This window comes from Pinus tabuliformis, chromosome X (genome assembly GCF_031772625.1).
Source record: "Pinus tabuliformis cultivar Carrire ecotype Pingquan chromosome X, CPIR1, whole genome shotgun sequence".
Taxonomy (NCBI): Eukaryota; Viridiplantae; Streptophyta; class Pinopsida; order Pinales; family Pinaceae; genus Pinus; species Pinus tabuliformis.
The window spans coordinates 1,141,266,575-1,141,548,133 of record NC_142308.1 but is presented as its reverse complement, the minus strand read 5'-3'; the positions used below and the strand labels follow the sequence as shown (position 1 = coordinate 1,141,548,133).

General features: G+C 38.3%; 2 protein-coding genes, 1 long non-coding RNA gene and 4 pseudogenes across 9 annotated transcripts; 3 read left to right on the top strand and 4 right to left on the bottom strand.

The window, feature by feature from the left end:
- The first annotated feature begins 17,825 nt into the window (after positions 1-17,825).
- LOC149143888 (protein PSK SIMULATOR 1-like) lies at positions 17,826-18,568 on the top strand (annotated as a pseudogene).
- Positions 18,569-39,802: 21,234 nt separating this feature from the next.
- On the bottom strand, positions 39,803-89,088 carry LOC149143887 (protein TOPLESS-RELATED PROTEIN 2-like; annotated as a pseudogene). Its single transcript, XR_016263992.1, has 22 exons — positions 88,453-89,088; positions 88,207-88,362; positions 79,398-80,120; positions 79,093-79,243; positions 78,879-78,969; positions 78,344-78,718; positions 45,408-45,546; positions 45,164-45,273; positions 44,811-44,880; positions 44,554-44,627; positions 44,232-44,450; positions 43,903-44,038; positions 43,541-43,768; positions 43,066-43,403; positions 42,646-42,783; positions 42,295-42,405; positions 41,964-42,143; positions 41,511-41,642; positions 41,329-41,425; positions 41,050-41,207; positions 40,755-40,948; positions 39,803-40,649 (listed from the first exon to the last, which is right to left on the bottom strand). The product of XR_016263992.1 is annotated as a protein TOPLESS-RELATED PROTEIN 2-like (transcript).
- A 286-nt stretch (positions 89,089-89,374) lies between these two features.
- Positions 89,375-169,430, bottom strand: LOC149143885 (uncharacterized). 5 transcript variants are annotated; one of them, XR_016264261.1, is made up of 10 exons: positions 169,282-169,430; positions 107,894-107,965; positions 107,709-107,814; positions 107,441-107,565; positions 106,189-106,276; positions 105,253-105,893; positions 104,956-105,085; positions 90,232-90,313; positions 89,993-90,074; positions 89,375-89,724 (listed from the first exon to the last, which is right to left on the bottom strand). It is a non-coding gene; the product is annotated as an uncharacterized LOC149143885 (long non-coding RNA). The 5 variants fall into 5 exon arrangements; XR_016264260.1 differs by having other exon boundaries at positions 89,375-90,313; positions 105,253-105,324; positions 105,550-105,893; XR_016264263.1 differs by having other exon boundaries at positions 89,375-90,313; positions 105,288-105,324; positions 105,550-105,893.
- On the top strand, positions 147,751-157,412 carry LOC149143886 (uncharacterized). 2 transcript variants are annotated; one of them, XM_089448021.1, is made up of 4 exons: positions 147,751-148,045; positions 156,707-156,793; positions 156,887-156,979; positions 157,152-157,412. In XM_089448021.1, the coding sequence occupies exons 1-4, from the start codon at positions 147,917-147,919 to the stop codon at positions 157,347-157,349; spliced, it is 507 nt and encodes a 168-aa protein (XP_089304147.1). In that variant the 5' UTR covers positions 147,751-147,916; the 3' UTR covers positions 157,350-157,412. The 2 variants fall into 2 exon arrangements, with proteins under 2 accessions (XP_089304147.1, XP_089304149.1); XM_089448023.1 differs by lacking the exon at positions 147,751-148,045 and adding an exon at positions 156,003-156,604.
- Positions 169,431-169,543: 113 nt separating the features above from the next.
- LOC149143884 (uncharacterized) lies at positions 169,544-171,579 on the bottom strand. Its single transcript, XM_089449619.1, has 6 exons — positions 170,965-171,579; positions 170,737-170,872; positions 170,521-170,621; positions 170,211-170,434; positions 169,842-169,897; positions 169,544-169,735 (listed from the first exon to the last, which is right to left on the bottom strand). Exons 4-6 carry the CDS (start codon positions 170,386-170,388, stop codon positions 169,610-169,612), a joined length of 360 nt encoding a protein of 119 aa, XP_089305745.1. The 5' UTR covers positions 170,389-170,434; positions 170,521-170,621; positions 170,737-170,872; positions 170,965-171,579; the 3' UTR covers positions 169,544-169,609.
- A 5,474-nt stretch (positions 171,580-177,053) lies between these two features.
- On the bottom strand, positions 177,054-177,856 carry LOC149143883 (UNC93-like protein 3 pseudogene; annotated as a pseudogene).
- A 91,888-nt stretch (positions 177,857-269,744) lies between these two features.
- On the top strand, positions 269,745-272,444 carry LOC149143882 (pectate lyase 1 pseudogene; annotated as a pseudogene).
- The last annotated feature ends 9,115 nt before the right edge of the window (positions 272,445-281,559 follow it).

Genomic DNA, 281,559 nt, shown 5'->3' with positions numbered 1-281,559 from the left:
CCACTTGTCGCAGATCGGACGGCCAGATAGCGCTGAGAGGTCGGCGCTTGTCACAGATCGGACGGCCAGATAGCGCTGAGAGGTCGGCGCTTGTCACAGATCGGACGGCCAGATCTGATTGCTGAGAGGCCGCCACTTGTCACAGATCGGACAGCCAGATCTGAGCGTTGAGAGGCCACCACTTTCACATATCCGTTGGTTGGATCTGGCGGCTGGGAGGCTGCCACTTTTCACAGATCGGACGGCCAAATCTGAGTGTTGAGAGGCTGCCACTTGTCGCCTATTCGTTCGTTATATCTGGCCGCTGAGATGCTGCCACTTGTCACACATCGGACGGCCAGATCTGGCGGTTGAGAGGTTGCCACTTATCACATATCCGTTGGTCAGATGTGGTGGCTGAGAGGATGCCACTTGTCGCACATCGAACGGTCAGATCGGACGGTTGAAAAACCACCTGAAGGCTGCCACTTGTCATAGATCGGATGACCAGATCGGGTGGTTGAGAGAGCACCACTTGTTACCTATTCGTTGGTTATATCTGGCGGTTAAGAGGCTGCCACTTGTCACAGATCAGACGGCCAGATCTAAGCATTGAGATGCCGCCACTTGTCATCTATTCATTGGTTAGATCCACTGTGAGAGGCTGCCACTTTTCACACATCGAACGGCCAGATTGAGCGGCTGAGAAACCGCCACTTTTCACCTATCAGTTGGTCAGATTTTGCGGCTGTGACTCTGCCACTTGTCACACATCGTGGACCCTCAGATCTGGGTACTGGTAACCGCCACATGGCATCACTTGGAGCGTCAGATTTGGGCTGCAGATGGGCACCACATGGCATCAAGTGGACCGTCGGATCTGGGCTGCAGATGGGCGCCACATGGCAGCACGTTGAGCCTCGGATCTGGCCTGCGGATGGACGCCACATGGCCTGTGGACCCTCAGATCTGTCCTGCGGATGGGCGCCACATGGTAGAATGTGGACCCTCGGATCTGAGCCGCTGATGGCGCCACATGGCAGCACGTGGACCCTCAGATCTGGCCTGTCGATGCGCACCACATGGCAGCACGTGGACTGTTGGATTGGGCCTGCGGATGGGCGCCACATGGCATTACATGGACTGTCGGATCTGGGCTGTGGATGGGCGCCACATGGCATCACGTGGACAGTCGGATCTGGGCTGCGGATGGGCGCCACATGGCATTACTTGGACCGTCGGATCTGGCCTGCGGATGGGCATTACGTGGACCGTCGGATCTGGCCTGCAGATGGGCGCCACATGGCATTACATGGAACCTCGGATCTGGCCTGCGGATGGGCGCCACATGGCAGCACGTGGACCGTGGGATCTGGCCTGCGGACGTGGGCCACTTGGTAGTACCGGACCCTTGGATCTGGCCTGTAGATGCGCGCCACTTGGCAGCACAGGCTGTCAAGTCAAGCCTGGATGCGCGCCACTTGGCATCACGTGGACCGTCGGATCTGGCCGGTGGATGCGCGCCACTTGGCATCACGTGGACCCTTGGATCTGGCCTGTGTGGGGCGCCACTTGGCATCATATGGACCCTCAGATCTGGCCTGTGGATGGGCGCCACATGGCAGCAGGGGGACAGTCAGATCTGGCCTGTCGATGGGCGCCATATGGCAACACGTGGACCGTGTGATCAACCCTGTGTATGTGCTTGCCGAAATAAGAGTAAGGCAGAGGAGGAATCAATCTGGATCGACAGTTCACTCCGATCTTTAAGCTCATCGGCTCGTGGCAACGCAGGCCACGAGCCTTCTTGAATCCCGACATCTGGTGCGGATGCTTCGATCAAATCCGTGCCGGCATCGTTACAGTCAATGTACAGAAAGCCATCTGAGGAAGTAATGAGCCTTCCTGCCAAGGGGTAGAAATGGACGAGGACTGCCACCGCCGAAATAAAATGGTGATCATCGGCGAAGGGCGTTTGGTAGATGAGACTCTTCTGAATGTAATCGATGTAGAGCATCCATAAATCGGAAGGGCAGAGCTCGCAATGTTGGCGCTGCGATAGGCGAGATGGGATTACTGTTGATTTTTTGTCCAAGCGGACCACTTTGCTGCTAGAAGGGATTCAGATTCGAGAGACATGGCGAAAAGCTTGTATTCATGAGTAGAGTTTTATAAGGCGATGTTCAGCACAGTAATAACGTACACCTAAACTTTGGATCAGTGTAGCGGCAGTGCTGTGCGATTCAGATTCGAGAGACATGGCGAAAAGCTTGTATTCATGAGTGGAGTTTTATAAGGCGATGTTCAGCACAGTAATAACGTACACCTAAAACTTTGGATCAGTATAGCGGCAGTGCTGTGGATAAGTGAAGACTTCAGACAGCGATGGTTATGCCCACTCAGCCAGAGATTTCGATCAATGCTCAGGCGTATCTGCCTGCACTTTTTTATATGGTTAACGCTTCACAGAAAGAAATATATATTCTTTGTCAGCTTGAATTGAAACAGTTACAGTTCTATATTCTTTGCAGCTTGAATTGAAACAGTTCTATAGTCTTTCAGTGTTAGAATTCTCCGTATCACATTGGTTGCATGGTTCAATTGTGTGAACTTTCTCTATTCTCAATAATGTGGAATGCAAAAAAATATATTTATTACCAAAAGAATCCAGAAGGGTATTCTAATAAAGTGCGTTATATTTGGTGTTGATAGGATTTCTTTTAATGAAAAAGTTATAAACGCAATGATCTTTCACTTATTTACCTTTAATAATAATCTTTAAAAATTGTAGTATAAATATTTTAAAAGGATATATTTTCACTTCATTTTCATAGGAGTTTTTATTATCTAATTTCCCTGTGCATCACATGGGCACATAATAATTGAAAAATCTTCGGAATCAAAGAGAAGAATAGAATAACACATTCATGAAACTACATGCATTGAGACATCGTTTGATAACATCATGATAATATAATGAGCTTCGGCTTCATTATATTAGTTTAGTTTTCCAACCACCTTCGCCATTAGCCGCCTTCCTCCCAAGTATGGGTTTGCTAGTGCGGAGATTGGTTTTGACATTTACTTTTCTATGGTCGAGGAAACACCATGGTCCTTGCAATGGATATGACCAAGTGGTTTGACACTAACCAATAAGTATGATCTTGATGAACTCGATCTTGGTCCTTGTGAACATGGGTTTGTACAAATTTACTAATATTTTGTTGAGAGTTGTAAGAGCGAGCTTATCATATTTTCTCTATGAAGTTTTTTAAGTTTTTTCGAATGCAAATTTCCACAGTTGTAATTCATAATGAGAGAAAACTTTTATGGAGAAACTATGCTAACCAATTGCTTAAAAGTCCTAGCAATCAACACAATGGAGTGCAAAACTAGTATTTGAAAGAATTTATTAAGATTGGATGTTTCAACAATTGTTAACACAGTTTCTCTAGAAAAATTATCTTAGTTTTTAAGTTATCGTTATATTTTTGTATATTAGAGGGATGAATTTCATATTTTCTATACATCTGATGTTGTGAAACTTTGCTTTTCTTAGGACCATTATGGGCTTGAAGGGTATCTCCGCTGTTGGGTACAAGCAATAATAAAAAACAATAGTTCTAGTTGTTGTGTGGATGGTTATTTTTGGTATATTAATTTTTCTTTTAATTTAAATTTTTATCTTATGGTTATAAATGAAAGATGATGCCATATTTTAGTTGTTTCATTTGCATCAACAATAGATGGAATTTCAAATATTAACTATCTTACATCTCTAAATCTATGTTTATTTTTACATTTACTTAAAATAATTATGAGATTACCACAAATGGCATCATGGTAAAACAACAATTGATAAATGACATCACATTGCAAATTGAAAATGACACTTGAGAAGGGGTAAAATGACCACGATCAACATATTTACTAATGTGGTCATGCTAATTTGTAAAGATATTGCATTATTTGGTAATGATTCTATATTAGTTATTGCAATTTTTTATTATTTTGAATCTAATTGCAAAAGTTTTGAAAGTTAGTTCTTAGAACTAATTCTATATGAAATATTGTTGTTATTGTGAATAGTGAGGTAGAATTGTCATAATGGGTTTTTGATAATTAAATGATAAGACGGATGGTTTAGTTTTCATGCCCATTGATACAAAGAGATGATTTAGTATTCATGGGTAGTAGTGATGGAGATATAATTTAGTATTCATGGCGAGTCATAATGCTTGTATTGGGCTTGACTTTCCTCTTTCCATGAGGAAATTGTAGCGTATGAAATTTTTGTCTCTTCTTTGCAAAGCATTAAGGTGAGGTCATAATTGTTGAAGTCTCTTTTGTGTTTTCCTTATTGTCCATAAGTGGATGGCCTTTTGTCTCTTCTATTGATCTCACCTCTTTGATTTTATAATTGATGTTTTTTCATCAATTATGCGCTCATTTGGGCTATTATCTAACTAACTTAATCACTTGCATCATTTTGGCTCCAATTAGTGCTATCGATGGTTAGAGATTTTTTATGGGGGCAATGAACACCTATATCACCTCCACCTTTGGTTTCAATCATTATTTGACTTGTCAAAATGATCACGTTGCCCCCTATTTATTTCTCTTTTAGTGCCCTACATTTTTCTATTGGGACCAACCACCTAATTGGCATAATTTTGTTGCCAATTCATATAGCTATGAAACAATGGATCCACCTATCTTTAGTTACTTGTGAAACACTCCCCAATCCCCATGGATTGAGGGGGATACAATTATTATGAAACAATAACCAACTTCCCTTTGTGTGTTGACAAATTTACTAATATAATATAAATTGAGCAACTCTCCATACATTTTCGATGTATGTTCTCTTTCTAATCTAGATTTCATCTTAAATTCTCTTTAGTTCGTACGGTTTTGAAACACTTAGCACTTACTTGGGTTTTCCTTCTCCATAATTTCCCTCCTCTCTCAAAGAGGCACCATTATATGTCACACATATCTTTATTAATTGTGTTTATGGTTGCTCTATGCTTATTCTCTTGTCTTCCAAGCATCTTTGCAAGGGTAATACATAGACGAGGGTTTTACAACCCACTCAAGGAACTAAATGGTCACTCTTGCCCTTCTCTCTTCCTTAAACACATTAATAAATATGCTAACTAATCCTTCGTGTTCTTATTTTATATTTTAGAGAGGGAAATGATAAGCTCTATCTCTATTATTTACTATTGCTAGGGATGAAATAAGAAGAGCAATACATATTGAGCAACGAGTTAAAACGAAAAATAAGCATGAGCCAATAATTTTACCACCACACTCTAACAAGAAAGTTGTTGGCGAGGAATTCAGATGTGCTATTGTGTTGATGACATTGTTCATTATTCGTGAATTTAGAGGCGCTATTGTGTTGATGACATTGTTCATTATTCGTGAATTTAGAGGCGCTATTGTGTTGATGACAATGTTCATTATTTGTGTAGAAGAATGCAGAGGGCATTGTGTCAATGAAGGTGTTGAGTATGAGGAATTCCAACCACTCATCTCCAAGAAACCAAAGAAGAAGGATAATGGTGGCAACTTAGATGTGGTGGGTGTTGGATATGGCTATTGGATTTGTGTCAATGACGGTTTGATGGGCATTGGATTTGGCAATCGGATTTGTGCCAATTGATGAACTAGCGCGTGTTGGATTTGGCAATCAAATTTGTGCCAAGCTTACCATGCACTGGATGTGACCTCTAGATATGCACTAAGTGGTAGCTAGCAGGTGTTGGATGTGGCCTCTGTAATATGTGCGAGTGTTGGCCTAGCAAGTGTTTGATTTGGACACTAATTTGTGCCAAGTGTTAGCGTGACCAGGGCCAAATCTAATCATCGGATTAGCCCCAAGTGGCGGCTTGGAAGGCCTAAGATTTGGTCGTTAAATATCCATCAAATGGCTGCTTTGCAGGCTTTAGATTTGGCTCCTCGGTTCGTGCAAGTGGTGGTCTATTAGGCGTCAATATACCCAAGTGCCTCTTACAGATCCGCTAGATGATGGTCATGTGGCCATTACAGAGTCGACAGATCTCTAATTGAGCAACATGGTTGTTTCACTGTCGTCAAATATGACCATTAGATTCCCCACGTGGCAAATAGAGACATGCTAGATCTAAGCATTCAATTGGAACCACGTGGTTGTTGCAAAACCATCAAATTTGGGCCTCGATTCATGCCACTTAGAGCACTTAAAGTGTTAGATCTAAGCATTGGATTCATGCCACATGGTGAGATTAGAACAACAAATAATGGCCATCGGATTCATGCCACTTTGCGTGCTCACAAACGCTTGATCTTGTTATTGATTCACACCACTTGGCATGCTCACAAAACAAATAATGTGCCTCTGATGCACACCACTTTGCAATATTTCAATCGCCACATGGCACACTCTAGCCATCAATTGGAGACCATGCATTGATTTGAAGCCACCAAATTTAATCCACACTCTGATTTGATAGCTACTAGATCTATTTATTGAATTTCTACCCAACCTTGCCATTCAATTTATCCCACGTGGTGAGTGAAGAGACCCAATTTGACCAATGAATTTAACATGTCAAAAGTTGCACCTGCCATATTTGGTCATGGGCTTTCGTGCACATGACACGTGGGTTAACTGATATGGTCGTTCAACTTCGCCCACCAAATTTCATCCACCATTTGTGATAGATATGGTTATTCACTCACAGGCTGTGTACTTTCATGCAATAACTAGCTAAGGATAACTTTTGATGAGCATTGTTCACATGATGTAGATGCCTTCGCCTAATGACCAGCAAAGGAGAACCAAACCAAATTTGTTTTGGGTGCTCTAGTTGTTCATAAATGAGTGTTTTAATTAACAAATAAAACCTTTACTATTGAATCCCCAAAAAAAAAAGATTCCCTTGAAGTTTGAGTGAGGGGTCTCTTTACTAAAGTTTATCATACCTAGATATGCACAAACACCATTGCAACAAGTGAGATGACTAATCAGGTCATTTGATTTAGCCTGCCATATTTCATCCACCATTCGTGAAGAAATGGCTATGCACTCACAAACTGTGTACTTTCATGCAATAACTAGCTAAGGAGAACTTTGGATGAGCATTGTTCATGTGTTGTAGATGCCTTCGCCTAATGACTAGCTAAGGAGAATCGACCCAAATTTGTTTTGGGTGCTCTAATTTTTATGCATGAGTGTTTCAATTAACAAATAAAACCCTTACTATTGAACCCCCAAAAACTTGTACTTGGAGTTTGAATGAGGGATCTCTTTACTAAAGTTTATCATACCTAGATATGCATGAACATCATTTCCTAGATATGCACAATAATACCTAGGTGGATCTTATTGGAGAATGCACTAGGGCAACTATTAATTCAATTTCTCCTTATCTTAATAATTGCTTGTGAATTTTATTTATCTTCTTATGTTTCTTTATTAAGATCCTTTCATCAAACAATTATCAAGTGCATAAATAGTGAAGATAATGTACATAGAAATTAGGCTCCAAGCCAGGGCAAAACCCCTCCAAGGGGAAACACATAAAAATATCCTCTTATAAAATCTGCTTCGAATGAGAAAAGCAAAACCCAAGCCTCAAGACCAAAGCCTCCTCCTACATCAAGTCAACCCTCCAATAAGCCCTTGCAATTAGGTCAAAGTCCATCCAAGTCAACAAGAGTCAAACCCTTCCAGGACTGCACCAAACTCAATTTCGACCCCCAACTTCAATATTTCATACATGTAGTAAGTTTACAACTTCAATCCCTACAACATCTCAACATCTTCACACATGTAAGAAAGATTAGGGAAAAACCTTGATCAACTTCTTTTCTCCTTTCCTTTCTAGACTTTCTCCTTGAACTTCGCAGCTCGAATCAAACTTCTTGATTGCAAATGGAATTGGTTGCCAAATGAGGTCCAACAACTTCTATTTATACTTATCTGTGGAGATCAAATAACACTCTTTGGGCCGACTTGTGCTAGGAGGCTTATTTTGATTGTCTTGACTCAATAAATTCTTTTACATCGTACATCTTGCACAAATGGGTCTTACATACATGACATTGACTCTCTTAACTCGTGACAATAAATCTTATGACATGACAAACCCTAGAAGCATGAAAGATATGTTTTACCTAGAACATAAATAAAAAAAAGCATGAAACCCATGCTTTAAAATAATAATTTTGCTTTCTTCTTTTGCTTATTACATAAGATATACATATTGACATGTATACAATGACAATTATGGAGATCAATACTAGTTATATTTTCCAACATATCTCATTAATATTTAAACTATTATTGATTTGGAAAAAGATAAAGAAAAATTTGTTTTGTTTCATGAAGTTACATTTCACAAGACCTTTGTCAATTGCAACATTGGCAAGTGTCACTTTATTATTGCAAAGCTTTAAAATGAATTTTACAAAATGAAACATATCACAAGTATTGACACAAAGCACGATGTAATATGCATTAGGATGCCTCACAACCCCATCATCCATTTAACTTCAGAAGCTCATAATGGGCTTCCTTTTAGGCCTTACTCTATTTATTTTTACCATAATGCACCTTGCCACAAATTCTCACAATTCTCAACTAACTAGGAACACAATTTAACTAACAAGCCCAAACATTAATAAATTGTTTCATAAACTCCCTCTCCATGGCCAAGTTTATCAATCTAGAACAAATTGCATGAAAAGAGCATGCCCCCTACACACTAATAAATTGTTTCATATATTGTATATCCATGTGCCCCTACACACTAATAAGTTGTTTCATATGCTATATATCCATGTGCCAAGCGTACAAGACTAGAAAAGTATGTCCCCAATGCATTTCGAGCTAAATTGACATCATTTCTTTGAATTTTGTATTTGTTAGTGCAAAATACAATAAGACCACCCCTTATTTGAATTTTGTATTTGTTAATGTTACATTATCAATCATGTATATATTGTCTATCAATAATTTAACAATATAATTTTTTGGCATTGATATGGTTAGTGTAAATTACATTGTTATACAATAAAGTTGTTTTTCTTTGAATTTTGTATTTGTTATGTAAATTATATTGTCATTATGGCCACCTTTTCTTTGAATTTATTTGTTTAATTTACCTTGTCAATCAATATTTTTAGTGATACATTATCCATCACAACATATATATAATATCAATTAACAATTTATTAATATGATATTTTGACATTTTTCATTGGCCATATAACCTTGATTAAATATTGCAAAACCAAAAATATAAATAAAATGACTTGTAAATCTTAATATAGATTCTGATACAACTCAAACTTTATTTTAAGTTATCATCATTAAAATATTTTAAATTTTTATTATTATTATTATTTATTAAAAAAAATTAAATTATTATTATTTATTAAAAAAATAATGTATATACAAATTTTGTATATTTTTTTGGTACAACTAATACTAGTGATACATTGTCCATAAGAGTATATATATTATATATTAATACTTAATAAGAGTATATATATATTATATATTAATACTTCATAAGAGTATATATATTAATACTTAATAAAAGAAGAAGTGATGGAGTTGCGACTAAACGCTGTTGTTTCTGAGTGTTGAACTGTGCGGCCGTACCCAGAAGATAACAACATGCAGCTACTCCTCAGTGGCCTCCTGCTGCTGAGGCCTTGGTCCGATGGATCCTCCAAAGGACGAAGATCGCCTCCCAGATCGCCAACAGGGAACTGAAGAAACAGCAAAAGCATTCACCTCTCTCATATCTGTAATGGGTCCGGCCAAAAATCCACTATCAAAAACTAAGTTTGTTAAAAGATTAGAAGACATCCCTGAAATCTCCCCTCCCCCTGCTCTCCCTCGTAGAGCAGCTTTATCCCTGGCTAAGCGCAGATTAATTGGGCAGTTAACTGGGGTATGGCCCTCACCCAAGATGGTCCAGAAATGGGTTGAAAGGAACTGAACTGCGTCAATAAATGGGAAAATATCAATCAGATTTTGTGGAAGAGGCTACTACACCTTCCACTTCGAAACCAAGGAGGATCGTGATCTAATATTTAGGAATGGCCCATACTTCATGGATACAAGAAGATTGTATCTGAACAGATGGACACCAGATTTTGATCCAGAAATGGATGTGCCAACGCTGTCCCAGTCTGGGTCAGGCTGTCGCACCTTCCCCTTCACTGTTGGGGAGATGATTCAGTTAAAGCTATAGAAAATGTAGTAGGGAAATACATAGATAGGTGCGAACCAAAGAAAAATATGCATGCACGTGTCAGAATCTACGTAGAAGTGGATCTAGGGAAAACGCTTCCGGAGGCGATCAAAATCAAAGTGGATCAATGGATGCACATTCAACAGCTAGATTATGAGAAAATTTCTTTTAAATGCAAGGTATGTCACGAATACGGTCATTTTGCTAATAGATGTACACAAAAAAAATGAAAATGAAAATGCAGAAGGCTAAAAAAAAAAAGGGAGTGGGCTAAAAGGAAGAAGATTCCCAATAAACGACCCCCTCACTCTTCATCGCAACCCCTCACCTCCTCTGACCTCCTCCCTCCATCTCCAACAGCAGACAACACCTCTTCTCTCATTAGCCTAAATCCTTTTGGGCCATTAAACCCCACAGCCCCCTCATCCCCTAGATCCCCTCCCCATACCCTCAACTCCCCAGCATCCCCTCCGATCTCAAACATCCAATCTCCCCCCCCTCCTTCAGTTGACAGAATTCTAACAAGAAATCAGTCAAAGGAAACTCTTCAAACTACGGAACATCAAAAAAAGGTAGGAAGAAAGTCAAACAAAGAGCTGAGAGAAGAAGCTACGACAAAGGAAATGGCATTAGGTATGCAACAACCAATGGACTCCTTCCTGAGAAGAAGCACAAGCAACAATGATAAAAGTCAACAGAGAGGGAAAGGTCCCTTGCACCACCCAATGAATAAATAATGATAGTGGTCTCCTGGAATTGTCGAGGATTGGAATCATCCTTTAAAGAAAACACCACAAGAGACATTCTGGCAAAAGAAAATCCATACATTCTTATGATTTAGGAGACCAAAACAAATAGCCAAGAAACTGAACAAAAATAATAATAATAATAATAATAATAATAAATAAATAAATAAATAATAATAATAATAATAATAAAAATAAAAATAAAAATAAAATAAAATAAAAATAAAAATAAAAATTTATGAAAGGGAAGCAATACAGTCTATAGGAGCTTCAGGCGGAATCTGCACAACATGGAAAAAAGGACACTGGGAAATGATACAACAAAAGAAGGATCAGCACTGGATACAAACATATCTAAAGCAAACAAGCACAAAAGAGAAGTACAATTTCATAAATATATATGCTCCCAATCATTACAAGGAAAAATAGCAATGTTGGAACACCATAAAGAAAGCACTAAATGAAATACAAACTGGGCAAATAATCCTTGGAGTGGATTTAAATTTGGTAAGAAGTATAGAAGAGAAGTTCGGAGGGACATATCATGCAGACACATCCAAGGACACTTTGGAAACAATAATGGAGCAATACAATTTAATAAGCATCCCCAGAAATTCTCAAGAGATAACACTATCATTGGGCTCCCATGGTTTCCATTGAATTTTCAAGAGATAACAATGTCTTCGATGTCATTAACCACAATCAAGGTGTATGCCCTAATCAAAGTCTAAAAATAGACTATGTTGGTTTTCTTCAATTTCACAAACATAAAACTTTGGTTTGCAACCCTTCACATCGATAGTGTGAGAGAATTTGAATGATGTCAACATGTGTGTTTCTTCTTAGTATGGTTTTTCTTATTAACATCATGTTTGATTTATTTTCACACTTGAATCCAAGTTATTTCTTTTGAATATTTAAACTTTAAATTTTATAAACTCAAATTCTAAAGAAATTATTTTATTAATTTATTTTCACACTTTAATCCAAGTTATTTCTGTTGAATATTTAAACTTAAATTTTATGAACTCAAATTCTAAAGCAAATGTAACTATTTTATTAATACACGCCCTTGTTCACTATTGAATGGTTGTTGGTCATAGTTGTTTGTTGCTTGCATGTATGTTTGTTCTCCTTTCACAAGATATGCCAATCTGTTGGGCAACTCGAAAACAAAATCCTCTCATGACTTTTACAACTCACGATGTCATCAAAATATGTTTGTAAACTTACCAGTAGGGGTCATGCAATGTTTAATGTTTTTTCTTAACACCATTCATTATAAGATGGATTTGTACTTGTTCGTAACATCTCCATTTTCATGCTTGCATGTATGTTTGTTCTCCTTTCACAAGATATACCAATATGTCAGGCACCTCGAAAACAAAATCCTCTCACGACTTTTACAACTCATGATGTCATCACAATATGTTTGAAAACTTCACTGTAGGGGTCATGCAATGTTGAATGTTTTTTCTTAACACCATTTATTATAGGATGGATTTGTAATTGTTCGTAACATCTCCATTTTCATTCTATTTTGTAATTTAAGTAACAAGGGTCATTTTCATTCTTCTTTGCAATTTCAGTAACAAGGGTTTCTTGTTGGTTATTGTACACAAAAAATAAATGGGAGTGCCACCATGTTGTTTTCGCACACATGCATGGACAAGAATACACATTCTGATGAGAAATAGTGGCTTCGTTCATACATTAAATGATAAAATGTCCACACACATGCATGGACAAGAATACACATTTTTATGAGAAGTAGTGGCTTCATTCATACATTAGATGATGAAATGTCCCATTATTCACTTAGTAATGGGAAGACAAGTACATTATATAACTCCCAAATACCTAATTAATAATAACTATGTTAATTGCTATATTAAATAGCTATATTAATACATCACCTTTTAGTGAGAATATACCTATAGTCTAAAAACTAATATGTTCGAGTCTCATAATGGTCATTTTACGTGCTTTTTCAAAATTAAAAGAAAAAAAAAATCGACAAACAAGATGATTGCAATCCACATGATAAGATATACAAAATAGACAAGGTTGATGAAGTACAATTTATGTAATTATCCTTCATCTGCCATTGTCTCACCAATCAAATAAAAGGTATTGTTGGCTTAATAGACAATCTTTCCATAGTTGACATAGAGTTTCACTTATTCACTAAACTCACCTCCTCCACATATTGGCAGTCCATCATATCAAAATTAGGTTTGCTTCTATGAAGAAGCACCATCTCATGTTACTATTTCAATTCAACTCTGGCCTCCTTGAGGGTATTCTTCTTTACAACTTTATCTTTTCCTCCCCGTGGTATTCTTTACCACTTTATCTTCTCCTCCGTGGGTCTTCTTCTTATAAATTATAATAAATTACTTCTTATGAATTATAAAAAATAGTGCATAATGCCTCTTCTTTGCTAGTTTTGAGTTTTTATTTATGTTACTATTTCAATTCAACTCTGGCCTCCTTGAGGGTATTCTTCTTTACAACTTTATCTTTTCCTCCACATGGTATTATTTACCATTTTATCTTCTCCTCCGTGGGTCTTCTTCTTATAAATTATAATAAATTACTTCTTATGAATTATAAAAAATAGTGCATAATGCCACTACTTTGCTAGTTTTGAGTTTTGATTTATTTCAATGGAAATATAGATAACTTTATATCTCCATCTTATTCTAAATGGGTATCTCAAGGCATCCTACAACACATCCTTCCACTTACACATATTCATTTTTAATTTTAATTTTTAAATTTTTATAATAATATTAACATTTTAACCTTAAAAATTTTACATAATAGTAATTATTTATTAATCAAAATTCATTTTAATATTCAAAATTATTCTTAATATTCAAATTAAAAATGAAAAAAGCAACATATAATTTATATAATCATAAAGTTTGATAGGGGTTATATCCCTATTTGCTAGTAAAAATTTATGGCGACCAACCTTAAAGTGAAAGTTTGATAGTTTGATAGGAATTGTGGTTATAGCCATATTCCTTATATCCCTAACAACCTTAGATAAAATCATAAGATTTCTATCTCTTTTTTTCTATTTCCCTAACAACTTCAAAGTGCATTCAGAAAACATATAGTTCATAAAATATAATAAGATAATAAGAATTATGGTTATATACCTATTTCCATAGCAACCTTTCTCTCTAGTTTTTAGTGTTTGTTTGAATTGAATAACTGCATAAAAAGGAAAACATGAAAAATTATAATGGAGGAAAGAGTTGATCAAGAAAGAACAAGAGAACAACACTGGAGTGAAATTACCATATCATAATACGAATTGAGTGAAATTACCATATCATATGGCTACGCAGCGTAATGTAATTGTAATTTAATTACAGTATCATCATAATATCAATTGAGAGAAATTACCATATCATATGGTTGTGCAGTGTAATGTAATTGTAATTTAATTACAATATCAACATCAACATCGTAAAATGTAACTAGGTTTTCTCTTCATAAAATGTATTTGTCAAAAGAATTTGTAGTGTAATGTAAAGTCATATATATATATATATATATATATATATATATACTATTGTTGGGATCGTTCCTCTTGAAAAATATAACTAAGTTCACTCTTCATAAAATGTATTTGTCAAAAGAATTTGTATTATTGTTACAATGATTTATTAAAGCATGGGTTTCATCCCCAATGTGGACTTATAGGATTAGTAGAGTCATTAGAGTCATGGTTTACTTTATGAGACCCTTCTTGGGCTTTCAAACGATGTAAAAAGAATTATTTTTGAGTCAAAAATGAATTATGTAACCTCCACACCAAGTTGGCCTCAAGAAGATCAGGTCGACTTCAAGGAAGGCAATTTGACCTCATTGGAAGGCTATATATACAAGGTAGTTCGACTTCATTTGGAGCATCTCACTCTCACACACATAGTTTGATATTTGAAGTTGGAAGCTGGGAAAAGTGCAAAGGTGAAGGAGGATAAAAGGGGTGTGAGTTTGGTCAAGGAAGGGAAGTTCAAAATCAAAGTTTTCGTATCTCTCTCTCTCTCTCTCTCTCGTGTGAGCTAATTTAGGAGATCGAAGTCTCCTTGTCCTTGTCAAGATCGAAGTTGATGTTGATGCTAGAAGTTGCTAAGTCGAAGTTGCCAGGGTTGAAGTGTTGTTGCTATTGGGATGAAGGTTGGATTGAAGGAGTGGTTGGTTTGGTGCGGAGGAGGTTCACGTGTAGAAGAGTCTCAAGAATTATTGAAGGAAGAGAATTTTCGCTGGGTTTCCCCCTAGATAGGGGTTTTTCCCTAGCAGAGTGCCTACATCTTATGTCTTGTGTTTTTGTGATCTTCATGCATACATAATTTAGTAATTGCTTGATGAAAGATAATATAAAAAAATACGTAAAAGAAGCCAACATAATTCACAAGTGATTATCAAGAAAGAGAAATCTAACCCTAATCCCACTAGCACCGATTTCTCAACATAGTATCAGAGCTAAGGTCGAAGAAGAATGAAGAACATTTCGTCGGCTTGAAGCAAATGATTACTCCCTCTATGATAAGAATGGGATTCAATTCTACAGGAAGATGGATCAAGAATATTGTCTATTGCTTATTCAACAAGGTCAAAATTCAAGGGTTCTTCACTGCACTTACAAGATCACTTAATGAAGGTAATGTGTTAATTTTAGGCAACAATGGTATGTTCTATGCCTTGGAGCAATTTTACTTCAATTTCTTTATGAGCCCAGTATCAATTTCAGTTTAGCAATCACATAAACATGTAAGTAAAACGTTGATAGAACATAAACATAAACAGTAGACGACAAGCCAAGACAAGAGGACATAAGATGTGGCACCAGCGAGGGACAAACCCCCATGTGGGGAAACCCTTGATCAAATCTTCTTTTAGTCTTCAATAGTTCAGCAGAGAGAGATAGTACAATTTGCAAATTCTGATAATTTATAATAGCAACAAAAGAGACCTAACCAGAAAAGTCAACGCTGGTCAACAGGGTAGATTTGATCCTCAATTCAGCTAAGTCAAAAACCGAGTCAGCTTCGGCCTACAACAGCAAGTCTAATAACCCCAAAACATTCTGAAAATGTCCATTGAAAACTAGTCAACAAAAGTCAACCCTACAACTAGCCTTAGTACAATCAATGTTGGTCAAACAAGAGGTCAAATTTCCTCGATTCTTGTGCTCAGATATGTGCCTTGCTAGGTCAGAATTCCTCCACCAAAAAAGTCAACACAGTCAAAATAGCGTTTGAAATTTTCGGTTGAACCTAGTCAATGCTTAAACAGAAAAACTCTTCCTTCCCTTCACACATGTGGAGAGCAACGTCTAATTTTCACACCCAATCAAAGTAGGAGAGAGGAGATGAGTGAGTGTAGTGTCCAAATGAGGAGTAATCATGTATTTATAGGAAAACATTGAGGATGAATAGACATGAATGTTGGGCTTCTGAGCCTACATGAGTTTGTTGGCCGACCTTGACAATTTGACCATAATCAAAATAAATTCATAACTTCATTCATACATGTCAAAAACGGATGATCTTTAGATCAATCCTACACCTCTCCGAGAGAGGAATCAATCCTACACCTATCAGTTGTCATAAATAAGATGAACCATGTGGATTTTGGCCCTAGTTGCCAATTTTAACACTCCCTCTCAACTAGGTAGAACTCCACTTGCTAATCCATCTGTCAATATGAAGTCAATTCCCATTGATCCTAGATCAATATTGGACATTCTATCATAGGGAGTACAGTAGTACACGATACGTCCATCGGTAGTGCTATGGTCTATCCTCATTTCCCTACTCATTGGCCAGAGGAGAGGTACTTCCCATGAGTCTCAAATTGCATGGGTAGAATGTCTCAGCAGGAGAAGAATGAACCACTTGTCTTGCTCACATGTAACCAAGGGGTATGGGAAGGATGAACCACTCACCCTGTAAATAGAAAACCACTAGGGGAAGGATGAACCACTCACCCTGTAAACAACAAACCACCAGGGGAACACTGAACCACTGACCCTATGGCGACAGTGAAAAAACAAAACTAGGTGCAGGAGGAGAATAAGATTTTGATCAGAATGATGATAATGAAAATGAAGAAGTAATAGGTAATGATGAATATGAAAATGATATCAATCAAGATGATGAAGAAGATGAAGAAGTAGATGATCATAATGACAAAAATGAAGATCTACAAGATGCACAAGATCATAATGTTGTAGATGAAAATGCTTTTGATGAAGAAACTAATATGAATATGGAAAATTTTGAAGAGGAGGTTATTTCAAATACGGATTATAATAGTAAGGATGAATGTGTATCATGTATCGCTAGTATCTAAAACCAGTGTACCACCGAGGAAAGACGTGACACAAAACCCTCAGAAATGGAGAGAAAATGTGATCATTTCGCTGCTACTCAAAAGTGGAACCAAAGTCCATTATTTTGGATTCACAGCCTGTGAATGATGATTTTAATATGGATGAGTCTAGTGAACTGGTGTTTATGGGGAAGAAGAAATCCCTTTGGTCCAAATTTATGGAAGAGATTGTGGCGAAACTTGTAGATCTCGTATATTTCCTACATCAAGATCCAGGGAAACTTTAAGGGTTATGACTTGGAAAGTGAAAAGATTCTCAACAAAAAGAATGCACAGGGAAGTCCTCAGTGGCTAGGTCTTGTTGGTCTTGCATTACACTATGCAAATATTGTCAACCAAATTGATAGTCTTGTTTCTCATCCAAGTTCTATTCCTCCCAACAACAAAGATACACTGTATCGAGGTTTGCCTCTAAGTATAAAGTCAGCTTTATGGTCCAAGCTTCAATCATATCCTGTGGAAGAGGAGCTTACTGTCCCACAGATCAAAGCAGAGATGGAGAAAATTTTAACGTGGCTTGTTCCAGTTGCTACCAATACAACCAAAGCACATCATGGGTTTGGATGGGTTGGAGAGTGGGAAAACACAGGATCTGCCTTAGATCGAAGGTTACCTGGACACAATGAGTTGACACTCGTTCAAACATTTCACTATGCAGAGAAAGAGAGGATAGAATATTACATTTTTGAACTGATTATGTGGCTCATCATCTTGTTAGTTGAGCCAAAAACAACCTCAATGGCAACAAGTTTCCTATTAAATCACCTGTGTATTCTCCAATAAAAAATATTGAAAATCTCTCTGTGACAAGTCCAGAAAATCCGACCTCGTTAGGATAAACTTCTTCTTGAGCTTTCTCAGGCAGACAGAGATATGTTAAAAGCTGTAAATTTCAGAAAATTGACACCTGGGATAAGTAAAAGTCAAGAGTTTGATACAGCTAAGTTAAGATCCGTTGACGAGTCTACATGTAAGCTGATCAAAAGCAATAGTCACTCTCCCACTACCAACACGAAGAATGAAAATTTGCAAGAAGAAAAAGAACTGAAGCGGAAAGAGAAGGCAAAGACACATATTTATACAATTATAAAGTTTGTCAACAATCAAGATCTTTCTAATCATATTGGTAAGGACGTATATTTTGATCTTGTCAATCAAAAAAAAAACTTATAAAAAAATATTAAAAAAAGGGGGGGAATGATATTGATGAACTACATGACGAAACGATGCCCAAATTATGTACACCGAGACAACAGACACTAAGTGGAGAAAATTGACAACATTAAAACTTTGAGGACAAAGCTTCCGGAGGAAGGGGCTATGTTATGAATATAATTCATAACAAGCAAATAAATAAAATAAATGTAAATATTAAATATTCAAATATCGATTATGTTAAATAGTCATTATGTTAAGTGAAAAGGCATGTCTAAAAGATCCCTAGTCATGAAAGGACACCTGCTTAAATATATATATGCGGGTCCTCATTGTAACATTCATCACTGTACAATTTTATATATAATAAATTATTATTACAAAATACCTAGTGTATTTTTACATTTAAGTCAACAAGCTATCAGTTTTGATGCTTCAGTGTCCAAATGAGGAGGAGGCATCACGTATTTATAAGAAAACATTGAGAATAAATAGGCGTGACTATTGGGATTGAGCCTACATGAGTTTGCTGGCCGACCTTGACAATTTGACCATAATCAAAATAAAATCATAAATTCATTTGTACATGTCAAAATCAAATGATTTTCAGATCAATCCTACACCTCTCCGAGAGAGGAATCTAATAAAAATATCAGTTGTCATAAATAAGATGACCCATGTGGAGTTTGGCCCTAGTTTCCAATTTTAACATAATACATGGATCATTGACAGTGGAGCATCAAGGCATATGATATGGGAAAGTAAACAACTACAAACTTTATCAAATGAACCATTTTCCCATGCAGTGGAATTGGGAGACAACAAAAGCTATGTTGTTAGAGGCCTGGGATCAACATCTTTGAAGCTGGAGAATGGAGAAAAACTACATCTCAACAACATACTATATGTTCCAAGTTTGAAAAAGAATTTGCTTTCAGTTTCTTGCTTAGAAGATAAAGGATATGAGTTGTTTTTGTTGATGGAAAAGTCCTGGTTTGGGGAAAAGATTCAAGTATTGATAAAGCTAGGGTTATTGGTGTTCGTGAAGGAAGTTTGTATTGAGTATTTACACCAACTCCACAAGCCCTAGTTCATATGGAAATATCTCCTATTGAGCAACATAGAAGATATGGTCATCTTCACTAAAAGGTCATTCCCACTCTTAAACATCTAGTTCATGGCAACCCCGATATCAAAGGAGATCGTGAAGGAGTTTGCAAGGGGTGCTCTTTGGGAAAACATACAAGAGGGAGCTTATTGTTCCCTATTATCCCGAAAAAAATGGAGTGGCCGAAAGAACAGGAAAATTAAAGAAAGTATATGAATAGTGCTCTTTGATCAAGACTTACCAAAATTTCTGTGGGGAGAAGCAGCAATGACAATCGTATATAGTCGAAATAGAAGTCCTCATAGAATTCTTGATAATATGACATGTGAGGAAGCATTCACACAGAAGAAGCCAAGTGTGGACCATCTACGAATCTTTGGGAGTCCTGCCTATATACACGTTCCAAAGGATAAACGAAAGAAGCTAGATTCTAGCAGCATCAAAGGGATCTTCGTTGACTATAGTCTCTCCTCAAAGGCATATAGAATCTATATCAAGGAAGGAAGACACGTTGAAGTAAGCAGGGATGTTATATTTGATGAAAATCAAGCCTACAAAAGATTGAAGGATGTTCCTATTGATTCTGATGATGAAGATCTACCCATATTTGAAGAAGAAGAAGTACAATGCGATAACCCTTCTACAATGCAGGAAGAAGAAGAAGGATCAAGTGAGCCTATTCAACCTATGGTCATACCAAGCACAAGGAAGAGGCCAAATTGGTTAAAAGCTACTCTTGAAGACGCTGAAGGGCATGGAGTTGCGAAAGGAACCTTTAGGGAAAGCAAAAGGTCGAAAAGATATTCTCGATATGCTGCATATATGACAAGACTAATTGAAGCAGAAACATCTACATTTGAAGAAGATGCTCATCAAAAAGTATGGAAGAAAGCTATGTAGAAAAAATATCAATCCATTATGAAGAATGGGGTTTGGGAAATCGTTCCTTCATCTAGTGACAAATCAGTTGTCACCTCAAAATGGATCTACAAGATCAAACACGTTGTTTATGGAAACATAGGTAAATACAAGGCCAGATTTATTGCAAGGGGTTTCTCTCAAAAGGAAGGCTTATATTATGAAGAAACCTTTGCACCCATTGCAAGGTATACTACCATTAGATCTTTGGTTTCATTGGTTGCTACAATGGGATGGAATACCCATCAAATGGGCATGAAGATAGCATTTCTGAATGGGATCATCAATGAGGAAGTAAACATTGAGCAACCTGAAGGCTTTGAGGTAAATGGCAGGGATACTCATGTCTGTAGACTCAAAGAAGGCCATGTATGGCTTGAAGCAAGCTCCTAGGGCATGGTATGAAAGAATGGATGCATACCTTCTAAGAATTGGGTTCGTGAAGATTTTCATCGATCCAAATCTCTACATCAAAGTTGTGAATAATGAGTTGGACTATTGTATGTCGATGATCTATTCATTATAGGTGTAAAGAGAAGAATACAAAAATGCAAGATGTTGGCCATTGAATTTGAGATGAAGAATCTAGGATTGATGCATTCTTACCTAGGTCTAGAAATATGGCACAATACTGGGGAGATATATTTGGGGCAAGGAAAGTATATCATTAAGTTGTTGCAGAAAATTGGGATGATGGATTCCAAGCCGATGACTACTCCTATGATCACCATTCTCAAGAAGTTGAGGAGCTCCAACTCTAAGTCTTGTGGATCCTACCTTTATCGTCAGTTGGTAGGTTCTCTGATGTATCTGGTAAATATTAGGTGGGACATATGCTTTGCTAACATCTAGTCAGTTTTAGTTGGAGCCTCGTCATGATCACTAGATAGCTCCCAAGCATATATTGAGATATCTTCGTGGCACAATACATCACTGCCTAAAGTGAGACTGATGGAAGAAGCACTATCGGTGGATGCTTTAATTTGGGGTGGCAGTGATGTTGAACTGCTTTGTTGAAGCTTCTACGCAACCCTTGTGCAGCTTCTACGTGGATTAATTATGCCACTTATTGTTGCCTCTCTTGATCTGGAAAACTTCCTCTGGATCACTGTCCCTGCCCCTCTCTATCTCTGCTTCCCTTCTCTAGCTCGAACTCTTCTGGTAACTGTTGTTGCTCTCTGGAAAAATCGAACTACCCAAGGAAACTCGACCTCAAGTGTGTGGTCTCCATCCACCCATCAACTTCTTATAATCATTTGTTGGAACTCCAACGACCAAGATTAAAGTTAATCTAGGGCTTAAGATTATTTCCTATTCGATCTGTGTGGGTTTCTAGATGATTCACACCTTTCCTAATTAATATTGATTAATTAACATCTTTTCCTAAGTTTAGACTTAGGAAATATTTAAAAATAGGTTAATAATCTAATTGAGACACTTTTAGATGGAATTTCTAGAACCAATTTCTGGGTTATGGAGAACTCCTATGTTTTAGAATCTCCGCAAAGTTTTGAAAACACCTTTGATGCTACAAAAATTAACACTCTTGTCTCATTGATCTTAATAGTTTGGTAGTTGTTTGATGATAAGAACACTATTAATAATCAAGTGAAAGAAGAAGCTAATCAAGTCAAGTAAAAATACATCACAAGCAGTTATCAAAGTAAGAGAAATCACCTAATCTAGTTGCCCCTAGATTTCTCAATGCTTGGATCTAGACAAAAATGGATTGCCTAGGGTTGATGCTGCTACATCAGATTATATGTAATGGCTTCTCTATTTGGCTCCTATTCAATTTTAAGAAGGGATGTATCTCGTGAATTTCTTCTCTCCATAGCACCTTCTTTAGATTAAGAAAGGGTATTGAAAATAAACATTCGCAGAAATTTGAGGTCTAAAATAGGCCTCGTAATAAAAATAATAAAAAAAAGTGTTATGAATTATCAAAGGGAATGAAAAAAAACTACTTTTTGCAAGTTCCAAATGCAGGCACTCATTATATTTCGCATCTGAGTGCTTACACTTGAAATTTGAGTAAACCTATTAGGAGATAAATAAAAAATATGATTTAAAAAAATAGTTTTCTTCTTTTCCCTCCAAAAATATTACTCTTATGGTTAATATCATCAATTTGAATTGCAGTGGTTCTTTTAAAGTTGATTTTGATTGTACATTTTTGTTGACGTCCATTTTCTACCTCAAAATTACCTTAATGGTGTAACCTTCATTTTCAACTAAAACTGACCTATATTGAGCTAGATATCTATAAACCCTTTTCGTCTAATGCTCACCTTATATTGAACTAGGGATTCATAAACCCACTATCATTTATATTGCACTAAATATCCATAAACCCACTCTCACTTGTGTTGAGTTAGGCATCCATCAGCCTACTCTCATTTGTATATTGAGTTGTTTATCCATATGCCACTATCATTTGTATTTAAGCCATGACCAACACTATTTCAAATCAGGTATCCATAAATCCACTCTTTTTTGTATTTCAACCATGACCAATCCTATATCAAGTTGAGTATCTAGAAATCCACTTTCATTTTTATTCCATCATTGTCTCTACATGCCACTCTAAATTTGGTTAAGGCTTCTTGGGTAAAACACCATACTCTTGAATTGCGTCTATATAGACATAGCTCTCATTTGTGATTTCACAAATCTTGTGATCATTCTTTATAAAAGTGATTTGGCCTATGGGCACCATATCGTAATTGGGTTATCTCTTTCAAGCATGCTTCTCTTGGGTTATTTTTCTGTTTAGGGTTGCCTGGTGCTGGTTTTCTTTCTCTTTACTACTGATTTAGCATTTGCTGCTTGGTTCCATTCAATCCTTTCTCACTCCTATGAATTATCCGCTAGGACACTGCATAATCTTACTTTGAATTTAAAATAGATACAAATGGAACTTAACTAAATTTTACTTGCAATCTATTTCTTACTGCAGTAGTGTATGGTCAATATTTAGCAGAAATTAATTGTGATCAAGAGCAGGATGTATACAAGTAAATACACCCATATCATTTTCAGATTTCTTTGTAACAAGGTGTATATATCTATTCTCTTTATATATTTTGATATGCACACAGGCATACATATAGAAATATGTGCCTACACAAACATATAATACTCGGGAAAGGAAACCACCAAATTACCAAAAAAATTGAAACTGTTCTGCTTAGATTGCAGAACATTCTCAAATTCTATACTGCAATTTTAAATAGGAAGGGCTTGATTAAGTAGCCAATCTCTAGAGATTGAACAAGAGTTCTGCTTGGATGCATTGTTCCTGGGATTCTTTCTACTCATAGCTCTGATTTGCAATGAGGAAAGACTTATTCTCGTGCAGATCCCTAAACTTCTTTTCACCAGAATTTTTCAGGATAATTTTGATGTTCTAAGAGTTGTACCATAGGGATTGAATGGTTTGATGTTGCACAAGCCATATCACAACTTGCCAAAAAAGTTGGGTTATATATTTAGGAATCCACGCAAGTAAACCGTGTCAAAGTGCCTTTTAAGATCCCACTTATTCATCTAAACTAAGTTAATAACTTAACTAATATTATTATTATTATGAGCAAAATCTAGATAGTCAGAGCTTACAAGGCCTTGCTTCAATCAAGATCTGATATGAGCTGCACATGCTTTACGAAGAAATAACATTGCCCTCAGGTTGTCCATCTTCCAAAATCCAATTATTAGCTCACATAATTTTTATAAAACTGTTATCTAAATTCCTATGATCAAGAGTCAAATCATTTATATTCTCAAGAGGCAAATAGTTGAACTATGAATAATCCTGTTATGAACCTCCCTAAGGCATGTATATTGGATCTATTCACATTAAAGTTCTTATGCATTTTGTTATAACGTTCATGCAATATATTTTCAGGAGCTTAAAAAGTTAGTTATGTTCCACTCTTTTTCAGCAGGCACCTAACGATTTCGACAGAGATAGGAAGATTTGCAAGTTCGAGAAGAAAGGAAGGGAGTGCATGCACGTTCCTCACGAGAAACATTTAAAAATTTGAGGAAAAAGAGGCCAACCCTTGTCAACATGATCATTCCCACTAAGATAACAATGGTTGTCTTCTTCCTATATCATTACCTACTCCTTGTAATATATTTTCTAGGTAAATTTCCTAAGAATGCATTCTAGAGAGTTCAGACTTGAGCTACAAATCTTGTTAAGTCTGGAAAATAATTACCGTGGCATAAGATATTCGATTTATCAACCTGGACGTCAAAATAATGTGTTAGATTTTATATATGATTATATATATATATATATATATATATATATATATATGAGAGAGAGAAATTTAACTGTGGTCCATTATGATCTAGGGTTATATACAACTTTTAACAGCAATCAGTTTCAATCAAACATGATCAACTTTCAACTCTAGTTAATTTCAACATGGTCAATATATTTAACTGCAGCTCATCATGATCATTCTCTAACAAAGATTAAATGCAACTTTTAACAACAATCAGTTGCAATCAATCGTGACCAAATTTCAACTATAGTTAAATTCAACATGGTAAATATATAACCATAGTTGATTGACATAACAATCAACAGAGGTAGAAGTGCATGTGTATGGATGCCTTTTTCTTTATAGCATGGTGTATGTTCAACATATCTTTATATATTTATACAAAGATATCTACACGCATACATACGTAGAGAGATTATAACTATGCTATACATCTTTGTTTTGTTTGCTAATTTGTCTGTGACTTGCAGGACTAGCTCTTCACTGAGAAACTATGACCCAGGGGCATTTAAACCATTAAAGTCACCTGGCGATTGCACCCAGCCTGGGCCACACCAACCTTTTTTACATGGCTGGATTTTTTGTACCTGCGGGTTTTTGAACCAGTGACCTTAACACAAAGAGTGCCTTAACAAAACACTGTCACCAACTGTTCTACATCTCACGCATATAACCATGATGCACATCATGGGGGGGGGGGGACATCAAATTACAGAACATTTTGGAAGAAATTCTACTTAGATTGGATAGCATTACCATTGATCAAATGTTAGACTTCATTTTCAAAGGAGAACTGATAAAAACACTAAATCCTTAGAAAATGAACAAGAGTTCTGATTGGACAGGTTGCCATTCTTGCAATTTATACAAGTCACTTATAACTCTAAATTTGTAGGAGAAAGTGCTTGGGCACTTCCACAAACTTTTTCAGGAACTGCTTTATTGTTCTAATAGCTCACCATACCAAATAAATGAATTAATTTGCACAAGCCATGTTACAACTTAACATAGCAAGTTTAACAACATCTTTAAACGCAACCATAACAACCAGTTGTTTTATGTCATTAAATACCACACTTTTTCATTTAAACTCTAGAGTACAATTAGCTATTACTATTAACTTTCAGTTTTCCAATTCATAAATTTTAGAATGTTACAGCTCAATAGGCTTCACCTAAATCAAGATTTAATATGACCTTATCAAAGACCAAAACTCTTGGACAGGTTGTTGTTCTTGGGATTTATACAAGTCACTCATAGCTCTAAATTTAAAAGAGAGACTGCTTGTGAACTTCCACAAACTTTTTTTCACCTCAGTTCAATCTTTCAAAAACTGTTTAATTGTACTAAGAATTGATCACACCAAATAAATGACTTGCTCTCTAGGTGTGCACATCATTTTCACAGGAATCACAAGTCAAACTCACTGATTTGTGAGTTCAACCTGGATTGGGGCTAGAAAAGAGTTAGACTCACGAGTCAAACTATCCTCACCCATTTTTTCCCAAGTTTTTTCCAATTCAAGCTTTTGCGTTTGTGTATTTCTTTATAGTCGTGTATGTGTATTCTTTATTTTTTTTGTACTTGTTAAGTTTCTCCCAAGCTTTTGCTGAGTTTTTCCAAATCTGAGTTAAACTCTTGACTCTTTTGACACATCAATATTTTACACTTAGGAGTACTTACGTATTACATTGAGTTGCCCAGGCACATGGTGCATCAAAACACACACATGCACATCAAAGTTGCATGGAGTCTCTTGTATGGGGGCATTTATAGTACCCAAGTCCCAGAGTACAAGAAATGTCTACTAACCCAGGTTCATGGGTGCATCAGAACAAACACATGGACATCAAAGTTGCATGGAGTCTCTTGTATGGGAACATTTCTAGTACCCGGGGTACTAGAAATGTCTAGTACAAGGGTACTAGACATTTCTAGAGATGGGGTACCTGGTACTAACCTCCAAAGTAGGCTATGCCAGGTGCAGGTATGTACATCAATATTTTACACTTAGAGGTACTAATGTATTACACTGATTTGACCAAGCTCATGGGTGCATCAAAACACACCCACACAAACACATCGAACTGCAATGAATCTTAGTTATGGAGGTTTTCATTAGTAGAGGAACTACCGATTACAAACCTTGAAAAATAGAGCATGTGAAGTGCAAGTGTTTTGTGTGTGCGCACACGCACGCATGTTAGCTTGGTTGGTTTGACAACATTTGCGAAAGATGCCGTCTGATATGAGATAACAGGATCCATTCCCATCAAGGCCGGTTACCATCTGCTCATTCGAGCTGGTGGTTAATTCCAACCTCAATCTACGATTCTAGGGAAGTGGATGAAATTTTGCGAGGTTAATTCTTCAGTTAAAATATATATATATATATATATATATATATATATATATATATATATATATATATATATATATATATATATATATATAAAGCTTGAAATGAATGCTAACCGCAAGACAATGGTATTTGTTACATAAAATCATTGTCAGTTGCGAGAAGATGGTATCTACAACAGAAAAGTGCCCATAACTGAAAATTGAAGCCCATGGCAGCAACATGGTGCCCACAGCAAAATGCAGATACCCATTGCATAAAATCACAATCCAAAGCAAGAAGATGATGCCCACACAGCAAAAAAGGGATGAACACAGAAAAAAATGGTGTCCGTTGCATACTGTCCACAGAAAGAATAAGGAGCCAAAACAGAGAAACAACAAAATGAACAAAACAAATAGAACACCTAAAAAAAAAATTAGTTATTGCAACTGCAAATAAGCATCCAAAGCTCCAAATTGGTCGCCAAAAGTGGCTTTCACCACTCACCAAATGACAAACAATATTTGTTGCTGCATTTTTCATCTCCATAGTGGAAAAAATGATTGTTGAGCTCTATTTTCAAATTATACATGTTTCCCCCCGATCGGGGTGTGAGCCGAAGGGCAACCCCATCAAGTCGGAATTAATGCAAAATACGCCAAGGTACACACCCCCCACCCCCAACATGCTTGAGGCGATGGGTGAGGTGGCTCCCTGCATGCATAAGGTTAATGCCACAATGGAAGGTGGAAGAGGTAGTATGTTAAGGTTTGAGTTTGGTGGCAAGTGCTCTACGAAGTTTGTAGGTTGTTTCAGCGCACAAGAGATTGTAGTGTGGACGACGGACTCCGCGGACAGAGAAGCGCAACGTCTCTAGCAGTGGCGGTGGACTCTTCAGCTACAGGCGAGGGTAATCTGGTATGTAAATTGCTTCTTCTCCCCCTCCTCCATGCATCCGAGTGACTGGTTCTAAGATTGGGTTTTGCATGGGGATGAATTGTCTATGGGTGGGAGTAAATTGGGATGGTGGAAGCCTCTGAAATCGGTATCCTGGAAGAAGTATGTTATCTTAACAGGTATAGCCTCTGTTTTGATTTGCTATGAAATTCTCCTCTCCCAAATGGGGTTATTTGGGATAGGGTCGGTGGTGTTAGCCCTGGGGAATGTTGTTGTCTGGCCTAGTTCGAAGACCCTATGGTATGGGGTTGGGTCGCCATCAGCTATACAAATAGGGTTTGCTTTACTGTTTTTTATGGGGTTGAAAGGAAACTCACATCCCTGCATAACTGGTGGAACCGGCATGGTAACGACTTGGCTGGCTAGCTTGCTTGGCTTCGCAGCCATGGCCTGTGTAAAAGCTTTCGCAGGGTCACAAATGTGGTGATGCATCGTCATGGGTTTGGGAATTATCATAATGTGTTTGGATCTGGCTATGATGGGCTCTTAATTTATGTTTTTGGTTGTAATGCAAATGGGTTTGGAGTAAACAAATTGAATTTCTGGGTGCGTTGGAGGACCTCGATGGGAGGTAGGGAATGCGAGTGGCGGAGAGCTGAAGTTTAATATTAAGGCAATTACGATTTCTTTCTCCCATTGCAGGTGTGCGAGAGGAGGTAGGCTCACCTGGGAATGAAGGGCTTCTGGGCTTGAAGCCCCACCTGCACAGGGATATGGCAACACCCATTTCCTCACCAAGTACCGGGACCGAATTATGATGGCAAGGGCAGCGAAGGCAAGGGGCTGTGGTAGGAGGCCTCGGGCAGTAGAGAGGGAGGAACAACCCAGTTCCTCAGGCGGATGAAGAGGTTGTAAGTCGATCGCTAGCCTCATTAATGAAGCGGCCAATGCATATTGTGAAGGGACCAGTGAAGAAATTAAGAGATTGATCAAGGAACGGGAAGTTGACCTAAACCGCTAGGCGAGCGCGACAAATATAGAGATGGAGGATTGGCGAGCAATGGTGTCAGACCCTGGGCATACTCGCAGGTGAGTGACCTAGTTCAAATAGACCTTGTACCTATATTGATCATGAAAAGCCTCCTTGGCAAGGCCCTGGAGCAAATTTCAGTGAGCATGGCGACAACAGTGCAGGACTTCCCCAATTACAAGCAGGACTTCTAGAAACTGCAATTCCAAATGCAAAAACAAGATGGACGCCTTGACAACATCGAGAGTCACTTCCCATGTCTTCTCTCACAGACAATGTTGCTTGGTTCCAATGCTAAGGACCTAGCTTTGGTCGAATCTTCTGCTAAGCAAGATGAATAGGATGATAGTTGGTTTTTAATTTTTGACTAGTTCATATGCGGATAGCTTTTAATTTACAGTTTGAAGTTGTATATGTTTATAGGCAAATAAAATATGGACAAAGACATGATATACAAACTTATATAGCTTGGGTAGAAAGACTTGTCACTTTTTGTTACTGGATGGCGTATCATGCAGTTAGGTGGAAAACAGACTTGGTTTCCGGCTAGGCAAGTTGAGGCCACCTAACCAGTTTAATATGGTTGTAACTTGCATATATATATTAATGAAAATGGAAGGATCTACCAAGCTTACAAAAAAAAAGTATACATGTTCCAAATAAGTTTTAGAGTTGAGAAAACAAAGCATTGACCTTTTTTAACTTAGATTTGTTTACAGCCACCCAGGGGTAGCCCAAGTGTTTGGGATTCATGGTGATAATGTCGCCCGCCTCAGATTGAATGATGGAAAACCTTGCTCACTATGGTTAGTCGGCTACATAACAGGCCAGGAGGTTTTTCTTGGCAACAATGCTATGTGATTCCTGGTGGCAGCAATGATTGTATGTTCTAGGTACCAATTCCCCCCTTGATAAATAAAATAAAATATTAATTTAAAATACTTAGATATGTATACATTTGTTGATTTTTTATTGAGTGCTTACCCAATGAGAGCTTTATTTTCAAGTTGTGTATGCCCCAAAGAGTGTAAAGGTTTGAGCAAATAAATCATTGAATTTTTCTTACTTAGATTTTTTATGTTATTTTAATTCTGCAATTGAGGACACACTCATCGAGGGCTATAGTCCACAAGAAATTATTTTAACTGGAGATTAGAGAAAGATTTTAAATGGAGATTAGAGAAATAATGCAGTGCTTTCAAGTCCATCCAACAAAATATGGCAGGATGTTAGCAGTTGTGAAGACAAAAACATGTTTTCTTCCAAGGATGGGCACCGGGAATGTGGCAATCTACAGAGAAGTCAGAAAACCAATAATACCACAATTTTAAGGGAATTAATTAGCCTATAGAATAGGAACATCCTTTGATTTGGGTTGGGGTCATAGGATGCATCCCCAAAGAGCTTAATAGATTGTCTTTTGCCCGGGTGAAGGATGGGCATCTCCTGAGCCACACAAGGGCAAGGGGCACATCCCCTTTCCGAGTTCATGTAGCCTATTGCAAGGGATGTAAAGCCTGCCTATCGAGGTATCATTTACTCATTTCCTTCCTAATTAATAAGGAACTATCCCAAATCCTGTTAAAGATCAATAAATCTTTGTTCGAACATGAACCAGGAAATCCATTTAGCATGATATGGTACTGTCATTTTTTGACCATCCAAATAAATTGTTGTGCTTGCTTCATATGGTTCTAGTTCCTGTATCGAAAAACATATATTCTCAAACTGAACAATAGAACTCTAGAATGGTACCTTTGCCAATGAGACACATGCACCTCTTTGTCCATGTGTGATGTCTCATTAAGTTTGATAGTATTGATGTTAATATCATGAATACCAATGTGCGCTTCAAGATCAACACAAAAATCCTTGGGGCCTTGTTAACCCTCAAACTCGCTCTCATCAGCTTTCAAAGCTTGCTGCTTCCACACAAGTTAGAGTTGGTTTTCATAGATATCAGAGGAAGGATTTTTTAATGATTTCAGCCCATTTCATAGTCAAAACAATTTCACAACCACTTTCATCGGTTCTGGAGAACACTACTATTTTTAGCAGCTAGAGTTGAAAGGCTTTAATTTCAAAAGTGATTGTATATTTGAAATCCTTGAAAGCTCATGATTCTAATGAGTTATTTATGGGTGACATGTGAGACATTGTTATTTTTAGTAGTTAAGGTTATGAGGTTTGCATGGAGATTCTAAGCACACATCTGAATTCCTTGCAAAAAATTAAATTCAATGAGCATAACTTCATTGACATGCTAACACTTATCGATTTTTGGCAATGCCTATTTTTAGGCGTGCCAAATTTTGCAAGGATCCTCTAGCAGTTCCAAACATTTCTCATTTTTTCCTAATTTTTAGAACTGCTATTTTTGGCATGGCTATTTATAGCAAGTGGTCACCATGTAGGCTGACAAGTGGATGCATAGTGTTGTAGTGACACAACAGTGACATGGCACAGGTGCCATCTCATCTCAGGGCGTCGTGTTGGACTGGAGTTGACTCGACCTAACTCCAATTTAGTTCACTTCACTTCAACTCAATTCAATGCGCATGAGCTTGCATGAGGCTACCTTGTTGAGTTATCCTTAGTAAAGTGGAGAAAGTGCATGGCTCATGTCCACTCAAAGCACATGGGGAGTTGAACTAGAACGTATGGACCTCTCTCTCTCTCTCTTCACTCAACTTCATCAAAGAAAATGCATGAGGTCACCTCTCTTCACTCCACTTCACTCAAGGCACATGGGAGGGTTTGACCTAGACTTGTTTGAGTTCACTCCACTAATCATCACTTCTAACAAGGTGCACAGGTTAGGCACATAAGAACTTCTCCACTTCCACTCACTTCACCACGAGTTAACCAAGGCGTATTGAGTGAGAGAGACATCTCCTTTAGGAGAAGGTGAGTTTTATAAAGTGAGATCGAATGGCCATTGTTTAGAAGAGTTTTCTTGAGAGTAGTTAGTAGAGCTTTTTTTCCATCATTTCTTTCTTCCTTGCTCTCTATCAATATTTCATGTAGGGAATTTTTATCATGATCTATCTTGTACCTTATCTCAATCAATCTTTTTACGAATACAAAGACAAAGTTTGACCGTGCTTTTCTTTTTGGCTCATGGACACGATATTTCATGTTCTATACGGTGATATAGATAGTATTTGCCTCTACTTTTATTTTATCAATCATTTAGAGCACATTTTCTTCTTTCTTTCTTTCATATTTTGTTGATTACTAATTAAAATTGTCACATTTATTTCTAATTAACCAACCATTTTTATCCTTGGTTGTCTGATTGCATGACAAGGATCCATATTATGTGTTGATTTCTTCTGCTACTTTGCAGACTTTTAGATGATTTTCAATGCATGACAAGCAAGGGACACCCCCAAGATTGGCAAGAACCAATCCAAATGGAGAGGCAATCAACTAGTGACCTTTGGGATGATTTGCCTATTAGTTATCACTTCACTTTTGTGCTTCAAGTATTTGATTCAGCATTTTCTTGTGGTGCAAGTTTGTGTGCTAACAATTTGGCATTGTTGCAAGGAACCATCGTTAATCTTCAATTATTCTAATGACATCACTCAATTTTTTTAATTGCTATATCTTAATTTTACTCATCTAGTGACTCCATCTGATGTAGAATCGAATCATATTGGGCTCAATTTTTTTTAATTGCTATATCTTAATTTTACTCATCTAGTGACTCCATTCGATGTAGAATCGAATCATAATGGCTAACAAGAAGAAATTCTAATGAATGATCATACAAAAGGCATTGTTTTGGGCTTTAGTGAACTTGAAAACCTAATCCAAAACAAAAACATGGATCACCACCTAACAACATCTATTAGGAACTCCATGTTGAAATATGTAACTAGGTTCAGTCTTCATAATGACAAATGTAATCAGGATTTTATGTATTTGATGTAATAAGAAAAATAAATTTATTATTGTTATTCTTGAGGCATGGGTTTCATGCTCAAGGGAAATTTATTTTATAGGTCAAGCACCCATTGAGTGCTTCTAGGGCTTGTAATTTAGTTTACAAGTCAATTAAGTCATTTTCATGTATGGAAGACCATTTTGGGGATGTTACATATTGTAAAGAAAAATGTGTTTGAGTAAAAATAGAGTAAAGGGACCCTCCAATACCTTGTCATGATGCTACTACAATCAAGTCCATCTTCAAAAGGAGCAATCGACCTATCTAGAAGGAAAATCAGCCTATTTGATGTGATAAGAAGCCTATTTAGAGGACTCGACCTCATTTGCAAAGTGAATCGTCCAAGCAGCTCGTGGAAGCAAAAGAAGAGCGAAGATGCCTAGCAAAGAAGCAGAAAAATTCAAAGAAGAAAAAGTGGAGTTTTTGGGTCTGCTTTTGGGCTATATTCCTCCACACGTGCGAAGTTTAGGGCATCTCCTTGCTGCAGTAAAAACTGAGTTGCAAGCCAAATTGCTAAGGAAAAGAAGGCAAGTCAAGCGAAGAAGAAAACAGGAAAATTGATCGATATTCTAGCCACACGTGTGAACTAGGGTTTCTACAGAAGAGGTTGAAATTGTGATCCTACAACAGTGAGCCGAAATTCTGAAAAAGGGTCGAAATCTGAAGTTGTAGAGCAAGGTTGACCAGCGTTGACTTTGTGGAAGAAGAGTTGATCAAAGGAGTGATTCAGCTTGGTCATGGAGGGGTCTTGGTCAAGGGTCATAGGTTTTGGAATTAATCAATTGAAGTTCTATAAGAAGAGAAGAGTTCTTGTGGGTTTTCCTCTCAAAATAAGAGGTTTTGGCCCTGGTTGATCGCCTATATCTTGTGTCCTCTTGTCTTATTGTTCTTTATGGTTTGGTAGTTGTTTGATGAAAAGAACACTAAAAAATCAAGTGACAGAAGAAGCTAATTAAGTTCAGTAAAATACATCACAAACAGTTATCAAAGTAAGATAAATTACCTAACTTGTTGCCCCTAGATTTCTCAACATGGAATCAGAGCTAAGGTGACAAGACAAGGAAAGGAAACTTGAAGAAGGACCATCAAAAGGGATCAAAGAGGACATTGAACAACCAAGAAAGAATACTCGAGTCTGAGAAAAAGGAAATCATCAAAGGACTATCCCACTCACCATCTTGAAGGAAGGAATATCAATGGAGACCTCCAAACCCTAGCCCATTCTAAAGAAGGGTTCTTCATCTGAAGCATTCTTGGACATCATCATCACAAGGAAAAGAAGACCTAAAGGGACCCTACCTCCACTCAACAAAGGACTACACATTGAAGCATCTTGAAGTCTCTACATCCAAGGGAACCAGGAAGAAGCATTGCCATCATCATCAAGGAATCAAGGTGATCTCCCTCTCCTTGAGTTAAGGATCACTATCAAAGCATACTTGAGGGAAGACATTTTCATCAAGAAGGCATCTTATATTATCAAAATCATCAAGGAAGGCATCAATTTGAAGATATCACCATCAAAGGAGCATCTTCACTTGACAAGTAAGTATCTTTATATCCATGTCTGAATATATTAAAATGACTTCATTTTGCAAGGAGAGCAACAAATTGGTTGGGTCATCGAACTTCCTTGCATGGAAAAAGAGCACAGATTTGATCCTCACAGAGATATTGGTCATGTCAATGGTAAGGTTTCCAAGCCATCACAAGAAGAATCTCAAGCACTGTCAAAGTATATGAAAAGGGAAATAAGGGCTCAAAGTATCCTTATAGAATCCATCAAGGACCCCTTCATACTTTATGTAGAAAAGTTGGAGACATCAAAAGAAATTTATGAAAAGTTAGTAGAATTGTTCTCCATAAGCTGTAAGGACCGCTGGAAAAGTCATATCTTTAAGAACCAAGCTATATAAGATGAAAGTATTAAAGGAAGAAGGGATGGCCTCATATATTATGATGGTGTCTGAAATAAGAGACCAACTGCAAGAGTTGGAGGAAATAATACCCGATAAAGAAATGACCACCGTGGTACTCAATGCACAACTTGATGAAGGGGAAACTTCGTATCAAGCATCTATGGAAAGAAGGAAGCCACCCCATTCATTGAATTCTGGTCATTGTGTAAGATTGAAGAAACCAGGTTAAAAGAAAAAGTGTTTTGGGACCAAAAGTGTTCAAGGTTTTATTTGAATCTAATTTTAATTTTGATTCCGTTGTAATCCATAATTCAAAATAATATGTATTTTATTTTATTGTACAATTAATTGTAATCTGCAATCACTTTCCACTTCAAAAACAAACCATATTTATTCATAAGATTTAAATTATCATTTTCAAAAAAAATAAAATTCTAATAAGGGCAGAGTTATATGAAAAAAAAGGGGCTTGGAGCATGCTCTAAAAATGTTTCTACTTTGCTAAGAGCTCGTCTTCCTCGAACGTAAGGAAACAGGTTAACGGCCCAAGACCCAGAGGCATCTCGCAGGCGGCAAGAATGAAAGCCTACCCTGTTACGGACCACCAGCAAGTTATTCTAGGTGGTGTGGTTTTCCTTGAATAATGGCGATGAGTTAGCTTGCATTCGCAGAAAACAGGTTAAAGGCCCAAGACCCAGAGGCATCTCGCAAGCGGCAGGAGTGAAAGCCTACCCTGTTACAGACAACCAACAGGGTATTCCAGGTGGTGTGGTTTTCCTTGAATAATGGTGATGAGTTAGCCTGCATTCGCGAATAACAACCAGAGATGGTTGTCCTCACTGCTGGTTTGAATCACTGAGTTATGATAGATTTTCCCACCTTTCCAAAAAAAACATCATTTTAAAACACAGTTATCATGTAGCTTTTTCAATCCAAAGCAAAATCATTCATTCATGACATTGTAAATTTTGAAAAATGTCAGATTGTGAAACCAAAAGATAGCATTATGTATAAGTCAATGAAAGCAAAAGGCATTCATTTATAATACCCAAAATTTTGATCACAATTGTCAAAAAAATGTATGATTTTGAAACCAAAAGTTATTATTAGGTATAAGTAAATTTTACAACTCTAAATTAAACCTCGAAACACAAAGTTTATTCTGTAAAATTTGTGATATATTAAATATCTGAGCGCAGAGTACCACAATGCATTCATAATGTGCCCGAAATTTAGATCACAATTCTTGAAAAAAATTCATCGCTAGTTGATCTTGCAACAATTGGATTATGGCTTTCTATTACCTCTTCCATTGTAGACAATTGTTCCTTCATTGCCCCTATCCAATTCTCATGTAACATTGCCCTTTGTGCCACTAGTTATTCCTACATAAACTGGATTGTTTGTCACTACCTTTCTATCTCATGTTCCATTATAGACAATCACACGAGGAAATAGGTGTAAGAGTAATCTCCAAGTAGTGGACGAGGAAATAATTGATTCAAATAGTCCAAAAAAAGTAGGTGTAAGAGTAATCTCCAAGTAGTGGACAAGGAAATAACTAGTTCCAAGAATCCAAAGATAGACAAGTTACATCGATTAAGTAATTCAACAAGAGGAATACCTCAATAAATACAGTGATACTTCAACACCCACAAAAGAGCACAAATACCGAGATCAAGCAAAAGTCAATGCATGGAAACATTGTAGAGGACACATACATACGAAAGTGTAGGAAACACATCCACTATGAAACGACCATTTGTTGAAAAAGAAATAGTTCATCCCATAAACCAACAACCTCTATAAACCAATATTATACCATCTTTTTGAATAGCATGCATCCTAATAACAGTGAAGTATGCATTGTCTGAAAAGAGAGCATCTCAGGTCAATACAAAAAGAAAAGCCTTTCTATCAGTCATTAAAAGGCCACCAACATGTTCACCCACCTTCAATATTAGAGAGATGAATTCGACATGGACCACTTGAGCCATTTATTATAGACTGTGGATTTTGTAGTTATTCAAGTTGAGACACATTCATGAACAAAATTGGCTTACTTTGAATACAACATATGCTTCCATTGGCATATTACAAGTTCCAGACTTTGCAATTGCTATCATTTATACAAATGACCTTTGTGAAATTCAAGGGGCAGGTTTGAAATCACAAGAATGTATTCATCATTTTGGATTCATAGTCCAAGAACAATGGAATAAATCAATGAAAATCTATTTGTAGATACAAGCACACATATGATCCATGCAACACTTTGTTTGCATTGATAGAGTTAATGAACTTCTTGGGATCTTCTTACAACTGGTTATCTCACAAGACTACGAGTGCAATCAAAAAATTAAAGGGTTGTTGTTTACATTGTGATGCCAATTTGCCCTGGAGGTGTCCCTACCTATGTAGTTATGCATGAAATGCTTTTTTGTAAGCTACAAGGACTAGTCTAATCCTCACTTCCTATTTAGGCTTCCTACCAACCTAAACCTTCTACCTTTCTAATAAGGGTTCTACTCCTTTCTGAGTATTGAACCCACCTTTTCCATTTAAAAGCTATGAACATTAATAACACCAGAAAACACGCCTCTAAATAAATAGGATATCTTATATATCTTAGAATAGGCACAAAGTGGTCCCCTTCAGGGGTACTTGAGAAAATACTATTAGGAATAAAATACATTGAAGTTGTCTAAAACCCAGCCATGAAATGTATATAATTTTGTTATAATTGATTTTCAAGTGGAAAAACTCACAACTCTTTCAACTAAAACTTCAAATTCCATAAATTCTATACATAATTCTTAAAGAATTATCAATCACCTATACCTTTTGTGTTACATCGAAATGGAAAAGAGCTTAGCAAAAGGTTTAGAGTTTAAAATAATCAAACCCATTGTCAATAAAAGAGGACCATTTTAATAATCCTTTGTGTTCATAGCCAAAAGGCATTAATGTTTAAGAAATAATCTATTTCAGAAAGGCCTCACATTAATGATATGGCCTCGATCCAATAAGAGGAGCAATTCCTCTTGTTGTCTTTATAACAAATGTAACATAGTCATCATAATGTATTGTGTAGAGAGTGCTCTAGTAACGTGTGATGCTCTGGTAATCTCTCATATGCATATTAATAGAAATCATCTATGAGCCCCGCCATAGTTCTAAAACAAGAGTTGCCATTGCAAGTCATATATTGGACTATCAACTTCAAAAATCTTCCAATGTGAAATTCAAAAAGAACCTCTTAATTGCATATCAATACAAATCACCCATGAGCATTGTCCAGTGATTCTACTCATCATCCATGAGCACTGTCTAGTGATTCTACTCTAATTTGAAAGGACAGTAACGAAAGGCAATAAAGAGAAATAACCATAAATAGTGCATACTAAAGTAATCTATATGATACACATGCCAGAAACCCCTTGAACAAGCATTGACAAAAGGAATTGGGAAGCCAACAAACAAAACAAGCACAATCAGTTTACAATAACCATAAATAGTGCATATTAAAATAATATATATGATACACATGCCAAGAACCCCTCGAACAAGCATTGACAAAAAGAATTGGGACGTAGCCAACAAACAAACAAAAGCACAATCGGTTTTATACATGAGCCTGATTTTACAAACTGCTCGACAATATATATTACAACGAACTACATCACAGTTTTTTGGGGTTGACCACATATCATACTCTAACTACAAGGAATTGCAGGAACAACGCTTCAAATTAAAAACAAATCGTATGATTCATACTCTACAACCCTCTAAAACAATCATCAATAAAATGAACTCAACACAAAGAACTTGGACACAGTCCGCAGCCAAAATTCAAGTATAAGCTCCAACCAACTACATGATAGTTTTGTATTTTTGACATAATAAATGAGTTTGCATAACACCAAAGCAAACATTGATGGTTTCATCTTTTTGTTGCGTTGTTCTATCCATTGTGTGCACTCGCTCATTTGCAATCCCTTCCCTACATTAAAACAACTATCATTTGCAATCCCTTCCCTACATTAAAACAACTATCTTTTTCTAGTTCTCCAATTCCTATTAGCATCTACCTTATCTATCTTCACAAAAAAAAATCCTGACAAAAAATACTCGTAACAATAGCACAACTCAACTCTCAACATTCTAGGAACTTGCATGGATATTTTGTTTTCATGAAAAAATAAGAAGCCCCTTTGCCTTTCCATCCCTTAAGGTTATGAATAATATACCTATGAAATGGAAATAAATCTCAATTAAATATGAGTTGAAAGAATTGATTCATGATCATGCAAATTTAGTTTTTTCCTTCCATATATCCAAAAGAATTTCATGAGTAATAGAAAATATGTTAAACCCTATGAACATTTCATCAATTGAGATTTTTTGCCTAACCGTATAGAAGCATCTACTATAGGGTGACTGAGCACAAGAACATTATATCTACTTAGTGTGTGCCAAGAACATTATATCCATTTGATGTGAGCCACAAAAAAAAGGACAAGGGTGACTGCGCACAAGCACATTATATCCATTTGGTGTGTGCCATGAGACAAAGTTAGGTATGCTATAAAGCAGGGCATAACAAGTGGAGAAGAGAAAACAATGGATAATAAAACAAAATATCCCACAACAAACATGTAGATGGTATCAAAGCTTCCAAAGCTTCTAGTTGAACGCTTTTAAATTTCACTAGTTGAATGCTAAGCATATTCTAATAACAATGACCTTATCCGATTGCTTCCCAGCGAAACAACAACAAAAATCTGCCAGTTTACAATAAGATATCCACTCATGAATTTTCTCCATGTAATTAAAGCGGCTAGAATCCATATTATTAAAGCAGCTGGAATTCATGAATTCCCATGTACTTAGTTACAAACGCTATTAAGCTAAGCATAATTAATGTTTTCTCAATTGAATCACTTCTACCTGAGCTGCAATTAATGTCAACCCAAAAATGTTGATTCAGTTTATAAATATGATATTCCCCTGGGTCTGACAAAGGTTCCGCATAAACCAGGTTTGTCTGAATGCACATGAACACAAGAAAAACAATTCATGTGGTACATAGAAGGCTTTAAAAATACACTAAGAAACCCTCGGAAAGAACATTCATGAAATATGCTCCAATGATGGGCTTTCAAATTTTACACCACCTAGAAAAAAAATATAGTGACCAGGACTACACCTACATACTCATTTACGTATGATTTACAGTTGCTTAACCTCCATCTACAGTGCTGAACAATATTTGATGAAAATTACAATCTTGATAGAATGCCTCAAAAACTGGAACACAAGTGAGGCATTTCACTGCCAAGACGCGCTACCATTATTCATGGTATTCATGTAAATAAATAGTCGGTAGACACAAAGTAGTACAGTATACTTCAAATTGTTCTTATGTCCCCATTGAACTACCTTGAGGGTGGTTCCAAACCTTGGTTACTTAATGTTGGATTTGATCAGAAAGTTCCATTATCTGGGGGAGGTCCAACACCCCATTTCCCTTCTGACTCTTAAGGCTCAATAACATGAACTCCTCCATCTGTCATTCCAAGAGAAAATTGATTCGGTTCGGATGGATTGATGCAACGACTAGAGGATAGGCGTTACTGCTGCATAAATAACAAAACAACAAATTAAATCATAATATGCCTTTTCAAAAGCCAAATCTGAAAAATACAGGTGTCAACCTTGATAGAATGAAAAAGCCCATTTACCTGTTCATTATCGATGGTAAATATGCAGAAGGTGCAATGCGACAGTGAGGCCTCGAGCTTTCTGCATCAAACACTCCCACTGCACCATCACACACTTCCACAGCACCATCACAGAAGCTCGCATAAACTAGGACGCTGTCACATAAGTATATGGCATTTGAAATAGGAGCAGAGAGGGAATCATGAAGAGACCACTGCAATGCAACCATGTAACAAGGTTATCCAATCAGATACAGAAGGTAAGTAACATTATATGACTATATGTTTGAATTCAAGACTGCTTACAAGTACTTACATAGCGCAAGCGGTTCAACTTGGAAGCATCATATATAGCAAGCTGGCACTCAGCACAAGAAGTGAATTTGATCATTATGAAACTGATGATCTTCCTGGCTGTACTGGTACAACTTTTGACTTTTGCTTGTCCCACCCATCCATGCCCCAGAGTGATAACTGCCGAAAGACGTGGTTGTGAGTACAGGAACATTTCTACTCGGTAGATTTGTGTAAACTTTAAAGTGAACGTCACAGAGTCAAACTATATTTAATAATAAAAGACACCATATACCTATACCTGGGCATCCGCTCTAGAAGATACCAACACATTCAAAACAATTGAAAAAGCCAGGCCTATGATTTTCTTTTGGTAACCCCTTGAGCTTTGTTTTCACCTGTAAAAGGTCATTTTTGGTAAAAGGGCACAATGAAGAAAATGATAAGAACTTAAATTTCCGAGATACATTCACAGGCAACAACTCATCAACTTGAACATTCCATACATTGTATATTTGAATTGATGAATCCTCCATGCCAATTGCAAAGATGTTATTTGTTCTGAGGGTGGAAAGCCAGAAAATTGGCTGCAGGTGGCACGAAAGTTGTCATGACCTGCAATGAATTACTAATTAGCATGCCATGAAACCAATGATTCAGATAAATTGGGAGCCTCTGAATTCTTAGCATATAGTGGGTAACATTACACAAGAATCTTCTAGAGTGATCCTGAACTATAGCTTCCTCCTTGGAAAAGGAGGCATTGTAAAAGACAAACTCTAACACCACATAATTTGAAAGTTGAAAAGCACAACAGTTATATTCACAGATGAGATGTTAGAAAATAAACCCCTAAGCAGACAAGCAAAACTGAAATTATATATATCATCGGAAACATTAAAATGAGACTGGTCTTTAGGTAGAAGGTTCTCTTACCTTAAATGTCATCATATTGAATAAGGAGACCTTGCCACCGGAAGTAGACATCACATAGGAATCATTCTTAGACAAAGCTATACAAGCAGCGGCTTCTTCTGGATTTGTATAACCAATGTCATTATTCATAAAAACACCACTAGCTGGCTGCCACATCTGTGGTGGAATACTCGCTGCAGACTGTGGAATAAAATACTGACTCTTAGTTCATCGTCAATCATTACTACATAAAATAGAGCTGCAAATTATATACCCAAAAGTATAACAAACAAATAAATAAATAAAACAAGCTAAAATAAAAAGAAAGCAAACAACTACTAAAGAACCCCACCTTTCCAGATGGATTCCAGTCACTCCGCTGCCATTTCCATAGCTTATGGAGAGCATTGGATGCCAGTGCTAAAACAGCAAGTCCGGAATTGGTGTATATCAGTTTTACTACCTGCAAAATTTAGCACATTACTTGTTTGGATCAATATCGACAGAATTTGTAGCAGATAAAATTGTATTGTATGTCAACCTTTAGTGTTTTCTATATTAGAAGGATGATTGCATACCTTGTTTGCATGCATTGTGTTAGCACATTACTTGTTTGGATCAATATCGACAGAATTTGTAGCAGATAAAATTGTATTGTATGTCAACCTTTAGTGTTTTCTATATTAGAAGGATGATTGCATACCTTGTTTGCATGCATTGTGTCAGGCAACTTGAGAGACCTACACTGACCCAAATTAGTGATCTTCAACTTCCAGTTCTTCCTCTTGTCTGTAACCTCATCTAGAAGCCTTTGGTTTATCCTCTGGTGTCCAACTGCTGTCTATGCTACCTTGCACACATGTTGTCTTGAGTGTCGGATAATTGTAAGAATCCATTGATCATATCATGCTATTCCTATAAAAAATATGCCAAAATAATGGCTAATAGAGCATTTGAAAGGGAAAAACAAATTCCTATGCTATATGGAAACTTGAAAGCAAAAATATATGTAATCTGGAGTGAAAGTTTAGACACTGATAAGATATATGTGAAAAACCAAACTGAATATGGCTGGACAAATATTGTAGACTCTAAAGAAATAATTCTAGGAGAAAGTTCTTACAAAATTGGTCATTGACACTGCAGGTGGAAGTCACTCTGAATGTTCTATAGCACCGGGAAGGGAACCAGGAGCAGCGACTACAGGAGGCATGATGTTCGCAATTGAAGTCTGCATATTAAAAATTAATTATCAGTGCATGTACATAGTAAATGTTCATGGAAGCAATTTATATTTGCTGTCATTGTCTCTGGTGGCCACCCTCGTTCCCTCAAAGGATCTACTCTCCAGCATGTGAATTAAGGGAAGTCCCTCTGCATTGGCTAAGATCTTTTTGCTATGTCATTAGTTGTGACTGCCAACAGGGAACCATCTTTACTGGAACGAAGAGGAGAACTAGCCTGAAACTTTTTGGAAAATAACACAAGATTATAGTATTATACATTGAGATGTGATCAAGAAAAACATTTTTTCTCAAAATCATTATATCTCAAACTCTAAAACTAAGCCATCCTCGTCTTCAAAAATAACTTATTACCGAACTACCCTCAACATCAATTGTTGTCAGGATCTTGGTGTTATCCATGTCCTAGAACTTTATTTGAAATTCATCATCAGCTGCCAAGAATGTATTCATGGTTGTATCAAATTGCACAACACCTAAGGAACACTTCCTAAAACTAGAATATGCCCACTTGATAGTTCCCTTTCATTCCACTCAACCAGGTACGAATCACCATCTTTACTTGTTTTACAGGAGAACAGCCTAATAACAAATGCAAATAATTAAGAAAGGGCGTTGTCTTGACATAGTACATATAGAAAATTGAAGAAAGTAAAACTCAGATCCACATGAAGACGCTTTATAAACTAAACACCATTCCAAGTTTAACATTTTACCTTGTTCCATCAGCACTGCAAGCCATTGTAGTGCACCAGAGGCCAGGAGCATTATAGTCCACCCAAGATCCCACAAGATCATTCAACCAGGCTTTGATCTTTCCAACAATAGCCGTAGAAAAAATAAACTGCATACAAACAAAGAGTCATAATCCATCTATCTTTAGTGCAATTAAGTATTTCTCATATGGGAAAAAATTCACAGGAAACCAAGCATCAAACAAAAATAAAATATGCAATGTAAAACTTCAAAACAACTAGAATTTAATACTACTCAACTGCAATGCACATAAATTTTTCAGGCTTCGAGGAACAAAGTAGCTGAATATTTTCTTTCTGGTGAGGACAAACAGAATAGACAGGTGCTTCATGACCTTCACATGTGTACTGCTACTGCATCCCACACCTACAAGCACACAATTCTTTTTCATATACAGAGAAAGTAAACGAAAACTATTGAAATGAGTCTTGACATGTAATTATGCATAGCTGGGAAGTAGAGGGTGTGAAAAAGCAATATCATTTACACCACTAACATGTGTGTCAATCTGTATAAATTATATCAAAGCTAATAAATTATATTTTCATCACAAACTTAATTTTACAGACCTACAAGCGTGTATAGGTTGGTCTTTAAGCATGTAACCAAACCTCTAGATGTTGTCTCAAATCACCGGCCACGATATAAGAATATATGTGAATGATATGCTTGGAAAACGCAACTCCTATAACACAATGCAGGCACGTCAGTATCCGAATAGAGGGAATATCACACCATTGTATTGGTGCACAACCAACCAAAAGGAGACCAGAGACGTGTAGATGGCATTATTACAAATCACTCACCTTGTTGTATAGACGAGGAAATGATATCAAAACATCTTATTAAAAAAGACAGATTAATTTACCAAGGACTGCCCCATCTGGGCTCCAAATAAAACGATTCACTGACACAGCTGGATCTTTCACAAGACCAGCCTATTAAAACATAAAAAAACATGTATAAGAGTTTATCTAAGGCCTGTGCTAATGATCAAATCCAGTAAACTCTAAAATCTTTTCAAGATCAATTCATAGATGTACAATTTCCACAATTTAAATTACAGAACTAATTTAGGAAAAAAGCATCTACAAGCATTGGAATCAAACCAACCAAAATTTCCCAAACCTTAAAGGTCCTGTAAGCTTTTCAAGATCAATTCATAGATGTACAATTTCCACAATTTAAATTACTTAACTACTTCAGGAAAAAATCATCTACCAGCATTGGAATCGAATGGACCAAAATTTCCCAAATCTTAAAGGTCCTGTAAGCTAATATTTCTCGAGATGCCACTGCCCAAATTGCGAAGTCACCAACTTTTGTTCCAACTGATCGATAAAGCCAGCAAATTTGGATCACTAGCCTGTGTGAACATACTTATAAAGATAAAAGGTACAATTTCCAGATTGACTTTAGGAATTTATTTGAATGAAAAATTGTATTGAATGGAATTTGAAATCACCTAGCAGAATTGTTTGTTGCAAAGGATGGAAATCTATACTCGTAACATTTGAACCCTGATTGAGAATTCTTGCCACAGTCTTTGGCAGGTCATCTTGTGAGTACATATTAAGAGGATGAGTTGGGCCTGGGTAGGTCACCTACAATTAGAAAGTAAGCAATCATAGTTTGTAGAAAAGCAATGCCCCGTAGAAGAGCTAACAAATCCTACTCAAAACCGATCACATACAACAGTCAATGGACCTGGTAGAAAAGCCAAGAAACTTGAAAAAACAAAAAGTAAAAGAGTATTTAGCATTAAGTTGTGACTCAATTAAGAGAAATGAACACATGGACTGCAGACATAATTTCAATCCATCATATAATCAAATATCAATCTTAATTAATGCTCTGTATGTACCTCCTTGGACTGACCACCCTGGCTGTGCTTCATGAGGTGTTCAGAATCGGCAGATTGATAGTCTACAAGAGTAGCATTTGAGGGTGGAGTCCTAGGGCGTATTAGAAAAGCAGTTGATGCCATTCACAGAATAAGTAGTCAAAAAGGCTCTATTTGGAAAACTTGTGTTATAGAACAAAATATATATATATATATATTTCTGACAATATATGAACAGAGAGGGCCAACTAAATCATCCCACTTCAAAGGACACTGGTCCAGCAAAGTGTGGAGCACCAGGATTAGGATTTGTCACCCATCCCGAAAGACTGCCAGAAGAGGCACCAGTAGGCTGGAAAGGCTGAAATAGAAGACGCAATATGCAATATAATAGATAGAAGATGCCGAAAAAACATCCTAAACTGACTCAATAAAGTATTGCTAAGAATTGTCAACTTATCACCCTTCTAATCATCAAATGATAAAGGTCATATGTAGCCTCTCTCTACAAAGTCATGTAGCTGATCTTTCCGATTGTAAGTTGCAACAGAGTAGATCAAGTTGTGGCATTTTTCATGTTGGTATTTATACTATATTGTGCAATGTGAAGCCAAGTCTTTTTGTTAGGATGCAGCTCTTGTGAAGGTAATAATGTGCATGTCATCAATTTGGATAGGTTGTGAGGTAAACGATGTAGTCTAGGAATGAATAACATATATTGCAGGAGAAACAATTTCGTTGTTGCATTTACTGTTCATTAGTTAGCACTACAAATACTCAGTGACATTTCCATGAAAACTTCTCTGTACCTATCCCAGTATCTATTGGAGGCAACTAAGACTTTCATGGAAAAAAATCCTATGGCCAAAAAACTAAACAACAAACCAATGATGGTGAAAGCATGGAAGGACATCCCAAAATACATCTCATGGAAAATATGGTCGGGAATCATGCCCTCTTTCAAAATAAAGCACCCAAACCCAAGATAGTGGCGGACCAGGAAAGAGCTCTTCTAAATGAGAAAATACTATGGTACTTGCTTGTGGACAAAGTTACAAATAACAAAAAAATGTCGGGAATTTAGAAATCATAAAGTCACAAGTGAGAAGATAATTGATTGGTTTTGCAAAGTGTTTTGGAAATAAGCCTATAAGTGACAAGTGAGAAGATAAATGATAGGGTTTGCAAAGTGTTTTAAAAATAAGGCTATTTAGGAAACCGTATTTATCACATTTAAGTCTACAGCTACAAAGAAAAACAATTATTAGCAGAAAACTATGTTCAAAGAAGCAAATGCTTATGGATAATGTTATATGTTGCCAGTAATCTTTATTCTTTTCTGTAAACGCATTCTGATAAAGATCTAGCTCTATAAAGAATTTGTAAGACAACAATCAAAATCGCATCGTTGAAAGTAGTTAAAAAGGCAATGACAATAAAGTGGAAAACACAAACTATCGAAAATTTGATAACACCCTTGAAATGAGTTAAAAAGATGACAAATAATAAAATGAAAAACACAAAATGTTGGAAAATTTAGATGGAGTATTTAATAATTGTGAGTAGATGCAGTTTTTTTCAAAGGTAGATGGAAATGGAAATAGCTAAAAAAAAATGGTTACAAAACCAACTCAAGCAATGTTGGAGAGCAGGATTTCAATTCAGACCCATTAAAATATCCATAAAATCACTCAGTAGAATGCACATCAACCTCATAAAACCAGTGAAAAGTCAACCACATAAAACCAGTGAACAATCAAAAATAACTCTTGGAACTCAAAGGTGAGAGTTTGAGACCAACTAAAAGCCAGGCATCAGACTTGCTACTACCAAGTCCAAGTTGAACTTAGTGGCAACAAAAGTTTTCACTCAAAACTATGAGCACTAATTTTATGTGAGAAATTTAAACTTGAAGCAAAAACAGACAGCGTTTTTATACAGCTTTACAATCTTAGAAGCAATGGAACCATAATTAATTTTTAAACTCAGTAAAATGGAATCAATTAGCCCATTGATTCTAGTATTCTTGACAAGTGAATTGTTTCTAAAGGTATTATCAATCACCTATACCTTTTGTGTTACATAGAAATGGAAAAGAGCTTAGCAAAAGGTTTAGAGTTTAAAATAATGAAACCCATTGCCAGTAAAAGAGGACCATTTTAATAATCCTTTGTGTTCATAGCCAAAAGGCATTAATGTTTAAGAAATAATCTATTTCAGAACGAAGGCCTCACATTAATGATATGGCCCCAATCCAATAAGAGGAGCAATTCCTCTTGTTGTCTTTACAAATGTAACATAGTCATTATAATGTATGGTGTAGAGAGTGCTCTAGTAACGTGTGATGCTCTGGTAATCTCTCATATGCATATTAATAGAAATCATCTATGAGCCCCACCATAGTTCTAAAACAAGAGTTGCCATTGCAAGTCATATATTGGACTATCAACTTCAAAAATATTCCAATGTGAAATTCAAAAAGAACCTCTTAATTGCATATCAATACAAATCACCCATGAGCATTGTCCAGTGATTCTACTCATCATCCACGAGCATTGTCTAGTGATTCTACTCTAATTTGAAAGGACAGTAACCAAAGGCAATAAAGAGAAATAACCATAAATAGTGCATACTAAAGTAATCTATATGATACACATGCCAAAAACCCCTCGAACAAGCATTGACAAAAAGAATTTGGAAGCCAACAAACAAAACAAGCACAATCAATTTACAATAACCATAAATATTGCATATTAAAATAATATATATGATACACATGCCAAGAATCCCTCAAGCCAAGAACCCTTGAACAAGCATTCTGGATAGCTTGAGGTAGCCATGTGCTTAAAGGTTGATATTTTTACACCAAAAGGCCTAGTAGTTCTAAAATATTAGGTAAGATACCAGAGAGCGATGTTGTCTCATGGAATGCAATTATTGCAGGATGTGCACAAAATGAAGATGGCGAAAATGCCCTGAAACTCTTTTGCCAAATGCTACTAGCTAGCATGAAACCAAACGAATTCACTTTTCCCAGTGTTGTCAGTGGATGTGCCAGCTTAGGAGCCTTAAAAGAAAGCAAGGAGGTTCATGCCCATGTCATCAAAACAAGATTCTTCTTAGATATCTCTATATGGAATGCCTTTGTTACTTTGTATGCAAACTGTGGGATAATAACTAATGCTCTGCAACTATTTGACGTCATGCCTAAAAGGGATGAATCCTCATGGAATGCAATAATTGGGGGATGCTCCCATAATGGGCTTGCCGAAGAGACAATGAAGTTCTTTAGCCAAATGCTACGTGTTGGCTTCAAACCAAGTGAAAAAACCCTCACAATTGTCCTCTAAGCATGTGCCATGTATGCTACATGCAGCAGTAGAACAGGGGGAGAGGATACATGCCCACATCATTAAAACTGGATTTGAACTGCCTCTTTCAGTGGGGAGTTTGCTTATTACAAAAAAATTAAGTGAAAAACGCAGATTTTAATATCAAACAAGGGCTTTATGATGGTAGTAAGGAAACTCACGAAATAAGAACAAAATGTACAAAGCCTAGCAACCAAAATAAGAATCACAAATGCTTGCTACCACACAAAATTAAGACAAACGTGGGGCTTAGATTCCCCAATATAGTTATATTAGCGCCGAAATTAAAGAGATCATACATTTAACATGGTTAAATTGTCGAAGAATCTAGGGCAATTAGGTGTAAAGTGATTCTTCGTGACCAGATAACAATTTGTGAAGTCTTTTTACAATTTGTCTTTGTTAGCTTAATATTCTTCTTTGCTTATTAATGCATGTGTGTGTGCTTCATCAAACTACTATCAAAACATAAAACAGGAACACAAGATGTTGGCTCTCTGCCTGGGCCAAAACCTCTCTTCTCTTGAGAGGAAAACCCTTTAGTAAGTTGTCTCTTTAGGAGCTTCTTTCTTGATCAATGTCAAACCTTAGACCCTAAAAATATCCTCCAAGCACAAGCCAAGTCCTCCCTTCTTCCAGCACTTTGTTTTCCCGACACTTCGTCCTCCTACTTCCTTCGGCAACTAGTGATAGAACTTGCTTATGTGAGCTTCTAGATGAGGTGTTCCTTATTTAATTCTTGGTGATGTCCTTTGCTTATGGAGACACCCTTTTCTTGCTCCAACGAAATACTTCTTGAGATATATATGCAAACTGATATGACTGTACAGCAGCCCTAAATTCTCGCATGTGTGATAGGTTAGCTTGTAGTTTAGGCTCCTTTTATCTTCGCTTGAGAGAGAAGCCTTGTAGGCCTAAGATCTAGCCCAAACAAAGATGGCTACTTGACTGAAATGTTACTGCTCTTATACTTGCATATAGTCCTCCTTGTTCTTCGCGCGTGTGATTGTTTCTAGCCCTAGAAACAATCCATAACTTCACTCTTCTTTCCTTTCTTCGTTGTTGCACTTGGAGACCCTTAGACTATCCTTTTGTTACCCTTCTCTCATTCTCTATCTCACAGATTTCAAAGATGATTCACTTCTACATTGAGGAGGTCTACTGGCTCCTTATATAGGAGTCTGTCTCCTTCTTTTGAGCCGACTTGAGGCCGACTTGTTTATTTATTTACCATTTTGCTGCTTGAAGTCTTTCGTCGCAAGGAGATGACTTTGACTTTTCTTGGAGGTATTCCTTTTGACTCTAGTACAATTATATGCATAGTGTAACATGCCTTTAAGGTCTTCAACATTTTATTTTGACTATTTAACTTACCTATAGCACTTAATCATGTGCTTGACCTATTTCAATGAGCAAGAAACTCATTGACATATATTATAAAAAATAATATCTCTTATCTTGAATAAATACAAATATCAAAAGTACATTTATGAAGACCGAACCTAGTTACATTTCCTTCAACATCAATTAGCTTCTCAAGTTGTCCCTTAGTGCCACTTCAATGAATCCATATATACAAAGGCAAAATGAGTATGACCAATGGACGGGGCTAAAGATAGCAATGGTATATGGGAAGGGTGACCAATGATGGGGAAAGGTGAGGTAGGTAGTATCCATGTCTTTGATCTCTTGCTCAACATGCATGCAGTGGAACATTTACAGTCAAGGGAACAAGATACAAGGAACCAAGGTCCCAACCCTCCAAAGCAATTAAAGTTTGGATGAAGCATTGGTTGCTACAAGAACAAATCTTGGTCCTACACATGGCAAGATATAACAATAATTCATTCCTATTTTCAAAAATAATTGCAACAAATGAAAATATTCATTTATATTTTTATATCTTTACAAGAAGATAAAGCACATATAATGTTCCAAAAGCTTAACACTTGTGTTTTTTTGTTAGTTTTAGAGAAGCTTTAGTGCTTAGTCATATCATGTTTCTGTAAGCCCCAAAACCTTCCAAAGGCTAATGTGCGAGCCCTTATGGAAAAATATAGAACATAGTGAATAAAGTCTTTACAATTCCATAGTTTACCACTAGTGTGTTTTCTTTTCATCCTCAAGTTTCTCTTAACATGGTTTCTTCTCTTCTATGGCCAATGCTTTCCATTTAGTTCTCGAAATGGCTCCCTTATCCTTGAAAATGGTATTCGGATTCTCATATTTCACCTATTGGTGGTATAACATAGTGAATTGGAGCATATAATTAAAATGAACATTCTTAAAAAAAAACATGGGAAGCATTCATATAATAGAAATCAATGTCTTTCTTATAGAAGTAAATCAGAAGGGCATCAAATATTTTGTTCGGTTTACAATAGACTAAAGCATTATATGACATTGGGGATACGCATTTTTTCTATGTGCATGTGATGATAAGATGGAGCATTGAAGTTGTTAAGGAATCCAAATTCCTTTCGGGCCTAATATCGTAAGAAACACGATCAATCATAAGGGCACCACTCTCTAAAATTTTTTGAGTTGATTCCCTTTAGAAGAAAAACAATTAACATTTGGTTTCCTATCTTCTTTATAGGAGGGAGTCTATCAAGCATTTATCCTGATGGAAAGGTAATTGTTTCAAGAATTTTAAGCGTCATCAAAAGAAGGATTATTCTCCTCATCGCTTCATCTTAATCTTGCTGAAAACCAAGATATGAAAAGTAAGGAATGGCTACGTGCAAATGCTTCACTAACAAAATAGGGAATTAGAAGCAATGAGTGTGTTAGCCCTGAGGTGCAGCGCTGATGTTTTAAAGGTCAAATGAGGATTCGGGCTGCTTTGTTGTTCTTAAAAGGGTCCCACATGGGCCATTATTTCTCTTCTTCCCTTACCCCCGCTCACACTTTACCCTTTCTCTTTCCTACCTTAACCTTCACACCCCGACAAATTGCTCTTTGGCCTTAGCCCCAAGCGTAATAGCCAAAATCCTCATAAAACCTCACCCATATGCCTTACACACCTATAGCACATTTCCCGAAGACATCTCGTACCTTCACCGCATCTTCGTCGTTGATTTTTCCCCGCCAATCTAATGGTCCATGTCCCATCTGATACACCAACTCGTTCGACACTCCTCCGCTGTTAGATCACCCCCACCAGATCTAACGGTCAGCGCCTATATCGCGCGGACAACAAGCGCGAGAAGTACCTGCCCGATGTGGGCGGTTTTTCTTTTTCCCTGCTGCTACGTGTCATCCCGTGAATGGCATAGGGCGAGTTCTGACACTTACCGCTTATCGCCCGATGCCCGCGCGATAAAAACCATTACTACTCAAATAAAACCACCCCGCGCATTATCGCCTGCACATCTCTGTCACCTAATAACCATCTGATCTGCTCGCCTGAAGATCTAACGGCCCGGACATGTTCCGCTCCCACCATGACTGCTAGCCTCCAAAAAACGATCTCCGCCACACATCTCCCTTGATCCGACGACCATCATTCGCGATCATTCACGACCGTCCATCTGCCCATGCACTCCATACCCCACATCCTGTCTGTTACTCGAAGAGGAAGATGGCCGACTCTGTCAGTCTGGCGACAATCCGAACATGAAATTGAATTAAAAGAAGAGAATGGCCGGAGGAGAAAAGGACACAGCACGACTCAACAACTGAATTAAACAATCATGGAACTCCACTGCCATGATCAATCCGACTACCCGAAGGACAGCACGGTACCAGAACCGATCAGGATTTCGTAGTAGAGAAAGCAACTACGTTCAAAGATGCTATCAAACAGTTAATGGTAGTTGGTGGTCAATTAAGACACAACTCTTGGGGAAAACCAGTTCGAGAGCTCTTCTTTATTTCTGAAAATGCCTTTTTCACAGTGAGAAATATTCAGCAAAAAAATCAACAAGCAAATTTACAACTTATCTCTTTTCCCATGCCTCACAGCAAACTGGAAATTACAGCAAACAGGACAGCAATAAATGCTGTACGGCCTCCTCGATTTTCATGCCCACTTTCAGCATTAAATGTTGTTGTACGGCCAGCATTAAATGCATTGTACGACCCTCGTTTTGCTTGTAGAAAAATCAGCAAACTGCTCCTCGATTTTTGTGCAAACCACTCCTCGAAAATCATGCCAAAATATGCCTTTCACTGTGTTGAATCAGTTGTACAAATCTGCTCAACTACTGCCTTGGAATGTGTGCCAAGCTGCTGTCTCCTTCTCCTCCCTGCTCAGAAATCTCTCTTGCTCTCTTGCTCTCCTTCTCCCAATCTGCTCATGAAAGAATGAATGACCTTTTCCTCCTTTTCCTCCTTTAATCTAACCCCAAGTGACTTTTGGGTGATCCAAGTGACTTTTGGGTGATCCAATGGCTGAAATAGATTGAGATCTAAGGCTGAGATTAAATGCTCATTTAAATCTCACTTTTTATTTTTTAATTCACCCCACTTTAATAAAGACCCACTTAGTCATTTATTTCCAAAGTCACTTTTTCTTTCTAATTTTTCATTGACTTTATAAAAGTCACTTTAAAATTAGACTTAATAACTTTATCACTTAAAGTCACTTTTAAATTAGATTTAACTTTATAAAAATTATAAAGTTACTTTAGGAGAAAAATTAAATTCTTTTGGACACTTTTCCCTAGGCCAAAGATCAAAGCCTTAAGGAACCACCTGTCCTCCGGTACCAAATTTCAACACTCCCTCTTACCGAGGAAGGTGTTCCTCACCACACCCATCTTGTCTCTGAAGTAGACATGCTTGCCCCGTGGTAAGGCTTTGGTAAGAAGATCTGCAACCTGCTCATCAGTGGAAATATACTCAAGCTTCACAACTCCCTTCTGAACATAGTCTCTGATGAAATGATATCTGATCCCGATATGCTTTGACCTGTCATGAAAAATTGGATTCTCCGTGAGTTTAATGCAACTCTGATTATCATAGTAAATCACTGAAGGTCTCAACGGCTTACCAAATAAGCCAAACAACATCTTGCGAAGCCAGATAGCCTCACAACTAGCTAGACTGGCTGCCATATACTCTGCTTCCGCTGAACTCAGTGCTACTGACTGCTGCTTCCGGCTGAACCATGACACTACTGCTGAACCCAACCCAAAACAACACCCTGAAGTGCTCTTCTTATCAGAAGCACAACCTGCCCAATCAGAATCAGTGTATCCTGCCAATCTCACTCCATCTCCCTGCTTGTAGTCCAGACCATAATCCACTGTCCCCTGCAAGTACTACAAAATGTGTTTTGCAGCCACCCAGTGAACCTTCCTAGGCTCACACATAAACTGACTCATCGTGTTGACTGCAAAACAGATATCTGGTCTAGTGTTGACCAAATCCATCAAGGAACCAATCAACTACCTGTACAATGTGGGATCCACCAACTCGGAATCCGAAGCATGAAGCTTCTTCCAGTTGGTGATCATCGGTGTTGACATGGGTCTACAATCCTCCATGTGGAATCTGCTAAGGATGTCCACAATATACTTCCCCTGCCCCAGGAAGAAATGCCCCTCCTCTTGCCACACCTCCAAGCCCAAAAAGTAATGCATCAAGCCAATGTCCTTCATCTCAAACTTCGTCGCAAGATCTCTCTTGCAGTGCTCTATGAGTCTCTCTGCACCTGTAATGACCAAGTCATCCACATACAACACCAGAATGAGAGGCTCCTCACCAATCACAATAAAGTAAAGGTTCGAATCTGGCTCACTCTTTGTGAAACCCATCCCCTGCAAATATGTATCTATCCCGGAGTACCAAGCTCTGGGAGCTTGCTTCAGGCCATAAAGGGCCTTCTTCAGTCTGCACACATGGGACTCCTTCCCATGCACCTCAAAGCCCTGTGGCTGCTAAATGTACACCTCCTCCTGTATGAAGCCACTGAGAAATGTGGTCTTCACATCCATCTGGTGGATCTTCCAACCCATCTCTGCTGCTATCGATATAATGGAGCGGATCAAAGTATATCGAGCCACGGGAGTGAAGGTCTCCTCATAATCAACTCCCTCTACTTGGGAGAACCCTCTAGCCACAAACCTTGCTTTGAATTTCTCAATGCTGCCATCTACAGCATGCTTTACCTTGTAAAGCCATCTGGAAGTAACCACAGATTTTCCCTCAGGCATCGGCACCACCTCCCAAACATCATTCTTCGTGATAGAAGAATACTCCTCCTGCATGGCCTCTCTCCAGACCTGCTGGCTAGCTGCCTCCTCATAGCTAGAAGGCTCAAAGTCAAGGATTTTGGTAACCATCGCCATATAGCTACAAAACCTCTCAGGTGGTCTACTCTCTCTTACCGGCATCTTCGACTCAGCAACAGATGAGGCATCTCTCAAGGTGTCCTGAAGCCACTTGGGCTTCCTCTTCTCTGAGCGCACTTCTCCCACCGGAGAATGAAACTCCTCCTCCTCATCATCATCAGGAGCCTGAACTCCTGACTATCTGTCTGCTGTCCTCCTGCCTACACCTAAACCTGTAGAAGCTGAGGTACCGTGTGAACTGTCCATCAGTGGACTCCCTAGTGAACTGCTCTGCATGCTGCCCGGAGCACCACCCCTCTGACTCAGTGAGCCACTGCTCACTGACGGACCTGACATCCTCATAGATGTACCTCCTGATCCTCCTGATCCCTGCGACTGACTCAACTGCTACTGAGGGTCTGGCTGATCCAGATACTCAACTCCCGTGACCTCCTAAAGGCCATGTCCTCCTCGAACTTCACATCCCGTCTGACAACAACTCTCCTCTGTGCAGGAATGTAAATCCAAAAGGCCTTTGAGGTCTCACTGTAGCCCACAAAGATACCCTTCTCTGCGGTGGGCTCTAGTTTGGTCCTCTTCTCCTTGGGTATATAGGAGTATGTAATGCATCCAAAGATATGAAAATGACCAATATTAGGCTTCTTCCCAGAGAAAGCCTCCTCCGGAGTCATGTGCCCCAAGGCACGATGCGGACTCCTGTTTTGCAAGTAAACAGCTGCGTTGCAGGCCTCTGCCCACAAGAACAATGGCAACCCCTAATGGATCTGTTATTCCTCTCTGCAACCCCGTTCTTCTGGGGGTTGTAAGGAACAGTGAACTACCTCCTAATGCCTACCTCCGCACAATAGTCAACAAACTCTCCAAGGGTGTACTCTCCTCCATTGTCCGACCTCAGGGACTTGATCTTTCGACCTGTTTGTGTCTCCACAAGAGCTCTGAACTCCTGAAACCGCTTGAAGATCTCACTCTTGGTCTTCAAAAAATAAATCCAGGTCCTTCTGGAGTGATCATCAATGAATAAAACATAGTACTCATATCCACTCAAGGAAACATGAGACATCCAACCACTCAAATCAGAATGAATCAAATCAAGTATCCCAATCGCTCTGCTGTCACTGCTGGGAAAAGGGGATTTGGCAAACTTGCCCATCGCACAACCTCTGCAAGTATCAAAGGGATCAGTACTGAAATCTGGCACACCTGTAGTGATCTCCCGCAATGTCCTCAAGGCTCCATGATACATATGTCCCATCCTGCGGTTCCAAATCTCACACAACTCAGAACTGCTAGCTCTGCTGTCGGTACTACTGCTCAATGCCAAAAGGGGCTGGAATGCAAACTTGTACACCTTTGCATGGCGTACACCTATCACTCTAGCTGAATCAGCTAGAGTGCCCCTGGGATACATCAACACCTATCCTCCCCTGAATAGTACCTCATATCCTCTGTCCTCCAAAGCTGAGACGGATATGAGGTTCTTCCTCATCCATGGCACATAAAGAACATCTAACACTTTCAAGGGAGGTTTGGACTCCCTCTGAAATGTCAGTGTCCCCACCCCAACTGCTCTTAACAACTCTGTCATCACTGAGTACTACCTCTATATCAGTGCCACTCTCTGAAAGCTCTCAGAAGTACTCACGGACTCTTGTCATGAGACGTGAAGCCCCACTCTCCACATACCAATACTTGAAGATGCTCCGCTAATCGAGGGAAAAGCATGCTCCCTCTGAACCTGTGTGGCAAGTGATCCTGCACTAGAGGACTCACACATAGTGAATGCAAACTCCCGGTCAAAACAACCTGCAAAGTCCTCAATCTCTGCTGAAGCTGCCACGTCCTGGTTCTTCCCCTTCTTCTTCTTCTTCTCTGGACACACAACTGCATAGTGTCCCATCTTTTGACAATTCCAACACTTCACCTTGGAATAGTCCTTCTGTGTGTTCCCCTGTTTACCTTTACCTTTGCCTTTGCCCCCACCACTGCTTGTGGAAGCCTGCTTCTTCCCTTTGCCTTTCTTGCCTCCTCCCACCAGTGCTACATACTCATCCTGCTCAACTGGCTTGGCTACCCCAAGCTGACCTTTCCTGATCTCTGTCTGAATGCAATCATACCAAAACCTCTCCCATGTGGAAAGGGTCTCACGTGCACAAACCCCATCATCAAAGTTCAACCATGAACGGGGGAGGCCATTCACTGCAATCCGCACCAACTGAGTGGGTGGAATGGCCCCTCCAATCGCTGCCAACTCATCTCTCACATTAGTAATTTTTGTGAGATATCCAACTGCACTATCATTACCCATCTTAATGTTCTTCAGCTTCTCCTTTAGGACCATCTTTCGGTTCTCATTGGTACTCTGGTAGAGATTGGACAATGTTGTCCACATCTCATGGGCATTGCTCTTTCCTCTCACATGAGGAATGCAATGGTCTTTGATTCCGTCTAGAATCAGCCTCTTACCCTTGTTGTTCTTTTTATTATAAGTTATCAACTGAGTAGCATCAGTAAGCACAACAACAGGGTTCTGTGTAGTATGCACCATGATATCCCAGACTTCTGCCTCCTCAAAGATACTCTGCATTCTCTCCTTCCAAACGCTGTAATTTATACGCCCATCCAACCTATCCTCCACCCTTAATCACAATGACATCCTGCTGTCCTAAAACTGAAAAATAGCACTACTATAGTAAAGATAAAACTGTTGTTTATGAAAAAGTCAGCTTGCTGGAATTTTCTGAGTGAAAAATCAGCAACTGTAATTTTTCCTTTTGCTATCCCAAACTGCCCTTCAGCACTCAAGCTCTGATACCATGTAGAAATTTCTGTTTTCCCACCCCGGTTTTCAGTTTCTCCTTATTTCTCCCATATAGTTAAATGCCCTTTCCCATAACCATACATTTAACAAGCTGGAAAAAATAAATATTGCTGAAAACACAAATTCTGGAAATTTTACAGAATGCTGGAAATTGCAGAAATAAAAATCAACAGTAATAAACAGCCATTAAAACACATTTAAACACTGAGATTTTTGGTCAATGTGACCCTGGAAAAACCCCCTACAACTCTTGGGGAAAACCAGTTCGAGAGCTCTTCTTTATTTCTGAAAATGCCTTTTTCACAGTGAGAAATATTCAGCAAAAAAATCAGCAAGCAAATTTACAACTTATCTCTTTTCCCATGCCTCACAGCAAACTGGAAATTACAGCAAACAGGACAACAATAAATGCTGTACGGCCTCCTCGATTTTCGTGCCCACTTTCAGCATTAAATGCTACTGTACGACCAACATTAAATGCACTGTACAGCCCTCGTTTTGCGTGCAGAAAAATCAGCAAACTGCTCCTCGATTTCTGTGCAAACCACTCCTCAAAAATCGTGCCAAAATCTGCCTTTCACTGTGTGCTAAATCAACTGTACAAATCTACTCAACTGCTGCCTTGGAATGTGTGCCAAGTTGCTGTCTCCTTCTCCTCCCTGCTCCGAAATCTCTCTTGCTCTCTTGCTCTCCTTCTCCCAATCTGCTCATGAAAGAATGAATGACCTTTTCCTCCTTTTCCTCCTTTAATCTAACCCCAAGTGACTTTTGGATGATCCCTAAATCCAATCGCTGAAATAGATTGAGATCTAAGGCTGAGATTAAATGCTCATTTAAATCTCTCTTTTTATTTTTTAATTCACCCCACTTTAATAAAGACCCACTTAGTCATTTATGTCCAAAGTCAGTTTTCCTTTCTAATTTTTCATTGACTTTATAAAAGTCACTTTAAAATTAGACTTAATAACTTTATCACTTAAAGTCACTTTTAAATTAGATTTAACTTTATAAAAATTATAAAGTTACTTTAGGAGAAAAATTAAATTCTTTTGGACACTTTTCCCTAGGCCAAAGATCAAAGCCTTAAGGACAGGGAAAATTTTAAGAACCCCCCCTAAATTTATAAATATAATAAATGGGCGAATCTCCATGGTATATAGGAAAAATGGAAGGCGATTTTATCAATAATATAATATGTATATATAATTTTTTGGCGAATCTCTCACCAGGCATGGCGAATATTTTACTCAATTATAAAATCTTGTAATATCTTGGCGAGTCTTTCACTAAATAATAAAACTTTGTAAAGCCCTAGTGAATCTTAGCATAGGCTACATGCTGGTTTAATTCCCCCATTTAAATAGGCTACATTCCAGGTGAATACCATGGGTCAATACCATGTGCCATTTTGGTGAATACCATGGGTCAATACCATGTGCCATTTTTATTTTTATTAATTCTAATATTAGGGTTAATAATGGTTTTTTGCATGGTATTAATAACAATCTAGTCCATGGTATTTGTCCCATAGTATTTTGGCCATAGGTTTCACCTAAATATAACCCATTTTTTGAGTGTTCGTAAATATAAGGTGACTTATGGAGTAAATATAAAAAAATGTTTTATTTGTTTACCATACCTCTCGTTTATTTATATTTTTATTAATTTACCATACCTCTTTTACAAATATGGTATTTGGCCCATAGGATTCACTTAAATAAAACCTCTTTCTTGAGCCTTCATAGAACGAGGGTTATGGACTAAATATAAAAAGAGGTTTTGTTTATTTACGATACGTCTAGTTTATTTATATTTTTATTTATTTACCATACCTTTTGAGTAAGTATAAAAAGACGTTTTATTTATTTACCATACCTCAAATTTACTTATATTTTTATTTGTTTACACCCTTACATGTATATAAGGTGACTTATGGAGTAAATATAAAAAATCTTTTATTTATTTACCATACCTCTCATTTATTTATATTTTTATTAATTTACCATACCTCTTTTATAAATATGGTATTTGGCCCACAGGATTCACTTAAATAAAACCTATTCTTGAAAATGGGCGAATGGATTCACTTAAATAAAACCTATTCTTGAAAATGGGCGAATGGAAGGTTGTAAGTCCTAATTTCAAGGGCTAAATTTACCTTTTTTACCCTCTCCCTTAAAATAAGGTGGGCTATTTGAGGTGATTTGTAAAAATGTACTATGATACAAAATATTCGCCCACTAAAAATTTAAAACCTCTTAATTTCGCCAAAGGGCGAACATTCGCCCCTAAAATTATCCTTGCTTAAGGAACTACCTGTCCTCCGGTACCAAATTTCAACATACTACTCAAATCAAACCACCCCGCGCATTATCGCCCGCACATCTCTGTCGCCTAATAACCATCTGATCTGCTCGCCTGAAGATCTAACGACCAGGACATGTTCCGCTCCCACCACGACCGCTAGCCTCCAAAAAACGATCTCCACCACACATCTCCCTTGATCCGACGACCATCATTGTGATCATTCACGACCGTCCATCTGCCCATGCACTCCATACCCCACGTCTTGTCTGTTACTCGAAGAGGAAGATGCCCGACTCTGTCAGTCTGGCGACAATCCGAACATTAAATTGAATTAAAAGAAGAGAATGGCCGGAGGAGAAAAGGACACAGCATGACTCAACAACTGAATTAAACAATCATGGAACTCCACTTCCATGATCAATCCGACTACCCGAAGGACAACACGGTACCAGAACCGATCAGGATTTCGTAGTAGAGAAAGCAACTACGTTCAAAGATGCTATCAAACAGTTAAGGGTAGTTGGTGGTCAATTAATACCCCTCCATCCCTAAAAGGCTAAGAGCCATTGTAATGATAGATTATAAATAGCCAGAAGACATATGTAATCAAGGTTGGAAATTGTGTTTCGATTCAACTTCTGGAGACTGTAGATATTCTGTAACTTGCAGCGTCTCATCTTCATTTTCAGCAATGCAAGCTTCTTTTGTTGTTAATTGCTTAATGCCCATTTCTCCTCTATTCTAAGCTTGTGCCTGAAGTGTTGTATTCATGATTTCTTCTATGTCTAATGCAAGATAACTGTCATCTTATCTCTGGATTGGGCAATTGAATGTATCAGTGAGTAGGTCACTCAGGTTTCTTCTGTATCTAGTGCAAGATAACTGTCATCTTATCTCTGCATTGATAGATTAGATTTGCAAGTGTCTTTACTAGTTGCAGCCGACCATCATACATTCTGTATGCATCTGCTGGTGTGGTTAGTATTCTTTGTCTTTTCAACTAAATCCAAAATTGTTGAGCATTGGTGGTCTAAAGCCTTATAGTCTGAGGGTGTTCATGCATGTCTGGAGTGAAAACAGAGTAGAAGTGGTTATCTGGCTTGAACCAAACCATCACCCATCCCAATAAGTTTCTAGAACCATATTGAAAATTATATGTTACCACGCATCTCTGAGCTACAACCTAGGAGAGTTTCCTGGAGTCCTAATAGAGTGGACTCAAAATCATGTTTCATCAACAAAACAAGGGATCCAAGGGTAAATGAGTGGGCACGAGAGGTTTGGAAAAATAAAAATGGGCATCTAAGGAACGCTTTCAAGAAGTTAAAGAATCATCAATAACAAGATGATTCTCCTCATCGCTTCATCTTAATCTTGCTGAAGAAAAAACAAAAATAATAATAATAATAATAAATTATATATATATATATATATATATATATATATATATATCATGTTTCATGAACAAAAAAAGGAATCCAAGGGTAAATGAGCAGGCATGAGAGGTATTGAAAAATAAAAATGAGAACCTAAGGAACATTGATCCAACATTAAAACTTGATGTGTCCAACTTTCCATTGCATTAAATCTTGTACTGTATGCATCAATGGATACATATTTCCATGCATACAACCACAGAGAGTCGATAATGGATTATAAAGACATTTTCAAATGGTGAGTTGTTGATGGAAGGGATGGTGGAGTTGTTGGTGAAATGAGGGTGCTAGAATTTTTGATCAAGCGATAATCAAGAAAGGTGAAAATCATTGGCTGCCTACACAAGCTCCAACTAAATTACTTCAATCAATCTAACACAAGTTATATTTATCCATGATACCAAGGTTTTAGTTGGTTAAGCAGAAATTCTAATGCATAGCAGTAGTTGTGTAGCACCACCAACAATAGAATGCTTAACCATTGCATTTTTCTTTATTTTCTAGTTTCGCAATGTGTCGTGGAGTTTTGTGTCCATGGAAGTGCCAACTAGTTGGTCAAGATGGAAGAACTCTAAAGGAGAAAATTTTGGATCCCTACTGGCAACTGAGAAAACTATAACAACCCATCCCTTGTAGACGACATACTAGAAGCACCTTCATCAGAGAGAAATCTTGTAAGTGCGTTAATACTTCTACCTTAAATAGACTTAGTTCCTTAAATACACCTACCTCCTCTATTATTATTGTACTTGGAGTTGATATCTCTATGTATTTATCTTGGTATGCATCTCACCTCAGTATAATTTGGTTCTCCTGCGACTGCCTTAAGTGTTGGCAGTTCTACCACTAATGATGCGTATACATTGCTAGTGTTGTTTCTTATGGGTAGGTAACTGGAACTACTCCTAGGTATGCAACTACTCGTTATGGCATTGTTTATGCTATAAATATGTCTGCTTTCCCTACTAATGGATTATAAACCTGTTGATGCCCCGAAATTCGTTGCAACAACATCGGGGAAACCACCCGGTCCGGACCTTAGTGCAGCTCCTTTTCCGTTTGGGATAGTGGCTCCGACTGGGGATAATGGGACCAGTTTCCCAAGAATTATAAGTAAACGGGATGGATGAATGATTTACGATATAAGGTGATAATAAGTGAATAGCTAAACTATAAGAGAAATATAATAACTATAATCTAATCCCGGGACTTATCGATTCGTAGAATGCAGCGTTTGATAATCTGTGCTTAATGGCAGGCATATAGATGACTCTAACACTAAAGCATAGATGTTTAAATCATTTAAGATTGCTCTGCATAATTAGTTATGCAGAGCGATAATAGCGAATTACTGCACTTAGTCATTTATATTATTGCTACACGCATGAGTAAGAGAGATAACAAATCACAAAACATTCAATAGTGATATGAAATGAAGATTTGCTGTTATATTGCATACATGTATTTAACAATAGCAAAAATAATAACACAACAATTCATATAATAGAAAAGAGGACAGATACAGATAATAGTACCATGTAAGCTGTTTGATTAATCCAGTATATTAATCACTATGTCACGGTTCTTCCTTCAAACCAGAAAGCATTCCAAGCAAATGACAGTAGTGCACAATTTGCATAAAACAGCCTTCTAAGCAAAATTAAGAACCAGTGGTCGAGTTTCATAAAAGGATATAGACTGAAGCACAATAGTGCAAACTTTAGCCTTTAAGTCTTTTACAAAATTTTACGACCCTTTCCAAAACAATGAAAGGATCTATAAATACTATGCTAATCTAAATATCTAAATATCTAAAAACTGAAAAGCTACTAAATTGGCATTAAAAAATATCATCTTGTTTCCTGGTGATCTGGCAGTCGGCGGCGATGCTTCATTCAGAGGTCTCTTTGCCTTTACTCTTTCGCTGACATATCGCCAGCATTGGCTCTACTTCTGGTGGAGTATTGAGGCGTGAAGTTAGCTGGGCATCATATGTGGCATCCTGAATGTCGGAAATCAGATATCGGAGGGCATCCGTTAAACAGTTAAGAGCCGACCTTTGAGAATGTGGTTTAATTAGAAAGAGCCAGTAGGCGTCGGCGGTTAAGGTATTTACTCCGGCGATTAACCGCCCTTGTTTCTCCAGATCAGGGTAATTTCTGTGCTCCAGCATGTTTGCTGTTGTTATGTTTCCAGGTGTGCATTGGGAAATCATGTTTGCCAGATACAATGTATCGTTGACTAGATTGATCATGTTGCTGGCAATCATTTTACATCTTGAGGCTGCCCTTTCCGCTTTCATTACCTGCGTGTTCCATTCCATGAAGAGTATGTCCTTGCATGTTACATGGATTCTGGACAAATTTGCCGCTTTCCCTTCTGGAGTGTCTTGCCATTCAATATATTCTGATATATCATCTTCAGCCTGATCTAGCTTATTCCTGGCCTTCTCTATTTGCTCACACACTACTGTAGATGTTTCACAAAGTGATTCAGCGTCAACAAGTTGTCGGCACAAGAGCCTGATCTGAGATATTAATGCGCTGTTTATTCGAGTTGCCTCTGCTCTGAAATCATCAATACTCTGGGCGTCCTTGATACCTTCGAGCTGTGCTGATAGCTGAATTATTTGCTCGTCTTTAGATTTTATCATCAGCTCATTTGATGCTTTTAACTGGGATAATGCCTCTGATAATTCTTTTGCTTTCTGAATGTCACTTTGGTCTATCCTCTGTTTTTCGATTAGCAGTTGCTGGGTTAACAAATTATTTTCTTGTTGTTGAGCCAGCAATTGTTCCTCTACCTGTGCTGCCTTATTTCTCGCCTCAATTACTTCTGCCTGCAATGCATATATCTCATGATCTTTAGTCTTCAACAGAAGACTTACTTCTGATGCTTTGTCAATAGTTGCTGCCGAATAAGCTCCCGCAAATTGCGACAGCTTAGTCAGATCTTCAGAGGGATCTAATTCTCCCTTCCAGACCACATTGCCCGTGACTGTTTGCTCGGGTGAAATAGAAGGTTGATCAAGCCTTCGTCTTTTCCTAGAGCGCCTAACAACGGCTCTATGCTTTGGGCTGTAGAAAATGTCTAGGGGAGGAATTTCCTCCACCTGAAGATCAATTTGATCGGATGGGTCTTGAGTGATTACCTCAACATTCTGTACCATGGGTGGGCCGCTGGTTCCTTCTAGAACCTGAGAAGAAGTAGTATCGGGAGCATTACTTGTTTTAGAGGCGTCTGAGTCTTTGGAGGCTTCCTTACCACTGATAATGGAATCGAATTGGTTCCATTCCTTAATCAATTCAGGATCAGTAGAGATTTGCTCACTTTGTTATGTGTGGGATTTACTCTGTTCTTTCTCTTGTTCAATCCTCGGCTGTTCCTCGAACGCCTTCCACTGTTGCTCCTCTTGTGCTCTTTGCTGCTGTTCCTCCAATTCCTTTTTCTACCTATCTTCCAGTTCTTTCTTTGCTTTCTCTTCTTCTTCCCTCTTCCTCTGTTGTTCTAACTCTTTTTGTTTTCTTTGCTCTTGATCCTTTTGTGCCTTTTGATGCCTTTCTATCTGCTCCCTTTTATGCTTCTCTGCCTGCAGCTTGTTTTGCCTTTCCTCCTGTTGTTTATCATACTCTTTAATTGTAACAGGAGGTGAATTTATTTGCTGCTGACCAGGCTCGCTTGAGGAGGATGTTGGGGTTGTGGATAATAAATCTAGAGGCAAAGTTTGCAACCTTTGCTTTCTAAGTTTATTAAATTCAGTTAACTCCACATCTTCGTATCTCATTGCAGCAAGTTGTTTGATTTGGCTTATTGAATCGGCACTCACGAACAGGTCATCAAACTGATCTTCTTGATGGACAACCTTTGACAGTTTGACCTGTTCCAAGGCAATGAAAGCAGTCTTTTTTGGATCATAGAGTCTGTTTGGAATAGAAGCCAGGGATACCATTTGGAGTTTTGCTGCTTCCTTTTCTGCATGCTTGTAATTCTGCAGCGTATAAACTCCAATTCTTAAAGGAAAAGAGGGCCATCCTCTCTTTTTCTCCTCTTTGAGAGTTTGTGTGACACTCTCAGACATAATCTGGTAGGAGATTTCCCGGGCTAACAATTTATCTGGGATTTACAGGGGGAGAACATGTGGCCTAGCCTTGCTTCCAAAAACTCTAATATAGGTAAAATGCTCTTCCCCGAACCAATGGGCTACGACTGGTAGGTCAAAAGAAGCTTCATAGGAAATTCTTGGGATAGGTCTGTCGAAAATAGAATAGTGGACGGGCACCATGAAACCATTGCAAATTTGATTCAAATGGTCTTTGTAAGAGGGTTTCCATAATTTCCGATGGTACAAGTGAATGGGTGTCGGGTCATGGGTGGTCCATCTCCAACCAAGGACAGGAAACTCAGAATTAAAACACAGGGTATCCATAATATAAGCAGAGTAATAAAAGGGTGGGATTTTCCTCTCGGTGACTCTGGTTTTGGCCCTAAACTCACGAACAGCTATGACCAATTTATCAGACAGAATAGTGGCCCAATCCATGATTGTACTATTGACGGCCGCTTCCATTAAGGGAACCATATCAATATGGATATTAACGAAGTCATGTAATCCCCACAATCTACACATCATAATCCCAGCATAGCAATAGGGAGAAGCCAAAGAAGCATTGGAGTACTTACCCGAAATGTCATGCTTGTGTTTAGCTGGATTCTGCCTCCAATCTCGGAGAGGTTCGGATGGTGATTCATTCTCTTTCGCGAACTTCTCCACAAAGGCTCTGTTATAGACTAGCTCAGGTTCAGGTAAATGATACATCCGCCTCAGGTCATCAGGCTTGAAGCACCCGAAAATCCTTCCATCCTTTGTATGAAAGGTTCTATCAGTGAGGGTAATTTCCTCAATTGCCCAGCGTACCACATCAGTGTAAGGTAGGACTTGTTCTCTGGCTGCTATTCTGTGCAGAAAGGAGTCGGCCAAGTCTTTGAGAGTTGCCTCGGACTTCCTTAGTTCATCCACACTAGCCTCAGTTACTGTTTTTTCTGGTTGCTCAACCTCTAACAAATTATATGTACCTTGCCATGTAGTGCTAGGAAGACCAGTGCATGTAGTATCTGAGATTAAACCTTTCTTTGAAACTATAGCAGCTTGACCTGGGACAGGTGTTGCAGTAGAACCTGCCACCTTCTTGAATTTCTTTCCCATCATGTTCAGACTTCTCTCGACGGTTGAATTCTACACAAATGCAAGAGAAATCGTAACAAGGAAATAACAATGACAATCCATAACGGGATAGATATATTACTTGAAGCGTGGTGAGATTAATTCTAAAAGTGGCTGCGGATCTAATGATTTGAGAAGGCACCGCAGATGCAATGATGGTGATTTTATAGCCTGCAGCTCCATAAATGACCATTACTCAAGTTATTAAACCGAATGACCCCTTAAAGCGTGCAACAGATTTTTTCAAAGGTCTAATCGTAAATGTTCGTTAAATCGAAGGGGCAAAGCTTTAACTACGCATGCATTACCTTATCCCTTTATTTAACGGCATTTTGAAATCTGTGCTTTTGTCAAATCGGATTAAATATAACTTTGAAGCTTTGAAATAATCACCTTTTAGGAATTCTGGTCATCATTAAGCGTCATCGCATCGCATCGGGGGTGTGAGTGATATTATCGTTTGGGAGAGATCTTGGCGAATGCCGATTGCGACATTGCATCATATTAGCGCGCGAACATAATCCCTAGATGTATATCAAATGATTAACCGACTACCGATAGCGATATCACATCGCATCGGGAAAAGATCTGAACGTCTTATGAAAATGTATGGGATTCTGCCGACTACCGATAGCGATATCGCATCGGGTCGTGGCTTAAAACGCTTTTCATAAGAAGCAGCGCCGATAGTTGATCACCGATATCATGTCGCATCGGGAAAAGACATGTGCTTTTTCTGTGTGTGCATTGGCTATCGCCGATGGTCGATAGCGATATCGCATCGGAAAGGACCAAGGTAACAAGCGATCTTGCGATTGCTTTTTTCGGACTTTAACCAAAAATTGCTTGTTATTTGTTCAAAAAGGCTTTTATTCACAAATTCATTTGATTATCATACCTTTTTCGAACAAATTCATTAATGCCAATTAAAATTTTAAAAAGGGACCCATTTCATATGTTAATTGTTTGTGATAAAAATGTTATGAAATGGGGGGTTGTTGTAGGGCACAACAAAACCCTATGAAGGGAAGCTATAATAGAATTGACTACCTTCACCATCCTTACTAAAAGCATTGTTTTGCGCCTCCCTTTGCAACCTTTGGGTAAGTTGCTACTCGTTATGGCATTGTTTGTGCTATAACTACCTTTGCTTCCCCTATTGGTGGATTAGAAACCCTACGAAGGGAATTTGTAATAGAATTGACTGCCTTTACCATCCTCATTAAAAGAATTGTCTGGGACCTCACTTTGCAACCTCCAAAGCTCATATTGCATAGCTATTATGGCTCAGCCCTGAGAAAGTTGGAGTTGGTGCCCAATACCCAAAAAGGAAAGCATACCCGAAATGTAAATCATTATAGCATTACAATAAGGCAAGGGAAATGACTTTGTCATCCAGGTAAGGTGGGACTTCATTAAAGATGGAAAGAGGAAAGCACATGTGGTATGTAAATCATTACAACAATATAATAGGCCCGAGAAATGACTCAATTAGTGATGCAAGGCAACACTTCACTAAAAACAAGAAGTCTTGGCAAGGCCCCATGCCTTCCATACCCAACGATGCTCTAAATCGAACCAACCAACTAGGCAGACCTATTTGAAAAATCTCTCGATAAGGGGGTATTTGAACCACACTTATACTAATCTAGGGCTTAGCAAGGGTGTTCGTTATTAAAGGGGCCCTATTACCTAATCTTTTGCATGAGGGCACTCTCTTTTGGGCGACCTTTATCAAGGTTGATCATGCTCACTATGGAATATATGGCATCAAAATAATTGCGTCAAAAGAACCACACTATAGTGGTTCTTCAACAACTCACAACATGCATGCCAAAAAATATTCATTATTGAAATGAAAACTAAATATAAATAGACAAAATCCATGTAGAAATACCTCGAACCATGTGGAATTGAAGGAAGGGAAGCAGATCAAGCTGGGATGTTGACCTAGATTATGGCCCTTACTAAGGACTTTCAACCCCATCCACTCTTAAAGGATATGAAACCCCTAGTATGGATTTCAAAATCGAAGCTTTTATTTCTCTAAATGAAAACATGGTAAGTGCTCCCATTCTTGTATTTCTTCCCCTGTGGTTATGTTGTATTGGCTATAACCACCCTCCAAAATTTTGCCTTAGCTTCATGTTGGAGCCTCCCTACCGACCATCCTCAATAGCATGTCTTGTCAAGCACATCAACTTCAGCGATTTCATAGAGTCTTGTCAGCATGTGCATGCAAATTTGTTCCACCTTCACAGGTTGATTTCCGGACTTGGTATCAGTTGCTGGTTGAGCAGCTCACTCTAGGAATTGCACAATTCTAGAGGGGAACCAGCCTTCCCTCCAGAAATTGCGCAAACCCAGTTGGACACCCAGTTGGGCTCCAGAATTGCGCAATTCTTCCTAGCAGTCTTCCTCTCAAAAATTACGCAATTCATCCCATGACAGCTACCTAGCTCAGAAATTGCGCAATTCTAGGCAGCAGGGATGAGAAGTTGTGCAATTCTGGGCAGCAGTCACCTGCTGCTCCCAGAAATTGTGCAATCCCTCTGGGACAGCTAGCTCAGCAGCTAATAGAAAATGCGCAAATCCAACCAAGTAGCCTGCTAGGCTCAAAAATTGTGCAATACAATCAGACAGGCTTCCTTGAGAAAATTGTGAGATCTAACCCAGGACAGTTGCTCAGCCCATAAATTATGCAATCCTAGGAGACAGCCACCTGTTCCTCTCAGAAATTGTGCAATATCTCTGGGACAACCATCTCTGCTCAGCCCAAAAACTACGCAGATTTTCATCCCAGGGTCGCAGATCGATGCATGTGCCTTTAGGTTGACCAGTTCCCTCTGGGATTGAGCAAAACTGATTTGCATGCATGGACTGCTTCTCCCAAGCCAGCATGCAAATGGATCCCTTAATTCAGGGATCTATTTTTAGCAGCTGGAGGTTGCATGCGAGGATCATTTCATAAACCTCTCACCAAGTGTCGCTTTTCCTAGATTTGTGGCATGCACATCACAACCTCGATTTTATCAAAACTCATCAACCGAACATTGCAGAGCTCATTCCTCACATCAACCTTGCAGCTCTGACATCCCACATTGCATCTAGGAGTCATTGGCACATTTAGCTCAGTTGTTTCGGGGTAAGCCCACTTTTCATTTCTCGCACTGCGTTTTTGTTGCTTTGTGTTTCGCTTCGTGTGAGTGTTTTCTGCTTGATTTCAGTGAGCGCTTGCTGTCGTTTTGATGTATGTTATCTTGTAGAAGCACCATTTCAATTTTCATTCGCATCTCTCTGCTGTTTCATGCATGACACTATTTTTGCACGGATAGTCGCCATTGCGGCGACTCGCTTTCATGCATGCTTTCCCGTTTTTTGAATCCTGCACTTGATGTTTGCATGTATGATCATTCACTCTTGTTTGCACTCATCTCATCATGCATTCAAACTTCTCATGTTTTTAGTTGCCCATTTGTCAGTCTAGGCAACCTTAGCCTGAACCGTGCCTTTCTCGGCTAGCACTACGCATTTTTGGAGGCGAAGGCTCTACCTTCCCTCCAGAAATTGCGCAAGTCTGGCCCAACACTAACCTCCAGGCTTGCATTGCGCAATTCTTGGAGGCAGTGTCCTGCTGGCCCCAGAAACTGCGCAATGCAATTTGCTGGTTGCATGTCACTGCTGACTGAAATTGCACATTGCACAGTTTCAGTCCTCAGCAAGCCAAGGCTGTATTGTGCATTGCGAAGTTCCAACAATCAGTCAGCCTCCTGACAGCCCAGACTATGCCTTGAATAATTTTAGGAGTCAATCTCCTCACCTCCCGGCAGAAATTGCGCAACCTTCACGATCAATCACACAGGTATGTTGCAAGTTAGTCCTCAAGTTTGTTTTGGTTTTCGACTAACAGATTGCTTGCCATGAGTGTTGCTATGTCTCCAGGCATCACAAGTGTCCGTCTCTCTCTCAATAGCACAAGTACAATGGCCTTCAAGGGAACAGAGTCAAAGGACACCGCTGAAAGCACAACGGGGGTTGCAGTCAAGCAAGTGTTTATGAACTTGCCTACCTATGAAGACATCAAGTTGTTTGTAGACAAGGGCATCAAGGTAAGATGGCAGCAGCATCACAACGAACAACAGCATCAGCAACAGCAAAAGGCAGCACACTCGCATGCAGCGAGTGCAAGAGGAAGGATGTTGACAGCATAGAGGCGAAGCAAAGCTGGAAGTTCAAAGTAGATCCACTCATGACGAAAGAAGCTTTGGAGATTGAGGCTACGAGGTGACAATGCGACAAGACAAAGATCGCGTGATGGTAAAGAGAGAAACTGAGAAGGAGTTACATGTGTTGAAGCGACAACTCAAGGAAGAACAAGAGTTTCACAGACGAGATATGAGTTGCAGCAGGAACATGTAGAGAAGGGGGCGCAACATGCACAGACGAATGAAATTGCGCCCACACAAGTTATAGATCCATCCCATCAACTGGCACAGAGCAGACAAGCTAAGCAATGCTCTTGATCGTATGCAAGGGAATTCAACAACATGCATGTACTTGTGCGCATGCATGTGATCCCACCCATTTGGCACACTTGTCAAGGTGAAGACAAGAAGCAAGTCCAATTGGGGCTGAATGTGCAATTTGAGAGTTGATGCGCATGACCACCAGCACACACTTGAAGATCAACACTGACACTATGCATTAGTGTGTTGCCAATTCGGCTGCACCCAAAACGATCATGTATCATGGTAGACTAGCAAGTTTTTGGATTTGATGTCGTCTAGTCATGAGTGACTGCAGATACAGGTACACAAACAAACATGGCACGACGACAGATGGGATGAATGAGGGGAGCACATGCAAAAGGACAGGTTCACCAACAGATGAACAAACAATGCATGCAAAGAGATGTGCCTGCAAATGGATGATCATGTAAAGATCTGTTCGTGGACGCACGGACAAGCAAACATGCAAGATGTGTTCACAGACGCACGAACATGCACCTTTCAGGAACGAACGAACCTGTCAAGCTTACCAACATACAAGCAAGGAGCAATGTGTGAATGCAACATCAAGCAAACCAATGACCATCGAAGACTCCGCGCACTTTGCCATGTGGAGGTGAAGTTGTGACACACCATAAGGACATCCATCACCCAGCAGCACTGCAGCTCGACATGCACACCAACAACAGCACGAATGTACCAGCATTGTCATGTCGAGTCATGTCATGAGTCATGTCGTCCACATCTCTACTATGGGCCATACTGTCAATCAATGTAATGAAACGTGGAAGTCCAAGGGACCCACTTGTACGAAGAGTCATGTAAAGTCGAAAAGTCATGGAAGTCAAACAGTCATGAGGGTAGTCGAACAACCACAAGGGTTAGTTTCACCCTTGGCTATAAATACCCCCTCATTTGTACATGCAAGGGACTTTCACCTCAGCTCCTCTCACATAGCCTTGAGAGTTTGTAATCTTTTCTTAGAGGAGTAAGTAGTGGCTCCAACGTCCCGCACGCGAGGTTAGTGATGTATGGTGTAACGATGTGTCTTGGAACTTCTGATTAATTCAGAAGCCTGCTCATAAGCCAGCACGTTTTTACACATGTATTGCAATTATTGTAAGACTAATCTTTAACACTTGTAATGCATGTTGTTGTAACCTGTGTTTAACACTTGAACTAATTCACTTGTCGTAATACATATATGTTAATGAAAATGTGTTGTATATGTTGTTAACGTTGTCTCGCCCGTGTAGGCTACTCTCCCGGACATCAGACAAACCTTTCACATAAAACTTGCTATAACAATCATTGTACTCGCATGTGTTGTGACTATCGCATTCGTGTGGAATGCTCCGCCGAAAGCTGTGCACGTCTTGTGTTGTGTGTTCCTAGTAGAGTTGGGACTACTACCAACAACTTGGGACTCACTCCCACCCTCCCCCTCTACGATGAAAGAACCATTAACACAAGAGACACTTACAATCACCAGGCACGTGAACCTCACTTATCGAAAGACAAAGCAGACCACTCTCATGTGCTGACAAGCAAGAGTTGAGGCAAATCTTTAAGATAATGGAAACTGGGCCATCATACCAGATGGGACTCCCACACCAAATGGTGTGAGGTCTAGTTGGGACTTCATACTGGGGTGATCCCTTGAATGTTAGCAGGTCCGACACCGTCAACCAATGTTTTAAAAACCGGAACCGGTGACCGGACCGGTCCACCTAATGAACCGGTTCACTGACCGGAAACGGTCTAAGCGAGATTGATTTGGTCTAAACGAACCAGTTTTAGAAAAATACATTAAATAATTAATTTTTAATGAAAAAAACAATTTTTAAGATTTAAAACCATGATTCCAAGCCAATAGAGACAAAATATGCAAATATTGCTCATTTATATACCATGTAAAGGTGAATATATCAAAATGGCATCGAGTGCAACACATATCATCGACAAAATACATAAGAAATGAGGCTCTAAATAGCCTCTAGAGTGAAAAAACAAAGCCTACAAACTATGGGGCCAGTGGCCTACTACAAGACTCAATTCTACATATATGATAATAGTGATCAACATTATCACTTGAAACTTCTCATGAGTCATCATGATCAAACTCAGTTGGTTGAGTCTCGACTCCCAAAATTTGCAGTCACAAACTTCTCTATTGGTTCAGTGACTTGAGTCTCAAACTTCTGAAGGTATTCTGCCCTAATATGCCCTATTATTTCATTTGGTGCTCCACATGACTTTACATGGCCTCCTATCACAGCCAAGTGTTGCTTGAACCTGTTAATACCCCCTCCTTCAATGGATTTTTGGCATTATTTGCAGATCATTTTGCCATCAATCATATCACAATGAGCCCATGCAGTATCTCTGGCTTTTGGAGGCATGATGACTACTACTTAGCTTAAACTTTGTTGTTCCACTACTCCAGCAAAAACTCAACACTTTCCAAGCTCCCAAGCAAATTCACAAACACTCCAAATGAGATGTGTGAGACAAATGAGAGGGAGAAGGGCCTCTTAAAGGCTTTGAGAGGGTGTTTTTGGAGGGAAAGGACCCTTAATTTCCCTCCAAAACCCCAAAAAGACATTGAAAAAAGCGCTAATTGGGCTCACGGTGGGGTTAACCGGTAACTGGCTAGTTTAGGACGGAACCGACCGGTTTGATACAAACCAGCCAATTCCATCCTAAACCGACCGATTAGGACCAGTTAGGTCTCTTTTTTGGCCACAGAGGGTGTCTAACCCAGTTTTTTGACTGGTTCCAACCGGTGGGCCTGCTAATCAGCCGGTTAGACCGGTAACCGGTTCCAACCGGTGGGCCTGCTAACCGGCCAGTTAGATCGGTAACTGGTTAGCTAGGCCGGTTTTGAATACTATGTCGTCAACAGGTTAGCATACCTCTCCCTTTTCCTTGCTCCATCTTTGTCTCTACGTATGTCTTTGCTCCACCATTGCACCCCGTAAGGGTTCTCTCCTAAAGTGTCTCCCCTTTATAAATGCTTAACATTTTCAGTAAAATCCTCTCAATAGTGGAACCTCCCTCTGTTAAGCAGGGAAACCAATTATGATTTACTATCCATTGAGTTAGCTACCTTTCCACATGAATGAGATTTTTGATTTCCATCGAAGTAGCAAAGGTTGTACCTCTCTGTTTGTGATGCTTTGCCTATGTCTATGCCACTTGTTGAGCATATTCATCAGTAGCGGAGTTGTTTATCAAGATGACATGAGCTTATTGATTTTCAGAAGCATTTGATCCTTTCATTACACATCATTGTGCATAAATGTGATGTTGTGTGCATAAATTATGTATATTGGTTTAGTGGTGTATTTGATGCAAGAGTTCAATGTGGTTCCTCATTCCACGTCATTGCATGCAGGACTAGTTGTGGCAAGTAGTATCCATAGCCTCCCTATCCATTTAGTAGTAACTTCTAGTCTTCCCTTTGATTCCTCTTGTTCCAAAATCTCCTTCCTCTCGTCAAATCTTGCCCCTTCTCTTCTTTTTGTCTACCATTAACTTCTATTTGGGTCTACGATCTGTGAATCTCTATTGAGTAGTCTAACTCTTTTTCCTCTCTTTCAGGCAATGGCTCTAGTAAACATAATTGTAGTTGTGAAGAGAAAAACCTAGCTCGATTGTTTCAATCACCAAATTAAAAATTGCACTCATTTTTTTCAGTTGAATCTTCAATCATGCTTCTCGTAGCAACTAGAGGGTGTTCCCTTGCCCTAAGCATATGCACTCACCAAAGCTACTACTGTAGATGTGCTTGTCTCAATGGAAGGCAAGACATGCCTAGGTTGAACCAGATGTTGAGAAATTAGCACATTGTAATGGATGCTTCCACCAAGAAAGGTGGAACGGGGAGGAATGTTGACGTTGGTGCCTTTGCCTCCGCTAATGGCTTTGGATATGCCTTGGATGCTTGGGATGATGTTGGAACTTACCGGCAGCTCAGTTGAAGGTCTAGTTATGAGAACAAATTGTTAGAGAAACTACACGCCCACCCCATCCACCAAAATGATATGTAGAGCATCAATTGTAGCAAACTCTGCAATCTAAACAAGACTGCAATGTCTCACCTACAACATGGAATACATATAATTGCAAACCATTGATTGCAAGGAGCTTTGCAATCTCATAATTATTAATAAGCCTACATAGCGATCAATACAAAAATAATTTTTTTTAATTATTTAATGAGTCTACATAGCAATCAATACAAAAATCATTTTTTTAAATGATTGATTATTCCTGACAAGTAGAAATAAATCCCATACTCAGGGGATTTAAGTCAAAATCTTGTAAGAATGAACCCATGAAAAAAAGATTTTAAATTTCAAAAATATAAAAATAAATTCATTTTTTATAAATAAAATAAATAAATATTAAAATTTGATAAAACTTAGGATAAATATGACTGAACCAAGCAAACTAATATACATTCAAACAATTTTGACTGTTGTGTGAAAACTATAGTCCCCGACGATAGGGAGGGACTAAAGATCTCTCCATACAAATATGTTTGTACTTAAATGTCATAAACTGATATTTTCCAAATTTTACAAAGAGAACTTAATTGGATTTATTTAATATTAAATTTACCTATAACCAAGTTCATTATGAATAATTGATTTTTCTGCTTGAAATATATCACGAGTGCAAGATGACAAATAAATGTGGTCACTCTACGTTAAACCATCACAATCATGTAGGGGAAGGAACATGCACCCTCATATCATTTTAACTGCAAAGAGAAGGATCGAAAATAGGTTATTTGCCCCTCTACCAATATTAATGGCTAGAAATCACATTACTATGTGTAGTGGCAAAATAGAAGAATCATAGCAAGTACATGTGGATAAGGTCCTAAGAATGGAGATAAATCGATGGCTTCAATATTTTTATACATTTGTTGCTTTTGTTGCATACTTATTTCTCCCTATTGTCTAGTAAAAGACCATGTTCCATTTTAGTTGTTGTATTTCTAGGTTATTCTAAGGGTATTACTTAGATATACAATTTTAATGTTATTGCCTAGGGTAACAAAAACATTATAAAGTAGTAAAGCTTGGACAAGTGGCTACCGGAAGTAGTCACACCTATCATAAGTACAGGAGAGAAAAAATGTGTGGGGCCCCGCACCTCAAACCAGCGTGACATAGTAAGGTGAAGAACCATGCAGCTTCGTGATATGACAATCATGGATCTTAACCCCAAGAGATGGATTAAAAATTGTTTGACCCTCTGCAAGAATTAGCTAGAAGTCACATTATTTTGTGAAGTGGCAAGATGGAAGAATCATAGGAAGTGCCAAATAAATACATATGAGAATAAGAGAATGCCATGGTTTCAATCTTCTAGTGAGTTTGTTTCTTTTGAGGCTCGCTTTCATCTTCTATTTGTCTAGTTAGAGACCCTCTTTGGTTTTAGCTAGTCTATGTTCCTAGGTTATTGTGTGGTTCAGAACAGGTTATACTGCGTGGACCTAAGGCCCAACGAAAGTTGATTGAAAAATGGAAAAAATACATATGTAGGATGAGTATGACGCTTCATCTCAAGATAGGAGATAGGTTAGTGTGCAAATTATGGGCCAACTAAATTTGATTAAAGAAATGGCAGAAAATCAAACCCCCTCGATAGACCCTACACATACTAAAGTTGGTTGCACTCTTTCTTAGCTTTGTGCAAGGCCAAATTTTTTATGTTCATTATATTGCTCAGCTATGGTAAGCTCATGTCAAACATGCATTCCTCTATGATAGAAAGATGGAAGAAGTCCATGAGGATTGTGGCTCCTTGAAAAAAACATGAAGGAGCCATATGTATTATCAAGTTGTAAAGACAAATGTGTCATGTTTTACCAAAAATGTTGAGATTGAAATACACACATAAGAAACCCACACCCTCCAGTGGCACAAAGTGCTTAGTACCCCTCCCAATTATAGACGAAAACTAGTATGGTCATAATGCTTAGTACCCTTCCCAATTATAGATGAAAACTAATGGTTATAAATTCGATTGAAACTTTTGTTTTCTTTCATTCATATCTACAAACTCTACGTGTCATGTTTTACTAAAAATGTGAGATTGAAATAAACACATAAGAAACCCACACCCTCCAGTGGCACAAAGTGCTTAGTACCCCTCGCAATTATAGATGAAAACTAGTATGGGCATAACTTCGGTTGAAACTTTTGTTTTGTTTCATACATATCTGCAAATACACATAAGAAACCCACACCCTCTAGTGGCACAAAGTTCTTAGTACCCCTCCCAATTATAGACGAAAACTAGTATGGGCATAATGCTTAGTACCCCTCCCAATTATAGATGAAAACTAGTATGGTTACATCTTCGATTGAAATTTTTGTTTTGTTTCATCCATATCTACAAATTCTACTCAATTAGAAGCAAGTTTTGCTTCTGCTTGAAGATTTCAATTACATTCCTTTACACGTTTTCTATAATATATTTACATGAACACACATGATATAAGTAGTAAAAGAGTTCAATTAAAACAAAGTGGAAGCATTAAATTATTCAGCAACAAACTAGTGAATTCCTTCATGCATACCTTCGTTAACATTGCCCATTACATCTGTTAAATCTTCATCAGCCCTAAACTCACAGTATGTGTTATCAAGGCTTGCCTTAATTTCCACACTACTAGAACTCAAAACAAAAACCATGAACAAAGGTGGGGAAAAAACGAAACAAAACAAAGGAAAGCAAACATGAAAAACAAAATATCAAACTAAAATTTAGCATGGCCATGCTCAAAATGTAACAAAAATAACAGCCATAGCTGTAAAAGAACAAAGGAATAACAAGCAATAGCAAAATATACAAATAGCAATAACAGAAAACCAAAAAAAAAAAAAACAAACAAATAGTAGACATAGAGTCTTCTCGCAATCCCAAAAAGTGTCCATGGGCAATCAACGACGTCCTGCACATCAAAAAATAGAAGAGTATTAAATAGAGACCATAAAATATTCTTATAAATAATATTAAATACACACCAAATATCTTATGAGAAATATAAAACAAAGACCAATATGATGATTCCACAGCAAATAGCATGGACTTTGAACCAAAAGAGAACCCACCTCTACCACCACCTCTTCACTGCACTATAATATAGTGTTTCTCACATAGATATTTCAATAGTTTTATCCATTATCCTCCATGTTACTTTTCCTACATTGCATTGCACTTGATATTTAAATAAGTAAAAAACAAATTAAGATGCCTAATTTAAATGAACACAAATAACCCAAGAATTTGCATTGACAAAATGCTCTTGTATATCCCTCAACTTACCATTGATGGCAGTTGAATTCTTTATTGTTTCAGATGTGCTTTTTTTTATCAGTTTGTAACAGACTTTGGAATTGTTGAACCTTGATTTACATGCCCAAGCACAGTATCACTTGCAGCATTGTCATTACATGGATTTATATTTGTTGTTTACCTGCAATATCATCAAACTCAGGCTGCTGTGAAGAAAATAGTTCTAACAAATAAATGATGGATGTTTACTGCAATAATTCCTTTTGATCTGGTCTTTTCACTCAACTAAACGTATATAATATTGTTATATGAAAAATTTAACTTATTATCCATACCTTAAGGAGAGTTGATGCCATTTGAATTGGATGTTGACTTGGTTTGTTCATATAAATCCAACATTTGATTGCTAACCTCTACACAAAAATTAACAATTGAAGTGGGTAGATTCCTACATGTCCAAATTGACAAGTCACTTATTGTCAGTCCCCTAATTCCAAATATATCTCGCCTAACAACAATTGATGTGTATGAGCAATCAACAAACATTTAGATATGATGACATTATGCAAAGTTTGAGCATTATTATAAACTTGAACACTTTGCAAAAACACCATATTATATCAAAGCAGATAAGCTAACCCTCACGCTAGTGCGGAGTCGCATGAAAATCCTCCCACCAAGGCCTCTCTCCATCTAATGGCAGTTTAACCTTAAAAAACTTAGCAATAAAGATAGCTCCAACATCAATATGTTAAGGCATGCACTGGATGCAAAGAGTTGTAATCCCCATAAACATAAAGCCATTTTCTAATCTTGCTGAAAATCCAAAGACGAATGCAATCCAAAAGGCAAAAAATACTGAAGAATAAGGATAAGAGACTGGAACACTCACCCATTATTCACAAAATTCCATGCTAGTGCCAAAAAATTTTCTGCAACATCAAAAATCTTGATTTGCAGAAACAACGTATTTGTATGGATGTTGCACAATAAAAGCAAAGGCCAGTGTGGAAAGAAGAAACTGCTCTGACATGAGTACCGCCTATCCCTACATATCCCTGTTAGTCATAACACTCTTGAAAATCAAAGCAAGCTGCATAAATACAAACGAAGAATGCTACACAAACATCGAATCCATAAGATACATCCAAAATGTTAGCTCCTTAAAGTTCATTAGCTAAAAAGAACATAAAACATGTTGCAACATCAAGTTATGCACCATTCCAAACCATAACTTTTTTCCAATATGTTCAACAGCAGTAGGGTTCCTCTTTTGCAGAACATCCTAAGCCAACATTATAACATCTCGAGGAAGAACAAAAGTTTCTTCTACCTTACATGCAGTCGCAATAGTCTACACAAGGAAGTACATATAACTAATCATCAAAAGGTTGTATTTACAACATTTGCACTAATCACAATATGCATCCCCAAAAATATACTAAATTGAACAAAACAAAACAAAACATGATAGAAAAATGTGAGCCTACAAACCAAAAATAAATTATATAGATATTAGCTAATATCTTCTTGCATGTTTTCTAATATTTTATAAGTTCAATCTACTCAGATCTCCATCCGCTTCATCCCCTCCTAAAAATGTTGATATCAATGTGGTGAAAATAACTTGTGAATTGAAAATAAATAAGAGTTTAGAAACTTAAACTTGTGTCAATTTTTTACTATTTGCCTCAAATTGGGATGACAAACCTGACTATTTAAAAATAATTAAACCTTGAAAAGAAGTCTAACCTTCCAAAACGTGTCTTGCCTTAAGGTCAAAAAATTTGATAGCATGCCTAATATTAATGTATTCACAAGAAAGAAAATTGCTTTCCCATCAAAAATATAGTTTTGCCATGTCCCAATTAAAAAATGATGCAGCAAAACATAGTTTACAAGGTTGCAGAAAACCCAAAGAACAAGAAAAAAGAACTAAACAGTTGTCCTACTTGAAAATTTTGATAAGTGACAATATATTTTGGAAAAATTGATGTCTAGATGCATGCAATACAATAAATATTGCTAGGTAGAAAGGGATCTTGGTTGAAATCTTAAATCAGATATTTAGATATCCACAATATTGTTGAAACTTGAGACACTTATTTTATGCACTGAAATTCAGGGGTACATTGGATTCATGGGCATAACAATTGATGTTCTACAACGTTATCCAGCTCGTATAAAAAATGTTTCTTTGATTGCTATTGTAGATATATTTGTCCCTTGATGTTATCAGAACACTTATTTTAACCACCCACAGAATTCTTAGATTCAAAGGTAAATGTGTTATGGCAAATTTTAAACAGTTTGTCCTACTTGAAAAATTGGATAACTGAGAATATAATTTGGAAAAACTAACATCTAGATGTATGGAATACAAGAAATGTTTCTAGGTAGAAAAGGGTGTTCATATGTTTAAATTAGATATTTAGATGTCCACGATATTGTTCAAACTTGAGACACTTTTATATGCATTGAAATTCAGGGGTACATTGGATTCTTGCGCGTGAAGTCATCCATCAATTAGAAATAAGTAAGGCTCACCTACTACTAGAGACCAATTCTCCCTCAACCTAAAACACGCCCCACCATAATGAAAAGAGCATTCAACATATTGTTTACTTTGTTACAATCGTCAGTAACTATAATACTCATTGACTCAATCCTAAAACAATTGACTGATATTCTCTGATAAAAATAGTGGCATTTTCAAGGATGATGAATTGTTGAGATTGAAAGAACTTGAAAGTAGGAAAGGAAGGTTAAACTGTTAAGGCAAAAGGATATGGATTGAAGGATGAAGATAAAAGCCACCTAGCTTGATTTGGGGTAAAAGAACACCAAGTATTTCTATCACTTTGATAGAAAAAGAATCAATTCTATTTGGAGCATGAAAAATGCAAATGGCCTTGACATAAAGGGGTTCCATGACTTGGTTGAGCTAGTTAGAGACTTTGGAAAACAATATTCAAGAGCCAACTAGGGCTAATATAGCAAACATCATCCAAGTGGTGACACAATTTCCTAGATTAGTGTCAGCAGAGGACAATAAAGATATGTTTGAAGAAATTTCTAGCTTTGAACTTTATTTCGTTCTTTCTTCAATGAATAGGGAAAAAAGCCTAGGGCTTTATGGGTGGACGCTTGAGTTGTTTCTGAGTTTCTTTAACCTAATGGGAAATTATCTTCTTAGGGAGTTGGAGGTTAGGTTAATTAGAAAAGTACCTGTGGCCACCAATGCCACATTCATAGTATTAATTCCTAGAGTTGATAATCCAAATTTTCCTACCAGCCAATGGCATTGACAATTTCCTTTATCGATCCAACAACCTTGACCTTTCCCCACACCTTCTTGATAACTGCTACCATTCCCTCAATTCCACACTCAAAAAACGGCCAAACCAACAACCATGGAGGCCTCAACAATGTTGGCCAATTAAGCAAAAAACAAGCATTTTTTCCACCTCTTAGTAGCCTAGAAAACAACATCCTTTGAGGCAACCAAATTTGCCTACCTAGCCTACACCTAATCCCAACAGATAGCAAGCCCAACCAGTCTACAACAACATAACAATAGACCTTTCAACTTACTCTCTCACGACCTTAGATTGTGAGGGGCAATTTCAATCAAAAAAATGATAGAAAACCCAAATCCAGAAATCACCTTCAAACAAAAGAATGAAGAGCATCCAATACCTTCTCTTCTTACTCAGTTTGATCCAGGTTGAAATATTTCTCCACTTGAAGAACAATATGAAATCCCACATTTCCGGAAAGACTAGATTAGCCCAAACTTAAGCCTCAATCTGAGATTGATATCTTAGGGGAATGAAAAAAACATGTGTCAATATCTTTTTGTTGCAAGATATCAACAATGTGCCATGCCATAATTGACTTCCCAAGAGGAAAGAAGCAAGATACTAAAATCATCTCAACTAGTAGGCTAGCTTCCTGACCTTATGTTGGGAAATATTGGTACTTTGATCTAGGTAGACATGTTGTAGAGGTTTTCATAAGGAAGACACTCATCCCAAAGTACATTTATATTTATTTGGGAGGAGCCATCAATGTCTTAACTAAAGACATCATGGAGAAGTTAAACCTTCAAAGGATGTTAAGGCAAAATGCCATTGTTCTTCAAATGGTTGGCAGATCCGCTATTAAGTGAAAGGGATCCTAGAAGATGTAGTTATGCTTACTGGTTCTTGAGAATACCCAACATATTGGATAGTGACGTAGAAGATGTAGTTATGTCTATTGATTCTTGAGACGCAAATCCCCACTGTTCTTCAAATGGTAGGCAAATCCACTATTAAGTGGGAAGGGATTCTTGAGAATACCCAACATATTGAATCGTGATGTAGAAGCAATTCATGAGAATACCCTAACATGTTGGGCAGTGCTACATACTAAAAGTGGGCTTAGTGGTTAACCTATCATATTGGAAAGACCTTGGTTGGCTACTGGCTCATATTGGTTACAAATCATGAGAAATTACAATCTACCATGGCAACTTAGTTCAAAATATTACCATGTATCCCCTTGCCCATTGTTTCCTTTATTATGAGGAACCATTGTGAATTCACCAAGACAATATAGAGATTTTTCCCTAAGATTCTTTTCATCCAATTCTCACCATAGACAGGGCCTTAAATTTGAAGGAACCCACTAGAGACACAATGCTTACAAACTTAATGCAAAGTATGTATCCTTCTGATCTCCGAATCAGATAACATAGTGAACATATTAATGACAAAGCACTCAAGACAGAAGATCCAGCGATAACTATAGTACCTTATTCTGAGATAGTAAGCTCAATAACACTTCCATCTTCCTTAAGTACCTAGATGACTATTTTATTGCAAAGATCCTCAAACAATCTATTGTTGTTGTAGAAATCAACCCTAGTAGAACTCTTAACATAAATAAAAAACTACAACCCAGCCAAAAGCCAGAGCTAATTCATTTGTTGCGGACGCACAATTATGTTTTCACTTGGAATTATTAAGACATGCAAGGTGTTGACCCTACTATCTGTAAGCACCATATCTACATGCAAGAGAGTTATCTTCCTATCCACCAAACCCAAAGAAAAATGAACCCAACACTCAAGGACATAGTTAAAGAAGAGATTTAAAAATTGTTGAGTGTTGGCTATATTTACCTTATATCCAACAGTGAGTGGGTTTCTCCATTGGTTATCATACCAAAGAAGAGAGGAAAATGGAGAGTTTGTGTGAACTACCAAGACCTCAATAAATCCAGTCATAGGTAAATGGATCCAACACATATCAAAGATCAACTTTTTGTTGATTAAGGCCTTTTCTAGGCCGAGCTCTAAGGATTGTCAAGGTCGAGTTTGAAGTTTGTTATGAGTCGGATTGAAGTCTAATTTGTTGAGCTATTAAAGGGTCGAATTCTAAGTCAACTCAGGTCTATTAGGCCAAGTTTCAGTGTTGTCAAAAGGTTGAGATTTGTTCTAAGGGTTGAGGTCTAGAGTTGTTTCTAAGCTAAGTTTAGGGTTGTCCTGGTTAATATTCTAAGTTTAATCTAGGTATGATCCAAGGTACTCGTTTTCAAATATGTAGCAGCACGAGATATGTCCAAAATGTGATTTTTTTATCTCTAAAATTTGAAGGTACCTTGATCTACATCTAATCCAAGGTACTCATTTGCAAACATGTAGCAGCACAAGATATGTCCAAAATGTTGAATTTTTTCTCTTAAGTTTGAAGGTACCCTGCACATTATCATTGCATGAACCTGGGCTGAGGATACTCTGTATTTTCTTCTTATTGTACATTGGTTATGTGCTTGGTATTTTTCCTACACTATCTATGTGGTTGTCCTAAAGTAAAGGCATATTTATCTTTGACATTCACTGCACTACTCTTGTGTTTATCTTAGAGCAAAGAGATATATTGTTATTCACTAGGGCAGACTTGTATACTCATCATGGTATTGTCATTTTGTATTTGTTGTGTGATCATACATGCTTCATTGTGGTATATTCTAAGTGTCAATATATGGTACAGACCTATCCTTTGTTGTGACAGCACATACCTTATACTTAAGTTTTCACTACATAGACCTATCCTAATGTGACCTTGTGGGCCCTACAGACTCTGGCCAAGTAACTTTGTGGGGGTGACCTTATTTGTTGTGTTATACCTTGGCCTTCTCCCTATAGACCAAGACACCTGTGAAAAGATTGATGTGTATAAATCATGGCTTGTGCAATTGCTATCTTCACCTCTTGTAGGTTGAAACCCAGTGCAAGCTTAATCTAAGTGAGCAATGATATGATTCAGTGACAAGTTCAAGGGAAAGTAGTAGGTTCAAAATACTAACAGTTTGGACAGAGTTTACAACCTTCATGTACTGCAACAACATTGCATAAAATATGCCATCTGAGCAATGATATGAGGTTGATGATCTCATGTTTCCCAAGGCAGCAATGGAGATAGCTAAAGGCTTGGTACAGGAAAAATTTGTGGCTCATTGGATTGTGCATGTGAGAAAAAGCCAACAATGACATGATTTTGTAAAAAGGGGCAGCATTGAGGAGAGCTATTTCATTCGTGATAACATTGACAATAGTACTATGACAGTTGGACTCAAGTAGAGGCAGTGCAGTGTAGCAGTAGTATTGACAACAATAATACCAGTACTATTGATAACAGTGGTTGGACAACTATTAGAGTCGTGGTTGTATAGTGCAGTGGCTAAGCATCGTACTCTATCATATTCAGATATCTTATCTTCAGGGTGGTAAGGTGGTGCAAGGCAGAGATTTAAGTCTCCTTCTATTTGGTGCCTGCTTCAGAACACTTCAGGGTGGCAGGGTGGTGCTAGGGCAAGTTGTTGTTGGTGCAGCAAGTTGGTGCTTGCAGGATGTTGGTGCATCCTTTCAGTTGGAGTCGATGAAACTAGGGGGTTGGTGCCTCCTTCCACTTGATGTTGGGGAATCTTAGAAGTCGGTGCTTCCTATTGTTGTGATTTTATTTGTTGTGTTATACCTTGGCATTCTACCTATAGACCAAGTCACCTATGAAAATATTGATGTGTATAAATCACAGCTTGTCCAATTGCTATCTTCGCCTCTTGTAGGTTGAAACCCAGTGCAAGCCTAAGATAAGTGAGCAATGGTAAGATTCAGTGACAAGTTCAAGGGAACGTAGCAAGTTCAAAATAACAGTATAGACAGATTTTATAACCTTCATGTACTACAACATAGCATAAAATATGCCATTTGAGAAGTGATCTGAGGTTGATGATCTCGTGTTTCCTAAGGCAGCAATAGAGACAGCTTAAGGCTATGGACAGGACAGATATGTGGCACAATGGATTGTGCATGTGGAAAAAAGCTAACAGTGACGTGATTTAGTAAAAAGGGGCAATGTTGAGGAGAGCTATCTCATTGGTGATAGCATTGACAACAATATTATGACAATTAGAGATGGGTCACTTTTTGAGGGCTTGTGCCCCTTTGCTTTGTACATGTGGTATGAATCCCCCTCAAATTATATACTTTATATTAGTTAATTAAAGAAGATAGCATTTTGCCCCTCCATAGGCTAGAGTAGGGGATTTTAGCCTAGAAATTTAATATTTTAATGCAAGGGAAGTTGAGCACCTCCTCTATAAGAAATCCCTTAGCAAGTCTAAAATTTCTAAAATTCCTCTCGTTTCATAATTTTGGCTATGGATGGATGAGTTGAATGACTTCATGAGAAGTTTGCACTGATGTGGATAGTTCTCTCTTGATAGATATTGGTAGATCTTGATGAGGAAGGCCTTGTTGATGTGGATAAACTTTTTTCATGAATGGTTATTAGTGAATTTTGATAGATGCATAATAAGTCAAGTAGGATATTTTTCTTTATCTTGTTCAAGTTGATGGATAAGTGTTATTAAAAAATTCACCATAGTTTTGTCGGTATTTTTATCTCATTATCTTCCTTCAACAATATTTTCGTCTAATTCTTTTGAGGTGACCTATGTGAAACTCCCTCTCTTATTTATCCTTACAAATTGTGGGGTCCCTAGTCCCAGACCTCTAGCGTACACAAGTTAGTCTACTCTAGTCCTTGAAGGTAAATTTGCTCTAAGCATCTTTGGACCTCTCAACAAGCTCTTTTGAGATGACTTAAGCGGAGCTCTCTCTCCCTTATCCCATCTTTGAAGATTGAAGGACACTAGGTGAAAACTATAGGGCACAAAAGTTAGTTTGCTCTAGTATTTGAAGCTAAATCTACTATGTTTCTCCCCAATTGTGTTGCTCCTTGATCCCATATGCCCCCAAAATATATTGGCAAGTTAAGGCATTTGTCTTCTATCATCCATCACCCTTTGTCCTCATAAATCATTTAAACTATTTTGTTCTTTGAAGCTAAATCTACTTTATTTCTCATCAATTGTGTTGCCCAATATGCCCCCAAAATATATTGGTATGTTAAGGAACTAATCTTCTATCCTCCATCACCCTTTGTCCTCATAAATCATTTAAACTATTTTGTTGGGGTTTTACTCTGTGATTCCTTGCTTTGGTCTCCTTGGGGACCTTTTCCCTTGAACTCAAACCTAGAAATCACCCAAAATACCTCTAGCAAAACCTATCCACCTTAAAACCTAATGATTCAATCCTTTGATTGGTCATATTTGAAGTAGAAACCTTATGTAACTATTGACTTGGTTGGACCATGACATTAAATCCATGAGGTCTGCTAGGGAGAACCTCAGTTGAGAGTCGGCCAAAAGTGAGAAGAAGGTTGGTGAAGTGACAATTGGCTTCCTCTTGAGTACATGGGATCCCACACTTGAGCTTTTGGGCTTTATCTCGAGAAGTGAAATATTTTGTTGCAGTAGGACCTACCTTAACTTCCCTATTCACTAAACCCAAAACAAAAAACAAAAACAAAAAAATAATGACCAAAAAATCTTAAAATGGAAACAAAAAATTGCATTAGCAATATTAAACAAATATTGAATGTAGTGTGAGAAATCACAAATTTATCAGCAAGTTTATGTAAAAAATCATATTATGAAGACCAAAAATTGTATACCCTAAATAAGTAAAAAGGGAGTACTATCATATTTGAAACAAAAAGAAACTCATAACAAAACCAAAAGAGAACTTACCCTTTGTCTCATGCCTTTGCACTTTTCTAAATTGTCCCATATCTCTCCCACACAAAATATTTCAATAGGTTCGTCAATGTGTCTCCACACCCTTTATATCCATTGTAGCGCACTTAGTAAACAATAGCTTCATTAATGCTTCTACACGTCCCTTATCTGCAATGCAAATGCACTCAACAAATGAATAAATCACAAAAAATATAAGATGCATCTAATTTAAATAAGCACACATGGAATCATATATACCTCATAATTCTTAGCCTCCACTTTCAGCTAATTTAAATAAGCACACATGGAATCATATATACGTCATAATTCTTAGCCTCCACTTTCAGCGAATGCACCTATGGAATCTACATCAACACTAGGACCTGCTTTTATTTCACAAACTACCCAACCAAACCGAAAAATATTAAACATAAAAAACAAAATCTTAAGAGAAACAACAAATTTATTATGAAAAATATTAAATAGTATTATGAGAAATATTACCATAGAGGCGAACCAATGTTCTTAAAGAGTGGACTTGAAAGGAAAACAAATTAGCATGTGATGATCACAAATGCAACAAAATAAGAAATATTAATGGAAAACGAAACAAAGGAACTCACCCTTCATGTTAGAAGATAACTCACCCTCAAAACCATTGCCTCTACCTTTGCTATAGTGCCCCACATCTCTCTGACACAAAAATTCAATGATTTCATCAATGCTCCTCCACCTTCTTTAATCTGCATTTCATTTAAATTTAAACAAACACATATGATATGATTATGAATCAACAAATGAGTTAAATTAAAACAAGCATGGAACTATATAATTATTTAGCAACGAACAAGTAAATTATTCAATTACTCAATACATACCTCCATCGCTTTTGCCCACTACACTCAAAACCCACAAAATGGGTTGTAAGGACCTATTTAATTTCCTCACCCACCCAAAAAAAAAGAATGAAAGTAAGAAAAATAGATGAGGCACATAAGAAAGACAAAATATCAAACCACAAGTTAGCATGGCCATGCTCATAAATGCAAAAAAAAAAATTCCATAAAAGTGGCAAATTACACCAAAATTAACAAACAAACAAAAAAGTTGAGAGAAACAATAGATTAAGGCTCTAATCTGCAACCCCAAAATGTGTCAATGGCCAACCAAGGACACCCTGTACACCAAAAACATATGAGAAATATTAAATACGCATAACATGTGTGAAATATGAAACAAAGATCAAAAATATTTTATGAGAAATCTTAAATAGAGCCAACAATATTATGAGTAGTCTTATACACTACAAAGTACATCTTATGCAAACATTAAAAATCATCAACCGTGAATACGTAAGGAGGGAGGAGAACTGTTGTATTTCATAAAAGAATTTCATAGCAAATCATACACGAATTTTGCACCCAAAAAGAACTTTCATCTACCTTTACCTCTACCTCTGCACTTTACTACAATCTCTCTCTCATAAAGATATTTCAATGGTTTCATTGATGATCCTCCATATTCCACTATCTGCATTGTATTGCACTGAATTAAATAACATGCAAAAATATGAAATACACATAAAATGCTATAAGATATCTGAAATAAAAATTGAAAAAATTAAGAGTAATATCAAAGAATGATCAAAAATATTATGAGCAATCTTACGTACTAGAAAGTGCATCTTATGTAAACACTAAAAGTCATAAACCCTAAATAGGTAAGGAAGAAGGATCATATATAGGTAAATAAGTAATCATAGATAATGTATGGACATTTGCACCAAAAGAGAACTCACCTCTACCTTTGCATACTATTGAAATCTCTCCCTCACAAGAAAATTTTAGTAGTTTAGCTAGTAATATTTTGCATTGCATTGCCTGCATTACATTAAGAAGCCTAGAATTTTAGAAAACATATATGGAACTATACATAAACAAAAAATCATAAACCCTAAATAGGTAAGAGGAAGGATCATATATAGGTAAATAGGTAATAGCAGATCATATATGGACATTTGCACCAAAAGAAACTCACCTCTACCTTCACACACTATTGCAATCTCTCCCTCACAAGGACATTTTAGTAGTTTAGTTAGTAACCTTTTATGTTACATTACCTGCATTACATTATGTCAATAACAAGATAAATGACAAATAATGTAAGATGCCTAAATTTTATATAAACATAGATGGAACTATGCATAAACGAAAAATCATAATTCCTCAATAACAAAGGAGGGAGAATCATTGTATTGAAACAAGAAAATATCCATGTTGGAATTGTTGAGAAATCTAGGGCATTTAGATTTAGGAGATTTATCTTTGATGATAACTACTTGTGAATGCTTTTTACTTCATTAGATTAGGATCTTCGCTTTAGTTAGATTATTATAGTGTTCTTCTTCATCAAACAGCTACCAAATCATAAACAATAAAGAGACAAAAGACACAAAATGTAGGTGATCAGCCAAGGCCAAAACCTCTCCAACTTGAGAGGAAAACCCAAATGAATTCTTTGAATACCAAGGCCAAGACCTAGACCCTTGACCTCTTTGCCTCTCCAAGACCAAGTCACAAGATCCTTCCTTTTCTACCTTCTTCTTGACCGAGTCAACACTAGTCAAAACTTCTTCTTGCACTGCACTTCTTGCCCACCCTGAAATTTTTGGCCTCTTTTCCACGGATCTGCAGTTTGTACTTCTACAATCTCACATGTGGGAGGAGTAGGAACAAGTTTGGAGGTGTTTCCCTTCTTCGCTATATTTGGAGACTTTTCTAAGTGAACTTGGCTAGTAGTAGAGTTGATTTGGAGATCCTTTAATTACTCCTTGGACTGTTATGACACCACTACAGAAACCCTAGTTTTTTTTGCACGCGTGTGAAGATTAAGTCTACCTTCCTCTTCTTTTTTGCACTTCTCCTTATGATTAACTGAAATTGTGTGTGTCCAAATGAAGGTCGAGTTGCCTATTTATAGAAGTCAGTGCATCCAAAATAAGTCGACTTGAACAAGTGCGTAGGCTGACATGCCTTTCTAGAAACATCTTTGGGCCGACTTCAAGGTGACTTTGTGACAAGGTCTTGGAGGGTTTATGACACAAATAAATTTCCTTTTACAATGTGTAACATGCCCATATGGGTCTCCAAACTATGACATTGACTCAATAGACTTTATGACTTTATGACAAATCTTAAAAGTTCACAATGGAAGCCTTAACTAAAAATAAAATTCCTTGTTCATGAAACCCATGAGACAAACATTACAAAAATAATTTTATTTTTCTTCTTTTACATCAATTACATAAAATCATAATTACACATGTCATTATCAACACCAAACCTAGTTACACTTTTCAACATTCCCTCTTAACTGGGGAGGTATTCATAATGGTACTGGGTCATTCTCAATCTGAAGAATTCTCATAAGAAGATTCAAATTGGTAACCCATCTGTTTAGCATCATATCAACCAGCATTGTCACATAGCAAGGCCTTGACTAACAGCTCTATCTCTCCACAAGATCATAGCACAATGCTTGGCGAGACCAATGATGTTTAGACCAACTTTGCATGAAACGGGGACGTTTTTTGGAAGCAGGGGCACGGAAGCGTCATTTTCTATAAATCTAGGAAGCGAAGCGTCCACTATATATATATATATATATATATATATATATATATATATATATGTATATATGTATATGTATATATGTATATGTATATATATATGTATATATATATGCATTTATATTCAAAACAAACATCCCAAATACCAAATTAGTCGTAGAAGAAATGAAAACATGCATATTTTTACATAAATCAAAATAGATATGGCATCCATGATTCCATTGTACATCAATGATTAATTATTCGAGCATCAACCATCTATATTCTAGTAATTACAAACATACATCAAATTTTTAAGCATATTATTAAACATAAAACATTTGATTATATTATAAAACATAAAACATAAAGCATATCATCTAGCAAGTGAGCAACTGTCAACATTAGTCATGTCCAAAATTCAAATAATAATGTTTACAAAATAGGCCACTTGGCCACCACCAAGACAAAAAGGTTCAAATTCACAACAAGCCTACAAGTCTAGTGATTAATCTATGATAAAAGTAGTAAATTATGAATATATCTACTAATCTCTCCTCGTTCCACCATGAAGAGTATGTGGCGGTGATCCTCCACGTGGTGGCAATGAAGAAGATGGTGCCAGTGGAAGTTGTGGCATTGAAATTGATGTCGACGAAGCCCCTGTTGTTGGTGTTTGTTACCCACCACTTTGTGGGGGATATCCCCAGGAGAAATTTTTCTCCATGATGAGCCTCAACAAGCAACCAATAGCCCCTTGATGTCTCTTACTAGCTCGTTGTGCCATTTCTCTACCACCTGAGCTAGCCATGTGGTTCCTCACCCACCTGTATTGATCGTAAGTTTGAAGGTGGGCCTCCCGAATCTAAAGGTATGTCTTGTCATTTGATAATCGAGTATTCGATTTACTTAACATGGATACTTCTAGGTATGGATTGATGGGGTGATTTGGCAGAAAGAGTGGGCTTAGCTTGTACTCTTGTCTCCTTGATCTCTTTTGGTTGTTACCCTTGGATCTTAGTCCCGTCGGATCTCCTTTATTGACCATTTGGTTCTAGGGTGGTACTACTTGGGAAACCCCGACTTTGGCTGTGTGGTCCTGCTCCTTTACCCGTATATATATTACTCCCTTTCCACTCATTATACCCCCATTCATCATTTCTCCCACCTGGGTCCACATAGGGCTAGCCTCCCTATCCCCCTTGCCCCCACCTTGGATCAGGCCTAGAATGATGCCTCGGAGATTGAAGCAACTAAAAAAAAATAGAATAAAAAGCATAATTGGCCACATTTAACAGGAAATAGTACCACAAAATGCAAAAGATGTTCGGGACAAAAATAATTAGCACATGGGCAAAAGCCGACACATGAGCTTTACCCCATCCATGGCCATCACCCTGGTTCCATAAGCCCTAGATGAACCTCCTCTATCATTCAAGAACCCATGATTGTGCCAACCCTTGGAGGGAAATGAATCGCCCTACCTCAAAGGGGGTAATCACTGCTATATTATACACGTCATGCTCTTGCCCGTTGAGCCCCGGGCAGTTAATTAAAAAAGATCATAAAAGGCAAAAGGCATATAAAGAAGGGTGGAAAAATCAAGGTCGGAGCACCTCATGTACCACGACTTCTCCCTCCTATACATTATATACTCAGGTGTGTGGGCTTCCCCTTGTCTAGCTAGCCATTATGTGACCCAGGGTTGCCCCTCTCATTCCTTATTCCATCTCACCTATTTGTCACTTGCCACCCCCACTAGAAGGATGTACTTTGGACATATTATCCCCTCTACGGGCTGAAAACACTTAATAAGGTACTTGGCTAACCCCCTTTGGAGCTTGGAGACACTAGCACATGCCAAAGCCCACTACGAAAGGGCATGCCATTGTGAAGTACCCACTTTGCTATCCATGGTTTGTAAGCTCTTTTACCCAATTATTTTAATGACTAATTGTACTGGAAGCCTAGGGGACACATTGGATCTTATGTAGGATTGCAGGTGGTTTCCATTTGAGTTTGGCTTCCCTATATGGTATCCCGACCCCTAGAGGTCCACATTGGCACATGTAGGGTGTGCATAGAGAGCCATGGGCCTCCACAGCAACAGACAACACTCCACAAATCTTCATGGATGTTCAGAGACTACTAGCGATCCACTTTTGGGATGATGGTGATATGCTTGTCACACTATGTCCAGCAGGCCCCCACAGGAGCCCCACACTCTTGGCAGGTGTTCCAGCACTTGTACAATGTCATGGCGGCATTCATTCTACCACTTGGACAATTGTTGAGGATCTACAGGAATCTTTGATTCATATGGAGACCCATGGGGTCATTGATGTGCCCTCAGACCCACTGAGAGCACCACAGGTCTACTACTTGGAGAACAAGGGGCCACCCCCTTGTCCATCATATTCTAAGGGGCCCATAGGCTAATTCGAACTCCTTAGGAGGCTATATATTGATGTTAGATACATTCATTTGTATCATCACTTGACTTGGGATCTCTCTAATCATTGACAACTTCGCATTTTTTCCTTGGAGGATATTTTTTGGAGATGGATGAATTTTGACATATGGATTTGGGCTATTTATCTTGTCTTGGAGCTTTGTCTTGTGATCGAAATGTTAGTTGGATATACTCTATAACGTTGTAAGTAAATTTTTATCTTATTATTCTTGTTGTTGCATACTACTAAAATTAGGGCTAGTTGTTGCATAATCAAAATGTGGAATTGAGCGTGTTTTAGCTAATTTAATGTATGGGCCAATGTTATATGAATGAAGTGTCCTAGAGATTATTTCTCTCAATAAGCTTGCATCATTTGCTTTGAAGCATAAATGCTTAAAGGTCACTTTTCTTTTCTTTCTCTCAACATTGGATGAAGTTGATTTTTTGGGCTTCCTTGATCAAGAAACCAAGTTCTTACTCATCACCATCCTTGACTCCATATCCCCAAGTGAATTAGGCACTGGTCCCTTAAAGGGGTGATCATTTTAACCCTCTTTTTACCATTTTCCCCTTTTTCCCCAAGTCTAGCCCCATTAGGTCACCTAGGGCATCAATTTCCCAGGAATTGACCCAAGGAAAAACTTTGATCTCCTATAGGCTACTGCGCTGGTGGGTCCCCTCCCTCTCCTCCAAATTTGAGGCAATTCTAACAGTGGAATCTCTGAGAATCCCAAGCCCTAGCTCTAGGATTGAATTTTGCCTAGGCATCCCCAAGGCTAGACCTCAACAGGATCATTTCAACCTTTCAAAGTAAATATTCTTGTTTTGTCCTTTCCTTTCAACTTGTCCAAGATAGGAACATCATTGGTTGCTACATTCCATCCCCGAACCTCGGTTGGGTCCACTTGGCCCTGTGCGGTCCCACTTCTCAATAAAGATTATTTGTCAAGTACCATTTGGGAATCCAAGTTCCCCAAGGATTATAGGGATTGAAAACCTCATCTATAAGCCTATCCTTTCTCCCTCGACCCTCCAATCCTCACCCCTTACCCCTAGTGGACCAAGTCCCTTGCTTAAAGAGAGCAAGTTCCATTCTTCAATCCATCCTTGGGAAAGGGTTTTCAGGGTCACTTCTCACATATCCATTGACATATACTTTACAAGTGATCCCTACACTACTGGGACTCCTCCCATTAGTGAAAGTCTGTAAAGAGCATGGAGACTTAGTTGTGGTGACAGTGGGCTAAGCCTCCACCGTTGCCCTTAACCTAGCAGTTGCCCCATTTGGAACCCCTTTTAGGTCCCCTGCTAGTTTGGTGGTAACAATGTTGAACCATGGAACCTGGGAACCAAGGGACCAAATGGGGGTGTCATCTCAACTCGATCATCACATCCTGGAATCGCTCAAAAAATTCATACCAAAAAAAAACCACTAGTTAACAAAAAAATTAAAAACAAGAATAAGAGAAATGTTTTATAAGCAAAATTAACACATTTGAATTCAGTGGACATACCACTTATTGACTGAATTTTGAAATTCATACCACAATGGACATACGTGGATAAGAGCATCCTCTAATTTCTCTAATCGCAACACTCCATCCTCCAAATAGGCTCCTTTGGAATCCTGTCCCAAACCTTAAGGTCTTTATTAGTCTTTGCATCACCACATTAATGGGACAACAATCGCAAGTTGTAATGAACATAAACCAAGCTCTTTGCCCGGTCTAAACTCAACATGTTCCTTTTAACACTGTGGATGAAAGAATAAGAGCTCCAACACCTCTATGCAGAATAAGTGTTTACCACCTGTGATACTACCCACAATGCCAAAGTCTGTAGAAGTGGAGTAGCACCTCCATGCATGTTCCACCACTCAAGGGAAGAAAAACTCTCTTGATCTCTAATTGCATGCATGCTCCCAAATGGACCAGTGCTAAGCATATAGTTTCTCAACTATTTCCGTACCATGGCAGCCTCCTCCTCATCAGGGACTAATTTATCCAACGCAATCATATATTTTTCGAGAACCTCTGGATCTAGGTGTGGTTTTCTCCTGCTCCGCCCCCCTCCCAAATGCTGGTGTTGAAAGCCATGATGGATGATAGTATTTAGGTGTCAAAACATATGCAAATGCATGCAATGGAACATTTAGCATTTCCCATTGGTTTTCCACCTCTACACGAATATAATTGTACAAGGTGATATCTCTAGGCTCAACAATGTCTTTAATATGCTCCAACATGCTATCCATTTGCTCATACACCTTTATTGGCCGATCTGAATCTGCAAACTTGATCATGTAATAAATTGGTTTGGTGATTTGGTGATTTGCAAAACATATTTAACCTGTGACCAAAAGAACATGTCAAGAATAGTGTCCTTGGCTACATTAGCACCATCTTTATACGTGTTAATTTTCTCCCATGACTCAGAAGCCACCATATTAGTCAAATCTTGTCTCACCTTCACTAGCCGCCTAAAGGTGAGGTAATAACTTGCAAATCTTGTTTTTGCAAGTTTAAGCAATGGCAACTTGGAGTAAGTGCCATAGAAGTACTTTACCCTTGTATGCCATGTGATAAATTTAATGAGTTGCTTCCCTCTCTTGTAGAGCTCATTAATCCACCCACATTCTTTATGCTTCACAATATCAAGCATCAAAAGGTTCAATGTGTGCACCAAGCACCCAGACCAAAAGATGTGTGGATGAGTACGCTCAATAACTCTTCCTGCTGCCTTATGATTTGTTGCATTATCTGTGATCACTTGAACCACATTATTCAAAGTCCAGACCAACATCTCTGATTGATTGCAATAGGATATCTGCAATGTTTTTCGGAAGATGCACTAATGGAGGAGTCATGACATGTAATAAATACAACATCACTAGCAGAAACACCAAGAACATTTACCAAATGTTGGTTTCTAATATTTGTCCACCCATTTGATATAATGGATACCCCACAATCCACCCAATCATTTGTAAAACGTGTCAAAACTCTTTGAACCTTTGCTTTTACTCTTTCTAATAACACTATTCTAGCTTTCTCATAGTTGGGGGCCTTGTATCCTTTCGGGGCTTCATTGATGGCCTTTACCATTTCATGCTAATAGGGAGAGCGAAGCACATTGAATGGTACACCGTAAGCACAAAGAAATCAGACTATCTTTCCATCCACATCATCCCTCCCAACAACATTCAGGAAATCCTCTATTGTTCTTTTACGTCCAAAGCTTGCAGAAGTACCATGAGGAGATGAGCTACCAAATCTAGAGGTTGCACTTGATTTAGACTGAGTTTTTTGTTTCTTTCTTTTTTGTTGTGCAACCTCCTCTATTTGGATGTATTTTCTTCTCTGTTCAATTGAAATATTTAGGCAGATTTGTATCCCCACAGCACCCTTTTTATCATCACTGTCCATCACCCCACAAAGATGCCTCCTCGCACGGATATATGAACCACTAAATGGTTTTCGTCCATAACAACCATGAGGGCACAAAAATTTGTAGCTTCCACCACCCTTTCCCCCTTCAAGTTTGGTCACATAGTTCCACAAGGGTGTCAATGCAGCTTTCCCCTCTAGTGTTTCAGTGTTCCCTTCAAGTTCATCCCCTTCCTCTTCAAACCCTTCATCCTCATCATACATTCTGTCACTCATATGGGGACCACTATCCTCTTGTTCATCTTCCCTTTTATTCCTACTCCCCCTTGTCATCATGAAAACGAAAAGTGGAATAATATATAGAAGCCAAAAGAACACCATCTTGGAATATGAATATAGGTGGTGGACAACCTGCAGTTAAATGAGCAAGAAGAAAGAATGGGGAGGAGTAGGAGAGGGAGGAGAAAAATACAGAAAACAATGAAAAGAATGAGGGAGTTTGGGGTTTGCTCTTACCTCTTTAGCTCTTGTAGATGGAAGCCCTTCTTTGATTCTCCAAGCTCCTCCTCCTTCTCCTAGCTCCTCCTCCTTCACTCCTCCAAGCTCTCTTCAAGTCTCTCCTCTCTTTCTCCTCTCATTCTCCTCTCTTCTCCAACCTCTCTTCTCCTCTCTTCTCCAACCTCTCAAAAAATACAAGTGAGCAAATGAGAGGTGAAAGAGCCTTTTAATCCCCTCATTCCCTTCTCTAACCCAACTTGGACCCACCACCAACCACTATATTAAAAAAAAAAAAAATTGTGGGGTTTCACGGCGAAACTGGTCGGCTGCCCACAGAAGCGGTCACGATCCTTACGAATCCGACCTTGAAACGCTGCATTTCGGCCAGGTGATTTGCCACTCGATACACGTCCCAGACTTTCTCAAATGCGGATCGGACCAGATGGTTCCCATAGGGCAAGAAGTGTCTTTTCCGGTCCGATCTGTGTTTCAAAATTTTCGGGACGCGTTTTGGGTGGTGGATCACCCACAGATCCGTACAGGTCGTGTTTTAAGGTTTTGATCCGGGGGAGGGGGGGTCGTTTCGTGCAACATCGGTATAGATACCCTCCATCATTGTCTCTCTTGAAACATACCCTACCCGAGTTCTCAGAGTGTGTTCCACCAAGACTATTCTTATCTTGGATTCCCAGTCCTCAAAGAATATCGGTCCTTTACAACTAATCTTATCTTGCATGCCCTAACTCATCCTCAAAGAGTGTCGGATGCCAGATGTTTACCCAACCCTCCATTCTGTCTAAGTGAAGACAAGAATGATGTGTCTATCATTCCCTCAATATAGCGATGACATACCCATTCCACTGAAGGAATGTACCCAAGCTCCTTCTTGACCAGGAACTTGCTTCCAACAACTCTTCAGGTGGAGATCATGTGACAATCAACTGCTTGTAGAACTCCTTTCTTTGATGTCATGAAATTTTTCTGTCATGGAGTCTACATATTTTGGGACTTCTTCATAGGGCACATACCATCCATCACTTTCATCCATGAGTCAGTCATTTCATCATTCCTTTCATTGGAAAGTGATCCATCAGTCCATATTTGACCTTCCTTCATGTCGTGATGCCTTCTTCATGCCATGTTTCCTTGAGGATCTTTCATCCAACTACATGGTCACCAGTGGTGGAAGATGTCCATAGCTCTTCCCTAGGCAGCCCTGCATAAGCCCATCCAAATATTTGTTCACAAATGAGGAATGAACACTAAATCAAAATTACCTTTGTGATGGTATTTCATCATGACATCTTCTAGTTTGCAGCAGCATCCTGCATATGCATTGACACATCACCAAAAGATATATATTGTCAAAGGTCTCTTTCTTTTTCAGACTTCATCAGAGTCTTCATACCTTTCATGGAGATATCCTAGTCAAATCTTCTAATTCTAAGATGTCGATTGTCTTCTTCATGGTTGCATATTCCACGATCTCTTTCCTTCTTTCTTCACACATTTTCTTCCTAGGAACTTCTAATCAAAGTTCCTCCAATCCCTATCAACCACCTCATATTTCATATGAGTAGATATTATGTTGATTTCATCTAGTTAACGTGTGACCCATGATTTTTTGATTCCTTTACGAAGGAGATCCTTTCTTTTTTATTATGCTCTCAAGATAGAGCATTTATCCATGTTACTTGCAACCATATGACATGACTCTAAAATATCGAATACAAGCATACATACCTCATTATTCCTTTAGGTCATCTAGACTTCCTTCAACAACTTCCATGATTGAAAGAACTCCAATCCCTTGATTTGATTCACCTCTAGAGTCATCAAACCATCATCCCATGAATTCCACAAGATGGAATTCTTGATGAAACCCTTGCTTCCTTTTGATTGGAGAACCTTTCGATGAATATTCCAATAGAGGATCTTGAGTATCCTCATCCAGCAAATGTTTCCTTTTTCACTACGAGCCACGTTTCGATGTTTTGATCCGGGGGGCGTTTCGTGCAACATCGATATAGATACCCTCATTGTCTCTCTCAAAACATAACCTACCCGGGTTCTCAGAGTGTGTTCCACCAAGACTATTCTTATCTTGGATTCCCAATCCTCAAAGAATATCGGTCCTTTACGGCTAATCTTATCTTGGATGCCCTAACTCATCCTCAAAGAGTGTCAGATGCCAAATGTTTACCCAATCCTCCATTCTATCTAAGTGAAGAGAAGAATGATGTGTCTATCATTCCCTCAATATAGGGATGACATACCCATTCCACTGAAGGAATGTACCTATTCCTATAAAGGAATGTACCCAAGCTCCCTCTTAATTAGGGCCTTGACCAAGCTCCCTCTTGACCAGGGACTTGCTTCCAACAACTCTTCAGGTGGAGATCCTGTGACAATCAGCTGCTTGTAGAACTCCTTCCTTTGATGTCATGAAATTTTTCTTTGTCATGGAGTCTACATCTTTTGGGACTTCTTCATAGGGCACATACCATCCATCACTTTCATCCATGAGTCAATCATGTCATCATTCCTTTCATTGGAAAGTGATCCATCAGTCCATATTCGACCTTCCTTCATGTCATGATGCCTTCTTCATGCCACGTTTCCTTGAGGATCTTTCATCCAACTACGTGGTCACCAGTGATGGAAGATATCCATAGCTCTTCCCTTGGCAGCCTTGCATAAGCCTATCCAGATATTTGTTCACAAAAGAGGAATGAACACTAAATCAAAATTACCTTTGTGATGGTATTTCATCATGACATCTTCTAGTTTGCAGCAGCATCCTGCATACGCATCGACACATCTCCAAAAGATATATATTGTCAAGGGTATCATTCTTTTTCAGACTTCATCAGAGTCTTCATACCTTTCAAGGAGATATCCTAGTCAAATCTTCTAGTTCTAGGATGTCGATTGCCTTCTTCATGGTTGCATATTCCATGATCTCTTTCCTCCTTTCTTCACACATTTTCTTCCTAGGAACTTTTAATCAGAGTTCCTCCAATCCCTGTCAACCACCTCATATTTCATATGAGTAGATATTATGTTGATTTCATCTAGTTAATGTGTGACCCATGCTTTGTTGCATCCTTTACGAAGGAGATCCTTTCTTTTTGATCATGCTCTCGAGATAGAGCATTTATCCATGTTACCTGCAACCATATGACATGACTCTAAAATATCGAATACAAGCATACATACCTCATTTTTCCTTTAGGTCATATAGACTTCCTTCAACAACTTCCTTGATTGAAAGAACTCCAATCCCTTGATTTGCTTCACCTCTCGAGTCACCATACCATCATCGCATGAATTCCACAAGATGGAATTCTTGATTAAACCCTTGCTTCCTTTGGATTGGAGAACCTTTCGATGAAGATTCCAATAGAGGATCTTCAATATCCTCATCCAGTAAATGTTTCCTTTTTTACTAATGTATGATGAGCCTTGTGCTAGATGACTTTTTTTTCTTTTTCCCATAAGTACTACTTATGCTTCTAATGAGGTTACCAAGACCTATATCCTTCCATGGGTGACTGTCATAGACTTCTATTTCAGCTATTTTTCTATATCATCACGAGCTCTTGCTTTTAATGCTTCTATGATGCCATGATGCATCCCATCATTTTCCTTAGAGAATCATGATAGTCATATCTTACAATAGAAAAACTTGAAAACAGGGACTTTAAAAGAACTAGGTGAGGAAGACTATCTCAGTCATAGTAGAGATCTCTTACTTCCTCTTTCTTAGACTTCTTCTTTTTAGTTTCCTCCACTTCTTCGGTGATATGGACTTCTTCTCTACCTCTCTTGTTATTTTCCTTCTTGAGCTTAAGACAATCTCTTTTGTAATGCCCATATTATGCATCCATAGCATTGAACATTGGCCATGTTCTTCTTTTTCTAGGGACCAAACTTTCCAAATTTTCTCTTTCTTTTTGTCATTATGCCATATACTTGATTTTGTTCACTAGATCCCACATCAAACATTGCCTTCATCTAGGTTTCTTCAATCATAGAGACCATAGATCCTGGAATGGAGTGGCTTCTTTCTTCCCATAGATGCTTGAAGTAAAATTACCCCATTCCTCTAGTAGTGCATTTAGTACTACAGTGGTCATCTCCTTGTTAAACATTATTTCACCCAGATCTTGAAGTTGATCCCTTATTTCAGATATCCTCATAAAGTATGAGGCTATTCCTTCTTCTTTTGATATCCTAAACTTGTAGAGTTCTAGCCTTAGTGAGATAACTTCTCCTGTAGTGCTTACAGAAAACAACTCTACAATTTGTCATATATTTCTGTTGAAGTGTCAAGTTTAGGTACATATGGAATGAGGGGATCCTTCATGGATTCTATGAGAATCCTTTCAGCCCTCACTTCCCCTTTCATAAACCTCACAAGTGCTTGAGCATCTTCTTTTGGACGTTTTGTGATTGAGCCCTTAACATGTTCCATGACATCATTCTCAATAGGATTAAGATTTGTCCTTTTCTTCCATGCAAGAAAGTTTGAAGCCCCAACCAATTTGTTGCTTTTCTTGCAAAAAAGACATTTTGATAGATTCAGATGTAGTCATAAACATACTTGTGAAAATGCTTCTTTCTCCACTTGCTTCCTCCTTGAATTTGAGGATGACACAGATAATAAAACTCCTTCTTGATGAAGATAGTTCTCTTCAAGAGTGATCCTTAACCCCACAAAGAAAGAGATCACCTTATACCTTTGTTGATGATGACTTTTTGATGATGTTTTGATGCTTCTTGGATGATTTTCTTCAAGGATAAGGAGGTCCTTGCTTCAACGAGAGGGAGATTGCCTTAATACTTTTCAACTCGCTTCTCTTGGAGGAATAGACTTCAAGTGACCTTGATTTGTAGATCACTTCAACCTGATGAGGCTCTTTGTGATCTTTTGATGATGCTCAGAGGTTCCCAAGGCTTCCTTTTGATGTAGACTTTTTCTTTGATCTAGGGTTTTGGAACTTCTTTGTAGATCTTGACTTTGTTGATGATCTTCTAGATTTGCTTTGATGTCCTTCATGAATACTTGAGTGTCTCTTGATAAGATGCCCTTCCTTGAATTTGTCACCTTAGCTCTCATACCATGTTGAGAAATCTAGGGCATCTAGATTTAGGAGATTTCTCTTTGATGATAACTACTTGTGAATGCTTCATTAGATTGGGATGTTCTCTTTAGTTAGATTATTATAGTATTCTCCTTCATCAAACAGCGACCAAAACATAAACAATAAAGAGACAAGAGACATAAAATGTAGGCGATCAGCCAGGGAAAAACCTCTCCAACTTGAGAGGAAAACCCAAACGAATTCTTCTTCTTATAGAGACTTCAATTGTCGAATACCAAGACTAAGACTTAGACCCTTGACCTATTTGCCTCTCCAAGACCAAGTCACAAGTTCCTTCCTTTTCCACCTTCTTCTTGACCGAGTCAACACTAGTCAAAACTTCTTGTATTACACTTCTTGGCTGCCTTAAAATTTTCGGCCTCTTTTCCATAGATCTGCAGTTCATATTTCTGCAATCTCACACATGGGAGTAAGAACAAGTTTGGAGGTGTTTCCCTTATTCACTATATTCAGAGACTTTTCTAAGTGAACTCAGCTAGTAGTAGAGTTGATTTGGAGATCCTTTAATTGCTCCTTTGACTGTTATGACACCACTGCAAAAACCCTAGTTTTTCTGCCACACGTGTGAATATATTAGCTCACAAATAGTGCCAAATGCTTCGATCTGTTCCTCCTCCTTGTTGACTATAAGGCTATCTTCCTCTTCTTTTTCGCACTTCTCCTTGCTTGTGATTAATCGAAATTGTGTGGGTCCAAATGAAGGTCGAGCTACCTATTTATAGTAGTCTACATCCAAAATAAGCCAACTTGAATAGGTGCCAAGGACAACATGCCTTTCTGGAAACATCTTTGGCCCAACTTCAAGGTAACTTCGTGATAAGGTCTTGGAGGGTTTATGACATGAATAAATTTCCTTTTACAATGTGTAATATGCCCATATGGGTCTCCAAACTTTGACATTGACTCAATAAACTTTATGACTTGATGACAAATCCTCAAAGCTCACAATGGGGGCCTTAACTAAAAATAAAATTCCTTGCTCATGTAACCCATGAGACAAGCATTGCAAAAATAATTTTATTTTTCTTCTTTACAACATTTACATAAAATCATAATTACACATGTCCTTATGAAGAGCGAACCTGGTTACACTTTTCAACGGGAACTAAAAGAGAACTAACTTTGTACCTTTGCACTCTCCAACACTTCTCCAAGTCTCTCTCCCACAAAACTAATTTAGTAATTTCATCAGTGCTCCACCTTCCTTTACCTAGATTTCCATTGCACTCACTATATAAATAAATCTAAATGATACATAATGCATTTAATTTAAACAAACACACATGACACCATACCTACCTCCACTTGCTTGGTTTTCCCCTTCACCAAATGCACCAATGCAATCTTATACCATCCCTAGCACCTACCTCTATATCTCCACTTCCTAAACCCAACAAAAATCAAAACATTAAATATTAAATGAAGACCAAAAAAGTTAAGACAAACAACAAAAATCTTATAAGAAATATTAAAAAAACATTGAAAGATATTATGAGAAATCTTAATCATAATCCAAGACAACAAAAAAAATAAAAAATTACAAGTAATATTACGCAAAAGTACATTTTATTGAATGAACAAAAATCACAAACCCTAAATAAGGATGGAGGGAGGAGAACCATAGTATTGAAGGGAAGATATGCATACCCGAACCGAAAGAGAACTCGCACTCTACCTTTTTGAACTCTTCTAGATTACTACAAGTCTCTCTTACACAAAAATATTTCAAAAGTTTTAACATTGCTTCTCCACCTTTTGCTCATCCATATTCTTTAACCTACATTCGCACTACATTCAATAAATAAGAGAATCCCAAATAATATAAGATGCATCTAATTTAAATAGAAGTACATGTTATGCTACCAAAAATTATAAACCCCAAATTGGTAAGGAGGCTAGAGAACCATTCTATCTAAACTAAGACAATTTTATAGAAAAACATACATGAGCCTTGCACCAAACGACAACTTATCCTCTACCTTTGCTTCGACTTCTGCTATAGTGCTCCACATCTACCTGACAAAAAGGTATTCAATAGTTTCATCAGTGTTAATTCACCTTTCTAACTCTATATTGCATCTAAATTTCAAGAGACACATGATATAATGATGGAACAACAAATGAGTTAAATTAAAATGGGCATGAAACCATATAATTATGTAGTAACAAACAAGTAAATTCCCCTTACACATACCCTTTTTTGTCATTACCCATAAACAAGTAAATCCCCCAATTACATACCTCTTTCGCCTTTGCCCACTACACTATGGACTCCACATCATCCCTAAACCCACACTATGGATTGTTAAGGTTTTCCTTGATTTCTCCACCCATTGAACCAAAAAAAAAAAAAAAAAAAAACTCAAAAGGCACAAGAAAAACAAAATACTAAACCAAAAATTTGCATGGCCATGCTCATAAAGTCAAAGATAGAACTACAACAATTAAAAATAAAAATATTACAATAAACAAAAAACGACAATAGCAAAAAATAGGACCAACAATTAAAACGAAAATAACAAGAAAAGACAAACAAATGTATGCTTTACAACCCCAAAAAGTGTCCATCGCTAACCAAGGGAACCCTGCACATTGAAAAATAGAGTGTTATTAAATAGAGACTAGAAAATATTACAAAAATTATTAAATACACAGAATATTGTGAGAAATATGAAACAAAAATCAAAATATTTCATCAAAAATCTTAAGCAGAGACTAAATGTCTAATGAATAATCTTATGCACGAAAAGATGCATCTTATTCAAACACCAAAAATCATACACCCTAAATAGGTAAGGAGGGAAAAGAACTTGAGTGTTTGCAAGGAGAATATTCTATAGCATAGAATAGGTATGGATTTTGCACAAAAAGGAAACTCACCTCCACCTTTGCCCCTGCACTTCACTATAGTGTCTCTCTTATGAATATATTTCAGTAGTTTCATTTGTGATCCTCTACATTCCTTTACCTACATTGCATTGTATTTATAATTAAACAAACAAATCACCAATAGAATAAGATGCCTTTAATTTAAACAAAGGCATGTATGGGACCATATATACACAACAACATTTACCTTTACCTAGTACATCTATGGAATATTGGACCATTAAGACCTACATTTATTTTCCACCTACTAAACACCAAACAAAAATCAAACCATAAAATATTAAATCAAAATCAAAATATCTTATGAGAAATCTTAAAAGGACACCAAAAACCTCATGAAAGATCTTGGACCATTAGGACCTAACATTTATCTCCCACCCACTAAACCAAACAAAAATCAAACTCTAAAATATTAAATAAAGATCAAAATATCTTATGGGAAATTTTTAAAAGACACCAAAAATCTCATGAAAATATTAAATAGATAATAAAAAATATTACAAGAAATCTTAAACAAAGAACAAATATATTATGCAAAAATAAGTACATTTTATTCAAAGATCAAAATCACAAACCCTAAATAGCTAAGGGAGGAGAACTTTTTATTTGAAGTGAGAACAGTTTCATAGCATATCATACATGGGTTTTACACCAAATAGGAACTCACCATCTACCTCTGCCCCTATTGCACTGTCCCGTGTCTCTTTCACACAAATATTTCAAGAGTTACATCAAATAGTCCTCCATCTTCTTTTACATACACTACATCACATCTAAATTTAAACAAATTAGCCATGCTCACAAATGTTTAAAAAAAACAGCAACATCAATAACAAAATATACAAACAACAATAACAAAAAACAAGAGAAAAAACAAAAAGGAACAAATAGAGAGATATGGTAGAGACACTCTCCTTCACAACCCCAAAGAGCGTCCACATGAGGACATCCGACATAGCACAAATTAAAGCATTAAAAAGAGACCCAAAAATCTTATGAAAAAATATTAAATACACACAAAGTATCTTCAAAGAAATATGAAACAAAGGCCAGATTATCCTACAAGAAATTTTAAACATAGACCGAAAATGCTATAAGTAATCTTACGCAAAAGTAAATACATCTTATAGAAACATCAAAAATCATAAACCCTAACTACATAAGGGAGGACAGCCATTGTATTTGAAATAAGGAGGTTGTTCACAACTGATCATAACATGGTATTTGCACCAAAAGAACTCACCTCTTCCTCCGCCTTTGCACTTTACTATGATCTCTCCCGCACAAACATTTTAGTAGATTTATCATTGATCCTCCACATTCCCTTATGGGTGCTAGGACCTACCTTGATTCCTCCAACCATTGAATCTGACAAAAATAAATAAAAATTATGAGAAATCTTTAAAACATGCCAAAATTCTTATGAGAAATATTAAATAAACTATAATATACTATAAGAAAAATTTGATAGCATCCAAAAATCTTACACAAAAATAAGGAGAGAGTAGCACCATTGTATTTGAAATGGAGGATTACATAGGTTGTGCAACAAAAGAGAACTCGCATTTTTTCCTCTTACACAAAGATATTTAACAGTGCTCCTCCACCTTCCATTACCTACATTTATTCTAAAAATAAATAAAACGCACATTATATAATTACATACCATACAATGAGATAAATTAACCATACATACCTTATCTTTAGCCTTCACTTAAGAAATATGCATCGACGAAGTTGTTTGAGTCTGCACTAATTTCCTCACCCACTAAACAAAAACAAAACCAGCAAATCTTATGAGAAATCATTAAAAGGCACCAAAAATCCGACAAAAAATATTGACATAGACTGCACTATATTATCAAATAGGGGAGGACGCAATTGAGGAATAACTAGTGGACTATTTAGAGGAGGGGACATATGTCTTTCTCAAGTCCATCCTCAACACTTGGGAGGAACCTTCCTCAACACTAGGGACGAACCTTTAGAACATTAGAAAGGATATAAGACCATTAGCATGGAGGTAAGAGAATGTGAAGGAAAACCAAGCAAAACTAGGTTTTCTAAGGAGAAATCGTAAGAAGAAATGCATCAAATCTAAAAAGGAGAATGTGAGGCTAGTGTTTAGAGATAACATGTGAATGGAAAGAATCACTTCCTAAATGGAAAAATCCCTAATAGGGCAATTCAAGGGGAAAAAGTTTGAACATTGCATGCATGGATAAAAAGAGCTTGAAATGGAATATTATAGTATACTCTAATGTTGTATTTCCTCATTCAAGTTGGGCTTTCATTTGAGCTTCATTCTAGGGCATGTGTAAAAAAAACATATCAGAGAGAAGGCAGTGTTAGGTGTTGGAAAATGTAACTAGTTTCGGTCTTCATAATTGTCATTGTACTCATGTCAATATGTATATCTTATGTAACAAACAAAAGAAGAAAGAAAAAATATTATTTTATAGCATGGGTTTCACACTTCTTGTTGATGGTCTTCTAGGTAAAAGCATGTTTATCATGTTTCTAGGGTTTGTTAGGTCATAAGATTTATTGTCATTAGCCAAAAGAGTCAATGCCATGAATATAAGACCCATCTGGGCAAGATGTACCTTGTGAAAAAAATTATTGAGCCTAGAAAGTCCTGGAAAACCCCAAAGCACAAGTCGGCCCTAACAACTTCAAGTCAACCTAAAGGAAGGAACTTGAACCCCTCAGATGTGTATAAATACAGGCAACTTCAACCTCATTTGGCACTCGCTCACTCACAAGTTCGATATCTCAAGAAAAGTTTGATCTAAAGCTGAGAAGACGCTAGAACGAAGAGCAAGGAAGAAAAAGTCTTGGATATTTGTTTTTGGGCTCTATCTCTCTCACATATGAGCAAAATTAGGGTTTCTACAGCTTCAAGGAAGGCCGAAATTACAGGTCTGAATTGTAGAAGAACAAGTTGCAGGATCGAGTTGTTGGAAGATCAAATGTTCTGATTTGGCCCCATTGACTTCAGGAAACATTGTCTTGCTCAAATGAAGATCTCTTGAGGAATTGTCTTAGGCTTTATGCAACATCTACAAGGCTGAAATTGCAGGTCGAAGTTGCAAGGTCGAAGCTGAGGGTCGAACTGAAGCTAGAAGTTGGTTGAAACAAGATTGAGCCTTGTTGATCTGATCTACTTGGAAGGGCTTCTTGAAGCTGACTTGGTGCTTGGAGGGGGACTTGGTCTAGGGTTTGGTCTTGGTTGCCTCATTTGACGCAAATTATATAAGAAGAGGAGTATTTTTGGATTTTCCCCTTGGGGGGTTTTGTCCTAGCTTGGAGCCTAATTTTTGTGTCCATTGTCTTTACTGTTTTGCACTTGATAATTATTTGATGAAGATCTAATAAATAAACACAAGAAGATAAAGTACACAAGCAATTATTAAGATTACGGAAAAATTGAATTAATAGTTGCCCTACTGCATTTTCCAACATGGTATCAGAGTTAAAATGAACAAGAGAAGGCAGTTGGAAGGGCACAAAGAAGGGTTTGCTTGTCAAGATGAATCATTAAGGAAAGAAGAAGAAGACCTCGTAATCAAGGTCTCATCAAAGGAAGAAAGGACTAGTATTTGTTGAAAGATTATCTAGTACAACATTTTGAAGAAGAGGAAGCATCAAGGAATCTTAATATCACCATTCACACTTTGAAGTTGTTCAAAGACTTTGTTGCTGAAGGCATCTTCGAAGACATCTTTCTAGGGAATCATTAAAGTCTCCTTGAAGGTCTTGAAAACATCAAGATAGTTGGAGACATCATCAAGGAGGAGGATTCTTGGTTAACAAAGTAAGTAGTATATTGTCTTCTATGTCTCAATCTACAAATCATATGGCTACATTCTGCAAGGAAATCAACAAGCTTGTTGGGTAAGCAAAACTCCTAGCATGGAAGAAGATGATTGACTTGGCACTTACAGAGAATGAAGTCATGGAGTATGTCCTTGGAGTAGTAGTTGAACCAAGCAAAGAGAAGACTCAAGAATTAGCAAAATACAAGGGAGAAGTAAGGGCACAAAGGATTATTGTTGAATCCCTCAAAGATCATCTTGTTCCCTTTGTTGCAGATTTGAAGACATCAAAGGCTATGGTAAAGTTGTACTCTATAAGTACACAAGGTCAAAAGATTTCCTTTAGGAATCAATTATATAGGATAAGGAAATCAAAGGATGAAGACATGGACACCTATCTAATGAAGATCTCACAAATAAGAGATCAATTACAAGGGCTTGGAGTAACTGTTACAAATTCTGAGATGAGTATATGTGTGCTAAATGCTTTTCCTACTGATTGGAGTTTTTTTGCAACTAGCATCTACTCAAGAAAGATACTACACCATTTGATGAATTATGGGCTCAATGTATCTTGGGAGAATCTAGGATCAAGGCAAAGGATGATACAAAATCAAGTGAAAGGTCTCAAGCCTTCATTTGCAAGGACCAAGAAGTTGAGGAAATGGAAGTTTGGAAAGTCCAAGAAGGAGACAGACATGTCCAAGACCCAATGCTTTACATGCAATGAGTATGGACATTATAAAAGGGATTGTCCAAACATTAAAGTGAACAACAAAAGGAAGGAAAGGCGTGAAGCTCACATAGCTAAGGAAAGGGGAGAACCTGAAAAGAAGTCGAAAGGAGAAGATCCCAAGGAACTTTATTATTGAAGGAAGGCTCATCTATGTCAAGTTCTTTATGAATTTTTGTTTTTCCTTTATTAAGTAGAAAGTAGAGTAGCATGCATCATTGCTCTAGAAGAATCTTGTTTTTGTAAGAAGTGTGAAATCAGATAGAAGCACATGAAAGTAGAAAAAATAGAATCTACTTGTTTAATTTGCTTTGGAAGGATCATCTAGTTTAAAGAAAATGAGAAAAATTGGGACCATATTACATATTATTATTCATCCGAGAAATTTTCTAACATCATGTTAAAGGTAGTCATTTTGCAAAGAAGGATCATGAAGATCCTATAAGAATCATCATTATGGAAGATTCTTGGTAGTAAGCATTATGACTGGCATATAGTTTTGGAACAATACTCTTGAAGGATGAAGGATTGCAGATGGTCAAGGTTGCAGTCTGAAAGGCATAATGAAAGTCTTTGCCTTCTTGCAAAAGGAAACCTATCTTTGACAGGTATAAGAAGCAGGCTAGATCAAAGGATGGTTAGATGATTATATGAAAGCAAAGGTTTGCATATTCTTTCCTAGAGCATGATTCATATCTACAAGAATCATGAAGGAAGAGTTAGTCATGAATGTGTATTATAAGACTTCCATATGGCTGCATAATGCTCGAAATAAGAATTTTTTTCGAGTGAATGGAGATCAATACTCACAAAATTGAATGGCATATGACAATGTTGATCAACATCAAGTATAGCTTCTAGAAGAAAGATAGGGAGTTAACAATGACCACTCCAACGAAGGTAATGTAGCTTGGTAATCAAGCTTCGATCCATGGGCACTCTGACGAATATATGAAGAAAAATTCATATGGAGATGGATCATGCAAAAGGATGTTGATCTCAAAGGACTCGAGTAAGTTAACGCTTTGATAAGAAGGACCATCATGACAAGGTAACTCTAATATTTAACATTTTGATATTGGTTATCTGGTTAACATATTGTTTTGCTACCTGGAGAGGACACTGCATGAATGCATGATGACAGTTGAGACATGTTCAACTGTGGATGTTGAACTCAATTCAACAAACATATGAATTGAGTATATGATCTTGACAATATTTGGAAGGTTATGTAGTCAAGGTGTTCGCATTATCACCTTGTGATTAAAAGGTAGCAATGTAAGAAGATAACATGACCACATTCATGAAGGAGCTATGAGTAGCTTGAAGTTTGAAAAGGCTCAACATAATGCCTTCTTTAATGATGACTAGAGGAAAGTGATGTGCAAGGTTGATGGCTTGAACCATGTCACAGATTGAAGAAAGAGGATGGCTCCTTGATACCCTAGAAGGAGGAAAGCTCGATATAATGAGATGCAAAGGAAAGAGGGAGCCATGCAGCTATCTCCATGGAAAACTGAAATTTGATAAAGCTTGTGGTGTTGACTTCCCAAATTAAAAGGAGGTCAGGAATCTCCTCTATATTTGAGAGGGAGTAAAGGAGTTTCCTTAATAGGAGAAAGGATTTATTCTCTAATCAAGAGGGAATGGGGATCTACTCCCCGGTTGAGAGGGAGTGATGATAAACATCACATTTGTATTGTCACCTTCATGAGTCATGCACTTGACCAAGACTAACAACCATGAGTCTAAGTGAAGGCCATGGAGAGAGAATGGTGGATGGAAGATTAAATAAGCATATATGATTTCCTTGAGGATAGAAAAATCCAAGATAGGAAATGGACTGACACTCTTTGAGGATTGGAAAGGTACCCAAGTTAAGAGTGGTTGAAGAGGACTAACATTCCTTGAGGATTGGGAATCTAATATAAAATTAATCTTAGAAAGGACATACCTAGTGAAAATCTAGATGGGGTATGTGCCTTGTAGAGGTAGTGTGGTATCTCACGTAAAACTTCCCAGCATTATGATTTTGTATATGAAAGGCCTTACTATGTTGACAATGTTCATCGTGATGTTGATGCTTAAAGATCTTACCAATCCGACACTTCTTATGAGAACTCTTTAGTTTGAGAATAATTGTGTACCATGGTGTACAATTATGAATACCTCCCTAGTTAAGAGAGAATGTTGGAAAATGTAACTAGTTTCGGTCTTCATAATTGTCATTGTACTCATGTCAATATGTATATCTTTTGTAACAAGCAAAAGAAGAAGGAAAAAATATTATTTTAGAGCATGGGTTTCATGCTTCTTGTTGATGGTCTTCTAGGTAAAAGCATGTTCTTCATGCTTCCAGGGTTTGTTAGGTCATAAGATTTATTGTCATGAGTCAAAAGAGTCAATTTCATGAATATAAGACCCATCTGGGCAAGATGCACCTTGTAAAAGAATTTATTTTGAGTCTAGAAATTCCTAGAAACCCACAAAGCACAAGTTGGCCCTAACAACGTCAGGTCGGCCTAAAGGAAGGTACTTAAACCCCTCAAATGTGTATAAATACAAGCATCTTCGACCTCATTTGGCACTCACTCACTCACAAGTTCGATCTCTCAAGAAAAGTTTGATATGAAGCTAAGAAGACTAAGTAAGCTAGAGCGAAGATAAAGGAAGAAAAAGTCTTGGATATTTGTTTTTGGGCTTTATCTCTCTGACACGTGAAAAGAATTAGGTTTTTTGCAGCTTCAAGGAAGGTCGAAATTGTAGATCCGAATTGTAGAAGAATAAGTTGCAAGATCGAGTTGCTGGAAGATCAAACATTCTGATTTGACCCCATTGACTTTGGGAAACATTGTCTTGCTAAAAGGAAGATCTCTTGAGGAATATTCCTAGGCTTTCCTTAGCAGCTACAATGCCGAAATTTCTAAGTCGAAGTTGCAAGGTCGAAGTTGGGGGCGGAAGTTGAAGCTGGAAGCTGGTTGAAACAGGATCGAGCCCTGTTGATCTGATCTACTTGGAAGGGCTTCTTGGAGGGCTAAAATGGTGCTTGGAGAGGGACTTGGTCTAGGGTTTGGGTCTTGGTTGTCTCATTTGAAGCAGATTCTATAAGAAGAGAAGAGTTTTTTTGGGTTTTCCCCTTGGAGGGGTTTTGCCTTGGCTTGGAGCCTAATTTTTGTGCCTATTGTCTTTACTATCTTGCACTTGATATTTGTTTAATGAAGAAGATATAATAAAGAAACACAAAAAGATAAATAAAGTACACAAGCAATTATTAAGATTAAGGAAAAAATGAATTAATAGTTGTCGTACTGCATTTTCCAACATTAGGGACTATCCTTACTCTACTCTAGGAAGTGTCAAGGTTTGATCCTTGAAAGGAACCAATGTATTCACGACCCATATGGCTAAAAATGTCATCTTCACATGGAAGTTTCCTTGAAACCTTGATAACTGGAGCATTTCACTTAGGTGTGCTAATTGTCATGAGATAATGTTATATGGAGAGACTAGACTAGATAGAACACAACATGGAATTGGAAGAAATAAGAATGGTTGCTAGCAAATAAGGAAAAATAGGATAAAATCAATGTCTAACAAAGGACCATAAATAGGTATATCAATGGGACTATTAAGGACAATAATGTTCAAAAAAAGACATATAAGCGAAACCAGTTGATGCTACAAAATCCCTAAAGTCTGGAGACAATTTTAGTATAATGAAAGAAGTTGAAGGCATCTTTGAACCCTCAAAGGCATAAAATTTCGCTATAAAGTGGCTAAAGGTGGCACAAAAGCTACAAAAGAAACCAAAAAACAACAATAACAAGAACATGAAATTGGTCAATAAGGTTTAACTCAGGTGGTTGAGAGGAGTGTTATCCTCCCTACCCAAGTTTAATTCCGACATGTGACATACTAAGCCCTTAAGGAGTATATTGTTGTAACAAATTGAACCATTGTTGTGAACCTAGCTTTGTGCCCTAAAGAATCGAGGGTTTATCCTATGTACCATCCTCAAAATGAGAGGAAATGCCCAACCTTTCTTTGCATTCCTCAGATATTGAAGGTCATTGTAAAATAATAGTTTGTGGGTTGAGCATCCTTGAAAAGACACATCCTTTCGTCAATTTCCTTGGGCGGGAAATAAAAAGGAACAAGCTTATAAGAGTCCTAAATGTAAAGGAATGTGGATTAATCATGGCCTAAATGTGGACAACCCTACACAAAATTTTGGTGATACTGAGGATATTACTAATTTTGAGGTGTGTGAGGGTGATGTTGGTAATAGTTCTGTGGTTTGTATCATTGATGGTAGCACCACAAGTCTGAAACAACGCATATAACTTGATGTTGGATAGAACATGTGACAGCCCTAATAATCTAAAATGTAACCAACAACATAACTAGTATGACAAGACTCCTTAGCCAAGTTATGGTAGCCCAGATAATAATGACAAGGATAACCATCCTTTTCAAGTGATATCAAACATTTTGCAGATTGTTGATTTTGCACATTTTGCAGATTGTTGATTTTTGCATGCATTATTGCGAAATTGTGGAATTATTGTTTCTATATAGTATCTCTCAATGTATGGGAAATGAATGTTGAACGAAATTCTCCAAGGAATAATTCTATCATTAAATTCATCTTGACAAGCCATCTCTTTTTGCAAAACTAAGTATAAATATTTAAGGTCACTCGCCCTTGCCCTAAGACTAAGCGAAGTTGTCCTTGAAGCCTCCTTGACCTAGAAACGAAGTCCATTCTCACTATTCTTCTTGACTCCAATCTCCCTAAAGGATTAAGCACTAGTCTACCATAAGGTGGTCACCCTAAAAACCATTTTCCTTCACCTTCCCTTCTTCTCTCTAGGTCTAGCCCCATTAGATCACCTAGGGCATCATTTTCCTGACAAACTACCCAAGGAAAAACTTCGATCTCCTGACCTCTTCTACGTTGGTGTGTCTCCTAGGTCTCCTCCAAATTTGAGGAAATTCTGACGATGGGATTGTGAGATATCCCAAGCCCTAGCCTTGAGACTGATTTTCGCTCTAGGTTCCCTTAGGCTAGTACCTCATAGGGATCATTTTGGCACCTTTAAGTGAAAATTCTTTCTTTGATCCCCTTCTCTTCCTTGTTTAGGTCAAGCTCATCATTGGTTGCTAAACCCCCTCCTCTTGACCTAACCTGGGTCCAGTTGGTCATGTGTGGTCCCATTCCTCATCAAAGTTAATTCTTCAAAAACAACTCGGGAATACAAGTTCCACAAGGATTTTAGGGATTGGGAAGCTCCTTTGCAAATCACATCCTCTAAACCTAGCCCTTAAATCCTCATCCCCTTATCCTAGAGAATCTTGTACCTTGCTTAAGAAGCAAGCAAGTCCCACTCTTGAGTCTCTCTTAGGAAAGGGTCATTTAAAATCACTTCATATCCATTTTGATCTATCATTCACAAGTGATTCTCCATATACCGGGTCTCCTCCCATCGGTGAAAGTTCGTAAAAAGTAGGAAGCTTTAGTTGTGGTGACCGTGGGATTTAGCTTCATTGTTGCTCTTGACCTAGCAGGCGCCCCTCTACGACCCCCTGCTAGTTTGAGCAGTAACATTTTGGCGTCGTTGTTGGGGACACGAAACGTGTGTTTTGTTCCCCATACGACATATTGACATATCATTATTGGCGACTTCATTGGAAGAACGAAGCCCTAGTTATTCATTAAACTTCAAAGTTTGTATCTGTGGGGTGATTCAAGCATCTCTTAAGGCACTTTAATTCACACTAGTGACTCCATTTTAATCCTAATATGTAAAATCGTAGAAGATGAACTATCATAAAAGAGAGATTATCTTGGTCCTACATTTGCAAAACTCATTGACGAAGACATTCAAGAACTGGGAAAGAATGGGGATAAATATGCAGAATCTTATCAAAATATATTGGAAAGTATAGATATGGAACTCATGCTCAGGTTTTATAGATCACAACAAGTACAACTCAACATGTTCAAGGATTTCTATGAGAGGGATCCTAGTCTCATCTTTGACCTAGCTCGCCTTGCTTATGCATTGAATATTCTAACTGACCTAATCAATAACAAATGTTATAGTCAACCAAAGGGTATTCAATTGGCTGACATTGAAGAGAGCTCAAGTCCAAGTGAGGATGAAAGCATCGGTTATAGAATTGGAAGATAATGACAATGGGAAAGGGAATATCTCCTCTGAGGATGAGGAAGAGTTGGATCCTGTAAGCCTCCAAATCACGCAAGAAAGAATGGATGAATATAGTAGGTCGTAGGTCGTGTAAGGGAATATATTTCTAGTGAAGTATTTTCCTTTTGCACGAAGAAGAGGTAAAGCTTCATAAGATGAAATGTGAATATAAAGAGAACCCTACTAGCGCTCTCCAAGAAGCATATTACCAAAATCATGTAACAAATACCTTAGCCATTTTTCTTCAAGAGAAGAGAGGTCCCGCTTGTCAACCAACCAAGATGAAGATAACCTTGAGGATCTCTGAATGAGCAAAAAGATGAGTCCTCATTGGGTCCTGTTGTAGCGGCTGCAGAACCCTCCAAAATTTTGGCTTCCACTCAAATTTCAAAGCCTTCCTTGGTCTTTCCCTTTATTGTTGCAAACACTTGACCTCATTTCTTGAGCTTTCTTAGAGTCTTTTCACCCCTTTTGCTTGTTTGATCAACTATCGTCTTTTGGCATGTTTGATTGTTTATCATGCTTGTGAACCTTTTCTGGTGGTTTTGAAGCTTGGTATTTGTGTTTTTGAGTTGTCCTAGCTATGTAAACATTTGTCACACTCATACACAAAGTTTTAAGCACCACCGCACAAGTATCGTCACGGTCTTCCTAAAGTCTATCTCAAGTGTCGCTTTTTGTTTTAGAATAGTCACACAAAGGGTAATGCTTTGTCTTGTTATTCCAATGGTCTATGTTGCCATGTCGTCGAAGTATGCTAAGTGTGTGATCACAATTTCAAGTTCCTCACAAGTTCACTTTCCTCCCGCACTCAACCATTTCTCTAAAAATCCTCCCCACTAGGCAACTCAGTTTCACCGGACCCCAACTGAACTGTGCACTGCACAGTCTCAGCCCTCAGTGATGCAACCTTGCTGCCTGGAACTGCGCAGTGTGCAGTCACTGTCCCCTATGGCAGTTGCACTGCGCAATTCCAAAGCTGAGTAGCCTCCCTTCATCCCCAGAACTACGCAATAACTCCTCCTAGCCTAACCTAAACTGCGCACTTCACAAGATCAATCCTCAAGCTTCCCCCTTTGCATGCTAGAACCCCACGATGCGCAGAGAACCTAGCATGCCTTGCCTCCTAGAACTGCGCAGAATTGTCCCCCAGTGTCCTCCCTCAGTCGGGACTCACTGATCTCAAGAACAGCGTAGATCTATCCTCCAGGCCTCACTGCTTCCCAGTCATGCCTTGCCTCTAAAAACTACACAGACCTGCCTCCCAAGGTCTCAACCTACATCAGCCACTAACTGTCTCAACTGCGCAATCCTATCTTCTAGTGGCCCCTGCGCAATTTTCCCCTCAGTGAGGATTGTGCTTAGAAGTTCCTCAGCCAAGCCTGAGCTACGCTCTACGCAGTCTCAGTGACCAGCCTCTCTCCCTATCACCTGGAACTGCACAATGCATATTTACTAGGCCCTCTTTCCAGTTTGTCACCTATCCCAAGCTCAATCCACGGATAACAATGCATCATCTTAGACTATGGAGTTCTTGGATTTGATGTCGTCCCGTCATGAGTGAATTGCAGGAACAAGTACATTGTTAGATCATGGCGAGATGATGAAGAAGGAGAAGAAAGAGGAAACATGCTTGAAGACTCACTTATAGCTGGACGGACAAAGAAGCTTATCAAGAACAAGCAAAGAGAAGACATGCATGCAACCACCTCTCAAGACCAAAGATCATTAAAGACCCCGCATCATCAAGTTATGCAGAGGAGAAGAGAAAGCACATCCATGAACACATCTACCATTCGACAGCAACAGTGGATTGACATTGCCACCTCAGCAAGCTAGTCCATGTCAACAGTGTCATGTCAAGTCGTGTCATGAGTTTTCAAAGGCCACATCACTATTATGAGCCATGTCTATTGTAAATCAAATGTAATGTAAAGTGGAAGTCCAATGGACACACATGAATATGAAGAGTCATGTCAGTTGAAAAGTCATAGGAAGTTGAACAGTCATGAGGGTAGTCAAAGAGTCACAAGGGTCAAGCATCACCCCTTTGTTATATATACCCCCTCATTGTATGAGAAAAGGACTTTTCACCTTGGCTCCTCCTGCAAAGCATAGAGAGTTTCAATCAATTCTTTGAGGAGCAAGGAGTGGCTCCAATGTCCCACTACTGGAGCTAGTGATGTATGATGTAAATGTGTGTTGGAACTTTTGCTTAATACAGAAGCCTTTTCAAGCCAGCACGTTTCCATGCATGATTTATGGATGAACCTAGCCGGCCTTGCCTCCCAAAACTGTGCAGAAGTGTCCCTCGGTTGGGACTCACTGATCTCAAGAACTGCGTAGATCTATCCTCCAGGCCTCTCTGCTGCCCAGTCTTGCCTTACCTCTGGAATGCGTAGACTTTCCTCCCAAGGTCCCATCCTGCATCAGCCACTGACTGTCTCAACTATGCAATCCTATCTTCTAGTGGCCCCTACGCAATTTTTCCCCTTAGTGAGGACTATGCTCAGAAGTTCCTCAGCCAAACTTGAGCTGCACTCCGCGTAGTCTCAATGACTAGCCTCTCTCCCTGTCACCTGGAACTGCGCAATGCATATTTATTGGGCCCTCTTTCCAATTTGTCGCCTATCCTGAGCTCAATCCACGGATAACAATGCATCATCTTAGATTAGGGAGTTTTTGGATTTCATGTCGTCCCGTCATGAGTGAATTGTAGGAACAGCTACATTGTTAGATCATGGCGAGATGATGAAGAAGGAGAAGAAAGAGGAAACATGTTTGAAGACTCACTTATCGTTGGATGAACAAAGAAGCTTATCAAGAACAAGCAAAGAGAACACATGCATGCAACCACCTCTCAAGACCAAAGATCATTGAAGACCTCGCATCATCAAGTTATGCAGAGGAGAAGAGAAAGCACATCCAAGAACACATCTATCACTCAACAACAACAACGGCTTGACATTGCCACCTTAGCAAGCTAGTCCATGTCAGCAATGTCATGTCAAGTCATGTCATGAGTTTTCAAAGGCCACATCACTATTATGAGCCATGTCTATTGTAAATCAAATGTAATGTAAAGTGGAAGTCCAATGGACACACATGAATATGAAGAGTCATGTCAGTTGAAAAGTCATAGGAAGTTGAACAGTCATGAGGGTAGTCAAAGAGTCATAAGGGTCAAGCATCACCCCTTGGTTATATATACCCCCTCATTGTATGAGCAAAGGACTTTTCACCTTGGCTCCTCTCGCAAAGCATAGAGAGTTTCAATCAATTCTTTGAGGAGCAAGGAGTGGCTCCAATGTCCTACTATTGGAGCTAGTGATGTATGATGTAAATGTGTCTTGGAACTTTTGCTTAATACAAAAGCCTTTTCAAGCCAGCATATTTTCATGCATGATTTATGGATGTTTGTAAGACTATTCTGTGAGCATTTATATTTCATGTTTGTTTTCACATGTACTAAGATAGTTGAACTATTTCAGTTGTTTTAATGCTTATCTTGTTGGGAATGTGGTGTAATGGTTGTCACTGTTGTCTCATCCTTATGGACTATTCTACAGGATACTTGACAAAGCTTTCTTTACTCATTGGTTATAACGACCGTCACATCCGCTGTGGACTATTCTGCTGGATAGTAGATAGACCTTTCCATGTTCTTTGGTTGTAACGACTGTCGCATCCGCTGTGGACTATTCTGTTGGATGTTGGAGAAGTCTTCCTGGTTCAGGTGTGTCTCTTCCTGGGTGGTACTATTACCTCTTACTTAGAGGCTCACTTTTATCCCCCCTTTTGCAGTAAGAGAACCTAGACACATTTACGTTACACACTCACCAAGCACACTCACCTTGCTTTTTGGAGATACCATTGCAACACTCTCATGTGCTGACAGTTAGAGCCGAGGCAAATCTCTAAGTATTTGGCAACCAGGCCATTATACTGAATGGGACTCCACTAAATGGTGTGAGGTCTAATTTGCACCTAATATCAGGGAGATCCCCTGAATGTTGGCATATCCAACACCATCAACAGGTCCGCAAGATGAGCAGGATGATTTTGAGAGCACAGGTCCGCAAGATGAGCAAGACTGACCTTACCTTTCTTGAGGGTATTACTCCTGATAACTCTCCTGAACAAACCTGCCTCCCAAGGTCCCATCCTGCATTAGCCATTGACTGTCTCAACTATGCAATCCTATCTTCCAGTGGCCCCTGCGCAATTTTTCCCCTTAATGAGGACTATGCTCAGAAGTTCCTTAGCCAAACTTGAGCTGTGCTCTGCGCAGTCTTAGTGACTATCCTCTCTCCCTGTCACCTGGAACTGCGCAATGCACAGTTACTAGGCCCTCTTTCCAGTCTGTCACCTGTCCCGAGCTCAGTCCACGGATAACAATGCATCATCTTAGACTAGGGAGTTTTTGGATTTGATGTCGTCCCGTCATGAGTGAATTGCAGGAACACGTACACTGTTAGATCATGGCGAGATGATGAAGAAGGAGAAGAAAGAGGAAACGTGCTTGAAGACTCACTTACAGCTAGACGAACAAATAAGCTTATCAAGAACAAGCAAAGAAAACACATGCATGCAACCACCTGTCAAGACCAAAGATCATTGAAGACTTTGCATCATTAAGCTATGCAGAATAGAAGAGAAAGCACATCCAAGAACAGATATACCACTCAGCAGCAACAACGGCTTGACATTGCCACCTCAGCAAGCTAGTCCATATCAGCAATGTCATGTCAAGTCATGTCTTGAGTTATCAAAGGCCACATCACTATTATGAGCCATGTCTATTGTAAATCAAATGTAATGTAAAGTGGAAGTCCAACGAACACACATGAATATGAAGAGTCATGTCAGATGAAAAGTCATAGGAATTTGAACAGTCATGAGGGTAGTCAAAGAGTCACAAGGGTCAAGCATCACCCCTTTGTTATATATATCCCCTCATTGTATGAGCAAAGGACTTTTAACCTTGGCCCCTGCCCAAAGCATAGAGAGTTTCAGTCAATTCTTTGAGGAGCAAGGAGTGGCACCAATGTCCCACTACTGGGGCTAGTGATGTATGATGTAAATGTGTCTTGGAACTTTTGCTTAATATAGAAGCCTTTTCAGGCCAGCACGTTTCCATGCATGATTTATGGATGTTTGTAAGACTATTCTGTGAGCATTTATATTTCATGTTTGTTTTCACATGTACTAAGATAGTTGAACTATTTCGGTTGTTTTAATGCTTATCTTGTTGGGAATGTGTTGTAATGGTTGTCACTGTTGTCTCATCCTTATGGACTATTCTGCAAGATACTTGACGGAGCTTTCTTTACTCATTGGTTATAACGACCGTCACATCCGCTGTGGACTATTCTGCTGGATGGTAAACGAACCTTTCCATGTTCTTTGGTTGTAACGATTGTCGCATCTGCTGTGGACTATTCTGTTGGATGTTGGACAGGTCTTCCTGGTTCATGTGTGTCTCTTCCTAGGTGGTACTATTACCTCTCACTTAGAGGCTCACTTTTCTCCCCCCTTTTGCAGTAAGAGAACCTAGACATATTTACGTTACACACTCACCAAGCACACTCACCTTGCTTTTTGGAGATACCATTGCAACACTCTCATGTGCTAACAGTTAGAGCCGAGGCAAATCTCTAAGTATTTGGCAACCAAGCCATTATACCGAATGGGACTCCACTAAATGGTGTGAGGTCTAATTGGGACCTCATATCGGGGAGATCCCCTAAATGTTGGCATATCCAACACCGTCAACAGGTCTGCAAGATGAGCAGGATGATTTTGAGAGCACAGGTCTGCAAGATGAGCAAGCCTGACCTTACCTTTCTTGAGGGTATTACTCCTGATAACTGTCCTTTTGAGAACCTTGAGGAAGGTGATCCCATGAGCTCCTTGTGTTAGGGTCCTATAATATAGGAATCCCAAACACTTTTGTCTTACTATTTCATTTGAGGTCATTTTTGCAATTATTAGTCTTGGTTTCATGAGTGTCATGGTCTAAAGGGGTTTATTGTACAAAGAAGTCAAATTTGTCAAAGTGTCATTCTGAATATTTTGAGCTTAAAAAAGAGTCTTTTTACCATAATTCGAAATTGTAAGGTCATAAGAAGTCATGATTTGAATTCGCAATCATGAGGGATCATTTGTCATTATAAGAGAGTCTAGGTCATCTCATGAGAGAATTAGTCATCAAACTTTGGTTATCATAGTTTAGTCACCTAAGTTTGGAAATCAAGCCTGCATCAAAAAATCATGACAAGGGATTGGGCACAGAGTTGCAAGTTGTGATGAGTCAGTTTAAATGTCTTTCCAACAGCAGGTCATGATGTCAACAAGAAGGTAATGGTCAGAAGGACAGTCCTTCCGTCTTCCCCATGTGCAGCAATTTCAGAAATCGCTCTGAATTCATGATTACCCATCCAAAATCGTGATCAACGCTTTCTTGCCCGCTCCAGGTTATTCTGCATGATAAATTGAGTTGTTGTCTTCATCCCACAACGCTTTGTTTTTCACCATCTTCATCGCGGGCTTTGGTTCAGTTGATTTGGTTGCTGCGAAAGAAAGGCAGGAGCGCTGTGAGTTTAGACAGCGCTACCATTCTTGCATGTTGGTGTTAAAACTCTCTTTACAGGTGCAAACTCAGGGTTTTCTTTGTTCCTTAGTTTTAAATCAACCCTCAACTTGCACATAGAAGCTAGGAGAATTCATCAAGACCTGCAAAAGTGGAAATTTTATCATCAATGTGTTTTCCTTGCACTGCATTTTCTCCTAATTTGATGCAAATCCACACAGTGCATTTTATTTCTTGTTTGTCACTGCCATTTCACCTTTTTGTTGTATGAACCTCTGCATGCAAATGGTACCTTGGTTTTAAAATCAAATCAGAGCTGCTAACCCAAATGTTTATGCTTGAAGCTGCTTAAAAAACTCAATTTCCCTTGGCACTGCATTTCTGATGTTTTGCGCTACGAATGTCTTTTTATTAAACTTTTTGCCAATAGTTGCTAGGTTACAAATTTTGTGGGGTTTGTCTGAGGATAGCTATGTTGTTTAAGCTTGTTGTGTAATTGAATTTCTCCTTGTCTCAAGGCATCATCAAGGATTTTAAATCTCATAACACTTCATTTGATAATCAATTGCTCATATCCCAAAGCTATTCACTGCTGCTAGAAAGGAAAACTATGTCAACCCCAGAAGACAAAAAACACATAAAAGGAAGGATAAATTAATGAAAGAAATCAGAAAATCAAAGAGTTACAAGATCAGTTGGACAAGGCCCACGTGACAATAGCATACTTACAGCAAGAGAATAGGGAACTTAGGCACAAAATACCACAGGAAATTGTTCAGCCTAGTGAAGCAGAGCCACCAAAGGAAGCATTGGCATATGTTGCTAAAGGAAAAGGTAAAATGATCATTGATGTTGAAGAGTTAAAAGAGGTAGTTGAGTAGCCAAGGAGACCTAGAACTAGCTTTGCTGCCAAGATGCAAGTGCAGGTAGAAGAGACTTTTCAACCTGAACAGAAGGCAGCATTTGATGAAGACAAAGCATATGAAAAATTATTTGAGCAGCTTGAGGATTTCCAAATGCAGGTAGATCAGCTTGCAGAGAAAGGATAGAAGAGACAAGATAAAAAAATTTAAAGAGGTGGAAACTGTTTTTCCTACTTTTCAAAAGGCTAAGAACAAGCTGAAGTGGAATTTTCACTTGCATAGGCAAGTGAAAAATCTGTATGTGAAAAACTTGGTGCTAAAAAGAAGGCTCATATTGGTAAAGCAAAAGCTCATTGAGGTCAAGCTGTCAAGAAGAAAGAGGAAGAGAGGTAAGTTAGACATACTTGCAAAGGCTAGTACAAAGGTGAATCTCCATCAGGAAAGCCCAACTCAGCTCTAAAACTTTGTTTGTTGGCTCAAGAGCTCAGAAAAAGTAAATTTTGATGAATTTGGCAAAAACGTAGCAAGCAGGCTTGTTAGACTATTTATGTAAATTTTGACACTGATGGGGTAGTGAAGCTGAGAGTTTTTGTTGTTATTATGGGCGTTATATGAATATTGCAGCATCTACATTCAAGTTTTCAACATTTCACATTAAGGAAAGGCCACCATATGCTCAGTTTTGGAGTCGCCACGAAAGTTGACGGTTTGCTGCGTTTTTTACTGTTTTTGTCATCATTTTCAAAAGAGTTTTCTGATCAAATGGAAACTAATTTCAGAAAACTGAAAGAGTTTTTTTCCAAGAACGGGCCAAAGAACAAAACCCTCCTTCAGTTTCTGCACAGGTGTTATAGATTGAAAAATGCAAATGCATCTTTAGAGCCCATGTTTCAGGTTCTGCCATTTCTTGTTTTAGTTATGATGTTTAGGTGTGGATTGTGAAGAGCTGGGGAAGAATTTTTGGAAACCGAAAGAGGTTTCTCTTAAGAACACTCTCATCTACAAAAACCTCCTTTTGTTTTGTAACATCTATCAGGATTTAGGAGATATGAGCTAGTTTTTAACCCCTATTTTTTCATAAATTCAGTGAAAATAGACAGTGTGCTGCAAAAATAGGGAACAGGTCAATGGGATGCTTGCAGCAGTTTTGAATCTTGTTTAGGAGGTTCCTCACCATCCCAGGAGTATTTGGAGCCTACCCATTTGCTTTGTTTGGTCAGAAAGGCGCTGCAACAATACAGAGCATAAAGTCCACTTCAATGTTTTGCAAGTCTGGACAGCCAGCTCAAATTTGCTTCAAAATTCGAATTTTGGCTCCTAGAATTAGTTAGATCATTATGGATAGGTGGCATATTGTCTTAGGAGATGTAGTTAAGGCTTAATTACAAATATTCCAAGTCAATGATGTATTAAGTTGTGATTGGTAGTAGGTGAGAAACTACTCCTAGTTGTAAGCATATGAGCTAAATTTTGATTTTTTTTTGTTATTGTCAATGAATTGGACCACCTAGAGCCTAGAGTGGGAGAATGAATCTAATGATGTATATAGAGATATTTAAAGCATTGTAATGGGGTTGTTGATCAGACTAGAGAAGAAACTCTTTGCGCACTATATATTTTTGAAGACTTTTTCCAGTGAATGGATGAAAATGCAAAGGAGAAAATTGCAGGGATTCATGAGTCAGAAATTTGGTGGTTTTGTGCTCTTTTAGTCTTGTAAGCTTTCTTTATGTGTCTACATCTCTTTTATGTACATCTTCTTGCTTGGAAAACCAAATGATTAATTCAGAATTCATCTTAAATGAATGCTCTGTTTTAGTTTTCTAAGTTATCAATGTTTTCAGCTAAAACAACACTTCAGAATTCATCCATGATTTGATGCTCTAATGTGTTAGTTTTTCACCTTTTATACATTCACCTCCTTCAGAAATTTGATATAAACCCACCACCAAAGCTGCCTACCTTGCCCCTGTGAAGGAACCCTCTCTTTTCCATCATCTCACTGGACAAAATCAGATTTGTGATGACTCCATGCCCAATGGATCTGCCACTTTTCTCATCAACAGACCTTTAAAAAATCAAACTTTGTTGAGCCTATTACCTAGCCTAATATCCTATTTGTTGAGTGACCTAAGTGAGAGAGCCATCTCCAGGTCAGAAGGGCTAGATTTTGACCTAGAAGTGGTTTGTGGTTACCTCTAGGATTCCTTTCCCAGCCTAGGGAAATCACAGAGTGCTAACACCTTGGAAGATGACATTGGAGATTATTTCCGCGTTGAAAAGGAGAAATGGGAAATCGTTGGGCCTCAATTTGATTGTGCTCCCATTTATGATATCGACAAAGAGGATGATGTTGATATTGGTTTTCCCTTTACCCCAAGCATTACTTGTGATGACATATTCATCGATACCCTTGGGAAGGAGAATTATTATTTTCCCTTGCATGAAAAGGGACAGTTGGAATTAATCTATTCTCCTTTTAAGGAAAACCCAATCTTTGATGCTTATAATGAGGAAAGCAATGAGGCTCCTACCTATCCTCCTTATGATTATATATTCAAATCACTTGAGCCTTTTGGTTATGATTTTGGGTAAGGAAAACTCATTGAATATGGCAATTCACCCTTCCCTTTGCCTTTCCCTCTTGTTCATCATCTCAAGTCTTCCTCTAGTGAATCCCTTGCCCCTTTTCATATGATCTCACCAAGTGACCGTGAGCCTTTCTCCCTCCTGAATATGGTGTCAAGGAAAACCCCTTCATTGAATATGTTTTGTCTCCTTTGACTCATCCTCATGATTATGATCTCTCTGCAACCTCCCCTCTCCAATGTGACCATCACCATGGGAAACCTATTTGTTGCACTTCTTTTGTCCCTCACCTTTCATTCCCCTCTCATCATGGCCTTGTGGCATCTACAAAGCGTAATATTATAAGCAATGATTGTGATAGGGAGTTCTTAAGAGTGGTCTTTCATTCCATCATTGTGTGCTTAGAGGGAAATCCCCGCACTTCTAGATTGACCTATTCCCCTTCTCTTATGGCTTCGTTTTACATCAAATGGAGATCATGTTTTCCCACTCCCACCCACTTCACCCTCCATGTGATTGTGTTCACATTCACTTAGGGTTTTGTTTCATGAGTAATCATACTAGCAGGCATATGTATAGTGACATGATTGTATGTTGGTTACATTGGCTTTATGACTATACTTAGTATTTCTCTTACTATAAGCATGTTACGGTAGGATGCATTGCATGCTTATTTTTGCATTAGAACTAACATCATATGACATTTCTCATGGTTTTAGTCTTTGATATGTGCAGGAAACAAGTTTGTAGTGACCAAGAGATTGTTAATGTTCTCATAACCTCTCGTTTGAGCAACTTCGCCAACTCTTCGAGAGATCATGTCCCAGTTGGAGCCAGATGTTACCCACCATATTGTGGGTGATATCCATAGGATAAAAAATTTCTCCATGATGGTCCTTAGTCGGCAACTAGCAGCCCCTTGCAGCCCCAACTAGCTCATTGTACCATTTCTCCGCCACCTGAGCCAACCATGTGGTCCCTCACCCATTTGTCATGATTGTATGTCTTGTCATTTGGTAATTGAGTACTTTAGTTTGCTTATTGTGGAGATTATTGGGCATGAATTAATGGGGGGATTTGGCGGAAAGAGTGGACTAGGTATGTGCCCTTGTCCCCTAGATCTCTTTTGGGGTGTTAACCTTGAACCCTAGTCCCATGGGATCTCTTTTACTAACCTTTGGGCTTTTGGGATGGTATTTCATGGGAAACCCTGAGATGCACGGTCCCGCTCCCCGATTCACACATATTACTCCCATTCCACTTATTATACTCCCTTACATCACTTCTCCCACCTGGGTCCACATTTCTCCACTAGGTCCACATAGGGTCAGCTACCCCCTCCCCTTGCCCCACATCTTGGGTCAGGCCTGGAACGATGCCTTGGAGGTTGATGCAACTGAAAAGAAAAGAAAAAGCATAATTGGCCAAATCCAACAGGAAATTGTACCACAGAATGCAAAAGATGGTAGAGGTAAACACATTTAGCACGTTAGCAAAAGCCATTACATGAGCCCTCCCCCTTCCATGGCCATCACCTTGGTTCCTAGAGGCCCTTGATGAGTCTCCTTTAACATTCAAGAACCCATGATTGTCCCAACCCCTGGTGAGCAATGAATTTCCCCGCGAAAAAGGGGGTATCCACTGCTATACTTTTCACATCATGATCTCATCCCTTTGAGCCCCGAGCAGTGAACCAAAGAAAATCACAAAAGGAAAAAGGCATTTTAAGAAAGGTGAAAAAATCAAGTTTGGGGTAACTCATGTACCACGATTGCTCCCTCCTATACATTATTTACCCAAGTGTGGGCTTCCCTTTTATTAGCTACCCTTGTGCCATGGGATGTGACCCAGGTTGTTCCCCTTTGTCCCCTACTCCATTCCATCATTATATCACATGCCACCACCATTTGATGGATGTACCATGAACATATCACCCCCTTTAGAAGTAGAAACCACCTAATAGGATGATTGGTTAACCCCTTTTGGAGCTTGGAGACATTGGCACATGCCAAAACCCACTATGGAAGAACATGACATTATGAAGTGCCCACTTATTGTCCATGATTTGTAAACTCTTTTACTTGATTACTTTAATGACTTGATATGCTGGAAGGTGTGGGGACGCATTGTATCTTATGCAGGATTGTAGATGGTCTCCATTTTTAAGTTTGGTCTCTCTATACGGGGTCCTAACCTTCCAGAGGGCTACATTGGCACATGTAGAGTGTGTGTACAGAGCCATGGGCCTCAACATCAGTAGACAACATTCCATGGATCCCCAGGGATGTTCAGATATTGCTCGAGATTCACCTATTGGACAAGGAAGATGCACCTGGTTCACCATGCCCAGTCGACCCCACAGTTGTACCATGCACTTGGCAGATGACCTAGGACTTGTATGCTGATGTGGCATCACTTACACCATCATCTAAGCCCTTACAAATGGTCTGCAAGCATCTTCGATCTACTTGGAGACCCATGAGGTTACTTGTGTGCCCCCACACCCATTGGGAGCACCACAGGTTTATTATTTGGAGAACAAGGGGCCAACCCCTTGTCCACTACTTTTGGGAGTCCTATTCATCATTATGGCACTTATGGACTTCATCAGGCTTCTTAGAAGGCCCAACGACATGTATTATTGATCATTTGACCTCTTAAGAGGCTTATTCTTTTGTTTATGAGCTAGTTTGGTGGGTTTGTCACCAAAAGTTAGTTATTTTGCACATTATTTTATTTTAGGGGCTAATGTAGGCCTAATTAGCTAAATAAAACTCCTTGGAAGTTTATAAATACAAGTGATGAGAGTTCATTTTCGGATCATCACTTGGTTTTGGACTTATGATCTCTTTAGATATTTTTGCTATTCCTTCTTGCTGAACGAAATTTTGGAACATGGAATGAATTTTGATGTTTGGATTATCTTCTCTTGTCTTGGAGCTTCTTGATTGGCAAATTTGTTGATGGTTGGATATATTCTCTTACATGTAAGTACAAATTTAATGCTATTCTTTTTTTACCTTGTCATATGCATTGATAATAGGATTTTCGCTATACTAGGGTTGATTGTTGCATGCATTATTGCGAAATTGTGGAATTATTGTTTCTATATAGCCATCTCTCAATGTATGGGCCATGTATGTTGAACGAAATTCTCCTAGGGATAATTCTATCATTGAATTCATCTTGACAAGCCATCTCTTTTTGCAAAACGAAATATAAATCTTTAAGGTCACTCTCCCTTTCCCTAAGGCTAAGAGAAGTTGTCCTTGAAGCCTCTTTGACCTAGAAATGAAGTCCATTCTCACTATTCTTCTTGACTCCAATCTCCCCAAAGGATTAGGCACTGGTCTACCATAAGGTGGTCACCCTAAAACCATTTTCCTTCACCTTCCCTTCTTCTCTCTAGGTCTAGCCCCATTAGGTCACTTAGGGCATCATTTTCCCAACAAACTACCCAAGGAAAATCTTCGATCCCTTGGCCTCTTTTGCGCTGGTGTGTCTCCTAGGTCTCCTCCAAATTTGAGAAAATTCTGACGATGGGATTGTGGGATATCCCAAGCCCTAGCCTTGGGACTGATTTTCGCTCTAAGTTCCCCTACGCTAGTACCTCATAGGGATCATTTTGGCACATTTAAGTGAAAATTATTTCTTCGATCCCCTTCTTTCCGTTGTTTAGGTCAAGCTCATCATTAGTTGCTAAACCCCCTCCTCTTGACCTAACCTGGGTTCACTTGGTCTTATGTGGTCCCATTCCTCATCAAAGTTAATTCTTCAAAAGAAAAACTCGGGAATCCAAGTTCCACAAGGATTTTAGGATTGGGAAGCTCCTTTGCAAATCACATCCTCTAAACCTAGCCGTTAAATCCTCATCCCCTTATCCTAGAGAATCTTGTACCTTGCTTAAGAAGCAAGCAAGTGCCACTCTTGAGTCTCTCTTAGGAAAGGGACATTTAAAATCACTTCATATCCATTTTGATCTATCCTTCACAAGTGAATCTCCATATATCGGGTCTCATCCCATCATTGAAAGTCCGTAAAGAGTAGGAACCTTTAGTTGTGGTGACAGTGGGCTTTAGCTTCATAGTTGCTCTTGACCTAGAAGGCATCCCTCTAAGACCTCCTACTAGTTTGAGCGATAACAGGACTAACAATGGAAAATGTTCTAACCAAGAAATGATGTTGAACATGTTGAGTTAGGATCTCCTCAAGATGACATGAATGACAATCAGAGTGGGTATATGACAACTGAGGATGCAAATACAATTATAGATGATGAAGATGTTAAGATTATTGATTTTGATGATGAACAAGAAGGGAAAAATAGTTGATGTTGATAGATGCAAACGCAAAGAGTTCCAAGGGGAGAAATGAATCCGCGGATAATAAGGAAGGGGAGAAAATAAAATGTGATGATGATACATTGCCACCCGAAGCCCTTATAATGAGATAGTAAAGGAAAGCTTTATGCCAATGACAAAACAATCATCAAAAATAGAACAAAAATTTTGCATACAATCAAGAGCCCTTGAGAATAAATTGCTTCATGAAAGGACAGACTCGAGGTTCACAAACACAACAATGGAAGAAATTGTCCTGAAAGATACTTGTGTTGAAGCCAGAGCTTTGACAGGTCTTCCTATTAATATCCTTGGGGTGCCAGACATTAATTTAGATCATGAGTTGTTCAATACAACTAATATGAAGAACTAAAAAAATGAACCAAATAGCCTTGGGATTTGCCATCTGAAATTGAGAAGGTTCAACACAACAATGAGAAAGATATTGAAAGATTTTCCGAAACCCAATATCTTGATAAGGAAAATAAAGAAATAAATTTCTCAAAACTGATGGAATAGATGGAAGCCAAAGAGCAGAGAATCGTTCTAAGGTTCAAGCATGTCTATAAGAAGTCTCCACCCTTTAAGAAATTGTGATATATGAAAAAATTGGCTAGGATATTATCTTCACGAAAAGGTATTCTGGATAGCAAAAGCTCACCTTGCATGGTGTCTTCTTCTCCCTCTGGAGCAAGCAATGCAAGCAGTGACTCAATTTTTGCTGCAAGGGATGATCATGGAGCTAGAAATCAATTTAAGAATAAAATTTCAAGTTGGCCATTTTTAGGCGTTGGGAAGAGGCAATTCTTAGAAAGAGCCTTGGATGAATCTATAAAGAGACTACAAATACAAAAAATGCTATGGGCTAGACTCGATGATGGAAGTGTTTCCAATAAAGAGGATGAAAAAATAATATCTAAATCCACCATAGAGAATGAAAAGCTTGAAGAAATTGAGAAGGTTACAGAACAGCTTGCAATGAAAGATGGGGAGTATGGGGCTGTCGTTTCTCATGTTTCAGTTTACCGACTCCCTGCTACTGTTCCCTGCCAACCCCGACCATCACCCATCGCACATTTCCTGTTGCCTCGATGTCTACTCCTCCTACTTCCACCGTTCACATTTCTGTCGAAGTACAGTCTCCTCTCACTGTTCCAGAACTGCTCACTATCCGCCTGTGTTTTCCCACGTCGTCCCTCCCGACAATGTTGTTTTTGTGTATCTTGTTTGCCACAGTCCCATCACCGATTTTCTTGTTATCCACCGCCGAACAATCTGTCCCGATCACTGTCGCATTTTCTTGTGTTCTCGGCCAGTCAACAATTACGTTTCGGGTCACATCCCTTTTTATTAATTGACATAACTATAAACTATAGTTCATTACATAATAGTTATAATTAACATATATATCTATATATATATATATATATATATATATATATATATATATATATATATATATATATATATATATATATATAGAAGAAGAAGAAGAAAAAAATCAATACAAAAAATAATATTAAAAAATAAAAAATAAACAATATAATTAAAACAACTAAAAAAACACTAGTTCCAAAATAATAATACCAACAAATTATACATGTTGAGGTACCAGTGACCAGTTACACTTCTCAAAAATGACATGAGCAAAGTGAAGGAACTTGTTAGCGATTAAGGTGAAGAAAGTTGTCAACGATAAAGCTTTGAGGACAAAGCTTTTGAAGAAATGGGCAATTTTACGAATATAATTTATATAGAAGTAGAATAAATATAAATGAAAGAATAGTAAATCATAATTGTAGTTAATTAATGATTAATTAATGAAAAGACATGTCCCTAAGGACATGACCATTCATGAATGGGCACCTACCTAGGTATATAAGTGGGCCCTCATTGTAACATTCATTCATGCTTGTACTATTCATCTTATTAATAAAATATTATTTACAATACATAGTGTATTTTACATTTAAAAGCAAAAACAACTATAATTTTTGTCGCTTCAACAGATGCAGCTATATCTAAGGATGGAAGTTCCTACAATAGATAAAGGATGGATGTCGGTGCATAGAAACAACATCAAATTTCTAGTTAATCTTGCAAATGGCTAAATGGAGTTAAATAGAAAGAAGACAACACTTTTTTGTTGAAAATAGTAGCGAGAAAGATCATCTTGACTTGTGCCTTAGTCAAGAAAGACCTTGATCGGTCCTTCTTAAGCATGCATGAGTTCAAGGACGAGTTCATGGAGTAGTTAACTCATGCGAAGAAATTGGAGGCTCAGTTTGTGTTTCTCCAAGTGCGAGCTTATATTTGGAAAAAGAACACGTGAGAGTCTCAGTTTCTAATTAAAGCAAGGACGAGTTAGAAGAGTCAGTTCGACTCAGTCAACAACTCAATCACAAGTCCAAGTTCTAAAAATTAATTTGCCAGTTAAAGCATGAGTCGAAAGGCTTAAAAGGAGGATGAAGGCACATCATTGTATCATATTGTTGAGCACGAGTTTATGTCAGACAAAGTTGAGAGATAGTTTCCTTGTGATGTGCGTTAGGATTTAGGGAGAAATTCCTAAATAATAGGGGCTCAGATCTGCACTAGGAAATAGGGATTTCCAATGCTAAGAAATAGTAGCCAGATTATGCAAGGAGAGAGGAGTTAGATCAAGGGCTCTTGCAAGGAGTTTCAACTAAGTATTAGCAAAGAGAATAGTTGTGTTCTCTATTCAAACAATTTGTCTTGTAAAGAAATCTGACTGCTCAAAATTTTTCTCAAGAAAATCTACTGCAAAAAGATGGTTTTCCCAATTGGGATCCCTAGAAAAATATTGTGTTATTATGTGACTGTGTTCTTTATCTCTATATTTATTTTATTCCATTGCTTATCTATCATAGAGAAATCATGTGTCTTGGTGCAACGGAATTAGTTTCAGATTTGTCGTCATAGCAATTGCAAGATTTCAAGGAAAATCTACATGGTATCAAAGTAGAGATCAGTATAAAGACCAGCACTGAGATCAGTTTGTGACCAACGCAGATCAGTCAAGAAGGCTAGCGCTAGATTGTGAAGGAGAGCTCTCTAGGTAACCAGGACAATGTTCCAAGGATTGAGATCAGACCACTATTTAGAGGGAGCCTCTAACTTCGTCTCTTGGAAAGGGAGGATCATGATAGTATTGGAGGATAATGGGGTGGGAGAGTTTGTCAAGAATATACCACCACCACAAGATCCCCAACAGTTGACCCAACATACTAATAATGATATCAAGGCCAAGAGTATTATTCTAGAAGGGCTGAAATATCATATAGTTCCTCATATCCATGAGACGAAGACAACTTTTAAGATGTTCAAAGCCATCTTAGATCTATATCGAAGTACCAGTGATACCAGGAAGTTTTCTCTTAAGGAGAAGCTAAGGAGTATCTGGATGAGACAAGGAGAGCCCATTGTCACATATCTTACGAAGTTCACTTAGGTACAAGATGAGGTAGGTTGTGTGGGTTTCACTATACCTAAGTAGGATCTTGTGAGTTTTACTTTACTAGGATTTCACAAGTCTTGGTATGGTTTCTAGGATGTTGTCAGTGGAGGAGAGAATTTTCCCAATTGGGAAAGGTTATGGATTGACTGCATTCAGGAGGAGATTCAGAGAGGGACCCGAGATGGTAGATCAGCAAAGACAGAGGACAAGGAGAACTTTGCCCTGGCAAGAAAAGCCAACGATAAGAAAGGCAAAGGGAAGGCCGAGTCCAATTAGAAGGGCAAGAAGAATAAGGATCTAAGTAATATCAAGTGCTTCCATTACCATGAGTTTGGGCATTGTGCTACTAAGTGTCCAAATCAGAATAAGAGGTTCAGTAAGAATCATGCGGCTACATCAGCTGAGGTAGATGGGTTTGCTTCCCAATTTGAGAAAGATTTCTCATTGATAGCTTGCATGGAAAGCTCAATAGGGAGCAGCACGTGGTATAATGATTTTGCAACCTTCTTCCAGATGACCGGGAACAAAGAGTATTACAACTAATTGAAGGAGAAGGACATGCAGTTTCTAATCGAGTTAGGAGATGATGGCAAGTAAGCATCTAGGGGAGTTGGTACTCTCAGCTTTGAGAGGGAGTCTGGGAGCCCTCTCCATCTCAAAGATGTCCTCTGTGTTCCAAGACTAAAGAAGAACCTTGTTTCAGTATCTACCCTTGAGGACAAGAGTTATGATGTCATCTTCAACACAGGTAAGGCATACCTCCAACACTTAGCTTTTGGAGTAGTGAGGTAGATAAGTGTGAGGGTAAAGAACCTTTACAGGTTGCAAGTTGAGACATGTGTAGCCTTGAGCAACGAGGCAGGTTATGAGTAGAGTAGAGATGTTGGAGAACATTAGCACAGACGCATGGGACATTTGCATCATGGGGCGCCAAAGATTTTTCAAGCAGATTGCCACAAGATTACCAACATGCAATTTTGATGAACATGATGTGTGTAAGGGGTGCAAACTTGGCAAGTATGCCAAGACTTCTTTTCAGGACCGAGATAGTAGAGCCAAAGGGATTTTCGAGTTGATGCATTCAGAGGTATGCAGGCCCTTCTCTTCTCCGTCTCCTATGAGACTAGAGTATTATGTTACTTTCATTGATGATTATTCTCAGAAAACTTTGATATTTTTTATGAAGAAGAAAGATGAGGTCTTAACCAAGTTCACGGAGTTTAAGGCCTCGATAGAAAACGGAAACCAAACTGGGAAGAAGATCAGGACAATGAGGAGTGACAACGGTGGAGAATACATGCTAAGGAGGGCATTAGGAGAGAGCTAATAGCACCCCATAACCCTTAGCAGAATGGGGTGACTGGGAGGAAGAACTGCAATATTATTGGGGAAGTCAAGGCCATGTTGCATGATCAAGGACTGCCTATGTTCTTATGGGCAGAGGCATGCAACACTGCAGTATTTCTGCAAAATAGGAGTCCACACAGGGTTCTTGCACGAGTTTCACAGAAGGACACTTTCAAAGACAAGAAGACTAATGTTTCACACTTCTTTATCTTTGGCACAAAAGTTTACTACCATGAGCCCAAAGATAGCAGGAAGAAGTTGGAGCCCACAGTAGAAAAGGGTATTTTCATGGGATACAGTGAGAGAGCTCATGCATATAGGGACCGCCTATGTTCTTGTGGGCAAAGGCATGCAACACTATAGTATTTTTGCAAAACAGGAGTCCACACAAGGTTCTTGGATGAGTTTCACTGAAGGAAGATTTCACATGCAAGAAGCCTAATGTTTCAAACTTCCATAACTTTGGCACAAAAGTTTACTACCATGTGCCCAAAGATAGCAGGAAGACGTTGGAGACCACAACGAAAAAGGGTATTTTCATGGGATACAGTGAGACAACTGAGGCATACAGGGTGTATCTACTAGGACTCAAGAAGACAGTTCTCAAGCAGGATGTGAGGTTTACGGAGTCCAGAGCTCTGAGGGAGTCCTTAGAGCGAGAGCAGGTTGAAGTACCTAGGATGGAGGAGCTACTCACTCCCAAGGAGTATTGGAAAAGTAACTAGGTTTAGTCTTCATATTTATCTTTGTACTTGTAAACAAAAGCAAAAGAAGAAAAAGATTTATATTATTATTTCTTTAGCAAAGCATGTTCTTCATGCTTCTAGGTTTTTGTTGAGTCAAAGTCCATTTGGACTCTTTGTAAGAAAAAGGAAAGAAATTTTTGTTAAGAGTCAAATTGTCCTCCAAGATGACAAGTCGGCCCTCCAGACTATCAAGTCGACTTACCCAAAGAGACACGCCCCTTCGTTGGACAAACTACTATAAATTGGCACATGTTCTCTCTCATTGTGGAAGGAATTTTTCGTGGAAGTTCAGAGATATATATATGAGTCTTTTGAGGTAGAATGAGTGAGTTTCTTTGTGTTAAAGGGATGTGAGAAGATTTGAATTTCTTGTGACATATGATCTGGACAAAATGTGAATTCCTGAAGTTAAGATGTGCTATTAAATAAGGCTATCTCTATGATGACTTGCAAGCCCCAGAAAGATATATATATATATATATATATATATATATATATATATATATATATATATATATATATATATATATGAAGTACGAAGCCATAATCACTGTAATATGCGAGCTAGAAGAGGATTAAACAAACTATAAGAAGGAAGCCACTGGAAGGATGAAGTATCTTTGTGGATAAGACATCTTGTGATAGATCAACTATTCTTATTGAAGATCAATCTTGACAAAATTGGAGGGTTGACTTGGGGATCTTATGGAGGAAGTTGTCTTGGTCTTTGGGTCTTGGAGGTCTCAGTTTGATTTGGTTTTATAAGTGGATTGTTCGAGTTTTCCCCAATTATGGGGAATTAATAAAATACCAACAAATATGACAATTAATTATCAAGTAAAGGAGAATCAATATTAATCTACAAATACCTTGATTTTCCAACAAGGAGGAGCCTCAGTCAGGATCACAAATTGAGTCTTAGCCAAGTGGCAAGAGGCTCGCACAGCAGGATCCACAACAGGATACAAAGCGAGATGATGATGAGAAGATTCAAAGGACCATGACAACACTAGATAACTACTCAGTTAAAGACTCCTAGCATAGGGAGGAAGAAAGCCAAGTGGCTCAAGAAGTTGATTCAGGAGACCCAAGAGCAAGTTGAAGCTCCTAGGACCATGTTCAGGCAGAGGAAGCAACCATAGAGCTACACAAGATATATGGCACTGATGAAAAGGGTGGTAGATGTTGAGCCTTATAGTTATAAGGAGGCAACTTCTCAGCGGGTTTGGTAAGATGCTATGGTGGAGGAATATTCCTCCATCATGAAGAACAATGTGTGAGAGATTGTGCCACGACATGAAGGAAAATCAACAGTAGGCTCACGTTGGGTGTACAAGGTGAAGCATAGAGCAGAAGGGAGTGTGGAGAAGTACAAGGTCAGGTTTGTGGCCAAAGGCTTCTCATAGATTGAGGGCATAAACTATGATGAGATATTTGCCCTGGTAGCACGGTATTCATCCATCGAGACTATTTTGGCACCTACAGCACAAATGGGGTGTGTTACCCACCACCAGTGGGTGACCCCTATAAGAGAAATTTTCTCCTAGATTTGTCTTCAACCGGTGGCTAGCAGCCACCAAATAGCGCAATGTGCCACCATCCCTTGCCACCTGAGCCAACCATTGTGTTCCCTCGCCCATTTGTTATGGCCGTATGTTTGAAGGTGGGCCTTCCAACCCCGAAGGTATGGTTTTTCATTATGTAATAGGTGTTTATGCTTTCTTTTCTTGGGCACATTTGGACATGGATCACTGGGGGGATTCGATGGAAAGAATGGGCTTGGATTGTACGGTTGTTCCTATGAAATTCGAAATCCCGAAATCACTACTGCAGCAACTGCTTATATTTATCCTAATGAATCAGGCTATTTATAGTATTATACGGTAAACATCGAAATAAATACAATCGTTGCCTTCACAACTTAAATAATATGCGGAAACAAGAAATATCACACAAAAATGACACCGTTGTTTTTGGACAAATGTCCCCGGAAAAACCCAATGTGGGAAAACTAGCGCAGCAGTTGAGGGTTTGTATTATTATGCAGTAGTTTCTGAATACAATCTTTGGATGCCTTATTGGTCATCCAATACAAAGAATCTGATTGGCAGAGAAATTAGTGAGAAATACCTCACACTATCATTAGAGATCTGACACTGATCCAGCCACTAAATGGCTAGCCGCACGTTGCCTTTGCACAGCCTCTGCGCAATCACTGTGTTGCTCTGCATCACACTTGATGGTGACTGCATCACTCCTTATGTCTGATCAATTTGTTGGCTGGATGCTCAATCCTCTAGCCCTTCAGTCTCACATCCTGGCTCCTGACACTAGATTTGAGCTGCTCCTCAACAAAACTGCGAATCTCCTCTCAGGCTCTGAGTTGCCTCAACATGGCTCTACGCTGCCCAGCGTGGCTCTGCGTTGCCTCTTCTGGATCTCTCTCTACCTCATCTGCAATGTATCCCCGGATCAGAAAAATCTCCAACCGGAAAATTATCCCTGCCCCTCACTACAAGAAATCTCCTCGATGACTTCTCCGACAACTATTGCGCTACTATCAAGCCTCTTCTTATAATCCTCTCGTTGATCAATCAACAACCCAAATTAGATTCTAATCAATGGATCAGATCATTTTGACTTGATCCTCGTCTTCTTCTAGAAGTTTCACCCCCGGTTTAATTAATACCCTTTAATTCTTTTAATTTCCTAGGTTTAGACTTAGGCATCCATTAAAAATAATTAATTATTTTAATAGAACTGTCTCCAGGTGGAATTTCCCAAAACGATTTCTGGGTATTCTAGAATACATGTGTCCTAGCCTCCCTGCAAATTTTGAGGCTTAGAGCACATCCGATGCTACCAGAAATCAACAGTTCCCATGTCCCAACTTGGTGGTTAATCTTGTATCATAGTCCTGTAGGATCTCCTCTATTAGCTACTAGCATTAGGAGTGGCACTACATGGGATCATGATTTTGGTTGCATGGTCCCACTTCCCGACACCATACATCTCACTCCCCTCCGCTCATTATAACCCCTTTTCACACTTTTCCCATCCGGGTCCACATTTGTCCATTTGGTCCACAAGGTGTTAGCCTCCCCTCCCCTTGTCCACGCTTTGGGTCAAGCCTGTAACAATGCCCCGGAGGTTGATGCAGCTAAAAAGAAAGTTAAAAGCATAATTTGGCCACTTACAACAAGAAATGTACTACAAAATGAAAAATATGACCGAGACATAAAAATTTAGCACGTGGGCAAAAGCCAAACATGAGCCCTACACCCCCCATCATTATGGCCATCACCCTAGTTCCTGTTACCCACCACCTGTGGGTAGTATACATAGGAGAAAATTTCTCCTAGAAGGTCCTCAACTGGCTACCAGCAACCGCTTGCTGCCCCCAAATAGCTCGATGTGTCATTTTCTCCGCCACCTGAGCCAGCCATGTGATCCCTCGCCCATCTATTATGAATGCATGTTTGAATGTGGGCCTTCCAACCCAAAAGGTATGACTTTTCATTGGTATTGTTGAGTAGTTTTCCTTACTTGTCATGGGAACTTTTGGGCATGAAGTGGTGGGGGGATTCGACGGAAAGAGTGGGTTGGGTCTGTATTCTTGTCTCCATTGCCTGATTTCACGGTTGCCCTTGTATCCTAATCTTGTGGGATCTCCTTTACTAGCCACTAGCTTTAGAGTTAGCACTACATGGGAAATCCTGATTTTGGTTGTGTGGTCCAGCCTCCCGATATCACCTACATTACTCCCTGTCCACTCATTTGAGCCCCATTCATCTCTTTTCCCGTTCGGGTCCACATAGGGTTAGCCTCCCCCTCCCACTTGTCCACACCTTGGGTCGGGCCTGGAACAATGCCCGAGAGGTTAATGCAACTAAAATGAAAACAAAAAAGCATAATTTGACCACTCTCAACAGGAAACGTACCACAAAATGCAAAAGATGGTCGGGACATACAAATTTAGTACGTGGGCAAAAGCCAAACATGAGCTCTACCCTTTATCTATGGCCATCATCCTGGTTCCTATGGGCCTTAGATGAGCCCCCCCTACATCATTATGGAACTAATGATTGTCCCAACCCCTGGTGGGCAATGAACTGTCCCACCTCAAGGGGGGTATCCAGTGCCATGTATTACGCATCATGCTCTCCATCCCTTGGAGCCCCGAGCAATTATAAAGAAAAATCAATCAAAGGTAAAAGGCACATAAAGAAAGGTGCAAAAACAAAGGTTGGGGTAACTTGCGTACCATGATTTTCTCCCTCCTACATTCATATACCCAAGTGTGGGCTTCCCTTGCTATAGCTACCCAATGTACCTTGACATGTGGTCTGGATGTTTCCCTTAATCCCTACTCCATTCCATCATTGTATCATTTGTCACCCACCTCTTAAAGGATGTACTATGGACATGCCATCCCCTTTAGAGGTTGAAACCACCTAATAGGGTCTCCTTGGTTAACCCCCCTTTTGAGCTTGGAGAAATTTGTACTTGCCAAATCCCACTATGGAAGGGCATGCCACCATGAAGTGCCCCATTGATCCCATAACTTGTAAGCATTATTACTTGATTATTCTACTAATTTGTTGTATTGGAGGGCAAGGGCACACATTGGATTTTGTGCAGGATTGTAGGTGGGTCTTCATTTAGGGCTTGGTCTCCCTATACGAGGTCCTAGTTCTCAAAAGGGCCACATTGGCACTTGTAGGGTGAGCATTGAGAGCAATGAGTATCACTACAACAAAACCAGCGATTAGCGTCCCTTTTTACTTCTTTTTTTGCATCTAGAGCCCATTTTTGGTGCTATTTGCATCCATTTATCAAATATGGTGCAAAACTTGACACAAAATTTGCATCAAGTTTTGCACCAAATCTTACACCAAGTTTAGCACCAGGTATTGCAATAGGTTTTGCACAACGTTTTGCACCAAATTTTATGCCAAGTTTTGTGTCATCCTTTACACCAAGTTTTGTTCCAGGTTTTGCATCAAGTTTGGCACCTAATTTTGTTTGACATACTTTTTCATCCTCATTTGCATCCACTTTTTGCACCTACACTTGCATCAACTTTTGCATCGACTTTTGCATCCTTTTTTGCATCCTTTTTTAAATCATTTTTTGCATCCATTTTTTCATCCATTTGTGCATCCCTTTTGTGCCAAGTTTTACATCAGGTTTTGTGTCTAGTTTTGCATCTACTTTTGTTGCATCCACTTTTCCATCTTGTTTGGCATCCATATTTACATCCTCTTTTGCATCTATTATTGTACCCACTATTGCATATAATATTTTTGTGCCACAATTAGTGCCTAGTTTGGCACCTCCTTTTGCACCCACTTTTGATTATAATTTTGCATCCATGTTTGCATCCTCATTTGCGTCTAGGTTTTCATTAACTACTACATCTATTTTTGCATCCATTTTTGTATCCAATTTTGGACCAAGATTTGCATCGGGTTTTGTGTCTCGTTTTGCATCTACTTTTGCATCGACTTCTATTGCATCCACTTTTGCACACAATTTTGCATCCACTGTTGCACCCATTTTAAATTTCACTTTTTGCATCCCTTTTTACATCTTCATTTGCATCATACTTTGATTCTTTTTTTGCATCTATCATTACATCCACTTTTGTTATGCCACAATTTGCAGCATGTTTTGCACTCACTGTTGTATCCACGTTTGCTTCCAATTTTGCATCCATGTTCACATCCTCTTTTGCATCAAATATTGCATCTATTTTTGCATCCACTTTTGTGTCAGGTTTATGCATTGGGTTTTGCATCTCGTTTTGTATCTACTTTTGCATCTACTTACATTGTATCCATTTTTTGCATCCAATTTTGTTTTTCCTGTTGCATCAATGTTTGCTTCCACTTTTACATCCATTTTTGCATCTTATTTTGCATATTTTTTGTCTATTGTTACATCCACTTTTGTTGCACCATATCTTGCGCCTACCATTGCAACCACATTTGCTTCCACGTTTGCATCCCCTATTGCATCCACTTTTGTTTCATCCATTTTTGCATCTGCTTTTGTGTCCGTTGTTGCATCGACATTTGTTTCACCACAATTTGTGCCAAGTTTTACACCTACCATTGGACCCATGTTTGCTTCCACTTTTGCCTTCATGTTTGCATCCAAGTTTGCATTGACAACTGCATCTACTTTTGCATCCACTTTTGTGTCAGGTTTTTCATGTTGTTGTGCATCTACTTATGTTGTATCCACTTTTCATCCAATTTTACTTCTATTGTTGCCCCCATTTATATGTTCGCTTTTGCATCCCTTTTCCAGCACTCATCATATTTTCTGCATTGAGGATATTCCTTATGGCATTGACAATTATGAACAATTGATGACAATGTCAATAATATTGACAATGATGAAAATGAAGATGATGGCGATGACATGAATTGTGATTATGATGATAAAGACGATAGTGGTTACAATGACAATGATGATGATGGCAATGATTATGATGATGACGATGCTAATGACGTTGGCGAATCTTCCCAATTTTAGATGTTGTCATTGTCATAATCATAAGCATTATCTTTGGTGTCATCATCATCATTTTCATCTAGGTCATCAGCAAAAACTATAATGGCATGAATGATGATGATGATTACAACAATGTCGATAGAAATTACATTAATGATGATGATGGGGATGATAAAAATGACAATGACGATGATAATGGTGGTGATGATGATCATCATCGATCATCTCTCAAAAATAGAGTTGTTATTTCTCTTACGCATATCAATGTGTCCTAAACAACCCTTTTCTAGCACTGATCACATTTTTTGGGTTGATGATATTTCTTACAACATCTACAATTATGAACAATTGCAAACAATGTCCATAATGATGATGATGATGGCATGAATGGTGATTATGATGATAATGTAATGATGGCAATAACAATGACAAGGATGTGATGATGATGACAATGATTATGATAATGAGAATGACCTTACAATCTTATGGATTCGTGAACAATTACTAGTTTCAATACCATCTTCTGGATACGTATTACTATCATACTTTTTAGATTTTCTGTCTCTCTTGAGGTATCTTACTATAATGGTGTTTTCAACACTAGAAAGATATCTTGTTGTAATGGTGGTTCTAATGTTAGCACTAGCAAAGTTTTTGTTAAATTTTGGTTAAAAAAAACCGATTTATGCAGTTATTTTGACAATCTATGTAAAAAAGTAAATAACATCCAATTATTTTGACTGTAGTCCCATTGATTATCATGAATTCACCAGTGTGAAGACCATCTTCTACATACATATTATTATTAAACTTTTTGCATTATATCCCTCTTATATCTTGTTGTAATGGCAGTATTAGCACTAGAAAAATATCTTGTTGTAATGGTGATGTTAGTATTAGCACCAAAAAAATCACTAAATTTTGGTAAAAAAAAGTTTATCATTTATTTATTTTTAATTTGAGAAATTTTTGTTTTTATATTTTTTGTTTTTAATTCTATTTTTATGCAGTAATATTTTTTTTGGTTGAATTTTGGTAGTAACTAGTTTTTGGTCTAATCATATGTATTAACCATGTTCTTTATGCTACAAGTCTAATTGTTGGGACAAAATTGCTCTTTCAAATAAGTTGCAAAAAGCATATAAATGGAAGAATAGCGATGACAACTGTTTTCATTGTCCAACTGTTCAGTATATCATGTATGAAAATATTCAACATTTTTATAAACAATGGATTAGAGGTGAGTCTGTAATTCTACATAATGTTTGGATGATACATAAAAAAAAAGTTTGTTTCATTGATGTGGTTAGGATCTACTTTGGATACAAAACCCTAGGTTTGGAAGTATGCAAATAATGAATTTGGTTTACCTTTGATAACAAATGAAATTTTATTTCTTTTTCCTCGTAAAACCAAGGAAGATATGGCAATAATTCTCGTTAGAAAACTACTTCTTGTTGAAGGTTTATAATTGGTTGCAAAAGTTCAACAACTGGGTATAGAAGTTTTTAGTTGCTATTAGGGAAACAATGTGATTATAGGTTTTAGCAGACATAGATCATTCTTGGTATTTGATTCACTTTGAGAATATAAGTACACCAAAGTGGATTAGGTTATGAGTGGATTGGCAAAGCAACCCTTATTTGTTCCTTTTAGTTTTTTGAGATATCTCAAGTTCAACTAGTGCTAGTAAATGGTTTCAAAGATGTTTTCTAGGGTTTTTCAACAAGGTCACTAGGTCCCAATGTAACATAGATACTTCATATTTGTTGAAAAGTAAAACCCCACATAGCACTGAATAGATCATTAATGATTACCTAGAGAACTTAGACTAAATTAATCGTGGAAGTAAAAATTACAACCAAATTAATCATGAAAGTAAGAACTACAATTGAAAAAAACACACTTGGTAATAAACAAGAATTCATCCTCGCCAAATCCAAAGTTGATGAATAATATGTTAAATCTTTAATGAAACTCATGAAAAATAATAAGCATGTTATCGATATAAGAGTGCATGAACTTGCTTAATGTATATTTGTTAATTGGAGATGATGAATATCTAAATAAAGTTGATGAATAATATGTTAAATATTTGATGAAACTCATGAAAGATAATAAGCATGTTTATCCATATAGGAGTGCACAAACTTTCTTAATGTGTAGTTTACGAGAAATTTTTCGAGCGTAAATCACAAGATATATCATTTGTTTAGGCGTTTCGAACCAACCAGTGTGGTTCATCGTCAGGACAAGTTGAAGAATCAGATCCAACTTTGCATGTTAAATAGTTTGAGCAGAGGGGATATTTGCACCTTAGCCTTAACAACCCTTGCCCAAGATGAATCTATTTAATGGACTAGCTTGGATATGTTGGGTCTTGGATTTCCAGAGTACCCAATCAATGCTTAACTCCCTAGTCCTAGCCAAAATTCACTCCTATTGAAGAGACAACTTGAACAATCTTGCTAATAAGATTAACAAGTTCGTTCCTTTTGATTGATTTACAACAAACCTTAATGCCTCTCTTTTCTTATCCTCCTCTTCCATTCTCCAACAAAAACTTATTAATCTTATATCATAAACACTTTATATAGGTAAGCATTGTAATCATTTTCCTCAACTCACACGTTACCTTTACACCTCAACCCATATAAGTGGACCTAAGTCCATGGCACAACCCATCACACTCTAAGATGGTTCTAATTGTCTCCTCAAAACTAGGACATAACACACCTTAAATGCCAAATGGTTAAGTCATCCCAAATTTGTGGGATTTTTTCCTTCATGGAACACATTCTAGCTAGTGCTGATCAAACACAATGCACTAACACCACTAACACACACTAAAAGTCCTAGATACCCTTACGCTGTGGCACGCACCCAAGCACTTCGACTGCACCTCCATAAAATGCACCTTCAACTTTGGATGTCCCAAAATAGTAATATCCTAACCCAATATGGCCTACTTGTTAGATTTGTGTAGTTCCCTCCTTATCAGATCCTTGCACCTCCTTGCACTCCATGGTAAATCTACTCTAATGGTCACCTTCCAAGTTCCAACACTTCCTTTCACATCATGACATAACCACCGATATACATTACAACAACCTTCAACTTCTTTAGTGGGTTGCACATCTATTTCACATTTCTTCTCCATGTTACAAAGTGGTAGTGCCAAGGAGAGAGTATCAAGTTGAATCAAGGATTGCTCACTTAGTACCACTACTAAGTTGCCTTCGTGCAACTTGTCAAATCCCTTAATTTTGTTTCACAACTTCTCATAGGGCTTAACTTGCTTGTATACACTTCTAAGTGAGACTACAATCCCCAACCTCTCCTCTGCAACCCTTGTTAGAGTCTTCTTAGACGTGCAATCATGCCTCAAGCTGAATATAACACTAGCATCCCAAATGTGCATGCTCATTCCATCTTTTAATGCTTCGCTGAAACCACATTATGACACTGCTTAAAATGAAATGTTTACATCTTAAGACAATGTACCTACTTTGCTTATGACAATCTAAACTATGCAAGTGGCTAAGAGAGGACTATATTTTCCCAGGATGAAAATATAGGGTCTTACAACCCCATTCACACAATAATTTTAATATATTTCACCCGAAAAAAGATACATACCCTACTCCTTTCAAATTTATCATATAATTTTAAGAAATTAACACTTGTTATTAACTATTAAATAGACTTACTATATATTCTCCTTTGTTTGCACCCACCTTATATGTAAAAACATATAAATATTTTCAATACAACCAAATTAAAATCATATTTTTCCATTTAAAAATTATTAAATTGAAATTAAAAAAAATTACACCTAATAAACTTAAACAACAACCATAAAATTATATTATTATTATTATAAATATTTTCTAACCTAACCAATAACCAAAAACATCATATAGTTACTTCTTTAGTGATGTGAAAATAAAAAAAATGTATTTATTGTTTTAATAACACCTAATAAACTTAAACAACAACCATAAAATTATATTATTACGCCGTAAGGCGTTCCCCTCTGAAATCAACCTCCCAAAATGTCTTCGTGTCGTAATCGTAGCCCTTAGATCTAGTGTTAGACGATTGGAGAAAAATGAACCGTTGATTAAGAGGTTAAAGTTTTTTAGGGTTTATTACGCCGTAAGGCGTTCCCCTCTGAAATCAGCCTCCCAAAATGTCTTCGTGTCGTAATCGTAGCCCTTAGATCTAGTGTTAGACGATTGGAGAAAAATGAACCGTTGATTAAGAGGTTAAAGTTTTTTAGGGTTTAGAGGGTGTTGAGGGGGCGGCCTCGGACCTGCAGAGGCGAACCTGCAGAGGCCGACCTGCATGCGGATGTTGAGGGGGCGGCGGACCTGCAGAGGCGGACCTGCATGAGGGCCGCGCGTTGCGTCTGGTGTTTCAGCTGCCTCCAGGAAGTAATGGCCGCGTAGTCGATGTTTCAGCTGCCTGGAGGAAGTAATGGAGTCTTTTATAAAGCTTTTTCATGTGGCTGGTAATCCTGACAGAGATTCTGGTCACCGGTTTGGGGTTCGCACCTGCTACAGAGGAGAAGGCGCTCCTCCAAAGCCACGCTACGACAGCAGCCGGGTAATTGGTTTCTGGATTCGAATCGTAAAACTGTAATTGCTTTCATTTCCTCTGTACTGTAATTAGTCGTAGGAAGTATGTATATACCACATTTGGCATGTTGCAGAACTCAATCTTGGGTTTAATCATTAAAATATAATACAAACTACATAATATACAGTTTGCAACAGTCACCAATGCTATAAAAGATGAAATCAGACCTTCTCATTATGTTGTTATTTACATGCGCGCAGAGCTGAGTGATCCAGACCAACACCCACAGAATCTAGAGCCTGAGAAATGTGATGGATGGGAATGGGTGGAATGGTCAAACTTGCCCAAACCCCTGTTTAGGCATCTTGAGGCTTTAGTTGAATCTGGATTCACTCCCTTCTAAGCCTTTAGTGGCCGAACCTATGAAATTGCCAAATTATTTATCAACTTCACTGGGGATGTTCTTCTTTCACAGTTGCAAACAATTACAGTGTGTATGTATAACTGTGTATCCTGTTTATGGAAACTCTTGTTGCGCTGATAAAACTATCAAATGATGGACACGTAGAACACCTTATATCATTGAAATTCTTTACACAATCATCTGTAGTGTTGGTTACAGTACAGTCTACACATTCAACACTTAGAGGTATTACTTTGAATTCGCTTCTTATTCTTTTTTATTTTTCCAAAAGTGCTTCTAAGTTCTCTTAACTCCATAGGCTTTACAATTGGCCTGAATAAGTCAGCCTCCAGAAGCAGCCTGTTTTCACTTGCAACTTGCAAGACAACCCTTGAAGGGCGAATCATTAATCACGAGCACTTTCCCTTGGCTAGGCTGCTATAGTGGGCTTATTGTTTTTTTTAAATAACCTGAAATCTCCAACAACTTATGTGTGCCTCTCAAAGAATTGAATCTTGGTGGCTGGCCAACACACCAACGATCTCACTGCTGAACCATGATCCCATTGGTATCATCCTTTATTTTACTTTCTCCTTGGGAAGAAACTGTGTAAAGTGCATGTCAAACTCCCTTCCGGACACAAAGTTATCCAATATTGGTTTGCTAAACTGTGTAAAGTGCATGTCAAACTCCCTTCCGGACACAAGTTATCCAATATTGGTTTGCTATAGGGAGTAACCTTCACTGAATCTATTTTAGCAGAGGGCTTCTTTTATGTCATATGGTTTTATACATATTTGTGTGCAGGCCAACTAATACATGAAATAATCCTGCAACTAGGTTATGCAGAATTAGGGTACATGTTCAATGATTCCTTGGATTTATTATCAATGATTAATCACCATCATTTAATTACACATCAGAACCCAGAATTAGGGTACATGTTCAATGACTCCTCGGATTCATTATCAATGATTAATGACCATCATTTAATTACACATCAGAACCCAGAATTAGGGTACATGTTCAATGACTCCTCGGATTTATTATCAATGATTAATGACCATCATTTAATTACACATCAGAACCCCAATAGATAAATAGAGAATATATTGATGTGTGCCTCTCAAAGAATTGAATCTTGGTGGCTGGCCAACACACCAACGATCTCACTGCTGAACCATGATCCCATTGGTATCATCCTTTATTTTACTTTCTCCTTGGGAAGAAACTGTGTAAAGTGCATGTCAAACTCCCTTCCGGACACAAAGTTATCCAATATTGGTTTGCTAAACTGTGTAAAGTGCATGTCAAACTCCCTTCCGGACACAAGTTATCCAATATTGGTTTGCTATAGGGAGTAACCTTCACTGAATCTATTTTAGCAGAGGGCTTCTTTTATGTCATATGGTTTTATACATATTTGTGTGCAGGCCAACTAATACATGAATTCATTTGTCCATGGGTTTTGATAAATACTATCATGTTTCAAAATTCATTTGTCCATGGGTTTTGATAAATACTAGCATGTTTACAACATCACACTCTCCTTTCATTTGTGAAAGCGTTTTGATAAATACTATCATGTTAATAGCATCACACTTTCCTTGCAAGCTTATCCCAAATGAATATTTCCTTATCCAAATTAAATCGATTCAAAATCAGGCCATTGGTATCTTTATAGGCTGGTGCACCTTGCAAGTTTTGCATCAAAATAGCTCTAATTTTGTATAACTGTGTTGCTTTCTGTCACAACATATATAACCCAGGGTTAGGGTCTGCCCATAGACAATGCCTAATGAGTACGACATCCATTTATAATTTTGTTCATGGCAGTCGAAGTGACCTGGGTCCTTGGGCACTCTTCAAATTGCCTCCGCTCAATGGATCCAATAGTGTTGTTCACAAGAGGAGGGGGCCAAACAGATCAAGCTTGTTGAGAGCTTCAAACATAACTCCTTACAAGGATATCTTTAATGGAGCCTTCCATGTCCAAATCAAACCTGATTCAAAATCATTGCATTGGTGTCTTTAGAGGCTTTTGTGCCCTGCAACTATTGTGGCAAAATAGCTTTAATTCTACCAATGTGCTGCTTTTGGTCATGCTTTAAGTTGCAAACTTAACATAGATTCAGGGACTTATCCATATACAAATTACAAAGCCTAGTGAATGTTGCATCCACAATGTCAATAGTGGTCTTTTTTGTTTGTTCTTTGTCTCTTGCAAATTTATTGTTTTCCCTTGTACTCATTAATGGGTAGAATGCAAAATCCTTGTTTATTCGCACATATGTGCAGGAGAGACTTGGGAGGAGTGTGCTGCACGTGAGGTCATGGAGGAAACAGGGCTTACAACATCACACTCTCCTTTCATTTGTCAAAGCGTTTTGATAAATACTATCATGTTAACAGCATCACACTTTCCTTGCAAGCTTATCCCAAATGAATCTTTCCTTATCCAAATTAAATCGATTCAAAATCAGGCCATTGGTATCTTTATAGGCTGGTGCACCTTGCAAGTTTTGCATCAAAATAGCTCTAATTTTGTATAACTGTGTTGCTTTCTGTCACAACATATATAACCCAGGGTTAGGGTCTGCCCATAGACAATGCCTAATGAGTACGACATCCATTTATAATTTTGTTCATGGCAGTCGAAGTGACCTGGGTCCTTGGGCACTCTTCAAATTGCCTCCGCTCAATGGATCCAACATTGTTGTTCACAAGAGGAGGGGGCCAAACAGATCAAGCCTGTTGAGAGCTTCAAACATAGCTCCTTACAAGGATATCTTTAATGGAGCCTTCCATGTCCAAATCAAACCTGATTCAAAATCATTGCATTGGTGTCTTTAGAGGCTTTTGTGCCCTGCAGCTATTGTGGCAAAATAGCTTTAATTCTACCAATGTGCTGCTTTTGGTCATGCTTTAAGTTGTAAACTTAACATAGATTCAGGGACTTAATTGTGTTGCTTTCTGTCACAACATATATAACCCAGGGTTAGGGTCTACCCATAGACAATGCCTAATGAGTACGACATCCATTTATAATTTTGTTCATGGCAGTTGAAGTGACCTGGGTCCTTGGGCACTCTTCAAATTGCCTCCGCTCAATGGATCCAACAGTGTTGTTCACAAGAGGAGGGGGCCAAACAGATCAAGCCTATTGAGAGCTTCAAACATAGCTCCTTACAAGGATATCTTTAATGGAGCCTTCCATGTCCAAATCAAACCTGATTCAAAATCATTGCATTGGTGTCTTTAGAGGCTTTTGTGCCCTGCAACTATTGTGGCAAAATAGCTTTAATTCTACCAATGTGCTGCTTTTGGTCATGCTTTAAGTTGCAAACTTAACATAGATTCAGGGACTTATCCATATACAAATTACAAAGCCTAGTGAATGTTGCATCCACAATGTCAATAGTGGTCTTTTTTGTTTGTTCTTTCTCTCTTGCAAATTTATTGTTTTCCCTTGTACTCATTAATGGGTAGAATGCAAAATCCTTGTTTATTCGCACATATGTGCAGGAGAGACTTGGGAGGAGTGTGCTGCACGTGAGGTCATGGAGGAAACAGGGCCAAAATCCCTATTAAAATGACACATGCACTGAATTTGTCTGTAAAAACATTTGCTAAGATTATGCCAGATAAATCTTTAATATGATTTTTCCTGTTCATAGTTTTTATTTTTTCACCAAAGAACTCCAGGTAAACGCTCCACTATTGGCAATTTTAATAAGGGGTCATTTTGGCTATATAATCTTCATGATTTCTCTTGCGGTATTTCAATATGATTGGTAATTTAAAAAAAAATTGAGGCTTGCTGTTCAGACCATTTAGGACTAACTCTTTGCCATGCTCAAGTAAGACCTGGTAAGGTCTTTTTGGGACATGACTTAGCAGGCTGCAAGTCCTTGGTGATAATTGCTGGAAAAACTATAGGTCAGACCTGACAGAAGAGTCTAAGGAAGTCTGTGCTTTGTGATGCAGCTCCTCAAGTATTTTTCTTAAGGAACTTAAAAATGTCTGGTTGTAAATTTCTTCCCCTATCAGAAACAATGCCTGGGAGGTGTTTTCAGATCTCAAAACAATAACATACTTTTTATAAGCATGAAGGATACTAATGAAAATAGTTGGCAATTAAATAAAGCCTATTTTCTGGAGTCTCATGATCCATTATTCCAAATATTTAAGCTATAGGTTATAGTTCAAGTGTTGAAATATGGTTGAGTTGATATTTCTGATTTCAAGAATGTGTTGGGTTCCTTGCATAAATACACTATTGCTATTGAGCTGTCATTACTATGTCTGATAGAGCTTATATATATTGTCAAGTTAGTATTTTAGTGAAGCCATGGTTGTATCATTGATGTGCTACTAAGACCTGGTAAGGTCTTTTTGGGACATGACTTAGCAGGCTGGCCTTTTAGGACCAGAGCTCTACTAAGGGCTAAGCTTATATGATTGAAGCTCTACTTATATAAAACCTTTAAGGACCTGAAGTTCTACTTACATAGGACCTTTCAGGGCGTTTCTTTTGGCAAAGGGAAGTTTATTTTTGGAAAGCTCAGGAAAGACCCTTTAACACCAACCTGGTATAGTCCTTCTAAGACCAGAGCTCTGCTTAGATAAGACCTTTCGGGAGCTTTCTTTTTGCAAACGGAGTTTGAAGGAGACGAGGCACAGTGCAAGTCCTTGGTGATAATTGCTGGAAAAACTATAGGTCAGACCTGACACAAGAGTCTAAGGAAGTCTGTGCTTTGTGATGCAGCTCCTCAAGTATTTTTCTTAAGGAACTTAAAAATGTGTGGTTGTAAATTTCTTCCCCTATCAGAAACAATACCTGGGAGGTGTTTTCAGATCTCAAAACAATAACATACTTTTTATAAGCATGAAGGATACTAATGAAAATAATTGGCAATGACTGTAACCTTTTCATTTATTACAGACAAAGATTATGTTATGAGCAGCCAGTCCTTGACAAGACCAGCAACATTCATAGTCAAGGCTGAAGTCTTTCCTATCAGAAGAAACACTGCAAGATTAAGAGCCAAGGCACAAGCAGAAATGTCATGTAATCCAAATCAAAGGAAGAGACCCTGATTATCAGAAATGGGTATTCTACTAAGGCCCAGGGGGTGCTGAGAAAAACAAGGCAACAAGGAGCAACAAAGATGTGATGGGATTCAACTTAATCCCTTTTGATGTTCGTGGAATTTGTATGAGAACCAATTGGGTAGTCTCACATGGAACTGCACTTAACTGGAGAATCACCTCCCATGCATTCATCTTGGCCTCCCCATAAGCTGAAATAGTAACTCCAATGGATATGGCCAACATATTGGCCTCGGGCTCACCTTTATAAGCTTCTTTCTTCAGGGAAACCACAATCAAATACACAGCAATGGGAATTAGAGCTTTCAGCATTTGAAATAATGATACTGAGAGGAAAACATAGGCAGAATTTGAAAACCAGAGACCCAAAGAATACACTTATCAATACTATGGGTTCAACGAGCTTGAAGACTCTTACAATAGCAACAACCAGTGTTGAGTAGAAGCCCATGTGAATCATGGTGGGACTGATCACACTAAATTTGTCAAGCAATGGCAACTCCAATGGATATGGCTAACATATTGGCCATGGCCTCACCTTTATAAGATTCTTTCTTCAGGGGAACTGCAATCGAATGCATATCAAATGGGCACAAGAGCTTTCAACATTTGAAATATCGATACTTTGAGAGACATGCACCAAGGGCTGCATCATTTAGGATTTTTACTCAGTTTAGGTGTCATATTCAAGGGGAAGTTGTTATGCTTTCCACCACTTCATAGATTGTTAGAGTGATGAAACAAAAGAGGCTCCCTCTTGAGGCTAGATTATGTCATTCATATCAACTGTGTTGTTGATGTCCTAGCTCAACCAGGTCTTGCCAAAACTCTGTTGAGGTTCAAAATTTATTATAAACTGAAATGTCTTCACAAGAATTGACCTCATAAAATGCCATAATCACAAGATATGCCATACATGGCTGTGATTATGGCTCGCAAGACCCTTAGACTTTGAGCAATGAGGCTCGCAACATCACTTATGATTATGCACTCTACAATTCTGTGACCAGCTGAATGTCAAGCAATTGAACCGCGATTTAAATCCTATTTTGTCAGCAATAAGTACTATACTTTGTCTTTATTTAGTGTAGAGAACTAAGCACTTATTCTGCTCATCTATAGAAGGGACAATGGTTGTTTGCCTATAAGGTATAAGGAAATCCTATCAGATGTTTTGTATTTTCGTATGGAATTGAATCATACTCCTGCACACTGTAACATTCATATATATCAACCTGTAGAGGCTTTAATAACACCTGGTATTCTGGTTAGTGATTTTATTGGACCTCATGTGCATATCCTACATGCACAGGATGGACTATTCATATGTTACAGGGTATTATTCTTATTATTTAGGGTGCACATCTTCAGGTGCTCAAGAATGATTACTAGAACAGTCAGTTAATTCTGCAATTTAAAGGATGAAAAAGGAGGTTATAGGAGTCTAGTTTTGGTTCTCATCCACAATGTCACACTAGTCTGCCTGGGCATGGTTCTCATGGTTTAATAATGACTTGAGGAGTCATAATACCACAGATCACTAAACACGAACAACTAAGGTAGCCCAAGGACAATAGCCATCTTTACACATTAATTAACAGGTCTTACATTAATTATCCTAGGGGGTTTTAATACTTCCAAATGCTTAAAAAACAGTTAGCAGAGCATTCACATTACACATTCTAGCAATCTTTTCTATAAACCAACCAAATGCAGTCAGGAGAGCCCTCCTTTTAAACTATACAACCTTATTGTTAGTATGATCAACCTTATTTTAATATATAGTGTGACAAACCGTATGTGACAGGCAGGTGGAAAACTTTTCTCGCAATTGACTAAGCGACGTTCTGCGAGCCAGACTTGAGACGGAAACCCTCGTCAGAAGTATATGCTTGGCTCTTTTCCAAACAAATGAAGAGTCAATGAGGTTTTGTGTAATCACTTCTGGTATCGTATTGGGTTATTGTTAGAAGCGATAATTGGATTCGGATTCTCATTGAGTGAGTTGTTCTGCTTTCTCAATTTGAGAGGGTTTGTTTGGAGGGAAAAACAAAAGAGGACATACAAGAATAGTGAGGGGAAAGATGCAGAGGAAGAGGATTGAGAACATCGCCAGCAGGCAGGCTACATTTTCCAAACGTAGGTGGATTGCTGAAGAAAGATTACAAGCTCTCGGTGCTCTGCACTGCAGAAGTTGAACTTGTGATTTTCTCCCCAGCAGGAAAGCTCTATGAACTGTTTTTTAGTGCAAATCCTGCTATTTTGATTCTAATAATCATGGCTATGCAAACCTCATGAGATTCTTACTAATAACCCCGGTGGTGCAAGCCCTAGTAAGTTCGATGTTGAAAAACTTAGTGTAAAACCTCCAAATCGCTGGTTTTGTTGTAGTGCTTATTGGAGAGTATATAAACAATTTCACACCTTTTTATGAGATATGGGAGGAAAACATGTTAAAGTTTTTTAATAAATATAAAATTTCCAAAATGATGCTAGTTACGTGTGATTCTTTTTTCATTGTTTGTGATTATGAAAAATGAAACTCAATGTTTTTTCATTAGTGCACACATATTTCATTATATAATTGCATATAGAAAAATCATTCCAGAGCCGATAACAATAAAAGTGAAGAATTTATGGTCCAACCTTATATTTAAGGGAGATGTTTAAGGATGATGTTTGAATTTTGTTTTTCATTTTAAGACATTTGGAGCAAATATTAGGAAGGACTTTGAGAAAGGATTGTCCTTGATTTTCGAAAATGGAGTTGTTCCTTTCCAGCCATATGCCCCAAGTGACCATCAAAGGGAGAGCTCATATGTTTTTTGGATGTTTTCTTTATAGCCATTTTTTTACACATATCCATAGAGTCCCCATGCCATTGATGTGAATTACTTGTTCGGTTTTTTTTAACCAAAATTTTTACCCAAACAAGAAAAAATAAAAAAATGCCTCAAGATCAAAGACTGAAACAAAGACCTATTGACATACCTTTTAAAGTATGGAAAGAACTTGTAAAATCATATGAGAAGTTGGATGCACAAAGAAAAGCCGGCAATGAGAGCATTCAGGTATTGAATTTTTCATTAAACATTATTTAGAATGTATTAATACTTATAAGTATCTTAGACATGTATTTGTGTGAAAATAAATTGAATTGGTTTATGTTTAAGGACAAGGCATCCAAGGCGAGGTTAACCAAGACAAAAGTCACTCATCGTAGTGGCCAGAAAGGTTTAAAAGCACTGATAACAACCTTTGTAAGTATATTAAACATGTGATATTTTTTTAATAAATTTTGTACTAGAAGAAAGTCATTGTTATCTAATTTCTCCCTATTTACTGATTGATAGGAACTAAAATATGGAAGACCTCCAAATCATTTGGAAAAGGAGGTGCTGCAGCAAAAGAGATGGGTTGAATTTGTTGTTTGGATGGACTCTATGGTACGTAATCTTAGTTGGATTTCCAATATACTTTTAAACCATATTTTCATTTTATTTTTTAGTACTATTAGATATTATATCTTACCTCATTTTATGGTTAACATTGTATAACAAAAACATGTTTTGTGTTATGTAATTAATACTAACATGTAATATTGATTTTTTTTGTCAGAATGCTATAGGTAATGATTGCCAAGATGATGATCCAAATTATGTTCAACATATATCAGGAGATGATGAGGATGAGGATGAGGATGATGGTGGTGAAGGAGGAGATGATGATGATAGTTGCGGTGTTGGTGATGATGTGGATCAGAGTAATGAGGATGGTCAAGATGATCATGAGGATGATCTTGGTGGTGGTAGCTAGGCATGCACATGCATTGTTTTTTATGAAGAAATTATTGTGTAGAATGACATTGTTATGTTTAGATGGGTGTTGTGAGACATTTTGCTTTTGTAATCATACGATGAGTTTGATTTATGTATGTTGTTAATTTATCGTAGAATAACGATATTCATGAAATATTTTGATTTGTTAATCATATTTGAATTTTACTTGTTTTGATTAAAAATAATACTGATTTTATTAGTATTATGTTGCTATTTTATACATGTTTTGAAAATTGTTAATGACACATTGTTAATTTTTTGGAAGGATGTTGTCAATTTCTCTTAAATTTCCAAATGATTTTGAATTGTGATATCTGCTTTAATGATATTTAGAAGCTATCATATATTTCACTATGAATCTATAAAGGGGGTCATATATGTAAAGAAAAATATACTCTATATAAGAAGTCAAATGCGGATGTAACCATGGATGCAAATTTGAAAGTAAAATTGGATGTTAAACTAGGAATTAATACAAAATGCAAACAATTGACATACAAAGTGTTTTAAATTAGAAGTGAAAATTTGTGCAATAGTTGACACAAAGAAGGGAACAAAACATGGCATACAAAAGGATATCAAATTGGGCAAAAACAAGGACACATAAATGGGCACCAAATTAGATGAAAAAAGAGACAACAACTAGATGTAAAATGAGATGCAAAGTTGAGCGTTAAAAAGAAGCAAAAAACGTTACAAATTAATATGCCAAATGATGATGCAAATAATGGTGTAAATTTGGGATGCAAACTTGGGTGCAAAAAAGGAAAAAAAAAGATGTAAGAAAAGACATAAAACAAGATGCAAAATGGGGCTGAAAAAAGGTGAAACCAAGGATGCCATATTGGATGTAAAAAATGATTCCTAATCACATGCAAATTTAGGCTCGAACTCAGACACAAAATTATATGCAAATGTGGATACAAAATGAGGAAAAAAAAGATGCAAATTTGGATGGTGAAAACGATGTAAAACTAGACACCAAAAAAGTGCAAAATTGGATGAAAAAGTCGGTGTAAATAATGGTGCAACATTGGACACAAGTAGACATAAAAAAATGGTGCAAAAAGGGGCATAAAATAGCTTAAAATTGGATGCAAAACTTGGTGCAAAAACAAATACAAAAGTAGACGTAAAAAATGGCTCTAAATTGAATGTACCATTAGACACAAAATAAGATGCAAAGGTGGACACAACACATGACTCAACATAAGATGCAAATATAAATGCAAATTTGGATGCTCAAAATGATGTAACATTAGATGCAAGAGATGGTGTTAAAAATGATGCAAATTTGGATGAAACAAATGACGCAAAATATGGTGCAAAATGAGATGGGAAAAATGGAGACAAATCAAACATAAATGTGGATGTAAAAAATGGTCCAAAAAAAGATGCAAAAATGGGCACAAAAATGGATGCAAAATTTGGTGCTAAATCAAATTCAACACATGGTGCAAAGATAGGCACCAAAGCTGGTGCAAAAATAGAAGCAAAAACTAGTGTAAGACTAGATACAAAACCTGGCGTAAGACTAGATGCAAAACTGACACAAAATGGATGCATAAAAAGACGTTAAATTGGATTCAAAATACAGTGTAAACTTGATGCAAATGATGGTGCAAAAATGGAAGCAAAGAATGACACAAAATAGGAAGCAAAAGAGAATGAAAAATAGATGCAAAAAATGACACAAAACTAGAAGCAAAACCTGTCATAAAATAAGATGCAAATCTTGGTTCAAAATTTGACGCAAAAAATGATGCATAGTTTGGTGTAAAAAATGATGCAAAATCAGGTGCAAAAAAGGGCGCTTTAAAAATTGTACAATAGAGCCAGATTTAGCGCCAGGTTGCTCATCACAATTACAAAAAAAATGCACTAAAATCTGGCGCTAAATCTGGCGCAAATCGCTGGTTTTGTTGTAGTGCATCCACCATAGCAGACAACACTTCATGCTTCCCCAGCAGTGTTCATTGATTTCCCGTGTTCCACCTTTTTGGATGAGGATGATGCACCTGGTCCACCATGCCTAACCAACTCCACAGTTGCACCATACACTTGGCAGATGCTCCAAGATGCCCCCACTGCAAACGAATGGTTTAAGTTATCACTCCAGCCCTTACAGATGGTCTACAGGCATATTTGACCCATTTGGAGACCCATGAGGTTGTCCTTGTGCCCCCACACCCACTTGGGAGCATCACAAGTTATTGATTGAATAACAAGGGGCCAGCCCCTTGTCCACTATGTATGGAGCAATTTTCTTCATCATAGTACCCTTTGGACTTCATCAGGCCTCCTCAAAGGCCCAACGACTCACTTTGAGTATCATTCAACCCTCTTGAGAGGCTTATTCGTGTATTATTAAGCTATTTGGTGGGCTTGTCACCAAATGTTACTGTTATTTTGCACATTATTTTATTTTAGGGGCTAATTAGGCCAAAATTAGCTCAATCGAATTCATTAGACATTGTATAAATAGATGATGAGTTGATTCATTCTCTCATCATCAATTGGATTGGATCACTCTCTCTTGAGAGATTTTCGCTATTCTTTTGGAGGATGAAATTGGATGGATGGATGAATTTTGATGTTTGGATCTCTTCATTTTTATCTTGGAGCTTCTATATTGGCATATGATGATGATTGGATATAGTTGATCTCACATGTAAGTGCTCTTTTAATGCTATTTTATCATTTTCTTATGTCACATGCATGTTGATGGGGAATTTCGCTATACTAGGCTGAAATTTGTTGCTTTTCTTGTGTGAAATGTGGAAATTTGTCTTTTTATAGCGTTGCATCATGTCATGGACCATGTTCGAATAAGCGAATATTCCTAGAGATAATTTGTTGAAATTTTATCTTGATAAGTCATCACATATTACACATCGAAGCATAAAGACCTTGAAGCAATTGTCTCATGCCCTAATTTGCCATGCGAAATTGTTCTAGAGGCCTTGGTGATGAAGTGAAATTGTTCTTAACTCCATTTCTCCCAAACGATTAGGCACTGATCCTCCATAGGTGATCACCTTAATGAATATTTTTCTCGCCTTTATCGATTTCTTTCTAGGCCTAACTTACATAGGTCACCTAGGGCATCAATTATCTCACAATCTAGCCATCCAAACACTTCTATTTTTGGTCCACAACTACACTAGAGTTTGCTCTAGAGGCCCTCCAAATTTGAAGCAAATTCGACGGTGATATCTCGAGATGTTGCAAGCCCTAACTCGAGGATCGTTTCTTGCTCTAGGTTTCCCTTGGCTAGTGACCTCATTTGGATCATTGCATTATATTCTAACTAGATTTGTCCATTGATCCTCTTATCTTTCACAATTAGGTCAAGCCTACCCTTCATTGATCAACTCCACCCCCTTGACCTAATTGTCGGTCCACTTGGTGTTGCGTGGTCCCGCAACCTCTTAAGGACAACTTCACAAAGACCACTTGGAATCCAAGTTTCCACAAAGATTTCTTGGACTAGACCCCTCCACTACAAGTCTTATTCGCAAACCCTAGACCTTGAAATCCCCGTGGCCCTTCTTAGAGAGCCTTACACCTTGATTTTCAAACAAGCAAACCAAAATTTGAAAACCACGATTTGAGTCTCTCTTGTGAATAGGCCTTTAGGAATCACTCTTTCTTCATTTATTGACTCATTTATCTGGTGATTCCCTTCATACCAGGTCTCCTCCCATTAGTGAAATTCTGTAAAGGGTAGGGAGCTTTAGCTAAGGTGACAGTGGGCTATTGCTGCTCCATTGTTTCCCTTGACCTAGCGGTTGTCCCTCTAGGATCCCCTTCTAGGACCCCTGCTAGTTTGAGCAGTAACAGTTCATAGGGCCCCTATGAGTGCCCCCTGCATCATTAAGAAACCCATGATTGTCTCAACCCTTGGTGGGTGATGAACTGCCCAACCTTAAGGGGGTGATCACTTCTTAATCATACACATCATGCTCCCATCCCCTGGAGTCCCGAGCAATAAAAGAAAGAAAAATCAATAAAGGAAAAAGGCATATGAAGAAGGGTGGAAAAACAAAAGTCAAGGGAACTCATCTACCACGACTACTCCCTCCTACATCCATATACCCAATGTGTGGGCCTCCTTCATCATAGCTACCCTTGTACTATGGCATGTGGTTTGGAGCCTTCCCTTTGCCCCCACTCTGTTCCATCATTATTTCACATGACCTCTGTCATTTGATGGGTGTACCATGGACCTATCACTCCGTTGGAGGTTAAAACCACTTAATATGATCCTTTATTAACCTCTCTTGTTGAGCTTGGTAACAACTATACATTCTAAAGCACTTTTGGAAGGGCATGCCACTATGAAATGTGAAAACTTCAGCACTACGAAATTATTCTACAGCTCAAAAAATTTCGCTACGAAATTTTATTGCTGCGACTGGAAATTATTCTTCTAACTGTAAATTAATTAACAGTTTGTTTGCCCATACAAACAACGAATAATTCACTACTGCAAACTTCACAAATAAAACTGTGGAAGAAAATAGCACTGGAAACTGAAAAAATCTAGCACACACACACATAAAATTTACACAGTTATTTTGGACTAAAGTCCCTGGAAAAACCCAACTTGGGTAAATCGGTGTAGCAGCTAAGGGTTCTATTATTATGGAGCAGTGAGAAATTCTTAGTACAATAATTTGGATGTCGAAAACTGGCAATCCTGCAGAGAAAACACTGGCAAAAATATATGAAGGGAAACTATCCTCACTCTGAGCAATCCCGTCTCTCGACTACTACTGAAAAGCAAGTCGTCCAACTAGGCCTGCGCAAGCTCTATGTCAAGCTAAAGTTTCCTACCACACGTGTTGCCCAAATCATCTGCAAATCAAGCAATCATGCCTGTTGTTGGCTAGAAAAATGCTTCTTTGGCACTCTGGAACCTCTGCCCAACCTCTAAAATTGAAAATGTCTTCCTTCCTCAACAAATCGAACCGTCCCTCTGAGGCATCTGTGCTAGGACTGCACAACCTCATGGAGAAACTTCAACCTCTCAACAAATGCACTCGCTGGATCTGGAAAACTTCCTCCAACCTCACTGTCCCTACCCCTCACTGCCTCTGCTTTGATCTCTGGTTTCCCGGCAATTGCTACTACTCTCTGGAAATCGAACTCCACAAGTGTCTCAAGTGTATTCTCCAAGTGCCCATCGACTTCTTCTTATAATCTTCTATTGGAGCACCAACGACCAAGATTAAAACTTAATTAAGAGCCAAGATCACATCGGAGTCAACCCATGTGAGTTTCTAGAGAATTCTCACCTTGACTTAATTAATTCTGATTAATTAACCAGTTTTCTTAAGTTTAGACTTAGTAAACATTAAAAATAGGTTAATAATCTAATTAAGCCATCTCTAGGTGGAATTTCCATAAATGATTTATGAGTTATGGAGATCTCATGTATTCTAGCCTCTCCCCAAAATTATGTTACTAGAACACAACCAATGCTACAAAAACTAACATGAAATGTCCACTTTTGCCCTTGGTTAACAAGCTTACTTACTCAATTGCACTAATGGATTGTTGTATTGGAAGGTGGGTCTCCAATTTGGACTTAGACTCCCTATATAAGGTCTAATCCCTTTGTAGGGTCATAATGGCACTTGTAGGGTGAGCGTTGAGAGCCATGGGCCTCCACCACAACAGAGCATTGATTGCCACACCATAGGCTTCTTCAACATTGATTGTGCCTCGACCATACAGAGATGATGATGCACTTGGACCACGTTGCCCAGTCAGCCACACATTTGCATCTGACACTTAGCAATTGATCCAGGGCCCAGATGGGGTTTTTTCTTATCCGGAGAGACATGGGAGGGTATCTGTCATCATTCTAGCCTTATTGATGGAGCATTGACATGTTTGATCCAGTTGGAGACCCATGAGACCATTACTTGTGCCCAAGAGGTGCCTTGGAGCACCACTTCATGTTTTTCTTGGAGATAAGGGGCCAACTTCTTAACCATTGTTTATGGAGCCTCGTCACTCATCATAACACTTGAGGAGTCTATTAGGCCTTCTTTTGACATTATTGTGCCATTTTCGGCCCTCTTAGGATGGGTTATCATTGATGTTTGTAGCTATTGGTGGGCTTGCCACCAAAAGGGTTGTTATTTACACATTAAAATATTATTAGGGGCTTAATTAGGCTAATGAGACCAATTTGAACTTGTGAGAGGCTCATATAAATTAAAGAGACCTCATTTGTATTTAGACATCAACACTTGACTTAGATATCTTTTCTTGAGAATTCCACACTTCTTTCTTGGTTGTCAATCAGAGATCTCTTGATGCATTTCAATATTTTTGGAGCTGAAATTTCATTCTCTCTTGGAGCCATCTTCTTGATCTTGGATTGGATATATCTTTCTTCATCTTGTAAGTAATCTTGTTGAATATTTTTACGTGGAAAATGTCTAATGTGTGGAAATTTTGTAACTAGTTTTTTCTCTTGTTCCCTAATTATTGAATATCATTATAAAGGATTGATAGATTGCAAATTTATACATGTTACTCATTGATAAAAAGTAGATGAATGTTCCTATTGGAGTAAAACTTGTTTTCTTTCCATGAAAATCCATCACTATTGGGTGGGTAAATGCTAGAGGGTGCTTATTGGGGCTTCATTTTCTAGCCTCCTTGAAGACAATTTCAACCAAATTTCGAATCACATAAACTCCACAGCCCAAGGACAAGGCACTAATGCGAGTAAATTTGGTGATCACCCCTTCTTCCCTCCTCTTTTTCTCCTCCAAATTTTTCGACCTCCAAACCTAGACAACCTAGCTAGGGCTTCCTACGAAATTCATTACGAGAGAAATTTTTCAAATCCACTTGGATAGGCTACTGCGTTGGTGTCTCCTCTAGTGATCCTTCAAGTTTCATGCAATTCCCACAGTTCATTCTTGAGAAATCCCAAGCCCTATCTCCAACTTTGAAGCCCATCTTGAACATTTAGGTGTGTTGGATTTCTTGAGGGTTTTGGCACATAGTATTCGATGGAATAAATCATTCAAACCCTTTCTCCCATCCCACTATGACCTAGAGAGCATTTTGAAGAGTCTTCTCTCAAGATTATACATAAACCCTAGGTCTTGTGTGGTCCCACTCTATGCTTCTCAAGGATAGCGAAGGTCTATTTAAAGGCATATAAGCATCATTCAAAGCCTCTTGAGTAGTACTAATCATCTTTGGAGCCTTGACCTTAGGCCTCCTTGTCATTATTGGATATCATAAGCCCTAGGTCTAGGTCTCCTCATAAGTCTTTCTTGGAGAGCCCTTTACTTCTCTGAAAGCATCGAACCTCTATTTGAGCCTCTTCTTTGAACGGGCCTTGGAAATCACTTCATACCTAGTCATCGATTTCATCATAAATAGTGATTTCCCCTCATAATGGGACTCCTCCCATCGGTGAAAGTTCGTAAAGAGTAGGGGGCACTGACTGAGGTGACAATGGGTCTTTGTCCCATTGTTGTCATTTGGTCTAGTAGTTGTCCCTTAGGTACCCCTCCGAAGATACCTACTAGATTGTGTGGCAACAAGGTGGAAGATCCACCAGATGGACGTGAAGACAACATTCCTCAACGGAGTAGTTGAGGAAGAGATTTATATGGAGCAACTAGAGGGGTTTGAGCAATTTCGCAGAGAGACACATGTGTGTAAGCTAAAGAGAGTTCGTTATGGGCTCAAGCAAGCTCCGAGAGGATGTTACACTCATATTGACAACTACCTTTGAGTATTGGGCTTCACTAAGAGTGACACGGATGCCAACCTGTACTACATCATGGTTGGAGGGCTTTCTCTCATTCTACTGATCCATGTTGAAGACCTTATATGGACTGGAGCAAATAACGTGATCCAAGATTGCAAGGAGGACCTTGCAAGGGAGTTTGAGATGAAGGATATGGGGCTTATGCACTATTTCCTTGGCTTGGAGATTTGGCAGGGAGATGGTGAGATCTTCATGGGGTAGGGGATGTACACTACAGAGATTCTCAACAGATTTCATATGTAGGATAGCAGCCCCATGACCACGCCTCTAGTCACAAACTAGAGGAAGGTGGATGCTAGTAGAACAAAGCGTTAATGTACTTGGTCAACACACGACTTGATATTTGTTTTGTAGTCAACTAACTGAGGTTATTCATGATGGAACCGACCAAAGTTCAGTGGGTTTTTGCGAATCATGTTTTGAGGCATCTCAAAGGCACAACAGGTTATGGATTGTGGTACAAACAGGTTGATGGAGTGAGGCTTGAGGGCTTCACAGATGCATATTGGGCAGGGTCCTCCATTGATCGAAAGAGTACTTCAAGTGGTGTCTTCAGCATTGGGCCAACAGTTGTTTCCTAGTCAACAGTTGTTTCCTAGTATAGGAGGAAGCAGAGATCAGTTGCACTCAATTCAATAGAGATCGAGTACATGGCTGCCAATTTGGTAGCATGTGAGGCTATTTGGATGACGAAGTTGCCTGTGGGACTTTTCAAACAAAGGATGGAGCCTACTATGATACACTGTGATAATTATAGTTGTATCAAGCTCTCTAAGAACCCAGTGTTTCATGATTTCTTAAAGCATATCGAGATCAGGTATCATCATCTCAGAGATTGAGTGCAGAAAGGGATAGTAAAGCTACTGTACATTCCAACAGAGTAGTAGACAGCAAATATCTTGACGAAGCCATTGGCAAGAAGCAGTTTTGACCATTTCAGAGATAAGTTGGGAGTTGTACAGAATCCCTTCCTCGCTAAGAAGATGTGTTGAAAATAGTAGCGAGAAAGGTCTTCTTGACTTGTGCCTTAGTCAAGAAAGACCTCGATCAGTCCTTTAGCATGCACAAGTTCAAGGACGAGTTCATGGGGCACTTAACTCGTGCGTGTAAACTAGAGGCTCAGTTTGTTGTTCTCCAAGTGCGAGTTTATATTTGGAAAAGGACGAGTGAGAGTCTTAATGTCTAACTGAAGCAAGGATGAGCTAGAAGAGTCAGTGTGACTCAGTTAACAACTCAATCACAAGTGTGAGTTCTAAAAATTAACTTTCCATTCATAGCATGAATCGAAAGGCATAAAAGGATGAAGGCACATCATTGTATCATAACGTTGAGCACAAGTTTGTGTGAGAAAGAGTTCTTGCAAGCAAAGCGTGTAAGGAGAAGCCTATACGCAGTTTGAGAGAGAAAATTTCCTTGTGATGTGCGCTAAAATTTAGGGAGAAAATCCTAAATAATAGGGGCTCAAATATGCGCTAGGAAATAGGGGGAAATACGAGCCAGATTGCACAAGGAGAGAGGAGTTGGATCAAGGGTTCTTGCAGGGAGCCTCAACTAAGTATTAGCAAAGAGAACAATTGTGTTTTCTATTGAAACAATTTATCTTGTAAAGAAATTCGAATGCTCATAATTTTTCTCAATGAAATCTACTGCAAGAAAAGGATTTTCCCAGTTGGGTTCCCTGGAAAAATATTGTGTTATTGCGTGACTGTGTTCTTTATCTTTGTGTTTCTTTTATTCTGTTGTTGATCTATCATAGAGAAATCATGTGTCTTGATGCAACGAAATTAGTTTCAAATTTTTCATCGTAGCAATTGCAGAATTTCAAGGAAAATCTACATTTTCAGAGTTTTGCATCGTAACAAAATGACACATTGACATTGGACATTGAGCAACTAGTTTGGATCCATGTGTCCTTTTCATCAATCAATGATTATCTTTTGGTACAAACAATTGTTAATGTAGTTGGAGATGACTATATTATTATTAGTGGAGGATCCTTGGGATGAAGTTCAATGGGCCCCTTACACTAGGATTAGGGGTATTGAGACTTTCAAAGTAGGAGCACGAGCACAATAGAAAATAACTACACATCATGTTGAAATTTCGCAAACAAGTGGTACAACAAAGAATGTAACAACTGAAGAAACAAACCAAAAGATCCATAGGAAAGTGGCAGTTATCCTGCATGTTATTTGCATACCTTTCCACCTTCAAATAACATACAAAAACAATTGTATACACAGTTTTCAAACGTGATAAGCAACCATCAGATTGGAAACTGTCAAAAGGTCTAATCTAGTGAGGCATCACTAACACTTTTGGAGTCAAGGCTTGTTGTATAGAGGTAATCGCCAATCCAAACTACAAAATAGCACCCTCAACCGCTTGCATCAAAGCATAAAAATTGCATAGGGTGCAACCTAGCTATAGCACAGTGCCTAGTGCACTATTGTTTGAATGAATATGAACTACCTAGAGGGAGCTAAGAAAATTCTCAGAGATAGCATAAATAGTAAGGAACTTCAAAATTTTATTCCAAGAATATCCTAAGACAAACATTAAAAAGAATTGTGAACAACAAAATGAGAAATTATAAGCTAAAGTGACCAAAGGACTCAAATCAGTTCTACAATCTTTTAAGATGGAAAATAATCCAAGTCAACATTTGAACAATGGAATTTAATGTGTTTCTATGACTTACAAGAAGAGGAGTTGCTAAGAGTGATAAAAGAAGTTGAAGTTTCTCATGAACTATTGGGTGCACTAAATGACACATTTGTAGTTCTAATTCTAAAGCAAAATGATCCATAAAAGTTTGATGATTATGGCCCTATCTCACCATGCAATTCTTTATGCAACATTTCCACAATAGTTTCAGCAAATAGGCTTGAAAACATTTTCCCTAACTTCATCTCAGAAGAGTTGTTTGGTTTTCTTCACAATAGGAAAATTCATGATGTGGTGAGAATAGCACAAGGAGGACTACATATAATAAAAGTAAAAAATTTCAACTACGATGATGAGATTAAACTTAGTTAAGGCTTATAATAAGATGAGCTAGTTAGATAATGGCATTATTTTGATTCAAATTGGGATGAGATTTTAAGTAGTAAATTAGATTATGGGGTTTCTCAACTTCCTTTGTCATATCAATTAATCAATCGACATCCAATTTCTTCTTCACTAATAGGGGTTTAATGCACAGATGCCCTATGTGTCCTTTCTTATCTTGTTGGTTGCAAAAGGTTTGAGCAAAATGGTCAATGCATCTAAAAGGGAAGGTGCTATAAAGGGCATTAAAATGAGAAACTATTTTCTTTATCCTATTTACTATTTGTGGGTGATGTAGTTTTGTTTGGCATGGGAACAATTAGGGAAGTAGAAAAGTATAAAAAGATCCTTGAGTTATACAATAAGGAAAAATGGATGTAGGTGAATGTTCATAAATCTCGAGTGTCCTTCAATAGCCTAGAGGAAGGTTTAGAGAGGCCATTTGCTCAAATATTGATGCAAGGTTAAAATATCTAAAGTTTTTCCTCGAACCCCCTAACTACAAATTCAAGGATTGGAATTGGCTCTATAAAAAGATTGAAGAAAAGATGACTAATTCATGTTATTGGTGGTTATCCAATAGAGCTTTAGTCAAATTAATTTTGGAGGGGATGCCTATTTGTTGGCATTCTTTAGCTTACATACCAAAAGCAATGTTGGGAAAAAAAATATAAAGAATTTCTTTAGCTTCTTGTAGACAATAAAAAGAGCAACGAAACGAATACCACTACTTAAGAGAAAAAAGTTTGCAAAGCCAAGAGGAGGGTAGAAGATTTTAAAATATTCATCTATTTAAAAAACCTTTCACAACAAAAAGTCTATTTGACAAGGAATGAAGGCTTTATGAAAGATGTGATTAAGAAAAGTATATAGCTCTTGGGTCAATGGAGGATTAGGCAAGAATTGCTCCATCCAATAGCATATCGGAAACACAAATGATATAAATAAATAGCATATATAAAACACAAATGATATAAATAAATAGCATATATGAAACACAAATGATATAAATATGTAGCAGAATAGGACTTAAATTGAAGCAAAATACCTCCTCCTTAGCCTTGGCCTGCCCCAACCGCATCTCCTCTTTCACCTTACCCTACGCCCACTGCACCTACGAACGATGGGTATCCGAAAAGTTCCACCTCCTCTACTGATCCAACGAAGTTGGAAAACGAAATATTTGCGTGTGCCATCATTCTGAATGTCATAGCGGTGGCCGCCTGTTCACCATTATCATGATTAACCACAAGTTTAAATAATAACATACAGTGATTTTCATGTAGGCTTGTATAACGTTTCATACCTTGGCACCCGCAAGCTTCGTTAGTAGTTTTCCATTGGCGTTAGTAAAAAGGTACCTCCAGAGATGATAATTATTTTTCCTTGTCATCGCAGTTGCAGTGCTGCTTCACCATGAAAGCGAAAGAATCTGAGTACCCTAACCTATTTCTCCATGTCACTCCTTCACGCTTACCGGATTTCATCAGGTCGGCCATATCCTACAATTATAGCACATCGTACAAGATTTGATGTCAACAACCACAGTTCACAAATTCCTCAAAAATTAAATAAATTAATAAATTAACCTAAGCATAGCTACTTCACCTGTGCCGGCTTGCTATTTTGGGCAGCGTCTTTTTTCACATCCATTAAACTCAAATCTATGAAAAAATTGGTAGACAAACAGAAAAGAAAGACAAGATATCAAACCCATAATAGGATATGCTTAAATTGAAGAAGAACAGCAATTTTTTTTTTAAAGAAGGCAGAACATTATTTCCAGGTTTTGGGCAGCTTCTTTTTTCACATCCATTGAACTCAAATCTATGAAAAATTTGGTAGACAAACAGAAAAGAAAGACAAGATATCAAACCCACAATAGGATATGCTTAAATTGAAGAAGAACAACAAAAAATATTTTAAAGAAGGCAGAACATTATTTCCAAGTTTCGTTCACTGTAGACAAGGACAAACCATGGCCCTGATAATCATAATCTCTCCGATTCCCGACGTCGAAATTGAGTTCGTAACTCGGAGGATCATACTGGAATCTTGAGGGCCTCGAATTGTAAATGGTTTTGTCGTCTTCTTTGAACTTGCGAACTAGGTGTTTCAGTTTGGGTTCGTTAAAGTAGGTTTCGGCATCATCCATAATGGATCCCGGCCATTCTCCAGCACGTCTGACGCTGTTTAGGCCCCTGTTCCACCAATTATGAGAATACCCATCCACAAATTTAAACAATAATACACAATTTTCATGCAAGGCTCGTATACATTTTCATACCTTAACACCTGTAAGCTTCATTACTAGTTTCTCACTGGAGTTAGGTAAAAGGCGCATCCATCTCGCTCATCCACTCTTGCCGTCTGACGTTGTTTAAACCCCTGTTCCACCAATTCTGAGAATCCCCATCCACGGGTTTAAATAATAATAATAATTAGACACAGTGATTTTCATGCAGAGCTTGTATACAGGTTTCATAGATTCATGCCTTAACACCTGTAAGCTTAGTAATTTCCCACTGGCGTTGGCTAAGAGGTGCCTCCAGAGATAATTCGTTTTCCTTGCCATCGCAGTTGCTACTTCTCCATCTCGCTCCTCAACTCTCGCCAGATTTCATTAGATCAGCCAGATCCTACAATTATAGCACACTTGATAAGATTTGATTTCAGCGACCACAATTCAGAAATTCACAAAAAGGAAATAAATGACCCTGTGCATAACTACCTTCACCTGTGCTGGCTGGGCTATTTTTGGTAGCCTTCGTTTTCACATCCATTAAATTCAAAGGAATAAAACCATAGAAAAATTGGTAAACAAACAGAAAAGAAAAACAATATATCAAACCCACAAATAGCATGGCCATGCTTGAAATAAAATGCAGAGGAACAACAAAATTAATTTAAAAGAGGAAGAACCGAAAAAAACCAAAATCTATGGCAGCTATAAGAAGTTTTAACTAGAGAACGGTGGCAACCGCTAAAAATATATTTTAAAAAATTAAAACAACCCAACAAAAGCCGAAAAACACAGACAAAATCACACTCTGCTCGCCCATAGACAAACAACGAAAGCCTCTGCTCTGCTCTGGGTTTATCACATCCCATCAGGTTCAGACGAACCTCTTCCGACCCTGCCTCCTCTGGGTTCATCACATGGCATTAGGTTCAGATGAACCTCTTCCGGCCCTGCCTCCTCTGGGTTCATCCCATGGCATGAGGTTCAGACGAAACCTCTTCCGGCCCTGCCTCCTCTGGGTTCATCCCATGGCATGAGGTTCAGACGAAACCTCTTCCGGCCAAACCCTCCCCTCCAAAATTCACCAGAGTTTGAATGAATAGCGAGGAGCGCGGGTGATCATATTTCCTTGATTATTTGTGTTTTTCTAATTTATTGCTTTTTAAAATTATGGCCATTGCGGATTTTTAAACCCATACTCGACCACATGGCTTAAAAAATCATCTGACTTATCATCAAAGTTTAGGCATGACACGACCCACCATTCATAAAATTAAATTACACCCTGCATTGGACTATTGAGAAGGATTTTGAATCATTTTTAAGTTACATTAAAATTATGAAATTGAATAATGGTTTCAACATGCATTATAATGGTGTATCTTAACAAAATAGTTTCTTCATTGAATCTCATAATATAATTTCAAACAAGGGTATGATTTTTTTGTTATTCAAAAAGATATAATAGTGTAGCTTAACAAAATAGTCTTTTTCATTGAGGTAATATAAGTTCAAGTAAGGTAAAAAAAAATGTTATTTAAAATATATTTTTGAATGTATGGAAAAAATCAGGACTTTGAAAAGACACTCAAAATTTACAGAGTAAACAATCTAAAATCAAGTTTTTTAAAATCTCTTATTTTGCTTAAAATTAACAAGGAAAAATTATTAAAAATATATATATTATTTCATGTCTAAGTTAGACTACGCGTGTTATAATTAAATGATTGAGTAATGTTTATTATAATAACACATAATTATCAAGTGATATGGTGCAAGATCTTTATAATACTATCACTCTCTTGCATACCAAGGATGATTGGGTAATGATTATTATAATAACACATAATTATCAAGTGACATGGTGTAAAATCTTTGTAGTCCTATGACTCTCTTGCATACCAAGGATTTTGCCATCTAAAGACCAACTAGACATAGAAGGAGGAGAGTGGGTTTTTATCATTTTATTGTAAGAACTATGATCTATCCCTCACTAATTTTATACTAAGTGACTCAAGTTAGTCTTCATAGTGTTAAATATTCTTTTGATGATAAGAAATATTGATCCATTCTCAAATTGTAAAACATAAATAAATTAAAACTTTATTTGAACTTTATGGTTTCTAGCAACTTAATTTATTTAATGATTCTATATATGATATTTTCTCTATATTGTAGGTGTATGAGTATAGTCACATTTGCGACTCCTTTAAAAAGGAAATAAGATAAGATTATTAGGTTGATTCTATATAGATATTTTCTCTATATTGTAGGTGTATGAGTATAGTCACATTTGCGTCTCCTTTAAAAAGGAAATAAGATAAGATTATTAGGTTGCTTAGTGGGTGCTTAAGGCATGGTGAAAATGGTTTGTGTCCTTGGATACGTTAGTAAAAGTTCAATTTTCAAGATGTCAAGCAAGTGATTTACATAATCTCAATGGTACATTTAGAATTTTATTCTTAATATTTTAACTAAAGAATATTATTTGATTAACCTAAAATTGAAGGATTCAAGCATAAACTCATTAATAAATTTAGTTACAATTCAAGCTCTAGTCAATCAAACAAATAGGTCTAATCATACATGTTATGTTCCTTGTTGTTAAATTTCCAAATGTCTTCACTTAAAACACCTTAAATTTTCATCAAGTTTGTTCTAATATGAATCTCTTGGGTTGTTAAAGCACCTTGCTATTGAGAGGTCATGAGTTCAATTATCCTCAACACTCTCGAGGTTAGGCTCCATGGTTGAGCCAGTGGGAAGTGATCACTTTGAGTGGATCTACCTGGAATAGCGTTTATGTGGACATAGTGGTCATCAATCTCTAGAGTCCGTGAGCCACATTCAAACAAAAAAATATGAATCTCTTAGGACTTACAATAAGTGTAGGGAGAGATTACATTTGATCATGAATCACAGATGTTAAAGGCCCATTTTATTTGTTGGAGCCTAAGTTCTTTGATATTTATAATACATGGATGATTTTTATAAGTTTGTTTTGTTAAATAGAGTCGTAAAAAAGTCTACTTTGGGACGAAATGAATTCAGGAAAAAGAGCCACTATAATGTACGATTTGTAGAGTTTATAACACACTCCCTTGTATAGCCAAAGGTGGTTACTATGCTAACCCAACCCAAAGATGGTTATACTTCAAATAGTTGACCTACATTGAAAAGGTGCCAAAAATGGCTAACAATTACATGAATAAAGAGTCTATGATTAGCTTTTATTGAGGGCTAACCAACTTAAGTTGTTTTTTTATAATTATTAAAAAGTTGCAATCATCTATCCCATAATGGATGGATGTAGATTTCTGATTTTAGAGTTGGGGAAATTAGAAACAAGTGTGCAGCTAAAGGTTTGTTATACGTGATTTTTCAATGAAGTTAAAAATCTTATTGTTCCTTTGAATATTTATGCTCCAAAAGATGACTATACTATTTTCTACATAAGAGAAGCTACTAGAGATTATCTTACTGTACATGTTATGTTATTTACCACTATAGTTGTCATTTTCATATTCTCTCTTTTACTTGTTTCGTTAAGGCTAGCACAACTTGGAAATGTTTCCTATAGGGATTACATAAATTCATCAATTAAGCCAATGTTTTGTATCATTGGTTTCTCAATTGTATTAGATGTATATAAACAGGTTAGGAGTCATTCATTATTGCCAGCATAATCTCCCTAACCATTGAACTGTAAATATGGTTGAATGGAAAATGAAATAAAGGAATGGAAAAAAACCTAATTTCCAATATGCCAAGTTTTGTGAACATTAATGGAAGAGTCTTACACAACAACCATATATAGTATTGAAGAGTGAGAATGGTTTAGTAAAGAGTAAATAAGGCCCCTAAGGTGTTTTCCTAAATGCAATAGTTAAATGCTAACATGAATATAAAACGGTGACTTTCATTAAACCTTATCCACTCTTGAAAGGAGTTCGGATTTTCCACTCTCTTACAACCAAAAGAATGGATCCCTAAATTTGAAATGGATACATTGAAGCAAACCACAAATTCTTTGGAATCTGTTTTGGATTGGTGCTTTTTGGCTCCAATGAGATTTTGGTGTGAGTATGCCAAGAACTGATTTTGGTACCTCTAGATAATAATCATATTAATGTGGAAACATTGGAACAAAATCCTCGACAAGGAATATACCATTGTCACTTACTAGGCTTGCATTTAAGAAGGTGTCATGACCTACATAGTACAAAGCACACCTATAAGTGATGTTAGTACCAAAGTGTAGGAGAATGTTAACTCGAAGACTTGCACCCCAAAGCCAGCTCTATTATTGGTAAAGTTTTTGGTGTGTGTAACTTACCACTTTGGCACTTTTTTGTTTTGCACTTTCACTCATTGTTGCCTTCGTATTCTAACTAGTGGGCACTCAACTACTTCAATAGTGAGGCACATTGGTATTTCAAAACTTAGGCACTTTTTCATTTGGAGATTTAGTATTCTTGTATTTCAAGTTTTCAACACTATCGAATGTGCATTTACTTCTAAGATACTTTTATAATATGCCTTGTGCACCTATGCTACTTTCAATATCTTGAAGTTCCTTTGTAATTACAGTAATTTTGTAAGTTGATGTGTTCTCGCTCTTATCAATTGTCAACATGGCACTTGGCTATTGAAAATATTTACTCCTAATTGCACCTTTTGTTTTGTGTGTTTAACCTTCTACATGTTGCAAGTTGATTATGGGAGCAAGGAACAAATATTCTTATGCATGATTGTAGTATTTTCTTCCCACAGTTTCCATAAGGTTTTGGTTATTGTCTTTGAAAATATTTGCTTTTGATGGAGTAATATGCCATAATTTTATGTCTGCAAATATTATAGTTATCCTTAAAACAAATACGATATGGCACTTTAGTAATAGGTCAGTGGACTTGGTTCAAAAATAAGAAATGTTGCATGCATTGAATGCATAGCTTTGATTTGAAGGCCCCCCCACTGTATTAAAGTACCTCATAACCTGTACATACTATAGTACATACAATATCTTGCCTATTCAGATATTGATTTCTAGGTTTGCACATAGGATGGATTATTGTCTTTCACATGGTATCCATTTGCATTGTTTTGGTTTCACATGAGTATTCTAGTACAAAATCGTGAACCTAACATATAGGATTTCATGTGTGTGTGTAAGCCGATATATACCACTATGACACTTGGTTTTCTACCTAGTCACTAGGCTTGACTCCATGATCATAATCTATAGGAAATAGGAGTTAACAACATTCTTTAGGCAATGCAAACACACTTGGCAAGAGCTCAAACAAGACCATACCTATTCAATGAAGATCTAATTTAAAAAATACAACACTCTCTTCTAACACATAGAAATCTATTAATGCAAGCACATTGTCTTGTTTAATATCCATAGTCACCTTTAATTTCAAGATTCACTGGACTCAAGAATCCATATACACATAAGCTTAATGGTTTCAATTCTCAAGTTTGTAAATTGTGTTCTTTCAATTGTGTGGGGACATGTTAGGATGTGTGGTGGTTAATTCGTTGTTGAACACTTCTTAGTCCAGTATTCCAGGTTAGAATTCAACAAATCTTCGTGGTGGTCCACATACAAGGTTGAGAACGAGTTTGTAACTAGTTTTTCAATAAGAATTCCATTACACGGATCATTATACAAACATTACAAAAGAATAACATCGGTAACCATGCTACTGCTAGATGAACAACCACATCACAAGTCATACCTCACACATCAATGGAATCATTCACACTCCATAAAATAAGCATGAAATTCACTATATTGATCAAAAGTGAGAGATACTTATCTCAATTAGGACTGGGCAACTGAGTCTAGGACTGTGACTATCCACCCAACCTTAGATTAGGTTGCATTGTGGTCTCTTTGACAACCAATCACCCCCAAGCCAGATTCCAAAGCTTGAGGAGGTTGCTCAAAGGATGAGACCAAAATTGTTGATTGAAGCATAAACTCCAAAGGTCCAACCACTTCCACCCACCAACTACTAAATGCAATAAGCCCAACACAATGAGTCCATAGGTTTTCTACCTCCACCCTTCAATCAAATGATGGCTTCATTAAAGGTTTAAACTGGGAATCCAGAAGCCTGCTACCTCCACCCTCCAACCCCCTTACAACCTCTTCAATAACCATAACATAAATGTCCCCTTCCTTGGAATTAAATTTTATAAAAGTGGCCTCTTGTTGTAAATTTTATTTAAAAGAACACCTCCTTTTAATAAGTTCAAATAGGTTAAGATTGTGATCCCTTCCAATTAACAGAGCCAACCTTCCATAAGGGTATATGGACAGATCATTGACACCCTTCTTATGGGCTTTCAGAGTTCTAAAGTACACCCATAAGCTTGAATCCCATATCTAGATATTTCAGTTCACGGAACTGCTTAGCAGGGTTCTAGGACAAGTGGCTTTGGACTTCATAGAAGACTCATCTCCATAGAAGCATAGGCTTGTTAATATGGCCATGTGTTGGAGCAGAGAACCCATTTCACAGTAGGAAGTAAGGTCAAATTCTTGATGATTTCATCCATACCCCCTATTACAAGCACTGGACAATATCACGAGGAAAAAGTAGCCCAAGTAAAACATTTATTTGTGTGTTTAAAAATCGATCCCCTAAACCCAAAAATGTTGTCATGCCTAGTAGATTGATTAAGTCTATTGCTCCATTCCCAGAGCTTTGATTCAACCACAATTGAAAAAGCATAATCGTCAAAAATATAATACCACCAGACATAATGAGGGTGATGGAGAGCAAACTAGTCATTAAGAATCTAGCCAATAATGAGAAAATTGCATTAGTAGCTTCAAAAACAAGCATAGTACCTCCAACACATGATATACAAATTGCAGGGTTGACAACATATTTTGTAAACTCTGCCCATACAAATCCTTGTTCAAGGCCTAAGTAGATAAGCAAAGGGATCAACAATAACATCCTTTTATCAAAGAAAGGAATAAAGGTTGTCTTTAGTAAATCTCCAACAGAAGAATGTAAGCCATTACTAGATTGAACAGTAAGATCAACTTTTGTACCACTATGTTTATCTAAAAAGAATCCAAAAATTGTGCCCAGAGTCATGCTTCCAAGAAATACAATAAACAACACTGTTGTGCCATAGCCTTTGCCTTCCATTCCAGTTTTCAATAAAGCAAGCAAAAGCAAATTACAATAACCTGGGTAATAGCAAACATTTCCCAAAAATTTCCGTTGAAGTTTACAAGAACTCTTCCTTCAGGCAAGTTACATTCAGTTGCATGGCTCCTTGTGGCAAAAGTCATGTAGGTTCCCTCCCCAACCCACATAAGAAAAGTTTTAAATCCAAGATTCAATGATGTCATAATCTTGTGAAAAGGGTAAACCTCTTGGAAAATCTCCAATGTGTTAATTTATAAAGTTGAATATCTTGGATATCCAATGGAGAAAACAAAAAGAAGTTTTGACATCACCTTGAAGGCTAGGAGAAAACACATTATGAGAGTGGGAATTGACAACCAAGTGGGATATAAGTTTGATGCATGCAACCACAATGTGCAGAGTGTTAATTTGGAAACTCAAGGAGAAATTTCCTCCATTGGACAACCTTCCTCATCAAGAAAGACTCCTCCTAGCCCTTGTAAGAATTTAATTTGGTGAAGGAAAAATGTAATTTTTAAAGTGAAACCCACAAGTACACAAAAGTACAAGTCGGCCTGGACCAATTAATTCGCTCCCCTAAGGCTCATATAAATACACATCATGTCACATCACTTTGGAGCATCATCGTCAAACATCTCATCTCTCCCTTCATTTGATTAGTTCGTACATGCCTGAAATAAGGAGGTATGAGCTCACATGTGCGAAGGGAAGGAAGACAAGTCTAATTTCTACATTGACCTTCTAATTGGGACAATTTGACCAACCATTGAACAACTTTGACTTGATGTTTTGACTTGCAAATTTTCAATTTTAGAAGGTCGAATTGTTTAGGAAAAGGACCGAACTTTTCTAGACAATTTGACTTGGGTTGGCTATAGACTTTGACTGAAGTTTACCACAAAAAAATTGAAGTTTGACTACAGGATTTCTCTCTACTTTGACCGAACATTTGTGATTGTTTTTACTAGGTTTGACCGAGTTTGAAAGGCCGAGTTCCTTGATTATTGACATAGATGATTTGGAGGCACTTTGAATGTTGAATGTTAACTAATTAGGGCATCTTTGATTGCTATTGACTTTGACCAAAAATTGCAGACTTTGACTTTGGAATAGATTTGAATTTTTGGATATTGGTGAGTTGAATTAGAAAGTCAAAGTCGTTGACCTTTGACTGGTTGTTAATGAATTGGAACATTGCATCTCTTTGTTGAACATTTGATGAAAATCTAATAGAAGAATAATTTTGAAAGGGTTTTCCCCCTTGTGGGGTTTTTTCCCTGGTCTTTGACCAAATCTCGTGTCTCTCTTATTCTTGTTCTTGGTTGTCTTCTATTACATTTGAATTATTGTTATATCTATAATTTCTCATTGTCTTTAGAAGATTGAATTTATTGGAATAAGTGATTGTGCTAAGCATAAAACATGTAAAATTAACATGGGATCAAAGTTGAGGTGAAGATAAGCCGAAGGAGATAAGAAACAAGCAATCATCTTTGGAATGAGTTAAAGGAGCCTAATTGACTTGGTCAATATGTTTACCTCATACTTCAAGGAAAAGAAGTTGAATGACTCATCTAATTTTGTTACTTGGAAGATCAGGTTGGAAGTGACCTTAGATGAAAATGATGTCTTGGAATATGTGGAAGGTGTTGGCATTATGGCTAAAGTATTGTCCTTGATGGCAACCCATTCAGGTGGTAGATCACTATTCTTCATGTCAGTAGCAAAAGTTGATGATCAGCTCTCATTTTATTGAAAAATTATGAAGGACGCAGGAAGCCAGTTCAGAAGGTGCGTACCCGCAGGTACACCATGCAGGGTCCGCGTCCAGAGACGCAGGCCAGCCGTTCAGGGGGTGCGTCCACCCAGTGCACACATTTCAAGGCAGAGAAAAGCACGTGCGGGTTTCTTGTGTGGTATCTAGCCGACGATTTTGTGTTTCTATGGTGTCGGCTCGTGGTATTGTTCCATGTTTTGGGGAGGAGCTTGCCTATATAAAGCAAAGGAGTTCATTTGGATTAAGCATCGTCTTTGGTTGAATATCTTTTGGTGAGATCTAGTCCAGATCTATGAGGGCGAATCTTCTAATGGACTGTGATCTCTATGGCGCATGATCGGATCTATAGATCTGATTGTCTGGGTTACTTCTAAAGTCTTGAAATCATCTTTGCCCAGAGGGACGCAGGTGCAGTAAGGGTTCAGGTGCGTCCGGGACGCAGGAGCGAATTATTTCAGGTGCGCCGGACGCAGGTGCAGGAAGGGTTCAGGTGCACCGGGACGCAGGCAGTTCAGTAGACTCAGTGCGAGGGACGCAGGCTAGCAGTTGAGTAGGGTGCGTCCGGGACGCAGGCTAGCAGTTGAGCAGGGTGCGTCCAGGGACTCAGGTCAGCAGTTGAGCAGGGTGAGTCCAGGGACTCAGGCTAGCAGTTGAACAGGGTGAGTCCGGACTCAGGCTGGCAGTTGAGCAGGGTGCTTCCTTCTCTTAAAATCTTTGTTTATCATTGTTGTGTTCTGGGTTTGGTCCTATTATTGTTGATCTGGTTACTTCAGTTGATTGGGTGTTTCAGAAGGTTGTTTAAGCTTCAATGTTGTTGTTGGGTCCAGTATGAAAATTGGATGAAATGTGGCCTTTCAGTTTATGGGTTGTGCTTCAGTGTATCCAGTATGAAAATTAATGAAACGTGGTACTTGAAGGAGAGAAGATTGTAGGCCGGCACCTACGTACTAGTATCTAAGCTAGTACAAGAGCTAAAGGATATATTTGGAGCATTGTAGCAGGTAGTAGCCTGCGTACTAGTAAATGGATCGGCTAGTACAAGAGCAAAGGGGGTTGTAGCTCCCGTACTGGTATAAGGCTGCACTAGTACAAATATTGTAAAAGAATTTTCTTATTAAGAAGAAGATTGAGATGACTTGCAGCAGGTGGTTTTTCTCCCGCATTGGGTTTCCACCTTACATCATTGTGTTCATGTGTGTGCCTTATGTGTGATGATCTACTTTATGTTACTGCATCTGTTAACTGATAATATGGTTGATAATGTTCTAATGCACTCATTGAAGATCGATTAACTTAATCATAAGAAGTTGTGGAAGTAGCATATATGAATCTGATTATCGAAATGAAAAAGTTTTATTAATATGATAATACTGATTCACCCCCCCCCCTCTCAGTATTATTTCCAACAATTGGTATCAGAGCAGGTCCTTTGATAGAAGCTTGATCGCTTGAAGGAGATCCGTGGAACAATGGGAAAGAAGTTTAAGAAGAAAGCTAATAAGAAAAAGAAGTCATCTCAGAAGAACTATGACAGTGGAAGAATCGATTGGGGATTAGGCATAAGAAGCTCTTCAGATTCAGAATCAGATTCAGAGTCATTATCAGGTATGAATGTGTTATCCTCTGATGTTCCAGCTATATTTCCTTGTGAAAGAGATGAAAGTGATAGCGAAACTACTGAATTTGCTCTTATGGGTGAACAAGAAAGATATCAAATAGAGGCAGAATTTAAAAGGCTGACAGACAAAATTAGAGATCAACAAGATCTATTAAACAAAAAGGAATGTGATTTCAAAGAAGAAGCTACCAAACTAAGGGCACAACTAGAAGAAGGAAACAAGGTAAGAAAGCTACTCAAGGACAAGGAAGACCAATGTCAAAAATTGCAGCATGAAGTAACATCATTAAGAAAAGAAGTCAATGAAAGAAGCACAACCATCAAGAAACTCAAAGATAGATCCAGCTACTATGAAAATCTTGAAGCTACAATCCTCTCACTAAAAGGAGATCTTGAAGAATCAAAGAAGCAGAATACAGATCTACTCCAAGCTATTGCAAAACAAGAAAACGAAGTCACCAGCTTAAAATCTCAACTGGAATGTGCCTTTCGAGTTCGTCAAATGCAGCAGGATCTGTATGAAGAACAAGAAAAAGAAATTCTCAAACTAAGGGAACAAATGGAAGAAGGAAGGAAAGCTGAAGAAATTTTGAAAAAGAAATCTCTTGAAAAGGAAGAACAGCTTCAGGTTGAGGTAAATATCTTGAAATGTAAACTAGAAGAAAAGGATAAGCTTTTACGATTTCAAGATAGCTCTAAAGTATTGGATGATATTCTTAGTAGTCAAAGGTCCCCTGCTATAAAGACTGGTCTTGGTTTCCATGAATCTGTTGAAGGTGAATCTAGTTCACAAGGTGAGGCAAGAAACTCTAAAAGGAAATCTAAAGTGATCAACGAAGAAGTGAAAGATCAATCTCATCATCAACCAAGGAAAGAGATTCCTCAAAGAAAATCCTTTACTCCTCCTATGAATAATGTTGAATGTTATGTATGTCATAATCTTGGACATGCTGCAGCTAGATGTAGAAGAAGAAGAGTTCAAGACCATTATGCAGAAAGGTCATCTCAATCAAGGTACTTTTATGGATATTGCTTTGCTTGCAATATGTTTGGTCACAAAGCTACTGATTGTTACACGAGGAATATGAAACATGTAAGATGTTATGCATGTAACAAGCTTGGACATATAGCTAAGGAATGCAGGAACAAAGTTTGGGCACCATATCAAAAGGAGAAAATGTCATCATCACGCTTGAAGATATGGAGGAAAAAGGAAGTACAGTCAGAAAAGGATGGCACAGTACAATGTACAGACATACCAGAATCAGAGGAAGCTCAAAGTACAGGACGCAGTGCAGTAACAGGAGACCTGTGTGCGGACGTAGGCCAGACCAAGTCCAGGTGCGTCCAGGACGCAGTTCAGTAACTGAAAATCTGCGTGGGGACACAGAGCGACTGAGGATTAAGTGCGTCCCTGAAGCAAAAGGACGCGGCGAAATAGTAATTTTTGGGTGCGTCCCTGCAGCAACAGGACGCAGCGCAGCAGAAGATGAAGTGCGTACCTGTCTCAAAGCATTTATTGGCTGATTCTTCTTGATATGCATAATCAGATTTAACAGATGGCACTGGTTCAGGGGGAGCATATGTCCTAAATGCATTGTTGGAATTATGGTCCTTGGTGACAATGCTTATGATTCATCTTGCTATTATGAGTTGGTCACATGATCAGATGTATGGTTGATTCTCTAATGATGCTTGCATGAAGTCTTTATCCCTGGCACATATATGGATGAGGTTGGCTGATTTCGTGGATGATTACTCAAAGTCGCATTGTTGGAGACATGATGATGATGAGTCACTCATACGCATTTCATGATGATGCTGACATGAGCATGATGCATAAATTCTTTCTTGGCACAAATAGATGAGGATTGTTGGCTGGATACAGGGATGATTATTCATACATATGTTGATTGATGCTGATGCTTTCACTTGATGGCTCTTGATTCATGTAGATCTGGATGGTTATGAGTTGATGATACTATGGACCAAATTATACAGTGTTGTTGTTTGTCATGATCTTTAGATGTTTGGAAGGTCGTAGCAAGACTCATGGTGTAATGGTCTATCTATTATAGTCATCTCTTCAGGTCATGTAACGGCTTATGTCTCCCCACTATGCATGGGATGAAGATGTAATATATTTGGTTCTCATATTTCTGATGTATTCCCACTTGGTTGGATGGATGATCCTTATTGTGATGGGTGATGGATGTATGTATTGAGTCTTTTGGTGATAGGAAGGTCATTTATGATATATATAGAGTCATGTCCTTCTTGTAGAACATCCTTTTGCAGACCTTGCTTACAGTCAGGGGGAGCTTGAGCATGAATAGCACCATACAACAGAGCAGACATCTCAGCTGGTTCTCAGAAAGACCATTATCAGATTGGAGCACCATGACATATACAAAGGGGGAGCTCATTCAGAGACTTCAGCAGATCTGGTTCATAGTCAAAGGGAGCATGTTCTTAGGGGGAGCATACCCCTTTGCCCTTGATGTCAAAGGGGGAGAGTGATCTGGTGTTGTTGCCATCAAGTCCAAAGGGGGAGATTGTTGGCATTATGGCTAAAGTATTGTCCTTGATGGCAACCCATTCAGGTGGTAGATCACTATTCTTCATGTCAGTAGCAAAAGTTGATGATCAGCTCTCATTTTATTGAAAAATTATGAAGGACGCAGGAAGCCAGTTCAGAAGGTGCGTACCCGCAGGTACACCATGCAGGGTCCGCGTCCAGAGACGCAGGCCAGCCGTTCAGGGGGTGCGTCCACCCAGTGCACACATTTCAAGGCAGAGAAAAGCACGTGCGGGTTTCTTGTGTGGTATCTAGCCGACGGTTTTGTGTTTCTATGGTGTCGGCTCGTGGTATTGTTCCATGTTTTGGGGAGGAGCTTGCCTATATAAAGCAAAGGAGTTCATTTGGATTAAGCATCGTCTTTGGTTGAATATCTTTTGGTGAGATCTAGTCCAGATCTATGAGGGCGAATCTTCTAATGGACTGTGATCTCTATGGCGCATGATCGGATCTATAGATCTGATTGTCTGGGTTACTTCTAAAGTCTTGAAATCATCTTTGCCCAGAGGGATGCAGGTGCAGTAAGGGTTCAGGTGCGTCCGGGACGCAGGAGCGAATTATTTCAGGTGCGCCGGACGCAGGTGCAGGAAGGGTTCAGGTGCACCGGGACGCAGGCAGTTCAGTAGACTCAGTGCGAGGGACGCAGGCTAGCAGTTGAGTAGGGTGCGTCCGGGACGCAGGCTAGCAGTTGAGCAGGGTGCGTCCAGGGACTCAGGTCAGCAGTTGAGCAGGGTGAGTCCAGGGACTCAGGCTAGCAGTTGAACAGGGTGAGTCCGGACTCAGGCTGGCAGTTGAGCAGGGTGCTTCCTTCTCTTAAAATCTTTGTTTATCATTGTTGTGTTCTGGGTTTGGTCCTATTATTGTTGATCTGGTTACTTCAGTTGATTGGGTGTTTCAGAAGGTTGTTTAAGCTTCAATGTTGTTGTTGGGTCCAGTATGAAAATTGGATGAAATGTGGCCTTTCAGTTTATGGGTTGTGCTTCAGTGTATCCAGTATGAAAATTAATGAAACGTGGTACTTGAAGGAGAGAAGATTGTAGGCCGGCACCTACGTACTAGTATCTAAGCTAGTACAAGAGCTAAAGGATATATTTGGAGCATTGTAGCAGGTAGTAGCCTGCGTACTAGTAAATGGATCGGCTAGTACAAGAGCAAAGGGGGTTGTAGCTCCCGTACTGGTATAAGGCTGCACCAGTACAAATATTGTAAAAGAATTTTCTTATTAAGAAGAAGATTGAGATGACTTGCAGCAGGTGGTTTTTCTCCCGCATTGGGTTTCCACCTTACATCATTGTGTTCATGTGTGTGCCTTATGTGTGATGATCTACTTTATGTTACTGCATCTGTTAACTGATAATATGGTTGATAATGTTCTAATGCACTCATTGAAGATCGATTAACTTAATCATAAGAAGTTGTGGAAGTAGCATATATGAATCTGATTATCGAAATGAAAAAGTTTTATTAATATGATAATACTGATTCACCCCCCCCCTCTCAGTATTATTTCCAACAGAAGGAAAGGTACATGAGCCACTAGAAAATGCTTTTGTTGTTGTCAAGGCCAGGTACAATAAAGGTGAGATCAAAGCAAAGAAAATAATTATTGATTCTTTGAAAGATCATTTGCTTACTTACATTGCAGAGTTGAAGAAATCCAAGAATGTCTATGATAAGTTGGTTGCGATGTATGAGGTCAACAATTTGAACCACATTCTTTCCTAGAAGACTCAACTTAAGGACATCAAAATGAATAAGGGGGAGATTGTCTAGTCATATTTCGTGAGGATATCCCAACTAAGGGATCAATTGAAAATGATTGGGGAACCTATGTCTGATAGAGAGAGAGTACTTATTGCACTTCAAGGCCTTCCTCCTATTTGGGAGACATTCATTACTACTATAAGAAACAATGTTAGGTTCCCTAAATTTGAAGAGCTCATTAGAAAATGCACTCAAGAAGAAAATAGGATGATATCCAGAGGAAATATTCAAAAGCATGAAGAAGGAGAGCCCTCTACATTTGTTTCACAAGTAAAGTGGACGAAAGGAAGAGGAAGACCATCTAGTTCGAGAAATCCTACCCATTAATCAAAGGACTCCAAAAGAAGAGGCAGGAGAATTGAATGCTTCAATTTCCACATGCATGGTCATTATGTTCGAGACGCTCTAAAAAATAGAGATGCTCCAAGGTCCAACTATAACAACAATCATGGCTTCAACAATAACAAGTTTAATGATAGAAGAATAAGAGATGCTCTTGACGATCTTGAAAAATATCACCATCCTCAAAAGAGATGAGGAATTCAAGGTGTATAAATAATGTAGCTACTACTCAATCTTAATGTATTCTTATTTTTGTTCTTTCTAGTTCCTCTCCTCTGAATTCGTGTGACGGTTAGTAAATAGTGGGGCCTCTAGACATTTCTCTAGGTATAGTGAAGTCCTCTCAAATATGGTTGAGAGGGAGAATAATATGATGATCATTCTTGGGGACTACTCTACTTTTCCTATGAAGGGTTTCAGTTCTGTTACATTTCAATTGGATTATGGGGAAATCATACTTCTTCATTTGTGTTCCAGGATTGAAGAAGAACGTTGTATCTATATCTTCCTTCGTAAGAGGAAAGGTCCTCACCTGGCCTATGGAATCTCACATGAGGAATGCATTCACCTTGGTATCTAGAATTGAAGGACTCCGTAGAGTTAATGGAAGAACATTGCGAGCACTGGTCCATTATAGCAATTGTCAAAGTGAGCTATGGTGCTGAAGGTTTTCACATCTAAACTGTGATGCCCTGCCTAAAGTAAGGATGATTTATGTAATGCTTGAAGTTCAAACTAAGCAAGATGGGGTATGTCTGGGATGTGCCAGTGGAAAGAATTCGAGGGGAACATTCCCTTCTAGCAAACGTAGGACCAATGATATTCTACAACTCATACATTCTGATTTATGTGGACCCGTGTCAATAAAATCTCTAGGTGTCTATTTATATTACAAAATATTTGTGGATAACTTCTCCTAGAAGATATGGATATTCTACTTGAAGCACAAGTATGAAGCATGTTATATGTTCCAGTATTTCAAGGTACTGATAGAGTATCAAACATGGAAAAGATTCAAGGTATTCAAGTCTAATAATGGTGGTACACTTAGAATGATCTCATTGACTTTTGCAAGAAGGAGACCATTGTACCTTATAATCTCGAGCAGAATGGTGTGGCTAAAAGAAATAATATGATCATCATGGAATTTGTTGTTGAAAATTGTAACTAGGTTCAGTCTTCATTATGATGTAATTGTAATCATGACACTATATCTTATTTGTAAAGAAAGAAAAATGAAAGAAAGAGAAATTATATCTTATTTTGGAGTATGGTTTTGTAGGTTTTAACCCTATACAGATATTACCTAGATATGAATTCTAAAACACAGAAAATAAACAATGCGAGAGCACAACACATAAAACACATATACACAGAGATTTTCCCCTGGATCCCAAAACCGGGACTACCAGCTTGATTTTTCATTATTGTTCCTTTCAATGTTACAATACATATTTATACATGTCGAAGCATCTAATACCATGGACCGAAAACCATCGCGTCCAAAACCATGGATCGAAAACCATTGCGTCCAAAACCATGTGCGAAAATCATGCACAAAACGATAGGTAGGTCCTCCCAACTTAATATAGGGTCCAAAAACAAAATTTTCCGGGCTCAAACCCCCTGTGACCCCCCCGCTACGCAATCGACGCAACGAAAGGGGGGATCTGCCCCCCTTCTAACCTCTCGGTTAACTATGTAGGCTAGTCGTGGAAAGAATATAACACAACCCAACATTCTCCCACTTGTTGTTTTCTTTCCATAGGGGGCCACAAGAGAGCTTAGTCATTTATCCAACCCTGCAATGCCCATTGTTTCTCTACACCAAGAGAACTTTTTAGAGCTCACAGATCTTATCAATGCATCTACAATATTCTTCAAAGTGTCCACCTTTACCAGCAACACCCTTTTGTCTTCTATCATATCCTTCACAAAGTGATACTAAACATCAATGTGCTTTGTCTTTGAATGATATGTAGGGTTCTTTGCCAAGAAAATTGCACTTTGGATGTTACAGTATATCCGTATAGCTCCCTATACTAACCCCATACTTGAACACAATCTCTGCAACCAAACTGCTTCCTTGCTTGCATGAGTGGCTGCCATGTATTCTACCTCTGTAGTTAATAGTGCCACTACAGATTGTTTCTTGCTCATCCAACTGACTGCACCTCCAAATAGGTTAAACACATACCCACTTGTAGATCTTCTCTGATCTAGATCTCCAACCCAATCTGCATCAGCAAAGCCACGAATATCCAACACTCTGTCCAATCTTGGTCTTCCTTGGTAGCACAAACCATAATCACTAGTGCCACGCAAATACCTAAAAACCCGCTTCACTGTTGTCCAGTACTCCTTCCCTGGTTTTGACATAAACCTGCTCAATACTCTCGCTGCATGTACAATGTCTGGTCTAGTACAGACCATCACATACATCAGGCTACCGATTGCACTTGCATATGGAACACGGGACATGTCCTCTTCCTCTTCTCGTGTCTTGGGACACTGTTCAACAGATAACTTTACATCTACAGGAATAGGAACCTTCACCGATTTACTATATTGCATATTAAACCTCTGCAATATTGTCTCGACATACTCCCTCTGGTTTAACTAGAGCTTCCTCTTTGTCCGATCTCTTTTAAATTCCTTGTCCAAAATATAGTTTGCAGCACCAAGATCTTTCATGTTGAATTTGGAGGACAATTGGGTCTTCAAATCCTAGATAATTTCTTTTTTATTTCCAACCAGCAACATATCATCCACATACAAGACCAGATAAATAACACGGTCACCAATTAATTTAAAATATACACAGTGATCTGCGTTGCTTCTGGTGAAGCCAAGTCCTCGTATACATGTATCAAATTTCTGATACCACATCCTTGGTGACTGTTTTAACTCATACAGAGACTTATTTAACTTTCATACCATTTATTTCTTACCCTTCAACGCAAAACCTTCAGGTTGCTTCTTGTGGATCTCCTCTTCCAGATCCCCGTGAAGAAATGTTGTCTTCACATCCATCTGTTCGACCTCAAAATCAAAAGCAGCAACAACAGATAAAAGTAATCTAATAGAAGCTACCTTGGCAACAGGAGAAAAAATATCACCAAAATCAATTCTTAGAACCTGGGAATAACCTTTTGCTACCAATCGAGCTTTGTAATTTTCCACCTTTCCTTTTGCATTTGTCTTCTTCTTGAACACCCATTTACTGCCAACGGGTTTCCTTCTAGCCGACAACTCCACTAGATCCCATGCCTCATTTTTGTGCAAAGATGCCATTTCATCAACCATGGCCTCTTTCCAGAGTTTGCCATCTTTTGAATCTACTGCTTCCTTCACAGTTCTGGGATCATCATCAATAATATATAAAGCAAAATTTAAATAGAAAGCAGATGGACTATACCTTTCTGGCTGCCTTCTTTCTCGAACTGATCTTCTCACACCCGGAGTTTGTGGCTCTTCATCTTCTTATTCCTCCTCTGTTGTAGAGTCTGAATCTTCCACCTTAAGCTCAAACTCTATCTTCTCAGGTACCTTTGGTTGGACTTCATGTTTAATAAAATCTTTCACCTCTCTGAACACCACATCTCGGTTGTACATAACCTTCCTTTTTACTGGGTTCCAAAGCTTATAATCCTTTAAACCATCCTTATACCCAATAAAGATGCACTTTTCAGATTTACTATCCAACTTGGTTCTTTTCTCCTTTGGAACATGTACATATGCATCACATCTAAATACCTTCAGATGTGAAAGAGAGGGTTCCTTACCAGTCCATACCTCTTGTGGAGTCTTATCCTCCAACGTTGATGAAGGTGATCTGTTGACTAGGTAACATGTTGTCTCCACCGCCTCTGCCCAGAATTCCTATCCTAGCCTGACGCCACTGAGCACGCTTCTTGCCCTTTCCATCAACGTCTTGTTCATTCTTTCTGCAACTCCATTTTGCTCTAGTGTGTATGGAGTAGTCTTCTGCTGTGATATACCACACTTCTTACAGAATTCTTCAAATTCTTTACTGCAAAACTCTCCACCATTATCTGTCCTCAACACCTTTATCTTCTTCTTTGTCTAGTTTCCACCAGAGCCTTAAATTCTTTAAACCTATCAAAGACTTCAGATTTCTTCTTAAGGAAATATATCCATGTATTCCTTAAGAAGTCGTCTATAAATGATACATAGTACATAGACTTACCCTGTGATGGAACCTTCACAGGTTCAAACACATCATTATGCACAAGTTCTAATATATGTTTCGCCCTCTTACCACCAGAGGGGAAACTCACCCGATTTTGCTTTCCATATACACATTTTTCACAAAAATCAAAATCCAGAGAGCTATTACTTATACCTTCTACCATACCTTTACCATGAAGTATTCGAAGGCCCTTCTCTCCAATATGTCCAAGCCTTTGATGCCACAACATGGTCTTCTCTCCAGAGACCACTAGATTTTTTGCTCCAATTTCAGGAACCACAGAGCTGTTGCACCCATCAACAACAATGCTACCTTTCAGCTTGTACAGAGTTCCAATCCGAACTCCCCACATCAATACCAGTGCTCCCCGAACCATCTTGCAGGCATCCTTCTCGAACACTGTCTCTACACTTGCATCATCCAGCTTGCTTACAAAAATCATATTTCTAGCCAATGCAGGAATATGCAGAACACCTGGAAGTGTTCTAACCCTTCCACCTTGCAACCTCAACTTTAGTTTTCCGCGACCAATGATTTTAGCCTTCCTTCTAAGAAAACATCACCACCATCGTATTTCTCATACTCGCAAAAGCACTCTCTATGGGGAGTGAAGTGAAAGGATGCACCCGAGTTAATCAACCATGCCTCATGATCTTAATGTGTACTTGAAGAAGCGAAGTACACATCCCCACCTTCATCTGAGGTGGTTTTTGCCTCTGCAAAAGGAGCATCATCGGATCCCTTTCCTTTATCAGAAGCTTTAGATTTATAGTCCCTTTTGTAGTGCCCTTCCTTTTAGCATTTCCAACACACCACTTTTATAGGTTTTCTTGGAGATTTAGATCTCCCTCTAGATTTAGATCTCCCACTCGATGACTTACTTTTGTTTCTATTCTGGGACCGCCCTCGTACAGACAAGGCATCACCATTCTGGCTCTCCATATTTTTTCTTCTCATCTCCTACGTCGATAAGGATGAGACTATTTCATCAAACTGCAAGGCAGCTGCATTGCTACCTATTGCAATAACCAGGCTATCCCACGAATCTGGTAGAGAACAAAACAAACTGATGCACTTATCTTCATCTGAAATTTTAATATCAATAGACAATAACTAACTTACCACAATATTAAATGCGTTCAGATGCTCTGTCACTGAGTCTCCATCTTTCATCCTCAGGTTATATAGTTTTTTCTGTAGGAACAGTTTATTCACCAGAGACTTAGATTGGTAGAAAGTCCCTAACTTGTCCCATAAAGCCTTCGCCATAGTTTCCCTTGATACATTCAGCAATATTGAATCTAAGACACACAATCTTATTGTGCTCTTTGCCTTCCAATCCAACTTCTTCCATTCTTCATCAAATAATCCCATTGGTTTAGTACCTAAATCTATCGCAATCCACTAATCTTTATCCACCAACAGATCCTCCATATTGAGTTTCCACAACTCAAAACTATGACCATTAAATTTCTCGATCTCTATCTTTCCACTGCTCACCATCTTCTTTCACCACCAGAATCGATCTCGTATATCTCCCACTGAACAGGGTCTACCACAGGCCCGGGCAAAACCCCTTAGAAACAAAGGCATCCCCTTGAAGCCAAAACAGCTCTGATACCAAATGTAGGTTTTAACCCTGTACAGAAATTATCTGCATACGAATTCTAAAACACCAAAAATAAACAATGCGAGAGCATAACACATAAAACACATATACACAGAGATTTTCCTCTGGATCCCAATACCGGGACTACCAGCTTGATTTTTCATTATTGTTCCGTTCAATGTTACAATACATATTTATACATACTGAAGCATCCAATACCATGGACCGAAAAACATCACATCCAAAACCATGGACCGAAAACCATCGCATCCAAAACCATGTGCGAAAAATCATGCACAAAACCATAGGTAGGTCCGCCCAACCTAATATAGGGTCCAGAAACAAAATTTTTCGAGGCGTTGCCCCAGACCCCATAGAGTGGGTTTACCTACACCCCTCAAGCCCCCTGTGACCTCCCCCCGCTACACAATCGGCGCAATGAAGGGGGGGCTCCACCCCCCTTCTAACCCCCCAATTAACTACGTCGGCTAGTCATGGAAAGAATATAACACAACACAACAATTTTCATGCTCAAGTTTGAGTCAAAAACACGGTCTTCATGTTTTTATGTCTTCTAGGTCTTTCTAGGATAAATAATAATATTGGTCCCATTTAGACTCATTGTAATGGAGAAAAATTTTTATTTTATCATGTAAAATCCATGGATAATCCCAAGACTAAGTTGGCCCAAGAGTGAGGACAAGTAAGCCTAAGGGAAGGCTATTTGACCCTCCATAAATGTTATAAAAGGAGGATAGTTTTGCCTCATTTGGACACATGCAACAAGCAAGTCTGACATGCAATAAAGAAGGTCAAAGAAGAGTAACTGAAGGACGAAGAAGAGGAAAAGAAGTCAAATTTTGTCAAAGGTTATCTTTCTGTCTATCTCGCTAGGGTTTGTGAAGCTTCCAACTTCAAGAGGACGAAATTTTGAAGCAGCTGCAAGGGGCCAATTTTGCAGGGCCGGAATTTTGTTGCAGGGGTCGAAATTGCAGTAGCAGTATTGTAGCATCGAAGTTCTGGAATTTGTTCTTAAGCAAATCTCGCTGGGGGCTAGCTTGGATCTTGGAGGGTTTGTTGGCTTGGTTCTTTGGGTCTTGGAAGTCTCTTTTGTAAGTAGATTCTAATTAAGAAGAGAAGCATTTTTTGGGTTTTCCCATTAGAGGGGTTTTTCCCTAGCTTGGAGCCTATATTTTGTGTACTTCGTTTCATTGTGATCTTCTTATTGTTGGTCAAGGTTTTCATTGATGTCAATATGGAATTGTTTGTGATGACAAATATTCTTGTGATACATGCCCTAACCTCATCCAAACCCTAGGAGAAAACCCTATGCATGAAGATGATGCATGATCTAATGATGGATGAAGAGGTCCTTACCATAAAAGCCTCCTAGGCACATGCATGCATAATAATGAAAATGTGATGTTCTAGCCTTGTCGAAGATGCTTATGATGCCCTTAATATACATGAATAGAAGCCTACGTGTATGGAACCCTAAGCCTATGAAGGATACCTTCACATACATGAATGAAGCCCTAATCCTAATGAAGGAGCCCTTGCCCTAATGAAACCCCTCTAAATGGTGTCCTTGCTCTTGATGAAGAAGCCCTAATCCTTTATAACTTGACTCATGATGACGAAAGCCTAATCTTAAGAGGTTCATTAATGTCAAGCCTTGAAGGAGCCCTAGACATAAAATATTAAGAGTTTCCATGAATAAAATTAGAATGACAACCTCAAAATTTTAAGTTTCTTGATGGTAAAATGACCTTACTTAAAAATGGGATTGGCATAGGCTTGTAGATGACTTTTTCCTCTTTCGAAAAAGCTATTACTTGTCCTCTAATTCCTCATAGTCCGAGAGAAAATGATTTTTCAAGTTGAAATAAATATTTTTTTTATTTTTATTTTTATTTTGCCCGACATGAGCCTACATGCACAAGTCGGCTCCGTGTCCAAGGGATGTGTCTCTTTGCACTAGCCCAGAACTAGTATATATTGAAGTCAAAACTCGTCATTCCTCCCATTAATATCAGTGAAGATTTCAGAGATAAGACACAGAAGGGAATAGAAATAAAACAGGAGGCCGAGAAGGATATAGAAGAATTATTAGTTGGGCTATTTTTCTATTGGGTTGGTCTTACAAGCTTGGATTAAGGACAATTATGTGATAGCTTGATTATAAACCTTATAAAAACAACCTATGACAACTCCAATTTTGCAGACTTGTGGAGATAACATCTATACCTCGGTCCTGTGGTGATTTTTGGGACCTATACTTTTGCTGTCACATAAATCGTACCTAGACAGAGTGTTGACCTGAGGCCAAAACTGTGGAGGACAATCATCTGTTGAATCCCAAAATAAGAGAAGAGTGGAAAGCCACCTGTAGAAGGAGTTCATCTCGGATTATATAGCACAAAAAGTTGTGGAAGGGTCATAACTGTGATACGTGGACAAGTGAGAACATTCTCATATGAAAGCTTGGATAGTCACTTGGAGACTCGGTTAAAGAAGTGAAGATCTTAGGCTCAAACCTGAGGTTATTTGTGACAAGGGTGGTCTATTGGAGCTTAGACTACACTCTAGCACCTCGGATTAGATCTTGAACATTACTCAGAACTGTGTTAAAGAACACGGATTTGTGACAGGTAGTAAGCACAATTTTGGAGCTCAAAACAATGTGAAGACCTCACCTCATACTTCAGTTTCGGATCAACATTTGAACCATAGCCTCGGTCCTATAGTAGCTAGTGGAGGAATAACAATTTTTGTTAGGTTGCCTTATCACTAAGGTTTGGTCAATCTCTTGGTGAAGGCTCAGACTTAACCTTCAAAATATGTGTGTACAGTCATCCCTTTCTAGCTCGGACTTCAGGTTAAGGGTAAGCACAGTTGTGGAAGAGCTACAATACTTTAGACCTCAATCTTGTAGGAGCTCAATTATGTGGCATCCTTGGAAATCACAACAACTCAATGTAGTGGATGGACTAGTGCCTCAGATTTTGCATATTGTCACTAATCATTGATTTGTTGCAAACATAACATAAGGATTATTGAAGTTATCCTTTGAAAAGGCACTGTGTGAAGAAATATTTGTGAGCATCTTGAAGAAGTAATTTGAAGAACCTTGTTGAGGAACTATAGTGGAGTAGACCTTGGATTTGAACCAGTTTGAAGTACTCTTGAAAGAGGGTTGATTTTGAAGACTCTTCTGGAGCAATATTAGAGTATACATCCTTTGGAGTCGATTTTAAAGGTTTCTTTGGAGCATCCATTAGAGACATTTTGAATTTGATCTTGGAATCTTGTAGATCTTGAAGCGAAATTGAAGTTGATCTTGAGCATACCTTGGAGAGTCGTCTAGAATCCTATTAGAGACATGATTGGAGACGATGATGCTTTGATGACGTCATCATGAGGTGACCTTCAAGATTTTATTTAAGTACCATGAAGAGTTGTGGTGACACCTTCATGTGAAGACAAAGATTTCATTGATGAGCTAACTGCCTTGGAGAATGTTTGAAGGCACTGTTGCAGGTGAAATATTATCAGGGCTCATTGCAGAAGATATTGAGATCCATGAAGAACCATTAAACTTATCTTGACAAATTGAAGCAGTGGGTTGGAGCCCTAGAGGATACGAGTCCTCAAGAAGACCAGGTTGGTGCCTGTGCCAGAGATAGGGTTATATCCCTAGAGGTTGGAGCCCCAAAGTGACAAGGTTAGAGCCTTGGGAAGATAAGGTTGGAACCCTAGAGTTTTGAGCCTCGTGAAGTCCAAGTCTATGCTTGGAAAAATACAGGTTGGAGCCTGGTGGGTTGGAGATTGATGTCTTCATCTAGGGTTGGAGCCCTAATTATTATTGAACTTGATTGATTATAAAGAGGATTGGAGTCCTCATCATTGATTAATAAAATTATTATTTTCATTATTCATTTTGTGTTCTAATTATAAGTGATCTTAACTGGTAAAATAACAATTGAAAGGAAATATTGATTCAGCCCCCCTCTCAGTATTTACAATAATTGGAATTAGAGCCAGTGCCTTCACTCAAAGCCTAACAACTTGAAGGTAAATCCTTAGAACACAAATGGCAAAGCCAAAGAAGAAAGCCCCCAATCCTTTTAAATATGTCTCTTCTTCAACCACGAAGTAGAATATAATCAAATTGGGAAAGCTCCATTGTTCAATGAAAACTTTGATATATGGAAGGCAAGAATGAATAATTTCTTAATGGCTCAAGATTTCGAAGTCTAGGAATCCATGATTATTGAAAACATGTTGGAATAAGAATCCAAAGAATATAATGCAAGAGCAATAAAAGAAATCTTGAGTGGGTTACCAGATCCTATCAAGGCCAAAGTGGAGAAATGTTCATTGACAAAAGTGTTGATTTGTGATAAAATCGGATGTGCTCTAGCCATGAAAATTGGTGGAGAGGCTAAAGCACATGGGATATCCAAGACCCATAAATGGTTTGGGGAAATTCCACCCAGTTAAAGAGATATTAAAATAACTAATATATTTAATGGAGTTCCTAAGTCTAAACTTAGGAAAATTAAAATATTAATGGGTATTAATATAAAACTGGGTGAGAATGTTCTAAATGACATGGATAAAGCCAAATCTAATATTAGCTGTTGATTAGTGACTTAACCTCGACTGTTGAAGACTCAACAGGAAAAGTATAAGAGGAGGCTTGAGGGTCAGTTGGAGATACACCAAGATTGATCAGTTAGTTCGATTTTCTGGAGCGAGGTTTGCTGAGAAAAGTTGAACAAGTGATTTGTTGTAGTGAGGGGCAGTGAGTACATACTAGAGAGGTAGAGATAGTGCCCGAGGGTCAGTGCAGAGGCATCTAGAGCTACATAGAGGCAGAAAGATCCGCGCAGAGGAAACTAGAGACTGCGCAGAGGTTGAGGGGCCTGTGTGGGTGACGCATAAGGCCAGAGAGCTGACGGAGAGAGGCAGAAGGCTGACGCAGAGGGTTCAGGACTGACGCTGAGGCTAGCGGGGTTGACATAGAGCCAAGAGGAAGTGCCAAAAGGATTTTCGTGGGGAAGACAAGTGTTGTGAGGATGAATATCAATCTCCAAGAGGAGGTATTACTATCGTGTAAAATTCTCTATTGGGTGAGCCAGTTCAACACCCTAATTGTACTCAATAAATATGCATAATAATAAAACCCGTAGAACTGCTGCACTTGTTTTCCCGCATTGGGTTTTTCCGGGGACGATTGTCTAAAAATAACGGTGTTCCTTATGTGTTTATCTAGTATTTCAGTTATTGATCTGTATATGAGTTAAGGATGCATTTGTGTTTATTTTCAGTATTTATATGTATAAATAACTTGTTAATGGAATAAACAAGTAGTCGAAATAAACCAGATAATGCAGTAGGGATTTCTAATGAGTCAGACTTAGAAATTTGAACATGGTATCAAAGCATTGCAGATCACAGGAGGACTGAAGGCACCAACATAAACACAAGTATTTGCAGTAGCAGCAGATGTGCCGAGAGACAGAGTTGCTCCTAAGCAAAAGGCAACAAAGAAGGAGTGACGCTGAGGGCCTGCGTCATCATTTTGAGCCAGAGAAAGGGCCATCACAAAGGCAGAGAGGCAGAAGAGGCTCATGAAGAGCCATGTCATCCTACTGAGCCAGGTAGGCTTGATGCAGTTGGCCAGAGGAGTGATTCAACCTTTAATGGGATTGCGCAGAGCTAGAAGGCTCAATTTCTTCGTTGTTGGGGCCTAGGGAGCTGTGGGCAGATTGTGGATTGGGAAGCTAGTGGGGTGTTGTTTCTATCAGAGTAGAACAATACTTAACGGGACAGAACCAATGTAGAGGGAGTCGCTTCCTTGACGGATTTCTAGGCAAGAAATCCATATCCAAGTTGCAGTTACAAAGAGGATTGGAAAGGAGCAGTTCGACAGTTGGCGGGAAGATTTCTAGCAGGGAAATCAGGACTTAGAGGGAGATTTCTAGGAGGGAAGTTAAATCTCATAGGGAGTCCAGAAGAAGAGCGGAGATGGCAGTGAACAGACTAAGGGATCAGGACAGGTCAGATGGGACTTCCAACTTTGTCATTTGGAAGGCCATGATCCTATCAGTCCTAGATAAACATCGCATCAAGGGCTTCGCCTTGAGAACATGGCTATCCCAGTCACCCCAGGTGGTAATGAGAGATATGAGGATGTAATGGCGAAGGCAAAGTGCATAATCCTAAATGGGGTAAAGGATCATACCACATATTGTTGAGAAGAACAAGACAAAGGAGATGTGGGATACTTTGAGGACATTGTATCAGGGCACTTCCATGCAGAGGAAGATGCTATTGGAGAATCAGTTGCAGTTGTATCAGATGAAAAAGGGGGAGCAGATAGATTCGTTCCTCCTCAGGTTGCAAGAGATTCTTGATCAACTTACTTCCATAGGGGCCACGTTGGATGAGGAGTTTATGGTGAGGACTGCCATGAATGCAGTCTCCGAGGAGTGGGAGACATTTGTCCAAGGGATTTTGGGGCAAAGCTACTCTTCCAGGATGGGAAGCGATATGGGCAGCTCTTCGCCAAGAAGAGATCAAATGGCTGACCAAGGAGGGGAGTAGTGGCAAAAGTGGTTGAATAAAGAAAGAGGAGCAGGATGTGCCTCTAGCATCTGTGGGACAACAGGGGGAGAGGAAGAAGAAGGATATCTCCAAGGTGAAGTGCTTCGATTGTGGGGAGCTGGGTCATTATGCATCCTAGTGTCCAAGGAAGAAGAATAAGGGAGAGGCTTATGACTCCAAGGCAGCTCCGACTAAGGCGGAGAAATAAGTCAAGACTAATGACGACAGTGCCATGAGTGCTCATGCACCTCTAGAGAGAAGGTGGGGAGACATCGAGTTGTAGTCGTGAGGAATACAAAAGATGAGGGGTAGGATCCTTGAGGTGCCCAAATTCTTAGATCATATTTGGCTATGGGAGCCCCAAATGATAGTAGCAGGATGACGAATGTCAGGTGGAACAAGATGTAATGGAGTGACAACGTAGTGCTAGAGTGCAAAGGTCTATAACAGCGCAGTGGGGGTTGCAGCAGTGCGAGAAGCACAGAGGTGTTTGCAGCTGTGCGAGAGGCACAGTGGAGGTTGCAGAAGTGCGAGATGCATAGTGGAGGTTGCAGAAGTGCGAGATGCACAGAGGTGTTTGTAGCAGCCCAGAGGCAACAGAGGGAGCACAGGATAGCAACAGAGGTAGCTTCAGCATCAGGAGGTTTCCAGGCTGACAAGGATGTCAGAAATTGGGTAGATCAGTTACTTACTTCTCAGTAACTGAGTTGCAGTGCAGCAGTTAGCAGTGGTAGTGCTATGGGCATCATGATGCAGCATGTTGAGAGGGAGTTGGAGTATAGATGTAGCAGTGGCAGAGCTGTGGGCAGTAGTACAGGAAAAAACAGTGCAGTGGATGTGGGGAAGCAAGCCAAGCATCAACATAGGTACTGGTGTTGGAGGATCAGTGTGATGCTCAGTGGTGGAGCATTACTAGAGCACATTCCTCGCTAAGAGGGAGTGTTGATTCGTGGCAGCATCAAATGTGCTCTAACCATGAAAATTGGTGGAGAGGCTAAAGCACATGAGATCTCTAAGACCCATAAATGGTTTGCGGAAATTCCACACGATTAGAGAGATATTAAAATAATTAATATTTTTAATGGAGTTCCTGAGTCTAAACTTAGGAAAATAAAAATATTAATGGGTATTAATATAAAACTGGGTGAGAATGTTCTAAATGACATGGATCAAGCCAAATCTAATCTTAGTCGTTGAAGACTCAACGGGAAAAGTATAAGAGAAGGCTAAAGGGTCAGTTGGAGATACACCAATATTGATCAGTTAGTTCAATTTTATGGAGCAGGATTTGCTGAGAAAAGTCGAACAAGTGATCAGTTGCAGTGAGGGGCAGTGAGTACATAGTAGAGAGGCATAGATAGTTCCTGAGGGTTAGAGCAGAGCCTAGAGAGGCTACATAGAGGTAGTAGGAGTCACGCAGAGGAAGCTAGAGACTGCGCAGAGGTTGAGGGGCTTATGTGGGTGATGCAGAAGGCCAGAGAGCTGACGCAGAGAGGTAGAAGGTTGACATTGAGGCTAGCAGGGTCGACGCAGAGCCAAGAGGAAGCGCCAAAAGGATTTTTGTGGGGTAGACTAGTGCTGTGAGGCTGAATATCAATCTCCGAGAGGAGGTATTACTACTATGTAAAATTCTGTATTGGGTGAGCCAGTTTGGCACCCTAATTGTACTCAAGAAATATGCATAATAATAAAACCCTCAGAACTGCTGCACCAGTTTTCCCACATTGGGTTTTTTCGGGGACAATTGTCCAAAAATAACGATGTCCCTTATGTGTTTGTCTAGTATTTAAGTTGTTTATCTATATATGAGTTAAGGTTGCATTTGTGTTTATTTTCAGTATTTAAATAACTTGTTAATGGAATAAACAAGTAGGCGAAATAAGCCAAATAATGCAATAGGTATTTCTAACGAGTCGAACTTAGAAATTTCAACAAAAAGGTATGTGGGACAAACTTCAAGATCTTCACTCAAAAGGAGAATTGACCATGGCTTATATTCATGAAGATGATGGAAAGCAAGAAGGAAAGATAGAGCCCAAAAAGGAAGCTGAAAACAAGAATTAAGACATAAAGACCAAGGAGGACCTAGAAGATGAAGAAATTGGAGATGATCCCAAAGAAGATCTCAAGGCAAAACTTGTAGCTGCCCTCGAAGAGATAAGCAGATTGAATATGGAAAATGAGGAGCTCAAGAAGCAAGCACAAGATGGTGACTATGAATTAGACAAAACTAGGAAGGAATTTGATCTTTTCAAGCTTCAAGTAAAAGAAAAGGATGAGGAGCTCACCAATATTAAGGAGGAATATCATGAAAACAAGAAAATACATCATGAAGAAGTCATATCCATGACAACAAAGAAAAGGGAAAACACTTTGTCAATCCATCTTGAACAAAGACACGAGGACTTGAACAAACTTGAAGGAAAAATTGGTCAATACAAGGAAGATGTCTCCTCCCTTAAATCTCAGTTGGAAAAATCAAAGAAATAAGCACAAGGAGCTGAAAGGGTGATGGAAGTTTTGGCCCTCTTGGAAGTACAAGTCAATGAAGCTGAAAAGGAAAGAAATGCCATGATATGCCAACTAGAAAAAAGGATGATGTCATCTTAAAACTAAAATTAGATATCACCTCTCTCAAGGCCAAAACATGTGAAGCAACAAGGATGAAGGAAGAAATGGAGATCAATCTAGCAAAGAAGGATGAAGAATGCAAGAAAATGAAAGAAGAAATTGATCTCCTAAAGAAATAATTTGATCACCTAAACAAGAGCCTTAAGAGCTCTCAAACCCTAGATGACATCATAAGTCATCAAAGATCTCCTCTTGATAAATTAGGTCTTGGTTATGCAGGTGAACCCTCAAATAGTAATGATGCAAACCCTAATAATTAAAACAACAAGAATGTGGAGAAGCTTCGAAGAAATATTGATGCTCCCAGTTCCAGCAAAGGCAAGGAGAAGAGTCAAGATGACATTGGAAGAAACCCTACTTCAAGAAGATATGCATATGGCGTCAAGAATACAAGAAGCAATAAATTTGATAAAAAAAATCCCAAGATAAAATGACTTTGGAAGTACTTCAAGGCAATCTCCATCCTCTAGGTACCGAAGTATATTTTTTGGTTATTGATATCCTTGTACAAATTTTTGGCACATGGCAAAGGATTGCAAGGCATACCACAAGGACAGATATACTGGTCCCCATCAGTCTCCTAGAAGCAGCTTTGCAGGAAGAAGTCATGCATCCTCATACAGAATGGAATGCTTCAATTGCCATAACATTGGACATATGGCTCGTGATTGTAGCATTTGGGTCCCTAAACAAGCTAAAAACATGTCTTCCAAGCACGAAAAGAAAGTCACACAAGTATGGAGAAGGAATAAAATTGGATCAGAAAATGTCTTGAACACTTAAAGCATCAACCCATGTTGTTGATTTGATAAGTACATCTTTGGCATATACATTCCAAGTTTTGATGATGAAATTATGCCAAGAAAAAGACCATGCATACTGATGAGCCCCAAAAATGGACAAATATTTGGGCTCATCCAACCTCCTAATTTGACTTGATCCACCATTCTCATTTGTTTATTGCATGTTTTTGATTATTTTTATGTTAATAGAGTGAATTTGGTTAGTCATTATGCCAACAAGTCTAATGGGTGCTTTGTGTAGCCTTGTTGGTCAACTTGGAGACAAAATTGAAGGTCTTAATGAGCACTTGGCAGCCAAATTCGTGGGAGAACAAGCTAGAGGATTTGTAGGAAGGTGTCCCCCTCATTTATGGGCCCTTACCTCGAATTCTCCACCATCAGCTCGGAGTTCAAAGGCCACCAAATCAATGAGCACAAGGGCAGCCAAGCAAGTCAAGTAGGACTGCTGTTAACTACACGTCTTGGGCAGCCAAGTCCCTAACTTTTAGGAGGACTGTTGGGTCCTCAAATTGTATAAATAAGAGGGCTTGGGGCCTCATTTTGGTTAGCTAGTGGGTAGTCATTTTGTAGCCAGTTAGTCATTTTGTTTTAGCCATTAGTTAGCTAGCTTGTAGTTCGATTTTTTATGCAGTAGATTAGCTTTGCTTTCAGCTCATGTTCAAGTTCTCCTTGTGGACAGTTTTGATGTACTTTTCATTTCTTGATTAATAAAGATGGATCCAGCTTTGCACCAGCTCTAAATCTTTCATGGGAGGCTGTAGCTCTTGGGGTTGGGCCCATCTCAAGCGCCCAGTACCTCCCTTGTTTCTCTTTATGTGTGTTTGTTGCGTTCTTGAGAAAAAATCTGCTCTTTAGATTTAATTCATGCTGTGTTACTTAGGTTGCTTTTGATGGTTAAAGTAGTTTCTTATGTTTAAGATAGATTGGTAGGAGTTATTCATGCGTTTATATCTCTTTGATAATGTTTTGTTCACAGGTTGTACGTGATTCTTTTCATGAATAAGGTTGCTGTCCACCGATTTCATTAACTTGTTAGATAGATCACATGATATTTCGATTGCATGCAAGATGTAGTTGGTTTGATCAAATAACCACTATGTAGGGAATCTTCATCACCTCCTCGTTCATTTGAGCCTCGTTCAGATCAGCTCCTCCATCATCAAGTCTGTTCCCTCATCTCCCATCTTCTCTTTTGCCAAGTAACCTTACCTTCTTCCCCATTGTTGTCTCAACCACCTTCAAGACAAGTCAGCTTTCCACATCACCTCACCACTCCATCCATCAGTTCCTGGGTCACTTCAGACCCCATCCTACCTCCATAACCATCCATGCATCTTCCATCAACCATCCATCCTCAAACATCCTGTAGAAGAATTACACAACATCCTGTAGAAGACTTACAGGACTTTCCTGTAGAAACCCCTGCAGACTTCCTGTAGAAGCTCATAAACACGGTTGCATGTCATCCAAACTTTGTGAAACTCTTAGAGAGAATGTCAGGTATCCCTTAGACCCTCTCTATACCATCCCAGCCTTTCCCAAAGCATTTCATCCCTTGATCCATCCCTGCACAGTGAAAAACTAGTTAGAAGCACATGCATGATAATTCCAACAACTTAATCAAAAATACAAAAAGATGTTCTCTTCAGATAGTGATAACTTAGACACATGCATTTTACCTTCCTAGAAGTAATGGCATCTCTTCTCATAGTTTGCATTCTCATTTTTGCATCCGTAGGACTAGTTGGTAGAATTAGGGTTTGCTAGGGTTTGTTAGGGTTTGCGTTTCTTTTTGGCTTTTAGTTTCTTTCCGCAAGTAGATTAGCTTCCTTTGAGTTAGCTTTCATCCATCAGTTAAAAAGATTCTTCTAAGAGCTCATAGAAGTTGGCTTGAGCCCCTAGCGGACTTGTGCCAGCTGACCAAGTGACAACTGCGGCAAGAGCTAGTACTTGTGCATACAGCACCGTAGCTTCCAAGTTTGTTACGAACTACCAGGTTGATAAAATTAAAGAAGGGAGTTCCAGGAGTTGTAGCATTATTGCTACAATACTGGAGCTCACCATCTTTTTGGTGCCGTTGCCGGGGAAGCGGCAGAGTATTGGTGATTGTTGCTATTCTTCTATTTTCTACTACAACTTTCTGCTAAGTAGTTTATTTCATTTCCATTCTGCAAAAGTAGCATAGACATTTCCTGCTTTCATAGATTAGCATTTCCTGCTTTCATATATTAGCATTTCAATTCCGCAATTTCATTTCTGCAAGCGTAGATTAGCATTTCAATTTCGCAAGCGTAACCTAGCATTTCATTCCTGCAATTTCATTTGAGCAAAATAGATTAGTCCTTTCCTGCTTTCATTTCAATTCCGCATTTTCATTTCAGCAAGATAGTTAGTTGCAGTTCAATCTATTTTAGTTTTGCAGGTAGAAGTAGAGAAAACAAAAAAATCAACCAAAAAGATTTCATTTCATGCTTTGTAGGAGTAGAGATAAGTTAGAAAAATGATTGCACAACACCCCCACTGCTTCACACAACCAACGTTCTTCTTCGATGGCTGTGATGAAAGAACCCCTGGGTGGACATCAAGACATATCTGAAGAACCTCTAGGGGAGAAGAAGAAGAAACATTCCTCTGAAGCAAATGGCTACAAGCGGAAATGTTGGGAGCAGTCCCTTGTCCAAAGATGAATTTGCAAATCAGATCGAAGATTTCAAGAGTGATATGAGGCAGTTTCTTGCCATGCAACTGGATACCTTGCGGATCCAAAAGAAGCAAGAAGAAGCCAAGAGGGCTTTGGCCATTTTTTGTCCTAGGTGCACTAGAAAGCATCCTAGGAACGAATGTCCAATGCACCCTCTAGAAGTGTGTTTCATCTGTGAGGAATACCATCCTACAGATCAGTGCCCTTCCTTGCCCAGAATCAAAGCTACATATCAAAGAGCCAAGGGAGCCACTGAATCACTCTGTTATAGGAACCAAAGGAGGCCACATGGACCCGTACCCTACCAACAAGAACTACAAGGGACACCCGAGACCTATTATGACCCCTATCAAGCCACTTTCATGCCTTCTTGGGATCCCCCTACTCATCCTTCCTGGTCTACACCTCCTCCTTGGTCATATTCTCCTTGTTCCTTCACAGATCCATATTATGCCCAACCAGTTGCTCATTCATTTCACTCTTATGCTCAACCACAGCCTCAGTGGAATGCACCTTATCAGGAGTGGAGGCCCCAGTACAACTCTCATCCCGCTCATTTTCCTCCACCACCTGCTCATCCACAACCATCGCCTCCTCCTCCACCAAGGCAACCCCAAATGCCTACCCAACCACAATGCCATCCATCTCCATCTCAATTTCACACCTCCCCTCAACTACCCATACCACCATTTCCAAAGCCATACAGTGGAGCAGCTCAACCCCATTGCAAATCTGAGGCACAACATGTGAAAATGACTCCTTTTGAGCTCAATGATGTTCACAAAAGCTCAGGAAGAGTGTTGCAAAAGAGAGAATCTATTGACAACATTGAAGGACCAAAGGCAAAAGAAGATTCAAAAGAGGAGATCAAAGAATCATGGGCTGCACTTGATGAAGAGAAGAGATCAAAATCAGAGATAAAGAAAGATCCTTCATGGTTATCATCAAATCCTCCATGTACTCAAGAGAAAGATCAGCAAAAAGAGGAAGATGAGATGGTCATGACAGAAGGTGACATGAAGAATGATCCAGATCAGCAAAGGGACCAAGGATATCAAAGCTATATTGAGACATGGTTCCAAACAGTCACTAAGTTGCAGCAGTACTCTCTTCCTCAGCTATGTTTGATCCCTTCAAGATCAGATCATTTGGTCTCTGAGATCTGGATACCTATCAAAGCATGCATTTCGAGCCTTCACATCATTTTTTCTCTAATCTCGATGTGCACATGGCTCCATTGGAAGTATTCTTATACTTGAAAATGATTTTGTTTTTCAAGTAGGGTAGGGTAGAAAAAAAAAGAAAAAAAGAGAAAAAAAGGAAAAAGAAAAAAATGAAAAAAGAGGAAAATAGAAATCTAAGGTGAAAACCTCCTCGGAGGCACCTTAGATTGGCTCATTGATTGAAAACCTCCATGAGGCGGTCAATGGGTTGAAAAAAAAAAAGAAAAGAGAATAAGATCTCTGGGTGAAAACCTCCCTTGGAGGCGCCCAGGGCAGGCAATTAGGGTGAAAACCTCCATGAGGCGCCCTAGTTGTTTTTCAAAAAAAAAAAAAGAGAAAAAAAAATAAAAAAAAATAAAAAGCTAATCTCCATTGAATAATTTCATGTTGCAGCAGTGACATTGCAGGTTGCAAGAAGGACATTGTAGGTCAGGTGGATCACTCAAACCAAAGACAAAGGAGTTTTTGTGCCTTCTACAGGAAGTTTTGTATCTTCTACAGGAAGCTTACAAAAAAGCCAAATTGATCTCCGAGGAGGACCTGAAGGCTTGGAATATGTCCATGAGGCCTACCCACATCCATGTTTCCATTCCTCACCCCTTTTCCATCATTTTTTTCCATGTCATTATGCCTCTTTCCTCAAAACTGTGTCTTCTACAGGAAGCTCTGTATTTCTACAGGAAACATCCTGTAGAACCTTTGGACGAGCCAAATACAATTTCAGAAGTGAATCTAATGGTGGGAATCTGTTGATTAGGCCTAAAAGCACTTGTGTGTCCATCCCTTTCCTTTCTCCATCATTCGTCCCCCTCATTGTGCTTCTCATTGTGCTTCTACAGGAACTTCCTGTAGAAATTGTGGGAAACTAGGCATGCATTTCAAAAAGTGGTTTGGCGAGCATGGTAGCTTCCTCAAGGGTTCAGAAGCCCTCATGCAATCTTCCAACTCCTCCTCCATCGTCTCCATACCTGCATCACAGCCAAAATTCATTTTGTCATACCATGCAAACACATGCAAAGTGCCTTGAAGCAAAAATCCATAGAGCAGAATTTGTTTTTGCCATAACTTGAGAACCATGCATCCATTTGACAAACCATCTTATGGGGGATTGTACAAGGTTGATGACAACATGCCTGAGCAGTTTTCATGCAATTCCGGTGCACGGTTTCCAAGAAATCAGCCTCCATCACCATCAGCCATTTTTGCATTTTCTCCATATCCGTGCATCCGTTTTAAAACCTGTTTCATGGGGAGATGCACGTGGGTGATAGTAGCCTACCCAAGCAGTTTCAGCTGATTTTGATGCACGGTTTCCGAGAAATCGAGCTCTGAAATCTTCAGCCATTTTCCATTTTTCTCGAAATCCGTGCATCCATTGATCACGAATTGGCTATGGGAGATGCATAATGATGGTAGGAACATGCTCACCGAGTTTCAGATCAATCCGATCTACCGTTTGGGAGAAATGGAAAAAAGAAGTTCTGGTTTTGTGACCATGCAGCAGCAGCAGCTTGAACGGGCATAGTTGAACGTGGAAATGATTGCATGCACTCAGATCCGGCCAGAGGACACCTGCACATGAAAAAATCAATCAAGGATTAGCAGCCAAGCCATATGCAATCAGGAAAACTAAGCATGCAACAACAAAATCAGAGCAGGCAGCAGCAAAAAGCTCACGACATCCATTCAACTTCGAGGTATGTGACAAACTCATTCCTCTATTGCATAAATTTAATTCGAAAACTGCATGAATTAATGGAATGGTGGGATTAAGCCACGAATTAGTAAGGTTCAGCTGATTGTCGTCCCTAAGAACTTAACCGGCAGTCACACAGCATGGTCATTCACGTGAAACTGAAAAAACACAGCCAGTTATGGATAGTTTAAACTCCAGTGAAACAAATGGTAAGGGATTACAGGTAGATGGAACTGCAGGGGACGAATAGTTTGCATGGGCTAAGTGCAGGTCTCTACCACCTCACCACAAATCACGCAGTGAATAAAGGAATGCTCGGCTGAAGACTCACGTAATTGTTGTTCAGGTACACTTGCTAATTGTTGTTCATTTACACTTGCAAATGTTAAACTCACGTCCTTCATCAAGTTTTGGGCTTGTTAACAATTCTCCCGCATGCAAAGATCATTCAAAGGCGCAGAGACATCCTACAGGCGTTTCTACAGGATGTCGTCTACAGGAAAGTGCAGCAGAATCTTCCCGAGCAGAGAAGCCTAAGGTTTTTCATCAAGTTTGGAGCTTGAAGAAAGATGGACAATTATCATATGGCCAAGGGTGAAAAACTTGTCCCTCCTTATGCTAGACAGGGGTATAATTCCTCTTGCAATACCACTATCAGAAGACCAATCAGGTGCTTTCACAGCTCTTCTAAAATGGCCAACCAGTCCAGAAAGCATGAGATGCCCATTATACGAGTTCAGAAGTATGGTGTGTCACGTTTAGCTAAGACTGTAAGCCACTGATTTCAAATTGAAAATGAAGCTCTTGAAGTTTTGCATGTGGATCAATAGGATTCTGGTAGAAGAAGATTGGAATGGCTATGAGGACGCAACAAATAGCCTTTATGTTGCTTCAGGAGATGCTAGCTGAAAACTTAGAAGTTAGCAATGCATGCAGAAAACTTAGAAGTCAGCAACGCATGGTGAACCTATACATGGGTGTGAAGGCTTGATTTCGTAAATTGGTTGTTAACTTGTGCAATTTATGCCATCCTCCGCAGCAAAAGCAAAATGGTCACACGTTTTGGCTTCATCAAATCCTCACTGCAATTAGGTTCACCCATTGTCATTCCTCATATTTCTTACCTTTGTTACATAAGTCTACTTGCCAGTTGCAGCATAAATGTTTTATAGCAGCACATAAGTTGTTGATACAACGAGTCCAAATAAAAACACATTCTGCCGCATGTTTCCCCAGCTCCATATTCCCATGGGTTCTTTGGGCATCCATGACAAGCTTCTTCTGAGAGCCTATAGAAGTTGGCTTGAGCCCTAGCGGACTTGTGCCAGCTGACCAAGTGACAGTTGCGACAAGAGCTAGTACTTGTGCATACAGCACCGTCGCTTCCAAGTTTGTACGAACTACCGGGTTGATAAAATTAAGAGACAGGAAGCCCCAGGAGTTGTAGCATTCTTGCTACAATACTAGAGCTCACCACATACTGTTAGGGGGAGCTTGTGATTCTTGACTATTCTTGTAGAAGCTATCCATAAAGAGCCCTGTGAAATCCTTGATGAGTCACACATGAATAATCATCTCTTGAGAGGAACTCAATTGAAAAAAATCATGATATTATGAAGATGTTTTCCAATTGATCACAAGGCAACAATCTTTCTTATCTTGAGCAAAAAGAAGAGCTAGAGGATTTTATGCAAGAAGGGGGAGTTGTTTCATTACATGAAGAAATGCAAACACATCTATCATAGATGACATTGCCAGAAGGAAGAGCACCATGATAGGGCGAGAAACATATCTATCATGGAGAACTATCATTGATGAAGAAATACGATGAAAAGAAGCAACCTCTTTGAGGGATTACTTGGGCACCCCATTTTCCATTGATGTCAAAGGGGGAGAAATTGTTGAAAGGGAAAGAATATTGACATAAACTGTTGGTCAAGGTTGTCATTGATGTCAATATGGAATTGTTTTTGATGGCAAATATTCTTGTGATACATGCGCTAACCTCATGCAAACCCTAGGAGAAAATCCTAAGCATGAAGTCGATACATGATCTAATGATGGATGAAGAAGTCCTTACCATAAAACCCTCCTAGGCACATGCATGCATAATAATGACAATTTGATGTTCTATCCTTGTTGAATATGATTATGATTCCCTAAAGATACATGAATGGAAGCCTATGTGTATGGAACCCTAAGCCTATGAAGAAGACCTTCACATACATGAATGAAGCCTTAATCCTAGTGAAGGTATAACACCCTCCTCCCACATCTACCCAAGTAACCAGCCAACCGGGGTAAACATGTGACAAGAGGCTATGATTGGATTTGACCTCCTATGTGACCTTAAGGAAGTGGAATCGATGGAAACATAACACACATACATTCAACATCAGCTTTAGGACCCTCAGGAACCAATCCAATACTCGACCACTTTCCCTTGGGTCCTACTGAAGTTTTGATCATATTAAGCCTCAGTCTCTCTCATGCTATAGGCATGACAACGTCTAGGAACCCAAAGTCACTCTCACAGGCTTTCCTGCCAGCGTCCAGAGTCTCATTTTGCTAGTTCCGTGCCACTGTCCAGAGTCTCATTTTGCTAGTTCTGTGCCGGTGTCCCTAGGATTTTAGCCACTTTTTTTGGCCCAGAGCCTAGGTCATTACCTAGAATGAAATGATAACTTAGGAGCAGTAAAAGAACATGGAAATAATGATACAAAATCAATTAGTTAAACAAGACCTTAATCAGAACCCTACTAGCCATGACAGACATTTCATCAAACATATCGCAAACATGTAATCTACAGGTGTAACTAACATAATTAAACATAGGGATCTCGTACTTATCTAAGAATCGCTAAAAACCATTTTTCCGTCATGTCATTTGCTGCATTATCATCTATTAGGTCATAAATACATTATCCATTCATTTACAAGTAAAAACATGCTAAGCGCCATACATAGCCATTGTAAAAAAAAACATATAACCAACATAGTAACAACATAAATACCATAAATATATCAACCATAAGATCCACATATAAATCAATAAATTTACACATGAAACTAAGGGAATGAATTCTTCCTTAATGAAAGCAAGAAACCAATCGGAGATGGGACTACCATGTTCCACCTGTCTATATATTGGTTGAGCCAAGTCTCTCTTCACCCAATCACCCCCATGCCATATTCCAAGCATGAATGTGGGACTCATAGAACACACCAAAAAAAAAACATCAAATAAGCATGGATGCCACCAGAGTTCTCCACCTACACCGTGAAGTATTTGAGTGCCTCCTAGTCTCTTAGGATTTACCGTAATCCACAGTCTTATCCAATGATCACTAGGCCCTACACCGAGACACACTCTCTAAGATTTACCGCACATCCCATCTTGGGACTACTAGGCCCAACAGAGAGAAATCCACCTCTTGGCTTCACTTTACATCGTGCCATTCATCAGAAAGGATTCCTAGGCCCACCGAGGCACACAATCTTGGCTTTATGGCAACCCACAGTCTATCTTAGGGGTTACTAGGCCAGTGGATTTACCGTGATCCACAGTCTGGTTCAGGGACCACTAGACCATGTGTTTGTCATTTCGAAGATCCACCCTAGCTTCGAATCTATCTAGCCATCCCAACTCAACCAAATATGATAACCCATCTCATCAAAGCTATCAAGAAATGGAAAGCCTAGGCTGAAGAACACTGTCACACCTGGAAAAACCCATGCCATGATAGAAAAGAACCACATTCAATACCATGCATGCTAAATCTAGCAAGGAAAATACACATGCAAGTCGATACATGCAATGAAGCCTATTATAGTTGTTTGATCCTGCCTTTCCCTGCTTGATCTTTGCTTCCTCTTGCCTTGTTTTCCTTTCTTTCTCCAATGCCAGAGTGCTCCAAGAAACTCCAAGTGTCCAAGAGTGAGAGAGAGACAAAATAATGAGAGAGCTCCAAAACTCAAATGAAAAAAGGTTACCAACTGATCCTCATAAGCCTTTTTATGAATGAGGCCTCTATTTTCTTCATTTTCCATTATTTTTCTTCATTTTCCTCCTCACATGCAACCTATGACATTTAACCTCATTTTTCTCCTAATTTCCATTATTTTCATAAATAAATGTGCCAAAAATGCCATTTTGCCTTTCCAAAGCCTTAGCCATTGCCTTTGCCAATTTCTTAGCCATAAACAACCAAATGAACACCCCCTAGGATGTCTTGCCCAACATTCAGCTTGGAATAAGTGTCCCATCAATCGTGGTTATTATTTTTAACTTTTATTACATGGAATTTTCACCAAGGCTATTACAAAACCCCCCCCGTTGAGGGATACCGTCCTCGATTTTCAATCAAACATATACCTCTGCAATTTATTGGAATGAAGACATACTGCTCATGGAGCTTTATAACATAGCTCAACGCAATATTTACAATGATCACCTTGCTGAGTACCAACCCACATGACATCATAGCAACATGATAACATAACCACATGATAACATAGTAACATGACAACATAATCATAGTGACATGACACCCATACCGCTTAGTGGAGCTTTATAACATAGCTCATGGCAATATTTACATCCACAGACATATGTACATATAGAAATATCACCAAAACATATACCAAGGCATCATATCAAAACATATACCAAAACACCATATCAAAACATGTACCAAAACACCATATCAAAGCATATACCAAAACACCATCTCAAGACTGCTTTGCCTCGACTAGAAAACAAGGAAGGATACATAGCTCGCATCTAATCTTCCATCTCCCATGTAGCTTCATCGGGCCCAAAGTGCTTCCGCTTCACTTTAACTTGTTTGATTTCTTGGTAACAGAGCATGAGCATCTTTTTTTGCGATATACACTGAGGGTTCGCCTGGAATTCTCCATCTAGTTCCACCTGCAATCAAACCAGATAATCACATGATCAACATATTTAATATACTTCTTAAGCAATGACACATGGAAAACATCGTGGACTTTTACTGTCGGAGGTAGTGCAAGTTGATAAGTTATTGGCCCAATCCTCTCAATGATATTGAAGGGTCCACAAAACCATGGTGTCAACTTGGTGCATGATCCAATCCACAAGGAGCTCTTCTTCGATTTGATGCGCAAGTACACTTGTTCCCCAAACTGGAGTGTTACACAGTAATTTGTCACCATTTGTCATTGTCCCTGTTACCCCTCTCCCGCACTTTGGAGGACTCATTCCGGGACCTGTGAGAAGTGACATAGCTTGAAAACACTTGCATTATGTTCCCCTGAGTATGGACTTCATATGCCCTGAAGACATCTCCTGCAGAATATCCTTAAAAAGTCCCCTTTTTCCATTAGCGCAGATCCACAGTGTATTACCCGCGCCAATGGGGGAAATCCTCCAAAGAGGGTGCGCCAGTTGGCACTCTGTCTCAGAACTATACCCGCGCCAACCAAGTTTGGAAAAGCTTTTTAACAAACGCACGCGCGAAGGTTTTTTCCTTCGACTCATGAAGCCTTTTAAGGATAACGCCAATCCCATGGATGTCCTGATTCATCGTATCTCCCTTTCCTCTATCCATAATAGCTTTTAGAGGATAAACCCAATCCCATAGATGGTGTGATTGATCTTATCTCCTTCTCCTCCATCTATAAAAGCTTGTTCCATTGCCTTTGACAAGCTAGTTCGAGCATAGGGAGAATTATACTTTCAGAAGTATGAGAGATTGCTGTAAGAGTCTTCTTTGCATTCATAATCAAAGAGAGAGAGGCTTGTCCCCAATCCCGACAAGCTTTGCAAGACATATGTAGCTGATCACCCAACCAAAGGAGGATTTGACGTCAGAACTATGGTTGTATTCTTCTTTGTTGTTTATCAATAATAGATGACTATCATTATGGTTCCACTCTTGTTGTTCATTGTAATGATGTTTGAGTTATATCTTTTCTGACCGATATATAATTGCATCTATTGGATTTTATGCTTGTATTTGTGTTGTTCTTTGCATGTGCAGGTGTCCATTCACGGAGATCGTGAGGATCGTGACCGGCCGGAGCAAAGGAATGGGAGTGTCGACTCTTCTACAACACTAGCGTTGGAATCCAAGTAGGCTCTCATCATTTACCTTTAATTTGTAATTAGGAACCTGCGTGTTAGCATTGTTTGATTGTTGCTAGACCCATTCTGGGCTAGTGGGGATCGCCTCTGTCCGCAGAGGGGATTTACCTCTCCAACATGAAGCCCCTTGAACAACCTGTTCCGATCTACATGACTCTTCTGCCTATCCCGTGTTTCCTTTAGGTTCTTCTTGATAACCTGCATTTATTGTTCCATGTCCGCCAACATGTATGGTCCAATCAACACCCTGTTAACCAGACCACTCTAACTGATAGGAGTATTTCAATTCCGCCCATACAATGCCTCAAAAGGACTCATCCTCAATGAATCCTGATAACCATTGTTGTATGCAAAATCAACCAAGGGAAGATACTCTTCCCACTTTCATTGTTGATGCATCACATACATCCTCAACATGTCCTCCAATATCTTGTTGACCCTCTCTATTTGTCCATCTGTCTGTGGATGATAAGTTGTGTTGAAGGCCAACTCTGTGCCCAAACCTGCAAACAACTCCTTCCAAAACTTGGAAGTGAACTTTGCATCCCTGTCTGACACAATCTTCTTCAGAACACCATGCAATATGACCACATCTCTGATGAATACATGTGCTACATCGCTAGCTGAGAATGTAGACTTCACTAGAATGAAATGTGCAACCTTTGTCAACATGTCCACAACAACCATGATGGAGTCACACTATCTCATTGTCCTCGACAAACCTGTGATGAAGTCCATGGAAATGACCTTCCATTTCCATTCTGGAATCGCGATCGGCTATAGCAGTCCACCTGGATGTTTACACTCCGCCTTCACTCATTGACAATAAAGACATCTAGCCACATACTCTGCTACATCCCTCTTTAGATTCAACCAATAATAAATTTTCTTCACTATAATCAATGTCTTCTGATAACCTGGGTGGCTTGAATATGGTTTCACATGAAACTCTCTCAAGGTCACCTTCTTGATTCTTGTTGCTATCTAGCACATATATCCTATCTTTGAATCTGACTAATCCATCCGTTGTAGACAATATTCCATACCCTGTGCACCTGCTCATGTACCTGTACCTATACCTATGCATGTACCTGTACTGCCACATGTACATGTAGTTGCACATGTACCTATAATATCACATGTACTTGTACCAACACCTTGCTACAACTTGTGCACAATCTCCATATACCTAACATCCTGCTGACTTGCCTGTAAGATCCTATCCTATAAGTCTGTCCCATAGGAGCTCATAGCTTCCAAGTGATTTACCTATACCTGCCTATTGAGAGCATCTACCACCATGTTCTCTTTTCTTTTAATGTACCTGATCTCAAAGTCAAACTCACTAATTGTGGCCAACCATCTAGCCTGCTTGGTGTTTAGATTCGACTGGTCAAAAAAATATCTCAACTCGATATGATCACTCATCATTACAAACCTCATGCTAAGAAGATAATGTCTTGACATCTTGTTAGGTCCCTATACTACTAGTGTAACCCCTTATTGTTATTAATACAACCCCCTTATTATATTAGTGTGCCCATGTAATCCCCATATCGTTATTATTGTGCCCCATAGAAGCCCACTATTGTTATTATTATGCCCTTACATTATTATTGTCATGTCGGCTCTGATTATATTATGACCCCTTAGACTCGTATATATAGAAAGGAGGTCTTGTCATTTGTATCATCTAAGAATTTTTCATTTGTGTAATGTAAAGGAGGTTGCCCCCTCGAAGAGGCTTATTTCTAAGGCGTTCATCTATATTTTCTATCGTTTTGTGAGTTGGTTTCATAACACATCTTCAATGCATGTATGATCGTTGCTAAATCAAGATCATGTGTTAGGTAGTTCTGCTCGTTCTCATTCAAATTTCGTGACTCATATCATGCCACCTGTCCATCCTGCATAAGGACTCCACCAAGTCCTCTCTTGCAAGCATCTGTCCATACTAAAAACTCTTTGTTCGGATCTGCAGTCTGTAGCACTAATGCATGTGCAAACAATTGCTTAAGCTACTCAAAGCTAGCCTCACACTCCTCTGTCCATTCAAACTCCTTACCTTTCCTTTGCAATGATGGGATAGGGTAAGCAATCTGTGAGAAGTTCCTCATGAACCTCCTATAGTAGCATGCCAATCCCATGAAGGATCTCAACTCATCCACATTCTTAGGAGCTACCCACTCCATGATGGCTCTTATCTTCTCTGTATCTACTACAATGCCCTCCTTGGAGACAACATGCCCCAAGTAATGTACCTTAGTCTGAAAGAAACTACATTTGTTGAGCTTAGCATACCACTGTTGCTCCCTCAACAACCTCAACACTGCTGCTAAATTCTCAACATGCTCTTCCTCATTTTTAGAATATACCAATATATCATCAATGAACACAATAAAAAACTTATCCGAGTACAGACACAAAACACTATTCATAAAGCACATAAATGTAGCTGGAGCATTATTTAAGCCAAATGGAACTACAACAAACTCATAATGCCCATATATGGTCCCGAAAGCTGTCTTGTAAATGTCCTCCTCTTTGATGCATATCCGATGGTATTCAGATCTCATATCAATCTTAGAGAACATTGTTGCTCCCTTCAGCTGATCGAACAAGTCATCAATCCTTGGTAAAGGGTACCTGTTCTTGATGATCACTTTGTTCAACTTCCTGTAGTCAATGCATAATCTGAGGGTTCCATATTTGTTCTTTACGAACAACATGGGTGCACCCCAAGGTGATACACTTGTCCTAATGTATCCCTTTTCCAACATTTCCTTCAACTGCACTATAGATTTAACTCAACCAACTCAGGTATGCTCATCCTGTAAGGTTCTTTTGATGTTGGAGATGCCCCTGGCACTAACTCAATAGAAAAGTCTACCTCCTTGTGAGGTGGAAACTTTGAAATATCCTCAGGAAATACATCCAAAAATTTCTATAAAACTAGGTACCTGCTCAACACATCTGCATCCTCAACTTCCTTACCCTTATCACCAGAAATGTGCACTACAAATAACATACACCCTTTCCTGCGACTTTGCTTGCATAGTTGTCACCATCCTAACTGATTGGCTTTCTTCTTACCTTGCAAGATTCTTTGTTCCCCATTGTCATCAACACACTCAATGGCTTTGTCATAACAATCTACCTTTGTTACGTGAAGATACAACTAATCCATGCCCAACAACATATTGTATGATCCCAATGTAATACATTTAGATGTGATACGATAGGCATACCATTTAAATCAAATGCACAATCTCTTACCCAATGATGAACTCGCTTCTTTGTACCTGTGCCCAATTGCACTAACTAATACTCTGCATGCACATCCTTACTTAAACCACAATTATCCACCAAGTCAGGATTAACATGGATATAATTAGATCTAGGGTCAATAAAAATAGAAATAACTTGATAACAAAGCTTATCGTCCATCTCAATGATAGATGCTTGGTGTTCTTCTTGCCTGTTGTCCGCTGCTACATAGATACGAGGAATACTCTGCCCTACATCTCCAACAATATGCACCTCTTGTGCACTGTATATCTTAGGCCTACCACCCTGATGCTACGGACAATATCTCCTAAGGTGCTCCTCTCCACATGTCCAACACTCCAACCAACCAGTGGCCTCGACTATATGTTGTTGTTATGAACCATGTCCATATCTAGCTGCATTGAAATTCTTTTGCTGTGCCATATTTTCTTTCCCATCTGCATTTTGAGGCCTTGTTCTCTTAGGCTTCCATTTACCTTTACCTTTGTCCTTCCCTTTCCATCCTTGTTGAGATTCATTCTTACGCTTTGATTGTTCATAACAATGCTTCAATTTCCCAATGACTTCCTCAAGTGACCGAGGCTCATCATACTCAATCCGATCTCTAAATGCTAATGGAAAACCACTGACAAATCTTTGAACTTTAACCTTCTCATCTGTAAAATACTATACATACCTCAATAGCTCCTGAAACTTGGTCGTGTACTCTTTATCTATCATTGACCCCATATTTAGCTAATAGAATTCTTTAGCCTTACTATTGTAGTACCTTTCTAACAAGTACTTCTTCCTGAAAATCCTCTTGAGCTCTCGCCAACTTAAGTCATCCTTCTTGATGTCTTTAACCCGCTTAACATCTTCCCACCAATTGTCTGCTTTACCTTTCAAGCTGAAGATAATGATTCTAGCCTTCATGTTATATGTGTACTCATGCAACTCAAATATTTTTTTCATCCCAAGTATCCAAGCCTCTACATCTTCCGGCTTCTTCACATCTCCATCAAAATTTGGTGGCTTCGCTTTCTTAAACTCGCTTGGAAAGTGTACCCTATCATTCCTCATGTAGGCATGATAATGATGAAGATCATGATGTCTGTCAGAACCAGAACTAGAATAGTACATGTACTCATCGCCCCTCCTATCCGGAGTGTCCAACGACCTACCATCTCTCACCATATCAGATCTATCTGACCTGTGTCTACTAGGAGACCTATTTCCATCCGCTCCATTAGTTTTGTCCTCCTATCCATGGATGATCCAAAGTGGCCCTTGTCGCTGCAATTCTGAGAAACTTTGAAGAAGTATATCATTAACCTCTGCTTGCTTCTCTTGTACATGTATGATCCTGTAATTATCCACCCTACAACTCCTTATTTCTTCCTTTAATATTCTCATTGTAACTGCCAAATTGGAAGAGTTCCCAACACCATACTGTTCTTCGGATTCATAGGGAGAGTCTTTCTATTCAACCATCTTGCTAGCCATTTGATATTTCTTTCCTGCAATGCATAATATGTCAGATAAACCAAATCACAGTAAATCAATGTACCTTGGTATAATTTGGGAAAGTTACCTTGTTTGCAAGATCAACAATTCAACATGATACATATATAACATAAACATAAAAACATATATACATACACAAATAAATGCATCAACACATAAACATCATTCTAGGTAGGGTCCAATCATTAATGCAAGGCCATATCAACCATGCATGCTATGACCTCATGCATGACAATAACCATTACTCTATTGTACCCATTACCACATGCAACTATCAACATGCACAAGCAATGCCTAATCAACTACATATACATGCAAACCAACATACAAGTATGTAATCAAGTGACATATAACAACATGTAAGAGACATATAACAAGATTTAACCAATCATATACTCATGACGATGCATTCCACAAAATCAATCATCAAGTTCCTCATGACAACCTTACTACAACCATGATCAACATTAAGCAATGCAACAAGTACATGGAATGCAAGTGTGAGAGACACACATGCAACTGACATGCATTTATGACTAACACATAGCCCATCCAGTTCGAGGGGTGAACCATACTCTGATACCACTCTGTAACACCCTCCTCCGACATCTACCCAAGTAACCAACCAACCGAGGTAAACATGCGACAAGAGGCTACTATGATTGGATTCGACCTCCTATGTGACCTTAAGGAGGTGGAATTGACGGAAATATAACACACAGACATTCAACATCAACTTCAGGACCCTCAGAAACCAATCCAACACTTTAGATAGCTTGCCCTTGGGTCCTACTAAAGTTTTTACCATCTTAAGCCTCAGTCGCTCTCATGCTATAGGCATGAAAACATTCAGAAACCCAGAGTCGCTCTCACGACTTGCTTGTCGGTGTCTAGAGACTCATTTTGCTAGTTTTGTGCCGACGTCCCTGAGATTTGAGCCACTTTTTCAGGCCCAGAGCCCGAGTCACTACCCAGAATGGAATGATAAATTAGGAGCAATAAAAGAACAGGGAAAGAATGATGCAAATGCAATAAGATAAACAAGACTTTAATCAGACCCCTACTAGCCATGACATGCATTTCGTCAAACATATCACAAACATGTAATCTACAGGTGTAACAAACAGAATTAAACATAGGGATCTTGTACTTATCTGAGAATCTCTAAGAACCATTGTTCCCTCATGTCATTTGCTGCATTACTATATATTAGGTCATAAATACATTATCCATTCAATTACAAGTAAAAACATGTTGGGATCCATACATAGCCGTTGTCATAAAACATACATATAACCAACATAGTAACACTAGAAATACCATAAATATATCAGCAATAAGATCCACTTATAAATTAGTACATTTACACATGACACCAAGGGAATGAATTCTTCACTAATGAAAGAAATAAACCAACTGGAGATGGGACTACCACGTTCCACCTGTCCATAATTTGGCTGAGCCAAGTCCCTCTTCATCCAATCACTCCTGTGCCATATTCCAAGCATGAATGTGGGACTCACAGAACACACAAAAAAAAAATACCAAACAAGCACAGATGCCACTGGAGTTCTCCACCTACACTATGAGGAATTTGAGTGCCTCTTAGTCTCTTAGGCTTTACCATAATCCATAGTTCGATCCACGGATCACTAGGCCCTACACCGAGACACACTCTCCAGGCTTTATCGTACATCTCATATCGAGTCTACTAGGCCCAACAAATTGGCTTTATCGTATATCCTGCCATTCACCGACAAGGATTCCTAGGCCCACCGAGGCACACAATCTTGGCTTTACCGCAACCCACAGTCTGTCTTAGGGGTTACTAGGCCAATGGATTTACCGTGATCCACAGTCCGGCTCAGGGACCACTAGGCCATGTGTTTGTCATTTTGGAGATCCAACCCACTCAACTTTGAATCCATTTGACCATCCCAGCTCAACCGAATATGAGAACCCATCTCATCAAAGCTATTAGGAAATGGCAATGCTAGGATGAAGAACACTGTCGCACTTGGAAAAACCCATGCCATGATAGAAAAGAACCATATGCAATACCATGCATGCCAAATCTAGCAAGGAAAATACACATGTAAGTCAATACCTGCAATGAAGTCTGTTGTAGGTGCTTGATCTTTGATTCCTCTTGCATTCTTTGCCTTTCTTTGTCCAATGCCAAAGTGCTCCAAGAAACTCCAAGTGTCCAAGAGTGAGTGAGTGAGAGAGAGAATAATGAGAGAGCTCCAAAACTCAACAAACAAAAGGTTACCAACTAATCGACATAAGCGTTTTTATGAATGATGCCTCTATTTTCTTCATTTTCCACTATTTTCCTTCATTTTCCTCCTTACACGCAACATGTGACCTTTGTAGAAATTCTCATTGTAGGTCACTTGGTAATGCAGTATACTAAAGCAAAATACTTGATCTACTTCTACAAACAAACTTGTAGAAGCTTAATCGATTTTGAGCAAGATCAAATAGAACACATATAACAGATGAAGAAGAAATCAATCACACACGAACACAGAAGAATACTCTGGGGAAAGCCTCTACGAAAAACTCCGATCTCTGTATTATCATACAAGTGGAAATATCTCCGAATTACACAAAGCTTTAGCTCACAAGCTATCCAACTCTTAATACAATCCCTCAATGCTGCTCATAGACAGAATAGACAACACATATGCCTTCCTTCAGTTCTCTGAGCCTCCTATATCCTTGTGCAGTTTCTCCTGGGTCCTCAAGCTGCCATCTGTGTGTAATTACTTCACACACTGCTCACCAAACTCAGAAATAACTGTGCAATCCTCAAGAAATGAATTCCTTCTGCATGCAAGAGATATCCTCATGGGTATATTCCTGCAACTGATAGTACATTGTTCCTTCCTCTGATCTCAACTAGGTCTCTGACTGAACTGACATGCATGAGTTATTTATGAGAGAATATTCAGTTATCTGAAGTACACTAGTTGCATGCATGCATGCATTAACTAACTAAACTCACAATCAGTTCCACAAACTGTTGGAACTAATCTAACTGGACTTAACTCAGTTAACTGAGCTAAGTAATTACAACTTAAAGTATAACTCATCATGATCTCCTTAATTAAGGGATAACTTCCTCAATCAAAGGGATAACTGTTGCATGTCTTCACATAGACTTCGTGTTTGATTTTCTCCAACTAATTAACTCAAGATGAATTAATTAATTATTTTTCAAACAGCTGCTAAGATCAAATTCGAATTTTAATTCTCAATTTTAGTTCAGGGAATAACTAAAATTGGAATTTATCTTGAAATGATATTTATAACAATGCTATTTTTAACACTTCTATGTTTAGCATTTCTTGTTGCTATTTTCAACACTCCCTCTCAACAAGAAAGGGATTATCTGTCACCCCGATCCTGTCTCTGTGGAACTTGAATTTTCATTTTGACAATGCCTTAGTCAAAATATCTACATCTTGCTCCTCGGTCAAAACATACTGCAACAACATGATCCTCTTCACCACACAGCCTCGAAGATGATGATACCAAATCTCGATGTGCTTAGACCTGCCATGAAATACTGGATTCTTAGAGAGTTTGATATAACTTTGATTATCACAATAGATCACAGTTGGATCCATCCTTTGATCAAACAATCCAACTAGAATTTTCTGCATCCAAATGGCCTCACATGCTGCCTGACTGGCAGCCATGTATTCAACCTTTGCTGAGCTAAGTGCAACTGACCTCTGTTTCCTACTGTACCAAGAAACTGCAGCTGAACCAAGGTTGAAAATTCCTCTTGAAGTGCTCTTCCGATCTCATGGATTCCCTGCCCAATCTGCATCTGTGAAGCCCTGAAGCTTCACTCCCTCTGTCCATCTATACCATAATCCATACTGAGATGTGCCTCTAAGGTATCTCAGCACATGCTTCACTTCCTTCCAAAACAGCTTGGTAGGCTGAACCATAACTTGACTCAGCTGGTTCACTACAAAGCACAAGCCTGGTCGTGTGTTCACTAAATACATCAATGAACCCACAAGCTGTCGATAAATAGTAGCAGCTACTACCTCACTTGAAGTAGCATCCTCCTTCCTCTAGTTACCTGCTAGAGGAGTTTGCATGGGCTTGTACTACTCCATGTGGAATCTCCTGAGTATCTCATTGGCATACTTGCCTTGAGACACAAACACTTCCCCATCCTTCTGCCACACTTCTGTTACACAGTAATTTGTCACCATCCTTGTTACTCCTCTTGTCGTACTTTGGAGGACTCGTCCCGGGAGTTATAAGAAGTGACAAAGTCTAAAAACACTTGCATTATGTTCCCCTGAGTATGTACTTCATGTTCCCTGAAGACACCTTCTACAGATTATCCCTGAAAAGTGCTCTTTTTCCATTGGCGCAGGTCCACAGTATCTTACCCGCGCCAATCATGGAAATCCTCAAAAGAGGGCACGACCATTGGCGCTCTGTCTTAGAGCAACAGTCGCGCCAACCAAGTTTGGTCATGCTTTTTGCCTTAACGCACGCCCGACTGTTGTTTCCTTCATTACATGGAGCTTTTTGAGGATAAAAAATCAGTCTTATGTCGAGTTCTATCCTATCTCCATCTTTAATGGCTTTTGGGGGATAATGTTAATCCATAATAGGTGTCCCAGTTCATTGTATCTCCTCCCTTCTTCATCTATATAAGCTTGTCCTTATGCATTTGACAAGCTAGTCATGAGTCATGGAGTGCTAGATGTTGAGTTCTTGAGTTCTTGGAGGAATGCTGGTTGTGATTATCATGAGTACTAGAGAGGTTATGCTGCCGGAGAGGAGAGACATTGCAAGACACATATAGTTGCTCGCCCAGCCAGGAGAGGTTCAACGTCAGAACCTTGGTTGTAACTTTTCCTGTTTATTATTAATTAATGAGTGACTGCTATTATAGTTCCAATCTCATTGTCTATTATGGTGATGTGTTGATTTATTTCCTTTCTGACTGAAATATAGTTGTGCCTTGGTAGATTTTATGTTGGTATCTGTCTCTTCCTTTGCATGTGCAGGTGTCCGTTTATGATCTGCTAGAGCGAGGGAGCGGCAATATCAACTCTGCTTCAAACATAGCGTTGGATTCCAGGTTGGTCTTCTTAATTCACCTTTGATGCATAACTAGGAACTTGCGTGGCAGCGTGGTTTGATTGTGGCTAGTTATGTTTTAGGCTAGTGGGATCGCCTTTGTCCGCAGAGGGGATTTACCTATCCAACAATTTGGCGACTCCGCTGGGGAGAAGCTAGTTTGTCGTGCATGTTAATTTTCTCTTGCTTCCTTGAGTGCATGAGCTTCCTGGGTTAGTTTTGAGTTTATTCTTTACTGTTTGATCCATCTGAGCACTGTCAACTCGACCTGAGGTCGTGTTATTTATTTTTCTAGCTGGCAAGCTTCATTGGCGCAGTTATTACTCTGACAGTCGCGCCAGTTGGTGCATGTTGCTCAAAGGCAACTCGCGCCAATCCTTTGGTAGCGCAAGTTACAGGCTGACAGTCGCGCCAGCCCTGTAAATTTTGCCTGTGTGTGTGTGGAAAGCTCTTTCAGCCTCTTTTTATACCTCTTACAGCCTCTGGAAGTGTGTTGAACCTCTGTTTGACTGGTTTTAGCCTTTATCCTTCAGTTGTTTGCTTATTTCTATTGATTTTTGTCTCAGCCCTAGGACATCTAGTGACTTTGCATGTCTAGCCTGCTGTGGGAAGTTTCGATCTCTTGATTATCCAGTCAACTTGTTGGTTGTGTTCTGCACCTATCCAGTGATTTGTCAAAGCTTGATCTTCTATACTCTGAGTGATTCACTTCTAGCCTCCTTGGATTTTACTTGACTTCATTTGAACTTAGATTACATGGTTCATTGAAAGTCTTTGTGTTTTTCCTTGCTTGCATAGTTCATTTTGGTGTTTCAGAATTGGTTCTATTTCATTGAGTAAACTTGGATTGTGCATATCTCCTAAGATTTGTTTAAATGCATCATGCCATCTTAAAGGAAAGAAAAACAAAATATCCTTTGCATCATATTAGTTAGCATTTGTTGTTATTTGTTGCTATTAAAAAGAAAAAGAAAAAATTTCATTTCTTGTTATTAGCTGCATTAGGATCTTTGTTGTTTGTTGAGTGATCACTTCGTTTGTGTAAAGATCTCAACCCTCCTGTAGATAGAATTCATCGAATCAAATGATATAGTTTTGGCATATAGTTTGCATTTAAGAAGTTTCTGAGATATCACATACGGTAGGACCAAAAAATTGAAACATAATCGAAGATAACCTTTAAAATAAACTCAATGAACATAACAACGCATTGGAACATAACGCAAATACTCTAGAGGTCTAGGTTAGAGACGTGTTCCGGCGTCTTTAAACCTGGTAGTTTATCGTCGAGTGGTTGGGTGATTCCTCCACGGTGAAACGATAGGTGCCAATACGGACTGAGCTCCCACGTACCGTCGCGTATATACGGGAGACCCCTATAGGAATAAAGCCTTTATCCATAGGAAGCCGTGTCAGCCACCCTACGATTCGCAATGCAGTGAACACAGCATTCACGAAGATCGACCACCCATACCCTAAAAAGTATTCTGTGGTTTTGCGAAAAGTTTGGCACACCCTCTACCTACAATTCCAGAGTAGTCACTTTTGATCCTTTTCGGACTCCCTAAAAGAAAAGGTGCCTGTGAGCGTCTAGTCACTTCGTGCTCATTAAATATTCGAAGGAGACTAGAGTCATATTTTATCCTTTTCTCGACTCTTAAAAAATGAAAAGGTCAAGTTCAGTGTCTTAAAATTTATTGGCCACGATAACATCTACCCAATTAGCTTTTGTTTCTGTTAGTTCAAAGTAGGGGTTATCTCGGTAGACTTCGTAAGTTTCATCCTGGCAGAATTACCAGTTTCGTCTTCTACCGAAACACTGGTTGTGAGTCTTCCTGTGGTTCTAAGTATACAACCACTTAGTTCTCGTGCCCCAGGTGACGAGACTTACCAGTTTCATTGGAACCCTACGTGGGAACCTTTTGAGGACGGTGTCCCTTTTTGGGACCATACTTCTCCTCGTGTGTCAGCCCCACCAGTTTCATCCGACATGGATGATTTTTCCCCTACAACGACCGATGAGTCCGTTGCGACAAGCGGTGAAATTCCCACCTCAACGGACCCTATACATGTTAGTAGTACACCTACTACTACCAATTTAGCACCAGGCTATAAATCTTTAAGAGATGCTACGCCTTCTGGAACTCCGTTCATAGGTCCCATTTGGGAATCACACACTTTTCCTACTACGGAGCCTTTTACTCCACAAAGTCGTAGTCTATCTGTTACCTCCGTCACAACCGCTCCAACGGTTTGTGCAGCCTCTTCGACTCCTATTTCTAGTCGTCCCTCGGCTTCTTTGTTTGGAATCTTTGACCCCATGACAAATGTCCCAGTACAGGGGCCATATGATCCATATTTTTCATCTCAACCTGTTGCTGAGGTATCAGTCCCATTTTCAATTGATTGGACCTCCACCTATTTCCATGGTGGTCAAGTTTTATCTGTGCAATCTCCAAGACAACCCTCTCAAGACCAACCAGGGCAATCCTTTCATGGAAACCCTTTCGTTACTGGTGCTCCTTTTTCCTCTTCTTATATGCAACCTTCTGGTAACTCAGGTCAGTCGTCTTTTCAACAAGTCCAACCTGGTATCCAGCAAGGTTATCCCATTGGACAAACTGGTCAACAAATTATTAACCCAAACCAATCCAATGTCTAGTATAGTCCAATGTCTGGACAAGTTACTCCACCACTTGGTCAACCTACTGTCCATTATTCACAACCCTCTGGGCAAGCTGGTCAGCCTCAAACACAGTTGGGCCAACCAACTGCCCAGCTCCCTCAGCTATCTAGTCCGTTGGGACAACCTTCAGCTGCGCAACAACAGTTCCAATTCCAACAGGTAGGCCAAGCTCAGTATCAGCAGGTACAACCTTCTGGACAAGTTGGCCAACCTCAGTATCAACAAGGTTTTCCTTCTGGCCAGATAGCCCAACCTATAGGACAGCCTATTGGCGCTGCTCAATCCGGTCCATGGCCCCAGACGGGACCCCAATACCCATCTAGCCTTCAAATGTAGGCTGGGTCTCAATCACAAACTTTTTATCCAACCCAGCCTGGTCCTCAAACTCAATTTGGAGCCCTACCATCGTATGGCTACCTGCAACCTCAAGGGCAACCTTCGTTTGCCCCACACCAGAACTACCAACAACCGCAAGCGAATCCCTCGCAAACTTATCAACAGCCATATGGCACATCTGCAGCATCGTTTGGTAATCCTTATGCTGGGGGGCAATATACAAATCCCTATGGCCAATACACTATGGGGCCAAATCCTTCCGGACAAAATCCATGGGGGCAACCACCACCTGGTTGGAACCTTGGTGCTCCACCCTACCAGCAGCCCCAGATGTCTTTCAATCCTCAATTACCATTCTTAGTGACTTTAGAATTACCGGATGTATCCAAGTTAACTAATGATCCTATTCTTCATAATCCTTATTGGCCTCCAGTTCCAACTAAAATACCTGGTGATTGCCCAAAATTCGATGGTAAAGCTAATGAAGACCCACAAGCCCATGTTATGACTTATCACTTATGGTGTTCATCTAATTCATGGCTTGACGATTCAATTCGGCTTCGCCTTTTCCAAAGGAATCTCACTGGCTCTGCTGCTAAGTGGTATATCGAACTTCATCGCGGGTCCTTTCAGGATTTCAATTCTTTGGCTATGGCATTTCTCACTCATTTCCAGTTACCCATTCGATACGAAACGGGTACACACCTCCTTACTTCCTTAAGACAAACGATGGCTACGCATATCTCTGATCATATCCATGAATGGAGACGACGTAGACGTATGATCAAATTTTGGATTCCTGACCAGCTTCTTACCGATTGGTTTACGACTTCGTTCGTGCCTCCAATAGCTCGGGATATCGCCATGGGGGCGTGTGTCACTGAAGAGCAAGCTATTGCTCGAGCACAGTACCTTGACTTGGTTTATTCGCAGTCAGGTACATTATATGATTATTTTCCTGATGTCCCAAGACCAGGAACGTCTAAAGCCCCGCCAACACCCACTGTTGACGGTATCATTGGTTCAGTTAATTCATCCTCAAAGAAAAATCCCGCGAACCTTGCAAAGCAAAAAACATCTGCTTCGAATGGAAAACCTTCCCAGGCATCGCCTGGTTCGAATGTTACTTCTGAGGTTAATGTCGTCCAATCTAATACGACAAACAAGGCCTTGAAAGAAAAGAAAAAAGGGAAAGCGAAAAATAAGCCAGAACAACCTAACTAGGAAGCCCCAAAACCTCAACCCGAGGACGGCACTAAACGCAAACCCAGGTATCCTTGTTTTATCTGCGATGAGGATCACTATACCAAGGATTGCCCGAGGCGGTACAAAGTTAGTCGTTTGTTAAAAGGTGCCCCTGGGACTCCTGCGGTGCTCAAAGAGCCCTTTCCCACTCAACACACTCAAAAAACTCAAATGGTGGCTGACCCTACTCAGCCTCCCTCTTCCTTTGGTTCTCAAGTGTTTATGGCTGGTACAGTACCCATTAATATCAGTACTCGAACGAAAGATTATCCGTCATCTACCGGGAAGGAGCCTGAGGTTCCCTCAAGCGCTCCTCCGTTCAGTTCAGGTCCACTCCACATCGAGAGACCTACCACTGAAACGCCTCTTCGACCCCCTCCAAAGGGAGTACTCCGGAAATCCTCGTACAATCCGAATGCTCGTGCTGCACAACACTACAACATCATTGAGGACTTAGCACAGACTCCGTTGGCTATGTCCGCTTTAGAGGTTCTCCAGAGCTGCCCTTCTCAGAGGAAGTCCATGCTATCTGCCATTGGTGGCATAGACCCGGCCGATTCGGATTTAATAACTTTTGACTTAGAACGCCACACTCAGAGACTGCCTCCCCAAATCGCCTTCCTCATACAGGTAATTATTGATTCCAAAACGATTCATCGTACAGTTATTGATGAAGGTGCCTCAACTTGCATCATGTCTGTTGCCTGTTGGAAAGCTATTGGGTCTCCAATGTTGAGCCAGTCTCCCACTACCTTGGAAGCTTTCGATGGAAGAGCGTCCCGTCCTTACGGTATACTCCAACGTTTACCAATCTCTTTGGAAGGGAAGACGGTCGAGATGGAAGTTGAAGTCGTTGATGCTACTCTAACTTACAACCTCCTTCTCGGACGTAGCTGGATATACGCGATGCAAGCTGTTGCTTCATCTTTCTTCCGAATCATCCGTTTCCCTCATCAAGGGAAGATCGTTACCATTGACCAGCTCTCCTTTTTTGCTTCTTCTTCCGAAGGCACCATCCCGTTTGTGGAGCATACCTCCAAATTACCTAAAAGTCTGGGAGCTGGACTTTTCAAAGATCCCGATCTTATGGGTGTTTTTCCACTCCCTCCTCTAAATATCACCTCTGTCAATATGATCACTACTGGCTCTGATCCATGGTTCGTACCCCCCACAGACCAAGTAGATTCCTGGGGCGACCGGATGCCGTTGAGTCCTGCCGAGCTTAATTATGTTGAAATCATTGCTACCTCGGCTCCCTCTTCTGCGCTTACTCCATCCTCAGGGCTTCTAGACGAGGCTTATTCGGATTCCCTAGGAGAAACATTCCTCTCTGACGAAGCTATTATTGAGACTATGTCTCTGGAGGAACCTCCCTGGCATAATTCTCACCATCGTTCCTCATTTCTCCCTGCCCCGCAACATTTTCTGACATGCCTCGAGCGGTTTGCTCCTTGTCTCCCATCACAAATCCTTCAAACGCCTATTCAAATTGATCAGGTTTTTTCTGAAGGGAATATGGCAAACATTACGTGAACCCAACCCATCGACATCTCTGTCAAACCCGGGATCGTCGAGCATCTTCACATTGGAGTCACTTGTACTCCAGAGGAGATTCAACTTTATTCCAAACTTTTTTGCGAATTTCGTGATGTTTTCGCATGGTCCTATGAAGAAATGCCCGACATTGATTCTAGTATAGTGATGCATGAAATAATCACGTACCCAGATGCTAAGCCTGTTCGTCAACGTTTACGCCCTGTACACCCCCGAAAGGCTGCAGCGATTAAGGCCGAGGTAGAAAAGCTTCTTAACGCTGGTTTTATTTACCCTATTCCTCTTACAGATTGGGTTTCTAACATTGTGCCTGTAACTAAAAAACAGGGTACAATCCGGGTTTGTGTCGATTACCGTGATATAAACAAAGCCTGTCCTAAAGATAATTTTCCCACACCATTCATTGATCAAATCATTGACGAGTGTGCCGGCAGTGAAATTTATTCTTTTATGGACGGTTTCTCTGGTTATAACCAGATCAATATTGTTCCCGCTGATCAACACAAAACTGCTTTTATTTGCCCATGGGGGACTTTTGCCTATAAGAAGATCCCTTTCGGTCTTAAAAATGCCGGTGCTACCTTCCAGCGTGCAATGTCTTATGCATTTCATGACATTCGGCATATTGTACAACCTTATCTGGATGATCTCCCTGCTCATTCAGCTAAACGTCAGGACCACCCTAAACACCTTGGCGAAATCTTTCTTCGCTGTCGATACTACCGAATCAGGCTAAATCCTCACAAATGTGTCTTCTGCGTTGAATCTGGCAGACTTCTCGGGTTTATTGTTTCTCGAGAGGGCATCCGTTTGGATCCCCTTAAAGTCGAGACTATCGTGAATCTCCCTCCCCCCGCTTCTTTGCATCAATTGCAGAGTTTGCAGGGAAAAGCCAATTTTTTACGTCGTTTTGTTCCTAACTATGCCGAGGTGGCCAAAGGTTTTACGTGATTACTGAAGCATGATGTCCCTTTTCATTGGGATGCCACAGCTCAGGAATCTTTTGAGCGTCTCAAGAGTCTCCTTGTTTCGGCTCCATTGCTCCGTCCTCCGAATTATTATCGCGACTACACCTTGTATTTGGCTGCCGCCGATACCACTATCGGCATGGTTCTTGTCCAAAATGATGATGATAACACTGAACATGTTATTTATTATCTCAGCCGCAACCTATTAGACACGGAAACTCGATATGCTTATATCGAAAAGTTGGCACTAGCTGTAGTTTGTGCTGTACAACGCTTCTGTCATTATATTCTTTTGCGTACTACTACTATGATTTCTGACTGCAACCCCATGACGTATATATTGTCATGCCAGTTGCTGGGGGGCAAATACTCAAAGTGGATTGTTATCCTCCAAGAGTTTGACTTGGAATTTACCACTGCCAAGTCTAAGAAATCCCTTGTGTTTGCTGAGTTAATTTTCTCTTTGCCATCTTCTCCCTCGACCTCGCCTGTAGAAGATCAAATTCCGGATGAAACCCTGTTCCTCATTAGCACCCTCGATCCATGGTATGGAGATATAATCACATATCTGCAAACGTCCTCCTTCCGCCCGGGTGTGTCTAAAGACGCTCGGCGAAGGATTCGTCATCAATCTCAACCATATCGTATCATTGGAGATACATTATATCGTCTTGGTGCAGACTCTGTTCTCCGCCGTTGTCTTACTCTGGAGGAAGCTGAACGGGTTCTAAATGACTGCCACTCTGGTGCTTGTGGCGGACATATGTCCGGATATGCTACAGCCCAAAAAATCCTTCGTGCTGGCTATTTTTGGCCCTCTATTTTCAAGGATTGCATCCTTGCCGTCCGCTCTTGTCATGAGTGTCAGATATACCAGCGGAAAATGCGAGCGCCTTCTGCTCCGTTGCACCCTGTGGTTTCCATCGGCCATTTTGCAAAATGGGGCATTGATTATATGACCTGTAACCCTCGCTCGGCCGGGGGGCATGGGTTTGTCATCGTTGCCGTCAATTACTTTACTAAATGGGCCGAGGCGATGCCTACATTAACTGAAGACGGCCACACTGCGGCACAATTTTTATTCAATCATGTTATTTTGTGATTCGGCGTCCCTCAAGCCATTGTCACCGATCACGGAAAGCATTTCCGTAATCATATGATGTCGGAATTAACAACCCAGCTAGGCTTGCAACACGATAGTTCAACTCCATACTACCCTCAGTCCAATGGTCAAGTTGAAGCTGTCAATAAGATCTTGGTTACAATGCTTCAACGTATCGTTGGTGTGCATAAGTCTAACTGGCATTTGATGTTATTCCCTGCCTTGTGGGCTTACCGAACCTCCGTGAAGGATGCCATTGGTTTCACTCCATTTCAACTAGTTTATGGACTAGAGGCTACCCTTCCAATTGAATGTGAGATCCCTTCATTGAAGTTAGCTGTCGAGCTACTTCCCAACACCACTCTGTTAGAAGAACGCCTTCTTTACTTAGAACGGTTAGATGAGACTCGCCGCCTGGCCTCTTTGGCCATCGAAACGCAAAAGAAGTGAGTCAAGACTCACTTCAATTAGACCGTCCGTCCACGTTCTTTCGTTGAGGGAGACTTAGTCCTACTCTATGATCAAGCAAAAGATAAGCTAGGCGCAGGAAATCTCGAGTCTATGTGGCTAGGCCCTTATATTGTCAAGAAAGTCCTGCAGAAAGGGGCCTACGAGCTGATTGATTATGAAGGAAACCCTCTTGGGAAGCCCCGAAATGGGCTTTATCTGAAAAAGTACTATGCGTGATGCTGGTACATTTTATTGTGTACATGTACTTTAGTGTATTGTGTGTCGGTTTTCGAGACATAGCTACCACTTATTGTGTTTTTCGCTTCTTGTGCAGATGCCGGATGCACCTTATGTTGGTTTCGCTGATGGTGCCTGCCGCAGTACCCGCGATTTGTCTTCTGCGGCATGGGTAATATACGATCCTCGTAGCGAGCTAATAGATTGCCAGGGTGTGTGTTTAGGCCGTACTACTAACAATGTCGCCAAATACTGTGCTGTAATCGAGCTACTTGCTAGAGAAATTAATTTCGGTATTCGCGCATTGATAGTTAACCTGGACTCTCAACTTGTTGTCCACCAGCTCAACGGGCAATATTCCATCAGAAACCATCATATTCTAAGGTTGTATTTACGTGTAAGGTTGTTAGAAAGGCATTTTGATTTTATTGCATATCAACATGTTCCAAGACAATTAAACACATTATCTGATGCATTAGCCAATCATGTATTAGATAGACATTTGCATAATTTGTAATTAAAACAGTATATAAGCAAGCACATGAAAACACAATAATGAACCATAAACATATGTATATATATATATACGTGTGTGTCATAATGTTTACGCCACGCACATTACATAACCCAAAAATAATACATGTCCAAGTCCCATACAGCCGCTGACAACATGTCTCTCAAAATGTACAAAAATGAAACCTAGGCGTCTAAGCACGGTGATGCTCATGATAGCATGTCACCGCCCGCACCAAACGTCTCAACAAACGATGGACGCGAGTAGATACTCCCACCGTGTGTCTCTGATACGCTCTAGGAACGTCGGCCAATCTGCCATAATCTGGTATTCCTCGAGTAAGGGCCTCAAGATTCTGGACTAGATCATCCTCACCCTCTACTTGAGGGTTTGCGGCAGGTTGTGCTCTCCGCACGTTATGAGGCAAGTCGGCTGGTCGCTCTGCACCAACATCTGCATACATATAGGTGCTGTAAGGAACATACATGTATTACAAAAACTTGGATATGTTAAAATATTAAAAACATAAAGAGTTCTTACCTAGCTCCTCGTCCCAGTCCTCTCCCTCAGGCAACGGGAGGTCTGGATCTCCAGTAAAATCAGTGCCCGCATAGGGCCAGTCTTCCACGACGATCATCTGGTGTTGGAGCCAAATGAAGAACTCGGGCCTCCAGGCCATCTGCTGGCCCCCACCTCCTCTAGGCATAAGCGGTGCCCATCGAGCCAATCTCGGCTCCCGTGGCACTGGGTCTGCCACTATGCCTCCCGGGATCCGGAATATCGGTAACCGCTCCAGGAAAAACGACACTATAATGGATCCATATCCAAACTGCTTATTGCCATCACGCTTACACTTGGTAAGCTGCCTCTTTATATTTGTTGTCACTGCCGATGCCCAATCAAACAGTGTCGGTTGCAGACACTCAGTTGCCAGCAGTAAGAGATTCTTGCTGGCCTCGTGGGGTGCCTGTATCCCAGCCGTCCGGGTGATAGTAAATAGTACCACTCGTAGCACCAAATTTGGGATAGTGACAATGTCTACCTTGGCACTGTTGGATCCAAAATGGGCCCCAGGACAAACCCTTTCCATTACCTCACCCATCTTTTCCCCGGAAGGCCTGCTACCGGACAAGATGGGCCATACACCCTGCCGAGATAGTCCAGTAATAAAATAGACATCAGAGACATCCAACTCTAATGTCTGGTCCTTCAGGCGGAATACCTGATCCTCAATATCCCAGGCGTCCACGATAAATCTTAGTAACTCGGGCTGTGCACGTAGGTATGAGGTAAGGAAGAATTTTTTCAAGCCATAGTCTCGCAACGCGTCCATGCATGCGTCATCTTCCATTGCCATGGCATCTATGGCCTCGTGTTCCCTTTCTCTCCATTCTATTGAAATTTTGACCAATACCTGCAACCAAAAACCGAAGATGTCATCAATAAATCAATGATGAAATCGAATATCAAAGAAAATTGCAAATCCAACGGTGAAAGAGGGTAAAATTTAGTTCGCGCGATTGGCGCGACTGTTTTCAAAACAGTCACGCCAATGGCACGCCTCCTTTAGAGAAAATTGCCCATTGGCATGGACCCGCGAAGGAAACTCGCACCAATGGGCGCAACCCTAATTTTTGCAATCTCCCTTGCAGAGGATCATTCTGTGGAGGGAAAACTAAATAAATGGAATAGAAATGGAGCTAAAGATGAGGCCTCTTACCTGTTTCAAACGGCGGCTCGAATGGTCTCCTGGATTGGTCGCAATCAACAGTTGAAATTTGCACCCAAAACCCTCCAACGGTAAACCCACAAGGTAAAAAGTGAAAAGTAATTTTATTTTTTACCATTTCACTATTTATAATTTCTTTTGGCTTAAAAATACATTAAAATAACATTTTGTGGAATATTTTTATGTCAAAGTAGGGTTTTACGCTGTTTTTGTATGTTGGCAGGGTTTAGTGCCACTCAAGCAACATAACGAGCTCCTTTTTTGACTTTTTCGAGCTCGGTAAAACACGAGAAAAGGTTACTTTAAGGTCTGCTTTCAGCTCTTTTCTGACCATTTAAAGAGGAAAAGATTGCCGAGTCGCTCCTCTTGACTCGTTAAATGTTAAAAAGGGGCGGTCGTTTTAAGTTCTTTTTGTTGACCGTTAAAACATAAAAAGATTACCGGGTTTTTGTCGTTTCAAACTCGTTAATGGTTACGAAATGACGTGTTTTTGACCGCTTTTTTACTTTTTCAGGTCGAAATCACTAATTATGAAAAGTACTCCTCGATCGTAATGATCGGGCGGTTCTTTCGGGTATTATTTTATACTTTTTCGGGCCCGAGAGACACAACTTTACGAAAAAGGACATGCCTGGAGTTTCCTTTTCTGTTGTCTTTTCAAACTCTCTAAACATGAAAAGACGCCGAGTTCTTCCTTTGTCAGACTCGTTAAAACTTGATGACATCGGATTTTGTCACAACGCAAGCATATGCTATCCCCATCAAGCTTGTTAAAAATAACTGGGGTACTCGCCAAAAATGGCGGGGGGAAAAGAAAATTTTTGAACCATAATTATTACCGTGACGGCAGTATGTCGCTCTTGAACATGGCACTTTTCTGCTTTCGTGTCCAGGGTGGGGATATATCATCTCATATCTTTCACTTGCTTCCATGGACTTGGGTACCTTATTTGACCTCTCATCCACTCATTGCCTCGTCATCATGACCTTTGATACATTGATGTCAAATACTGCCGATTCCATTAATGTGCCGCCGATATGTTCAAGAGAAGTTGACCTCTGCAAAGAAACAACCTCCCTCTGATAGTTCGCACAATCTTGATTCACAACATTATCTCTTTGTCTCGTGTCGATGATGTGGGAAACATTATGGCCCACCTTCGATCAAGGTTACTTCCTCTCGACTTCAACTCATTATCCAGGAAGTTGATCTAGAGACTCCTTTCCGGTGCCTTGGAGCCTGCATGCCTCAATGGCAGGTTCTTCGTGTTCGACGTGAGGTTTTCATCATTGGCCTTCGATCGAATGATTCTACGGGTGTTCGACTTCAGATCATTAATTCACACGTCGTAGATTGTACCTATAGTACCTTGAGGGCCATTGTCATTATTGGTGGTACCTCTCGCGTCTGTTAACAGTTTCCATTATTGACTGGTAATCAGACGATGTTCATGCATGTTCGACTTCAGCTCATATATTCACATGCTTGAACTTGTACTCTTGTTCGGGTCGAGATGGAGCGCAAGACCCTGGATTGTGTCTGTTGTAATCCAGGCGTGATTCTTGATACTTGACTCATTCACTGGATGGTTGCAACCATACCTGAGTCAATTCATTGATCCTAACCAGATGGCTGCGTCCATACTATGGATCTAGATTATTTATGTACTCTCTTATGGATGGCTGTGACCATACCACGTACATCATGTAATTGAATTATCAGTCATGTCTCTTAAAACAGATCCTCGGCGGCAGCTCTCTATATGTGTTCTTGTGTGTTCTTGTAAAGCATTTCACCCCTCTCCACCTCTCGGACCTCATGCTTTAGGGGGCATCTGTTACACAATAATTTGTCACCATCCCTGTTACTCCTCTTGTCGTACTTTGGAGGACTCGTCCCGGGAGTTATAAGAAGTGACAAAGTCTAAAAACACTTTCATTATGTTCCCCTGAGTATGTACTTCATGTTCCCTGAAGACACCTTCTACAGATTATCCCTGAAAAGTGCTCTTTTTCCATTGGCGCAGGTCCACAGTATCTTACCCGCGCCAATCATGGAAATCCTCAAAAGAGGGCGCGACCATTGGCGCTCTGTCTTAGAGCAACAGTCGCGCCAACCAAGTTTGGTCATGCTTTTTGCCTTAACGCACGCCCGACTGTTGTTTCCTTCATTACATGGAGCTTTTTGAGGATAAAAAATCAGTCTTATGTCGAGTTCTATCCTATCTCCATCTTTAATGGCTTTTGGGGGATAATGTTATTGCATAATAGGTGTCCCGGTTCATCGTATCCTCCTCCCTTCTTCATCTATATAAGCTTGTCCTTATGCATTTGACAAGCTAGTCATGAGTCATGGAATGCTAGATGTTCAGTTCTTGAGTTCTTGGAGGAATGCTGGTTGTGATTATCATGAGTACTAGAGAGGTTATGCTGCCGGAGAGGAGAGACATTGCAAGACACATATAGTTGCTCGCCCAGCCAGGAGAGGTTCAACGTCAGAACCTTGGTTGTAACTTTTCCTGTTTATTATTAATTAATGAGCGACTGCTATTATAGTTCCAATCTCATTGTCTATTATGGTGATGTGTTGATTTATTTCCTTTCTGACTGAAATATAGTTGTGCCTTGGTAGATTTTATGTTGGTATCTGTCTCTTCCTTTGCATGTGCAGGTGTCCGTTTATGATCTGCTGGAGCGAGGGAGCGGGAATATCAACTCTGCTTCAAACATAGCGTTGGATTCCAGGTTGGTCTTCTTAATTCACCTTTGATGCATAACTAGGAACTTGCGTGGCAGCGTGGTTTGATTGTGGCTAGTTTTGTTTTAGGCTAGTGGGATCGCCTTTGTCCGCAGAGGGGATTTACTTGGCCTCGTGAGGTGCCTGTATCCCAGCCGTCCGGGTGATAGTAAATAGTACCACTCGTAGCACCAAATCTGGGATAGTATACATCAATGAACCCACAAGCTGTCGATAAATAGTAGCAGCTACTACCTCACTTGAAGTAGCATCCTCCTTCCTCCAGTTACCTGCTAGAGGAGTCTGCATGGGCTTGTACTACTCCATGTGGAATCTCCTGAGTATCTCATTGGCATACTTGCCTTGAGACACAAACACTTCCCCATCCTTCTGCCACACTTCCATGCCTAGAAAGTAGTGCATGAGACCCATGTATTTCATCTCGAACTCTCTTGCAAGGTCCTCCTTGCAAGACTTGATCAAATAATCATCACCTGTTAATATCAGATCATCAACATAAAGAACAATGATCAATGGCTTACTTTCTACCATGATGTGGTATAGGTTTGCATCTACTTCACTCTTTGTCAAGCCCAATTTGGTGAAATAATTGTTGATCTTGGTGTACCAAGCACGAGGTGCTTGCTTCAGCCCATACAAAGCTCTCTTAAGTCGGCACACATGCAACTCACGATCTAAGGTCTCAAATCCTTTCAGCTGCTCTATGCACACCTCTTCCTCAATCTTGCCATTGAGGAATGTAGTCTTCACATCCATCTGATGGATCTTCCATCCCATCTGTGCTGATAGTGCCAACATCAATCTGATAGATGAGTACCTTGCTACAGGAGAAAAAGTCTCATCATAGTCGATCCCCTCGACCTGTGAGAAACCACGGGTAACAAAACTTGCCTTATGTTTCTCCACACTACCATCAGCTGCTTGCTTTACCTTGTAAAGCCATCAAGAACTCACCACTGACTTGTTCTCTGGTCTTGGAACAACATCCCAAACATTGTTTCGAACTATGGAGTCATACTCCTCCACCATAGCATCAACCCACACTAGCTGCTGCACTGCTTCCTCAAACAAAGATGGTTCGATCTCTACAAACTCCCCAACAAGGGCCATGTACCCAGTGTACTGCTCAGGTGACCTCCTCTGTTTGCGCTGAGAAGATGGCTGTCCCACATTCTCTCTCGCATCCATCAACAATTTGTTAGCTTCCCTTGAGCGTTTCCGCCCATCTCTGGAAGACTCTGCATGAATGGATGTCTCCACTCCTAGATCCTCTGCATGTGGTTGCTTTGCATCAGTCTGAGGCTCATCCTCCTCAAGAACCAAATGTTCCTCCTCTGCATGCAACTTGAGCTCCCTCTTAAGGGAAACTCGCATGGCCTTTTGCTCATCGAACTTCAGATCTTTGCATACCACTGTCCTCTGACTAGTAGGCAAGAACACCTGATAGTTGTGGGGTGTATCAGTGCACCCCATAAGTATCCCCAACTCAGCTGTTGGATCGAGCTTCTTCCAGGAATCTTTGGTCACATGGAAAAATACCGATGAACCAAAGATCTTGAAATGACTCACATCTGGTCTCTTCCCGGATAAAGCCTCCTCTGGTGTCTTCATCCCCAGTGTACGATGCAGGCTTCTATTCTGCAAGTATACCACTGTATTGCATGCCTTAGCCCACAAATGAAGTGGTAGGCCTTGGTCATTCAACATCGCCCGAGCTTCTCCCATAATTGTTTTGTTCTTCCTTTCGGTCACCCCATTCTCTTGTGGGTTATGGGGTGCGGTCAACTCCCGTTTAATTCCTTCTGCTACACATAAGTCCTTAAACTGTTGAGGGACATACTCTCCACCATTATCACTTCACAAGGCCTTATCTTCTTTCCTGATTCTTTCTCAACCAAGGCTTTGAACTCACAAAACCTTGAGAAGGTTCGATCCTTCTTCTGCATGAAATAGATCCAGCATCTACAAGAAAAATCATTAATGAAAATAACATAGTACCTTTGTTTAGCGGTGGAGGCTATTGAGAATGGTCCATACACATCTGTATGAACTCGCTCTAGGATTGCTCTAGCTCGACTATCTCGATCCTGAAAGGAAGATTTCGCATAGTTACCCAAGGTACAACCTTTGCATGTATCCACTTGCTCTAGTTTACCCTTGGGAAGTTCAGTAGAAATGTGTTGCATGATCTTCAACGCCCCATGGTGCAAGTAGCCCAATCTTCTATGCCATAGCTTGCCAATATCTTGGCTGCACCAACTCTACTTTGGAACTCAATGCAACACAGTCATCTACCTCCAGCTTGTAGAGATTCTTAATTCGAATCCCAATCCTCTTGGTCTGTCTAGTGCCGATGTGTCTCAGGAATGCCTTTCCTCTACTAAAGACTACATCATAACCTTTGTCTTCCAACATTGCGACGGACACCAAGTTCTTCTTCAGTCCAGGCACATAATTTACATCAGTCAGGGTGAGAGGAGCTCCATGCTCCCTCTGAAACACAACCGTACCTTCACCTGAAACACGGTACTTTCCATCATTGCCCATCTCTATGCGCATCTGGAGGTCCTTCTCCTCCAAGGTACTGAATAAACTCTCGTCGCTGGTCATGTGGAATGAGGCTCCACTGTCCAAGTACCAAACATAACCCACCATTGATGAAACAACACATGCGATGAGGGTGAAATCCAATTCGAATAGTGCCTCACCATCTGATCCTTTCAAGGATCCCTTCTTGGATTTCTTCTGTGGATAATTTGTTGCATAATGGCCCACCTCATGACAATTAAAGCTTCACACTTTAAATTTGTCAATCTTCTTCGCACCATGGGAAGAACTCGATTTGGAATGGGAAGCCTTCCCTTTCCCTTTCCCCGCCTTACTCACTAAGGTTAGATTTTCTTCATCGTCATGCTTTGATGAAGATCCATCTCTGGTGCTTCTCCTGATCTCCTCCTGCATCAGATCCGATCATAGTCGTTCCCAATCTGGTAGTTTCTCTCTTCCATTTACTGAGTCTTGGTAGCTATGCCAGCTCTTAGGAAGACCGAGGAGAGCAAGACTCACCATATCATGATCGACTGTTGTGATTCCTACACTTCAAAGCTCATCTCTGCAGGTGGTGAGCTTGTTCAGATATGTAGAGATCGTGTCGCCCTTTTCACACTTGATTTTTCGTAGCTTGTCTTTCAACGCCAACTTCCTCCAATCACTACTATTCTGATATAGATCCTTCAATGTTTTCCACATTGAAAACGATGTCTCCTTCCCATGGAGACTTGAGACAATGTGGTCTTGAACTCCCTCCAGAAGAATCCTCCTCGCTCTCGCCACACATTTCTTCCATTCCGCAAATTCTTGGGCATTAGCTGTTGCTGGCTTGGGGACTTCTTGATCAATGAAGTCATTCAAACTATTATTCTCTAATACCGCTTCCATGCGATCCTTCCAGGCTATGTAATTCGAGCTGCCATCCATGGCATACTCAAGTCTCAAGCCATTGAACGCCATTGGTGAATTTTGAGATGTGATAAGAAATCGATTCTGTACCTACAATCAAGAACTTCAAAAACTTTGAACTTCTCCCTTCTTTGAATACTGTTCTCTGCTTTGATCACCTTTGCTTTGATACCATGTAGAAATGCTCACTGTAGATCACCTGATAATGTAATATACTAAAGCAAAATACTTGATCTACTTCTACAAACAAACTTGCGGAAGCTTAATCGATTTTGAGCAAGATCAAATAGAACACATATAACAGATGAAGAAGAAATCAATCACACATGAACACAGAAGAATACTCTAGGGAAAGCCTCAGCTAAAAATCCCTATCTCTATATTATCATAGAAGAGGAAATATCTCCGGATTACACAAAGCTTTAGCTCACAAGCTATCCAGCTCTCAATACAATCCCTCAATGCTGCTCATAGACTGAATAGTCAACACATATGCCTTCCTTCAGTCCTTCAAGATTCCTATTTCCTTGCACAGTTTCTCCTGGGTCCTCAAGCTGCCACCTGTGTGTAATTACCTCACACACTGCTCACCAAACTCAGAAATAACTGCGCAATCCTCAAGGAATGAATTCCTTCTGCATGTAAGAGATATCCTCATGCGAATATCCTTGCAACTGATAGTACACTGTACCTTCCTCTGATCTCAACTGGGTCTCTGACTGAACTGACATGCATGAGTTATTTATGAGAGAATATTCAGTTATATGAAGTACACTAGTTGCATGCATGCATTCATTAACTCTGAACTCACAATCAGTTCCACAAACTATTGGAACTAATCTATCTGGACTTAACTCAGTTAACTGAGCTAACTAATTACAACTCAAAGTACAACTCATCCTGATCTCCTTAATTAAGGGATAACTTCCTCAATCAAAGGGATAACTGTTGCATGTCTTCACATAGACTTCATGTTTGATTTTCTCCAACTAATTAACTCAAGATGAATTAATTAAGTATTTTTCAAACAGCTGCTAAGATCAAATTCGAATTTTAATTCTCAATTTTAGTTCAGGGGCTAACTAAAATTGGAATGTATCTCGAAATGCTATTTATAGCAATTCTATTTTCAGCACTTCTATGTTTACATTTTTTGTTGCTATTTTAAACAACCTTTCACCTCATTTTTCTCATAATTTCCATTATTTTCATAAATAAATGTGCCAAAAATGCCATTTTTCCTTTCTAAAGCCTTAGCCACTGCCTTTGCCAATTTCCTTAGCCATAAACAACTAAATGAACACCCCCTAGGATGTCTTGCCCAACATTCAACTTGGAATACGTGTCCCATCAACCGTGGTTATTATTTTAACTTTTATTACATGGAATTTTCACCAGGGCTATTACAAGATATCATTTCATTAAATATCTCGTAAACAATGGAGAAATATTGGAATTTTGTAAATTAAGAAAACAATTAGTTAACATATTCACAAAACCTTTGATAATAGATGTATTTAAGTTTCAATGACAAAACTTAGGTGAATAGCATGACCAAGTGGTTGTAATTAAGGGGAAGTATTAGAGATAATCACACTGGATAACTACCAACTAGCTTATAATTTTTAACAACTTATGATGCGTATAAATTTAGGAAGTGTGAGGCATGCATGTGTAAGCTAAGATTAACATATCTATTGTTATCCATTTTGAGTTTATTTAACCATGTAGCTTCAAGCAATGAAATCAATCCATTCGAGTTAGGTAACAACAATTTTATTATCATATTATGTGGTTTCCTCCTCTACAAATAAAAAAATAAAAAGATAATTTTGTAATCCATCTCTAAAATTTTGTCAACCAAAAAATTAACTAAATATGAAGAACAATAATTTCATTTTTTTTTAAATTCTTTTCTTCAATCACAAAGAATAAATACTTGATGCCAATGACAAATGGCCTTGACACTTCATTGTTGATTTTAGTTGCAAACACATTTATCATTACCTACTCTTCTGCGTACCAACATTGTTGTTAATGAATGAAAACTAGATTGAACTTTAGCACATTAATGTTCTAAAAGTTATTAAAAAATCTTATCTTAAGCTTTAATCAACTTAGAGATTATTGGTTTCTTCAATATTTTATTAAGTGCTTATCAATCCAGTATATAGATATATATATATATATATATATATATATATATATATATATATATATATATATATATATATATATATATATATATTTTGGATAAAGACTATTCTATTAAAAAGATAAAAAGAAAAAATATTTACAGAGAGGATTAAACCTCTGAGGGGGCCGTAGCCTGCCCATCACCAAAAAGACTATTGCAGGTAGCAAGCTGCATTCCTTTTACAAAATTGAGAGTTTTAGAAGCGAGAATTGTAGTGAGCTTGAGAGACCAAAAACTAAACTGTTCTATAGGTGATCGAAGCTTCAGAGGTAGCTGATCACTTACAAAAATGCTATCCTTTAAAACTGCTATTACAAAAAGATTCAAAACCAGACTTTTGACCTGAAGACTGTAGTATTTCATGCTGATATCAAAAGAAGCCGGAGACATGCACATAATGAACCATGGGAACTTAACACGAGTACCAGAAATCAGAAGAGGGATTGCTGTCATGACACTAGAGCCAGAAGTCTTTAAACCTGCGGAGGAGAGCCTGTCGCGTCCACGTTTGCCTGGTTGGGGGAGCCAATCCAGGTCACCATTACATTGTCTTCAGCTTCCATCATACTGCCTTCTGGAGGAAGAACAAGATTCAGAACGCTTCCAGAAAGGCGCGCTGGTTCACAAGCAAGAATTTGCTCTTGTGGTGAAGCTGGCTGGGGTTGAGGGTCTTCCTGAAGGCCATCCTCGTGCTGCACGGAAGTGTCATTGAGGACAACTCCAGCCATGTCACCCTGAAAGTCACTTGAATTCTGAGACTGAGACTGAGCCCTGGAGGTTTCATCCGAGCTTATAAGCTCATCTTCCTCCTCCGAGAAGATAACAGTAATAGTGGCTGAGATTAGAGGCTTATTGAGCCTACTTCTGAACTTGAACCGGGTAGTTTGAAAGGAGCTATTCAGAGAGGGCCGAGAATGATCAGAGGGCGGAGAGGACGGAGAGGCAGAGGCTAAAGGAGTGATGCGTTGAGGGGCAGAGCCACCACGACCCCGAGAAACTCCACGAGAACCTGAATTGCTTCCACGCCGGGGGACGCCGCGTCGACGAGCCATTACAGGGTGCGCAGGCAGCTTGGGTGAATAGGGAGACCGAAGCTGGGGGGAAGGCGACCAGACACAGGCTGAATGGACCCAGTTAAAGGACCAGACACCTGCGTGATAAACCCAATTGCTAGACTCGCCACAGATGGAGTAGACCAGGTTAAGAAACCAGGCACAGGCAGAATGAACCCAGTGAGTGGACCAGACACTGGCGGAGAAGACCAAATCAATAAACCAGACACAGGCGGAGAAGACCAAATCAATAGACCAGACACAGGCAGAGTGAAACAGGTTAAGAAGCCAGAGGGGCTTCCATACACCCTGAGCTGCGCAGGGGTGCTGAAAGCATAACGAGCAGAGGAAAACCAGATTGCAGATGTCTGAAAAACTCATATCGAATGAGCCGTGATTAAAGCACGCCATGATTAAATCCCTTGCCTGAAGATCTCGAGTCGAATGAACCATAAATGCTGTGACCAGAGCCTTGATATCACATACCGTAAACTGCTGGATCCGTCCAAGTGTGTGGACAGCTGCCTCTGTCGCATGCATTGAGATTAACACGCAGTTATTACACCCGCATCCGGGTATCAATCCAGTATACCTTAGAAAGTACTAAAGATATTCAATTTTAAAAGATCCATTGATCAATGACAACTAAGTAAAAGATGAAGGTGGATATTACAGTTTTAAATTTATAGGCCGTTTGGAATAGTTCACACTAGTTCGGGTGATGCATCATAAAAAATTGGAGAAAAAAAGATTAAAATAATTTTAATTAAAAGATAATCAATAAATATATTAATTAAATTGTAGGATATTAATTGTGTTGAGAGGCGTATTTTACATACCAATATGAGGGTGATATGTGATTGCACTGAGAGGAGCTCTATAACCCATTGTATGAGGGAGATGTTGTCACATAACATTACATTAAAAAAAAATTAAAAATATATGTTAGTTAATAATATGTATATGAGGGAGATGTTGTACATGATATCACATTATATATATATATATATATATATATATGTGTGATGGCTACTATTGAATATGTTAGCTCAATTAAATTTTTAACAATTAATAATAATAATAAAATCACTTATATACAATCACAAACATATATATACAATATGTTTGATTCTGTTTAATAACAAAGTAAATTAGGTATTCGATTCGGTTAGCAAAGTATATTACGTATTCGATTCCATTAGCAAAGTTCATGGACAACAAAGTGTATTTTGATTTTATCAAGTGAGTTGATTATGTTAATACCCGGGTAATACGGACATCTTCTCGTGACCGATGCAAATGCTAATCCCTTTCAATAGTACCTCACTTGAAGCACGGGCAATCCCATCTCTCTAACTCGTGTACCATTCTGCCAAGGCTTAAGGCTCCTTCCTCTTAACCTGTAAAGTTTATATGAATATAAGACACCCCGTGGGTTAGGAGAAACAAACCCCAATGCTAGTAATTTGAACATATGAAAGCAAGAAATCTCCTTTCCCCTTAGACCCCTGCCAGCCTATCCTTTTTGTTCCGGGATTAAACATTTACATTTTAGGTTTTAGGTCAAGAATAGTTATGTTGAGTTTACTATTATTTGGCTTTATATGTTTATGGTCTTTTTCATTTACTTTTAATTTATATTGGGTCCATAAGCTTAGTCCAACATGATGAATGTTAATTGAGATTAAATTCTATTTCAGAGACATGTTTTCTTTTTTTTATATATACGCTTATAGGGAAAACTGTCTTCTTAGCCTTTAGATCAAGGGTAATTATGTTTCAATTCTATTAGACTACACTTTAAAATGAATATAGAGTGATTATAATGACTAAGAAACATGATGTGGAGTTAATTTTTTTTGAATTATTTATTAGCTTTTGTAAGAGAATTCTATTTTAGACATTAATATAATTGTACATTCAATGCAATTCCAACATTAAGAAACACATGTACAATGTCTATATATTTCGTATAAAATTATAATCTTTTTAAATAGTACAATGCAGATATCACTGATATTCCAGGATCCAGATAAACAATATAGCTGGAGCTAATATTTTAGTTTATTTCTATGAGAGAAAATTTCCCTATTAACGATGAATGCAACTCAATACAACGGTACCGCAAACACAACATGGCTTCCACCTTTTTGAGTTTAATACCCAAAGTAAGACTGTTAAATGTTTTTTCTTTTTTACTCACAATTCTATTTTAAATATATATATATTTTTTAATTGTATATACCACCTTAAGTTTGTTCTATGGAAGAATTTATCTTTTAAAATAGTACGGTATATAACATTTATAGTACGATATACAAAATTTATCTTTTTAAATCTATAAAAAACAAGTTATGAATTTATTAACTTTTAAAATTAATATTTTCATATTTAAATTTAATAGTATCACATTATAAAATTATTAATCTTTAGAATTATTATTTTCAAATTTAAATTGATAATATCACATTACAAAGTTAAAAAAAAAGTATAGAGAGAATTATAATTTGTAAAGTTTTAATCATGAATTTATTATATTTTTTTAAACTAATCAAATTGCAAAGTTAAAAAAGTAAAATTAGAGAGAATTATAATTTGTAAAGTTTTAATTATGAATTTATTATATTTTTAAACTAATCAAATTTTGAGAATTATAATTTTTTTTTTTTATATTTTGATACTAATTTTTAATGTCTTACATATCATTATCATGTTGAATATGAAAGGAATTATACATGTATCTTATAGTGAACATAATACCTTTAAAATGCATAGAAAATAGAGATCTTAATTTTCAACTAATGCACTAGTTTAACTGTAATTTAATTAATTGATTGCATTGATTTTGGTGAATATTGTTGGGTTGCATTGATATCAGTATATATTAATGGATTGGAGGGAAAAGATATATATATATATAGTGAGATAGTGACGAGAGAGAGAGGGGTATGACTTAAGAGAGATAAATAGAGGGAGGGAGAAAGAGAGGGAGTTGGAGGGGGGGAAAGAGAAAGTGAAGAAGAAAGACATAGAGAGAGAAAGGTGGAGAGAGAGGGGGAGTGACAAGGAAGAGATGCAAGGTTAATTTTAGGGGCGAATAATAGCCCATTGGCGAAATTTAAGGCTTTTTATATTTTAATGGGGCGAATTTTTAATTAAAATAATATTTTTTTTTTTATATAATTAGCCCATATTTTATTTAAAAATTAATTTATTTTTTTATTTTAGCCCAGGGCGGATAAACTAACCGAATCGTATTTGATCAAAATAGCCCCATTTTGATATTTGCGGAATGGTATTTGATCAAAATCGCCCCCATTTTGATTTACAGTTTGGGTTTTCTGGTCTGGGAGTGGTTTGTGAGGGTCGATTTGGTCCCGGGAGTGGTTTGTGAGGGTTGATTTGGTCATGGGATGAGGGTCGATTTGGTCATGGGATGTTAGATTTATTTTGAAATGGAGGGCGGCTCCCTGTTTTGACGGATTCAGCCCGCTGTTTTGGTGTATATGGCTCCCTGGGTTCCTGTATAAAAATGGTTTTGAAATAGGTTTTTTCATCCTAGTTCACAAATCTAGCAGCAGCAGTTTCGGTGGGATATTCTTGCATTTTCAGATTTCAATCCGCTTATTCTTCTCTGGTTTCGGTATCCATTGTTTCTTGGATTTGAACGGCTCATGATTTCTTTTCTCAGGGATTGCAATTGCTTTCCGGAAGATGGGGTATACCTGTTCATGGTACTTCGTAATATTCATTTGTATTTGTTGATTTTATACTCATGGAACTTGTTTCTTATTTGCAGCGGTTTATAATTCACCAAGTACTCGGTATAACCCACGCATTCGTGTACAAACCAGTGTAGACGAAATAACACGAATATCTCCGGTAGTCAGTCCATTTCCATCAGTCGGCCGGTGGGAGCGGTAAGTGTCTTTTGGTTTCTTTTATGTGATAGCTAGTTGATGTTCTGTTGATTGTTTATCGATGGTAGTCTAGTGGATTCAATCTCTCTAGTCAATGAGATGGTCTGATCAGATGTAAGTGATGATTTTAGAGTTGATGTAGGTTTTCTCTTTCAAACCAGCAGCACCCAGCCGGGATAGCCTTTCCTTAATGCTTCTTCTATGAAGTGCCAGGACACAGATATAGGGTTGGTTTCAGGGCATAGGAAGTGAAGATCTGAGATTGCATTACACGATCTAAAAGAGCGAAAGGCTTCCTAGTGGGCTCGGGTTCCTGGTATAGGTATAAGAAAGCCAGTAGAGCTAAATAGAGAATGGCTGGAACATAAGGTGGCGTGTCTGCTTGAACCACCTCCTATCTAGTAACATTTGCCTGCCGTTGTACTCAGTTCTTTAGTGCTCTCGTTCTCCTTTTGGACCAGTTGTCCATTCTCCTCACATGCAAAGCATGCATTCACATAAAATTCACCAATTTTAAAAATAAAAGGTTACCTGGCCTCTTCTGATGCCTCCAACATCAAATTTTGTCTTCCTTCCATGCTTTAGGAAGGTACTCCTTCTCTTTCTTCTATTCTTATGACAACTATGAATGATTGTCCCTCTTGAAAATCCTTATCATCTGCATCTATACACATAGCATCAGTATCATAATCACCAAGCTCTTTAGCCCCATATGGTATATATGCTAGTGTTACGAGCACTTCTAGCTAACCTCCCATGAGACTTTCATTTATTGTCTCATCGACATCCTCTTTGTGTAGCTCCCTCTACTGTTATGATGCTTTTTCCACCATATCTTCTATCAACAAATCCATATGTTGATTTGAACTCTTTATGCAGTCCATGAGACTCTCTGATTGTCTCTCTTCAACATCTTCCTCATCATCAAGGACTATTCCCTGCTCTGGTTCAAAATAGTGAACTAATTCAACTTTAGGCTCAACAGGTGCTTCATCTTCCTCCCTAGCTTTCTAGCTTTAGGGGGCTTCCTCTTAAAATCTTTTTTCTGACAAGTAATTTGGCCTTCTTCCTTAGGTCCCATCTCTACCTTTGGTATTCTCTTTCAAGCCTCATTTTGACTATGTTGAATCTCTCCTTCAACTCATAAATCTCCTTTTCAATTTCTTCTTTACTCATGCCATTTTCCTTGGCATGCTTCTCCCTTTTGTTATGGCCTCTCTTTGAATTATGTCCATCAGTAGCCATCTTCTTTCCTCCTTTCTTGTGAGCTTTCTCTTGCTCATTGTGAGCTACACTCAAGCCCCTTTAACAATTCTTCTCCATCACTTGTTACCCAATATCTCACCCACTTCACCTCAACCTAGGCTTTTGGTATTCCTCTGGTTCCCTCCTCTGGAACCCACTTGAGAATGCTCTGGTCTTCTATGGCTTCTACACTTTTCTCACCTTTTGAGAACTCCACTTGTTCTCTTCTCTTTGAGGACCTCAGCTAGAAACCTTCTATGTTTTGTTTTGTAGCCTATTTGTCGTAAGTTTCTTGCCATACACTTTAAGAACTTTATTGGTCCTCTGTTACCACTCCTTCTACTATTACCACTGTAAGGATTAACTCCTTGTATACATTTAAAAAAAAATACAAACCAGTTACCTACTAGTTCCTTAACCTCTGAGGTCTCAATATCTCAGTTCTTCCTAGCTCTACACTTGGTTGGTACTTCTTTAATATGCTCCAATCCTGTATTCCGTTCTCAATCTCTTTCTCTCCTCACTTTTTTTCTTAGGTTCCTCTTGCCCAAAATTTTCTTGGTTTCTTTGTCTCAACTTTGATGTCTCTTCTTCACGAGCAAGCTTGAGGTTTGGCAGTCTCAGAATTCAGTCATACATTTTAAGGACAGAGTTAACTGCATATATTTTAATACAAAGAGCTTGGGGCTGGCCACAAGGTGAGGATGCACAGGAGACATGAGCTGCATTGTAACCAGATATGTCAAAATAGAAACTGAGCAACCATTTGAAGCTGATTTTTCCATTTGTGTTTCCAAAGTAAACATGGTGGCCATTGTGTGTTGAGTGAATTGAAATTATCCTTGTTTGAAGAGTCTTGGATGGTTTGAATATTTCTCTCTGTGGGAAGAAAATAAAATCTGTGTAAGAGTTATATAGTGTTTCCTCTATATGAAAGATGCTGCCTATAGTCATTAATGCTTAATGGTGAATTCTCATGTATAGCTATGATTGTTCCACTCAAAATTTTATTATCCATTGGTAATTGATAAATGCCAACATCTCTCTATTCTCCACCATTCATTTTTCTTTGAAGTTGAAGATATAAGGTTGCCATTAATTAAATGTTACAATTAGTTAGTAGGTTTCCTAATTTCTTTCCACAGAGCAGCAAAGTTAGAAGCCTGAGACCGTTGGTATCCCATACCCACTTGCACGCTAAGGAATGCACTTTTGTGAGGCCATATGCCTCAAATCTATTTATCCCTAGTGAGGCCATCCACTGTCTCTGGTTGTTCTTTGAGCCTATATGCATGCCGTACAACCGTTGCTTGGTAGGCATCTTCCTCATCCCTGAGTGCGTAGGATTGGTGGCTGGGTGTTGTTTCAACTTCAATTTGTTGGACAGTGGACTAAGGTAGTCCATTATAGATTGGTCAGGAGGAATCACACCAGTATTTAATTGTTTTCTTTGGCAAAGCATTGATATGAAGATGTTTGTCTTACTCTCACATTCCGGGACAGTCATCTCTTATAATTCAATTAAGACTATCTCTCATATGTTTAAATAATAAACCATATTTAATTGTTTTCTTTGGCAAAGAATTAATATGAAGATGTTTGTCTTACTCTCACATTCCGGGACAGTCATCTCTTATATTTCAATTAAGACTCTCTCATATGTTTAAATAATAAACCATTTCATATACATGATTTGTTTAACTGCCAACTCATATGTGTGGTTGAATTGGTTTTTAATGAAGATGTTTGTCTTACTCTCACATTCCGGGACAGTCATCTGTTATATTTCAATTAAGACTATCTCTCATATGTTTAAATGATAAACCATTTCACATACATGATTTGTTTAACTGCCAACTCATATATGTGTGGTTGAATTGGTATTTAAGTGAAGGGATTTGAGATAAGTATAGGAAATCTTGAGAAGAGAAAGATATTCCATGGCATTTAGCATTGTGGTTTTGTCATATTTCATTTCCTCATGAAGCCAACTCATTTATATATATTAATTTGTGGCTATCTCTAGAGTAGCAGCCCTCTCTCCTATGTTTAAGGAGTAACCATTTCATAAATGGTTTTAACTGATTGCCTTATGTATGTTTTAATAAGTGGTAGTCGATTTGAGTTGGAGTATAAGTTGGCTTGGTTATAAGCACAGGAAAGCTGGAAGGATGGGGGCATTGAATGAGACACACCATTCCATTGTGAAGGCATTGCGATCATATGCCATTTACAGGTTCATTGAGATCAGTTCATTGGTTATCCAAACACTGAAAAGCAAGCTGGCTCCACTGAGAGCAGATTTATAAACCTTGTGCATAGGCAGTTTGGTGGTTCATGTTTAAGCCCAACAATCTCGACCAATAGTTGGCACCATTGGCTGGGTGGTTTACCCAAAGCATTGGACTTTTGGGATACAATTCATCAAACAAGCCACTACAATAAGAAGTGAATGCACACACAGGACCATGACAGTGTCTCAGACTTGATCATCTTGATAGATCTAGTTCAATTGGATATCAACATGTAGAGGAGTTGCACCAAACACAAGGTTCTCAGTGATAGAGAAATTGCCAAAGTCCTGGATATTATTGGCATTGTCAACGGGTTGCTTGTGTGTAAGTTATACCAGAAAACAGGCCATCTCACCAATCCTGAATAGTTTTGCAGAGTAGTTTGCACTCAGAACTGGTTTTTTGTGTGTAGGTGAACCAAGAATAGCAAGCTTGGATCCATACTGAAGACAGGGGTCTCAGCATAAGACTGAGAATAGAGAACAAATTTAAATTTCCACAGAGGATCCATGTTGGTAAAGTGAGTGGGATATAAGTCCCTCTTTTAGGGATCAAACAATTGACTTGTTCTTTACACATAAAGGCACATATTCAGAAAAAATCATATTTTATTTTCACACATTGGTATTTCAAGCACAATACAAGAAATGCTGTTGAAGTAACATAGTTCTCAACCAGATTCTTTAGTCGAACTGTTCACCTCTATATGTCCTGGTGTGAAGATAAGATCAAATTCTGAAAAGATACTCCAGGGACCTTGGCCTTCTAGAATCAGTTCAACGTCTGCAGTAGGAAGTTTTATCTGGTACACATACAATCATGGATTAAAGATTTTAAAAGACGGAAATGCTTTTAAGAATGAAGAGGTTATAACTTATTCTATACCTTAATATTTCCAGTTGAAGTCAGGCAACTCCCCGTTATATTTCATGTTAACTTTCAACGTAAAAAGTTAAAAGGTACATTGTTGCTTAGTATATTCTTAACAGTTATAACTTTTTTATGTTCAAAAACACAAGAGACAACAGTTTTGAGAACTCCACTTGTTCTCTTCTCTTTGAGGACCTCAGCTAGAAACCTTCTATGTTTTGTTTTGTAGCCTATTTGTCGTAAGTTTCTTGCCATACACTTTAAGAACTTTATTGGTCCTCTGTTACCACTCCTTCTACTATTACCACTGTAAGGATTAACTCCTTGTATACATTTAAAAAAAAATACAAACCAGTTACCTACTAGTTCCTTAACCTCTGAGGTCTCAATATCTCAGTTCTTCCTAGCTCTACACTTGGTTGGTACTTCTTTAATATGCTCCAATCCTGTATTCTGTTCTCAATCTCTTTCTCTCCTCACTTTTTTTCTTAGGTTCCTCTTGCCCAAAATTTTCTTGGTTTCTTTGTCTCAACTTTGATGTCTCTTCTTCACGAGCAAGCTTGAGGTTTGGCAGTCTCAGAATTCAGTCATACATTTTAAGGACAGAGTTAACTGCATATATTTTATGTTAAAAAACACAAGAGACAACAGTTTTGAGAACTCCACTTGTTCTCTTCTCTTTGAGGACCTCAGCTAGAAACCTTCTATGTTTTGTTTTGTAGCCTATTTGTCGTAAGTTTCTTGCCATACACTTTAAGAACTTTATTGGTCCTCTGTTACCACTCCTTCTACTATTACCACTGTAAGGATTAACTCCTTGTATACATTTAAAAAAAAATACAAACCAGTTACCTACTAGTTCCTTAACCTCTGAGGTCTCAATATCTCAGTTCTTCCTAGCTCTACACTTGGTTGGTACTTCTTTAATATGCTCCAATCCTGTATTCCGTTCTCAATCTCTTTCTCTCCTCACTTTTTTTCTTAGGTTCCTCTTGCCCAAAATTTTCTTGGTTTCTTTGTCTCAACTTTGATGTCTCTTCTTCACGAGCAATCTTATAAATCTTTTTGGTTCACTGCAGAAACCTCCTCAATCACTTGTCAATCCCCAAGAGCATCAATATTGCTCTAGTACCACTTAATGCATACCTTTTGGCTACTCTCATATTTCCATCATTCAACGTAGTCCATCTCATTCATTCACCTTCCCATTTTTGGCTCTTCCGGTCCCTTTTTCTAGCAGCCTTAACTGTGGAACTTTACGTTATGACCCACTAGTCAATTGCTCTATTCCTTTGACCTTTGACATAACAAACAATCTTGATTTTCCCAGATTTTCCACAAGTTCTTTCTCACAGTGACTATACTCGCCCCTGTCTTGCGTTCTAAACCTCCCTACTACCTTCAACACAACCACCCTTAATAAATATCTTCGCATAACCCACTTAGTTGTTCTAGGTCACTAGACAGTTCTCAACCTCCTTAGTTGAAGATTTGTTCCCACTGTGCCTTGAAACCTCACAGAATCTGCTTAAAGTGTGTAATAATTCTCCCAGGCCAAACTTGAAGTCAACACACACACCTGTCTCTTGGTATTTGAAAGCACTCAATCTCAATAATAAAGGTGCTTAGGCCTAACTTTACTCATATTACACTTGAGGTACTTGAAGCGGCAGCAGCTCTCTTCTCAAGCGGTATGTGTTCTAGTTCTCAAGTGTAATATGATTAAATTTAGAATGTACTGCCGTTTGACAATACTTGTAAACACTTTGAAGCAAATGTGGCCTGAATGCTGTTTGAAACTGGAGATACTGATGACCTCAATGATGTGAAAAATTGGAGATACCGTATGGCCTCAATGGTGTTTGTAATGAAAATCTGGATTGAACACAGTGTCTGTATAGACTGTTGTATAGACTGTAGTCTAATTATGTATAGACTGTTGGTCTTAAGAGCATGCGATCATTGATCAAGCCATCATGACCCATGGCAGCTTTGAAGGGATAAAAGGAAGACGTGTTGAAGCCAATGCTGCCATTGGAGTTTGATTCTTGAATATCATGGAGATTAAGAAGAATTATGTTCCATGCTCAAGGTTAATTACAGTAACGTTTTATGTGCTTACTCTACAAATGAATTTGAACAAGTTTTTCATGGAAACCTTTCGAAAAGAGAAAAAAGACCTTGCATTATAGTTTATTGGTGGATTCCTATATTTTCTTGGTTGTTGTTACATGTTGACTATTGGAAGATCTGCTTATATTACTGAGAATCTTTCACCTGAAAATGGAGCAGTAAAGGACATATTAACTGTTATACGCTTTTGATTTTTCTGCCTTTGAGAACCTTGTGAGTTGTATGTCATTGAAGGGTGACTTGGTTTGAATAGTTAGCTTTGGAGAGCAGTTAGAGGAAGAAATAACTCAAACCCAAACTCAACAATGGAATTTTTATCAATGTGTCCATTCCAATAGATTATTATTCTAAATCTGGATGATGTGGCAACAATAATTATATATTTTTTGGAATGTACCTCAGTGAATGATCACCTTTTGTAATATTTTAAGTGCCGCTACATAGAGATGTTATTTCTATGCTTAATTAATTGCATTGATGTGCCATAGAGCAATGCAATGCATCTGGATACTTGAAGTCTTGGAATTGCAGAGCAGCATTTGCTTGATTCCTTGGTAGCTGTTTGAAGATCCTAACCAAACTGATGTTTCTTTCAGAATTGTGGTTCTTTGTCATAGTAGTATAGTACGCTGTTCCTGAGATTACCTTTGGTTCTGTTCTGAGATCTGTAGAGAATTGTTGAGCAAGGGGGAGGATAGCTTCATCTTAAAGCATCCCTCTACCCAATGTTAAGCTTGATGGGAAGAATTATCCTATCTTCAAGTGAAGGGTGCTAAACATATAATTGAAGAATTGATTGTTAAGACTTGTGGAGGGTAAGAAGACAAATTGCACTGTTGCTAAAGAATTAGTAAAGCTATAAGACAAATTGCACTGTTAATTATCTTAAACAGTGAGACATTTTATTATGATATTGATTTTAATATAATTATATTTGATCTGCTCTTTGTTTTTCTTCTAGTTGAAGATTGTTTTCAGCACTAAGCTTGTGACTAGATTTAGGGAATGGGAAGTATTGTCCTCTCGCAACGTTCCCAAATAAACCCTGTAGGTTTTATGGTTTAAATTAATTGTAGTGGTCACATTATTTGGCAGAGGTTTTTTATAAGAGGTTGGCTAGCCCCATATCATTCCAACTTGGTACATAGCACGGTGATGTGTCTCTGGAATCCTTGGGCATAGTTAGCGTGGAGAAAACACCTATAAAATCCCTCTTGTCTAAAGGGTGTAGATTTTGATATTTGGAGTCCCCTATTCATGAAAGGGTGGATAAATTTCTCCCTAGAATCTCTTACTATGCTGATACATATCTCTAGAGAACCACATGGGTTGCAGGGTGGAGGAATCTTTGCTTTGGAACCCCCACAGCAGCCACTGACTCAATACCTTACACCATGAGGATGGATGCCAGATTAGACCTCTGTAATCTCTATAGGTCTAGTAAATGGAAAAAATTACACAAGCTAGGGGGTGACAGTTACACAATTTCCAGCATGTCAATGGTTGGGAGAAGAATAGTTGATTTTATCCCAATACCCATCAATGAGATACATAGTGCTTAGTGCCTTATTAATTGTGATGTCCAAACTATGCATGGATTGATCACAACATACCCATCTATTTGTGATCCTCATATTGTTGTACTGAGTGTGGAACTTCTATTGGTCCTATTTTTTGGAAGTAGCTTTCTTGTACTCACTGTCTTCCTAACCAAGAAGATGAAAGATACTATGATTATAAATAAAGTTTTGTGTATATTGAAATCATTCCTCTTCATTAAATGATAATTACTCTAACTCCTTTCTTAGGAGATGGGAAGTAGCTAACTATGTGAGAAATTGTATAGAAAATCCTTACAGGACCTGGAAAAGTACACGATAAATTTACCAATAGCCTATTTCATCTTTGCAGCAATGCCCATCGCACAAAGCCTCAATTGTGCCGAATTCACATTATCCATGTGAAAGGAAAAGAAGGAAAAATTGAGTTCATAAAATGGGTGCTTCTTCTTAATCTAAACCATACATCATCGTCATTGTTGCCATGAAACGTTTCATGGCCTCTTTTGCACTTCGATGACTTTTTATTGTTTTCTCAATATCGTACCATTTTGGATCGAGGGGTCATAATATCAATTACATGCATCTATCTTTGTAACCACATGGAATATTGTTTTAATGTATTCTTATCTGTTTCTTCTAGAGGTTACAGTATACATGCAAGTATGCATGTTACTGCAAGGCTTCATCCTTGTAACATCTATTAGTGACTCACAATTTCTAACCATATATACCTAAAATTACATGTTCAAAAACCTATTAGAGTCTGTGCCTATGGTAATATTCAATGTGTTCGAGTACGTACAATAGATTTGTTGTTTTATATTACATTAGCATCATATCTAATCTGTAGGTGATGGTAGCCATGAATAAACAATGAGTGGATGCAACCTTAAATTTTCCTTCTATTAGTTAGTGTGCATGTGTGCACGAGTTTTAGGTAGGTAAGGATAGGATAAGGTTATCTATGTCCTTAATCTCCATTCAAAGTAGATAGTAGATTGAAGATAGTACAATTTTATTTTTAGAATCTTTTATGTCTTGGAGTTTGACCTTTATTTATGGTGTAGATCCGAAGGTAATATGAACTCTTGGCTTGGATTTCACCACATCATCATCTTGAAAATCCATATATCTATGATTAGATCTAGTTTTGTATACCCTAAGCTCGCCTTTTCATTTCTATAAAATAAATGTAAGGGTATAGATCAATAACAAAGACTTAAAATTCAACAATTTAGTGGTTCTTCTGTAGTAGACTTTCATGTGCAGAATTAATGATCATTAGTGATAGGTTTTGATAAGAAGTTGGTCATTTATGTTATTGTTTTCTATAATATGTGTTTATAAATTTATTACATATATTTTTTACGAGAGGTTGCTTAGTTTAGGTTGTTTTGGTTTCCTGTGGTAATTATTTTCCAGTTTTGAATCTACATTCCATGTTTAGATAATTTTTCACTAGTGATGTTCTATCAGATAGTACACACTCCAAATTCAATAGGTTGAAGCTGTGGTGATAAGATGACATTTTTTAGGTCCAATTTTTTACCATAAAGTAGGTCGACGAGATAGCTGATTACAATAGTGTTAATACAATACCAAAAGATAAAGTAGCTCGTTCTTGAAGATAGGACACTGAAAGTAGACCCATATTTTCGATAAACACTAGAACCCTACAACATGGAAGTATGTGCATTGTAATGAAGACCTATTTTTCTGTATTCACCATCGTTGTGTCACACGAATTCCCAAGCTAATATTTCTCACTAAGGGCTCACGCTCAGTTTTTCCAGCAAACATGTGGTTACAAAACTTCCATTAACCATAACTGTGACCTATAGTCGAACCATGAGCAACTCCATGGTATGCTTTTTCTCAAAAATATCTACATCCCATTCTATAAGTAAAATTCCCTACAAGCTTAGGTAGAGTAGCCTTGTCAATTTCAAGTACTACCCTAACTATATTCCCAATAGCTTTCAAGATATTTAGCTTCACATCCAATGGCATACCCAACAAGGAAATACTAAGGGATACTATAATGAATGCTCACTTTATCTTTGGTTCTTTTTAATGCAAAAATGATAAGCCCCTTTTAGTTTTTTTTTGGTGCCTCTTATAAATTCCCTCAATCAAGAATTGGAGTCTATTTTCATAGGAATTTCTAAATTATAAATGTAGGAGCCTTCTTTGGAGAGGATAATTCTTTCAAAATGCCTAATAGGAATTTCATTTGCATGTCTTTTCATACAAATTCATGTCCAAACATGTTCAAACCTTGGATCCAATGCCACCAAATCTTAGCTCTGAAAAATGCATCTAAGCTTGAAGTATGTCTTAGTTTTACTCTTATTATTTGATCTTTCAACTCCTTTGGAATCAAGATATTGATGCTGAAATACAAATAAAGGAGAAAGCCAGTTGTTAAAATCCAAGGGAAGATGTTGAAAAATACCAAAAAATATAATTGGGACATAGAGAGGTTACCCATAAATTATATTAGACTACTAAAATTAGATCATATCTAGGTGAATCATTCTTGTTATGATCCCATCGGTTTAAAATTGTACTCTTTCAATATCTTTTGTGATAGAGTTAACTTAGAATGTATAAATGTGATTTTTCACAAAGTCTCCATTTCAAATAGTGTGCTCATATTTGGTTAGACACACTATTTTTATATTTTGGAACTCATTTATACCACTTGGTTTAGGTTTTCCACCCATGGATCAAATTCACAATGTGTTTTTTGATGAAGTGATTTGCAACTTTGCAAAAAAATATGAACCCTAAACCCATTATTTTGTCGGACTCGTGAGATCAGCAGATATTTGTAAGCATCCTTCTACTATGATTCCATTATCAATAACTTTATTTGTTTGAGGATCGCTAGAGCTATATTCTTTCTTGGTAAGGATCAATGTAGTTTTTGTTGAAATGGTTGATTTTGGACAAAGTTGGCTTGGATAATTGTGGCTTGAACATGCTAACATTGGCATTGGCCAAGAAAACTTACCAAATCTTATAGAAATTATTTATTCCAAAGAAAACTTACCAAATCTTATAGATGGAGGCTCTACCCTTTCCATACTTAGATTTCTGGTTGTTCAAATTTCTTCCTCAAGTAGCAATACCCTTTCATTTGGCTTAGCATTAGCTTTTGAGTTTTGGGCATGGTAGACATACTGTAAGCTGGCTTGGGAGGAGGGGACCAGGTCCTGAATCCTGTCAACCAACTTCTGTAGGAAATTAGGAATAATTCAAATAAAGTGATGTTGTTTCAATGTTATACAAATGAATTATTATATTTTATGTCTTAAAATTTAATAGTTTCCCATTATCATTGTTAAATAATTTTTGTGAAATTCCATTTTGCCTCAAAATTCAATTTCTGATATATGTTCTTTCAATGTTGACTCAACAATTATTTTGCAAAGTATAATTCTATTTTCTATGAACAAGTGAATTTATATGAAGCATATCTCAACGCTTGAAAACTGTTGATGCAGGTTTGCAGATCGATTGGAAATTTTACTTGTGGAATATTTAGTGAGATGTCAAAAGATAATCATGGGAAGAAACCATCAAGGCAAACAGATGTATTATCATACTTTCAAAAGGCTCCATCCAAAAATACACATCCTCTTCATGATTCAAGCTCCTTTGAACAATCTGTTACTGAGAGAGAGGTTAACTCTTGTGGAAATGCATTTGATATCCATACGATGGATGAAGAAATAGGTTCCTCAAGTGGTCAGGGTGAGATAAATGCAGTTTCAACAGAAATTGGTGATGAAAATGTTAAAGATTTTTCCTTGGAAAGTGACACAATCCATTCGCGGAAAAGGAAAAGAGGCCAGTGGGCCATAGGAAGACGATTCCAAGAAAATTGGGTCTCAAGTTTTCCATTTATTGAAGAAATACCTCCTACAAATGAGAAAGAGCTTTTCCGACAAGTTAGATGTATTGCGTGTAGTTGGAAAACTCAAAAGGAAGTGAAATTTCAGATGAAGCTAGATATGGTACAAAAGCATGCAGGAAAGGTGTATGAAAAGAAAATTGTAAATGGTAAAGAGAAATCTATTGTTAGATGGAAATCTTCCGAGGAATGTCGACATGTTGAATATGCAGAAGAATATAAAAAATATTTATTATGTAAGAGGAAACTTGAGGCGGACGGAGGAACCATCATATCTCTATTTGAAAAGACGATGGAAAGAAATTTGTTATCCAAGACGATACAATTGAGCACTGTATTTCACATCTTATCTAAAGGTCGTCCTATGACAGATTATCCAGATCACAGGAAATTACTATCTTTTCTTCAAGTGCCAAACTTTCCATCTTCTCATTGGTCTGTAACTAGTGGTTGGGGATGGGCAGGATATCTAGCTCAAGTAGAAAAGGATGATTTGAAAGAGAAGATTGCAAATGCTAGGTTTTTAGCATTGTCTTTAGATGAGGTTACAGCTATAGATAATACTTCATGGATTTGCATGAGCATTTATATGGTTAATGACCATATTAGACATTCCTATCTACTTGGGATTAATAAGATGAGAGAGACTTCTACAGCTGAAAATATTTATGAACTTGTTCTTAATGGATTGAAGGAAAGTGGTATGGATGAATTAATGATTGCAAAAAAGTTGGTATGTGTTGGAGCAGATGGAGCAGCGGTAATGCAAGGACAAAGGAATGGCCTTTGTGTTAGGCTACAACTATCAGCTTCCCCATATATGCTTAATATTCATTGTATGGCTCATAGGATGAATCTTGCATTTAAAATAGTAAGCAAGTTTCCATCAGTTTCAAAAGTTGAAGATCTTGTACGTGAGACTCATGCATACTTTTCTCGTAGTCCCAAACGATTTTTAGAGTTTCAACAATTTGCAGATGGTATTACGAATGGAAAAAAACTACTGAAAGATGTTGATACAAGATGGATCTCATTAAATGGACCAGCTCAAAGACTATTTAGTGAGTTCAAATCTTTGGTAGGGTTGATGTATGAAAATCGCTATAATGTAGACAAAGCTCAAGATCTTCTTTCTCAACTAACTAATATAGAGACATTATTGACATTGGCTGGAATTCTTCCTATGCTACATGAAATGAATGTCCTCGTGAAAATGTCTCAGAATCACACAATGTATATTGCGGAATACACAAATGCAAGAAAGTCAACATGTCTTGCATTGGATAATTTGTATATGATGCCAGACTCTTTTACTGGTCCAGAGTTTAAAAGTTGGACTGAGATCATCAATATAGAAAATACTGAAAATTTTTTGACCTTTGATGAAAAAGGGATACTATGTATCGTAGTGCGTGGGTATATGGTTCCCTTTCATTATATTAGTAAGACAGGACGAATCACCAAAGATTGCCCCGTGTCAAGAGACCAATTTGATAATATTGTGATTTCAGTGAGACAAAATTTGATAGAAATTGCAAGATCACTATCATTAGAGATAAGAGAACGATTTCCTCGAGATGAATTGTTGGAGGCCATGTGTGTGGTATACCCTCAATATTGGAACAATTGTCAATGTCGAAGAACTTTAAAAGCTGATTTTCAAAAAAGATTAAAATGTTTAGTAGACCATTTTTGCAAGAAAGTCTGGATACATGGAGAACAAATTGAAGGTATTTTAGATTCATCAAAATTGTATCAACAAGGTGGACGCTTTGCTGAAACAATGTGGAAGCAATATCCTTTTTTGGAGAATCCTAATGAAAATGGTGCTATAACAAGATTATGGACTACTTTAAGTGCTAGCCAATACCTGCAAGAAAACATATCAGAATATTTCAAATTAGCAGATTTGTGTCAAACCATGATTTTGGGATCAGTGGAGGATGAGAGAATGTTTAGTGCATTATCATTCTTGAAGTCAAAGTTGAGGAACAAGCTTGATAAACATGTGGATACATGTTTAAGATTATATGTAACAAAGTATGACATTGACAATTTTCCATATGAAAGAGCGCTAACTCTTTGGCGATCAGATTGTGATAGAAGGGGAGAAAACAATATAATAAATCTATCTAATGAACTTGATATAGAACATAATGTTTTGGAGGCTCATAATGACAGTTCATTTAGAGAAGATCATGTTCACAATTTAGAAAATGAGGACCAAGATGAGAACTGGGAAATTGAAATACCCTAGGACTCTTATTTTGGTATACATGTTCCATTGATCATGCAAAATTACTATATGTCAACTTCAGGTAAAAATAGGTTCTATATTTGTATTTTTCATTGTAACATTGCAGCAACATTATTTTGATGTGTGTTATTTTAAGATTGATGTTTCATATTTAATCATTACATTGTTTGTTTCTTATCCGTGACAGGAAATAAAGCTGGATTTGGTGAGGTTGGGACATATTTCTTTTCATTTGCTAGCCATTTCTTGTCAGTGATTTGTCAGCCATGTTTTCAAGTCTTTTAGGTACTAAGTTGTTCGGGTCCCCACATGTCCTTAGGACCATTAAGGGATGAGATAACATGAGTCAGTCCAACTCATGCCCCGAATTTACTTTTTACCTATTGATGTAAGTGTTTTTTTACCACTTATCACCAACAAAATTCTACCATAACATAAACCAACTTGAAGACGACACTTCTCATCTTCCTTTTACATAAATGCTCTATGGATCTCCCTACTATACTTTTCCGAGACCAACGTCCCTTCTTGGTAGGTCTCTCCACCATACCACTAATCACACAATAGTAACTACTGCCTTCTATAAATCTCTCTAGTCTCAGTTATTTGTGTCCTTGTCACACTCGACCAATATAATCTTGCAGGTCTACTTTTTTATCATATCTTTATTTTTTGTTATTTTGTGTATTTAACATTAGTACCATCCAAGAGTAACGAGTTAGTGTCCTTTGGATTTGATCTTTGATTTGAAATGAAGTCAGATTTGATGAAGCTGGGACCTATTTCTTTTCACATAGACAGTGTCCTAGTATTAAATGATAAATAACTAATTTAAGAAGTCTAACGCTAAGCAACAATGGGCTTATTCAAGTAGATGAAATTGCGTTGATGTCTAGCTCTAATATCTTAGAAAATTTTAGCAGTTTGTTTGCTGCTTGTTTAGAGGATTTTGTCAAGTTTGAAATTTTTGGTTTATTTTGGTCATATTTTTTTAGTTGCTTGACTTATTTCATGCATAGATCGACAGATCTAGTTTTATTTTTATAATTATTGTTGTTTTCTTTATATATTTGGTGGTTTGAGGAAAGATATTTGATTTCCTTTCACTTTGTGGCATGATTTCAACATCTTCACCTTTTAGAATATAGTAAAATATTATTCTTATTTTATGTTTTCTTGGAAAAGAATTATTGATATTTGGAAAGGGAAATAAGCCCTAGGTAGCTAAGCGAAGAGAAAAATGGTCTATGTACTAGGTTCCTGCGCATTCATCGTAGGAGACCTATTGGCATGAGACCGACATTCCTTTTATGCAATTACACTTTTTCAAGGCGGAGCTGAGTTTGCTGACTTGGGAAGAACACTGACAGCTGATCATAATGCTAAGGAGATTATAATGTTGGTTTCAAAAACAGGATTGTGAAAATTGTTTGCACTAGTTCTTCTTTTGGTCATATTTACTACCAAATTTGTGTCTTGCTGATTTTTTACATTTGTAATGGCCTTGTGCAGAGATGGTTTGAAGAGCCCGATGTTAGAGTGTGAAGACTCTCTACAAACCACAAGGACTACATTTTCTTGGAGGGCACTCGATGTTCTTGGTGTTGCTGAGTCTCTTCGCTCGAAGTGTAAATGGATACAATGGTATGGCCATAACATCACTTAATTTGATCCTCTTTACTAATCTCCTAATATCATTTCAATACATCAAATTGCTTTGTTTTCATGGAATCCAAAGATACATCAGTAATGTTATTTTGTCTTGGAAATACTAAATTATTTTGTTTTGATATCACCCAGTTTGAGTTGTTCTTTGCAACTACCACTTGATCATTTAACAAGCATTTGAAATTCAAAGTGAAATAAAGCTCTTTTAGTTTTTTTCCAGAAGAAGATTAGATGTTGATTGATTTCATTTTCCAACAAATGTGGTATTTAAGTTACTTTCTTCTTGCAAGTCGATTTTACCATTATTAGTACACTGCTAGTAGATTTGTTTGACATGATCATTTTCTTCAATTTCACGGTCGACTAGCTTAATGATAGTGTCCTTTTGCTTCAGCTCATGTTCATTCATCAGTTCTCAATTGATTCTCTCTGTGTTCAAAATGGATTCAAGTAGCTTAGGAATTACATCGATTTCCATGTTCATTCATCAGTTCTCAACTGATTCTCTCTGGTGTTCAATGGATTCAAGTAGCTTGGAAATCACATCAATTTCCTTTTATATTGTATTAAAATGTATAGGAATGTCATAGTGGAATTGCTTTCCACAACAATACTTCTTTGTAACTATGGACTTTATCTCAACTCAACTGGATTTCATTTCTAACAAGAGATTTCCTTAATAAATTCCTCTTGACAAATTTTTTTGTTATAAAACTTTGCAAAAGCATACCCTTGGTATAGCTCACTACACAAGAAAATTCATTTTTGAAGCATAATTCTTATACTTGCAACTTTCATTTCTCTGTATAGACTTTCTAGAAAATAAATTGCGTGTAAAGATTCTATATTCCACTCTTGGATTCATTTTGTTCGAGAGTTATGTGAAGGACTAACGAACCTAGTAGTCACAGGACGAAACAAACCCTGAGGCAGTAAAAATTTGTACATGGGTCCACATTTGCTCCCGTTATGGTCCTTACAGAGAGTGCATTGAAGGTAGGTATGTTGCAGTTGGTAGAATATGACGAATGTGCTCCCTTCATGTTCTCTAAGACGACAACTTACAATTATTTGACAATTTCCTCATCCAAATGATTTTGAATGAGTAATTTCATCTAAATTTAACTGATTTTCAAACTGGGATTTAGTCTTCTTAATTTAACTGATTTTCAAACTGAGATTTAGTCAGTGTTATTGAGGAGTGAAATAGAAACTGATTTTCTCTTGCAGAGAATAACAAGGATTGGTGTGAGCTTATACTCTGCCTTATAGACCTTCAAATACAAATAAGCTCTTGTATCCCTGTTTCAATCACATAATTTAAATGAATATAATGCCATTTTATTAGAAAAATGCAATGAGTATGAAATAGATCATCAGAATGGCCACTGTAGCCCAGGCTGGTGAGAACTTGAGTATTTTATATCTGACTAAACACATGCACATGAAAAGAAACATCACCTGACACAGACATGAACAAGATAGAATCTAGATATTAGAATTTTGGGGAAAAACAATTGTGCCTTAACAGAGAGCTTCTTATCCTACACCACACATTTCACTCTTTCAAGGTGGAGTTACAAACTGAACATGCAATGACTGAGCTGCATGGTCACCAAAGTTGTAACACACCCAAAAAAACAATGCTTCATATCGGCTTCTTAATTATGTGTGTTGAGCATTAGTGATATAGTCTCTTCTGAACTTTTATTTCAAGTAGAAATTTGATTAAATTTCAGAAGTGCAAGAAATCACAGAAAACCCTCCGGCAGTAAATTGATAGGAGAAATCTTCAAAAAAACCTGGAAGCTGTCCTGTTCATATTGTCCTGGACTTTTCAGCCAAGTTAATATGTCTGTAAAGAATACTATTTTATCCTGAGAAAAGATTGACACTTTGTTTATCGCCAGATGAAAATAAATTAGAAGCAAAACATCAGGTTGGTGACAAATCCAAAACAAGTTGCAAGACTGTAACCCAATCTGCAAAACATCAAAAAATTGATTGTCCCAGAGTGGGATGCACTATGGGAAGCTGTGCTGTCCCATCTTTTACTAGTGTCAGCTTCATAGCACCTGCTTCCATTTCCAGCAGCTCTGTCTTTAAGAGAGCATCGGCCTCTATCTTGATAGTGTTGTCATCAAGAGATTTGTAGCTGATTTCCATTTTTAATCTTTATGGCAGCTGTTTATAATCCTGTAGGACTGAACGCATGGATGTTGCAAAGCTTCATTAGCTGTTATTCTTTTGTTTCCATCCACTTGTAACATTTGTTTAAGCAAATCCACACCTTCTAGACACCCAACATTTTTAACAAATCTTGTGAGGGATGGGAAAGGCTTTCCCGGATTTGGAAATATGATATCCAACTACTCCTTTACAGATTTCCCACGAAATAGCGGCTCACCGATGAACAATTCTGCCGACATGTTATTTGTTGCTTTTTTCTAGACTAGCTCTCACAAAGCATTTGAGTTGTTCCTGTTCCTGGTTGGTTTTTTTATAATTTTATAGACAAGTTCCATGTCGTGGAAATGTGAAAAAAGATAGTGATATTGCCACCATGTGGCTCTTATCATATATGGTTTTATACTTCTTCAAAAAATTCTCTAAGAGTTCACAATGCTAAAATTCACTAGGACTTTACAAAGTTTTATTATTTAGTGAAAGACTTGCCAAGTTCTTACAAGATTTTATAATTCAGTAAAATATTCGCCATGCCTGGTGAGAGATTCGCCAGAAAATTATATATACATATTATATTATTGATAAAATCGCCTTCCATTTTTCCTATATACCATGGAGATTCGCCCAATTATTATATTTATAAATTTGGGGGGGTTCTTAAAATTTTCCCTGAAGAGATGGAGGGAGAGTGAGGGAGAGAGGAGAGTGGGCGGGAATGAGAGACAGGGAGAGAAGGGGAAGAGAGAGAGAGAGAGAGGGAGAGGAACAGGGAGAGAGAGTTAGATAGATATGGATATATAATGTGTGTGTTTGGGGGTGAGATAGAGAGGCAAAGAAGGAGAGATGAAGGGAGATAGAGATATAGATAGAGAGGGGAGAGAGAGAGTAACAAAGATACAAAGAGAGAGAGAGAGTTTGTGGGGATGAGATAGAGAGACAAAGAAGAACATATTGAGGGAGATATAGATACGGATGAAGGGGGGAGAGAGAAGGAGAGAGGAAGGGAGATAGATGTACATTAACTAAATGTATGATGTACATTAACTAGATGTATGATGTGCATTGATTTTGGTGTAAGCACAAAATAATTATTGACAACATGCATTGATTTCTGTGTTACATTGATTCAACCATAAATAACATATTTGAATCTTCATCTTAAATAAAATGTTCACCAACCTGAAATGTTTGTTTCTTGAAACTATAAAGTATTTGTAATTGACTACTACCTTTTAATGTACCACATGTCAATATCATGCTGAATATGGAAGGAATTACACATGCATATCATAGTGAGCATTATACCATTAAAATGTATACAAAATAGTGATTTTACTTTCAACTAATACATGTGATTGAATTAATTGATTGCATTGATTTCAATGAATATTGTTGGATTGCATTGATTTCAGTATATGTTAATGGATTGGAGAGAAAAAGAGAGAGATGTAGAAGAGAAAGGGAGAGAGCGGAAGGAAGAGAGAGAGGACTCAAGAGAGAGAAAGAGAGAGGGAGGGAGAGAGAGATGGATTTAGAGGGGGAAAGAAAGGGAAGGAAGAAGAGAGAGAGAGAGTATGTTTGTGGGGTGAGATAGAGAGATAAATAAGAGGATACAGAGGGAGATAGAGATATTGATGAAGATGGAAGAGAGGGAATAATAGAGATATAAAGAGAGGGAGGGATGAAAGAGATAGATAGATATGAAGAAAGAGCGTGCGTGTTTGGGGGGTGAGATAGACAGACAAAGAAGGATATATGGAGGGAGATATAGATACAGATGACGGGGAAGAGAGGGGGAAGAAGAGAGAGGCGGAGATAGAGACAGAGAGAAGTGGGAGAGAGAGAGAGAATGAGAGAGGGAGGGAGATAGATGTACATTAACTAGATGTATGATGTATGATGTGCATTGATTTAAGTGTAAGCACAAAAAATTATTGACAATGTACATTGATTTCTGCGTTATAGTAATTCAACCATAAATAACATATTTGAATTTTCATTTTAAATAAAATGTCCACTTCCCTAGAATGTCTGCTTCTTGAAAGTATAAACTATTTGTGATTGACTACATTCTTATTATTCTCATTTTCCATCATTCAACATTGTTAGTCACTTTACATTCAAACGAGGTAATATAAAACAACTACCATTGAATCTTATTTGGGTTTAACACTCCATAAGTCACAATGATTGACTTTGGAGAAAGCTACAATTAATATTAGATAGCAAGAGAGACAAGGTATGTCGTTTACTACAATATCTCAAGTTAAATATTTGAATGATCTATGATTTCAATCATCCTTTTCATATGATCAAAATGAAAACATGGAAAAACTAACAAGTATGCCGATAAGAACAATACAAGAGTATAGTTTGTGATTGATGACAATGAAGACGATGTTACATTGTCACTTTGCATTCAAAAGTTTTATTTCATGATTTTTCATCATTCAAGTTATTAAAAGTATCTATCATCTCAACAAATTGATGTAACTAAGCAAATTTAAAATTAAAATGACTAGATTAAACTTATACATATTTAACATATTTAAAATTATCAAAATAATTAAATGTTCAACAAATTTTGTGTGACTACTCATAATTGAAACCAGTATAAATTCCTCAACTCTCTATCTATCAAACCTTACGTGCAAATCTTTTTCATCGAATCAATTGTTTATTTCACCACCTTCCCCAATTGTAAGAGTGGAAATAAAATGGCCCAACTCTCATTGACATGCATTTTCACTGCGTAAATCACTCCTGCTAAACTTAAATAGATGATAAATTTTGCTAAACTCAATTAGATTTTAAAATTTTGGGAATATTTAGAACTCATGCTAAACTTAATTAGATTATAAATTTTGCTAAACTTAACTAAATTATAATTTTTTGGGAATATTTCAAAATGTAATGAATAAGAACAAAGTTAACCTTTGGTCATATCCATCCGATTTTAGCCTAACAGTTACCATTTTTCATTCAGATTCAGGTACAACACAAGGTGGGTTTAATGCAGAATTTTGCGTGAGTTCGAATAAAAAGTATACTTCCAAATCTTTAACTCCCCTGGATCATCTCTGTTGGTTCGTTAAGCAGAAGTCACACAATCACGACAATTCTACGCAACAACATTGACACGACAACCCTGCCACCATATAATACGGTTCCAGCGTTACTTTGCAGCAATTGACTTTTGATATATATATATAAAAGTCTTCATCGTCTGCAATCTAAGCGATGGCTGCCACCAGATCCAGTAATCTCTTTTACTTCATTGGCTTTTGGATATATATGATTTCTTTTTATCATCCCCAATCTAATGAAAAGCCGCTCATGGAAGCTCATAATTAGCTCCATGGTTTCCGGTTCAAGCCACACACACCTGAATTTTATTAAAAAATTATGCGATTAATCAGTAGCCCTCCCAGCCTGACGCATTGGAGTTTGTACTTGTGAGTGCAATAAAATATATGTGTTCTTTTGAAGCAATGGAGTTTGTACTTGTGGGCAAATAAAATGTGTTCTTTTGAAGCAATGGAGTTTGCACTTGTGGGCAAATAAAATCTGTTCTTTCTTGTGGGGAAATAATATTTTATTTTGGTACAATATAATCTTTGTTTTCTCTCGGTGGAATGGCGTTTGCGAAATATCTCTAGCGATTGACAAAAATCCTTCTCCGATATATATACTTCGTTCTCATATTTAATAGAAAGTAGTTTTTTCTATGTGGAAAAAACTATGATTTACAATTAAAAAAACAAAAAATCACTTTTCTTTCCCGTAGAATCCTGCTCTCATTATTTTAATCTCACTCTCTTTCCGTCGGGACATGCAACTTTAATTTGATCAGATTCTAACAAATCCATTCCCTTATCCCTTCATAACCAGGTGTACGGAAAACGCCAGGAGCAGTCCTTTCATCGATCGCTTATTGTCTAATCACACGCTACATACATTATGAAAGAAAACCAAAGCTATATATACTTCGTTTCACAGATCGGAAAACCAAGGCATTTTTCCATAACGACCCACATACAATCTGATCCTGTTGCCCCTCCATTCAACTGTTTCCTCCATACGGTCAACATTTTTGAAAAGAAGTGTAGTGTTGTAGAACAGTGAATTTTCGTTAGATCGATGGATCAGATGAATTTATCCCCTTCTGCACCCTTCAAAATATCAATTTCTACTGCAGCAGCAACATGGATGCTCTTAGCTGTAGTTTCCCTGTTGTTGCAGGCCTCCTTGTCTTCTTCAAATGGCACCAGCTCTAACCCCATTGACAACTGTTGGAGAAGAGATGTAAAATGGGCACAAAATCGAAAGAAGTTGGCAGATTGCGCTGTGGGTTTTGGAAGCGCGGCCTATGGAGGAAAAGGAGGAGAAATCTACACTGTAACCACACCTAACGACAATCCTACAAATCCATTGCCTGGTAGTTTGAGATATGGCGTGACTCGAAAGCGCCCACTCTGGATAGTTTTCGCCAGAGATATGAACATAAAGCTTCAAATGCCCCTGTTTGTCACGAGGCACAAGACTATCGATGGCAGAGGAGCCAATGTCCACATTAGCAATGGGCCTTGCATCCGCCTTTGGAATGTGAGCAACGTTATTATTCATGGATTGCACATCCACGACTGTAAGCCCAACGTGCCCGGCAATGTTCTGCTAACAGAGATGGCGCCCTATGGTACTAGCGGTGTGGAAATGATAGAATCACAGGACGGAGATGGTATATCTGTTGTGACTTGCAGAGATATATGGATAGATCACAACACATTCTCCAATTGTGCAGATGGTTTGGTTGATGTCACCCTTGCTTCCACTGCAGTTACAATTTCCAACAACCGTTTCTCACACCATGATAAGGCAAGCTGGGCTCAAGCTGGGGTCATTAAGCTTTTCATGAATTATGCTCTGTATGAAATGGAATATAGATTTCAATAATTTTCTTTATTAATTAGATTTCAAAATATCTTTTGAATCTGCAACTCATACAAAGATAACTTATATCATTTCTAAAGAGTTAATGAATGCAGGTCATGCTGTTAGGCCATAGTGATGAGTATGCAGCAGATAAAACCATGAAGGTAACAGTTACATACAACCACTTCGGACCAGGTCTTACACAAAGAATGCCAAGGTAAATTCATCTAGTTGAATTTAATTCAGGTGCAAATTCTGAAAATATTTTGAAATCAAAGGGACAAACAAGATCCAAGTGATTTTGTATCTCTCTATCAAATTTTAGAATATTTCAAAAATCTGCAATTTGATAAAAATTTCCAAAATATACACTTAAGATAAAAATACTCATTTATCCTTAGTTTTTTTTTTAATATAGAATTTAATTAAAAGATACTAATATTCATCTAGTTGAATTTAATTCAGTTGCAAATTTGAAATCCAATGGACAAACAAGAGCCAAGTGATTTTGTATATTTCTATCAAATTTTAGAATATTTAAAAAATCTGCAATTTGATAAAAATTTCCAAAATGTACACTTAAGATGAAAATACTCATTTATCCTTAGTTGTTGTTGTTGTTGTTTTTTTTTTTTAAATATAGAATTTAATTAAAAGATATTAATATTCATCTAGTTGAATTTAATTCAGTTGCAAATTCTGAAAATAATTTGAAATCCAATGGAGAAACAAGAGCCAAGTGATTTTGTATCTCTCTATCAATTTTTAGAATATTTCAAAAATATGCAATTTGATGTACACTTAAGATAAAAATACTCATTTATCCTTCGTTTTTTTTTAATATAGAATTTAATTAAAAGATACTAATATTCATCTAGTTGAATTTAATTCAGTTGCAAATTCTGAAAATATTTTGAAATCCAATGGACAAACAAGAGCCAAGTGATTTTGTATCTCTCTATCAAATTTTAGAATATTTCAAAAATCTGCAATTTGATAAAAATTTCCAAAATGTACACTTAAGATAAAAATACTCATTTATCCTTAGTTTTTTTTTAATATATAATTTAATTAAAAGATACTAATATTCATCTAGTTGAATTTAATTCAGTTGCAAATTCTGAAAATATTTTGAAATCCAATGGACAAACAAGAGTCAAGTGATTTTGTATCTCTATCAAATTTTAAAATATTTCAAAAATCTGCAATTTGATAAAAATTTCCAAAATGTACACTTAATATAAAAATACTCATTTATCCTTAGTTTTTTTAATATAGAATTAATATAGAATTTAATTGAAAGATACTAATTTATTTAGAATATTTCCAAAATCTATGATTAAAATTAAAAATGTCAATTTATCTTAAATTTTTTATTATTATTAAATGTGTGATTAAGATAAAAAAAATACAAATTTATTTAAAATATTTCCAAAATTTACCATTTAGATAAAAATGCACTTTATTTTTTATTAACACAGTGATAAGATCTTTTGTGCATTGTGTTAATGCATTGCTTAAAATATTTGCAGGTGCAGATATGGGTATGTGCACGTAGCCAATAACAATTATGAAGAGTGGGGAATATATGCAATTGGAGGAAGCATGCATCCCACCATTAGAAGTGAAGGGAATCGGTTCGTGGCTCCAACGGAGGAGTATAAGAAGCAGGTGTCATGGCGCGAAGGGTGTTACAGTGCTGCTTCTTGTGCGACAGGGACATGGTTGTGGAAGTCAGTAAGCGATATGTTTGTGAATGGAGCTTACTTTGTTCCATCTGGGAGAGGAAAAGCTCTCCCAATGTACAAAGTTGGCGAAAGCTTTAAAGTTGGCAATGGGAAATTAGTACCGAAAATGACCCAGGATGCAGGAGCCCTCGCCTGTATTCCGTCGAAGCGCTGTGGCTGATGCTAACAAATATACATTATTTTATTGCTTATTGTCGATATATTTAGTTCAATGCAGTCACTAGCAGGTCGCTCTTCTATCTTTGTGCTCACACACTTTTGCTATATTTAGAGAAAAAAATTACCATCAAAGAATTATGTACCAATCATTCTTTTGACAGTTTCTGGATTCCCAAATTCATTATTCATAAGGAAGCCACAATAAATGTTGATATTGTCATACCCAAACCCTTGAGACTTCCCAGTTTCGGGGTTTGGATGAGGTACTTAATGACCAAGAAATGGCATCCTCTTGTACACCTTACCTGCTATTAAAAGAAACTGTCAATGGGCAGCAAGTATCTTATGCTCAGTCTTATACAGTTATATATATGCTTGTTTGATTTTTATAAAGCTCCTCCAATGCTTAACTATATATTCAAAGCAACCCTCAAGACCTCTAGGTTTTGAGCCCACATAAAAATGACAATCAGACTATAGCATAAGATGGGTATCAAGCTGGAAATTATTCCATTAACCCAATTTCCTACTTGACCACCACAGTGAAGATATATTTGCTTTTGCACACAGTTCCCCCCTTTCGTTTATCGATATTACTACCCAATGTTGTTTTTTTATTTGCCCATGCAATAGTAGAAGCATACACAAACAATTGATTTGCACATAATCAGTTTTTTTAAAACATACATAGTCATGGAAGACAAAGACCAAACAATAAGCAGGGAGTACAATAAAGGGAAAATAACCTCACATGATAAATATGGTTTCTGATTAGCAGATTATTGTGGTCTCGGACTTTATGTATTTTTATTTTCATGGACAGATTGCAGCTTTCAGCTTAGTTTTTTTTTCTAAAATAATTGTATATTACAGTGTTGCAGCATACATAGTACAACATTATTATCTCAAATTTGGGCACATTTTTACAGTAATATATGTGCAATTTTGATTTGGCACATTTTTACAGTAATATATGTACAATTTTGGTTTCAAGATACACATTTGGATTAGCATTTGCAGGGTTTTTTTGGGAGGATATGGTTGTTTATATGGTTGAAATATCATATATTATGTGGCCAACATACACATTTTGGATTAGTATTGTAAGGTTATTTGGGAGGATATGGTTGTTTATATGGTTGAAATATCATATATTATGTGGCCCTTTCTTTAAGGCTTACACATGTAATAATGTTGGAAGGGACAAGGACTTTTTTCCATATGGTTATTTAATTTTATGATGTATGATTATGGATGGCAAATAAGGGAGGCACAATGTAGATATGTTTCTTTTTTTTCTTTTTCTTTTCCACCTTATATTTATGATGCTTATGGCACATTGTTACATGGTTTATGATTGTTTATTGGCACATGCTAGATTACCATGTGGTATGTTTAGACAACAACATTTTTGAGAAAATATGCATGTAAATTTTAATTTCATATTGCTTATTATTTGATAAATATAAGTAGTCAAAATTAAAATTAAGAATAAATATAGAGGAGGACTCCACTTACCAAAATATAATAATTAAGATTTAAATTTAATTTAACTCAACCCTTTGGAACTTTTCATCCTCTTGAATTAAATTAAACATGACTAAAATTAAAGTAACAACAAGACATGTATAAGAGGATGGGACCTACCAAGGGAAAAGAGAAGACACTATGATGAGATGTATGTGGTGGCATTTTCGAGTTGTCATTTTCCTTTAGTTTAAATTCTATGAATTACAAAGGCTAATATGTTGGTGACAATAGACTTCCTTCAAAGTATAGACATGGATGGAAAGATAAATTTAATCCTTTTGTATCATTCTATAAGTATATTTGATTTTTTTACATTTAACCTACATGGATGGAAAGATAAATTTAATTCTTTTGCATCATTCTATAAGTATATTTGATTTTTTTACATTTAACCTATAGGTATATTTGATTTTTTTGCATTTAACCTGTTGATAGAATGTCTAGTTTGTTTTCCCAACCAATGGTTAAAGATCCCTAAATTTGCAAGGAAAATTAAGCTTATTTGAATTATATCAGAATTCCATAAGTTGAAAATAAGTTTATTTGAAAATTAAGGTTATTTGAATTATTCCAGATGTAACATACATGGATGGAAAGATAAATTTAATTCTTTTGCATCATTCTATAAGTATATTTGATTTTTTTACATTTAACTTATAGGTATATTTGATTTTTTTGCATTTAACCTGTTGATAGAATGTCTAGTTTGTTTTCCCAACCAATGGTTAAAGATCCCTAAATTTGCAAGGAAAATTAAGCTTATTTGAATTATATCAGAATTCCATAAGTTGAAAATAAGTTTATTTGAAAATTAAGGTTATTTGAATTATTCCAGATGTTGTTTCAGACCCTAATGCTATCATGGATGCTTGTATATGGTTTTATAACATTGTAGGCAGGTCGAGGGACCTACCATATAGATTGTTGTACTCATTATTTTAATACAAAAAAAACAATAATTTGTGCCTCATTTTTTGTGCATACCTCTCTATCTTTTACTTGTTTACTATAATAATTTGTTTATGAATTTTTTTTGTTAATTCACAACATGTGCTTTAAAGTTTTTTGGAGTCCTCATTTTCCCAAAACACAGATTAGTAAGTTGTTAATTAATTATTATCTTTGTTATAGATTGTTGATATTACTTGTACAATCTATTTTTGTATAACATTTTAAGCCTTTTTATGATTGAATTGTAAATATTTCATTTTGTTTTATTTTAGTATTATACATAGTCATAAATCATAATTTTTATCTAAAATGCTCACTAGCTTTTTAGGCATGAAGCAAATAGGCTTTAGTCCCATTATCTCATAAGCTCAGTGAGATTCAAGGGAGTTTCTCATAGAAGTATAAAAAACCTCTCTCTTGATCAACATTCTTTTTGTAGACCATACTAGGGAACAAATGAGTGACCCCTCGTTTCTAATTAAATCCTTATTTATCAAATGAACATACAATATGCTCACCAGCTTGATATTGGAGCTTGTTTCGATAATTGACGAGATATTTCTCATTCTTTATTTGGGTTCATTATTGACATCTCAAACATGATTGAGGAATTCCAATGAAATTGGGGTGTTATAACTGAAGATATTGAATTACAAGAGCAAAGAGAGGTATTGGAAATATGACTCTGTGAATGTGATGAACATGTTGCTTGTAGATAGTCGATTTATCACCAGTGAGTCTCATTTTAAATTTTTCCTTGTTTGAGTAGTCATACACTTCCTACCTAGTCTAATCATGTATAAATCCAATTCTAATTTGATTAATGTTGTATTTATGGTTGATTCTCCTATTTTCAAAGGTAATTTGTGGAAATCTTCTTATGATCACATCAATGACTTTATTATGTTTTTTCAATCTATTGGTATTTATGACGTATTAACTTCTTTTGACTTATTTCTATGCTTCCTTCATGGCAAAGCCAAATATTGGTATAGGTGTGTAGTACATAATCCAAGATTTGTAGGAGAAAATATTTTTATAAAATTTATTATTGGCTTTCCTCCTCCCAAACACTTTGGTTTTTTCCCTTAGGACCTTCAATGTGAATTTTGCGGTAGCCTCCATGAGCAAATTATTTGTGAATTGTTCTTAAAATTTAAGCTTGAATATCAAACAAACCCTCATCTCTTCTTGACCATCGAAGAGGATAATCACATAGTTCATCTTACTTCATCTTTATAAATTTGTAAGGAATCTTCAACGTACGAATCTCCCCTCACTATCTCTGATCATGAAGATTTGTTTGATATCTTCCCTTTCAATGATACTATTTTTCAGAAACATACTAAACAAAATCACATGTTCCATCCTAAGCTTCGAATTTCAAGTCAACCTCCACCCCACTCCTCCACTCACAGGGGCTTCACTTGGGGAGCAATACCATACCATGTGGGTTCATATTGGGGGATATATATTGAGGAAAAATTGACATAATATATTGGGGAATATGTTGGGGGTAAAGGGTTTTTATATTGGTAGGTATAAAAAAATGAGCTTAAAGTTAATGAAAAGATATAAAGGGGTATTGAAAATGTTGATGAAAAAATGGATACCTACAATATCTAGTGGAAGTAGGGGTTTTTTAAATTGGGAAGGTGTATTGCGTTCGTATTGGTAGGGGGTTAAATAATGTAATTTTTAGGGGTATTTTCCAATATGTAGTTAAATTAAGGGTATTGTTTAATATGCCACAAATACACGTGATAGGTCAAAGGTTCATTGAGTGAGGCCCCCGTGCCTCCACTAAAGCTTCTAGTTTGGAATATGGCTATGACTCTTTCACCATTTGTGATCAAGAGCGTGAATGCTATGATGATTACCATCAAATGATGACACTTAATGATCACCTTATTTTCTCTTATATGAAGGCTTCTATGTTTGATGATGATCTAAGTCAACCTCATGATTATGTTTTCCCTTTAACCTCTCATATATGCATATACAATGATGTTCGTCACAAAACAAATTTTGACCTTCTCTACACTATAAAGGATGTTATCTATGATAATATTGATGATGAAAGGTCAAATTTTGGCTATGAAAGTAGTTTTATTGAATTTCCTGATGTATCCTTCTTTAGGGATGTTGATAAAGAAGGTGTTTGAACTTGGAAGATGCCACATCAATTGATTCAGTTGAATTTGAAGCATCTAATGATTACATGGTCTTTTTCGTTTGTGATGAAGAATCTTCAAGATCACATTGATGTTTTTCTTGATGTGAGCTTTAGTCATGATGTGCATGAAATTCTTGACGTTCCTAGTATGGTATGCAAACATACGAATGCAGGTTGGTAAGTCATACAAGATGACAAGCAATTCTTTTGGCTTCTTATCAAACCTCTGTCATCTTATCATATGCATGTTGGTTCAAATGACATTTGCCATTTCTTGATTGTCACCCTTGAAACCACGAACCCTACATGCAAGGTTCATGATTCATTTCTCTATGCTAAATTTCACCGAATATAAATACAAGTGCATCCCACATAAAATTTACAACTAGACTGTAGCGTTCGATGGTATCAAGCTAGAAATTATTCTCTTAACCGAATTTCCTATTTTACCACCAAAGTGAAACTATCTTTGCCTGTGCACGTGGTTTTTCTTTACCCTTTCCCTTATCAATATTATTACCCACCGTTGTCTTTTTATTTTCCCATGTAATAGTAGAAGCATACAAATACAATTGATTACATTTCTTACAAAGTATACATCATATTTTTGCCCAAAATGAGTTCTTTCTAAACATGCATAGTCATGGCATAAATATGGTTTATGATTGGCAGATTAATGTGGTTTTAGATTGTATGTATTTTTATTTTCATGGATAGATTACAACTTTCAACTTAATTTCTTTCCCAACATCATTCCATATTATAGTTTATGTTACAATTTTGCAACATACATAGTATATCATTATTATTGTAGTTTTTGGCACATTTTTACAACATTATAGGTACAATCTTGGTTTTAGCATACAAATTTTGGATCAGTGTCATATGGCATGGTTATTTTTGAGGATATGGTTGTTTATATGGTTGAAATATCATATATTATGTTCTTGGTTATTTAAGGTTTACACATGCAATAATGTTGGGAGCCACATGGAGTTTTTGCCATGGTTATTTAATTTTATGATGTGTGATTATGGATGGCAAAGAAGGGAGACACAAGGCATATATTTTTTCTTTTTCTGCCTTATATTTTGTGATGCTTATGACACATTGTTACATGGTTTATGGTTCTTTATTACCATAATTAGATTACTATGTGGCATGTTTGAAAATAACATTCTTCAAAAAATATTCATGGACATTATAGTTTCATAATGTTATTATTTGATAAATATAAGTAGTCAGAAGTAAAATTAAGAATGAAGATAGAGGAGGGCCCCCACCTACAAAAACATAATAATTAAGAATTAAATATAATTTAACTCAACCCTTTGGAAAATTCAATCCTCTTGAATTAAATTAAACATGATTAAAATTAAAATAACAACAAATTCTAGAAACAATTGTATTGTTCAACTACCATGAATACATGCATAAGAGGATGGAACCTACGAAGGGAAAGAGCAAACATTATGAGGAGAGGTACACAATAACATTTCTAGCTTTTAATTTTCCTTTGGTGTCATTTCTATGAGTTACAAAGGCTAAGTTATTGGTGACAACAAACTTCCTTCAAAGGAGAGACAAGGTTGGAGAGCAAAACTTTAATTCTTCTGCATATTTTTATAGGTATACTTGAATTTTTTGCACTTAACCTGCTAATAGAAGGTCTAGTTTGTTTTTACAACCAATGCAAATAGCTACTTAATTTCAAAGAGAAAATTAAGCTAATTTGAATTATATCAGAATTACAGAAGAGTTTTCAGAAGTTGTTTCATACCCTGATGTTTTCCTCGATGCTTGTGTTGGGCAATTTAATTGCTTAAATTGCTTTCATTAAATTATCAACCAGGGATACTCGTAAGCTTGTGATGATGCCAGCAAAATATATGCAGGAGTAGGAAACTAACTCTATGTCTAACTAAATGATTTATGATTCAATATAATATGCAAGGGAAGAGGCTCCTAATTGAGGAGGTCCTGGTTGTCCTTCCCTACAGTATTATAGATTGAAAAGAAATCATTGATTACATAAAACCAGAAACTTGAAATAAAGACAAGAGAATGAATTTTGATTGTTGTTTAGATTCAAATAGAGAGAGAGACTAACTTAGTCCCTTGATTGTCCCCTCGTATACTGATCCAAACTAAACTAAGATTCATTCATAAGCATAAGAAATGAAATAACTTGAATCTTAAAAGCAAAATAATGAATTTCAATTATCATGCAAATCAAATAGAGAGAGAGCCTAACTTAGACCCTTGGTTGTCCCCTCATATGCTGATAAGATTTTAATTTAAAACTCATTCATCAATCACAAACAAATCCTCAAACATCTAAGCAATTAAATGAAATAAGATCTATTATGAAATAAAATGTTTCTTTGATCCTTTTAGAGTGAGCTCAATTCTCTTAAGAACAAAGTGACAAATTATTCCATATACTACATTAAGACAACTTATATCTAAAACTATAGAATGGAAATTTATGTAAAATGAAGCTTTATTCTATTCCATCATAAGTTGGATACATGCTCCAAGAGTCCTTCCTTTTGGAATGGAGGAGGTACTCCTATTTATACAATGGGATGAGATAACAAACTCATAATGATGATCCACTAATCTCTCTTTAGTTCCATACATCTCTCAACCATCTAGACACATAACCCCCTTTTGTCCTTGATCTTCTCCATGAGATCATGATCTTTTCCATGAGGCTTATCTTATCAAATTCGAATTTGATCATTCAAGGCCACATAAAGATGCCTTGGAAGCTTCCTTTGTACCTACACATGTCAACAAACTCATTCTAATTGTTAGGTATAAGTATAAGCATATTATTTTCTAAAGTTTAACCATAAATCCACTTTAAAATGTTAAGAATTAATAAACTTTGGAAAAGCATAGTTATAACCCAATGATGAGGTAAATGTAATGATGTGGAGGTGGAATGGAGGTGACATGAAGGTAATATGGAAGTAATGTGAAGGTATTGGTGAATAATGGAGTGAGAATAAGGACTATTTTGATGCCCAACAACTTGTTTATGGTTTTGTAATATCGTAGGCATTTTTATCTAAGTCTGGTCATAGGGTTTTACAGAGACCTACCATATTGATTGTTGTATTTAATATTTTAATACAAAAATAAGTAATTTTTGCATCATTTTTTGCGCATACCTTTCTATCTTTTACTTGTTTACTTTAGTAATTTGTCTCTGAATTTTTCTATAAATATTTGTTAATTCACAACATATTCTCTACAATGTTATAGAATCTTCATATTCACAAAATTATGATTAGTACGTTGGAAGGACCACACTGGAACCGATCAAGCTTATTTTTTGTCAATTTCTGGAACCATGTAGGAGAAGAAAAAACAGGTGAAAGACGAACTGGAGCAGCTCCGAAAAGTGGAAAATAAAAGGATGTGTCTTGAAAAGGAATTGGCAATGTTTGTTGTTATCTGTTATGAATTAAAAAATACACAGAAAAGGAAAGAAGATTCCGAGGAGACATCAAAAATGATTTTAAATGTGGATGAAAAGGTTGGCCTAGCACAATGTCCTTATGTCTATATGTGGGCCTTATGCCTGGGACCTCAACCACTACTGCTAGAAACATTGAGCTCGGTCTGACAGAGCAAAAAAAGGAACTGTATTGGAATAACATAAAGTGCTATGGAGACATGAAAAATTCTCAAGGTTCTGGTAGGAGGGAGAAAATTGTTGATTCAAGGGAAGTAACATGGCAAGAAAATATAGTAAAAAAAAAAGAGTGGAAGGTGCCTCATTGTAGAGCGATTGGTAGAACAATTAGGGATAACTCTGAAATTTATGGGAGAGAAGTTGTCTTCAGATATGGATGGAGTCAATGGAAAAAATTTTGCATGGTCGATCATAAAAGAATAACATCTAATCATAGAGCAAGAGCTGCAAAAATGTCTGTAGGATTGGCTACTACTCAAGCTGTTGCAACCCTTCAAATAACTGAGGAGGCACGAGCTAAGGCCAAGGCTGCCAAAATGGAAGCAGAAGCAACCATCAATAGAATTCTGGATAAGAAGAATTTGGTAGAGAATTTTGATTTTGTTAATAAGGTATGTGGCTTTTGCTAAACTGACTTCCAGTATGTTAATTAACACATTGAGTTGTTTGTATGCTAGATTTTCTAGGTAATTTTAAAAATTGAATGTGTATATGGTTTGCCGAGGGGTAAACCTAAGAGTGAAATCTTATTGGAAATGTTTTTAGATCTAGTATATTTATTGAATATCCTTGTTCTACTAAACTTTAGATATTAAATAAGTTCATTGAAACTCCATATTAGCAAACTTTGATAACAAATTCAACTCATATTACCTTATCAGGTCATCTTTTCAGTTCTCTATAAAGTTTATTTTAATCCCTCATGGATAGACAAAATTACATTAGTTTTGATGTAGGTTCTCTGCATTGATG

Coding starts and splice junctions, on each gene's coding strand:
- LOC149143886 (XM_089448021.1), top strand. CDS start 147,917: ATGGAGTCTTTTATAAAGCTTTTTCATGTGGCTGGTAATCCTGACAGA. Junction 148,046..156,706: donor CACGCTACGACAGCAGCCGG/GTAATTGGTTTC, acceptor TTTATGTTTAAG/GACAAGGCATCCAAGGCGAG. Junction 156,794..156,886: donor AAGCACTGATAACAACCTTT/GTAAGTATATTA, acceptor ACTGATTGATAG/GAACTAAAATATGGAAGACC.
- LOC149143884 (XM_089449619.1), bottom strand. CDS start 170,388: ATGGATGATGCCGAAACCTACTTTAACGAACCCAAACTGAAACACCTA. Junction 169,898..170,210: donor TTATGATTATCAGGGCCATG/GTTTGTCCTTGT, acceptor ATTTTTTCATAG/ATTTGAGTTTAATGGATGTG. Junction 169,736..169,841: donor AAAATAGCAAGCCGGCACAG/GTGAAGTAGCTA, acceptor CTATAATTGTAG/GATATGGCCGACCTGATGAA.